Genomic DNA, 288,358 nt, shown 5'->3' with positions numbered 1-288,358 from the left:
AACTCATCCAATTGGTTCGACCCCATTCCCTGAAGTGAATATGAATACATCTCGTGATCAAGGACGAGGTTGCAGGCATGGTCATAGACATTGTCATGGCCATGGTCGAAATAATCACTGACATCAACATGAGGTTGTAATCCCCCAAAAGAGGGATGACCCCCCTGAAGCGGGTTAATGATCAAAATTAGCGACTCATGCAGCATGAAATAGAATGTTATAGATGCAGAGGAAAGAGATCATTGGTCACGTACCTGTCGTACGCTCAGACACTTGGTAGATCTATACCAAGTCTCTTTAAATGAAAAGGAAAATAGTAAAGAAATAAAAATAAATTATGCTGATTTTCTTACAAATCAAAACGAAAATAGTGATGCAATATTTTAAGATATAAAGTAAGCAATATTGCATTTTAATTTTAATAAATAAATTATTGTATTTATTGTTGTTATGATCAATTATAATAATGACTTTTTATTATTTTTATTGTTTCTAGGAAGAAATTTTTTTTAGAATAACTGTTAACTTTATCTTCCAAACTGTATTATACAAAGATTAAAGTAGTTGAATCATATAATGTCTTGCACTAGAAGTGCAACGACCCAAAGTTATTTACACTTTGACATGATCGTCTTGGACATCCTGGAGATGTAATTATGCTTAGAATCATTGAGAATTCACATGGTCATCTACTTAAGAATTAGAAGATTCTTTTATCAAATGATTTCATGTGTACTTACTCTCAAGGAAAATTAATTGTCAAACCATTTGTTTCAAAAGTAAGTCTTGAATCACCCAATTTCTTACAGAGAATTTATGGTGATATATGTGGACCAATACATCCACCATCTGAACCATTTAGATATTTTATGGTTTTAATTGATGCATCTACTAGATGGTCACATGTTTCTCTACTTTCTACTTGTAATATTGCATTTACTAGACTTCTTTTTCAACTGATTAGATCACGAGCTCATTTTACCGATTATTTAATTAAATCAATTCGTTTGGATAATGCTAGTGAATTTACATCCCAAAATTTTAATAACTATTGCATATCACTTGGAATAAATGTTGAACATCTCCTTGCTCATACCCATACATAAAAAGATTTAGTTGTATCTTTTATTAAGAGACTTCAACTCATTGCTATACCTATGATTATGAGAACCAAATTACCTTTATCTATTTGGGGACATGTTATTCTTCATGCTACATGTTTAGTTCATATAAGGCCAACAACTTACAATAATCTATCACACAAGCAATTAGTTTCTGGGCAAGAACCTAATATTTCTTATTTAAGAACTTTTGGTTGTGCAATTTATGTTCCTATTGCCTATCCTCAAAGAACTAAAATGGGTCCTCAACGTAAGCTTGGTATCTATGTTGGTTTTTGATTCTTTTTTTATTATTAGATATCTTGAACCTTTAACATGTGATTTTTTTAAAACACGGCTTCAAGATTATCATTTTGATGAAACGGTATTCCTTATATTAGAAGGAGCAAAATCAGTGCCTAAAGCACAACATGAAATCACTTGGAATGCCATGAGTTTAACTCATTTAGATTTTCACACTAATCAAAGTGAACGTGAAGTTCAGAAGATCATACATTTGTAAGGGCATGCAAATCAATTACCACATTCTTTTGTAGATACCAATGTCATATTAAAATTTCATATACCTACTGCAAATATTTCAACACGTATTGATGTCCCTGAAGGACAACATCCAACTAATGAACCTAAACCGCAAGTTAAGCGTGGAAGGTCTGTTGGTGCAAAAGATAAAACTCCTAGAATGAGAAAATTGAAATCTACCAGAAGAGGTTACAAAGGTGGATAATCCATTCGATATTCACAAACCGTTTCACCTAAAAATGAAATCCCTATTATAGAACCTCTTGAAGAGGAATGTCCTGAAGAGAAAACTCCTGAAGAGACATCCCTTGAAAAGGAACAGGTACCTGAAAATAATAATGAGATCTCAATTCATTACACATGAGAAATGTGGGATAAAAATAAAGTTGTTGTCAACAACACATTTGCATATGCAATGACTACTGACATTACCAGAAGTAATGAAGATCCTGAACATAAATCTATTAATGAATATCGATATAGAAGTGATTGGCCAAAATGAAAATGGGCTATCACATCAGAATTAAACTCTTTATCAAAAAGAGAAGTTTTTAGATCTATAGTCCAGACACTAGAAGATGTCGAACCTGTTGAGTATAAATGGGTATTTGTGTGCAAACAAAATGAAAATAATGAAATTACTCGATATAAAGTAAGGCTTGTGGCACAAGGTTTTTCGCAGAAACTTAAAATTGATTATAAGGAGACATATTCTTCTGTAATAAATGAAATCACTTTCAGATTCTTAATTGGGTTAGTAGTCGCTAAACAACTGAGCATGTGCCTTATGGATGTAATAACGACATATCTATATGTATCGTTGAATAATGAAATTTATATGAAAATCCTGAAGGATTTAAATTGGCGGAAGCAAAATCCAAAAATTTATATTCAATTAAACTCCAACGTTCTTTATATGGATTAAAGCAATCTGGATGCATGTAGTACAATCGATTAAGTGAGTACCTAGTGAAATAGGGATTTATAAATGATCCAAGTTGTCCATGCATTTTTATTTAAATATCAGAATCCGAATTTTCTATTATTGCTATTTATGTTGATGATTTGAATTTAGTTGGGACTCCTAAATAGCTCACTAAAGCTATTAATTATTTAATGACAAAATTTGAGATGAAATATTTAGGAAAGACAAAATATTGTCTTGATCTACAGATTGAATATGTAAATGGCGGAATTCTTGTTTATCAATCTAAATATATCAAAAAGGTATTAAGACAATTCTATATGGACAAAGTTCATCCTTTGAGATCTCTAATGATGGTGCAATCACTTAATGTTAAGAATTATCTATTTCGACCTCATGATGAGGGGAAAAAATTACTTGGTCTTGAAGTACCATATTTAAGTGCCATTGGCTCTTTGATGTATCTGACCAATTGTACAAGATCTGATATTGCATTTACAGTAAATCTACTAGCAAGATATAACTTTGCTCTTACTTAGCGACACTGGAATGAAATTAAGCACATTCTACGTTATTTGATAGGTACATTTGATTTGGGTCTATCATACTCTTGTGATTCCAAATCTCAACTAGTAGGATATGCAGATGCTGAATATCTATTTGGTCCTCACAATGCTAAATCTCAAACTGGATATGTATTTCTTTACAAAAAAACAACTATATCTTGGAAATCAGTAAATCAGACGATTACAACAACATCCTCCAATCATTATGAAATACCAGTTATCCATGAAGCTAGTAGAGAATGCGTGTGACTTATATAATTCATTTCTCATATCTAAGAAAATTATGATCTTTAATCAATCAAGGATATTCCAATAGTTTTATATGAAGACAACGCTGCATGTATAGTTCAACTAAGAGGAGGATACATAAAGGATGATAGAACAAAACATATCTCTTTAAAATTATTCTATACACATGAACCTCATAAGAATGATGATATAAATGTTCAACAGATCCGATCAAACGATAATTTAGTAGATTTGTTCACCAAATCTTTGCCTAGTACAATATTTAAGAAATTTGTTCATCTCATCGTAATGAGACATTTTAAAGATTTTAATAGAAAAAGTTAATATATGAGTGACAACTAAGGGGGAGTGTTATAAATGGATGATGGTGACTATCATTCATCCATATGTTGTCCACCTCTTCATGTCCCCATGAACCTGTCCCATATTTCTGCACTAATTGATGTCCCCATAAACTAGACCCATATATCTGCACTAATTATGTCCCCATATGAACCTGCCCCATATGTTTGTACTAACAAAGTCAGCATTATGTAGCTTGTGAAGGCTATAAAGGCCTCCTCCTACATAGCAAGTGGAGTAAGGAATAAAAAAAAAAGAAGAGAGAAAGAAAGAAATGGAAAGAAAAAGGTATAAAAGAAACTGGAAGAGATATATTTTGTACAAGGTCAGTTCCATATTATTTTGTAATTTTTCCTCAAAATCCTGAAGTTCTAATCTCATCTGCCTATATCCGATCTACATAAAATTTATGTCTCGTCTAATTTAATTTTATATTTATTTGCCTGCTTTTTTTTTTTTTTATAACAAAATAAGTACTTTTTAAATAAAAATATATTTTTAAAAATATTTATTTAAAAATTGATATAAAAAATATTTTTTAAAATTAATATTTTAACCAAGCATGGGAAATGAAACATTTGGGACAGAAATGCCCCTCGTAGCTTTGAAGTACAACAACGAAGCATACTACGAAGCATTTTGGTCATCTCACAACTCTCGGCAAACGAGCCCTTGCCTGCCCAAACGAGCAGGCCAGCCGCGCACGATCTTCCTTGAGCGATCTGCTAACTTAGTCGAATCACGGCGGTGAGCTTTCGAACTCGATCACTATATTCCTTTCAACTGGTTTATGGTTTGTTCCATTGGTCTACGAATCACTTTCGTTTTTCTGGTGGAGCAGTCGAATCATATTTGAAATTTCTTGAATCAGATGACGACGAATTAGGGTTTGCCCCCCCTCCCCCCGGTGTTTTCCCCTTTTTATAACGATTCTACTGTGTGGTTAGGGTTTTTTAAAGTTTCTTTGATGAAGCTTATTTTGAAGGATTCCTCTTCTGCCATTTTCGATGTAGGTTTAGTTAAATGCTTGTTTTTGTTTCTTTTTGACGATTCTACTGGGTTAGGTGGTTTTGAGTATAATCAAGTTTTTTGACAATTCAAAGAATTTATTCCCGGTGAGGTTCAGATTATATGCAGTATTATGTTGTGCAGATTTTTGGAATTATTTTGCAAATTCCTAAAGAAACACTTTCTGTTTAATTTTCAAACTTTTCTTTGTGATTTTTATTTTTATTTTTTTTTCAATGAAAATCACTGTTGACTATACATCTTTGACGTAATGTTCTTTCATGTCTCTCTGTTATTTGAATATACATATTTGTATGTATATACTGATAATATATTTATCGATAATAAAAGAAATGTACTAAGAAAGGAAAAGAGAAAGGATCAAGGAAAAAAAATGGAAAACAACAAAAACAAAACAAAGAACCTAATTGAAAAACTAGATAAGAAAATCCCTCTTTAATCCTCTTTAATCGTCACTCACCAAACTGTGCAAATTTGCTAATTCTTGCTCTTTACCCTCATCCAAGCAAGCTTCATTACCTCCAGGATTAGGCAGCCACAAGCCATCTTATCCGTAGGAGTGGTGAAATCCCATATACTGCTGCTCTTTACCCATTCTATCATCCACTAACAATGAAGCACCCTCTCAACCTTCTAGTGGAGACGGGAGCACACATGATATATTCTCAAGTGAATAAGAAGATTCAGAAGCATAGCCATATTATTCTGGAACTCATCCAAAAGCAAACTGCGATTATGATCAATCTGACCCACTGGCTTTGCTATCATGATGTGAAACGTTACTTTATTTTTTCTACTCCTTACTGCTGCTAACCCTCTCATCTGTATCTTCCTTCTCAATAAACAAACTTCTTTCAGCCTTTCTTCTGAAAATTTTTTCCATTATATCTTCAGAATTTTCTTGCTTTCCTTCATTGCTTTTTCATTTCCATACCTTCTTGCACCACCATCCAATGAACATAAACTGAAAGGCTGAAATTTTTTTCATTATCTCTTCAGAATTTCCTTGCTTTCATTCTTTTTTTTTTTTTTTTTCATTTCCTTACCTTCTTGCACCACCATCCAATGAACATAAACCTTATTACATCAATCCTTTTTTCGAATATCCTTCCCTTAACTGTAAGTTTATCCCCTGAATCATCACCTTTACCTTGAATATCATCCATGCCTTCCTGGACCTTAGTCACACCACCCCTCAAAATCATCATTCACCAGCAGATACTTACCAGTCAGTCTCTTTTCATGACAGCTGTCCTCTCCCACTAAGGATATTTACTGAAAATCACTCTTGTCATTCTTATTGTTAATTCATGTTGGTTCATATCTAGTTCATTTTAATTGAAATGCTTTTATTGTTATGTCGATGTTCATATCTGATTTCTTATCCATTTATGGATCGGTTCACTTTTTTTTTTATTGAAATGCCATTTATTATGTTTCTCTTCTCTCAGAACTTTTTTATTCTCCATGATAGAGCAATTTGAGGCTGTGGGTTGTCCATCCTTATTTGCATTTGCTACTGTATGCTTATTTTTATCTCCTTAAAAAATGAAGATTTTGGATGGATTTTTTGCTTTTCATCTTGTAAATTTGTGAAAAAAGAAGTCCACGATTTTAAGAAATTCATCAAGAAACACATATGTTAGCCTGTTTAGCTGTTAGCTCAAATGGTTTGACTGCAATGTTTTAAAAGGATCAATTGAGGCTCGCCTTAAGGCAGGGTATGCGTAAAAAGGCTAAAGCATTACATGTTGAGGCTTATGCATTTGTACAAAAGGCATGCCTTTCACGCCTTTCTGGTTGAGGCTTACACATTTTGGATGTGCAATTCTCAAAGTTAGATTTGGTTAGAAAATTTTAACTCCATGTTTATGTAGAAGGAGTATTATAATATGTGTTGATTTCTAAAACTCATAATTGAGAATTTATCTTAGATCTTGAAAATAATTTAAATTTATAATGTTCTAGCTATCTCTTGTCATGGTTTACATGATGAAGCCAAGTTAGAAATTTTTTGAATGGCCAACAAGTAGTTTTCAAATTATATTTGATTTCTTCTTTTACATTATATTTTTGATTTCTTAATTTCTTCATCATTTTTTAAAAATTCATGCAATTTATTTATATATTTTTATCTAAAAATAAAATTTTTAAAAGGCTTATGCCTCGCCTCTTAAGGGTTAAAATGCCTCACCTTACACCTTCGCATTTTAAAACATTGGGTTTGTGCATCGTGCAATGGCACAAAGGTTGTGGGTTAGAATCCCACATATGCTATTAAAAAGGTCACAATAAAAGCATCAAAATTCTTGAATTGGCACATTAGTTTGGGCACATTGCCAATTTATTCAAAGAATTTGATGCTTTTATTGGTTCATGCTTCATTATGTTGCCTACTTTTGGTTCTTATGCATGCTATATGTATGAATGACTGTAACATGTGAAATGCAAAGCAACAAAACAATCTGCATTTTCTTTAACAAGTCAAATATAAGTTGATGGTGTTTTGTGAAGAAATTATCCATTACTTATTTCAGTTATGCATTTTTGTTTAAATTATGGATAAACTCTTATTTTCACACAAATTTTTATTTTTAAATGATTGAACCTCATTCACATGAGAATATTAGTATTTTTTTTTTTTTGGAAAAGGGAAAAAAATATTTTAACAGAAAAACAAAGTACATTGCTAGGAGGCAAGTGTCCTAGAAAAAAAAAGAGAATAGCTATAATCAGTTACGAAAGAGCTGCCTTGCAAGGTCAGGCAGTGACGTCCCTCAAAAAACCTAAACAAACAAAACTCTACCCCATAACAAATGAGGGGAATCTTTGCGAGACTTGAAAGCTCTTGAATTCCTCTTGATCCAGGTATAGAAAAAACCATGCATCTCCATAAATTTTAAATTTCTCATTGAGGGTATTTTAGTCTTTTGAACATTGTTTTGTACAGTAATGTCATCAACCAAGAAAAATTCATAATAAAAAATATGACAACTGGCATCCTATTCTTGTTCAATGATGACCAAACACGTGGTGGGACAACTGTTCTATCTGTTGTATTGTGTCATGTGAATCAAATGCATCCTGAGTGAAGGAATTTTGCCAAGATGAGAGATCGTGTTGTTGTTGCCTCAACAAGAGCTTCATGGTTAGCCAAATATATTGGTACAGTAGGCATTTTGAGAGCTAAAAGGGCAAGAGAAGCAGTCCATGGAAAGATTATTTGGCACACTTATTAAGTTGTTTGGTTAATGAGATTTGTATTTGGTTCCTGTGTGGAGAAGAATCAACAAAATAGCTAGTAGCATAAAGAAAAATACAATTGTAATGGAAGTTCCCTTGGTCTTTGTCTCGAGCCCCCACTACCCCTATAATGATGGGAGAGTGAGGGTTGGCCCCAGTGTTGAATTTATATTGTGTGGTGTGGTCAAAGGTCTGTTGAGCAGCCACTCCTTTCTCAAGGAAGTACACTAGACTTGCATCATATGTCTCTATTTTGAGTTTCCTTTTGTCAACCCTTGTCTACAGGTATTTATATCAAGAGAGGTGTGGGTAATAGCCTTATGATATCCAACTTTCAACGAGTGCCTTGTTGTGCTATTGGTATGATGTGAGTGGGTCAAATTGTTTGTTCTTGCCCATATCACCCTACCTAGAACTTGTGCACTGCACTTGCATGGAGATGCACGCATTTAGGTTCTGAGCTCTATCTTGCCCATATTTCCCAAGATATCATCCAAGAGTTTCCTAGTTATGATAGAGTAGCTGACCTGCTTGGGGTGTTTTTGATTTATCACTAAGACATGGACAATTATTCCTAACCTTGTTGGCTGTTCAAATTTAATCCATCCTTGCATGGGACCATTTGCTTAAATTTTTCTCTCTGTATTGGCACTAGATTCACCAGAATTGGTGTTGTTATGTTCACTTCCCCTGATTGATTTGTTGAGGTATCCATCCTTGTAGACAGGCACTATCCTTGACACGCCTAGGATTCTTCTTGTGTTTCAACATGAGACCTGAGCGGGTAGGTCAAGTTCTTATGAGGCATCTGCTACTTGTAGCACCCTGCCAAAAATAAAAAAATGTGCCTATCAGATTTGGTCCTGCTTAGATGGGTTGGTAGTTATACGAGAGATGTGAAATGCTCTGCTTAGGCATAAAATTGCCCATATTTTCAAAAGTTTTTCCGGGGAAAAGAAAGTATAATAGTAAAGCAAGGGGTCTAGCATTCAGAACACTGTGATTAGAAATTCCAAATTAAAGATGCTGTAATTTTTTTTTATTGGTGGACTGAAGAAGAGAACTATTGTTAGTACCAAAATGGGATAATATGGTATGTGACAAAATAAATAGAATACAAATACACAGAACTTAGCATTCAGCAGTACATTGCGAATCTAGAAATTCCAGAGCATCTATATTTTTTTCACTTGCATTGTGGCTTTTTACACTATTTTTTCTTTGTTGACTCGTGAAATTTTAAAGATTAGGGAGTTTCTTGCTCTCCAGATGAGGTCAATGTCAAGAAAAGTGAAAATTCCTTTTTGGGAGAATCTTTAATGGATAGCATACTTTTTTATGGTGCTTTTCCTTTTCTTTTTGCACCATTTGGGGAGGTTTATATGCTTCTTACTTTGCTGGATTCCTTTCAGCTTTTTCATGGAGGGAGCGTTAGGGACTTCGGTTGTGTTTGGAATGTTTTCTAGTAAAATCTTTTTATTCTCGTTTGATTCGCTGTTTTAGTCCTTTTCCTCTTACAAATCATTTGTGGAAATTTAAGATGATCTTTAAGTTTAAGGCTTTTGTGTGGATGGTCATCTCATGACACGTGTTATGCTAGTGATGAGTTTCATTCTTCAATGTTTTTTCGGTGCTCGGGGCTTGGAGTTTGTGGAATAAGTTCTTTTGGTTGGTTTGGCAAATACTGTGCATGCCGTTGTCCTTGGAGGCTTTCTAGTTGATTACTTTTAGTGGTTTTGGGAGGCATAAAAATGTGAGAAGGTTATAGTGGTGATGTAGGGAAAGCAAAGGAGGAAGAGAAAAGATGGAGAAATAGTCACATTTCTTAGGAAATAATGAGAGGAGAAAAATAAACAGAAGAGAGAATTATAGAAAGAAAAAGCAAATAAGGGGAAGAAGAAAAGAAGAAAATAGAAAGAAAGAAGAAAGAAGATACACAATAAGAGGAGAGAGAGATTTAAGATGAGAATCAATTCAATTAATCATTCAAATTCAATAATCCCTTACATCAAAAGCCTATAGTTTTAGGCAGCAAAGAGTACAAAATAACACAACAATAAAAAAATATAAATGACCCAGAGCAATTAAATATCAAAATAACTAAAGTATCCTATGCAACCCTAAAATTAACTAAGATTCTTATAGCATTGGGTTTCTTAAACAAAGAAAAATCTCTAATTTCTAAAACTTTTAGCATATGATCACCTAGAATTACCCATAGGCAGTATTCCATCAACCTACCCCAGTTAGAGAAAACTTGACTTTGAGTTTTGAAATTGTGCAGTAGCAACAACTCGACATTATTGAACATCTTCAACCAAATATTAAGATGAGGAAGTGGCTTGAGCTGTATAACATTCTCAATACCATATGAAAGTAGCAAATGGTTCCTGAGACTAACAACTCATCACAGGAAAGCATCAAATGATCCATGCCATGGTTTGCGTATGACAACACTGATGACAAGAGCGGAAAAAAGCTTGAATTTGAGAAGCACTGGCTGATGAATCTATGAAGCTATTAGTAAGCATATAATTCCACATTGCCCTTCGATAAAGTAACAAGTCCTCCAAATAAAAAATTAATTTAATATCCAAATCTAATGGCAAACAAGAGTTACTGGAAATTTTTCATCAGATTTGTAGAGGAATATGTTGAGGGGAAAGAAACTAGTGGTGAAGAACTGAAGATGTGTTCAATGGATGTAGGAGAAATCATCTTGAGGATATCTTGAATAATCGAATCAATTGGTTAGGAATCTTTAATAGAGGAATATATTATCCATATGGGGGATCCTCCAATTGAGATGATTTTTTGATCAAAAGAAATCACAAAAAAGTATGTTGCTGCCATTTTGAAAGGATTAAGGATCACTGAAGTAATGTCTAAACCTAATGGTTCGAAGCAAAGAAAGGTCCAATATAGAAATAATTTCAGAGGTTTTCCCTCTTTGGGATCAAACATCAATTGCAACAATTTGATAGATGGCTTATTGGGATAGATGAGCAATACCCCCCTAGAAGCGTATAGGAAGTTTTCTCCTCATACGGCTCAAGAAAAAATGATTCCAAGACAAGAATTGGACTGATTTACCTCGGGGTTACTTTCCGAGGAAGGGCTTCGGTAAGGAAGCGTAGCAGCATCCACGTGGTCAGAGCCCTGGGCTCCTACCACTGCTTGGGATAGAAAGAAAAAAGATTATTGAAATAAATCAATCAAATCTACGTTTGTTGGAGGTGAAGTTTGGAAATTGAACAATTTAGGAATCTTTAATAGAGTCTAGAATAAACAATCGTGCTTCATCTTGTGGATCATAAGTGAGAAATTTTTGTTTGGGAATTGATTTATTAACAAGCATTTTCAGTCTCTATGGCTGGAAACTCATCTCAAATTTCATTGGAAGTCTTTGGCATCTAATCTACCGACATCTTGAGATTTGTCTCTCGCCTAGAGATAACCTCAATTATGTCCAGCATAATCTAGGACAGGCCTAGAGTCTTGCCCTGGAAGGAGCTCTATGGCTAACTTGCTGAAAGGGAGACACACAACTCATGTCCATCAAATAGTTTGGAAATTGTGCCCTAACAATATGCAAATCACTAACATAATTGTGATATTCAATTATGCAATAATTCACATTAGGACTCAAAATTGTGGGATGCTTCTAGGCTTGGTCCTCTCCTAAGTATCTTGCACTAGATTATAGCTCTCTCTTCTGGATCACTTTATGTTTAGCATTATACATTTGGTCTATTTATCGTCTCCAGTAAGAAGGGACATTTTTCTTCCAAAGAGTATTTTATTTCATGCCATGTGGTTGCACATGGCGTTCAAAAATACCCTATGTCTCTTCAGTCTCTTGTCAATGTTATTTTTTCCAACCCAGTGAGTCTAGATTTAGCAAACTGGATGCACTGGTTGTCAGAAAATCAGTCCCAGTCAGAATAGATCTCTAAGTCAGCTAACCAATCTAAGAAATAGTGAAGGTCTGCAGAGCCATCAAAACCCATGGGTACCTAGGGTTCATTAACATGTTAAGAATTGCTAACAACTTGATAACTAGATGTGTCAAAGTGACTTTTTTTTGGTCCTGTTCGAATGAATGGATATGCAGTAGAAGAGGAGAAAAAATAAACAAAATTGAGATATGACTTGAAAGTGGCTGAGGAGCAAGATGATGATTTTTTTTTTATTTTTAATTTTTTATGGAAGCAAGAGCAGGGAACATACAGAGTATGGTCCCACTGCAAATTCACGAGCTTACAAATTATAGAAGAAACATTAAATGAATTCCTTAAGGAGTACAAGCACATGGTGAGGTTTATGTAATCTCAAAAAGTGCGTCAAGTTTGCATTCAGCTCTACTTCTGCCTTTTCTGCAATTTCTTAGAAATCCTCCCTTGTGCTGCAAACGGTCGATTTCTAGCAGGAAAACTTCAAAATATTGCATGTTATCTGGAATGGATGCCAGCAGGATCAGAAAAAGAAACTGGAGTTGTCTTCAACAAATCTTCAATTTAGTTATCGTGATCACACAGCTTCTCCTCGGCAATCTTGAAAATCTTGCATAAAATTCCAATTTTTCCTTGATGAGTCCAATATCTCTCAAAAGTAGTGAAGATATTGCTTCAGATTCAGAATACTGCGAGTGAAGTCAATATATAATGGCTGAGCTTGATTTCTCATGGATGGTATGAATCTGTCAATGGTTAGGAAAGATAATACATTTCTGGGATGATCATTTGTTAGGGGTGAATTCTTTGGCTTTTACATATTGTCATATCCTTGTCTCTTATCAATTGTCAAACTTGCTCATTTGATTCATGCCCCTGATGCTACTCCTTTTGGTCCTCACTCTTTCATTCAGAAAGCCAAAGCCCTTTCTATGGTTATAAGGCCTTCCTGTCGACAACAATCATGGAAAAAATTAATACCGGTTTCTTGCTTCAGAAACACAGATCTAACAAGTTTTTATAACCTCATTGTTCCCTGTTTTAAGAGTGCAAAGACCTTTTCACATTTGTTCTTGCATTGCTATTTCTCTTGGACCCTTTGGAGTAAATTGTTCAGTATTTATGGCATGGTTTTAAATCGCGGTAGCGGGTAGCGTAACGTAACGGTAACAGGTGTAACGGGAAGCAGGAGTAGCGGATGTTACATAACGGGAAGCGGGTTTAACGGCCGTGAATTTTTTTGAAGCACGCACAACCTTGTGCATATTAGCGTACTTGCATGTTTTAAGCTTTTGGCCATTCTTAGAAAGGGTTTTAGTGTATTTTGGACCCTTTAGTTCGAGTAACTAAGTTATTTGGTAAGGGCAACAAGTTTACATTTGTTTTAAACCATCATTGATAGAAAATTACGTGTGTGTGCGTATTTATACTTCTCATTGTTCTTATCTGTGATAAATTCTTATGTGTGCTAAATGAATTAATAAAATAAAATACATTATACACTCCATTAATCTATTAGACACATAAGACATACGAAGAATATAAATATAAAATAGCTAGAAAAGAAAAAAGGTTGAAGTTGAAAAATAAAGAATATAAATATCACATTACTAATATTATTAAAAAAAAAAATTCCTAACAAGTTAGTATTTTGAAATTGTTAATTAATGCATCTATTGTGAGTATTTAAAGAAAAAGTAAATTTTGTATCATTGTCATCCTCATTATAATTTTTTCCCCCTCTTGCCACTTGGTATATTGAGAAGGATATATGAAAGAGAGAGAAAAAGTGAGAAGAAAAAGTAAAAAATAAAATATTTTTTTGGTGTAACAGTCCTGTAGCAGTTACGTAACGGCTGTAGCGACCTTTACGTAATGGTCGCGGTCCGTAACGGCCGCTACGGCCGTGATTTTTCTTCCCACCGATTTCGCGGTGTGTAACGGTATCGGTAACCCAAAAAACCTTTACGTAACGGCGTTACGTAACGGTCGCGGCCTTTATTTAAAACCATGATTTATGGAGAGAGTTGGCTATTAGAGGTAGTAATATCTGGTTTTGGAAAGATCCTTGGTTGGGGAGTGTAGCTTTGTCCACCTCTTTTCCACACCCTTTTCACTTAAGCTCAGGGCAGGATGAGTTTATTTCTTCTTTTGTTGTTGATTCAGGTGGTCCTTTGCCTTCTTTGAATTTTCACTTCTGCAGATCGTTAAATGATAGGGAGATGGGAGAGCTATCCTCTTTGCTAGTCTTGTTGAACAATTGTCGTTTTTTATTTAGAAGAGGATAGCGGCCTTGGTCTGTGGATCTTTCAGGGGTTTATTTGTGCAAATATTTTTTTGATTTTTTGAATAGGTCATAATTTTCTTTTCTGTTCTATAGTTCCATTTGGAAGGCCAGTCCCCTTTAAAATTAAGTCTTTTATCTGTTTGGTTGTGCTTGATAGAATTAATACCAATAACTTGCTGCAGGTTAGGAGACCTGGGAAGGCTATATCTCCAGACATATGTATTCTCTGCTTTAATTGTTCAGAATCATCATCGCATTTGTTCATTCATTGTGATTACAAATGGAGTGTTTGGAATAAGCTATTTGGTATTTTAGGCAAGTGTTGAGTGAGTTTTAAGACAGTGGCGGATTTTTTGGTAGTGGCTTTTGCTGGATTTGGCAGGAAAAAAGGAAAGGCCAGTGCTTTGGAAATGTGTGTGTGTGTGTGGTGCTTTGTTTTTTTCTTTTTTCCCAGCATTTTTTTGGGGAGGGGGGGTGTGGATGGAGTGTAATGCACACTTTTTTCTAGGGGAGAAGTCGGCTCGGGTGCTGGTTTGGGAAAAGATACATTATTTGGCTTCTCTTTGGTGTGTGGGACAAGGGAATTTTAAGGGGGTGAACTTTCCCGATATTCAGTGCAATTGGCGTTAATTATTGGAGTATTAGTTCCTGATGGTTTTTTCTTCCCTTCTCTCTTTTGCTCTTTGGTCTGGGTCGTTCCTTTTGTGTTTTTTCTGGATTTTTCCGGACTTTGTTAAGGGGATGTCTCTTCTCCTAGATGTATATTCTTATTCTCCAGACATATGTATTCTCTGCTTTAATTGTTCAGAATCATCATCATATTTGTTCATTCATTGTGATTATGCTTGGAGTGTTTGGAATAAGCTATTTGGTATTTTAGGCAATTGTTGAGTGAGTTCGAAGACAGTGGCGGATTTTTTGGTAGTGGAAAGGTCAGTGCTTTGGAAGTGTGTGTGTGTGTGTGTGTTTTCTTTTTTTTTTTTAGGGGGGGGGGGGTTGTGGATGGAGTGTAGTGGCACACTTTTTTCTAGGGGAGAAGTCGGCTCGGGTGCTGGTTTGGGAAAAGACACATTAGTTGGCTTCTCTTTGGTGTGTGGGACAAGGGAATTTTAAGGGGGTGAACTTTCCTGATATTCAGTGCAATTGGCGTTATTTATTGGAGTATTAGTTCCTGATGGTTTTTTTTCCCTTCTCTCTTTTGCTTTTTAGTCTGGGTTGTTCCTTTTGTGTTTTTTCTGGATTATCTGGATTTTGTTAAGGAGATGTCTTATTCTCCTAGATGTATATTCTTATTCTATTAATGAATTCTTCTTTTATTATATTAAAAAAAGAAACTTTCCTCCTTGGTGGCGTTTTGTACCTTGTTTTTTAAGGGGTTTGGAAAGGTGAGGAGAGAGGCTTCATGGCAGTGTTCAATTTGGGTTATCGTCTGGCACATTTGGATGGAGAGAAATGCCAGAATCCGGAAGAGCTTCGATACTCTTAATTTGCTTTGGAATAGAGTGGTGTTTTTTGTGTCGCTCTGGGTATTGGTAAATGGTTTCTCTTGGCATTTTCCTCTGGCAGTTCTGCAGCAGGTTTGGGTTGCTTGGCTTGAGTAGAACTGCTTTATTATCTTTGTTTTTTGGTGTTCCGGTTTGTTCTTTTTTCTCATTTGTATTTGTTAAAACTTGATGTAAATTTTTGTTCCATAACCAAACAGCTTAATCTTTTAGGTAAAGTGGTAACCTAACATTGTATCAGAGTTGGTTACCAGGAGGTCCTGGGTACTAGTCTTGTTGCGTGCATTTATTATATGATGTTTAAAAATTATTATATTTCATGTAATGGGTGCTATATATCGTGTGTGTATCTCTCCACATGCTTTTGTGCTGCACGTGTAGGGGAGTGTTAAAGCTTGATATACATTGTTGGCCCACAACCTAACAGCTTAACCTTTTAGGTGAAGTGGTAATCTAACAATATTTTTCTTCTTTTCTCTCTAATAAATTTCTTTATCAAAAACAATATCAATCTCTCAATGATGCAGTCAGTATCTCTGCTCTTATCAAAATAACTTTGTTGGTTATCGCAAATAAAATGGGTGGAGAAATTGCAGAGGAATCTCTCACAAACCATCTCTCTCCCACAAACAGACTTGTTATTGAAGAAGGGCTTAGGGATCTGAAAGAAGACCTCAGTTGACGGTTGTTGAAGGGCTGCGAGGATGGGAGGTTTTCTGGAGGCAGATATGAAGGTTGATATGGTGAAAGATGAACAAGACTCAAGTCCTTGAATGTTCCAGCCATTTGAAGGCAAATCAACGAAGGGGCAGCAGCTGGGTTCCTCTGCTTTGTCTTTGCCAGAACAAGACTATGGTGATGCAAAGGGTGTTCGGTGATGTCTTGCTTGTTGGACAATGGTGGATTCAAAGGCTTTGGTGCTGGTTGTGGCAGCGGAGAAAAATTCAACTAAGAAGTTGTTTCTGCAACAATATGCCAAAGGAACTCTCTCTGTCGTTAAACCTCTAAGCAGCTATTTTTCTGTCTTTTCATTTTTTCCTCTTGGAACCTTCTCTTAATTTTAGAAATTGGCTGAGGATATTTTTTTTTTCTCTCTTTTCCTACTCTGGTTCCTCCCTTCCCCTCCCAGCAGCAGCAATAGTGTTTTTGCAGAATTAGATGATTTGCTGAAGGAAGAAGGTTAGGTTTTGTTTTTGGGGGATTTTCTGAAGGGAATAAGCAGTTAGGTTTTTGGATCGAGGGGACTCTGCATGTGGAACTGTTGCTGGTTTATGAAAGCAGCAACTGAATGGCTAGGACAAAGTTGATTGCAGTGTGGATGGTGGAGAACCGGGGTTTGCTCTGATGCCCTAGTGATGTAGACCGCAAGGAAGAAGAGGAGATTGAGAAATAGATAGTTTATAGAGACAAATAGGGAGAGGAGAGAATAAAGGGAGGAGAAAGAGAGTAGATAGAGAAAGCAATGAAGAAAGAAGAAGATGCTTGACAAGAAAGAGATTTAGATGCAAGGGAGGGGAGGGAGAGACTAAGGTGAGAGCGTTTCAATTCAATAAGTCACTACCCTATATTTCTTGCGCCACAAAGGAGCACTAAAGATAAAATTATAAAAAAAAAATTATGAATAAAGCCTAAACAATTAAAAAAAATAAAGTTACCCCAAAGTAATTAAATATGAAAATGACTAAAATATCCAAAATAACCGTAAATTAACTAAAATTCCTAAAGTTTAGATTTATTAAATAAATAAAAATCCTTAATTTTTAAATCTTTTAGTATATTATTGCCTAGTTACCCATAGATGGTGTTCTGTGCAATTTTAGCTGCTAGTTGGATAGGAATGCTCACATTTTTCATTATCGCTCTTTGCGTATTAATTTGATTTGGGGCAGGATTGGTTCTTTGCATCTTGGCATTCTCTCTGGTTTTCTGTGGTCTTTTATTATGTTCTTGGTTTTTTGATTTTCGATGTGATTGGATGGCTTTGTTTGCCTTGTCATTTTGTATCTATTCTAGTTCTTTTAATATATCAGCTAATTTGTTTTGTTTAGGAGGAAACCTACCTGTACATGCTACCTTCTTTTAATAATATATTTCTTTTTCTATTGAATTAAAAATAGCATGCAGAATGAAAATATACTTTCTACGCCAAAGTAATGCATGAGGAAAAAATTGAGGGCTTTCCTCAAATTACGATTTGGCCCTATAAGTATTGGACTATATCCTAGGAACAGAGGGGATGCAAAATAGTAATAAAAGAAATGTATAGGCCCGCCAATTGTATTGGCTGTATTCTTGAATTTGGAATCAAAATAGCAAAATAAAACATCATATAGGCATTTTGCAACTTTTTCCATACAATGTTAAAAAACCAGAAAAACTTGAAAAGTTTGGTGACTTGCTTCTTGTTGTTTGAAAGTAATGTTTTTTGCAACGACATATCCCCTCGACTGTTCTATTCCATCTTCCTGAACAACTTGGACTGGGTTCTTTTTCATTCCTCCCTAGAAATTATTTATTTTCTTTTACCTTGTGGATATTTCAAGCATAAAGTCTACCGAAAATATATAATGTCCACGCTTTGAAAGATATAATGTCCAGGCTTTGAAAGATTTATCTTTACACAATATTTTGTACTTATTTAGGAATTGGAATTCTTTTTGTTTGAAATTCATTTTCGGTTGAAGTTAATTGTTTCTCAGGCCATTTATTTTATCTTCAAGGAATAAAGACGCTTCAGTGCTTTTGCATCTCTAAATATTTGTTGATTCATGTTTTCTTGTTTAAAGTTTGTATTCTCCTAATTATATATATTTTCCCCTGAATTTTTCCTTCTGGTTTGTCGTAGCCATGGCTGGAGTAGCTCCTGAGGGATCACAATTTGATGCTCGGCAATATGACAGCAAAATGAATGAATTGTAAGGTCTTCATTTGCTGTGCATTTATTTGACATTACATTTTATGTAACATAAAAAATGACGATTTTAATAAAGTGGTGTTACATTTTCTCAGTATTTGTGTTATTATTATTTATTGAGTCCATCATTTGTGAGTATAGGCTTTTAGAGGAGGGACAAGATTTCTTTTCAACATACGATGAAGTTTATGAGAGTTTTGATAAAATGGGTTTGAAGGAGAACCTTTTGAGAGGCATCTATGCTTACGGTAATCTTCTGTTGATTATTGAACTTTTTATGAAGAATTTCTGTCTTATGGCAAATCTCTGTTGGTTATTGAACTTTTTATGAAGTATTTCTCTTAGTGCAAAGTTTCAAATTTATTTTGTTAAGGTTTTGAAAAACCATCTGCCATACAACAACGAGGAATTGTACCCTTCTGCAAGGGTCTTGATGTAATTCAGCAAGCACAATCTGGTACTGGTAAAACTGCAACTTTCTGCTCTGGAATCTTGCAGCAGTTGGATTATGATTTAGTGGAATGCCAAGTGTTGGTTCTTGCTCCTACTAGAGAGCTTGCACAACAAATTGAGAAGGTCATGCGGGCTCTCGGGGATTATTTGGGTGTTAAAGTTCATGCTTGTGTTGGTGGGACCAGTGTTCGTGAGGATCAACGGATCCTTGCTGCTGGGGTCCATGTTGTTGTTGGCACTCCTGGTCGTGTCTTTGATATGCTGCGCAGACAGTCTCTTCATGCGAATCATATCAGGATGTTTGTTCTGGATGAGGCTGATGAAATGCTTTCGCGAGGTTTTAAGGATCAGGTCCACTCTTCCCCTCTTTATTGATGTCTTTACAGTTTTATGTGCTCTCCACTTTTAGAATGATTTGGTACCTTTTTAAAATAATTAGATATGATATTTATGGTACTATGATTGGAGAATTACTAAAATATCTGTAAAGATATATTTCTTACTCATGCTACTGGTTACTGATTTTTATAAGCAACATATTTGTTTGCTTGCTTATATTTTTTTTGTATCGAATGCTTTTATGTAGTTCATGTGGCTGGGTAATTATTTTTTCCCCCATTATTAAACACCTTAGTTTTTGCATGAGTTGAGGGAAAACCAGAGCCAAAGCCCCTAAAATTTTCTGGATTCTGTTGTTAAATTAGTTGCTGGCTCTGAAAGTTTTTCTAACACAGGTTGTTCCTTTGGTAGAGAATGTGCAGAGGTCAGCAATTCAATTTTTGTTGAACAACTTGAGTGGCCACAGTTTCCTGCCATAACCAGACCCCATCAAGTTTTAGATGAGGAAATGCCGAAATATTCTGTTTCAGATGATAATTTTTGGCTGCTAGTGTGCTGCTGAACTGATTTAGTGGCATGTGAATTGAAATGGAATTGGTGGTGATTGGTTGGCCTGTGCTAGAACTGTTTAGTGACTTCCTGTGTATATCAGCCTTTTTACTAGTCAGATGTATTTTTCTGTTATCTGAAATGCTATTATCAGTTGTCATTTCTTGAATGTTCTTGAATGCTTGTTCAAGAAGGGTTGCTACTCGGATAACTTGTGAGTAGCAATTACACCCTTGAAACTTTATTGAGTGACAATTGAAAATAATAAAAATATTTTTTAAATGGACTTTTTTTAATTTTAATTTTTTAATGGATATATTATTTTAATTAAATTTTTTAAATTTATATGATCACTTTATTTCAATTTAAATTAAAAAAAATGAAATGAACGATTTAATTCACAAAACTTAATTTTGAATATTAAAGTATTTTGGCAACAGGTTGCCTAAACAAATGATCATAAAAATCTGGTTTTCAATTTTTTTGAAAACAACAAAAAGCAAACAAAAGAAAATAACACTGACGATGTAAACAAATGCGTTTTCATATTTTGTTTCTTCACTTTAGAAAAATGTAGATAGAAAACAGAAATGAAGCCACCCTAAGTAATTTTATTGCTTGTTTATGCATGAAGTATTAGATAACTACCTGTACAAAAATAAAAATTTTCATAGATCACACAGTATTATGGCATATAAATTTTTCGATCAGCAAAATGAGAACTCATTAGATGGGCACCAGGGGGCTGCTGTCCATTTACGAACAAAGGAAGTTTGAGAAAGAAAGAGGTCAATCAACAGTGTGACAATTTGTCCAAGAGAGAAAAATTAAATTAGTCTTGAGCACGCAGTGCTCATTAAACAAGCGAGAAAGAGTAGAAAGCCATCTATGTGAGGATTGTAGGAGAAGTAGAAGCTCTTTCATGAAATCTAGCATCTCTTTCTCTCCATGAAATCCAGAAGAATTCTCAATTCACGGATTACCCTTCCAAGCCTAGATTTCCTTTCCCACAGATTCAGCAGTAATCCAGTGCTATTTCAAAAGAGCAGTGGCCAGTTTCAAAAAAATTATGTTCCAGGGGTGGTGGAGCAGAAGGTGGTCAACAGTTTCAGCATCATCCCTGCAAAGGAAGCGTCTGTTATTCAAAGTGAAACCCCTTCTCTGCAGATTGTTGACAATGAGAATCATCCTGAAGTTGCCTCTCAAGCAAAAAAAAAAGTTACTTTGGTTGGTGCAAGAGTTTTACGGATGGCTTTCCAATGGAAATCAAGTGGCCTCAGAGCAACTGTCAAGCTGTTTGTAGAAGGAGCTGGCTGTGAAGTGTTCATTTTTATTGAGCTTCCATATGGGCACATTGTTAGGATTCCCAAATCAATTGGGATTTCTAATTAATCTATTATGCTTCCCAATGAATTCTATTTAATGTTAGGATTATTTAATGTTGGGATTTTTATTTAATGTTTTAGGATTCCCAAATCAATTGGGATCAAGTCAATTAAGGACTTGGATTGGGATATTTTACATTCCTAATAGGAGTAAGTTTTCCTACCCTATATATATGTAACCCTACGGGGATTTTCCATCCAAGCATTAACATAATCTATAGCCTTTGGTTAATTTGGAGGCAAATCCCCTTGAAGTGATCAAACCCCATTTTATCTTACTATTTTCCCTTCCGTGATTGAACCCTAAGGCCTTATCGTTTGGTATTAGAGTTAGCATTCTTGTGGATGCCGTTAATCTGCCAACAAAAGCAAAATCTTGGAATTCTTGATCTTCACTCATATGCAATGGCCTCGAAAATTTAGCAGATTCCCAAATGGAAGCTAGGCTAAAGGCTGAACTCAGCAATATGTTTAAGTCTAAATTTGAAGAGGTCTAGGCATTGCTCTCTAAACTACTCATTACATCTTTCCACTAAGAGATAGAAGGTGATGCCTCTACATCAGCTAATCATAGGGAGCAGCAGTTTGTGCGTGAAGGAGGTTACCAAGGAGAGTGTGATTGTGGTCCTTATTGTTTGAAGGTGGAATTTTCTTAGTGGGACAGTGATGACCCTATCGATTGGGTTTCTAGGGCTGAAAAATACTTTTGCTTTCCCCATAGTCTAGAAACATTGAAAGTTAAGATTGCTTCTATTAGTCTGGATGGCGATGCTATTCAATGTTATGCCTGGTTTGAAGCTCGTTATAGAATGCCTTCATAGGAAGAATTTGTTTCTAGATTACTTGTCCGATTTGGGCTCACTGAATATGAAAATATCAATGGAGAGCTTGCTAAAATATGCCAAACTAGCATTGTCTTGGAATACTTGACACGATTTGAGCAGCTAACAAATAGGACTAAGAATTGGAATGAAAGCCAACTCGTTGGTACTTTTATAAAAGGTTTCCTACCTGACATTCGATGTGAGGTCAAAGTACGTTGGCCATGAACTATGACTGCTGCAATTCCCTTTGCATGGTTAGAAGAAGAGAAGTTGGGAGAAGAACGACATCGCTGCAACATGACTATCAACAAGCAAAATGTCAGTAGCACTATCACATCACCTGCTCCTCGCAATTCTCTTGCTAAACGATTGACTCAGGAGAAACTTAAAGAGAGAATGACAAAAGGTTTGTGCTGGCATTGTAATACATGAAAAGTGGCATAGAGGGCACCTTTGTAAGAAGGAAAGACTGTTGACGACTGAACCGGTGGAGGAGCCATAAGAGGTTTGAGGATGACCACCCTTATTCTGATCGAGAATGTATGGGGTTTGATGATAATGATGAATCTATCACATCTATAGTTCATGCTTTAATTGGTTATGCTAATCCTCAAACCATGAAAATTAGTAGCTTCTTATAACACCAACCTATTGCTATCTTAATTGATATGGGTAGCGTTAATTATTTCATGGACACTAAAATTGCTAAATAGTTAGCCTATCCTGTGGAGCGATATGAAAAGTTCGATGTGAAGGTTGCAGATGGAAGGACCTTGACATGTCAGAGCAAGTGCGTGAAGGTTAAACTCTACTATGAAAAACCATGGCTTGTAAGTTGATTTGTTTTTGCTGCTACTAGAAGACACCATGAAGTGGTTTCGAGTATCTTATAGTTAAGGAATTTAGGTGTTATAGCTTGGAATTTCTCTAAATTGGTTATGAAGTTTGCCGTGAATGGCCAGAGAGTGACTCTTAAAGGAAAATGTTGTGGTAATGTTACTGCAATTTCAAGCCATCGTATGGAGAAGCTCCTTGAAAAGGAGCGACATGGTTGCTTGGTACAACTTCGAGCACCAGAGTTACAACATCAATTTGGTGAGGATGAAGGGCTAGACTCTCTTATTTTAGAATTTTCTAACCTATTTGCAGAGCCTCAGGGATTGCCACCTTTGAGAACACATGATCACCATATTCCTCTATTGCTAGGTGGTGTCCCTACTAATGCCCGTCCTTATCACTATCCTTATTCATAAAGCATAAATAGAAAAGATGGGGAAAGAAATGTTAGATGTGGGCATAAGTCAACGAAGTGTCATTATTCTCCTATCTTTTTGGTTGAAGAAGAAGGATGGCTCTTCGTGGATGTGTGTTGATTATCGAGCACTGAACAAGAACGCTATGAAGGATAAATATCCTATCCCTGTTGTGGATGAATTGTTAGATGAGTTGGGAGGTGCCTAGTAATTCACCAAACTCGACTTGAGATAAGGCTATCACCAGATTTGGGTACACAAGGATGATATTCAAAAGACTACATTTAGAATGCACGATGGCCATTACGAGTTCTTGGTTATGCCTTTTAGGTTAACCATTGCGCCTTCGACCTTCCAAAGTCTCATTAATGACATTTTTTTACCTTACCTATGTACATATTTTTTTTGATAATATCTTGATATATAGCTCATCTTTTGAAGATCATTTAGGTCATTTGTGAATTGTCCTCACCACTCTTCGTGAGCATCATTTGTTTTTCAAGAAATCTAAATGCAGTTTTGCTCGATCACATGTGGAATACCTTGGGCATATTGTTTTCCAAGGTGGTGTTTTAGACCCTTCTAAAATACAAGTGATGGAAGATTGGACTATTCCACAAACAATCAAAATGTTGTGAGGATTTTTGGGGTTAATTGGTTTATACCACAAGTTTGTCAAGGATTACGGAAAGATTAGTGCTCCATTGATCACTCTACTAAAAAAGAATTCATTCAAATGGGCGAGGAAGTTGAACAAGCCTTTGTCAAGCTTAAGCATGCAATATCCACCACACCAGTTCTTGCCCTGCCAGATTTCAACAAGGTGTTCATCACTGAGTGTGATGCATCAAGAGTTGGCATTGGTGCAGTTTTTATGCAAGACAGATGCCCCATTTCTTTTACTAGTAAGGCTCTTTCTTCATCCCACATCGGCATGTCTGTTTATGACAGAGATGCTAGCCCTAGTGCATGCACTTACAAAGTGGAAAACATATTTAACTGATTGAGATTTCCAAATTCGAGCTGATCACGAGAGTCTAAAAGTATTTTTTGGAGCAACAAATCTCTTCTATGGAGCGACAGAGGTGGTTCACTAAGTTGTTGGGCTATGATTATGAGATTATTTACAAGAAAGAGAACAAGAATGTGGTGGTAGATGCATTCATGACTTCTTGAACAAGTTTAACTGTATAGCTATTTCTGTACCTGCATGTACCACTCTTGAACAAATTAGGACGAAATCGTGGCAAAATCTGGATGTGAAAGTTATTGCCCAAAAGCTACAAAAAGAGCCAGTTTCAGTTCCTCCTTACCTTTGGGACTCTTTAAACTTATTGTTTTAAAGGAGGATTTTATCAGTGCCTAATTCAGCCTACAAGCAAACCATACTGAAAGTATTACATGTATCACTGGCTGCATGTCACTCTAGTTTCTTAGAACCTACAAGCGCATTTCTTAGGAATTTTACTTGAAGGGAATGAAGGGTGAAATCAAAAAGTTTGTGGCAGAATGTGATGTTTGTCAATGGCAGAAAAGGGAAATTGTGGCGAGTCTAGGCTTTTTACAACCTCTTCCTATTCCAGAAGAATCTTGGATTAATGTCTCCATGGATTTCATTGAGGGACTACCATCTTCTCATGGTAACTCTACTATTTTTGTTGTTGTGGACCTTCACACAAAATATCTCATTTTTGTGCCTTAACTCACCCTTATTCTGCTACAAGTGTTGCTCATACTTTGTTGAGAATTTTTTCAAATTGCATGGAACTCCTCAGTCTAGTGTCAGTGATTGTGACAAAGTCTTTACCAGCAACTTTTGGAAGGAGCTTTTCCATTTGCAAGGAACACAATTGAATATGAGCACTGCATATTACCCACAATCAGATGGGCAAACTGAAGTTGTTAATAGGTGCTTGAAGACTTATCTTCGTTGCTTTGCTAGTGACAAATTGAAGGATTGGGTGTGATGGCTCCCATGGGCGGAATGGTAATATAATACCAATTATCATTCCTCCATCAAGTTGACTTCATTCGAGACTGTTTATGGTCAAGCTCCTGTTGTTCTTGCTAGGTATTCAGTTGGATCATTCAGAGTTGATCAAGTTGACAAGGAGTTACATGATACAAAGTGCTTTAGCTCCTCAAGGAAAATCTTGTTGCAGCTCAAGCTCATATGGAAACAAGGAGATGATAACATAGTGAAAGAAAATTTTCAGTGGTGGATTGGGTATTTCTCAGGCTGCAGCCCTGTAGATAGATATCTGTGACTGTTCATTCTTCAATGATGTTGTCTCCTTGATTCCGTGGGCCTTATTAGATCGTAAAACGTATAAGCCTTGTTGCTTATCGTCTTGACTTACCAATAGGTTCTAAGGTACACCCAGTTTTTCATGTCTCTCGCCTCAAAAAGCAGTTAGGGGAGCAAGTTATTGTGTAGCACCACTTGCTTGATGTTGCACCTACGAGTGAGGTTCATGTGCAGCCACAAGCAATTTTGGATTATCGGGTGGTCAAATGTAGAAGTCGAGACACCATAGAAGTTTTAGTTCACTGGTGTCACTATCTGAAGATGCAAATTGGGAAATTTTCCAGTCCTTGGAGGAGAGATTCCCAGAGTTTATTGTTGCTCAGCCTTGAGAACAAGGCTGATTTGAAGGAGGTGAGAATGTTAGGATTCCCAAATCAATTGGGATTTTCTGTTTAAAGATAGGATTCCCAAATCATTTGGGATTTCTAATTAATCTATTATGATTCCCAATGAAATTCTATTTAATGTTAGGATTATTTAATGTTAGGTTTTTTATTTAATGTGATAAGATTCCCAAATCAATTGGGATTGAGTCCATTAAGGACTTGGATTGGGATATAATACATTCCCAATAGGAGTAAGTTTCCCTAACTTATATGTATGTTACCCTACGGGGCTTTTCCATCCAAGCAATAACATTATTCATAGCCTTTGGCTAATTTGGAGGCAGATCCCCTTGAAGTTATTATTTCCCCCCTTGAAATTTTCTCAATTTATCCACGGTAAAACCCTAGGGTCTTATCACACATCTGGATTGGTCCTATTCAGGACATTTCTCTGAAGACAAGCTTAAAAATAAGCAAAGATTCAAGCTCCCAGTCATGAGCATTTCTGACAAAAAGGGGATGTTTCAGGCTATCCCATTGATGGAATGGTCCACATAAATATCAACCAAAGCATCTTTGTTATAGGTGAATTTAAAATTGCAGGAAATTGGGAGCTCAGAGGAGATGAGCCACCTTAGCAGTCATGCCAAGAGAAGGTATTGTTCCCATTTCCAACATGAAAGTAGAGGAGAGAGAAGAAACATCTCATCCATTCCCAATTGATTTCCAAACACACAGTGCTTGGGCTAATTGACAATCTACTCGATGTGATTGAGGCTATACCTTCTAACAATGATTTTTATCCGGAGTAGCTCCTCATTCATGAATCTCCACAATCACTTTCTCAAAAGCGCCTTGTTGAAGAGAGAGATACTTGAGACCTAAACCACCACTTGGGATTGTTTGCAGGACAACATTTTGTCCAAGTGGAACTTAAAGACCTCCATATTCCAAAAGAAATCTCGTTTGGATGTCTTCCAATCTTTTGGCCATAGAAAAAGGGTAAAGGGACTTAGGGACATGAGGTAAACTGGGATTTTGGAGAGGGTGCTTTTGATGAAAGTGAGTCTACCACCCTTAGAGATGTACTTATACTTCCAACGTGCCAATTCTTTTTCATGTCTTCAACAATAGGTTCCCAAATCCCTTTTTCCTTGAACTTTGCACCAACAGAGAGGCCGAGGTAATCCAAAGGAAACGCATCCTACTTACAACCCATGATACCTTCCAAGAGATTGAAATATTGCCATATTTCACATTTCCAATGGGAATGAACCCACTCATTCTCACTTTTCATATTTGGGCTTCCTGTAGGCAGTTTTTTGCATTTTGGAAATATGAATTGGTTATTAATTTGTATGACAAGTCTTGCCAGCTTGCAGCTGTGGGAAGGCCGGTTAGAGCGATGGGAAGGCATGCTAGAGCGGCAGCTGTGATGGCTGTGGTGGTTTTATGTTGTTGCAGTCGTAGTTATTCTCTAATGAAGATGGTTGGGGTGGTGGCACTGTTGGTCTGGCAGCAACCCGATTGAGAGTAGGGATTGGTGACATGATGATAGTGTAGTTGATGGCTGTGGTTTGATGAGGTTTGTTTGTTTGTTGTGTTATGGTGTTCAGTTATTTATTTGTCATAGTGGAGGTCGTGGCTGTCTTAAAGAATTTTTTTCCCCCCTGGTTCAGTGGCAAAATAGATCAGAAAAAAAAAGGGGGGGGGGGGGGACGGTCATCACAGGAACCAACCCCCCCCCCCCCCCCCCCCTCCTCCTCTTGTAGAGAAACTTAGATGGGCAAGTCCATGGACCATGGATCTATCTTTAAGGGTCAACTACAGTGGCTACAATTCCTTCCTTTGAGGTCTTCTAGAGAGGCTCAGATAAGTTCAGAAGTAATGCCTTAGAAGATTCTAACTCATAAGCACCCAAATAATCCCGTCAATAACAAACAAAAGCTTCTCTCTTTTCCAATCAAATATTCATTCCCAAAACATTGTATGTTTTATTATCTTCTTAAAAATTAGTTGGCAAGACATTTTTCGTATTATGAAAGCCTTCATATATCAATTAATTTTTACAAGCATTGGCAATTCATAACACCAACCAACCACTCACTAGGGGTTGGTGTCAAACACTGCGAGTTTTCTTAATTTTATTTTAAATTTCTAAACATGTACCAGACATAGCCCATCTAAAGTGTCCAACAGTTAAAGGATGCAATGGAGCATTAGTAAAAGAAATAAATAAAATTTTGGGGGCAAGATATTATAAAAGTTGAAATGTCTTATGTTTTAATAATGATACCTTTCCTATATGGATTGAAAATATACTCTTGTATCAGTCTAACATGTGAGAACCAAAGAGCTTTCCTTTATTTTCTTTATTTTTTTTTCCTTGTTTTGCTTTGGTAGGAATGGCATTTAATTGCGGTGGATGATTTATGGCCTTCTAATGGTGTCATAGACGTGGATTTTATCGTTTTATTGTGAATTTCTTATTTGGGTTATGCGTAAAACTATAAGTTTTAGTCCTCATGCAAAGCTCTTGTTGTGCTGTGTCTTTATTTTTTAATATTTTGCGTGTTATCATGCTGTGCCTGCGTTAGGATACAAGCAATGAATACTTCCCCACTATTGCATTGGCATAATTACAAAATCTTTCTATTTTGAATCTAGACAAAGTGTAGCAGTATCTAGCATCAACAGAAAATCCAATTATTCTGACAAAGCTCAGAACAAAACCTGCTGCCAGGCTGTCAGCTGTTGAAGCTACTGGCAGCTACTGCAGTTGCTCAAAGAGAGGGATTGGGGAGAGAGGCAAAGAAAGGTATTTGGTGAGATACCTCATATATGGGAAGAAAGAAAAGGCCTTGGAGAGTGGTGAGATGCCTCATATATGGGAAGAAAGGAAAGGCCATAGAGTGTGGTGAGATGCCTCAATGCCTCATGCATGTAAAAAGTGCTAAAGCTCGAGCTTGTATAGAATATCAATCACAAAATAAGGAGGCATGATGGACATCTCATGTTTGGAAAGTTTGTCTGCTACTCTTTGGGAGTTGTTGTTTTTAGGTATGTGCAGAAATTAGAGTTCTTCATTTTATTTTGCTTTTCTCTGTTTTCCTTGGGGGATAGGAGTTTGTTTTGAGGCCTTGTGCTATCTTGGCGCAAAATGTGCAAAGTGGTTTGTAGCTTCTCTCTATACAAGGGCTGGTGTTGCAGTCTGTGTTTTAATATATTCCTTATCATTGAATGTCTTGTTTCATTATTTTTATATCATAAAGAGTGCTCTGAATGGTCTATGTTTTTGATTTTTTGTGTTGCGATGAATTGCTTTAAGCCTGTTGCTATCATTACAGGTATGCTACTTTGATGTGTGCGTTAATGCATGGAAACTACTATGTTTAAGCACTTGCTTATTTTGCTTCTGTGAGGGGTATCACTAGTGAAGATTTTGATTGATTATATTCGAAGTAAAAAATTGTTTTTAAATAAGGTGGAATTGATATTAGCAGAGTGATTCAGTCTGAATTAAGTGGGTCTTTGGCTTTTTTCTCACGTTAATGCATCCTATAAGTGGTTAATTATGTAGTTTACAATCTTCATTTGAATATTCATTGCATTCCAAGCATCATGTGTTTTTGCATTTGGCAGGTTGATATGATGCCTCTTGGGTGTATGACTACAAACTGCTAATAATTTATAATTGCCTCCAGATCTATGATATTTTTCAGCTACTTCCCACAAGGGTTCAGACAGGTGTCTTTTCTGCTACGATGCCACCAGAGGCCCTGGAGATTACAAGGAAATTTATGAACAAGCCTGTAAGGATTCTTGTGAAGCGTGATGAACTCACGCTTGAGGGTATCAAGCAATTTCATGTTAATGTTGACAAGGAAGAGTGGAAACTTGACACGCTGTGTGACCTATATGAAACCTTGGCAATTACTCAGAGTGTAATTTTTGTGAATACCAGACGCAAGGTTGACTGGCTTACGGACCAAATGCGTAGTCGTGACCACACAGTATCGGCCACTCATGGAGACATGGACCAGAACACGAGAGATATCATTATGCGTGAATTTCGTTCTGGATCCTCTCGTGTGCTCATCACCACTGACCTCTTAGCCCGTGGTATAGACGTCCAGCAGGTTTCTCTTGTTATTAACTATGATTTGCCGACTCAACCAGAGAATTACCTCCATCGGATTGGGCGAAGTGGAAGATTTGGAAGGAAAGGTGTTGCGATCAATTTTGTGACGCGCGATGATGATCGAATGCTGTTTGACATTCAGAAGTTCTATAATGTGGTGATTGAGGAGCTGCCTGCAAATGTTGCAGATCTCATATAATGCGATGTGCCTCATCTTCCTTTTGTTTGGAATGTTCAAAGAGTGTTTTAGTTTGTTCAGAGTTTGTAGGTGCCATGAGTAGTTTGTGTTATCAATTTTGGCATTATGAATATTAATTGTTAATTGCTAGCTGCAACTCTTAGTTCTGTATTTCGTCTTTAAGATGGAACTTGCGGTGAAACATCTTGTGCTAAGGAAGCCCCCGGCTGCAAATTTTGTAGTAGCTATAGATGCATATATTCGCTGTAATGAAACTCATCCAGTCAAATGAAGGCTTTTGCAATGAACGTTTATGTTATCCATTTGCTTGCAAGTGTGGTTTTAATTTTTCAAGTATAATATAGCTATTTGTGCGATATTTTTGCTTTTCTGATTAAATAATTTCTTTTTTGAAGACATGGAAAATATTTTTTACATTTGTTATGATATTGTGAATTTTTTGACTAAATATTGGATGTGAACATTTGTTCTTCATTTGAGAATATGAATTTCGATCCTTCAGTTTACATTTATATAGATTTGAATAAAATTTATATATAAGATTATATATATTTTAAAATTTGCATAAATTTAAATTCATGAGACTATTTTTTTGTTGGTTATGTCGGGTGCCCCGAGATCATTGGGTGCCACTCCCCTCCTTCAGACTACTTTCACACGCGAATATGCATTCAGCTGGCAAGGTTCGAATCTGGGTTTATACCGTCAAGTGGCCCGCTGCAGACTCATCCTAACCACTCGAGCTTATGTCCCGCAGACTCATCCTGGCCACTCGAGCTTATGTCCGGGGGGCTTCATGACGCAATTTATCATACATGGGATTGGTTTGATTGTTCGCTTTGGCCATCTAGGAGTTAAATACTCTTTCCAGTCTTTTTGTGGTTGATTCTGGCATCTTAGTTTGGATTCAAATTTTGATTTTTAGCTGGAATCAAAAGAAGCTTTCAAAATCATATCTATATTATACTATTACGATATTATATATACATGCATTAGATTTATATATTTTATATTGAAAAATAATATCTAAATTGTACTATTATTAATATTCTAATATACGAAAGTCTAGTCGAATATCATTGTATTATAAAAAAAATATAATGTTATTATAGTGGTGAAATTGTTGACTTATTATATATTATTATCTTATCTTAAATCATAAAAATATAATACAACAATATATATTGTTATCTTTTTAATAAAATACACAATAATAATAATAATAATAATAATAAATATGATAAAATTTAATGTATGAAAAAAAAATACGAAAACCAATGAACACATTAATACTATAGAAAGTAATTATTTTATTGTTGAAAAAACTACTATTAAAATATAATGAATAATACATTATATTGTTGTTCAATAGTAAATTATATAAGTTTTTCATGCTACATTGTGGCCTAGTTGAAATCACATTGGCAGTTAGGCTAATAGATTCCATGTTTGCATCTGTCAAACATTAACGACGCAATTAAAAAAATATGACCTATGCCTAGTGATAATGTCTGACAAAACATGAGGAGAATTATCTTAGGGTGTGGTTCAGGTGGTAGTGCGGGCTGCAGGAATGCCTCTCACGAGGTTAGGTGTTCAAACCCTCCCGGGTTCGTTTTTGCCCCTAGATTCCTGAAATTTATCTCCCTTTGGAGTTGTGGGGTTGGCTTCAAGGGGTACGGGATTAGTCACGTGGACTGTGGAACAAACATGTGGAAACTTGGTACGTAATCCAAAAAGAAAAAAACATGAGGAGAATTTGATCTGCCAGTGTGAGAAAATTTTTAGATGGAAAGTGGGTTGGTTGCATGCATGGGTTGTATGTTTAGTTGTCAATGTTGGCGAGTAAATTGGGATGACTCTTATGGGCAAGGAAACAAGGGCGAAAAAGTTAAAAACAAAAATATCTTCCTTAAGAAGAAGTGACATGACCCATAGCCAACACCCAGAAAATTTTTAGGTGACGAGTAAGCGGGTTGCAAGCCTGAGTGGTATATAAAGATTGTATCATCAGTATTAATCCCATTAAGAAACAGTGGCCAAGGGGTTTTAGCTCTCCAAATAAACGAGTCCAAAGCAATCAGAAAATGAAATAAAAAATTGAAGGAAATGATAATAAATAGTAATAGAAAATAGAAGATTCAATTCTTAAGTCGGGCCCTATGCTATCAAGTAAAATTTATTTTAATCCCTATACTTTTAATTAATACAATTAGGGACTTGAATAGTTTTATATAGTTATTTTTTCATCCTTATTAAATTTAAATATATCATTGAATCTTAATAAAATAAAATTGTTTACTTATACAAAGTGATGAATTGATATTTTATGTTATATTACTATTGTTCATAATAAGTCTATTGATAAAAAAAAAAATTTCTACAACTTTTATTCGTGATGGAGTAATTTAGGCTTCAAATGTATAATTAGTATAAAATAATTCAAAAATAAAATATTTTGCATCTAAACCCCAAAGAAGCTAACTAATCTCAAAGTATTAATTTCAACTCTCCAATTCATAACCATTAAATTAGCTTAAATGATAATTTAATTGAATAAAAATTAATAAATATGAGTCCTTAATTGTATAAATTGAAAGTATAGAGATTAAATTAAATTTAGTATAATGACTAACTTGTCCTTTTACTCAAAATTAGAAAATACAACAACAACAACAAAACCAAGCCTTAGTCCCCACTAAGTGAGGTCGGTTATATGAATCCTTTTCGGCCAATTTATGCGATCATTGACCATTTTTTTTTTTATAGATTCAAGAATATTAAATTCTTACACACGATTTCCTCTCAAGTTATTTTAAGTCTACCCCTACCCCTTCTACTACCCCTACTCCTTCTACTGCCCCCATAGACAATGAAAAATAAGAAGACAAAAAATCAAAAAGGGAATAAAGAAGGAGGAAGGGAAAATTAAAAAAAGATTAATAATTCAAAGATAAAATTCATAAGTTTCTAAAGGCCTATACAAAGAGAAATTATTTTCCTTAGTCTATTTTGCCCTAATTATATGCTTTGGTGATTTTATCCTCCCCCTCCCAAAGGTGAAATTTGAATACTAGGGTTATGCAAAAACTCTTCAACCTTTAAATTTTTCGCTAACTTCTCTTATAATCTTGAATTCAAAGTTGACTTCTCTTTATGTTTTCATTTCTTTCTTTAATCCTCATTTCTTACAATTCCGATACAAATGGGTTGTGCAAGGGAATTTCAAGAATTTAGATCTCTTCACCTATTTTCATCCTATCAAGCATGCGGTATCCAAAGGGGTGATCTCATTCCACAAAACATCTTTTCAGTTCAATTTGTTGTCTTTCAATTTGTTAATTTATTTTCATTCTACTTTTAGATTTTGAAAACTAGGATACCTAAGGCCACTTTGATAAGAAATAATTAAAGAATCTAACAAATCCCTCTCGAATTATCTTAGATGGTGAAGACTAATCCTTTTATATAAATAATCCTTGAGTAAGGATAGAGTCCCCAACATATGATCAATGGAGATAAATCTTTAAGTTCTGTTTTTTAAATTTAGTTTTGAAGCTTTGCGTTAATAGTTCTCTACCTGCCCCTTAATCCAAAATCACATTATTGTTGGTGCTGTGGTTAAGGGACGTGGAACATATCTTTTCACCTTGTTTTCTAAAATTTTCTTTTCAAAATTTATTCCTATTAGGATAAATATTCAACCAATGACTGCAACCATTCCTTCACCAATGTCATAAGATGCCTAATACCTATCTTACGCATAATCAAACTTCGGAACCTATTTTATTTGTTTGTAGAAAATTTTAGAGTTTTCTTTATTTTTCCTTCCATAAAGTGGTCACCTTGCTATTTTTTTCTTGTATTTCTTTCTTTCTTTAATTATTTATTTGCCATGTCCATATATGAAATCCAATGTCATCAATTTCATTAGTAAATTATTTATGTCTTTGCAATTTGCACATCATTAATGATTGTTGTTGATCCACATACCTTAGTGTCATGAGCCAAGCTTGTTTAGGGAATTATGCTTGCTTGTAAATACGCATGTTGATGGGTTACCATAATGTAAATACTGGTACAGGTTTTATCCTTTGAGTATGTGTAAGACTTAGTTTAAAATGAGAGTATGACTACTCTGGCAATTTGATGTTTTCTAATGTCAGAGCTAATTAAAATAGCATTTAAAACTGTTTAAAGAAGGGTGAGTGTTCATCATTCTTGTAAAACGCATTAGCATTTGTTAATCATGTTTAACCTACATACATCTATGTCTAAACATTTGTTTCTTGCGGATGTGTTTGTTAATGAAATACATTGCTTCAATGTTTATCGCTTCCTTGCAATTTGTTTTCATGAATTGATACTGCTTCAACTTACTTTACATTCAACTTCTATGAATGTATTTCTATGGACCGTGTTTGTCTTTAGCTAACTAGTTAAGTAAGAGTACTTTACCTAGTGTAGCACAACCCTTCATAAGGTTTGGTCCGTAAGAATTGGTATCAAAGCTTAGTTAATTGTTAGGTAAATTACGTTGCTTTAATGTTTATCATTTGCTTACCATTTGTTTTCATGAATTGCTTACTGCTTCCATTTAATTTACATTAACTATTGTGGATGTGTTTTTGTAGTAAACTATGGTAATATTTGGCTTACTAGGTAAGAAAGAATGCTTTAACTAATGTTACAAAAAGTGTGAACTCGACTTGTGACACTCAAGCTTTGCTTACCAAGAAAGCTTTGCTTGCAAATTGACTTTTGTGACTTTACTTAAGTGGGGATTGTCATTATTTTAGTATTTTATACATAATAGGAACCTGCCATGGGGTCATACAAGTCCCCTAGGTGATAGCTTTCATTTCGTGCACCATATTAACCCACCCAGGGGATTTTAAAGATCCTATAGACAAATCAAGGTTGGTTAGGTTTAGTAGGCTCTAAATTTTGGGCCTGTGTGTGACCATGCTTATGCAAAAGTAGCTTAGGGGCTAGAGAGGGTCTAAATCAACTAGAAGTAGTAGAATAAAAGAGAGAAAAAAGAGGGATTGAGAAAGAGAGAGAGGAGAGAGAGAGAGAGAGAGAGAGAGAGAGAGAGAGAGAGAGAGAGAGATTGATTTTATATGTGTATTTAGTTTGCGATATCGTAGAGAGTATATATAATTGTGGCCAAAGGAGCTTAACCATGGAGTTCGGAGGCCCACTCATCGTAGGAAGCATGAAAGTCATGGTTGTTGCCATTATCACCACCGACAGCTAGTCTTGTGTTAGGGGATCAAATTTGGGCTCCTTTGTTTATTTATTTTTATTTTTGTTTTCTAGGTTCCATTAGTGTTGGAGGATGAAAGGGGAATAAACAAACATGCGGAAATTCCCAGAACACAAAACTTGTGAGAAACAAGATAGAGACAAGCACACACCAAAGTCACACGCACGTACAAGGCAATATTTATGTGGTTCGGAAATTTTGCCCACGTCCATTGAGTTGCAGGGATTTCACTATTATGAGGGAAGTATACAGAGTGCAGCAATTACAAGGTTTCTCTCACTCTTAATAGGGAAGAAACAATGTGCACACACCCTAAACACCAAAGTGAACACCATTGGATCGTGCACACAAGAGCTCACAACACTCTCCACGTTGCTGCACACTTCTACACCGCTCACTGCATATAGTCGAACATTAGAAATATATATCTTAGGGTTTACAAGATTAGAACTTTCAAAATAGGAAAGTTCTGCCAAAATCTTGCATAGAAGATCGTCGCCGTCGACCTAGTCGCACCCCTATTCCCCATGGTTGTGACCTGGTCGAGCCTCGCGAGAAATCAGGAATCTTGAACTTTAGCATCCTCGACCTAGTCGCACCCATTAAGTCTTGCTAGTCGAGATGATGGTTGAGCCTCTTAGGATTTTGTCCTTCAGGATATCTAAGAATCTCAACTTGGTCACCCTTCAGGGTCTTCCTGGTCGAGTAATTAGGCAAGACTCTCAGTATTTCTGGCCAGGCCTAAGCCGACCATGGATTAAACATAACTAGACTCCACAAAGCCTAACATATCTCCCACATGGAGTCTAGTTCAATCTCCAACATCAACCGTAATTCTTCAAAAGAATAATCCCTTATCCCAACAACTCATCTTCATGTCCTCAAGCTAGAAGGCCAACTGAAGTCGCACACAACTTCAACTTCTCAATAGTGACATCCTTAGTCAACATGTCTGCCGGGTTCTTAGATTCACAGATCTTCTCATGTATTACTAGCTTATCTTCAACAAGGTAATGAATAAAGTGGTATTTTTTTTGTATATGTTTCGACTTTGAATGAAAAGACGAATTTTTAGCAAGAAAGATTGCACTTTGAATGTTACTATGTAGACTGGCCATCTTTTGCTTCTTACCCAATTCATCTAAGAAACCATGTAGCCAAATCATTTCCTTTCCAGCTTCAGTTGTTGCAAATACTCAGCTTCTATAGTAGACAAAGTAACAATATTTTGTAGATTTGAAGCCCAAGATATAACTGTACCTCCAAGAGTAAATACAAAGCTAGTAGTACTCTTTCTATTATCAGTATCACCAGCAAAATCAGCATCTACATAACCTTACAGTTTCAATCTTGCACCTATGAAGTAAAGACATGTATCTGATGTAACCCTCAGATATCTTAGAATCCACTTAACTGCCTCCCAATGCTGCTTTCCAGGCCTACTCATGAATCTGCTCACAACTCCCATTGCATGTGCAATGTTTGGCCTTGTACACACCATGACATACATCAAGCTGCCAATAGCTGAGGCAAAGGGCAACTTGATCAAGTGGTCCCTTTATTCTTCTATCTTTGGTGATTATTCTTTGCTTAGTTTGACATGACTACCCAAGGGTGTGCTCACTAGTTTAGCTTCATTCATGTTGATTCTACTGAGAACTTTCTTCTCATACTCTGACTGTGAAAGTTTTAATATACCATTAACCTTGTCTCTAATGATTCTCATTCCAAGGATTTGCTTTGCAGCTCCCAAATCCTTCATTGCAAACTGCTTTGACAATTGCTATGATACTCCGCGGAAGAAAGAATTAAAAAAAAGGATTAGATGTTACTACCCATATCAACAAAGTACACTTTTCTTTTCGAGAGCCTTCTCATAAGAACTCTATGGTTAAACGTGCTTAACTTGGAGTAATCTTGGGATGGGTAACCTTCTGGGAAGTTTTCTTAGGAAGTGTGTGAGTGAGAACAAAACACATTGAAAAGGACATGTATTGGTTTGTGGGGCTAGTCATTAGTCTGATAAGGTTTGCCCCCTGTTGTCTGGTCCAGGTGGAGGAGGAGAGACGTAATGCTCCCTGGCAGGCCCAGGTTGGGGCGTTACAATTGCTTCTTTAGATTATTAATCTCCTCAATACTAGACCCTGTAATAAGCATATAATCTACATACAACAGTAGAATGATGTAAGAATTTCCAAAAAACTTAACATAGCAACAGTGATCAGCTTCACATCTCTTGAACTCAATTCTATGTATAAAACTGTCAAATTTCTTATACCGCTATCTTGGAGCTTGTTTTAGGCTATACAAGTTCTTCCTCATTTTGCAGACTAAATTCTTTTGTCCCTGGACAATGAACCCTTCTGGTTTACTCATGTAAATGTCTTCCTCCAAGTCACCATGAAGGAATGTTGTCTTTACATCTAACTGCTCAAGATGTAAGTTTTCAGTAGCCACCATTCCTAGTACCAGTCTAATTGTAGACATCTTCCCAACTGGAGAAAATATTTATGTGAAGTCAATGCCCCGCTTCTTCTGAAACCCTTTGACAACTAATCTGGCTTTGTAGTGCTTGCTACCATCTTGCTCATTCTTTATTCTGAATACCCACTTATTGTGCAAAGCCTTCTTCCCTACTAGAAATTCAGTCAGTTCCCATGTCTGGTTCCCTAAATAAGAAATTCATCTCATCCTTAATGGCTAACTCCCACTTGCTTGAATTTTCATTTTGCAAGGCTTCATCATAACACTCTGGCTCACCACTATCAATCAACAAAGAGATAATTTAAAGCGGGTGAATAACACTATAAAGGTCTAATAGTCTTGGAAGATCTATGGACCGCAACTACAGGTGTACTCTGATCTACCTGTGATTCTACATTCTCCTTGTCCTCTTCACCCTTTTCCTGGAAAGTGCTTTCAATCAACTCATCTAAGTTAAAAAACTCAAACTTCTTCTAATCTATCTCAGTGGCATCAAACACTATAGTTGACATGTCCTTGTACATAACCTGTTCATTATATATACATTTATACTTCTTATGATTTTCCTATTTTGTTCATCCCAAAATCGATATCCAATCTTCTCATCATCATAGCCAATGAAAAAACATATTTTAGACTTTGCATCAAGTTTACTACAAGCATTAGAATCAATATAAACATAAGAAACACAACCAAAAACTTTTAAATGAGAAAAATTTACCTCTTTATCGCTCCAAACCTCTTCAAGAAGTCTGAAATTCATGGGAACCGAAGGTCCTCAGTTTATCAAGTAAGCTGAAGTGCTAACAACAATAGCCTAGAAAGTTTTTGGTAGTCCAGCATGCAACCTCATGCTCCTAGCACACTCATTTGTAGTTCTGTTCATGCAATCAACCACACCATTTTGCTGTGGTGTCTCAAGAATGGTCTTCTCCAATCTGATTCCATATGCAGCACAATACTCTATGAACCTTGCATCTATGTACTCTCCTCCATTGTTTGACCTCAAACATTTTACTATCAAACCTGTCTCAGTCTCAACCATAGCCTTCCATGTAGAGACCCGAAGGAATTATATTAATTAAATAATAAAAGGAGAAAGAAAGGAAATTGTAAAGGGGGTCACAACTTTACGTTCATCGACGAAGTGGCTTATTGGGATTGTCGATGGGGACACGTGTCTCGTCAAAGAGAAGATACCAAGAGGCTATTTTTCGACTCTGAATTTTGTTGACGAGGAATAGACATTCGTCGATGAACTCTATTCGTGGCCTCGTCGATGAAGTGACGTGGCTCGTCGACGAGTGCAAGTGTATAAATAGCCTAAACTCGAATTTTTCTACAGAATCACGCAAAGAAACTTCTCTCTCTCTCTCTCTCTCTCTCTCTCTCTCTCTCTCTCTCTCTCTCTCTCTCTCCTATTCGTCCCCTCCCCCTTCTCTCTAAGATTTTGGGCCGGATTCTTGCTGGGTCGACGATCCGAAGCCACCATGACACTTCTGGGAAAGTTCTCTTCAAGTCTGCTAGAGTGGATCGTTGGTGGGGCTGACTTGAACTCCATCCTAAATTCAAGGTAAGAATTTTTAATTAGTATTTGGTTTTTCCGTAGTTGTAGGAAATGTAGTAATCGAAGAAATACTGAAATTTTGTTTAGAGAGATATTGTTTTCAGGGTGTTGAATGGAGAACCCCGCGGGTGTAGGACTAGACACTATAGGGGCTTTTTAGTAGCCAGGTAAGGAAAATATGCTATGGTAGGAATTTTCGAGAGGTTGCTAGAAAATTTTATATGTATTAGTATTATTATTCAGTTTTCCATAATTTTATTATTATTATATCAGGAGATGTAAATTTTAGAGCATGAAATTTAATTACTTTATTGTGTGGCATGAGTTTATTACAGTTTAGTATAATATTTATATAGTTTTACAAATATCAGATTGTACAGTTCATTAGCAAGAAAATATTGATATTAGTTTTTCAGAAAATATGATTTCAGAATGCCATGACTTCAAATCCATAACACTCAGTTATTCAGTTTATTCAATTATTCAGTCAGAAATTCCGATTATGCAGAGCGGTAGAGATGTTATGGTTATTTCTATATCATGGTAAAAATAGTAAGATAATTATATATATCAATACTAAATAGTATCGGACCCTGTGGAAATATTCAGTCAAATTCAGATAGTAGAGCACGATACTGTTGCTATTTCAGATTAGAATGTAACCACATATCTCAGATAGTGTGTGGATTCCATCTAACCACGCCAGGAGATATTGCAGTCTCCCAAAAAAGCTGGGTTGAGGTGGTCGGTTAGACGAGGTAGAGTAGTAGTATGCCCGGAGAGACTGCAGTGAGCCAATTTGTTGATAGAGATATGGATTGACTTGCCTGTTAGGCCAACTAGAGTAAGTCCCACCTATGGGTCGCACAACCCTGTCATGAGGGGTTAAATCATGACATTCAATTCTTAGGATATTATCACAGTTATATATAAATATATATATATATATATATATATATATATACAGATATACAGTGCAACATTAGTTTTATTATAATATTAGAATTTTGTGTGGTTAGAAAACTCAGATATCCAGTTGTATTTTAAGCTATAATAAACGTGATCTGTACAGTATACTAGACTAGTAGTTTTACAGTCTCCAGTACTATAATAGTAGATTTAAATGTGCAACTCAGTAGCCACACACTAGTAATAACATATTTCCTCTTACTGAGCGTTGTCTCATCCTAGTGACTTACCATTTTTTAGGTGATCCAGTTAGGCGAGTAGATCAGGCTCGCGGATAGAGGGGTTCTTGTGTTGCCCTTTCTAAAAGGGTAGGTGTTTCTGTGGTGTTAGTGGTTTGGGGGTAGATCCCAGGATTTTTTATGACGTCACTGGGTATTTTGTGTTGTATATTTTAGGACTTTTTAGATTTTTGGTATTGTGTATAATTGTTTAGAGTTTCATGTTTACCACTGCTTAGGAATGTATTGTGTACAGAGTTTTCCTTAGTGCTCCTTTGGGTCTGAGATGTTTTCAGTAGTATTATAGACAAATTTTCTATATGTTTTATAAATTATATATATATATTAAATAAAAAAATAGTATATAAAAGTAGGTCGTTACATTCCACTTCTTAAAAGTGTCAAATACATCAGATTTATTTTTCAGAAAATAAACCTATACCTTTCTAGTTGAGTCGTTCATGAAAGTGATGTAATATCTTGATCCTCCAAGGGATGCAACTGAAGAAGGCCCCCACAAATCAGTGTGCAATAACTGCAATTTTTTAGCCTTCTGTGTCCTGTTGCTTTTCAAAAAACTCACCCTTTTCTGTTTCCCTAAAATGTAGCTTTCACACAAGTCAAAATCAATGAACCTTAATTATGGTAGTTTCCCTTGTGATAGCAGCCCCTTCATCCCTTTCTCACTCATGTGACCAAGTCTGCGGTGCCATAGGCTTGTATCAGTATTTGCTTTAGCAACTGCAATTGTGTCTTTTGGACTTGAGGTCATGTATAGAGTACCAGACTTCTTTCCATGAGCCAATACTCTAGCTCCCTTTGTAACCTTCCAACATTGCATGCCCTTTATCATTAAGTTGTCCGACAGAAATCAGATTCCTTCTTAGGTCAGAAATATGTTGTACCTTCTATAGTAATCAAACAGAACCCTTAGGCAACGACATCCGGACAATGCCCACAACATCCAAGGTTGTACCATCAGCCAAATACACCTTATCGAAATCACTTGCAACATAGTTCTGTATGATTTCTTGGTGTGAAGTGGTCTTAAACGAAGCTCCTAAGTCCAAAACCCAACTATCAAGTGGTCTGTCTACAACAATAAGTAGTGCATCCTATACCTCCTCTATTACGTCATTAGCAAAGTCATCTTCATTCTTCTTCTTAAGACTTTTGCATCGCCTCCTGAAGTGACCCGTTTTCCCACAGTTCCAACATTGTCTTTTTTGGCCAGATCTCGACTTGCTTATATTCCTATTAGAATTTTTGGATTTTGATCTACAGACGACAATTGATTTGTGATTGTGTTAACATCGTTTAGATGTTGTGCAACCAATGCATTCTCAGCCATCTTTAAATTAAATAGTTTCTTCATCAAATGTGCCTTGTTATTTGCAGATGAATTTTCATACATGCCCGCCAAAGCCTTCATCAGATCTGCTGTGGTCTTCTCCTTTACAACATTATGTGCAATAGACCTAGACAAAGTTAATATGATAACTCCAAGTACCTATCTGTCAAGGAGAGTCCATTCCTTGTTCTTCATGGTCATAGGTTTTTCTCCTAAAAATGGTAGATGCAACTTCTTCCTATAGAGATAATCGTTGATTTGCATCCTCTAGAATCCAAAGTCTGTGCCATCAAACTTTTCTATCCCAGGCGCCTTTCCTGCTTCTCTGCCATTGCTCCCACTCAAACTTAACCAAAGGCTCTGAAACCAGCTAAACAAACACGTAGAATTTCATAGAATACAAAACCTATGAGAAACAAGATAGAGACAAGCATACACCAAAGAAAATAATCACCCGCACGCACAAGACAATATTTACGTGATTTGACAATTTTGCCTATATCGACGGAGTTGCAGAGATTTCACTATTATCAAGGAAGTGTACAAAGTGCAGCAATTATAGAGTTTCTCTCACTCTCAACAAGGAAGAAACAGCGTGCATACACCCTAAACACCAAAGAGAAAACCTTTGGATCGTGCACACAAGACACAACACTCTCCACGTTGCTACACACTTCTACACCGCTCACCGCACATAGTCAAACATTAGAAATATATATCTTAGGGTTTACAAGATCAGAACTTTCAAAATAGGAAAGTTCAGCCAAAATCTCGCACAGAAGATCGTCGTCGTCGACTTAGTCACACCCTTGTTCCCCATGGTTGCGGTCTGGTCAAGCCTCATGGGAAATCAGGAATCTTAAACTTCAGCGTCCTCGACTTAGTCGCACCATTAAGTCTTGCTAGTCGAGATGATGGTCGAGCCTCTCAGGATTTCCTCCTTCAAGATATCTTAGAATCTTGACTTGGTCGCCCTTCAGGGCCTTCCTGGTCGAGCACTTAGGCGAGACTCTCAATATTTCTATCCAGGTTTGGGCCTTTGTTCCATGGATTAAACAAAACTAGGCTCCCCAATGCTCAACAGGAGGATAAGAAGTTAAATGGAGGCAAGAAGACATTTTTTTTATGTTGGCCTCCATAGTCGTACGATTTTGGTTTTTCTCCAGCAAGTTGGTGGGGAAGATGACTAGAAAAGGAAACCACACACATTTTTTTAAATATATTGTAGACTGGTCAATCGGTACATGTAGATTGATCGATTCGTACATGCATATCGATTGACTAGCCCCTTTTTTAATTACTTAATTATTTTTTAATTTTTATTTGAGTTTGTTTTAATTTTCAAAAATTAAAAAAAGATTTTCATTGCATAAAATTCTGAAAAAATAGAGGAAAGTCAGAAAAATTCCTTTCCCCCCTAATTTTAGGACCATTTTATTAATTTATTTCATTTATTTATTATTTATTTTGTATTTTCTATAATATATCTTTCCTTTAATTTTAAAAAGATTTTTTTATTACTTTTTGATTAGTTTGCTACCTTAAAGTTTTATAGGATTTATTTTTAGGGTTTAGGTTTTTCAAGGATAAGTTAACCATCCGTTCTTTTGAGTATTCAGAGTATTTTACGCAAAGAATTTGACTCTAGGTAGACTTGAAGGGTAAATAGGGAAAAAGAGAAGGTTTTTGAATATAGTGGTGCTAGGGTTTTCAGGAAAATTCCTTTCCCCCCTAATTTTAGGACCATTTTATTAATTTATTTCATTTATTTATTACTTATTTTGTATTTTATATAATATATCTTTCCTTTAATTTTAAAAATATTTTTTTATTAGTTTTTGGTTAGTTTGCTACCTTAAATTTTTATAGGGTTTATTTTTAGGGTTTAGGTTTTTCAAGGATAAGTTAACCATCTGTACTTTTGAGTGTTAAGAGTATTTTACGCAAAGAATTTGACTCTAGGTAGACTTGAAGGGTAAATGCGGAAAAAGAGAAGATTTTTGAATATAGTGGTGCTAGGGTTTTTGATGTGCTTAATTTCTATACAAGTTTTGTCATACTTTCACTTTTATTAATTTTAATGCTAGTTTGTGTTTAATTTTTGTTATTTATTAGAGTTATGATTTATTTTGTTTATTTTTGTTTAGAAATAAATAAATTAAAAGAGTCATGGGATTAGGAGGAAACTTTTCTTTTCAAATTCAAATTCCCTTCATCAAGAATCCTTTTCAAACTCAAATTCCTCTATCAAATTTTCTGAAACACCCTTCAGTATTTGAAACATAACTTTTACTGGAAAACTAAAAAATGGGAGATCTTGGTATCTACGGAAAGTTAAAAACAAATCCCACAACTTTGATGTTGAAGATTTTGGAATATGGGAAGAGCTCAATAAAGAAAATCGCACATCAAAGCAGCGGCAAAAAAGGAGGGGATTTGGATGATCCTGTTTTAGGGAGATAAGAAGGGAGGATGACCAAAATTTTATAAAAAGGGATGGGGGGGAATTCGAAGTTGGAAGAAAAAGAGGAGGATTTGTTTCACCATTAGAGAGGAATTTAAATCCTGGAAAAAGAAGAACAAGAAGAGAGAGACCAAATTGGAGTTGTTCACAATTGAGATTCTCGATCAACATACAGTTTCCTTTTTAATTCTTTCATCTTCTCTTTATACAATTTTTATTGTGATTTTTAGAATCATTGTGGTTTATTTTGATTCTATTATAGGCTAATTGCTATTGCTAAGGCTATGATGTAACCTCTCCAAGACAACTCTGAATCTTATTTCTATGTGATCATAATTTTATCATTCCTTTTGAGTATACATCATTGAGTTTAATGCTTTCAATTATCTGACCAATAGTTGAATGATTTGTTGTGCATGTTAATTCGAAAGATGATGCATGTAGTTTAGTTTCGTATGATGTATGCCATGAATTGAACGAAAGACAAGAATGTGTCAACGTGATTTGTGCGGCTTTTATGTGAAATATTATTAATCTTAATGTACTCAAATGCTTTTAAATTTGCATAAACATATCATGGGTTATCGTATTTTGGGTAATTCTAATTCTACTCGAGAGAGGGTCTTAGATAAGTTAGAATATTTTGCCGTCAAATAGGATGATAATAAATTAATTGCATGATTAGGATTTGAGATTGGATTGGTTAGGTGAGTTAGATGCCTTAGTGTTTTATTATTGGATGAAATCTTCTTTTTTTTAAGTATTTAGTTTATTTAATTTAATTTTTTATTTTATTTTTCAGATTCAAAATCCATCACTTTTCTTGATTTTCAAATAATTTAGAATTAGAACAATTTCAATAGTTAATAGGTAAATAGTCCTCGTGGGTTTGACATCTTCTTTATCACTATAATACTTGTTACAATTTTGTGCACTTGTGAATTTTCACAACAAATTTTTATGGTTTTTAACTCGAGTTTAATTAAGATCTTCTAGCTCTCATTAAATGGTAATGAAAGAGGAAAGTTTTTTAAAGGCAATGGGAAAATAAATAAAGTTTTTATGTACATAAAATAAAAATGTTTCCTTGTGCATAAAATGTAAAATTTGCTACTCTAACTTAGGAAATTGGTTTTCTGAAGATTAGTGGAAATTGGTTTTCTAATATCCTTTATTATGGTAACTTTGGTGCATGTTGCTTACATTGGTATGTTATTCTATGCGTGACATCTTATTTAAACTCTAAAACACTTTAATGAATTCAATGACAAACCTCAAGGTGGTGTCATGTACATAGCTTTGAGGGTTTCAAGGTAAGGGTAATTTCTATCTTGTGTAAGGTTGACCAAATATGTAATAAAAGGTAACACTACATCAAAGCACATTTTCATGATAAAATTCATCTTATGACGAACCTTAAGATGGTGTCTTGTGCATACTTTCGAGGATCTTAAGGTGAGGATAATTTTTGTCTTGTGTGGGTTTATCTATTATATTAAAGTTTGGTAAATGCCAAAATGAAAGAACTAAAGTCTTGATGGGTTGAATTCAAAGGTAACCATGAGTTAATTAGGTACCATTCGTAGAATGAGTGTGTAGGGGTGCTAGTACCTTCTCTTCACATAACTACAATCTTAGACTTGACTTTGGTGCATAGACTATTAGCTATTTTTTCCTTGGAACCTAGGTTAGCTAGCTGATTAATTAATTGATAGTAAATCATATATTCTAAACTCACCTAGAATAAAGTAGGTTAGTGGTGACTCCGTTGATAGATTTTTGACTCACGTCTTATTCCCTAGATACCAATTTCAAAAATCAAGTTTGTCATTTGTGTTGAGGTGGTTCGAAGATTCACCTTGGTAGAGATGAGCCTTTGGAATGTGTTAACAACTTGGTGACACCACTAGGGACTTAGAGAGTCGAGCTAGAGGTTAGCTTATGATTACCTTGAGTCTACCCACCAATGCTTGATTTTCTTTCTAAATATTTGAGTGTTTACTTGGATGCTTTGCATCCATAATCAAACCCCTTGCATGATATGTGTTTGGGTGAGGAATTTTAGGCTTCTTAAGCATTTTCTTGCAACTTCACAGGCCCTATGCCCAGGCCATTCCTTTTCTAGGATTAGCTTGGAATGCTGTAGTGCTAGCCTTTGAGAGACATGAGACTCCTAATGGGCATATGAAGCATTCTACTCAGAATGTACCTTGTCCATTTATAACTAATAATAGGTTTGGATGAGGAGTTTTCTAGCCCTAGTGCTTGTAAAGACAGACTAGGAATCTATGATTGTTAAGGTTTAGAGGCTACCCTCACATAATGGGCCATGGAACTTGTCGGCCTAGGTGTAGAGTCTAGAGGGGAAGGGGGGCGGGGGGTGAATGGACTTTTTCGCATAGTACGGGCTTTCTCTTCAAAATAAAACTCTTGACATGATTGCAAGCAATTATATCACAATATATGAAATATAAATTAAGCACAAGACATAAATTAAAGAGTATAGGGAGAAAAAGCTTAACACTGGTATTTTTACGTGGTTCGCCACCTAGCCTACATCCACGCCTTGAGACCAACTCATGGATTTCACAATCCACTATGAAACTCCTTCACCGGTGGAGAAGCTTTTACAACCGGGAACAAATCCCTTTTGCTCACCAAGAGCCACAAGGTTCACCAAGAATCCTTGCACTTCGGTTCACCAAAAACCTTTGACCACAGTTCACCAAGAACCCTTTGTAACTCGGTTTACCAAGAACCATTTGAAACAAGAAAATGAATTATAAAGATAATGCTCCTTGAATGAGCTGATATTTAATACAATCAACATCTCACACAAATCTCCCAAGTAATGATTCACAACTAGATTAGAGAGCAAGAGAGAAGATAAGCACAAATATGATGAACAAGTTGAAATGTGCTTGCAAAATGATATATAACTATTTTAATCAATCTTCAAACAAGCCTTTGGCTTGTATATATTGGCAAATGGGAAAACTAGCCGTTATATGGCTGTTGGGCATTTAATATAATAATACAAGATGAGAACTAGCCATTTTCTGCCCGTTGGTGTTCAGGTTCTGCTGTTAATTGTCGACGAATTGCACCTAATCGTCAATGAGTGCTCCAAATCAGAAAAATCTATCAACATGAAAGTTGTGAGATTTTTTTTTTAACTTTCCATAGGTATCAATATCGTCTTTTTTTGGAATTTTCTAGTAAAAGTTATGCCCCAAATACCGAAAGATATTCATAAAATTTGATAGGTGCATAATTGAGGTTTTAAACCCAACCAAGACCAAGTAAATGATTATAATACTAATATGATTTAAAACTTATCCTTGTGAAAATATACTTGATTTAATTGAATCTTTAGGTAGATAAAAATAGTTTTGACTTAATTGAGACTAGGTATATTAAAGTTCACAATATTAAGACCACTTAACACTTGTCCCATTTTAATCAAAGTTGATTATAGGATATTTCATATAAGTCATGAATTTTCCTTTGAAAAATCTTAATTATGAAACAATGAAAAAATTATTTTTCATTTAAGTGATATCCTATATACTCTTGTGTCATAGTATGCAAATGCAGTTTACTCAACTCTTGCTCAAAAATCATGCATGAAACAAAACCGTAAGAGTTACAATGAATACTACCTCAAACACTTCTCATTACATATAATTCTACATTAAGCTTTCTTGGATGTGCTTGAGTTCTTCCGACAAAGTGTCCTTTTGATCTTTCCTACTTCAAATGTCTACTGGGTCCGATCATTGTCTTTGATCTAATACTTCATGAATTTGTCATTTGTACCTATACTAAATATGATCTGCAAAGATGGAATATAGTAGAAACAACGAATAGTTTAATATCATTAAAACACATTAACAATGATTATGTAATTATCAAGGCTAACATAACTCTTAACCTAGGATAGAGCTTTGGAGTATAACCTCGAGGCCGATTGACCACCTACAGGCATATTCCACCATTTTTCCAAATTTCATGCATATTTTATGAAATCTGTGCACAAATTTTATCCACTCCTACTGCACGTGACATGTTAATTGTAAAAATTAACATGCATATGTAAAGGAAAAGGGTAGAAAATATTTTCAAATTTATTTTTTCAAAATGTACCTTTTTAAGTAAAATGATGCCAAAGACAACGTAGCTTTGAAATATGCATGGTAAACACTTTAAAGGCACTCAAATAACATTATGCACGAAAGAACATTTAGGATATTATATCACTCAAAGAGAACACAACAACATAAATATATGCATGCACTATTACAATACAAATTTAGAAATTATAGGAGAAGGGTGATAAAACTGACATGAATTCAAGAAGATTTGTATTTCTAATGGGAGCACTCAAAAAATTAACACACCCTAGAATTATGAATGGAAGATTGAAAGGATGAGGTGTCTCTCAAAAGTTCAAAGTATGAATTCCCTTCTCAAACACCCAAAAACACAAATTTCCTTTGCAACAACTCACCATATCCTCTACTATGACATGCCCTAAAACAACCTTTGCATGGTGGAGGGAAATGAGGTTTGAAATTTTGAAATTTGAATTTAGAATTTCAACCTCCATATTCACCAATCAATAACCAATAATGACTTGGTTTGTTCCCTAGCACACGATAACAACTAGGACACTTGTCATCCTCATAATCAATTACCAATCAAATCAAAGAAATTCAAAATTTGAAAATTAATTGAACCATTTAACCTCCCATTGGATCATTAATCACTATTAAGTTAATGCCAAAAATTCTTTATGCGTGTGCAAAAAATAAGAATGAAAAGGACTGATTTATCACTATTTAAGTGACCGGTGAACCACCTACACAAAACTTTCTTTTTATGCATGTTTTAGATAACTTCTTAAATCATTCAATTAAGTTGTAAAATATTTGATTAAAAAAATACCTATTGACAAGATTCAATAAGGAACACATTATCACACAATGTAGAACTTGAGGAGAGTAAAATATGAGCATAAATACAAAGAGTTTTTTCCCGTTTTATTATTAAAAATATATAAAATATCAAATAATACTCTGATTGGGAAAAAATTTCCCAAACTAATGCTTACATAATCTCGTAACTTAATACTGCGAGATTTAAACTGATGGACCATTGGGAAGGTGACGTGCGGCACAGAGGGAAGAAAATCTCGCAGCTTGGTGCTGCGAGATTTAAATCGAACTGCCAGTGAGAAGGTGACACGTGGAGGAGGAGAGCAAATCTCGCAGCTCCAAGCTGCGAGATTTAAAGGAACCGAGCCTTGCTGTCACCAACGCCATTAGTTCAAGCCTCTGTAACTCCGACGACAACCCACACCTCTCGGCAACTCGCAGAAATAATAGCCGCCGCTGCCACTCTCTGCTCCACAACCCCCTGCTCCACTCGCCCAACCTCCCTTGCGGCAACTTCACCACCTCACCTGACGAACCAGCAGATCCGACCATGACTGCAAACAACTTCGACAACCATCGTCACCGTCATTGTCGTCGTTATCAAATCCGGATCGCACCAGAAAACCGACACAACCACCGCACATCTCCACCTCAGGCAACCTCCCCGTCCTTACCTCGCAACACCTCTTGAAGCAGAACCAGTCCTCGCCGCCATCGTCGCCAACACCCCTTGCTGCCGTCGTTGCCAACACCCCTTGCCGCCATCGTTGCTCACCATCCTTGCCGGCGCCGTTGCCCACGCTGCTCGTATCCTCTTTCATCACCGTCGAATTCCAGCCTTCTCCCCCTCGCAGCAACCTGATCTGACTACCCACCTCCGGCAGCATCCAAGTAATTTCCCTGCATAACTCGGGAAGGTGACGCTGACTTGCCTTTTAAATCTCGCAGCTTAGAGCTGCGAGATTTTCTCCCTTTACGCGACACGCGTCGATTTCTAACTGGCTGCTCTTTTTGAATCTCGCAGTTTGGAGCTGCGAGATTTGGTTCCCTCCTTCGCATGTGCCGTCTTTGCAACGGCTATCGGTAAGCTGCGAGATTTGGTTCCCTCCTTCGCATGTGCCGTCTTTGCAACGGCTATCGGTTTAAATCTCGCAGCATCAAGCTGCGAGATTACGTAAGCATTACTTTGGAAAATTTTTTTCAATAAGAGTATTATTTGATATTTTATATATTTTTAATAATAAAACCGGAAAAAACTCTAAATACAAAAGCGTTGAGTGATGGAAAGGAGAGTAGAATAAGGGGATGGAGGGGAATGTTGCGTGAAAGAAATTAATGCTCCTAATAATCACCATACTGTTGTATTATTTTCAATTCTGTAAAACAAACACCGAAACCTTAATCTTCTTCCATGAGTCTCCAATGATGAACATGAATCAAAATCCTTGAAAATTTGAATTAAGGGTGGAATGCATACGATTATTTGCCATTATCCTCCAACTTTTTCGAAAAATTCTTAAAAACCCTAAATTTGAGGCTGCAAATCAACTTGGCTTTCTGTCCAATCGCTCCTATCCAGAGGGATTGAATTGAAACAAAATCGAAACGTTTGGGAATGGCGATAACAAATTAAAATTTTAAGAGCGGATAGTGATGGCGTAATAATAGAAAAAAAGACAAGTAGCCAGCAAAATAAATTATCGAAACCGGTTAAACTCTTGAGCTGGAGGAATTACACCGCGGGCTATGGAGAAGACGACGGAGAGGACCAACCCAACGGCGGTGTTCATGGCTTTCGGTACCAAAGGCGATGTTTACCCCATTGCTGTATGTACACTCCCTCCACTCCTCCTCTATCTTACCGATGTTTGTTAGTTAAACTAATCTTTTCCGATGCAATCACTTAAGGACGGAGGTAGCGATGTTGAGTTCAAGAAGCTCGTTTGTTTGGCGGAAAGCAGTCGGATTACAAGATTAAAATGAGTGAAGAAGATAGCAAAAATCAAGTGATATAAAATCATTTCTTTGATAAATCTTTCTTGTTTTTTAGAAATCTCACGAATGAGATTCCTAAGAGTTCCCTCTATTCGTTCTAATAAATTTCGTTGAGCGGAGATGAAGGGGAGAGGTGTGGCAGATTCAATGTCGTAATGGAAGTAATTCTGTGGTTAATGTTGTTATAACTACGAATGATTTGTGGCTGAAACCAGGTGAGAAGGAGCGTAAGAGCTGTCACATTAAGGATGAAAAGAAATGGATGATTATTCTGATACTGGAAGTGATCTTGATAACAAAATGTAAAAGTGGCTTATTATTGCACGAATTCTGTGAGCATGATGGGTAACTCTCAGGCTCCTCAAATTTAGTTGGTGACATTTCCCATGTGCAGGCAAGTCTACTTGAAGGCTTAGAAGGTGTTAATCTCTTTGAAGATGATGGCAAGGATATAGGGTTAAATGGTTAATGGAAACGATATTGAAGCTCAACAATTGTTTGAAAGATTGGTTTGTGATTGAATGATCCTTGAGGAAAAGAAATTTATTTTGATTGTTGTAAAAGCAAGGTAGAAGGGGTCATGAGTTATATCTCATTTGAAGTCTTGTCAATTACGATTGCCAGGGTTTAATAAGGGGCTTTCTTAGAAAGGCTTTCTAGCAATGGGAGATCTCTTGCTCATTTGATATTGGGGTTTTGGCTCGAGTAGAAAGGGCTGTGTTTGATGGAATGGTACAATATTCGCTATCTTTTGCACTCTTTGGATTGAGAGGAGTGTGATAATTTTAAGGGTTGCAAAATTTGTCCTTGTTTATTATGGATAGAATGGTGTTCTTGGCTTCTTTTGAGCCTATTCATTTCTTTTTTTGAGGGTTTATCATCGTTTAACTTTCAAAGGGATTGGAAGGCAGCTCTATTAGTAATCTTTTTGGTTCTTTTTGGCTCTTATTAAAATTTTAAGCAAAAAACACTCACCTTTCATGAGGTTTGGCAAAAAGACAGAGACTTCCCTTGAGGTTTCAAAAATTCCATTGACCTTCCTTGAGGTTTCAAAAATGCCTTCTATGAGGTTTGTTAAAAAGACACAAACCTTTCCAAAAAAGAATTGCCTTTTTTAAAAATATATGGGGTGGTTTGTGTCTCTTTGGCAGACCTCAGGGGAAGTCTGTAGTATTTCTGAAATTCAGGAGAGGTCCTTGAAAATTTTGAAACCTTAGGAGAGGTCATGTGATGCACTTAATGTCCAAATTTTTTCATGCACAGTCGGTCCCAAGCCTAAGTAAGGGAGGAGAGTTGCATTAGGTAGCTAACAGCTAGCGTAAAATTTGTCAAATTACTATGATATGAATCCTTGCCGAATATTTATTGGGACGTCCCCTACAAGTGACGCGTTGCACTTGTACCATCTGAGTGTAGCGAAAAGTAGGTGAGGGTGGGCTAGGTCGTCGCCCCAAAGCGACGCGCTATGTCGGTGCCTGGGTACTATGTCAAATGTGCGAAGGTTTCTGCATCATTCTGGATGTGGGCATGTAAAGAAGTTAGTTTAAGAAACTAGGATTAGATTAGAAACGTGGAATATAGGGACACTTATGGGTAAAAGCATGGAAATTGTGGACACAATGATTAATATAAAAATTAATATAATTTGCCTTCAAGAAACTAAGTGGGTCGGGGAGAAAACCAAAGAAATTGATAAATCAGAATTTAAACTTTGGTATACTGGAAAAGAAAAACATGAAAATGTAGTAGGAATTATTGTAGAAAAAAACTTAAAAGATAGCATTGTTGATGTAAACAGAGTAAGGGCTAGAATTATAAAAATCAAGATAGTATTAGGCCAAGAGATAATAAAAATCATTAGTGCTTATGCTCCTTAAGTAGGCTTAGTATAAAATCTTAAGAGAAAATTTTGGGAAGATATGGATAGTATTATATAAGGCATACCAGGGACTGAGAAAATATTCATAAAGGAGATCTGAATGGACACGTTGGAAGGGATAATAAAGGTTATGAGAGGATATATAGAGGATATGGATATGGAGACAAAAATGAGTCTAGGGAGATGATCTTAGACTTCGCTATGTCATGTGATTATATTATAATGAATACTTGCTTTAAAAGATAAAAACACTTAATAACCTTTAAAAGTGGACAAAATAAAAGTCAAATAGATTTTTTGTTTTTTTTAACTTGGAGGGTAGATTGTTTATCTTGCAAGGATTGTAAAGTTATTCCAGGTAAAAGCCTAACCACACAACATTGAGTCTTAGTGTTAGATATATGTATTAAAAAATGAAAGAAAAAGGATAAAATACACCAGTGTAAGAGAACTAGGTGGTGGAACCTAAAGGGAGAAAATATAATAAATTTAAAGATAAAATGATCAAAGATGGAGATTGGACTATAGAGGATGAGATAGATACAAATACTATTTGGAGTAGATTAGCTAGCTCTATTAAAGAGATAGCAAAAGAAATTTTAGGTGATTCAAGGGGAAGATTCACGAAAGTTGTTGGTGGGATAAAGATGTCTAAAAAGCCATAAAAACAAAAATAATTTGGTATAAAAATGGCAAAAATGTAGAAACATGGATAACTTTAAAAAGTATAAAGAGGCAAGAAAAGATGCAAAAAAAGGCTATTAGTGAAGTTGAACACAAATCATTTAATAATTTGTATGATATATTAGATACAAAAGAAGGAGAAAGAGATATATTTAAACTTGTTAAAGCTAGAGAAAAGAAGACTAAGGACTTAGGAAATGTAAAATATATAAAAAGTGAGGATGATGTTGTCTTGGTTAAGGACGAAGACATAAAAGATAGATGACGAAGTTACTTTAGTTAGTTATTTAATGAAAACCAAATAGAAGACTTAAACTTAGAATTGACAAATGAGTAAAAGACTAAAAATATGAGATTTATTTGCAAAATTAGAGTTAATGAGGTTAAGTTTGCACTAAAAAAATGAAAAATGGAAAAGGTATAGGAATGGATAACATCCCAATTGAAGTTTAGAAATGCTTAGGTGATAACTGAATTATATGGTTAACAAATTTATATAACACAATTATAAAAACTAAGAAAATGTTAGATGAATAGAGGAAAAACACTTTAATACCTATATACAAAAATAAAAGATATATTGAAAATTGTAATAACTATTGTGGAATTAAACTTATGAGTCCTATGATGAAATTGTGGGAAAGGGTAGTTGAACAAAGATTAAGGTTAGAAATAAAGGTCTTAGAAAATTAATTTGGTTTTGATGCTTGGGAGATCTACCACAGAAGCTATATATCTTTTAAGAAGATTAATGGAAAATTTTAGGAAAAAGAAGAGGGACTTGCATATGGTTATATTGACGTAGAGAAAGATATGATAGGGTACCTAGAGAAGTTCTATGGTAGGTTTTAGAAAAAAAAAAGTTGTATGTAGTAGGTATACTGATGTCATTAAGGATATGTATGATGGAGTAATGACTAGTGTAAGGACTATAGATGGAGAAATTAGAGAATTTTCAATCACCATAGATGTACATCAAAGATCTGCTTTGAGCCCTTATCTTTTTCGCTTTAGTGATGGACCCATTGACTAAGAACATTCAAAATGAGGTGCCATGGTGTATGTTGTTCGTAGATGATAATGTATTGATTGATGAAATTAGGGAGGAGTGGAGGTTAAGTTAGAATTATGGAGAGAAGCTTTGGAATCTAGAGGCTTTAGGATAAGTGGAAATAAGACAGAATATATGAAATGTAATTTCAGTAATGGTCGGAGGAATATTGGAGACAAAATTAAACTTGATGATGAAGAAATAAATAGCACTTCTAGATTTTGATACCTTGGATCTATTATGCAAGCTAAAGGAGAAATTGAAGATGTTGTGATGCATAGAGTTAAAACAGGTTGAGTAAAATGTAGAAGTGCTTCAAGTGTGCTTTGTGATCATAGAATACCCTTAAAATTAAAACGAAAGTTTTATAGGACGGTTATAAGATAATTATGCTATCTGGATCATAATGTTGGGCGACAAAAGAACAGAATATCCAAAATGTAAAAGTTGCTGAGATGAGAATGCTTAGATGGATGAGTGATATAACATTGATAGATAAAGTAAGAAATGAACATATTCGTGATAAGTTAGGCATAACTCCTATAGAAGATAAGATAAGGGAGGGATGGCTCAAAAGGTTTGGTTGGACACTTGCAACGTAGCCCACATAGTGCTCCAGTGAGGAACAACGAGTTAGTTACTGCCGAAAGGGGGGGGGGGGGGTTAGTAGAAGGGGTAGGATAGACCTAAAATAACTTGAAATGAGATAGTGAATAAGACTTTAATAGCCCTTAATTTGTCAAAAGAAATGGTCCATGATCACATAAATTGGTGGAAAGGATTCATATAGTCGATCCCACCTAGTGGGACAACGCTTGGTTTTGTTGTTGTTGTTTTAGGGGAGGTTTATGTCTTTTTGCCAAACCTTAGGGAGGTGAGTGTCTTTTGCTCCAAAATTTTCTCTTATCTAAAAAAAAGAAAGTGTTTTTCTTAGTTTGTGTTAGCTTTTCGTTTTGTCTGTGTGTGTGTTTTTTTTAATTTTTAGTTTTCGCTCTTTCTTAAGGACTACTGTTCCTCCTTTAGCTTGTACTTCTTTTTTCCCTCCCTCTTAATGTATATCTTTTCTTATTAAAAAGACAACACAGTTGCAAATTGCAATTTAATTGTGTTGAATTCCACTCAATCCCAAATTCTTGGGTTGAATGCCATGGCACCAAACAAATTGTGAAGGCATTTCTTAGTTCATCTTGTAATTATATGGTTGACATCCTGTAGGATCTCCTCTTTGTTATGATTATAAATAATGGAGCCTAGATAACTCTTGGTTTAGGGAAATTTGGCTTCCTTCGGTATCTTGTTTTGGCTTTTGGAAAAAAAGAAGGTCGAAAATATTCTAGAGTAAAAACTAGAATGCCATGAGACTTTTGGTCAATGGCATTATTAAATATAATTTTTTTTTTACTAATGCCATGGAAACAGCCTCTTGCAAAAATGCAAGGTAAGACTGCATACTATAGACCCATTGTGGTCCGCCCCTTCCCCGGACCCCGCATACGCGGGAGCTTTGTGCACCGGGCTGCCCTTTTTAAGGCTCTGTCATGTTCTCTCTAACTTGCATATTATTTTTCTATGGATCTTTCACATTAAACCCTGAAATTTTCTGTAGATTGATTTTGAAAATGGTCTTACTGGTGCTAACTTTAGGATCTATATTACACTTGACTTTTAGTGTTTTGGGACATTTTGTTGATGGGCACATCAGCCAATATTTGGCTTTATATTGCCTACTTTGAATTTGGGAGTTGACTACCTTATGGCATCTAAATTTCTATGGTGTTTAGAGATAATTGCTTTTCTATCTTTTTTCTTTTTTAACATGCCTTTTTTTCTTTGCATTTAGAACTTAAGTACATCGATTTTGTTATTTACTTAACATAGGATTTTTGACATTTTTGTTGTTTCCTTTCAATTAGAACTTAAGTACATCAATTTTGTTATTTACTTAACATATGATTTTTGATGTTCTTGTTGTTTGCAGGCTGTAGCTGTGGCTTTTGCTTGCAACCAGAAACAATATTCTGTTGTTCTAATTACTCATGCAGCTCATGAGGTTTGGACCAATGCGCTCTTCATTTTCTAAATTGAGTTCCTGTTGGGTCTTTGTAATGATTTGAGCATATTGGAAGGTGCAGGATGTATAAAACAAAAACAATGAAACAAAAAAAGAGCAAATAACATTAAAATGTGCTGCTCATACAATTCAGGGAAATGAATTGTTTGCAAACTACCATGCCATTTAAATCTTTTGTTATTGAATACTTGCTCAATCTTTTATTTCTAGTCTTGTGATGAGGTCATTGACCATGCCTTGAATGACTAAGGCTAATTTCTCCTCATCCCATTTGAGGATCAAGGTCCTTGTGGGCCCCATGTTTTTGAAAAAATTTAAATTTATAAATGTAAGTAAAATTTATTTATTCAGTTTTTGCTTATGAAATGAGGTGTAATTATATATATGTATATTTTGTTTCTACAAGCTAATATAACCTTAATATAGAAGCTAATAGACCCTAAAAATACAAATTTAAAATCACTATATCATCTTAGAAACAAATTGAACAAAAAAAGTTTCTACATCCAAACCTAAGAGTCAAAGGTTCAAATCACGGGAACAGTCTCTTTAAGCATGGAGATAAGACTGCATACATCTTGTCCTCCTGAGATCCCCAATGGCGTGAGAGCGTTGTGCACAAGATGTTATATTTAAATTTTCTATGTGTATACAACAACAACAAAAAGTTGTAAAAATATTGGGGTGGTAGCAGGGAGGAAAATGTCATCATTGTCATTGCCCTACATATTCTTGTGGGATTTCTTCCCTTGTCTCTGCCCCATTTCCCATTTATATTCCCCAAACTTTCCTTATTTGGTAGGGCATGACAAAGATTGGGGAAAATAGGGCAATATGTCATCTCTATGTGATAAAGATTGATATTTTTAGGGACATAACTTGAATTAAGTTGAGACAAGAGATCAACTTGAAAAAAACTGGCTCAGCAGTTGCTTGCCCAGCCTAGCAGGGGCTACAGACCGCCAGCTTGGGATATTTGCTGGATCTGAGGCATGTCAGCTAGGTTCGCACCGAAGAGGAGGAAGTTTGCTCCATCTGAGACATGTTAGTTGGTAGAGGATGAAGGCTGCACGACTTGAGACATGTCAGCCAGGTTGGAGGAGTCGGGCGAGAAGTGGGCATTTGGATGGATCATATTGACCCAATTCAGAGGCCTATCTTGAAGAATAGGTCAATGGATTATTGTGTCCTAAACCTGAATGTGCTAAGTTGATTAGTTGTCTATTATGTGTGTTTAGTTTGTTCATAGTAGGATTATGTATTTTGGGGGCTTGTTTGTAATATTTGTGTATTTTAGGGTAATGTCAGTTTCATGTATTTTTATGGGTATATTTGTAATTTCTTGTGTTATTGGCTTTCTTATAAAATAGTGTGTGAAAGGGACGTAGAAGTTGGTTGTTGAATTTGAATTGATAAGTAACGTGTGATTCCCACTTGAATCTCCTCTCATCTCTCCCCTCTTCCTTCTCCTTCTTCTTCGCCTCTATCTCTCCTAATCCATGGCTGCAGATCTTTGATGCTGTTCTGCAACATTTGGTATCAGATTTCCTCCATTTCCAATCCCCCATTTTCCTTTACTATCTTTGATGCTGTTCTGCAACATTTGGTTTCAGATTTCCTCCATTTCCAATCCCCCATTTTCCTTCACTATCTTTCAGATTTCTTCATTCTGTCTCTCTATTTCTAATCTTCTCTCTCTGTTCTTTTGTGTTTCTCTGTCTTTTCTTCCTCCTCCCTCCTTCTTCTACCTTCTTCTATCTTTGTTCTTATCTCATCGTCATTCTATGCTTCTTGCTCACTACTATATCTCTTTGATTCTGATTTCTTGTTCTCTGCTATGAAATTTCAGTCTAAATAAAAACACCGCAGAACAGTTCTGAGTTTTTTCAAAATTTCCAGTCATGTCCTAATTTTTCATATACCTCATCCCTGGAAGATTTTCATGACACCACCCACACCATCAAAGAAAGAACCCCTCGAAACACTGTCCTCTGAAGTTTCATTGCCGCCTGAACATGGAGGGGTCCCCATGCACCAGCAGAAGCATTTTCTGCCGAGCTCTCTTTGAAATCCCCAACTTCCTGTGTTTTTCTCATCACACCACCTTTACCACTGTAAGCCCCACCCCCTGATCTACCTTTGTCTGAAATCTCATGGCCAGAGGCTCAAGTGCCTTTTGTGTTGGTGACATGCATGAGGAACATTGCCAGTTTGTTATATAATTTCTAGTCTTGTGTGAAACTGCTCTAGCCACGATATTTAGGGTTTTTCTTTCATGATATTTTGATCTGCAGTGTGATTTTTTTGCAAAAAACTGCTATATTTTGATATGAAAGGCTAGAAATTGAAGAATTAGTGTATCACCAGCACTTTGGAGTGTGGATTTGTCACTGTCAGAAAAAAAAAAATCAGTTTGCATTGTTGCATTTGTCAGTTTTCTTTGTGAATTTCTTTAATTTGTGCATGGACCCTAGGCCACATGTGAGTTGAAGATAGTTCTTGAACATTGGGGATTAGATTTGTGGTTTGCAAGAATAGGTTGAGGATTGTTAGCAACTTATTTAAGGGTTTTTGGTTTATATATAATTGGAACATGGTGACTAATGTTGAGTTATTTGCAAAGGTGCAACTATTGACCGGTAGGGTACAAAACATGGAAAATGCTTTGGAGACTATTACCAATGCTTTGAACAGGCTAACAATAGAAGTTACAACCTTAGATAAAGAGACCATGGATTTTCCTACGTGCCTTTCCCACACTATTTTTGAGTTGTGTGGAGACCAAAATGATCATTTGTGCGAGGGAATCAAACTAGAAGTCCCAGAATTTAATGGTGATGGTTCTTTTGATGAATTTAACAATTGGGGTGCATTATGTGGAGTACTATTTCCAATTTTATCATAGGAATGAGGCTAGAAAATTGTATTTTTCTAAATCAAAATTAAAGGGAATTGCTTGAATTTGGTGGACTAAACAACAGGAGATCTTTAGAAGATGGAGATTCAGTGAGCTTACAATGTGGGAGGAGATGAAGCGAGCCATGTAGGAGCAATTTATGTCTCCCAATTATTAGCAATTTGTGTTCATCTCCAATTCTTTGATTTGTAGGTTTTATCATTTCGCTACTTGTGCTGGCATAGGATGGAAAGAGGATGTGATGATAGCTTTGTAAGGAAAGCATTGAAGCCAATAATTGCGTTAAAGCTTGTTGCATGTTATCTCATTACAGTTGGAGATGCTGTATATGTTGCCACTTAGATTGAGGAGGATATGTAATGTAATCCTCCTAGAGCTAGATCAACCCTTCGGTTTGAGAAGAGTACTAGTGGACAATTGAGCAATAAAAATACATGCATCCTAATCTTCAAAATCAGTACTAAAATAAGACTCCTCTGGCTGCCAGTGGAGACTATTGAAAATGGAGGAAGTAGTGGGTGATGATTCAAAAAATGTTGTAGAAAGGCTTTCGTAGGGGTAGGCTACTTTACTATTAGGGTGGAGCATAAAACTCTTTGTGCAAATCACATTGATTCCTTAGTTGTTTGGATCTCGGAGTTCACTAGGAGACACTTCTCCTACATCTTGTTGAAGATTGAGGAGGTTTCATAGATATTAAGTCTTTGGGGGTTATTTGTGAAGGAACTTAAGAAGCTGAAGTGTTGATTCGAGGAGGCCTTCTTAGAGGTGGAGGTGTTTGGGTCTTTATCAACTTGCGATTCAATGGGAATTGGAGATCCATTCACCTAGAGAAGGGTATCGAAGGAGGAAAGCGTCAAGTTCTGTGTATGCTCGAGGGCAAGAATTGCGAAGGGCGGAGAAGGTTCTTTTAAAGCTTTGTTGAAGCTTTCAATTGAACTTGATGATGGATATGCTTTTCAATGTTTAGAGTGTGGCTCCTTGAACCTCATCAACCAAGAGATGCGCATGATGAAGCGGAGTTGGGAACTGAGGCAATTGGAGAAGAGATCCTTCATAGATGTTGTTAGAATAATGCTGGCTAGTGGGAGGAGATCATTTGAGAGGAACAAATCCCTTGAATTTAGGGGTAGAAGGACAACTTTCCTTGCCATTTCAAATTTTAAATATGTTTCCTATTCCAACTATGGATGTGGGAAAGGGAGGAGTGTAAGACTAGGCCTATCTTTACTGAGCCACCCAAAATAGTGGCAAAAGGGATTGTTAAAGAAAAGGGGGGGATTGGGCACAACCTAGTTTAAAGTGGCTTCGATCTCTACGTGACTTAAGGAAGTGGGCTCATTAATCCAGAGCCCAATGAGAACTAGCCTGCTTGAAGGTGAGGGATGTGAGTGCTAGAAAACTTGGTGGTGCTCTTGCTTCCTCTAGTTGTAGCAAGCATGGAAGGAGAGAGATCCTTTGATAATTCTTAGGAGGTCATTCAACCAAGGACAGGAATGACATTTTTTAAGAATCGTGTTCAAATTTAGAGGAATAATGTGGCTAAAGGGGTTGTGGAGCACATAGTGGAAGGCAATTCGAAGAGGGATAGAAGTAACTACCTGAAATATAAGTCTTTACATCAAAAAGGCATTTGCAACCATTTGTGAGATGATCCTTCTAGTAATAAGAGAATTGAGAGTGGATTTGATAAGGGTTTTCATCCCCCAATATTGTTTCATATTAATAGGTGATCTAAACATAGAAGGAGAAGATGATTGGGCTTAACTTTTAGAGGGAATTTTTGTCAATGGAAGGGAGGATATATCAAAGTAGAGCATAATTCTCTCTAAAGAAACTCAACATTTATGGGAAGAGAGCTCTCAATTGTCCTCTAACACTAAGCAAGGGATGAAGATACTATTAAGCACAACTCTGGCTAAAATATGGAACTGGCTAAAAAAAGTCTTTGTCCCTTGTTCCTAAGCCTACTTGTGGTAAGGTGGACCTTGTTGGTATTCCTTCTGATGTCGAGAGGGGTATTGATGAAGAGATAACTATCCTTTAGATTATCCAAATTCGTTCGAATTTGGAAAAGGTATTCTTCCCTTTCCTATTCAGTCCTCTTTTTCTTTTGATGGATTATGCCACAAGGAGGGATTTATTGGGGTTGTGCATATGTTTTTTGGCTTAGGGGGTAGTGAGAGAGATTGTAGAGACCCAAACAAACTCACGAATGACATGGGTTTGAAACAAGTGAGTCCTGTTGGAGTTGAGATGAGGTTGGGTTTGAATCTTAAATCTTATGAGAGAAGAAAGAAGAAGGTTTGGGAAGTGTAAAAGAATTTGGTCTCTTCCTTCAATTATGGGGGCAAAAAGGGTGTAGGGAAGAGGGGATGGTAAACATGTTAGATTATGAAGATTGCCAGTTGGAATGTTAGGGGTCTAGGGGATGTTAGTAAGAGAAATTTGGTTAGGGAGGTTTTTCTTAGGAGTGCTCCAGATATTGTTTTGATGTTGGAGACTAAGTTTGACTTGATGGAGAGGTTATTAGAGGGATTTGGGAAGGGTGTAATAAGGATTAATACTTTTTACCCTCTCGGGGGTCAGTAGGTGGCATTCACTTGTTGTGGGACACCCGTATTATATCCATAGTGAATAGTCTAAGTGGTTTTTTTTTTACTCTCTTTCGATCTTGTTAAAAGTAAGAGATTGGAGTCAATGGTGGGTCTCTTTGGTGTATGGCCTTTCTAGACCTGCTTTGAGGAGTTCCTTTTAGGATGAGCTTTATGTTGTTTCTAGCTTTTGACCCCTATGTGGATTGTGGGGGGTGATCAAAGTGGTGATGTTTCCTCAGGGAAATAAAGGGGGAGGTAAGGTTTCTACAACTATGCAGAAGTTTGATTTAACTATTAGGGAGAGTGACTTGAGGGATATTCATTTCAGTAATGCTAATTTTTTGTGGTCGGTGGGTGGAGCTAGGGCAATAGCTAGTAGACTTGATACGTTCTTGTTCTTTAGCAAGTGGGAGGACGAGTTCCCTAATCTTTTCCAAGTTGCTCCACCTAGATCCACCTTTGAACACTCCCCTCTTTTGTTGGAATGAAGGAAGGTTTCTTAGGGCCTTACTCCTTTTAGGTCTGAAAACATGTGGTTGGATCGCGTTACTTTCTAGCCTTTGATGAGGGATTCTTAGAGTGCGGAAGTGGATAGGGAATGGGAAGTTTTAGATTTATGAAGAAATTGAAGAGGTTGAAAAAGGGGAGCTCAAGCACAAAGGTAAGGTTGTCGCCGTGTGACCTGGAGGTCACAAGTTCGAGGCGTGGAAACAGCCTCTTACAAAAATGCAAGGTAAGGCTGCGTACTATAGACCCATTGTGGTCCACCTCTTCCCCAGACCCCGCATACATGGGAGCTTTGTGCACTAGGCTGCCTTTTTTTGAAGAGGTTGAAAGAAAAACTAAAAGAGTGGAATAGGGAGGTGTTTGAAGATATTAGGCTTAAAAAGACTAGTATTTTTAGGAGAGTTGGTTAAGTTAGATGGAAAGGAAGAAGTTGTTAATCTCACTAGGGAGGAGGAGTTGAAAAGAGTATCTTTAAAGAATGAATTAGAAGAGATAATTTTTTAAAGAAATGATAAATTGGAGGCAAGAGACGAAGCTTAATTGGATAAGAGAAGTGGTTGTAATTCTAGATTTTGTCATAGGTTAGAAAGTGGAAAAATGAGGACAAGTTTGATTAGGGAGCTGGAGGTGACAGGGGGGAAATTATTTCTGATAATAATAGGATTGCTTTTGAGATCACTGATTTTAACTATAATTTGTTTTTTGAGGATGAAAGTAGCTGATGGTGGATGGGTTGGAGTGGGACTCATTGTCTAATGATAAGATAGCTTGGTTAAAGAGACCTTTTGAGGAAGAGGGAGTGAGGTCTACTGTCTTTGGGATGGAAATGGATAAATCTCTAGGGCAGATGGTATCAATTTGGTTTTCTTTCAAGAAAGTTAAGCGATCATTAAGGATGACTTGATGATTTTTAATGGATTTTATTGGAATGGGATTTTGAGCAAGAGTATTAATTCTACCTTTTAACTTTGGTGCCAAAGAAAAGCAGGTCTATCTAGATATCTGATTATAGACCTATCAATTATCCAACATTTGTAAACTAATCACTAAAGTGATAGCTACAAGGTTGAGTATGGTTCTTGATAAGACTATTACTAAGGCCCAAAGCGCATTCATTTTTTTTTTTGGGGGGGGGGGGGGAGGCATATCATAGATGCAATTCTGATTGTGAATGAGTTCATTGAGGGTATTCGGAGAAGGAAGAAGGGGCTCATTTTTAAATTAGACTTTGAGAAAGCCTATGATAGGGTCAACTGGAGCTTCTTGGATAAGATTTTTGTGAGGAAGGGTTTTGGAGAGAAATGGCATCGTTGGATGAAAGGCTACTTGTCAAATGCGAATTATTCGGTGTTAGTGAAGGTGAGCCTAAATCTTGGTTTAGGGCTACGAGGGGGTATAAACAAGGGGACACGCTCTCCCCATTTTTGTTTGTATTAGTGGTAGATGTCTTGTGTAGGATGGTTGATAGGGATGTAGATAGAGGTTTAGTGAAAAAAATGAGAGTGGGGAGGAAGGAGGTAATGGTTTCGCATCTTTAGTTTGCTAATGACACTATCTTTTTCTTAGAGGAACATAGGCCATCTTTTTTTGAATATTTTGGGGCCTCTCCATAAATTTTTTAAGGGTAGCGGCGTTTAAGATTGATATGGGGAAGAGTGTTATTGTGGCTATTATTATGCTTGTTGTGCGTGTTAGGGAGTTATCCTTGGAGGTAGGGTGGCGTTGCATTGGATTGGCCGTTAGTTTTTTTAGGGGTTTCTTTGTGGGGTAACCTCTCCTAGATCTACAAGCTTTTGGGATTCTGTTGTCAAAAGAGTGTCTAAGCATTTAGATGGGTGGAAGAGGGCTCTTTTTTCTCTAGGAAGTGGGAATACTCTCATTCAGGCTTGTGTTTCTAGTGTCCGTCTGTACTTTCTTTCTATTTTCGAAATTCCTGTGGGGGTTGCTGGAAAGATTAAGAGAATTATGAGAGATTTCCTTTGGTTATAGGTAGGAGGTTTTAGGGACCATTTGGTGAGGTTGGAGGTTGTCTATGGATCTAAATAGGAGGGTGGTTATGTCTTGAAAATTTGGTGACTAAAAACACAACTCTCTTGGCCAAATGACTTCCGTGGTTCCCGCTTGAGGATTCTTCCTTGTGGCATATAGTTGTTAAAAGCAAGTTTGGACTTGACAAGAATGGGTTGGATATACTAATTTGGGTTCTAGATGTTCTTTAGAAAGTCTGTGGAAATCTATTTCTCAAATTTATCCCCTCTTTATTCCCCATTCTAAATTTTTGCTAGCTAGGGGCTGCAATATCCGTTCTTGGAAAGACCTTTGGTTGGGGAATGTTGTTTTGTCCACCTCTTTTCCTCGCCTATTTTGTTTGAGCTCAGGACAGAATGGTTCCATTTCTTCTTTTACAATAGAGCTGGGTGATCCTTTACGTTCATGGGTTTCACTTTCGGGGATCCTTGAATGATAGGGAGACAGAAGAGTTATCCTCTTGGTTAGTCTTGTTGGATAATTGTTAGGTCTCTTTGGAAGCTGATAGCTGATCTTGGTCTTAGGATCCCTTGGGGTTTTATTCCTGCAAATCTTTTTGTGAGTTCTTGACTAGTGCTGATTTTTCTTTTCCTCTCTATAAAACTATTGGGAAGGCCAAAGTCTCCCATAAATCAAAGCTTTTCTCTAGTTGGTTGTGTTTAATAGGATCAGCACCAATGCTTGCAGATTAGAAGGCCTTTGAAGACTCTCTCTCTCCCTCTCTCTCTCCAGATGTATGTGTGCTCTGTTTTAACTGCTCAGAAATTGCTCCGCATCTTTCATGCATTGTGGGTTTGCTTGGAGGGTATGGAACAAGTTATCTAATTATTTTGGAGAATGTTGGGTTTGTCCAGAGATAGTGGAGGAGTTTTCGGCACTTCCTTTTGTCAGTTTTGGTAGGAAAAAGGAAGGAAGAGTTATGGAAATGTGCTTTCTTTGCAGTATTTTGGGCCCTGTGGATGGAACGAAACACACGTATTTTCTCAGGGAAGAAACTGTCATTTCTGTTGGTTTGGGAGAAGATTCACCATTTGGCTTCTCTTTGGTGTGTGGGTAGTGGCCTAGTGGGAGCTTCAAGGGGTGTGTTTTGGATATTAAGCACTACTGGCGCTCCTTGTTGACTTGTTAGGGCGTGCTGATTATCTGGGTAGTTTTTCATACTTCTTGTTATTTTCCTTTTTGCTTTTTTCTGGGGTAACCCAGAGTTTTGGTAAGGAGATGTCTTATCCTCCAGTTTGTGCATTCTTAATCTATCAATGAATTTCTTTTGCTATTCCCTCCCCCCCCCCCCCCCCCCCCCCCTTTCCCAAAAAAAAAAAAAAGGCAATTGAGCAAAGGAGTTCAGAGTAATATCCCTTCGAAGACTCCTAAGCATTCTGGAACAACTTCTAAGGGCCAAGCATCCTTTAAAATGCTTCAAATGTTAAAGTTTTGGGCCTTGAGCTGCACAATCCTAACAAACCATGGTTGTTGCAGGAAAAGAAGGTGATGGTGATGATGATGATGCCACTCAAGCAGTTGAAGCTGAAACAGAATTCCCAAGTGACTTAGATGATGACGGTAATTTGAAAATCTGTTTATGCTTCAACATATGCTCTCTTCCCACAAGGTCGAAGAAAAAGAATTTGGAGGTGAATCATCTATCAAATTCAGGTGATTTGCCAAAAGTAGCTTTGTACTTTGGTTACAAATCTTGGTAGTTGCACAAAAGTAGTTTCTCAAGAAGCTTTGAAGAAGTTAAATTTGGAAGTTGAGCCTCATCCCGAACTATACAAAATTGCATGGATGAACAATACCAACTTGAAGGTCCATGATTGTTGCTAACTTGCCTTCAAGATTTGTTCCATTGTGGAGACAGTGCAATGTGATATCCTTCCTCTCAAAATTTGTCATATCCTTTTGGGCCATCCATGGTTATTTGATAGGAAGGTAAGCATGAGGGATTGGAGAATTCTTATTCCCTCTCCATTGACAAGAAGTATAAGTTGATGCCGTATTGAGATCTTCCACTCACCAAATTGAATCTTACTGCTGATTGGTTTCTTAAGAAGCATGATGATTCTATTCATGCTGATGGACTCCTTGGTATTCTTTATGGAAGAAAGGAATTGGTGTAGGATGAGAAGTGGGTATTGAATCATTTGACCCAATTTGAAGCCAATGTCAAAGAATTGAGTCATTGCATTACTGGGTCCTTGACCCTAATGTGCTTAGTTAATTAGTTGTCTATTTTCTGTATTTAGTTTTCTTGTAGTAGGATTATGTGTTTTGGGAGCTTGTTTGTCATATTTGTGTATTTTAGGGCTTGTTTAGTTTCATGTAATTTTAGAGTTATATATGTAAATTCCTGTGTTATTGGCTCTCTTGTAAATAGTGTGTGAAAGCCATGTAGAAGTTGGTTGTTGAATTTGATTTGATAAGTGAATGTGTGATTCCCCCTTGTATCTAATCTCCCTTCTTCCCCTCTATATCTCCTATATTTTCCAAGGCTGCAGATCTATGATGGTGTCCTGCATCACCTGGCTTGAGACATGTTAGCCAAGTTGGCTTAGCCACTTAGGTCATCATTTTGGTGGACACTGCTGGTATGCCTAAGTCACTGCAGCGTAAATACCAACAATAACTGACCTTATGATCAAGGACTATTTCCATTCATAACATTTTTGTAATTAAGAGATGTTACAGAAAGAAGGGAAAATATCCTAGAATAACAGGGAAAAACACATGAAAATGTACACAATCTAATCTAATCAAATCCCCTTTCAGCAAGAATTCCTGAGTGTCAGGACTAATTTAGGCATTGGAAGGCCATTTACACAGCTGACCCTGGCATGGTTTTGTTCTGCAAGTCTTGCGATTTTAAAGGAGCTCTAAGGATCTCATTCTTATTGATCTCCTCCAAATTGTGTGGTATCAATTGGCGCCATTTGTTGAAATATGGTCTCAATTCCAAGAATAAAATTCATGGTAACTCCTTTTGGCAAAGCTCCAGGGCAAAAAGGATCTCCCTCAAACAGGAGGGAGGCGAGATGACCCCAACATTAAGAAATACACTGAGGCAATCTTGTGGCCTTTGCGGAATGTGTGGCTGACCTGCATGTTTAAGTGAACCAGTTGTCACAAGAGATCAATGCCTAGAGGGGTGAGAGCCGTCTGTGTCATGCAGTCCAAAGCTCTCATATCCCTCAAACTGCTTGCAGCAAGAGACCAAGGTCGATGAGGAACAGCAAGAGCTCCAGCCATTGTTCGGGCGTAGTCTTAGGGAGGAATACATCCTCTGTGCACAATTGGCAACCACTCAATTTTTCTGTCAGCAATGGACAAGAAGGTGAATAATTTGAAACACTGTTCGACCTATCACTGAACCCATAGATGAGGCTGGTTGCTGTATGTGGAGGAGAGGGAGAGAAGAAGAGTGGTTGGGTTGAAAGAGATAACGGCTAGGGGGCTTATGGATTTTCACACTCAAAAGGAAGATAGGAAGAGGTCATCTCTCATGATCAATTACTCAGGAAAGAAATGCTTTGTCTTGCATTGACAAATGAGAGATTCATGGTTCTCAATTATCAAGCCGGCTTTGGTGAGGAATGATATCCACCTATGGTGAGCTTGCAACTAAAATCAAAGCTGGCCGATATGCTGCTTTCTTTGATGACAAGGCTCCGTCAGCCTGTGAGGGTCTTCATCAATGCAAAGGGTGACAGGAAAGGACTACGAAGTTGCAGCATCTTGTTTCTTCTTGTTCTGATTCTTCTTCCTCCCTGTATGAACAACTGCTCTTTTCTTTTCTTTTTTTCTTTTTTTTTTTTTTATAAAATTAATCGAGGAATTCAAATTCAATGGTTGTGGATTTGGATGGGGCTTAAGGCTTACAAATGGATTTATTAGTGGAGGTTGGTTGTTCATGCTAGGGTTCAAAGGGAGAAGGGTTGGCTGTGGTTGATGGGATGTGATGGATGATTCTAGGATTGTAAGTAAGGGTGGTGGTGCAGCAATATGCTGGCTCTTATAGCAATTTGATGCAAGACCTCACATATTGCACCAATGAAAGATAAACCATAATACTCAAATTCGATCATGATATTCAACTCTCCATTGTAGCCCGTACAAACATTATTTACTGGCCTAATATGCTTGGGAATCAAGCAAATAAAATTAGGAAATCTAAACACTACAAGGATGGTTCTTTCCTAATAAATAAAACCCTAGCATTTACTATAATATTGCCAAATGAAACACTAGTTTAAAAATTATGTGTAAATAGGAAAATCTTGAATAACAGTAAATCTTGAATAACAGTACAATCACAAGAGGGGCCAAAAATCCCAAAAGATCCAAATGTGATGAATTGCAGGCATCGAAGGTCACATTGCACCATTGCGTCTTAGGTTCTCTTCTCATAGACTTTGGCGTCTACATGTGAGAACTAGTCCCCCACCCCCTTTTATCTGTACAAAAAATGACAATTTAAAATACGCTCTTATTGTACAGTTTTTTTTTTTTCCTTCTTCTCCGGGATTTTCATGGTCAAGGGTTGATTCTTACAAAAGTGGTATAGTTTCCATTAACTTGCAATGAGGGGAGTATTGAACTTTCTTCCTTAGTTTTGAGGTTGTTTGAGTGATCTTTAATTGATTTAGGGGTTCTTTGGGGTGATAATTGTTTTTTTGTCGCATTTTGGGATTTGTGGATGCTATTCTGAGCTTAGATGTTTGGAGAGTGCTTTCTTCTCTTTAGGTGGTCATATTATACGATTAATGAAGTTGTGTCTTCCATATCACTTTATTTTTGTCTTTGATTGGAATTCCTATTTAATTGGTTGAGAAGCTAGAGAAGGTGATTAGGGGTTTTCTTTGATCTGGTATAGGGAAGAAGATGGATCATTTGGTTAATCGAGGAGTTAGGTCTAAGTCATCGAGCTCATTTGGTTATGGCATTTTCTTTTGGAAGTTGACCCTTTTATGGAATTGCAACCCCCCCACCTAAACACTACTTGCAGTATGGGAATGTTCATATCATGAGGAATCATTGCCCTGGAGCCTCATCTCTTGAGCTCAGTGGGATATAATTGATCCAACTTTCAGTTAGCATTCAAATGCAACTATATGCTTAACTCATAGATCTAAGTCATGGAGCTCATTTGGTTATGGCATTTTCTTTTGGAAGTTGACCCTTTTATGGAATTGAAGTGATCAAGATTAAGTTTGGCTTTAAGGAAAATGGGTGTAATGATATTATTATGCCATTTTTTGTTACTATTTTTTTTTAGAAAAAGAAGAATTCATTAATGGAAAAAGAATATGCAGCTAGGAGAATAAAACAAGAATATGCAGCTAGGAGAATGAAACATCTCCTTAACAAAGTCTGGGAAATCCAGATAAAAAACACAAATAAACAGCCCAAAGACAAAAAAACAAAAAGAGCGAAAAACCAGCACGGACTAACACTCCAACACACAATGCCAATTGCGCTGAATATCAGAAAAGCTCACCCCCTTAAAATTACCTTGTCCCACACATCAGAGAGAAGCTAAAGAATGTATCTTTCCCAAACCAGCAACTCAGATGACTTCTTCCCTAGAAAAATGTGAGCATTATGCTCCATTCACAACCCACTAAAGACTACAAAAAAAAACATATCCAAAGCGCTGCCCATTCCTTTTTCCTGCCAAATCCAGCAAAAGACACTGCCAAATCCTTCACTGTCTTTGAACTCACTCAATATTTGCCTAAAATACCAAATAACTTATTCCAAATACTCCAAGCATAGTCACAATGATTCTAAACAATTAAAGCAAAGAACACATTTGTCTGGAGATATAGCCTTCAAAAATCTTTTAACTTGCAGCAAGTTATTGGTATTAATTCTATCAAGCGCAACCAACCAGATAAAAGCCTTAATTATAAAGGGGATTTTGGCCTTCCAAATGGAACTATAGAGAGGAAAAGATAAATTAGACCTATTCAAAAAATCACAGAAAAATTTGCATGAATAAACCCCCAAAGGATCTAGAGACCAAGACCGCCTATCCTCCTCTAAAGAAAAACAATAGTTATTCAATAGGACTAGCAAAGAGGATAGCTCTACCATCTCTACGAAAGTGGAAATCCCAAGAAGGCAAAGGACCACTTGGATCAACAAAAAAGAAGAAATGGAGCTATCCTGCCCTAAGCTCAAGTGAAAAGGGCGTGGAAAAGAGGTGGACATTCCCCAACCAAGGATCTTTCCAAGGATGGATATTACTACCTCTTCCCACCAAGAATTTAATATAGGGGATGAAGAGGGGATAACTCTGAGAGATAGCTTTCCACGGACTTTCCAAAGAACATCTAAATCTAAAATTAGTATCCCACTCATTCTCGTCTAATCCATACTTGCTTTTAACAACCAAATGCCACAAGGAGGAATTCTCTAGTGGAAACTGCTGAAGGCATTTAGCCAAAAGTGCTGTGTTTTTAGACACCAAATTTCCAATACCCAAACCACCCTCCTATTTAGACCTACCCACCACTCCCCAACTTACTAAATTACCCTAGTACCCCCTACCCATGACCACAAGAAATTCCTCATTATCTTCTCAATCTTATTAGCAACCCTCGCCATAATCTTGAAAATTGAAAGAAAACATCAAGGGATACTAAAAAGAGAGACTTGAATAATGGATAAGCGTAATTCTACCACCAAGAGAAAAAAGAGTGCCTTTCTACAACAGGATCCCAAAAGCTAGTAGATCTAGCGTTACCCCCAAAAGGAACCCCAAAATAGGAGTATGGCTAATCCAAAACACTACACCCCACCTCTGTAGATATCTCCCTAGCACTCTCAATAGAAACATTGATAGCTGCGATACCGTCCTTTCCCATATTAATATTATGCCCAGAAATCTTCTCTAAAATGTGATGGAGACCCAAAATATTCTTAAAGGATGGTTTATGGACCTCTAGAAAAAAGATAGTATCATCAATAGCCCATGTAAGTCCATGAAATTTTATTTCTTAGATTTCTAATTTTTTTTTTCCCTTTGCCTTGTCTATATTCATGGTGGATAATAGTCTTTGAGTGTGAATTTTAGAGGATGTGTGGAGAGGTGGGATTTCTTTGTTCATTGCTATTTGGTTCTTCTACTGTTTATCAATTTTTTGTCGTCCATAATGCCCCAATTTCTAGTTTCTCGATTCTAGAGGGGGCTAATTGTCTAGGAGTTTTAATTTTTTCCACAAACCCTAATGATAAAAGGGATGAGGATTTTGCTTTGTTATATGACTACTTCTTAAATTTGATTACCTTAGGCAATCTCATCTAGGGAAATAGTAGATTGTTGATCTTTGATTGCTATGGTGTTTCTTATTGTAAATATTTATTCTTTTACACAACTTGGTCTTATTATTCTACTCCTTTTTTCTTTAAGGAAATTTATGTGGGAATCTAAAGTTCTATCAAAGGTTTAGGTCATTGTTGGTTAAGAAGGATACATCTCTCCCCTTGTGTTTCTTTCGTAATATACCTCCTTTGTTGTGTGCTTGTCAATAAAGATCCTACTTTCCTCAAGCTATCATTAATGGAGGTAATGCCAACAATTTGTTGGATTTTAGAAGACTAATATGGATGTCTCTCGATATTCAACCATGTTATTGTACTAGTGAGACTAAGTGAAACCTTTCATTGTATTGCCAAGTTGCGGTACTTTGGTGTTTGTTGCTTGAAGGGAATGATTTCAAGGACCATTGTTTATATTTGAAGTTATAAATTTTTTTAAATGGCTACTTTCGAGTTATTGGAGGAGAGAATCACTTATTTTGCCTCGCTTTTGGCATTTGGCGTCTTTGTCAATGATTTTCAGCATGGCTGGAGAGCTTTGTCGATTTGATGTTTTTTTTTTTTTTTTTTTGATTTTTTAATAATTATCCCTTATGATTTAGGAGAATAATTTTTCCTTTGCCTTTGTCTCTCTCTATCTTCTATAATAAAGTTTGTCTTATATAAAAAAAAAAAAAAAAAGAATATAAAATATCTATTAGACAACAATATATAATCAAGTTTAAAAAAGCTTTTAGAATTATAATAAATTTTATATTTTAAAAGTAGGTTCTTTACCGACATGTCAAAACTTAATTTTTTTTGACCACCTGTCCTTTCAAATAATTGTTCATTAATGTTCTCACATGTTTGGTGCGCTCACCCTTCTATTTGGATCCATTTATCTACATGGTCTGTTTAGTAGTCTCCACTCTCCACCATCTGAATGAGCATGATTGATGATTTTATATTAACGATTGTTTCTTTGTGTCTTGAAAATTTCCACAAATTCTTCTGTATTTGGAACCTTCATAATATTGCTTGTGTTTCGACTTAAAGTCACTTTACTTTCAAGGGAATGTACTCTGGCTTCCTAAGTGATGATTTGGCTTTTCTAGGAATGCACTCCCCTCTCCTCCAACAGAAAAAAGAGAAAAAGACAAAGAATTGATCATAATAAAACAAGAAAAAAAGACCACTTTATCAACAAGCTCCAATTGGCAATAAGTAACTTAAATCTGAATGAGTTTTGTTTTGGGGCATCATTCATTATATTTTTAATAATAAACTTTGAAAGATGAAAGGGGAACTTCTCACTACACCCCCACATCTTTTCCCTCTTATAAATTTTCAACAAAACCGAACCTAATAATTTGATTTGTTGGATTTCATGCAGAACTTAAGTACACATTTGGTTCAAAAAAATGTTGCTTATTTTCCGATTTCTTCGCCACCTGTTCTTTCTCCACAGGAAGGTTGTGATGCTGCAGGTTTGGATAGCTGACTTTGATCTTGTGTTTGTTATCTTGTGAATATTACATGCTGTTCTTAAGATCTATTGGTTTTGTTTACACTTAACAGCAATGAGTTAAGATAGCTGCTGTATGTTTTTGTAAGTTTCTCATGGTTCTTTGTTCTTATCAGGATCATTGGAGTTTTCTGTAAAAAAGAGGACCATTTTGACAGAGCATAGACGGGAATGCTTTTCTATCATTGAACAGATCTTTAGGCATGGCCTGAGTGTGGAGGGCGATTTTATTGCGATAAATTTCTTTGCACTGGTATTTCTTGTAGAAATTAAAATCAGTATTGTTTCTCAACGACTAAGGTTTATGTCATGGGGTTTAATTTTTAATGGCTGTATGAAACTTTAAATGACAGTTTGAAAAGAATTATGTAAAAGTATAAGAACACCTTTCTGAAAATTGGGGAGACACCTAGGGGATAGAAGCACTGGGGGGTGGGGCTGAATGAGGAAGTTGTTGTCCATGAATGGAAATCATGATCTAGAGTCTATGCCTCGACCACTTCTGCTGGCATTCAAGCTCCTTTCTGTGTGTCTGTGTAGGAATATCAGTTTGAAGGAATATTAGGCTCAAAGGGTGCTGGTTAAGCCTTTACGAGAGCCACTTGAACTTAGTATTTTTTTTTCTAAAATTTTTATTTTAGCAGTCTGAAAGTTTGAAAAGGGCTATGTAAAAAGACAACAACAACAACAGTTTCTGGAATTTTGGGAGAGGCTTAAGGGGATAAAAGCACACAAATCATGAGGCTAAAAATTGAGGGACAAAATTGTGATTATCCATGAATGGGAATCATGATCTAAAGTCTATGCCTTGAGCATTTCTGTATGTATACATGCATGGGGGTGTGTGGGTATCAGGCTCATGATTTTTTAATGGCAGTTTGAAACTTTAAATGAAGTATTGAAAGGAATTTTCTAAAAGACTAGAACATTTTCTAGAATTTTGAGAGAGGCTTAAGGGGATGGCAGTACCTATATCTTAGGGCAAAATTGAGGGGGGAAAACCATGACTATCCATGAATGGAAATTATTATTTAGAGATGCCTTAAATATTTCTGCATGTGAATTTACTTTGATGTGTGGTGATGGCTTGAGGACAAACATTGGAGAGGATGATGCTTGATGACAAAGGAAACTTGCGCCGATGAGTTTTGCAATGATGACAATGGCCCATGGAACCAATGTTTTCAATGCTTTTCAATGCAATAAAGATCCACCAAATACCAAAACCAAAGATAAGCTTGTTGTGAAAAATATCATGCCAATCTTGGATTTATTTCCAGGATGGTCAAGAAAAGATAAATAGGATGGAAAGGGAGACCTCTCTTTGGTGAGATGGATGTCACAGGGGTGAACTTCACTGCTGAGCTGTTTCCACCCTGTAGATGCGGTTCTTGAATGCAGATGGGTGGCAATTTGCATATAAGTAATGGGTTGTAGTGGAGATTGCCTTGAGAGGAGAAGAAAACAATCCTTAGGAGTTGAGTGTTTGGTGGCAGGAGGATGATGTAGAGATGGTGATGGTTTTAGGGAAAGAAACTCTAGGTTAGAGGGAGAGTTTCCAATAAGAAACGAGGGCCAAAAAAAGGATCTCCCCATAGGGTAAAAAAGGGAGTGTTTAGAGTGCTAGAAGGAGAAAAAGGATTTAAATTAATTAATAGTGTAGCGGCATGTAGCAAAAAAGAAAACAGGAAGGAAATGCCACATGTCTAGGTAACACTTGAACTAGCTGAGGAAAGGGTTAAGAGGATAGGGTCACCCTTAATGGAATCCAGCTTGAGCTACTAAGCCAAATCTCTCTATGCTATCCTAAGACCTGGTATTGATTGAGGGACCTCACCATATATCCCTATGACCAATCCCAAGTGCAAGAGTCTGGCTCCTTGCACAAGTTATGGAATTAGAAGTTAGAAAAACAAGCAACTGGTATTCAATTGCATTCCAATATCTAATGTAATATTTAGATTGAATCGAAAGAAGATATCTACATTTTTCCCTCTGTGTCAAAAATATTTTGGATATACAGATTTTTTTTAAAACTAGGCACTATGAATATTAATGGGCTTTAGATCTTATAAACTTATGAATATTATACAAAAATTAAAATTTAGGAATTTTTTTTTTTCCAGAGAATGTTTGGTTGATGCAAACTTTTGTTTGAACCTTATAAACATTGGTCCCAAGACTAGTTAGCCTAAAATTCTTAACCCTCCTAGAATTATCTTTTTTAGGAATGAGGGCAATGAAAGTGGAGTTGCATGCCAATCCACTGCGATGGAACTCTGCAAAAAACTTGACGAGGTTTACTTGCAACACATCCTAACTATCATGAAAAAAGGTCATCATAAAATCATCTGTACCCTATGTTTTATCCCTAATCCATGTCAAACATTGCCCATCTAACTTCTTCCAATTCAAAAGGCGCTTCTCCAACCAATTTGCTATCTTTCCCATAAGTCTCCAATCTATCCCCTCCAACCATCAACCTATCCTTACAATCATTAGTATGTGACAATGTATAGAAATTTGTGATCTCAACCCCAATTTGTGTATAGTCCCTATTCAACCTTCCCGAGTTCAACTCCAGTTTCTTAGACTTTTTTCCCCTTCCCTTTGGCAACTTGATGAAACAACCTAGAATTGCAATCCCCCTTTTTAACCTAGCTAATTTTTGAATTTTGTCACCAACCTCTCTTTTCCTTTGATAGAATCACCTCCAACTCATTACAAAGATGAATCTTTCTAGTGCTATCATTCTCCCCCACTAGCCCACACTCCTTTTTCCTGTCCATACTATTGATCATAAAGAATATTAATTTTCTTCCCCCTAATATTCTTGAACACATATTTGTTCCTCCAATCCTTAAGTTCTTTAGTTTTCTCATCATTTTGAAACCTTCCCATCCTTGAACTTGGCTCTCCTTCCACCAATCCCTATCATTGTGAAAGGAAGGGTGCAATAGCAACATATTCTCAAACCTAAAAGTGGTAGAGCCTCACTAATTAGGATTGGAATCCAGAAGTACTAGGCAACGATATAAGGGATGGACTTCACTAGCATCTCTTGCACAATATTTAGAAACAAGTCTTCCCAAACATTTATGAAAAGAAATCTATTTGATGCCCTCCCTCAATCTATTGAACATTTGAAGTTACATACATGTGATGGATGAAATGGAATGAAGATGGACATAGATATATGCGCTAAGTATATTTCTGATCATATTTTCAGCCACCCAATGACAAATTGCCATACAAGACACATATGTCCTTTATTTCACGCATCCCATAGAGGCACATGCTTGGCAAAGAAAATAAAAAGAACAAGAAATGTCTATGCTTCACAATTTTGATGATTCCTTAAGCCTTGCCATGCTATATGAGACATATTTCCATTGCAAGACTGAAATTCCTTGATACACCTGAAGTTTAATAGGGCTATCATTGCATTAGTCTTAGGGTTTGGTAGCTTGCAATACCCACTATCATGGCCTTTGTCGATGTCTTAAGGATCCTTCCACTTGGTAGTAAACTTTGTTGTTTGGACTCCATGGTGAACATGGTCTACTCATAGAATAGTTTTGCTATTTGTTTAAGGAAAGTCTAGCTTATGGACTAGGGAGATTGGATCTCAACCTAGCACTCGGGAGATGAAATCTCTACCACTACACAAGAGATAGAATCTTGACCTTAGTGACCAGATTGATGCAATGCGGCTGCGCAAGTGACTATTAGAGGGGCTTCTTGAGCCTTTAAGGAAATGGACTCTCAACTTGGACTTGGAGAAGGTATAAAGTTTCAATGATTATGAAAGTGGAAGCTCCTTTGAGGATGTCAAGGAGGATGTTTATCAACCTAGGCCAAGGGAAATAGGTTCTCAACCTAGATTGTGGGAGTGGTTCCTTGATCTGGGATTAAGGAGATATGCTCTGGCTTCAATACTGAGGATGCATTCTTTGGACTAAGAAGGTATAAATAATACTCCGACACCTTCTCCTACGGATGTTAAAAACCCATACTGATTGCATTATGGGATTGATAGTAGTGGGAGGCCTAGGAAAAATATCTTTATTTTTTTTTGTTATTTGTGTGTGGAAAGTGCAAGTTAGAAGCTAGGGGGACTGATTCTTGACCTAGCACTAGGAAGATGAAATCTCTCTTCGTTTCTTGGGGGATGGATTCTTGTTTTGGACTTGGAGAAGGCAAGGCTTCACTAAATAGTAAATTCCAAAGGTGGAATCTCTTGCATGTATGCTACAGGGGTGCTATTTGACCTAGCACCAAAGAGATAGGTTCTTGAACTAGACTTAGGGATTGGGTTTCTCAACCAGAGATTAGGGAGATAAGCCCTCGACCAGAACTTGGGGAACATCTTCAGGTTGTAGGAGCATAAGTCCTATTTCAATCCCTTCTCCTAAGCCCTCTAAAGAGCCATCAAATTATAAATTCCATGGCTCACTTAAGTTTAGAAGCTGACTCAAATAATTTGGACGTTCTTGTTTGTCTGACTTTTGTGCAAGTAGAGTGCCCAATGAATTATTAGTAAAGGTGAGATATACTTTCATGGGTATATTTTTAATAAACATTGTCATGGTGGTAGGTTTCTTGATTTTGTCAAAAGCTTCGTCTTGTTGTTTGTCACACTCGAAGGGTTATATTTGAGTAAACATTGGAATCGTCTGGAGATTTCATTTAGAATAGGGATGAACCCCCTTATGTGGGAGATTTTCCAATGTAACTTTTAAGTTGCTTTCGGTTGGTTGGAGGTGTCATTGTCCCCACACCTTCATAAATGATAATTCTTCTTCCCATCATAGGGGGTGTAGAATTTAATCTTTATATTCACTTGAGAATTTAAATTTCCTTTCTTCCTCTTTGTACCTCTGTTTCTTTGCCTTTTATTTATTGAGATTCCTAAAAATCCTTGCATGGAGAAAGTGGGACATTGGATTTGAATTAGATTTCAGATCAATCTATATTGATTGATTGCCTCCATTATGTTGTTGCTAGAAAATACCACTATTTTTGGTTTTGGATCTTCCAAATCATTCCTGTTGGAGATTCGCATATATATATATATATATATATATATATATATATATATATATATATTTTTTTATCCTTTGATTGCTTGAGTGATGGTTGTCTCTCCATCTTCAACTAATTCATCAAAAGCTGACCATGCGAGATAAGTCTCCTTGTGTCCATATGGGGCCTTAGACATCCTTCCATTTATAGCTACCCTTGATGCACTAATGAGTTTAGAAGGGGTTAAAAAGTATTTTTGTGGGGCCACTTCCTATTGATTAGTAAAATGAAAACTAAAAGGGCATCAATGGCATGAAATCTAGTGGAGCCTTTAATGAGTCCCATCTTGAGGTCTTCATTTTCATATCCCATGGTTGGAGATGTAAAATGACGAACTAAAAGGGCATCAATGGCATGAAATCTAGTGGAGCCTTTAATGAGTCCCACCTTGATGTCTTCGTTTTCATATCCCATGGTTGGAGATGTTATTGAATTCCCGAATTGTGATTGATTAGATGTTGATGCTTAACATAGGTAGCTTTGAAAGTTGAAAGAGGCATAATGTGGATAATCATTCAATGCATTTTCCACATTTAGTGGTTGATTGGGAGTTTTAATAAAAATGTCAGCCTTGGTGGAGGTCATTGCATTCTTATGAATTGTTGCCATCCTTCCTAGGGTGCTATTCCCCATGTTGGCCACTAGACATTTGAATAGGAGCCATAGTTGTAACTTGCTTGGACTCCTGGTTGAACCCAATTGATAAAAGAAATTCCTAAAAGTGATCATGATGCATGTATCACAGAGTCATCCTTAAGCATTTCTATTTTATTTTCAAGTTGGGAGAAGTGTAGATGTGGGCTTATCACCTGGGCACTCAACGGGAATTGTCACAAAAGCATGGTCTTGAGCTAGTTAATTATGATGATGATGAGGGGAAGGATTATAATAAACACCATTCCCTTCAATTAGAAGGTCCCATATCTAATATTTTTCTCTGGAAGATTTTCTGTAGAGTTCTACAACTCTTGGTTTATGGAGGCTATTTTCATTAGTGGGTTGTCATTGGAAACTAGGAAGGGTGAGCAACCCCATCCTTAACTCTTTCATCAAGGAGAGCATTCACTTTGTTCATTGCACAAGGGAAAGAAGGATTGGAGCTGTTATCTATTATTGTTGGCTTCTTGTTGAACTGGGAATCCTCCCCTTGGATAACATTTACGCTTGCATTTCTTATCTTGAAACATGGTTGGTCATTGTTTTTGCTTATGAATAGAAATGTTGGTTTTTCTTGCAGCTTTTACCAAAGTGGCAAAGGACTGTTAAGCCATGTTTTCTAGGTGAAGTTTGTATTCAATGAACATCCCCTAAATGCAGACTTTCACAAACTCCTTCTCTTTAGCGCTATCTTGGATGTCCAAGATTCTTTCTTTGAAAGCATTCCTAATCCATAAGGTCTTTTGTTGATCATTGGTGTTCCCTACCCAAATCCACTAGTGACACTTTCTCTAAAGTTGAAATGAACTTTTTAAAAAGAGTTGGCACATTTGTCCTACGGATTTCTTAGACCTAGGTTTGATATTGACATACCAAGTATATGCCTTCCTCCTCAATGACTTGGAGAATTCTTTGAGTTTCAAGTCATCATCTAACTTATTGACCCTAAACATTTCCACAAACTTCATAATATATTCCTTAGCATCACTAATCTTGTTGTTGAAGAGCTTAAATCAAAGGCTTGCAAAGTCTTTGGGGTTAGGATTTGATGGCCACCTGGGTTGTGTATGGAAAGTTAAAATCCAACCCAAAAGGAATATTTTTTTCTTGTTTTCCCTCAAGGTTTTGTCCAACTCCTCCTTCTAGATGTAAGAAGTGAAGTTGGTGGTTGTAGGGGTTGGAGGCACATGTGTGAGGTTTAGTGGAGTCTGTGGGATGACTCCATCAAATTTGGAGTGAGGTGGGAGTATTGCCTTGGGGTTGGATGTTGGGAGCTAATGTCAGGAGGATTTGCTTAATAGTGGTCATAGTTTGGTTAAGCAACTTTATATTCTCATGGAGGACACTGAATGACATTTCTTTAGAGGATTTAAGAGGGAAAATTATTTTAAACTTGTCACTTCACACAATGGTCACCCAAATCCACCATTTCTCCTTACTGAGTGAGGAATTGTGCATGGGATGTTTCTAGAAGGCTACTTGCTTTCTTCTTGGGGGCATTACCTTATGCAATAGCTCCTCCCTAGTGGAGTTGCCAAAATGTAGATGGAGGTTCTTGGGTGTGGATGAGAGGTAGTATTGCATACAAGTAATGGGATGTGGTGGAGATTTTGTGAGAGGAGAATCAGATGATGCTAAAGGAGCTTTAGTGTCTAGTGGTAGGACGATAATGTAGAAATGTTGATGGTTTTAGAGAGAAGCTCTAGTTTAGAGAGAGAAAGTCTTTAATAAGAAATGATGGCAAAATCGTATAAGAAAGTGGGTATTCAAATTGCTATCTAGGGGTGAGGATATTATCCAATTAAGGAGGGTCATAATTGCGCATGAGGCTTTGGTCAAAAGGGGAAAAAGGATTAAATTAACCAAATATTTTAGCAACGTACGGCAAAAGAAAACAAGAAGGAAATGTCATGTCATGGGTGACACTTGAGCTGGCTAAGGATGGGTTAAAGGGCGTTGCTCATCCTTAATGGACCTCGGTTTGAGTCCACCAAGCCAATTCTCTCTATACCATCCCAAAACTGGGGAATTGATCAAGAGATCTTACCACCTATCCTATGATAAATCCCAAGCGTATGTAGAGGGCTCCTTGCAAAAATTATGGAATTAAAATTTAGTAAAAGAAACAGTTGATCTTTAATTGTGGTCCAAAATTTTATATAGTATTTGAATTGAGATAAAAGAAGGTATCTACACACCCTACCCTTTTCGACCTTGTGTTTTTTCACCAAACCTAGCCTATCTTAAATAAGTTCTTATCCTCTTGATCACATGGTGATTCTTGGTGAAACCAGCTTGCCGGCTCTACTTTCTTGACCCCTTATTAAACTCACAACCAGAACTCATCCTTCACACTTCTTTCACCCGTACAAAAAATTTGGTACTCTTTGATCTTTTTTGTCTCTTAACTTCGTTGACGTTTACTCCTTCGACTATTTCTATTAACGTTGAATGAGCCCACTGTTTTTTTCTTGAGCTGACCGCAAACGTTTAACTTGTATAGTATGGACAATGGGGCCATTGGTATTTTGGGGTTTTCTAGAAAGAGAATGTCTTTCTTGGTGTTAATTGAGAAGAATTTGTTTGGTTCATGCAATTATTGGTCTCATTTTGGTCTAAATTGTGTGGACTAGATAAGGGCTCATGGATCTACTCTTGAGGGTAGCGTGAGAATTTTTGTAATTGAAATTGCTATCTAACAAATGGGGTCACTTTCTATGTTTGCAAAGATTTAGAGAAATCCATTCTTTTTCCAAAAAGATTAGAGGCTTCTAGATGGTGGTAACTTCTTTTGATTGTGAAAGACCTATCTAACTTCAAAAAATGAGTGCAAACAAAGGGCAAGTGGAATTTGCATTGTGGAGAGTCTGTTTCAAGTAACATTCAAAGGATTGAAGAAGGGGAGAAAGCCAGTGGGAGTATGAGATTCCTTCTAGGATCATACGATGATGTTCTTTGTAACTTTCTAGCGAAGGATTCATCTTTTTTTGGTGCAGTGAGACTCTATAACTGTACGGATTTGTTTTGCAGCAAAAAAAAACTAGGTTTCCACTTGTTTCCAAATACGCAAGGAAAGAGAAGATTTTTAGTTTTTGGTTTGGATGCAATTTAAATTTTAAATAATTTGGGGTACAAGTTGTTGGGTCTCACCATGATGGGCCCAAGGCTGGTGGGCTAAGAGTCAAGAGCAACACATTCAGATTGGTTATAACACTCTTTGGCGTATTGGTAAACAAAATTGGAAGTGCCTTGTTAAGAAGGCTTGTGGTTGGGCTTGTTTTCAAGGAGAATAGTGTTGTACAAGTGCTTTAAAAAGGCCAGTATGAGGTGGGCTCATTGTAAAAAGATTTTGAAGGGGCTGTCCCCTTTCTTGACACAACTATTGGAAGTAAGGATATGGAAGTTTTTCTTCCTCAAGAACAGTGGCGAGCACACGGCAGCTGTTGGGCTGCCTTGCATGACAAATACGAAAGATGCCTTTCTCTTCTAAACCAACAACCACTAGCGGCTTAGCACAAGACTGTTTCAGCAACTGCCAAGTCATGAATGGATAGGTACTCAAATTCATGATGTGTTAGAGAAAGGGGAGAGTGCTGTAGAAGTTGATGAAGGTTCAAGTCCTAAGACCAGTGATTTGGTCCTCCCTAAAGAAAACTCAGGTTGCATTGAGCTAGGGTTACAAAAGCAGATTTTCTTGAGAGGACTTTCAAATATGAAAGAAGATATGTCAAAAAATGAGTTATACATGAAGCATGGGGATAATACTTCTGCCATGACCAAGAGTTGGATGAAATGTAGGAGGAAAATCACCCATTACTAAAGAGATTCATGAGTTTGAGGACAACTGCCTGCATCACTCCCTTTGATAGCTTTGGCGGATCTAAGTTCCTTGTGGATGGTATCGTGTTTAGCTATTGGAATGGGGGAATTGAAGCAAGAAGATCCACAATAGGGTACATGGATTCTTAAAGGTTCTTTCACTTTTGAACATCACGCTACAGATTTATAAAGGATTCCTATAGATTTAAATAGCCTTGGTAAATATTTATTAGGGATTCCTAGAGATTTAAATAGCCTTGAGGTTGAAGGAACTGAAGCTGATGGTATCCTTTTGGGTAATTCTTCTCTTTCTTTTGGCCTCCCTCGTGCATGAATTTCTAGGTAGTTGCAGTGGGTCTATTGAATTCAAAAAAGGTGTTTTGCCTTTGCCTATGAAAGTTTCTTTTGAATGAATGACTTGGTTTGCCAAAGTGAGTTAAGTTTTGAAGGTATATCTTTGACCCTAGAATGATTGGGGGATGAGAGAGACAGCCGAGACCTCTTGGGGATGTTACATATAATTGGGTGTAAAATAGTGTTGGCATTTCCTTGGGCATCTATGAGCGGAAAAAAATAAAAAAGAAAGTTGAAAAGGAATTGCCAAAATTTGCTTCTACCAACAATGGGGGTAAGAAGGGGAAGAGAGGTGTGGTACTTTGCCATGAAGATTTTAATATGGAATATTAGGGGATTAGGTAATTTGGCTATGTAAGATTAAGGACATTTTAGGTTAGAACTCTTCAAATGTTGTTTTGCTACAAGTGACTGAGTTAGAGGGGTTGTATGGCTTTTTGTCATGAGTATTTGGGATTCTAGGTTAGGATTGGGTCTTCCTAGCTTCTATTGGTTCCTTGGGGGAACACTAGAGTTTCTTGTAATGTTGAGGTCTTGTTGGGTTCCTTTTCTATCTTTGTTCTTTTTAGATGTCAAGGGTAAGGGATAGTAGTGGTCACATTTGGATATGGACCAAATTGGCCTTGCTTGAGAGGAGTTTTTTGTGATGAGCTAACTGCATTTATGGTTTGTGCTCTCCCAAATGCTGTTTGGGATGCGGTTTTAATGTCATTATATCCACTAACAAGAGTGGAGGGTCTAGGGTATGCTTCTAGCATGAGGGGCTTTGATACTTTTGTCAACGAATGTGACTTGCTAGATATTCCTCCTTTTGTTGCCCAATTTACCTGGTTTCCAATTAGTGTTTGGCCTACTGCTACTAGGATTGATGCATTTTTCTTCACTATAGTGTGAGAGGATTTTTTTTTCATTTGACTCAAGAGGTCTTCCCTAAAGTGATCTTTGATCATTGTCCTTCAATTATTGAGGCTAATCCTATGAAATTGGGGCTAACTTTGTTAGGGTTTTAGAATATGTGATTGAAACTCTTTTTCAGAGGTTGGCCAAAGAAATATGGAAGGTTGGGAGAGATTCTATCTTATGAGGAGATTGAAATTTTTGAAAGTGAACTAAAAAGTTAGAACTTGGAAATTTTTGAGGACATTTGGCCTAGGACAAAAAGGCATTTTGTAGGAGCTTTCCATGCTAGATGGTCTTATGGAAGGGGGGCCTCAAAAGAAGATGTTAGTAGAAGAATTTAGTTGACCAATGATTTTGAAAAATTTCTTTGGAGAGAAGATATAAGCTAGAGGCAGAAGTCTACAACGAAATGGATTCAAAATGGGGATTGTAACACAATATTGTTTCATAAGGTAGTGTATGGTAGGAGGAAAAGGAACATTATTAAAGATATAGAGGATGACAAGGGTTTGATTGCTAGTGATCTTGACCACATTGTAGATATGATTATAGATTTCTACATGAACTTATTTTTTAGAGGAGGATGTAGGATAAGCGATGATTGAGGGGTTGGACTTGGTCCTATCTTGAGTGACAAAGGGGAGTGGCTTGAGAGGCCTTTCAAGGAGGAGGAGATTAGGGTGTTGTGTTTGCAACAGATGGAGAAAGCTCTAGGGGTGGATGGTTTATGATGGCACTTTTTAGAATTGTTTGGATCATTTGAAGGATGATTTTTTTAGAGTCTTTCATGAGTTCTTTGACAATGGGGTGATTGGTAGGAGTCTTAGTTGCACATTTACTACTCTGGTCCCTAAAAAAAATTGTGCTACTAGAATTGAAAACTGTGGATAATTAGTTTGGTTATTAGTATTTTTAAGATTTTATTAAAGAGATTAACAAGAATATTGGTGGGTACCATCTTCTATAATTGGGTTGCTTTTATTGGCGAAAGAAAGATCTTAGATGTTGTGTTGGGGGCTAATGAAGTGATTGAGGACATAATTAGAAGAAAGAAAGTTGGGCTTGGTTTTGAAACTAGATTTTGAGTAAGCCTTGATTTGGTTAGTTGGGGTTTCTTGGATTGTGCTATGGATAGGAAAGGTTTTGGAGGAAGATGGAGGAAGTGGTTTCAAGGGTGTTTCTCCTCCATGGGTTTTCAGTCTTAGTTAATGGGGAGGCTAAGTCTTGGTTTCATGCTTTGAGTAGGATGATAGAGGGGTTGAAAGAGTCTTGGTGAAAGGGATTAAGGTGGGTAATAAGGATCCAACCTTTTCTCACCTTCAGTTTGCCAATAATACTATTCTCTTTCTTGGACGGTAGATGCAATTTCTTTGATGTGCTGACCATTCTACATGTTTTTGAGAAGGTGTTGGGGTTAAATTAACTTCTCCAAGAGTGGTTTTGAGAATAGGCATAGATCTGAGTTCTTTTGTTAGGTTAGTAGGTTGTGGCCTTCAATGTTGGCCTATTACCTACTTAGGAGTTCCTTTAGGGGGCAATCCTACAGCTGATTCCTTTAAGAGAATTTCTAGGAGGTTGGATGGGTGGAAAGGAGCACTTTTCACTTTTGGGGATTGTATTACTCTTCTTATCCATGTTTGTATTTCTTCTATTTCCTTGTGTTATTTATCTCTTTTTGGAATTCCAATGAGAGTTGATGTGGGATTTTTTGTGGTTGGTGTTGGTGAGTGGGAGAGAGATGACTTAATAGGGTGGAACATTATGATGTCTAAAGGGGAGGGAGGTTTGGGTCTCAATAATTTGGTCTTTAAAAACATTTCCTTGGTTGGGGAAGTGGTTATAGCACTTCCCTTTAGACCCTAAATATCTTCGGTACATGGTAATTTGATGTAAATTTGGACTTTTGCAAAATGGGTGAGATGCTTATCGGAGTTAATATTGCTTACTTGAGTCCAGGGACAGAGTCCATTTTTGGGAGGATAGTTGGTTTGGGATGTTCCTTTACCTATTGATTTCCTTATCTTTTTTGATTGTCTAATCTTCACGAGTTTCCTATTGCTGCCTTCCCCTCATTTTGCACAAGGATGGCCATTCTTGGGTTTTTCATTTTGGGAGGAATCTCAATGGGAGATACTAACGAGTTCACTTCTTTGACTATGATGCTTGATTCTTTTTGTGTGAAAATCTTTCTTTTCTCGTTTGATCCATGACCCTAATGTTAGCCCCTTTGTTCGTTATTCTCTAATCTGGAAGGCTAAAGTTCCTTCAAATACTAATGATTTACTTGAACTGCTATCCTTGGGAAAATCAATACTAATGATTGACTTCAAAAGCGAGGATCTAACAAGGCGCAGTCTCCTGATGTTTGTGTCCTCTGTTTTTAGGAATGGGGAGAATTGCCTCGTGTTTGTTTTTACGTTGTCTTTTCTCTTCGGGTCTTTTGGATATTTGGTGAAAATTGGGTGTGCCCAGCTTCATTGGAGCATTTTTGTATTATTATGTTTGAAGGGTTTGGTAAGATGAAAGAGAGGAATGTTTTGTGGCTGTACTGCTTTGGATATTATTTGGTGTGTTTGGTTGGTAAGAAATGCTAGAACCTTTAAAGGTGTTACCACTTCCAGTACAATGCTTTGCAACAGAGTGGTCTTCCTTGCATCCCTTTGGTACTCAGCAAATGGATTCTTTGTCGTGTTTCTTTGGAAGACGTGCAGCGGGATTGGTTAGCATTACTTTATTAGATTTGTCTTGTATTTGGTTTCTTCTATTTAGCTGTGTTTCTTTTCAATGGGAGTCATGTTCTTCATGATTTTTTATTTTTTATTTTTCTTTATTTTGCTTCTTTCTTCCTTTAATATTCTTTATTTATCCAAAAAAAAAAAAAATCGGCTGGCCTGTGGTTATGAGTGCTACTTATGGTCTAATGAGAGGAATGGAAGTAATTCATGCATGTATGTGTGACTGTGTATAGGAGTATCAGGCTCAAGCGTGCTGACTTAAGTCTTTAGGATAGCCATTTGAAACTAAAATTGCAAAAAAGTGGACCTTGTGTTTTTTTTATCAGTTCAGAGTCTTGCTTGCTTGGACCAACGTTGAGAGAGATTATTCTACTAATTATATCACTGGTGAATTGTATGGTTGGGTGGTTGAGATAAAAATGGTGTTTTGAGTAGTTTAATGAAATTGAAGTGAAATATCATGGAAACAATATGCAAAAAATTTGATCATGCGTGTTTTGATACATCAAACTAGAATAATCCATTGAAATTTGGAACTGTTGATATATTCTAATGGCTGACGGTGGTCCTTTGCATGATGATGTAGGAGGGGTGGAGCCTTGCGGAGCTTTTTTGTGTTCGCTGCATCATTGCTGCTCCTTATGTTGTTCCATACAGGCAAGGGGATATTTTTTATCTTTGTTTTACACAATTTTCTCTCTGTTTCCTCTTTATTTTGTTTTGATTTGATCTGCCTATCTAGTCATAACTGATAAATAAGAGTATATATCATTAAAGAGAGAGCTGAGTGGGTGCCAAACCCTGTACAGCAGTAAGCTTCAGTAAAACAGCCTTAGACACAAAATGAATTGCAAATAAAAAAATGCAGCCCATGAAAAGAGATCTGGTGTGGAAGATCCAAAACTCCATGAAGGAGAGATTTGAGAGTGGCATCTTTTAGTTTCTGTACAGGCCATTCCTTCCCCAAAGGCTTCCTGGTCCTTTGCCTCTAAATTCCCCCCAAAACATAGATGGTTACCATGTCCCAGACCCTATTGGCATTCTTGTTGCATCACCTTGACTTCCTGCTCAGGAGAAAAGTCAAGAGATTATGAGGCATCACCTAAACAATTGTAAAACCATTCCCAAATTAAAGAACAGATGTCCTTAGTCCAATGCAAAAGTCAGACGCTGTGGGCTCTACCCAGCTTTAAAAACAAAGGTGTAGTCCCAAGAGGGGGGTGAATTGGATTTAAATTTTTTTTTTAAATTCTTTTTAAGACTCTTTAACCTATTTTACTTCCTTTAATGAATTTTTGACTTCTTGTTAATTTATTCAATACACAACAAAAACTTAAGCCTTGATACATTTCACAGCCACACAATTATTTAATCTATCAAGTAAACAACCAATCAACCACAATGTGAGATTCAGCTTATATGCAAGTTTCAGCTTTTGTTTGTTTGCAGCCCTGTATATATGATTTTGATTCAACCTTTTAAAATAAAGATTGATAATGTAAGTTTGTTGATATAAAGTCTTGTAATAATGAATTTGTTTTCTCAAAATGAAGTGCAATATAAAATCCAATATTCTTTCCAGAAGCTTTAGACTTTAAATAAACTTTCAGTTAAAGAGTCTTTGGGTGTTTAACCAATCAACGTACTTCCTTACAGTTTCCGCAAAGTATGGATAAACTAACGTACTCCCTTTCTATTTCCGCAAGCCCAAAACCAATTTAAACTTCAATTTATTTAATTTCCAAACTCCGTAGGATTTATGATTAAGAATTTAAAACATTCATGTAGTTTATATGTATGCTGAAAGTAAAGAGAGTAAGGGAAAGAGAGAGACACTGGGTTTCTACAAGGTTCGGCTTATCCCCAGCCTATGTCCTCGCCTTTTACAAACCACCACAGGATTCCACTATATCAGTTCCTTTTCCCGACAGAACAACAACGTTACACACTCCTTTAGTAGGTTAGAGGCTGCCTCTTCAAGTGTTACCCCTCACTCGGTCACTCTTTCAATTAGGTTAGAGTGTGCCTCTCCAAACGATATCCTCTCATTCGGTCAAACAATTCAAGCACCCGAACCGTCAATCAATCTACAAGACAAGATTCAAAGAAGGTGTACAAGAGATGCTCTCAAAAGAGCTGATTAGTACAAATTCAATCTAATGCAAATATGAAACTTAGATTGAAGCTCAAGAGAGTGTATCACCGAATAGTTCTTTCAATGATTGAAAGAATTCAGAATTGTAGCACAAGATTGGTGATTTAGAATCAGCAAAGCCTCAGAAAATTTCGTGCACAAGATGAGAGTGAGAGAGCCTTGGAGTGTTGAGAGCAATTGAGAGAGTTTGAATGTTGAATTTGATTCTTGATGTAATAATTCATTGGTCTTTAGGGTATTTATAGATTTAGAAAAGTGTCTAACTTGATCCCCAAGTTTACTTGGAGTAGTGTCTAAGTTTTGAATAGGTTTGAGCCCCAAGCAATCTATTTTTCAAAAATATGTCCGTTATAAAATTTAAAATTTTCCGCGTGGCAGTAGCCTGAGAGCTTTTAGTCAGGCGTCTGTCAATAAATTACACAGTTAATTTTCACAGGTAGTAGGGTGGCAGTCGCCTGTTACCTTGTGGTCAGGTGCTTGTCACTAAAATTCCCTGTTTTAAAAAATAGGCAGAAGGGTGATAGTAGCCTGATGAAACCTGGACAGGCTTCTCAGTTTGCACTGTTAGGCGTCTATCAAGGTCCAGATAGTAGCCTGACGACCTTCTATCTGTGTATTTTAAAAACCTTTAAAGTGTTAGCCTACTGACAGTATTCAGTCAGGCTCCTATTAGGTAAAAAACTTGGTTTTTAAAATTTTTTGTATTCACTTTCTTTGCTTCTCAATTTGTTCTCTTTGAAAAACATGTTCCAAACTTTAAAATTAAGGTCTCTAAGTTTCTTTATGCCTAACGAGCTTCAAAATAAAATTTCATACTTTGAATATACTTGAAATACTTACAATACATGTCCTATTGTCTCTTTTCATTTCTTGAGCTCTTTGAGAATCTTCATGAAATCGTTGCTTTGAGTTCTTTTAAATCCTGAGCTTCATTTTTCCTTGAGCTTCCAATATTGATCTTGAATTTGATATGAGCTTTCAAAATTTGATCACTTGGCCATAGAAAGTATGTTTGACTTCAATATCTATTTTTCCTGAAATATCATAACTTTGAAGAATATTAAATAACCTTACTTTGTTATCATCAAAATTAAGAGTTGTATGCCTTGTTTAGGCGAACAATCTCCCCCTTTTGATGATGACAAATAAGGAGCAAAAATAGGTAAGCCTTAAAAGACTCCCCCTTACAATAAGCTTAAAACTTCAAAGTTAACATTATAGCATAGTTTCATATACTTCATAATTTTATTATAGCATTCATTTCATAAACTCAAAAGGTCATTATGATCATCATGCATATTTATAAATTCATTATTTCATCATGCATGCTCATTCATCATTCAATATATCATTCAAGCTTAAATACTTCTCCCTTTTTTTATACATATATCATATTCAATTTCAATTTTTGCTCAAAAACTTCTCCCTCTTTTGACATCAATCAAAAAGAGTAGGATATAAAAAATAATTCATATTTTGAGCAATGAATATCAAACACGCATATCAAGCATCTGATACCAATTGAAAATTTGAGTTTGTGATACCAATTGAAACATTAAAGAATAATACTAATTGAAAATTTATGATACCAATTAAAAAATTAGAGAAAAATCATAATACAAGCAATGAGTCATAATACTTCCCCTGAATTTAATACATTCAGTTTTGATACCAATTATGCTTTCTAAATTTATCATCCATGTTTCAAACATTAATTCATATCATTTATATGCTCATGGATACTAGTATCATGTTAATGTCATAGTATGCTCATGGATATAATTATACTTGTCATGCTCAAATACCAATTTATATATTCATGAATACCAATATACTTCATAGATACCAATGCTAATGTCACATTATGCATTGCTCATGAATACTAAATTATTTAGATGCAAATTTATCCATTTATCCATGTGATCCATCATAAGCATACTTAATCAAGAATAAATCAAGTCATATCAAAATTCATGTTTCTAAATCATGCTTAATAACTTTATGCTCAAATTTTCAAAATATAGTGAGCCATAATCATCAATATTTTCATTTTCTTTATAGATTTCAAGATACCAATTTCAAGATATGCACATTTAGCATATTGCATACGGAGTATATTATTTTCATGTGCATTGTACTACAATATTGCTCAATTTGTTCTCATTCTCAAATATCTTTTCCTAATTAAAAAAACCTTATGCAATAAGCTCAAATTTTCTTACTTTTGACGTCATATGGATTCTCAAAATTTATCTTTTATACTTTTTAAGTTAAGGCTTGTATGAATCATTTTATGATTTTGGCCAACAATGTTATTTTTGTTTTTATTTGTTTCGATAAGCTCTTAAACTCTTCTTTGAGATTTTTCCTGATTTGAACAAGGCATGTATGAATCATTCATTAATTGAGGCCAACAATTTTCATTAGTTTCAATAAGATAAGCATTAATAAGTTTGAAAATTTTTATCCTTATTCTCTAATTCAATTTTGTTCAATATCCTTGTATGATTTTCCAGAGATTTGATATCAATTGAAATTGAAGGATTTAGTCATAGAATTTCATCTTGGTACCCATACTTTCTTGGGTCCGGATAAGGGATGTTTCTTTTACTTTCCATACTTATTTAGTTTTCACACTCGTTCTTTTGAATGGACATTCAAACTTTATATGTCCCTTCTTTTTACATAGGTAGCATTTGGTGTGAGCGTAAGCATTTGAAGAAGTGCTAGCATAATTTTTTGAGGCTTTTGTAAAGTATTCCATGTAGAGATTCTTTTTCTTGGTATTCTCAACCCCATTAAATCCTATCCCTTCTTTATTTAGAGACATTCTTTGCGAGCCAATCATTTTGTCAAAATTTTCTTTTCCTTTCGTGAAATTGTAGATTACTTTAGCTTGATCTTCTATTTTTCCTTTAAGATCAATGATTTCTGAATTTTCTATATTTTTCCCTTTTTCTTTCACCTTGTCTTGGTTTTGAGACATTTTGCTGATTTTGTTCTCTAATTCAGAAATATATAGATCTTTCTCATTCTCCATAGAAGTTTGGAATTTTAGATCTTCTATTTCTTTCATCATTTTTCATCCTTGCTTTCTAATTTCTTGATTTTCAAATCTTTTTCCTTTTCAGCAAGATTTTTAGCTTCTAACTCTTTTATCACAGTTTATTCTTATTTTCTATTTTCTTGATTTTTGAGTCATTTTCTTTTTCAACTAGTTTGAGAGATTCTAACTCTTTTATAGTTCCTTCATTCTTGTTTTTCAATGATGTGTATCGTTTAGTCACATTAACTAACATCTTATGCACTTTGAATAAATCATTTTGTAACTCTTCATAAGATGACATGCTTTCATCAAATCTTTTGAATAATTGGGTAAAATGGAAGACCTAATCACAAGGATAGGTATCTCCCTCTATTTATAATATATGTCAAATTACATACCAATGACCATAATACCCTTATTAACTCTCACTTGTTAACATTACTATAGAAAAAGAGAATTAATTAATTGCATATTCAATTGTATTTACATTGCATACTCAGGTCCCTATTTAACATGTACACAGAGAATAAAATATGGAAATATAAAAGTCAACCCATACAATTAGCCTAAATATCTGCTTCTAATTAGAGCCTTAATCTTCTACCAAAATCTCCTCTAAATCAATTCCAAATCATTCAGGATTTCCACACTTCCCCTTAAGTTGGATCGTAGATATTGATCATGTCCAACTTGCAAATAAACTCTTCAAAGCTAGATCTCTATAATCCCTTAGTGAAAATATCTGCTAATTGTTCTCTTGTAGGGATATAGTCATGCAAATTGTCCCGTTCTCAATTTTCTCCTTTATAAAATGCCTGTCCATTTCTATATGTTTAGTCCTATCGTGCTGAACAAGATTATGAGAAATACTAATCGCGGCTTTGTTGTTGCAATAGAGTTTGATGGGGAGCTCTACTGTTATGTGTAATTCTTCCAAAAGTTTTTGTAACCATAGCCCTTCACACATCCCTTGTGCAACAGCTCTGAATTCAGCCTCGACACTGCTTCTGGCTACCACACTCTGCTTCTTACTCCTCCATGTTACTAGATTTCCCCAAACATAGTTATAGTAGCCAGTAGTAGACCTTCTTTCTTCTGCTGATCCTGCCCAATCCGCATCTATGTAGATCTCTACCTTCTTACTTTCACCTTTATTAAAGAATAGTCCTTGCCTTGGAGAGCCTTTTAGATCTCTGAGAATCTTATATACTGCTTCTAGGTGACTCTCCTTTGGTGAATGCATGTGCCGACTGACCATGCTTACAACGAAAGCAATGTCAGATATAGTGTGAGAGAGATAGATCAATCTACCTACTAGTCTCTGATATCTCTCTCTATCCACAGGCTTTCCTACGTCTTCTATTCTTTTCCCTGTCTCGATAGGAGTATTGCTTGGTTTACAACCAAGCATGGCAGTCTCGATTAATAGGTCAAGTACATACTTTCTCTGGGAGACACTAATTCCCTTTCTTGATCTGGTGACCTCCATTCCCAAGAAATATCACATTTGACCCAGGTATTTTACCTTAAACTTTGTGGCTAAGACCTTCTTCAATCTCTCCGCCTCTCCTGTGTCATCTCCAGTGAGAATGATGTCATCGAAGTACACAATTAGGATGGTCCTTCTTCCCTCATTGGACTGTTTGAAAAACATAGTGTGATATGACTGCCCCTGTCGGTATCCTTGATTCTTTATTACCTTTGCAAATCTATCAAACCACGCCCTCGGTAACTTGAGTGCCTACAGAGATTTCTTCAATTTACACACTCTGGTTTCTTCTCCCTCCTTGCAAAATCTTGGTGGTAGCGTCATGAACACTTCTTCTTCTAGCTCACCATTTAGAAAAGCATTCTCGATGTCAAACTGATGGAGTGGTCAGTCCTGGTTTGCTGCTTGGGACAAGAGAACCCGTATAGTGTTCAGCTTTGCTATTGGTGCAAACGTCTCGGTGTAGTCAATACTATATGTTTGAGTGAACCTCTTTGCCACAAGGTGGGCTTTGTATTGTTCTACTGTGCTATCCATGGTTCGAAATTGTAGTCGCGGGTAACATCGTGTAACGGTTGTGGATGTCGTGGGAGACGCGAGTGTTACGTAATGGGAAGTGGGCGTAACGGTCGTGAATTTTTTTCACGCCTGCACAACCATGCCAAAATCGAAAAATAAGCATGAAATCCATTAATACATGATTTTTAATGAATTTTGAAGGCTTTCATTCAACCTACAAATGTTTTTTAATAGGCATTATGATTTTTATATTAATTTTAGTGCGCTGTTTGAAAAAAAAAACATATTTTTTTTTTTTATAGTTTACATTACTTTAATGAGTAAAAAGATGTAGAAATATAATTAAAATGAAGAATCAATTAATTAAAGTCATAAAGTTACTAAAAATGAATCAATATCAATATACATATTACACATACATGAATTTAAAAAGTAATTAATATCAAATATCAATAAATAGTTGAAAATACATGAATACAATATTACAAATTTATAACATAACACATGTCACCACCAAAAAGAATGACGTGGAGGGTCTTCATAATTTGCATTTGTATCTTGAGATTGGGATTGGAAATTATCTCCCCATCCTTGTGAAAATACATAGCTGAATAACCCAAGTTTGCGTCATTTCGTTTTTGCTCTTGAAAATGTACTAGTGGTGAAAATCCAACTGATATAGGGGGTGCATAATCTCCCCTTTGACCATATCCTAAATAATGTCCATAAGTTGGGGCTGGGGCTAGCTCTGGGTAGTGTGTAGAAGAACACTCACTAGATCCTGAGATTCTTCCACTAGGATAAAAACGTGAGTCACGAGATGCATAATGTGGATATGCTGGATGAGATCCATATGATTGTGATGACGAACCATCTAAACCAAAGTCGCCAAAACTACGAACCACACCATATGAATCTTCAGTAGAATCACCAGGGTCACCACGAGCACTCCTTCTCCTGGGTTGTGAAGATTGGTTCCTTGGAGGAATACCCAAGTCATAATTTTCAAGTATGTCATGTAGTCCATAACGATCAGAAGGATGTATATCCCTTACAAATGATGTCCCTGTGTCATATCCATAATTATATTCTACACCGCCGCCTCCACCACCACCACCACCACCACCACCCCTCTCCCAACCCTAGCTCCAGCACCACTATTACCATCGTCATCACTTGGTGGGCTCAAACCAAGATTGTCATCACTTTGTGTATGTTCAGGGCTTGAACTTGAATCATCATGCACGTTTATTGGTGGTTGATCACCTCCTTCTGCAGTACCGCCAACTTCTTCATTAAACCAATTTGAATTGTCCTAACTGTCGAGTAGTGATGTCTCTCTCTCCTCTAACCATTGACTTAAAGGATCATCTTCTTTAAAAATGTAGTCCAAATTGATAGGATTGAAACCATCTTCAATTTCTCGTTGCTTCTTTTTATTGTACGTCTTAACTTTAACCTCATGTTGTAATGTACGAAAACAAGTTTTTGTAGTCTCATGTACTTTAATCTATTTCTTGTTTTCGTATGAATGAGGCTAAAGGTGCTCCAATTATGCTTACAGTTTGAAACTGATGTGGTCTGGCTAAGAACTTTGATTGCTATTCTTTGGAGCTCTGGAGCACACAAAAGCCATAATGAACCTACCATTTGGCTGCATGAACAATTAAAAAGAGTTTTATATCAGTATAACATATATTTCAAAAGTCAAATTTGTACATAAAGAGAGAAAATAGAGCCATTCATCCATTATTTAGCTATATAGCCTATATTTACCAGGATTTGTTTGTTTCATTGCCCTTTGAGCCAACGGGGTTCCAAAAGTCTCCTGCCTATCTCGATATAGCAACAACTAAAAAAGGATGATTGTGAAATATAATTGATTAATTAGATGTATTAATAATTATTCTAGAAAGTATTACAGAATACTAGAACAATTCATTATTCAATTTAATGGAACCAATACTTACTTGATTAATAGCCTGAATTTGAGTATCTATATCGGGTACCAACTTGGTTCTCACTTTTTTAACCACATCCATGACTTCTCTAGCAACTTCAGGAGAGGGTGGGGCACCATAAAGAGATTGTGGGTTCAAAAAATATCCTACAATTAAATTTAGAAACATATTAATCAATAGTTTTTTAATGCAATTATGCATAATTTAAAAGTTAAAATAATAAGAAATTGTATTTGATTTACACTTACTAGCGCGTACAAATCTTGGTGCAATTGAAAACTCCACCGGTTGTCAATAATTTTCTAATTGTCTTTGTAAAACTGACAATCTTTTTGAATGACCAATTTCGCCCTATCAATTACCTCGTATATGAAACCCATGGTTGGTTTTTCATCACCATCAACCAATTTAAGAACTTTCACTAAGGGTTCTTATACTTTAATTATATCAGAGGCCTTTTGCCAAAACTCTTTGCCTAAGATAATCTGCTTCGAATCATATGCTGGGCCTGATTTTGCCATCCCAAACCTTGAGTTTTTCCAAGCATCAGATGTAAACATTTCTCTTAATGCTTGTTTATGCCTAACAATAGTCTCCAAAGCAATGAAGTTCGTGGTAAATCGAGTGATGCCAGGGCGAAGTAACTCTCTATTATTTGTGAATTTCTTTATGAAATTTACTGTCCACGTGTGATTGTAAATAAAGGAGGTTATTGTTCTTGCATCTTCTAAGACCTTCTTCACGTTAATTTTCTTACCAATATCTTCAAGAATAAGGTCTATGCAATGAGCTGCACATGCTATCCAATAGAGATTGGGCCTCTTCTGCATTAATAATTTTCCTCCTACCTTCATTGCAGCTTCATTATCAATCACAAATTGGACACCATTCTCCTCTCCAATTTCTTCAACCACCTCGTCCATTAATTTGAAATGAAATTATAGATTCAATAATTACTACTATTTAATTAAAAACATGCAAGTTCATAATACTATTTGCATATACAATTAAAATTAGAAAATTACCTGAAATAATATTTAGTTGTTTTGCTTGGCACATTAGAGGCATAAACTGATTTATGAAACACGGTGCCTCTATCGCAATAAACTAAAAAGTTTATAATGTGTTTTCTAGTTGGTCCTGACCAACCATCACACATAAGGGTTACACCTCTCTCTTTCCAAATTCTAACAAAAGAAGCTATATAATTTTTTATTTCTTGATACTCTTGCTCCAAATAAATTTCAGATATCTCATAGGGTGATGGACCCTTCACCCCCTTTCCAACCTCTGCAGCAATATCAAGCATAGACTGCATAAATGGAGAGTCAACTACATTCGATGGAATCCGATTATAAATTAGGAATTTTCCAACTGTTTTTCCTAATTTACTTCTTAAACCTTTCAGTAACTTAGTGTTGATTTTCGGTTGTTTTGCACTCTTGCTTCTTTCTAAAATAGGATCCATTGCCTTTAGTCTAGCTTCAGGGGCATCAGGATTGATCCATTGTTGTCCATTACCTCTAGCTTCTCGACCAATATAAGATCGAGCTTCTACTCTACTGAAACCACTGGTAGCACCACTGCTAGAGCCACCTCCCTCTTCATAAGTATTACCCCCTCCTATTGTTCTTGCTCGAAATCTTTGTCTCTCTTCCCATTTGTTGCTGTGATCGTATGCTTTCTTGTCGAGCAAATCTCATACTTCTTCTTTCAAGTCTTCTTCACCGCTCAAATTCTCAAAATCTCCTATAATTTGGGCTTCTGCTTCTTCTTGCCTTTTTTGTTTATCTCTTTTCTTCTCAGCATACTGTTGTAGATGTTTCTTCATTTGTTCTCTTACTTGTGTGGTCACATTTGAGCATCCAGCTACTTGACCTTTTTTATGTGCCAAGTGTTGTTCCAAGCGTGTAATGCCTCCCTTAATTATCTTCCTACATAACTTACACATAATAACATGTCTATTACCATCCATCGTAGTACCAAAATGTCATCCAATATCCTCACTAGATAAGTTCTCATTTCCTCTATCACGTGACATCTTGATAGACTTAATTTGATGATCTCTACACAAAACATAGAGAAAATATAAAGTTACAACCTTTCTAAAAAAATGGCAGGTATAATATAATTAGTAATTTAGTAAATATTAAATAGTAAGTACTAAATAGTCCTGCTAATCTTAAATACTACGTAAAAATAAAATATAATATTTGATTAAAAATAATAAGTAATGATTATTTAAAATATTTAAATAAACAAAATTATAAAATATTAGATATTTTATTACAAAAAAATATATTCCTTTATCTTTAAAAAGATATTTTCATTATTTGTTATAACTTGATTTTATTTTCATTTATAACTATAAGAAATTAACATTCTAATTTTAAAGGTGAAAAAGACTTTTGCTCTACTTTCATATACATCACTAATAGAGATCCATACAATACAAATTAACTATTTAACTTTTTAAGCATTTTCTTAGTATATGGAATAAAATAAAATTTTTCTACAAATTCCAGTAGTAAAAATCAGAATTATTAATGTATTAACTATTAGGTTAAAATTTTGTTTATTAAGCTATCAATTTTTATTTTATTTGATAACGAAAAACAAAAAATAGATCATATAAAGATTTATTTTACCTAATTTTAAATTTAAGGTCAAAATGATGCTTTAAAACTTAAAAAATATTAATAAAAAGGAAATATGTGATGGAACTAGATTTTCATAATTACCTTTCAAAACAAAAAAAGATAATTAAAATATTCGTAAATTAAGAAAATTTTATTTTATATATGATTATTATTGATTTCTAATTTTTTACTCTATTAAATTACTTTTTTTTAATTCAATTTAACATACATAATTTACAACAAAATATAATTAAAAAAAAACACATAATGAAAAGTTTTAGTGCAGTGGGTGTTGACTAATTGCATCTAAAGCTTATCTTATACGCTGATACACTAGTTGGAGAGTGGAGGAGAATGTAGTAGAGAGTCTGAGACCGAGAGAGAACTCATAGGAGCCTCGAAGCCTCAAAGGAGTCAAAGCACGAACGGCCGATGACTCCAAGCTCTGAAGCCGAAATCAAAGGGCTGGCTGGCGGCGAGTGGTGACGACTGGCGGAGGGAGCTGCCGAAGGGCTATCGGCGACTCGCAGAGGCGGCGAAGCTGTTGCAGAGCTGTTGCCAGTGACTCGCTAAGCTGCTGCAAGTCTGCAACTCCTGCAAGGCTGCGAAGATGAGTAGATCTGCTCACTCTTAGGCTTTGAAGAAGTCCTTACTTAGTTTTGGCCAAAAAAATTTCAAGGTAAGTTTTTTACTTTGCTCTTTGAATGTTGACTTAGATTGAATGGCAGATGGGTGGTTGGGAGAGGGGAAAAGTAGCGGAAAGCCTGCTTTAGGGATTCAAAATATTGTGAGCTGTCGGCCATGTGACGGTCCGTAACGGACCATTATGAAGTGTAACGTTGGGTAACGGCTGTTACAGACCATTACGGAGATGTAACAGCCGTTACGACTGTGAATTTTTTCTGAACCGCAATATCGGCCCATATCGGTTTCGGAGCCTTCGATTTCCGTTACGTATCGGCCGTTACGCTACATAACGGCTGTTATTTAAAGCCATGGTGCCAGTAGCCTTGTACTTTACTGTGAACACCCACTTATAGCCCATTGGTTTCTTCCCCCTTGCGAAAGTCATCACCTCCCAAGTTCCATTCTTTTCTAGTGCTTTTAGCTCTTCTATCATTGTCTCTCTCCACTCTAGAATCTCCAAGGCTTCTTGAATGTTCTTAGGAATCTGGATTCTGTCAAGGTTAGAAGTAAAAGCACGGCACTTGGCAGAAAGAACATTGTAAGATACAAATTTTGATATAGGGTGGAGAGTATATGAACGAGGTTGTTTTCTAAGTGCAATGGGTAAGTCATCTTTTACCTGGTCGGGATTGGAGTTGGACTCATGAGGAGTTGGAACTATCACTGGTTCTGACTCTTTTGGTGCTTCGAAAGTGAGTGTCTCATTGGACTTCGATTTTGGCCTCCCTGAGTAGACAATTGTTTCCCTATTTGTTTGTATTTCTGCATCTTCCCCTAAGTTCAAGTTTCGTTCTGTACTAGGCGAAGGAGTAGATATAGGGTATGGAATGGTCTCGAAAACAACAATATCGAAGTAGTCCGAGTTTGAGGGTCGAGCTTTACTCAAGGACTCCCCCTGAAGCGAGTAGTAGAGGCTATGTTTGAAGAAGGTGACATCTAGGCTAACATAGAGTTTCTAGGAGATCCGGTCATAGCATTTGTAACCCTTCTGTGTGGGAGAGTAACCAAGAAAGAGGCTCTGGGATCCAACTTGTTTCGCTTGGGTGCGTGAAGGTGGATAAATACAGTGGACCCAAAGACACGAAGCGGAAGATGTGAGCCAAGCCTGGAATTGGGAAAAGACTCTTGGAGTTTTTGGAGCAGAGTTGCAAAGGATAGGACTCTACTAGGCATTCAGTTAATGAGGTATGTGGCTGTCAAAATTGAGTCACCCCAAAATTTTGTTGGCATATGAGAAGTGAACGATAGGGCACGAGCAACTTCAAGGATAAGTCGATTTTTCCATTCAGCAACCACATTTTGTTGAGGGGTGTCAATGCAAGAGCTTTGATGGATAATACCATTATCTTGAAGATACGTGCCCAAGGAGTGTTTGAAATACTCAATACCATTGTTAGTACAAATGATTTGGATTTTTGTGTGAAACTGGGTTTGTATCATAGAGTGAAAATTCATGAAGACTAATCGAACCTCAGTTTTATCAGTCAATAAATATACTCAACATAGACGAGTGTGATCATCAATAAAAGTAATAAACCATTTTGTATGGGTCCTATAAGGAGTACGAGAAGGACCCCATAGATCACTGTGAATCAGACCAAATGGCATGGATGGTTTATACTGAGATCGAGGAAAAGTAGTACGATGGTGTTTGGAAAGTTCACACACTTCACATTGAAAATCCAAGGCAGTTTTATTTGAGCATATTGAAGGAAATAAGTGCTGCAAATATTGAAAACTAGGATGTCCCATCCTTTTGTGCCATAACAAAAGTTCACTTTCCCTAGGACTAGATGTGGAATTACAAACAGTAGGAGAACACGGTCCATTCACATTAGCTTTGTCGAAGTAGTAGAGCCCATCACATTCCTTAGCACTGCCAATCGTCTTCCCCGATGATAGGTCCTGAAAGACACAATGAGAGGGTAAGCATTTAGCTGAGCAATTAGACTGCTTGGTTAACTGACTAATAGACAGCAAATTGCACGATAAATTAGGAACGTGGAGGATAGATTCAAGAGTAATAGATTCAGAAATACGAATACTCCCTTTGCCAGCAACAGGGGATGGAGTCCAATCTGCAATTTTGACTTTTAAATTACCGACACAAGGTGAGTATGCTGAAAATAAATGTTGAGCATCAGTCGTATGGTTAGATGCACTAGAATCAATAATCCAAGGGGTGAAATGAGAAATGGAACTAAGGGCTGTAAAAAAAGTACCTTTACGGGCTAAAAAACCATATGACATAGTATTAAAGGATTGACTCGAGGTTTGGAAATTTGAAAATAGCTCATCTAATTTCGCAAGTTGGTCGAAATTAAATCCCCCACTAGAAGCTCCTGGGCCGGATGATTTTAATTTAACTTTTTATCAAGATTGTTGAATGGTGGAGAAGAATGACTTCATGAAAGCTTTTAATGAATTTTATTAGAACATGATTCTTAGCAAGAGTATTAATAATTCTACTTTTATCACTTTGGTGCCTAAGAAAAATAGGTCAATTAAAATTTTGATTATAGACCAATTAGCTTAGTTTTTATTGTTTATAAATAATCACTAAAGTGCTAGCTAATAAGTTGTGTGTGGTGCTTGATAGGACTATATCTAAGGCCCTTTGTGGGGGGGAAGACAAATTGTGGATGCAATTTTTAATTTGGATAAAACTATTGAAGACATTGGTAGAAGGAAGAAAAAGGAGATTGTCTTTAAGGAGGATTTTGAAAAAGCTTATGATATAGTGAGTTGGAACTTTTTGGATAAGATTTTAGTCAGAAAGGGTTTTGGAGAAGGATGATGTAAATGGATGAAAGGATGATGTAAATGGATGAAAGGGTGTATATCTAATGTGAATTTTGCGGTGATAGTGAATGGTGAACCTAAATCTTGGTTTAGGGTCATGAGGGGGATTAAACAAGGGGATCCTCTTTCTCCATTTTTGTTTGTGTTAATGGCAAATGTTTTGAGTAGGTTGGTTGATAGGGTGGTGGATAGAGGGTTAGTGAAGGGTCTTAAAGTTGGTAGGGAGGAGATTATGGTTTCTCACCTTCAGTTTGCGGATGATACAAATTTTTTGTGGCGCTTCTTCAAATTTTTGAAAGGGTATTGGGGTTGAGGATTGGGAAAAAGTGGTAATGCAGTTATTAATGTGCCCATAGTGAGTGTTAGGGAAATAGCCTTGGAAGTGGGGTGTGCAGAGTTGGGTTGGTCGATGTCCTATTTAGGGTTCATTTGCTGGGCAATCCTAGAGTAGCTAGTTTCTGGGATCCAATGGTGGAGAGAGTGTCTAAGCAGTTAGACGGGGTGGAAGGGAGCCATTTTTTCTTTAGGAGGGAGGACTACTCCAATTTAGGCTTGTCTTTCTAGTATTTCGTTGCATTTTATGTCTATTTTTAAAATCCCAATAGGAGTTGCTAGTAAAATTAAGAGAATTATGAGAGATTTTCGTTGATCAGGGGTAGTGGGGCTTTTAAGGATCACTTAGTGAATTGGGAAGTGGTGTGTAGGACTAAGAAAGAGGATGGTTTGGGTCTTGGAAATTTGGTGTCCAAGAACACAGCTCTTTTGGCTAACTGGCTTTGGCGGTTCCCGCTAAAGGTGTCCTCCTTGTGGCATAAAGTTATCAAAAGTAAATTTGGTCTTGATGGGAATGGCTGGGATACTAATTTAGGTTCTAGGTGTTTTTTGGAAAGCCTATGGAAAGATATTTCCCAGATTTATTCTCTCTTTATTCCCCATACCAAATTTGTGATAGGTAAGGGTTGTAACATTCGTTTTTGGAAAGATATATGGTTAGGGAATGTTGTTCTGGCCACGTTTTTTCCTTGCTTGTTCTGTTTGAGCTCTAGACAAAATGGTCCCATCTATTATTTTATAGTCGGGCGGTAATCTACCTTCTTGGGATTTTCATTTTAGGAGAGTCTTGAATGATAGGGAATCTATTGAATTATCTTCTTTGTTGGTTATGTTAAACAACTATAGGATGTCGTCCAAGGATGATTGTCGTTCTTGGTTGTTGGATTCCTCAGGAGTTTTTTAGTGTAGATCTTTCTTTGATTTCTTGGATGGTACTAATCATTCCTTTCTACTTTACAAAGTAATCTAGAAGGTCAAAATGCCCCATAAAATCAAAGTGTTTCTTTGGTTGGTTGTGCTTAATAGAATAAAGCCTAATGACTTGCTGCAGATGAGGAGACCTTTAAAGGCTTCATTGTTTGGATTGTTCAGAATCTGTTTCTCATCTTTAATTGCATTGCGATTTTGTGTGGAATGTTTGGAATAAGTTATTTAATTATTTTGGAGAAAGCTGAGTTTGTTCGAGAATAGTGGAGTTCTTGGCAATATCTTTTGTAGGGTTTGATAGGAGGAAGGAAGGTATTGTGTTACAGAATTGTGATTTATTTGCAGTGTTATGGGGCTTGTGGAAGGAACATAATCTACTTATTTTTTCAGGGAAGAAGTTGGGGTGGGAGACAATGCTTTTTATGGCTTCTTTGTGGTGTGTTGGCAATGGAACTTTTAAGGGGATGTGTTTGACAGTTGTTCAGTGGGATTGGAAGTCACTTCTAAGGGCGTGCTGATTTGAGCTTGCTGTTTTTTATGCTTTCCTTTTTTGTTTTGTTCGCTGGGGATTCTCATATTTTGTTAAGGAGCTGGCTTTTTTCTCCTATTTGTACATTCTTTCTTCATCTAATAAAATTTCGTTTACTATAAAAGTAAAAAAAAAGGCTAAGATAACCATCAACACTCCCTCTTAAGCTAGGAGCATATGCAAGCTTGATATGCATGAGTAAGCACCAACTTGATCCAAAAGCATAAGCCATTAGGTCTTGGGCCTGACCATGTATGTAAGCACCCATCCTCTATTATATATTTTCAATGTGGGACAAACTCACAAATGGAATTCTCAACAATCTCCCACTCACTTGCAAGTTCCAATCACTCCCCCTTGAGTGGAAGTCATTGCTTGCCATGCAACCATTTAGAAGCCATTACTCAACCAAGTGAAAGAGCACAAAACCATGGAGTTCACTCATCTACGGGATTAGCATTTGTGGGATCCACCACTCTTCTTTCTATAGGATCAACGCCCACAGGAACATATGCATGAACACTCCAGCTGAATTCAAAACATTGGTTCTGATACCATCTTAGATTACCACTTTACCTAAAAGCTTAAGCTACTAGGTTGTGGGCCAACAATGTATAATAAATACAGCCCGACAACACATGGAGAGATACACACATGATAGATAGCACCGATTACAAGGAATACAATAATTTTTTAAACACTACATAATAAATGCAGGCAATGTGACTAGAACTTAGGACCTCCTAGTAATTAGCTCTGATGTACATTCTCCCCTCGCCAAACTTGCCTAGTACATTTGTTCATCTCCTCAGCCACCACCTATCACTGGCCCCTACACTAATTACATGTGAAGAATGCTTTCCTACATGGTGATCTTTAGGGAGATTGTTGATGGAAATTCTTCTATGATGGTAGCCATGCATTGGATTTAGGGTTTTAGGCTTTGGTTTTGATGTTGGCTATGACAATTAGGGTTTAGGTCTCAAAATCATGCTCTGATACCATGTTAGATTACCACTTCACTTAAAATCTTAAGCTATTACATTGTTGGCCAACAATGTGTATTATATTTAACACTCTCCCACATATGCAGCCTGACAGCACGTGGAGAGATATGCACATGATAGATAACACCTATTATAGTGAATATAATAATTTTTTAAACACGACATAATAAATGCGAGCAATGAGACTAGAACCTAGGACCTCTTGGTAACCAACTTTAATTCCATGTTAAATAATTGGGTAAAATGAAGACCTAATCACAATGATAGGTTTCTCCCTCTACTTATAATATATGTCAAAAAATCAATAATGCATACGAATGACCATAATACCCTTACTAACTCTCACTTGTTAACATAATACTCACACACTATCAATGCTAAATGACTAGGTAACCATCAACAAAATCTATCACAAATGTTATTCTACATGGATTTTAATTTGGAAGAAGCACCAAGGGTCATCCCAGCAGAAGGTGGAGCTGTTGCTATGTTACCTGGAGGTCACGAGCTTGAGGCGTGGAAGCAGTACATAGAAGATTCTTAACCTTGCATTCGAGATTGACAGACATTTGATTGACACCTGGTACATTCCTGCAGGAATTATTTCTATCTTGTTGAGATTCAGCCTCAGACCAGGGAGATTGTTTCAAGCCAAAAAGATCCATATCTAAAATACCATAGCTGTTCCTCCTTAGTGCCAACTGTGGTGTCATCAGCAAAGAGCACATGAGAAACCTCCATTTGAGATGTGTTGATCATTCCCACCTTGAATCCATTGATAAACCAACAAGGTCTTAAATTTCCATGTAATTATTGAAATTTCCATTAATGCTTGTTTTTTTACCTCCATTGAAATCAAAATGGCTGTCAATTTCCATCTTCGAAAATTTGCATAAAATATTTCCACAAATCATCCAAATTTTATTGAAAATTTGAAATTTTAACAGACCTTTGCCAAAGTTTTGACCAGGAACAAAATTTCCTTGAAATTGAAGTTTTAGATTTTAAATGAAATTTTTAAAATTTCTGAAATTTAATTCAGAATTGAATTTAGATATTAGTACATTTCATTGGATCTTCTATGTCTAAACTTGTGTTTGTATAATTACTAATATTTAGCTTATTTATCAATTTAATTTGTTTTCATTGTGGTTATTTTAGTTACCGCACCTTATGTAGTGCACACCTGTCATTGATATATTTTATTTATAATATTTTAGTTCTAAAAGTTGCATTATTATGTTTAATTAAAAAATCATTAATTTTATAAAAAAATTCCAATGCTTTACCACTAATTTCAATCATTTCTTAAAATTGAAATTGAAATTTTTTAAAACATTTCACTATCCTTTGAAGCTTCAAAATTTTAGTTGTAGTCAAAATTTAAACCTTGGTTTGGCAAGCAGTTTGCTTATTAATGGCCATTATTATTTATCAACAAATATATCTGGCACACCTTCTTTAAAAGCAATTTGAGTTATTTTTAAATGAATAAAATATTAACAAATTAAAATAAAAAATAACCTTTTGGCAAAAAAAAAAAAAAAAACTTATGGTCTTCTCTTGAAAAACTTGACAATGCATACAATTTTATTCTAGGAAATAAAACTTTGACATGTTAAAAGCAAATATAAATGCATAGAGGAAATACACATGCCTCCTGAAACAAGTAATTGTTTTTTCTCTTCAGGAGCAACAAAATTATAAAGAGAATGAACATTTGGTGGTTGAAATTTTTGCACCTTTCATAAATTTCTCTCTCTCTCTCTCTCTCTTCTAGAAATAAAAGTTGAGAAGTTAGTTGGTTGAATCCTCTAGCCTCCTTCCCTTGAGAAACATGATAAATATATCCCCCTTTCTAGAAATTAAATATTCTATGCCATCTTTTTCTTCCCAGAATAAAATTTATTTTGCAATAGAAAACTGTCCATATATATATATGTACACACACACACACACACACACACACACACACATTTTATAATTTTTTTTTATTTGTTTGTGTACATATGTATACATATTTTACATGTATACATTCATATATACATATTAAATATATGCTTATGTGCGTGCGTATGTTCATGCATGTACTAATTGAGTTTAAGGTGTAAGCATGGTCTTAAATTCCCACGAAATTATCGAAATTTCCGTCAAAATTTATGGTTTCTGTCACCCTTGAAATCGAAATGGCATTCGATTTCCGTCTTGTATAAGTTTTGTCAAAATCTCAACGAATCATCCAAAATTTATCGAAATCTCAAAATTTTAGTGAAACTTGTTGAAATTTGAACTACGCAATGAAATTTCCTCAAAATTCAAATGAGAGATTTAGGAGTGAAGTGAAATTTCTCTCTTAACTTATTTTATTTATTTTGATCGAAAAAAAAGATTATTACAAGTGCTTTTGAAATTATATGAAAAAATAAACTTACAACAACATTTTATTAACCATGCATGTCTAAATTATCATTATTTGTATAATAAATAATATTTAGATGATTTATGAATTTAATTGTAATAACTGATTCACTAAATATGTTTAATGTACATTATCTTACAAATATGTTTGATGTACATATTATATTACAATTTCTCCACCTCATACACAGCATAGATGCATTTACTTGTAACATATTAGTCCTAAAACTTACATTATTATGTCTATTATCATTTCTAAAGCTTCATAAAAGAATTCCACGCTTTACTACTGATTTCCATTATTTTTTTTCAAGTCGAAATCAAAATTGACATTGAAATCGAAATTTCTGTACTTTTGGAGCTTTGAAATTTGAGTCGAAATCGAAATTTAAGACCTTGGGTGTAAGGATAACAAACTTATTTGTTAACCTTTGATTTCGTGTGTTTAACTTCCATTTTTTGGCCTAGTTTCCAGTGCACCTTCATCATTTGAGCGTTGTTTCAAAAGAAAACTTCCTCGTTTGTATGAATATTTTCAAGAAGCTCCGGTTAACAAGGTATGTCGTCATTTTTTACTAAAATTTTTGAATCTTTTGATACTATAGGTGGTTCTTATTTTGCCATGAGATGTTTCTTTGCGAAATGATGAGCTGAGTTTCTTGGAACAAGGTTTTTTTTTTATTTATTACATGTTGTGCACTGGTTTAATTTATAGTTCATTTTAAAAATTTTGAGCACAATATGTTGACCTCCTTGAGTTTGCCAAAGAGGCAAGGATTTCCCCCAAGTAACCAAAAATTTTATGGACCTGCTTAGCCATTCAATTTTACTGTTGGTTATTACTCTGTCCTCTGTTAATGACATGGAATCTGATGCCATGATATAGTTTTCTCAAAATATCTTTTATCCTCATAAAAATTTTTTAAGTAATATTTCTTTAATTCTCGTTCTTCTTTCTTTCTTTTCTTCTCCTCTGACGGATGCTTTTGTAGAATCTGTAACCTAAGTGCGGACAAGAAATTAGGGGTTTGGACAAAATATGCTAGATTGAGCTTTTCCATTTGTGCTTGCCAAGCTCATGAGCTGAGCTCAAGCTTTAGTGAGCTCCATAAAATATATATACATTTTTAAGAAGTTTTTTCTTCTAGCATTATTTTGTGGGCACAAATGGAAGAAATGGTATTCAATTTCTTATATTGGCACATGTACCTTTCTTTATATATTCCTGGCCAATTGAAATAATTTTAGGCCATGCAGTTTTCATGCCAATTTTAAAAATCCCTCACAAGATGGAAGTTATTGTATACACATAATTTAATGAATTGCATCACATGAGAGGACAGAAACATATGCATAGTATAGACACTGTTAAATGAGTGTCTGAATGATTTATTTTTATTTTTGAACTGTTTTTTGAGCTTTTATCATGCTTGATCATGAGCTATGTTTGTGGGCATAAGTGAAATGAGTCCTTCTATATTCAAGCTTCTCTTGTTTGTTAAATGAGCTTCAGAATTATGTGAAACATGTTTACTTATTTATTTTGATTTTTGATAGAAAAAGAAAATTTATTAGAACAAAAAGGAAAGTTTAAAACAAAGAGGACAAGAAATCCTCAAATAATAAAGGAAAGACAACATATAAAATACAATCATCTCAATAGAGCCTTCTAGTCAGGCTTAACATCTTCAAAGACAATGCCGTTGAAACAGCCTGCTCTAAAAGACCAAGGAGAAGCCAAGTGCTGCATCATATCCCGAAGTAAAGTAAAGACAGTCTCTTGCCAAATAAGATACGAGCATTCCGCTCAAGCCAAATCACCAGAAAACGATGTATGCATTCACAATCCATCAGCATCCTTACTCTTTCTAAATCCTATAAAAAAGATACTCGAAAGCTCCTGAGCCAATTTTGGAAACACCCATACCTCCCCAAGTAATCTAAAAATTCTATTCAACATATCCCAAGTAAATGAATAGAGCAAAAACAAATGGAAAACAATCTCTGAGCAGCAACTGTACAAAAAACAGGCCTCAGAAGGCAAAGCCTTGGAAGGCATATGCTGCAACATATTGTTGGGGTTAACTCTATTGAAGGCCACCAACGAAACGAATGCTTTAATCACAGAAGGAACTTTAGCTCTTCCCTGATACAATGATGAAGAAGAAATGACATATTAGACACAACAAGATGAGGAAAAAGGGACTTACAAGAATATCCACCCACTGTGACATCCCACCTGCTGGAGATATGAAAACCCTCCAACAAAACAAGCAGAGAAGAAAGCTTTTGCATATCCCTATCATAATCCTTTCTAAAATGAAAATCCATAGAAAAAGAATCACCCTCGTGCACTTGGAAAGTAGCAGCATTGTGGAGGGAATAAAAAGGATGCATATGAGAAAAGGTAAACAATAAAGCAGAACCCCCCACCCAAACATCCTCCCAAAAATGAATACAATTACCACTACCCAATTTAAACTTGGTCAAAGGAAGAAATAAGGGGTAAACTTACAGAATGAACCTCTAAATATTCTAGTCACTCTATGAAGAACATCTAAGACCCATATTAGCATCACACCATTCACATGCAGGCCAAATTTACTTCTTATAACTCTGCCAAGGGGAGTTTACCTCTAATGGAAAATTCCACAACCATTTACCCAAAAGAACACTGCTCTTTTGGACACAAAATTTCCATAACCCAAATCCCCCTCATCCGTCCACCTACACACAACCTTCCATCTAACCAAGCCACCTCTCCACTCATCTACTTCCGACTAAAGAATCTCATATTCCTCTCAAGCTTTTTAATTTCCCCACCCGGAATCCTTAAGGAATAATAGACAGGCTAGCCTGAATGATAGTGATATGACCATCTATAGAGAGGAAATCTCCTTTCCATCTATACAACTGCTTAGCTGGGCAGCAAATTTATTTATTAAGCTGCATAAACAAACACAGACAAATTTTTATCAGGCCAACCTCTTAACTGTTCGAAAATAACTTGGTTTGCTGGTTTAGAAAAGTGCACAAAATTAACCTAAGTCAAGCTAATTAAAAGTCAATAGTTGTACTCATATTCACCCCTTTCCATTACTTATTTTCAAATTTTCATTTTTAAATTTTTCGAAGCTTGATGTGCTGTTCAATGTTCACTGAGACAGACCTGACTCTTCACACTCTCTTCTTGACTTCTTCTTTATTTTTTTCTGCAGAAATATTTACTTCTTTTGCAAGAAAGATTATAAAACAAGAAGAGAGAATTTTGAGGAAGTGAGCAAATTTGAGTAAAATTATGAGAAAATCAGAAGGTAAGAAGAGCCAGCTGAAAGTGAACTGGGCTTTTTAAAAATGAATTTGAATTTGGGCTGGGGGGGGGGGGGGGGAGAGAGAGAGAGAAAGAGGGAGAGAGGCTCAACGATTCCAATGGATGAAAGAGAAAACATGATAGAATGATGAGAGGTGTGCGGAGAACTGTAGCCATCACTGGTTGCAACTTCATGTTGCATTCCCCCTTTCTTCGAAAGCAACCCAAAAAGCTGGTTGAAGCATGGTAGTTTGAGTGTTTAGACCACACGAGTAAGGCAGTTGGAAAAAGTGAAAGAATGATAAAGAAGATGATGTGAAGCCAAGATAAGTGGGTTGTTTTTTGCTTCTTATCTTTTGGAGTTATTTGTGTTTCATTGTTTGATTTGAGGATTTTTGCAGTTTAGACAGGCAGAACAAGAGGTCAAGGAGGATTAGGGGAAAAGTATGGTTGTTTTTTGCTGGCTAAATTCTTGTATTTTGTGGGGTTACTTGCTGTTTTGTTGATTATTTGTCGTTTTTTAAATTGAGGACAAAAATGAGAAGAGGTGGAGGACAAAATGAGAAGAGGTGGAGGACTAAGGGAAAAGGATGAAATGGAACTTGCCCTTTTACCACTGTGTTTTCTTAAGTTGATCTGCACCCCAAAATATCCCTCTCTTTTTGGTATGCATGTGTAAAAACTTTCAAAAATTTGTGTGAAGTATCTTATGAAGAACAATGGGAAAGAAACTAAAGAAAAAGTGTAAGAAGAGCAAGAAGAATGTGGGCATGTGTCTCTTCTGTTGTGTCCTTATTGTCCATGTGAGTCTACATGTGTTGCACAATTGCTTTTAGTTTGTTTGTGCTCCATTGTTTCCTGCTGAATATTGTTTTGCGTATCGTTGCTGTGTTGTGCTTTGGATGTATTACTCTTGTCACTGATGTGGTGTATATTTAGATTATTTGTTAAAAAAATAGGATTCCAATTAATGAGATTTGCCAGATGTCACTAAGAGGACAGGTCAGTGGAATTTTTTGGAAGGTTAGATAGGCCTCTGTCTTTTTGACAAACTTGGGGAGGGCAGGAGGTTTGTTAGTTATTTTTCTTTTGTTTTACACTGTAAAAAAGGTAGATCTTGTTTTAGATAATGCATTCTTTGGTTAAATTCAGATACTAGTGAAATTACTTTCTTACTTTTTATGCTCATAGGTTTGTTGGAAAGATGTGATCCATTGGATGTGGCCGCTTTTTACTGAAGATTGGGGGTCGTGGAGAAGTGTGGATTTAAATCTGAGCCCCTGTCCTTTCACGGTTAATGCTTTGAGCTGTGAATGTTCCTTGATAAATGCAATTGACATGTAGCTACAAACTCCAAATGTTATCACCCCCCCCCCCCCCACCCAAAAACAAACAAAAGAAAAAAGAAAAAAAAAACAAAAACCTGCAATGAAGTTTTTAGGCTAATAAGCTGAGAAATTATAGTAATTTCAAGAAGTAGAAACTTGCCTTTTCTTCTTGTTTAAAATATCATTGCTGATTTACTGAAACAGGATCCAGTGACTGGACTTCCAGCTTGGCACGACAGATCTCCATCACCCCTTCTACTGTAAGATTCTATATATGTCATCATAGAGAGACTGTATGATGAGTTTCCTAGCAAACGGGTTAATTTTTGTCCCTAAAAATAATTAATCTTCATGCTTTCTTACTCAACCCTCAATGGTTGCTTACTTGTGCATCTTAAAGTTCAAATTTTCATGTGGAACTTTGAAAGGATTATTTGAATGGCCAGCTTATATCTAACCTCATCAACTATGTCTGGCTTCAGGCCCATGGAAAGTATGTAAAAATTACCGAAATAGTCTGTTAGAAACAATATGACCATAGAATAATTGTACTAATAGACATTATTTCTGGCTGCCAAGTTCAAGGGACTAAGACGGCTTTTGTTCCTATCTTTTCTATAGTGTTCAAGGGACTAGAGGAACTTAATTTCCTTTTCATTGCTGCTGGAAAATGAAATAAAATGTTCTAAAAGCCAGGATAAAATACTATAAAACAAACTAGAATGCCATCTAACAACTAGCTTTCTCTTGTTTTGCACAGCGTCTGTTTGATTTAGTATTTACATGATCATATCTTCTTTGGATTTCAGAAAGTAACCCTTTTTTAATACATTGATACTTTTGATGGAATAGGTATGGATTTAGCAAAGAAGTTGTTGAATGCCCCGGTATGTTTGTTTCTACCTTAAACATTTCAATGTTTACACTGTGTTTCTTAATATTAGAAATTTATTTATTTTTTTCAAAACTCTATTAGAGAGCCTTAGAGATCAAATCATTTGTGGTGATTGATAATTTTGAGTTGAATAGCATAAGAATCATGGATGTTAACTATGAGGCCATCTAGTGTCATTGTGAAAAGTTAAGAAAACAAAAACTAGAAACGAAAACTAAAAAATTGACCCAACAACTAAAACTAAAAAAAAAAAACAAAATCAAAACTTGATAAAAAAAATGCCCATTTTCATCCAGTACAATTGAATAGTATGATTGAAAAATGCAAAAGAATAATTTTTTTTTAAAAAAGTATTATAATAAAATATAAATTATTATAATTATTTTACTTAATTATTATATTTTGAAGGTGAGCCTAGGTGTAATGGTAGAGCTGTTGCTTTGTGACTTGGAGGTCATGGGCTCAAAGTATGAAAACAGCCTCTTGCAACAATGCAAGGTAAGGATGTGTACTATAGACCAATTATGGTCTGCTTCTTCTTTAGACCCTGCATATGCACGAGGTTTGTGCACCGGGCTGTTTTTTTTTAGAGAGCCTTAGAGATCAAACTCATTTGTGGTAATTGATAATTTTGAGTTGAATAGCATAAGAAATCATGGATGTTAGCAATGAGGCCATTTGGTATCACTGTTAAATGTTATGAAAACGAAAACTAAAAAATTGACCCAACAACTAAAACTAAAACAAATTTAAAACTTGATTAAACAAATGCTCATTTTCATCCAGGACAATTGAATGGTATGATTGAAAAGTGCAAAAGAATAAAAATTTTAAAAAATATTATAATAAAATATAATTTATTATAATTATTTTACTTAACTACTATATTTTGAAGATGAGCCTAGGTGTAATGTTAGAGCTATTGCTTGTGACCTGGAGGTCATGGGTTCAAAGTATGAAATAAGCCTTTTGCAACAATGCAAGGTAAGGATGCATACTATAGACCAATTATGGTCCGCTCCTTCTTCAGACCCTGCATATGTAGGAGGTTTGTGCACCAGGCTGTTTTTTTTTTTAAGTTATTATAATTCAAAACTTGCTTTATAATACAACAATAACATTATTATTGTACGACAATTTAAGAATAGAAAAAATAGTTTTGAAATGATGTACTTTTTTTTTTCTCGATCTATTAGAAAATTTATGGATATTATTATTTTAGTTATATTTTAAATTCATGTGGTCATTTAATCTTAATTTAATTAAAAATTATGTGTAAAAGAATGATTTAAATTGAAGAAGTAAATAATTGATATTAAAGTATACTGACAACAGGTTGCTAAAATAACTAAAAACCATAAAATCCGGTTTTCAATTTTTTTAAAAACAATTGGAAATTGACAACATAAATGGAAATTAGCACCGCAAACAAATGCATTGTCATAATAAATTTCTTCATTGTACAACAACAAAAATAGACAACAAGAAATAGAAATGATACTAGATGACCTCTGCAGGAAGCCAGGAAGCGAGAATTGGGGATAGTACACTTGGCCATAGGAACTAGGCATTTATGCCAAGAAGCAGAAAAGGAAACTGGAAAAGAAAATAAAAAGCCTAGAGGTGAAGTAGCAAATTCTCCAAAAACTCTAGTAAGGACTAAGGAAAATGGGCTGGAGTAATTGAGCCCAAAAAAAATGTTCCACCTAATCAGCCCCTTTAAATTACACAAGGAGAGCCCATTCGATTCAAAAAAGCTATATGGTTCTTGATCACTTGCACATTTATGTGCACCACATAGTTCCTATTGCAAAAACAAAACCCTCACAAGCGCTACCAAATAAACTAACTCTTCAATATTTCAATCTTGTGTTAAAAGTTACAATTCCAAAATAAATGCATATCGAGTTGTTCTAGTCATTTAGTTCACACTGATAAACTTCTACAAGAATTACAACTCTGAATCCTTGAATATCTCACACAACAATAGTCTCATTTAAGGCTGAATGCAACACATATCAAGTCACATGTATCAAATTCCGCATAATTTCATGGCATATATCATATATCCAAATTCCACAAAAACAAATTAGTGGCGTTTATAATTTAGATTTTTGAAGTTCCTAGATTATTTGCAGCTTAATGGACCTAAGTTTCTCGAATGGATCCAAAACACTTACATTACATAGTCTATCCTAGAGCATAACTGGAAGAACAAAACACATATCTCATACGGTTTATGTTAAAGCAATATTTAATTGTTGTTTTAGATAACAAAAGAAGGTATATTAGATTGAGAAAGAGAAGTTACAACAACAAACAAAGCCTTAGGTCTCACTAGGCGGGATTAGCTACATGAATCCTTCTCTGCCAATTTATGCGATCATGAATAATTTCCTTTGAATAATTTAGGTTTGTTTAATCTTTACTATCTCATTCCAAGTCATTTTAGGTCTACCCCCACTCCTACTACCTTTCATAGGAACTAATTCACACTTCCTCATTGGCGCACTATGTAAACCTCTGTTGCAAGTGTCCAGACCATCTGAGTCATCTCTCCCTTATCTTATCTTCTTACAGGAGTTTGCCTAACTTACCATGAATATGTTTATTTCTTAATTTATCTTTCAATGTTATACCACTCATCCATCAAAGCATTCTCATCTCAGCAACTTTTACTTTTTGGATTTACTGTTTCTTAGTTGTTCAATATTCAGATCCATATAGCATTGCTAGTCTTACACCTGTCCTATGAAATATCCCTTTTAATTTTAAGGGTATAATGGTATTCTACGATCACAAAGTACACTTGAAGCACTTCTCCATTTTACCTAACTTGCTTTAACTTTATGTATTATGTCTTCTTCAATTTCTCCTTTAGCTTGCATAATAGATCCAAGGTGTCGAAATCTACTAGTGCTATCGATTTCTTCATTATCAAGTTTAACTTCATCTCTAATATTCTTCCTACTATTAATGAAATTACATTTCATATATTCTATCTTATTTCTACTTATCCTAATAATTCTAGATTCTATAGCTTCTCTTTATAATTCTAACTTAGATTCTACTCCACCCCTAGTTTCATCAGTCAAGACAATATCATCTTCAAACAACATACACCATGGAACCTTATTTTGGATGCTCCTGGTCAATTCATCCATCGCTAAAGCAATAAGATAAGGGTTCCAAGAAGATCCTTGATGTACACCTACTGTGATTGGGAAATCTCTATTCTCTCCACCTATAGTCCTTACTCTAGTCATTACTCCATCATACATATCCTTAATGACATCAATATAACTACTACATATGTTTTTTTTTTTTTTCTAAAACCCATCACAAAACTTCCCTAGGTACCCTATCATATGCTTTCTTTAAGTCAATAAATACCATATGTAAGCTCCTCTTCTTTTCCCTACACTTTTCCATTAATCTTCTTAAAAGATATATAGCTTCTGTAGTAGATCTCCTAGGCATAAAACTAAATTGATTTTCTGAAACCTTGGTTTCTAGTCTTAATCTTTGTTCACCTACCCTTTCCCACAATTTCATTGTATGACTCATAAGTTTAATTCCACGATAGTTATTACAATTTTGAATATATCCTTAATTTTGTATATAGGTATTAAAGTGCTTTTCCTCCATTCGTTTGACATTTTTTTAGTTTTTATAATTTTGTTATATAAATTAGTTAACCATATAATTAAGTTATCACCTAAGCATTTCCAATCTTCAATTCGGATGTTATCCGATCCTCTAGCTTTTCCATTTTTCATCTTTTTTAGTGCCAACTTAACTTTGTTAACTCTAATCTTGCGAATAAATCTCATATTTTTAGTCTTTTCCTCATTTGTCAATTCTAAGTTTAAGCCTTTTATTTGGTTTTCATTAAATAATTTACTAAAGTAACTTTGCCATCTTTCTTTTATGTCTTCTTCATTTACCAAACAACATCATCCTCTCTTTTTATACATTTTTCATTGCCTAATTCCTTACCTTTTCTTTCTCTAGCTTTGGGAAGTTTAAACATGCCTCTTTCCTTTTCTTTTGTATCTAACCTAGCATACAAATTATTAAATGATCTATGTTTAGATGACTAACGACCTTTTTTGCATCTTTCCTTGCCTGTTTACACTTTTCAAATTTTTCTATGTTTCTACATTTTTGGCATGTTTTATACCAGATTCTTTTTGTCTATACAACTTTTTGGACATCTTGATCTGCCACCCAACTTTATTTGCTATTTGAGAATCTTCCTTTTGATTTTACTAAAATCTCTTTTGCTATCTTTTTAATGGAACTAGCTATCCTACTCAAAGAGTGTTTGTCTACTCCATCCTCTATAGTCTAATCGCCACCTTTGATCATTTTATTTTTAGACTTTATTATATTTTCTCCCTTTAGGTTCCTCCACCTAGTTCTCTTACATTGTTTTATTTTATCCTTTCGCTTCCATTTTTTAATGCATATATATCTAAAACTAAAACTCTATGTTGTGTGGTTAAGCTTTTATCAGGGATAACTTTATAATCCTTACATGATAAACGATCTACCCTCTTGGTTAAGAAAAAATCTATTTGACTTTTATTTTATCCACTTTTAGAAGGTTATCAAGTGTTCTTCTCTCTTCTTAAAGAAAGTTTTCATTGTAATAAAATCATAAGACATTGCAAAGTCTAAGATCATGTCCTAGGCTCATTTTTGTCTCCATTTCCATATTCTCCATGTATCCTCTCATAACTTTTATTATCCCTTCCAACGTGTCCATTAAGATGTGCTCCTATGAATATTTTCTCAATCCTTGATATGCCTTGTACAATACTATCCATATCTTCCCAAAATTGTCTCTTAAGGTTTTCTGCTAAGCATATTTGAGGAGCATAAACACCAATGAAATTTCTTATCTCTTGGCCAAAGACCATCTTGATTTTTATAATTTTATCCTCCACTCTTTTAACATCTACAACGCTATTTTTTAAGCTTTTGTCTACAATAATTCTTTCCCCATTCTTATCTTTTTCTCATCTAGTGTACCAAAGTTTAAATTCTAATATTTCAATTTCTTTAGCTTTCTCCCCAACCCACTTTGTTTCTTGAAGGCATATTAGAGTAGTCTTTCTTTTAATCATTGTGTCCTCAATTTCCATGTTTTTACCTGTAAGTGTGTCTATATTCTAAGTTGCTAATCTAATCTTAGTTTCTTGAACAAAATTCTTTACCCGCTCACATCCAGAATGATGTGGGAATCCTTGCATATGCATAGTTGACACTGTACCTAGGCGTTGACACGGGGTGTCGCTTTGAGGCGATGACCTAGCCCACCTTTACCCACTTTTCGCTACACTCAGGTGGTATAAGTGCAATACATCGTCTGTTGGGGACGCACTAGTGAATAATCAGTAGGGATTCATATCATAATAATCTGACAAGTTTTACGTTGGCTGTTAGCTACCTAACGCAACCCTCCTTTACCCAAGCTTGGGACTGTCTGTCTATGAAAATATTAGTACATTAAGTGCATCATAGGAGGAGTTATGGGGGAAAGAGATCCACCACAAAAAAATTAAAAAACAGAAACAAAACAAAGAATGAAAATAAAAATAAAAAATGAAAAATGAAAAGAAAAACTGAATAATGCTCTGAATCTATAACTCTTTTCAATCCTTTTTATCATAATTCAATGAGCACTTCAAATTTTCATGCTTCCTCTGACCTTTCTTTGCTTTGTACTTACCCCCATCAAAGTGCACCTTGAATCCCACTAGCATCACATATTTTTAGATCCAGTCTTTGATCGTTTGGGACCACTTATCGAATAGTATTTTTTTTTAAGAAAAAATACTTATTTGAAAAAAGTACTTGTCTAAAAGTAGTTTGAGATAACATATTATAAATTTATAAGTACTTTTTCAGAAAAAGTACCTTTTACATAAATATTTTTTCCAAAAAATGCTTATTTTTCTTAAAAAAAAGTAGTTTGGAAAAATAATTTTTGAAAGAAGTACTTTTTTAAATGTGAACGAAACAATACCTATTGATAGAAGTGCTTAAAATAAGTACTTTTTTGAAAAAGTACATTTTAAATACATTCCAAATGGGGGCTAAGTCCTTTCTAAAAATCACCTCCATTGGTGTGGGTAAAATTCCATCACTGCACTGCAGTTTATTATCCATCCCATTGTTCTCAAAAATAGGAACCTCCTCCAATCCTTCCAACAGAGCAGGGTGTACATATGATAGGTCCCCAAGATCATCACAGGAATCAGAAACTGTTGGGTATGTGGCTCATATTCAGAGTGGATCACATATACCGTAGAAAGCTACGTGACGTGAGGGACAAAGGGACAAAGTCAAGGTTTTTTCTTTTGCTCCAAAGCGTCGGCGCAAATTACGTATTTTCAAATCAGGGGCTTGTAGATTGGGCTTATCTGGAGGATTTTCCTTAAGGGGATTGCTACAGATGTAGTTTAGTTATACTAGAACTCTTCTATACGCATTAGATTGTTATATAAACATCATTATGTAACCTTAGATAAGCTTAAGCTTGGTGTAAGCTTTATGTAAACTTCAAAGATGTAAGCTTTGACATTGATCATAGTAAAAGCCGAAGTGCTGCTCCCGTGGACGTAGGCTATTGCCGAACCATATAAATCTTGTGTGTTCTAGTTGTGTTTTTGCTTCATCTTATTATTGTTTGATTGCTTCTTGGGCATAGTTCATTATCAAGTGTTTGCATTAGTGGTTGTTGGTTCGTTCATGATTGATTGTGTGCTTCTGTTGCATGTGTTCAAGTTGAACGGGAACTAGAATTCAAGTTGAACTTGAACTAGAATTCAACTTGAACGGGAACTAGAATCAACAAGTGGTATTAGAGCTATTGGTTTTGCAATGGATGCGGTCTCTTCGATTAAGTTCGATGTGGACAAGTTCGAAGGAATTGGTAATTTCGTGCTTTGTTAATGAAGGGTGAAATATTTACTAGTGCAACAAGGGATGGTGAAGGTGTTATATGGAAAGAAGCCGGACAACCTGAACGACACAAGTTGGAAGAAGCTTAAAGCAAAGGCGGTTTCCATGATCAAGTTATGTCTGGCTGATGACGTGTTGTATCACGTCATGGATGGCGATTCTCCAGCATTAGTTTGGCGAAAAATGGAAAGCCGATATATGTCTAAGGGTTCTTCAAAATCTGTGAATGTAGTTGAAGAAGGGGACTCAGGGAGCAGTGATGGTGAGATGCTTACTATTTCATCAAGTTTAGAATGCCTCACAAGTTCTTGGATCTTAGACTTGGGATGTTCTTTTCACATGACGCCCAACAGAGCTTGGTTCACCATTTATAGATTGGTGAGTCCTGGTTCCATTTTGATGGGAAATAGTGCGGTTTGCAAAGTTATTGGAATGTGGGATATCAGGATCAAGATGTACGATGGTGTGCTAAGGACGTTATGTGGGGTAAGGCATGTACTCGATCTATGGAAGAACGTGATATCATTGGGTGCCTTGGATTGTGACGGGTATAGTTACAAGTCCAAAGGAGGGACGATGATGGTGTGTGATGGCGTATTAATGGTGATGAAGGGAAAGAGGATAACAAGAAATCTCTATGCACTGCAGGGTAACACAGTTGTAGGTGGAGTTACATTTGAGAATTATGAGTTAGACAATACTGTTTTGTGTAATGTAACCACACACAAAATAGTGGGTATTCTTAACTATATTGGTGTGGATGTTTGGGGACCGGTGAGGGCAGCATCAGGGGTTGGACATGGGTATTTCATGACGTTATCACGAAAGGTCTAGTGGTATCTCATGCGGTACAAGTTGGAGTCGTTTTCCAGGTGTAACTTGTGGCTGAGGTGGAGTACCAGACCGGGAGAGCGTTCCTCAGGTCAGATATTGTTGCTGAGTACGCTGGTGTTCAAGAAGTTTTATGCAAGGCATGCAAGGGATTTCTTGGTGAAGTTAGTGAGAATGATGTGTTTCTCGATTAATCGATCGCCAAAGGTATCACTAGATGGGAGAGTTGCAGTAGAGGCTTGGACTGGTTATGCGGTAGACTTTGGAGGTTCAACTTTGCATGTTTCTAGTGAGGTGGGATCTAGGCTTGGTGTTATGTCTGGACAGTGCATCTTTCTGGTATATAAGAAAGATGAGTTCAAGCTGGGCGATCTAATGACAAACAAGGTGGCGATTGATGGAGACATGACTTTAGGTGTTAAAGTCATGGGATAGTGTACTCAGGTAGATGAAGAGAAACGGGTTCCAGAAAGCTGTAGTAGCAGCAATGATTATGTTGTGCAGGTGGAGTTGGATACTCGGGGCAGGAGTGCAGGGAGTTCTAATTCTGGAGACTTTTAGTATCATAAGATAAACTGGAGCAGAAAGGAGATTGTGATGCAGGTGGAGTTTCATACTCAGGGTAGATATGACGTTGGTCATGATGCAGGGAGTTCAAACTCGGGAGACCAGCAGGATCACAATGTGCTCAGAGGCACTATCAGGCCACCACCCAGGTGTGATCTGATGTCTTAAGCAGCCATTACTACCAAGAAGGATCCTACTACCTTTTAGGAGGCAGTGCACGGCCAAGAGAAGGGTAGGAGGACAGGTGCCATGGTGAAGGAGATGGAGGTATTTTATAAGAATCAGACAGGAGGGTCGGTGGATCTCCCAAAGGGGGAGAGGGAGATAGGCTGTAGGTGGGCAGGTATTCTGTTGTTTTATATGAGTGACATGCTGATTTTTGGAAAGGTTCTGACTGAGGTAAATTAGTCGGTGACTCTATTGAGAATGGAAGTTGACATGAAGGTGTTGAGTGCTGCCAAGAGTATTCTTGGGTTGGAGATTCGCAAGGTTACAGGGAGATTGAGATTATCTCAAGGTGACTTTGTAGCTGCAGAGAGATTGCTGTTATCTCAAGGCGGTTGTATGGACAAAAACTACATGGAGATTGTGGTTATCTCAGGGTGGTTTTGGGGATCAGGTGTTGGTGAGGTTTAGCATGGTTGATGTTAAACCTTTCACCGGTACACCATTGGCGAATCTAAGTAAACAGTCTGTTGCTCAGTACTCGAGGACGGACAATGATGTTTGGGTCATGTCAGAGGTTTCCTATGCCAGTTTAATTGGGTACATCGACGGGCAATAGAGGGTTCCGTCAGTTGTGAGGTTTGCAGATGGAGACTACACAGGGGGCTTGGCTTGGAAGACAAGAGGCTTGCAATGGAGTACGTTGTGGGAAGGCCTAATTGTTGGAAGTCTGGGGTACAGCCTTAGGGTACGCTGGTTACAACTGGATTAGAGTTCTTGATAGAGACTAGGGCTGCCAAGGTAGTATTGTGGTTTAGAGGACCGTTCAAGGAGCTGGGTGTTCAGCTAGATGTATCACAGTCAAGTTCAAGCGTGGCTTGGACTTGGTTTACGTCTTCAGGTGTTAAAAGGGAGTCGGGTCCCAATCTACAAGCCCGAGTGGAGCAGCGGTTATGCTTTCAGATTTCCAAGGTGGTGAATATTCGCCAAGGTTGAGATTCTTGGGGATGTGACTCATATTCAGAGCGGATCACATGTACCGGAGAAAGCTACGTGACACGAGGGACAAAGAGACAGAAGCAAGGTGTTTTCTTCTGCTCCAAACTGTCAGCACATATTACGTATTTTCAAATCGGGGGCTTGTAGATTGGGCTTATTTGGAGGATTTTCCTCAGGGGGATTGCTACAGATGTAGTTTATTTATACTAGAACTCTTCTATACGCATTAGATTGTTATATAAACATCATTATGTAACCTTTTATAAGCTTAAGCTTGGTGTAAGCTTTATGTAAGCTTCAAAGATGTAAGCTTTGACATTGATCATAGTAAAAGCCGAAATGCTACTCCCGTGGATGTAGGCTATTTCCGAACCACATAAACCTTGTGTGTTCTAGTAGTGTTTTTGCTTCTTCTTATTATTCTTTGATTGCTTCTTGGGCATAGTTCTCATTATCAAGTGTTTGCATTAGTTGTTGTTGGTTCGTTCATGATTGATTGTGTGCTTTCGATGCATGTGTTCAAGTTGAATGGGAACTAGAATTCTAGTTGTTTGCATTAGTGGTTGTTGGTTCGTTCGTGATTGATTGTGTGCTTCGGCTGCATGTGTTCAAGTTGAACGGAAACTAGAATTCTAGTTGAACTAGAATTCAAGTTGAACTTGAACTAGAATTCAACTTGAACGGGGAACTAGAATCAATAGAAACATATCCATATTGTTCTAGAATCTCATCCAACAGCAAACCACCATCACTGTCAAACTCGCTGATATCATCACTATCAATATTTAAAAAATCTCCCCATTTGTTAACCTCCTTTCCTTCACCAACTCCATGATTTGCTATTCCTTCATCATAGCAAGTGTATCCATGGTCTTAAATTTCCAAAAAATTGTCGAAATTTCAGTCGAAATTTCCAATTTCCATCCCCTTCGAAATCGAAATGGCAGTCGATTTCCGTCTTGCATAATTTTGCGTCGAAATCTCAATGAATCATCCGAAATTTATCGAAACATCGAAATTTTAGAAAATTTTTTTTGAAATTTTAACTACACAATGAAATTTCGAAATTCAAATGAGAGATTCAAGAGTGAAGTGAAATTTCTCTTTTAATTTATTTTTTTGAAACAAAAGGTTACCACAAGTGCTTTTGAAATTATATGAAAAAATAAACTTATAGTAATATTTTATTTAACCATTCATGTCTAAATTATCAATATTTGTATAATATATAATATTTAAATGAATTATGAATTTCATTTGCATTAACTGAATATGTTTAATGTACATTATCTTACAAACATGTTTGATACAAATACTATTTTAAAACTTTTCCACCCTATACAAAATATAGATGTATTTAATTTGTAATATATTAGTCTTAAAACTTATATTATTATATTTGTTAACCATTTCTAAAGTTTCACAAAGAATTCCATGTTTTACTACTAGTTTCCGTTATTTTTTCAAATCAAAATCGAAATTGACATCGAAATTGAAATTTCCGTCGAAATTTCCGTACTTTTGGAGCTTCGAAATTTGAGTCGAAATCGAAATTTAAGACCTTGAGTGTATCTTCCACAATGATCAACTCTCCTTTAGAATCTCTCTTTATAATCTTTGGCCTTGTCTCACAAGAACCCTCACTTTGCTTCATAGAATTTCATCATTTCTGCACCTATCACAGCAGCCTTTCAATGAGCATACACCTTAGGACCCTTGGAATTTTCGAAATTAAATCCTGAATTACAGATTTCCTACCCAATCTAGCTTCTTCCTTTTTATTAATCCTTTAATCCCTCTGCAAATCCCGAATCAACAGCCAATCTGACACTTAGCCTATCTTCTTTTTTATTAATCCTTCAATCCCTCTGCAAAACCTGAATCAACAGCCTATCTTTCCTTCCATCACCACCTTACTCCATGATTTGGGAACTGAAGTACTAGCAATGCCGCTCCTTCAAAATCGTGATGCATTTCCTTCGCCAATTCACAGGACTCATTCGCAAAGCTTCACCATCCAATTCCTTTATGCCTTCATGAATGATCTCTGATTTCTCCTCAAGCCCAAATTCCAAAAACTTCCCACCCTAATCCACCAAATTGCCATCCAGCAGTGGAGGTTTCTCTCGCAAACACTTTTGGAGCCCCTTTTCAACCAAACGCAAGGGTGAGAGAGTTGGTACGCAAGAGAAAGAGAGACCCATCCTTAGGTTTTTAACAGTATCTGAAGTCTAGATCTATTGAAGAGAAGAAGAAGAAGCTTCAGAGTTCAAACCCTGCTACAACTTTGGATAAGCCTTCGAAGAACAGCTTTTGAGTCTTCGAAGAAGATGACCTTTGATTGGAGGAAGAACTACAAGTAGAAGCTTCAAAGATGAAACTTTGAATAGTTGAACTTGCTAGGGCTGGCGAGATGGAGCTTTGAGAACAAGCAGGGAATAGTCAAACCTGCTAGGGCTTGCAAGATGAAGCTTGAGATGAAGCTTCAAACTTTCTGTCTGCACCTTTTTCCATATGCAGACCCTGCTATTCGAAAGCTTTAAACAACTTTTGAGTCTTCAAAGAAGATGACCCTTCGATTTGAAGGAGAAGAATATGTTGAAGCTTTGAAGATGAAGTTTTGAACAATCGAACTTGCTAGTTTTGTGAGATGAATCTTTGAGAACAACCAGGGAACAGTCAAACATGTGAGGTATTCAATTAAAACAATATTTAATGGCAAAATAATTTCATTTCATAGCAGGTTGATTGCTCAAAACACATCACACATATGTCAAGCACCCACAATACAAAAATAATAAACTAAGTCTTTAGTCCCACTAGCTGGGGTCATTTACATGAATCCTTTTCCTCCAGTTTATGCAATTGTGAGCAATTTCCTTCGATAGGTTCAGGGCTATTAAATCCTTACTCACTGTCTTATTCCAAGTTATTTTAGGTCTACCCCTAGCCCTTCTATTGCTCCTCATAGTAACTAATTCACTCTTCCTCATTAGCCTACTATTTGGCTTACATTGTAGGTGCCCAAACCACTTGAGCTGTCCCTCCCTTATCTTATCTTCTACAGGAGTTACACCTGACTTACAATGAATACATTCATTTTTAACGTTATTCCACTCATCCATCTTAGCATTCTCATCTCAGCAACTTTTAATTTTTGGATATGTTATTTCTTAGACATCCAACATTTTGATCCATATAGAATATCTGGTCTTGCAGCTGTTCTATAGAACTTCCCGTTTAATTTTGAGGGTATTTTATGACCACACAACGCACTTGAAGCACTTATCCATTTTATCCATCTTGATTTAACTCTATGCATTACATCTTCTTCAATTTCTTCTTCACCTTGCATAATACGTCTAAGGTATCGAAATCTACTAGTGCTATTGATTTCCTCATCTTCAAGTTTAATTTTTTCTCTCAAATTCCTCCTATCATGACTGAAATTATATTTCATATATTTTGTCTTATTTTTACTTATCTTAAAACCTCTATATTCTGTCTTCTTTCCATAGTTCTAACTTAGATTCTTCTCCACCCCTAGTTTCATCAATCAAGACAAAATCATCTGCAAAAAATAGACACCAAAGAACCTCATTTTGGATACTCCTACTAGGCTCATCTATCACTAAAGCAAAAAGATAAGGGCTAAAGAAGATCCTTGACGTTCACCTTTTCACCAACAATTATAAACAAACCATCTTCATCACCAAACGTAGTCCAACTTTCTAAAACAAATAACTCCTGTTTATTTCCTTTAAATGTAAGACTAGCAAGTAATATTCAAAGAACACTTCTCTCTCAGATACACATGTACATGCACATATACCCAAGTACTCCAACCAATCGTAGAATTTAGAAGATTAGTAGGTGTCATTTGCATCGTACATGATCGATTGTATGTAAATAATACTATGAAAATTGGTTTTATATTTCTTAATAAAATTTAAGTGTATTTATTTTTAAAAAATCAATAATATTGACATAAATTAGTTTACAAATATGAAAGTATGAATATTTTAAATTTACTAGTAAATGTGTCACATGCATTGCACATGATTGCATAAGAATAATATTAGGTAAAGTATTTTCATAATTCTTAATAATGTTTGGATATATATAATTTTTTAAAAAATTAATAATATGTTCTCATAATTTAGTACATAAATATTAAAGTATGAATATTAATTCAAAGTTATTTATAAAAAAAATTATATTTTATTTAAAATTTTAGAACATAAAATATTGACTTGAGATACTATTATGATCTCATGTAGAAGTAGAGACAAGAAAAAATTTAAAAATATAAGATATGATATGTTAGGAATTCTATCAGTAACATTGCACGAATTAAATTTAATACTTATATATCATTTTAAATAAGAAATTTTATAAGTTTCATTTTTATTATTTTCTATTTTGTTATGAAACTTAATTAATGAATTTTTCCAATGAAAATATTAATAAATTTATTGCATTTTCCCAATTGTTATTTGTTACCAATAATATTAGATAATATCATTTTTTTTTTTAGTTAATGATCAATTAATGATTTTTTTAATTTAAAATAAATTATTTGGGATACTTCTAGGTCAATATTTAAATAAAAAAAAAAATTTTAATTTTCAGAAGTTATATTATTATATATCTAAATGATGTTAGATATTTCAAAATAATTTTAAACGACAACAACCTATTTTATTTTGAGATATATCTTTATTTCTTATTTACAATACCATTATATTCATTTTATTTTTTATTTTTTAGTTATATTATTTAAAATAAAAATTTTAAATGTATATCTAATCTAATTTTTTTTAAATTTTGTTTTTCTAAAAATTCATTGTTTATTTTTAGAAAATAATGATATTTTTTGCTTGCAAATTTATCTACACTATCCATGTATATACTCGTAAATTGTTATTTAGCCAAATGAAGTGTTTTTTTTTTTAATACATTTAACTTATCCAAATTATATTTTATGAAATATAGTTTTATCTAATTTTTGTTAAATTTACTTTCTTTTAGGAATATTATCTTATTTTTTCATAATTTCATTTATTCTATTTGTACTTTTATTATTTTATTGTATAAGTATAGATATGTGTACACATATTGTTAGTTTATTTTATTTTTTAACCAAGTGAAAAAAATTATTTTTTTTGAACAAGAATTTCTTGATATTCTAAATGTAATTGTATCTAATTTTGGTTGAATTGCTTTATAGTATTTAATTTACTTCTTTTTTTTTTATAAATCTATTTACACAATTTCCACTTTTATATTTATAGTATGAAAAAATATATATTCTTTTCAGAAATTTTTAGTCTTTGTTTAAAAGATGAGAATATATATGGTACAAAAATTAACTTCTAGGAATTTTCTTACTTTCAAAAGATAAAGATATTTTTTTTGCACAAAATGGTTTACACTATTTGTACTTTTATATATAGTATAGATTTATAAAAAATTATTTTTTTAAAACTATAAAATTATAAATAAAAAAGGGTAGTTGGTGCACAAAGCTCTCGCGTATGCGGGTTCCAGGGAAGGGGCAGACCACAATGGGTTTATAGTACACAACCATACCTTGCATTTTTGTAAGAGGCTGTTAACATGAAATATCATTATGACATCACATGGATAATCTTAAAAAAATTTGATATGATATGAGAAGAATGCTGTAATTAGTATCATGCAGTATATTAAATTTTAATATTTATGCATTATTATAAAGGAGAAAAGGGCTGATTGGTGTCTCTATTTTAGACCTTGGGGCTCTCGACCCTGTGTGGTATCAGAGCCATCTTACCTGTAGGAAGTTGAGATCATTTAGGTGAATACAATAAGAATGAAAGCAACAAGAAGTAAGGAATTTATCTCCCCCATGGAATCCCACAACACAGATATCACTCTTGCACGACTTTCTTCTTCCATCTCTCTTCCTCCTTCCATCAAGACAATCGTCTCTTCAAAAATCACAAACCTTGTTGAATACTCTTACATACCTGATTCAGCTCAAATTGAAGAAACCTTCCTTCCTCTCCTAAGTCCCTTCAATATATTCCGCAGAAAGAAATCTTTGGCACAACAAGTGCGAACCCTTATAGCTCATCAGAGATCACCAGTTAAAGAGCACCTTCCTTCCTCTCCTAAGTCCCTTCAATATATTCCGCAGAAAGAAATTTTTGGCACAACAAGTGCGAACCCTTATATCTCATCAGAGATCACCAGTTAAAGAGTATGTCCAAACCACCGCCCTTGATAAGTTCCTCATTCCTTCCTCTTCCAAGGAACAATATGAAGACCTTGAGATTTGCCAAGATATGATTGATCAATGGATCAAGGAGGGATTTACCCATCTTAATTTTGGTGCTATCCGTCTGATCCTCACCCTCCATGGTCGGAAAGGTCTCCCAGTCATTGCTAGAATTACCCTTCTTAACACTACATTTACTCAATATGAGCATGCCGTGATCGGCACCTCACCACTCTCCAGGCAAGAAGCATTTCATTTACTTTCTTCCCCAATTTCAATATCCCTCTTAGGGATAAGAATCTCAAGAATTGTATAAAGATTCAATTGCAGATATCAGGAGCTCCACAAGTAGCATCCTCTTATATGGCTACTCTTCATCATCAGCTCATTTATCGACTATAAGATCATGCTGTTGATCTTCCGCTCCCAGGAAATGCTGAAAACACTATTTTGATCACTGCAGAAAGGGGAGATGATGTCCCCACCATTCTTCAAATTCCAAGGAAAATTTCCAAAGATGATTTGAAGCAGCTTATTCCTTTAGAATGGATTACCAGTTATGAACAACTTCATCAGCAAAAGGAACCTATCCATCTTTCAGAAGCTAAGTTTGAAAGATGTTCTGATGGAAAGGTAACGATGGTGTTCAAATCACCAGAAGCTCCTTTGTCCAGCACTCCTCCTATATTTCAGTCTCTTCTGATTCGTCTTGTTACATTTGAAGACAAAATTCCCATAAGCTATGTTAAAGCTGATGGATTTCCAGTCTATACAGACAAAGTTGAAGGGCATTTCATATAGGATGTTGACCCCTTGATGTGTGATGAAGATTGTGATTGCAATTTCATTTCTCACTAACATCGGAGTACGTGCAAACCTCTTCCTAAGCGAGGAGGACCAAAAGATCCAAATAGTCCCTGGGTAGGACCTAGTCCTGCCATAGAAAAACCAAGACCACTATGGATCTATGAAAGAGCTATCCAAATCTTAAAAGAAGAAGGATTATTACCACTTGAACCAGAGCCCAAACATGAATTTCCTAAAGCCACTCCTCATCCAGTTCCAAAACCTATTCCTTGTTTTATGGCTTCTTCATATGATAAAAATTTCCCTCCTCTTCAATCAAAGTCACAACCAGAGGCAAATCTTTATTCCAAACCTTGTGTCTAGCCTACAGAAATTCAGCCTAATGGAACCAAAAAAATGCCTTCTCAAGCTGAACAAGTCCTTAATTGGCAAACTCAAAACGCCAGGGTTCAAAATTAGACTTTTAAAACTTTGGACCACAAGGTTGATAGATTAATCTCTCAGAGCTCTCGGAAAAAATAGCTGCATAGGCCATATTGATTCCAAAATTGGTCAGATTTATACTGTTGAAGGCTAGAATTGACTAGCTTGATGCAGATTCAAGAAACTACATTAAGACAGGCTACTTCGGAGTAGAGTTTGATTTAAGAGGCAGAAATCAGAAAGCTAAAAGATCAATTATCCCAGATGCAGCAAGATTTTTACAAACCTCCACATCCACCATCCCTTTATATACCTAAGGCCTATCCTTACACTCCCTCTTATTCCCTCTTTTCCTTGCTATCTTCCCCATCCTCATATACACAACCAGATTATTCCAAATACCTTAAGTCCATGGCTGAGGTTTTCATAAAACATTCCCTCATCCATAAAAAGGCAAGCCCTACAACGTCACAACCAAATCCTCCATCACCCAGACCAGTGCCACCCACCTCTTATCCAGAACAAAACTTAAGACCCCTATGCTTCCATCCGAATTTGAGCCTAAGTACCCATCCTTACTCATTGATGAGATTCCTTCTCCATCGGAATCAACCTCTGTGAGTGACGATAACAGTGATGTTTCCATTGATGCCTTATCAGCCTCATCCCAGGAAGAACATGTTGCTAACATCACTCAGATGCTTATGGACACCCGTACAGACCTTGAACCATCCAGGGTTCGAGATACATATGACATATCTGAAACTACTCCAATTGTTGAAGAACCCATAGAAGCTGAAACAAAAGCTTAGGAACCCCAAGGAATCTTCCCTCCAAAGCCTTCTGATGGCCCTTGGTTCTCCTTTGATGATATTCCCCTGATCAAATGGAGGGACAGAATAGGAGAATTCGGAGCATGGATTGATCTTCAATTATCCAAGACAGGGAATCTTTTAGAGGTTGTTTTAATGGAATTCGCATCCAGGTTTACTGGATCTCTCAGAGATTGGTTCCAACCTCTAGGAGATTACAGACAGCTACAATTTATCGGATCACAATCACCTTCCTTTGCACTCGGCACTCTCTATAGAGAATTCATTGGAGACCCAGATACGCACGCTACTCAAGTTAGGCAATAATATTTTTTGAGATGCGATGCTACTCTCTGAAGAGAAAGGATCTTGAATTCCATTATCAAAGAATGTCTAAGAGATACTATCTCTTTTGGGGTTTTAATGATGAAAATCTGAGACAAGCCTATATTAACTCTTTGCCTGAAGAACTTCAAGTAGAGCTCCGGAGGAAGATTAATACTCTTTGGAAACCACTCAGAGAAATCTCTCTTGGAGAAATTCAGCAATTGGCCCTTGCTTCTTTGGATAAACTCTGTGATACTCACGAATTATTTTCCAAGATGCTTCGAAAAAATCACAGGTTTAATAAGCAGTGTAAAAAGCCCCATTTACAGTTTAAATGCAAAGATAAACACTGCACGTGCAGCCCAAAACAGAAGAAGCATTTTCACAAAGTCCCTGGTCTTAAGAAGTCCAAGAAGTTTAAATTCTTTAGAAAGAAGCACAAAAGAGGAACAAGGAAATCTTCCCGATGCTTTATTTGTGGCAAAAAGGGACATTATGCAAAACAATTTCCTCATGATCGATCAAAATCAGCAAAAATGATTCAACAATTACAAGTTGAAGATGCTGATATTAAATCCATCTACTCAGAGCAAGAAGAAATGGACAGTGATACAGTCTAGATGCTTCAATATACGACTTCTTTCAATGAAAATATTAATAAATTTACGATTTCTATGTTCTGATTTTCTATCTAAATCTAGATAATTATTATGTTTTCTTTTTTGTTTACTCAATGACCAAACAATCAGTTTTTAAAATTTTAAATAATTTAAAATTTACTATTTGGGGTTACTTCTAGTTCTAGGTCTATAATTTTATTTCCAAAATTTATTCTTCATAAGTTATATGGTTATTTATCTAAATAATGTTAGGTACTTCATAATAATTTGAGAAGACGAGAAGGGATTTACCTATTTTATTTTGGGGCGTACATTGTATTTGATATTTATAGTACTATTATATTTATTAATTTTTTAATTAAATGAATTTTTTAAGCTTAAATATTAACGTATTTAAAATAAAAAATTAAAATATGAATTTATGTAATTTTTCTAGAATTTAATTTTTTTTTTAAATTGTTTTGCTTTAAATTATAAGTACTAACATACACACGAGATATTATTACACCACCACATGAATATAGGGACAAGAAAATCTTTAAAATATGTATATGATATGACAAGAATGCTCTAATTAACATGATGCAAAATATTAACTTTCAATATTTATATACCATTATAGATAAAAACTTAGTGCATACATATACATTATCATTATTTTTATTTTGTAAAAATTTTCAATATATGACTTTCTTACAATGAAAATATTAATAAATTTATGACAAACTCTATATTGTGATTTGCTATCTAAATCTTATTAATTATTATTTTTTGTTTACTCAATGATCAATTAATGACCTTTTTTTTTAAATCTCAAGCAAAGTTTATTTTTATTGTTTGGGCATATTTTTAGGTCTATAATTTTATTCTATAAAATTTATTCTTTATAGGTTATATTATTATATATCTAAATAATGTTAGACACTTCATAATAATTTGAATACCAAAGGAATTTATCTATTCTATTTTGGGATATACCTTTTATTTACTATTTATATAGTACCACTATTTTTAAATAAATGGATTTTTTAGTTCAAAATCTTAACCCGTTTAAAATAAAAAAAATTAAATATAAATTTGTCTACTTTTATTGAATTTATTTTTTCAGGAATTTTTTTGTTTTACTTTGAAAAATAATATTTTTTTCTACATAATGATTTATATTATTTGTACTTCTAATTTATCTCATTTTTTAGCCAACTAAAGTTTCTTTTTTGGGTTCAAACATTTAACTTATCCAAAATAGACTTTTATAAATATAATTTTATTGAATTTAATTTCTTTTAAGAATATTTTATTATAATTTTTAAAATATGAGAATATTTTTTTTCAAAAAATATTTTATCCTATTTGTATTTTTATTAATTTATAGCATAAATTTAGATACAAATATGTATATTTATTGTTAGTTTATTTTATTTTGAACCAAATGAATTTTTCTTTCACGTCTAAACAGTAATTTATAGACATTCTAAATGTAATTTCATCTAATTTTGATTAAATTAATATATAATATAGAAATTACTTCTTTTAGAAATATTTTTGTGTACTTTCAATAGATAAAGGCATTTTTGTACACAAAATAATTTACACAATTACATTTCTATACATGGCATAATTTTTTTTTTTCCCTTTTAGCAATTTCTTGTTTTACTTGTAAAAAATTAGTACACGTTTATTCACATATTTCTATACATAATATAAAATATTTCTTGTATTAGAGATTTAATATATTAGACACCTATGTTTCATATGTTTTACAAATGCTAGAATTATTCAGTCCTTGAGTTTGAAGTTTGAACCTTTCGAAAGAATAGATGCAATTCAAATTACAATATCTGAAGAATCTTAGTTAAATCATGTCAAATTTACATTCTGCTTAGAAGAAGCAGTGGCAAAATTTGCACTTTGCCCTATATATCTACATTTCTGCATCCACATCCAAGTTGAAGTTAAAAATTAGCTTTCTTAAAATCAGCAGATATGCATAATAATTACCATGTATCCATCCCAAACATAGCAAATCTTCATAGAAATTACGATGCAACTTCTCAACATGCCATGGTCAAATTTACTATTGGACTATTGGTACAGTTAACAAACAAATCATAAAACAATCTGTTTCTATCTCATAAGAAAATCCACATTTATTTTAGCAGCAATCCTATATTACATGTTACAATACACATAGCGAACCCATATAACAATCAGTACGCAATTTATAATAAAACCCACCTGCATTATGCAGATAATTAATGCTTATCACCCAAAACAATATTTTTCTACTGCAGTTTTTCCTTTATCAACAGACTATAGATGTGTCTTGGTTATTTACGTTCCATATTTAATAACCCAATGATCAGTTATGTTTCTCCCAAAATTTATACAGGATAAAGAGTTAGGTTCCCATTTAATTTGTGGAAAAATCTATGCAGTTCATAGTTGAACTTACACATCCCATAAAACCACAGGTTTGGAATTCACTTTCATTTGTGAAATTTCCACTGTGTGCTAATAGTTAAGAATTCAGTCCCAAAAGACAAACTACATGAGCTTTGGTACCATTATTTCTTGTACATGGTTGATGGTGACTCCATCTGGATTAGACCTGGTAGAAGCATCAAGCCTATATATGTTGCAGATTGTTTTTAACTGAAAAGAAGGTTATCAGTTTTGCTGCTGAAAGCTTTCCATCTCCATTGGACAACTTATGAAAAGAAAAGATTTTGATGCTTAAGCAAGAGCACCAAAGTATTCCTTAGTACATTCTAAAGAGAATTCAGTTTGAGCAAGCTCATTTACATTGGGCTCTTCTAGCTATATATACACAAACACCTTTAGAACAAATTACTGTACATTTTGTCACACCAGTCTCTTTGCATACTTTTTGCGCAACATACATCACTATATATACATACATATATATATATATATATATATGTATGTATGTATGTATATATATCGTTAGATTACCACTTTTCCTAAAAGCTTAAGCTGTTAGGTTGTGGTCCAACAATGTATATCAAGCTTTAACACTCCCCCGCACATGCAGCTCGACAGCACATGGAGAGATACCCACGATAGATAACACCCATTACAGGGAATACAGTAATTTTTAAACACCTCATAATGAATGCGGGCAACAAGACTAGAACCTAGGATCTCCTTGTAACCGGCTCTATACCATGTTAGATTACCACTTTACCTAAACGCTTAAGCTATTAGATTGTGGGCCAACAAATACGCTTAAGCTATTAGATTGTGGGCCAACAAATTATAACAAGCTTTAACATTTATATATATATATATGTGTGTGTGTGTGTGTGTGTGTATTTTGTTGTTTTCATGCCAATTTGCAGTAGACTTGTCCAAGGATGGCAAGCCTTTTGAGAATCTTGGCAAATAATACTTTCTTTTGCTCCAGATGAAATTTTTAGTAAAAGAAAACTCTGTTGATCTTAGAAATCTAGTGGTTAAAGTGCTTCTATGGCTAAAATCCCCCATTTAATTCCCTAACTATTTTTATTTTATTTTATATTTTATTTTTAATTTTTAATTTTTTTAATTTTTTAAATTAGCAGTGCATATTTCCTTGTACTTTTCTTTCGTCCTACTCTTTCACCAGTGGATCTGATCGGAAAGCTGAAATTTCGAGAAATGGAGTGGGCAACTACCTGCTTAGTAGATAACTTTAATCTACTTTTTTTCAGTTAGTTTGCTCTATTTTATGAAGAATTCTTGCATAAAATGAGCTTGAACTTTCCAGTTCTAGGGAATTATATTTTCTAGTAATGCATCGTCATAAAATTTTTTTTCAAGTGCCAATGTTATTGTTGCTGCACAACATTTTAAAGCACAACCTGCAATGTAGTCACTGCACAATTTTCATGTTTTCAGATTTTCTTCACAACAATAATCAATACCTTGAACACAACCCAATTTTGATTTATTGTCAGTATAACCTTGTTTTAAACCAATGAAATTTTCCTTACAATTCGTAACATTTGAAGCTCAATAAGCTTAACAGTTGTGCATTCATTTCCCAAATCTGACTCACTTTGTCTGGCATAACTATTTCCTTTAGCAAGACTGAATAAACATGACAGATTAATTATGTAAACCATTCCGTGATCCTCCCTATAATAACACATGGAAAATACAACTTTGTTAAGCAACAACACAAACATACCATTCCATTATATGCAACTCTAGACCTTTTCAGAATGAAATTCCCTTTAACCAAAATCACTAGATGAATAAAGCTAAGATTAAAGATACCTACTCCATTTCCAGCCAACTTAAATTTTACTGATGTTATCTTTGATTCATCGTCTTGTTTTCTCCTCATCTCTTCCTTCTTTCTTTAGAGGTTAGGGTTTATGATGATTGGTATCAATCCAACTTTTTTTCTCCCTCTTTGATCTTCTCTATTAATTATTATCTCCGTTGCTTCAGGTCCTTCTTTGGTTTTTTCCCTTGGATTCTTGAAATCAATCTTCAATCATGAAATACTTGTGAAGCCATAATTGACCAATCTCTTCCAATCCATCCATGACAAAGTTGATACCCAATTTTGTCACATTTCTGCTACCACTTTGTTCAAACAAAGAGAGAAGAAAATCATCTGAAAGTAACTTCAATTGCTGCAAATTTTATGGCACCAGGTTATTAAGAGCAAGTAGGGAATTCATTAGAAAGGGTGGGATACTAGGGGAAGTGGCAATGTTACCCATGCGAGCCCCTGGAAGTTTGTTTCCATGTAGCTTCCTTTCTTTCCTCTCTTAATGGCCTTAAAAGTGGGTAATGGTGATAGAATCCAATTCTAGGAGAATATTTGTGTAGGTGAGACATCATTGGAGCTGTTGATGTCATTCTTGTCTTACTCTTTTCAGTTCATAATGCACCAATTTCAGCTTTCATTATTCAGAGGGAGGCTCTGTTTCTTGGATTTCCTTTTCTTTAGGAGTCTCAATGAAAGGGAGGTTGATGAGTATTTTTTATTGGCTGTACTTGATTCTTTTTCTTCTACTTTGAGTGGGAATGCAAGGCTTTGGATTGAGGATTCTTCAGGGTCCTTCCCTTCGAAGTTTTTTTTTTCTTAATCATCATACAGAATCTTAAAGCCCCAGCCCTTTCCATTTGAACAAAGATGTTTGGAAAGCAAAAGTTTCTTTCAAAATCCAGGCTTTCATCTGGACTCCTGTTCTCAATAGGATGAGTGTGAATTTACTTGCTACAGATAAGGGGACCTCATATAGATCTCAGTTTAGATGTTTGTATGCTGTGCCACGAGGCAAACAAGACTAATAATCATCTTTTCCTTCTTTGCCAGGTGGTGCGGTATCTGTGGAACACTTTGATTGCTTGTTTTGGTGAGGATTGGGTGGCTTCGCAGAATTTACCTGATATTTTTTATGGTGTTTTTTGGGGTTTTGGGAAGAGCGAAGAGGGAGGATTTTTTGGAATTGCACAGTGTTTGCTATTTTGTTGGTTCTTTAGCTTAAAAGGAATACAATAGTTTTTAAGGATCAGCAGACTCCTCTGATTTTACGTTGGGAGAAGGTTTTTTTTTTGATTGCTATTTTTAGATAAATTCCTTTGGGGATTTTGGAGGCTTATTGCTACCTGGTCTTCAAAGGGACTGGACAGTAGCATGGATGAAATAATTTTTTATTTTTTTATGTTCCTTTTTGTTGTGAAGCTAGAGATGAACAGAGAAAAAGAAAAGAAGAGAAAAGGAGAAGAAGGGGAATGCAAAAGGAGTGAAATGGCAGTTTCCTGGAGCCGTATGTACAGCTCCATGTCTTCCTTTTTATATCTATAATAATAATTCAGAATGGAGGATTTTAGAGCTTTCTCCATGCATCCACATGGGATTGACCTGAAATATAGAAAAAAATTCCCTTTCTATTAACACGTAAGAAGCTCATGTTCCCAAGCTTTACTTTTTCTTTTGGCCCCAGCAATGGACTCTTCTTCTTCCTTTATCTGTCGCTTTGAAGAAAATGTCTTCCATTATTGTTTTGGTTTCCCCATTCGTTTGCAGCACGACTTCTCAGATGTTCCTTTGTTTCCAGTTGCATCCATTTCCATTCCCTAAGATTTTTCTTCTTATATAAACATATTTACATTTTACGATTGTTTCTTTTTAATTGCATCTACATTGACGACGATGACAAGGCAATTGGTCAGAGCACCACCCTGTCAAGGCGGAAGCATGCAGAGTGAGAATATCCAATTCAGTTGGCTAATGCTCCCAGGTTGATGGGGAGTATTCCACCAGTTGACTGAAGACTTGATTATTGATATATCGATTGGTCCAGCCTGGATTTGCAGCCATGGTTTTTTTTTTTTTATTATGGTCCTTTCTCCTTTCCAACAATGATATGTTTTTTATCTCCTTCAATAAGATTTCTTCTTTTGACAAGGTTATTAAGGATGAACAATGAAAGATGCTCCACCACAGCAATCCGGTAACTTAGCCTAAACCCTCATGTTGCTGCCCATGAAACTCCTCAATTGAATTGGAATAAGCAACCGAAGAACTCATGGTTCTCTATGACTCAACAAAGAAAAAAACAATGGAGATTTAGGCACAGCAAACAAATGGCATCGGCTAATAATTCAAAACAAGACAACTATATTCATACCAGCAACTTATAAAACCAGATTTGATGGCTGAAAGCCTGCAATAATTTTTTTTTTAGTTGTGTTCTTCAACTATTAGACAATACTACTACTACTACTACCAAAATCTCTGTCTTTGTATTTTTTTTTTAATTATATATGTACTTTATTTTAGTTATGTTTTTAGTTTCTTATTTTCAGATTGTTTATATTTTGCGATTTTATACTTGTCCAATGTTTCAATTAATTTTAGAAAATATTGTTTATTAACTGTTTGATGAAAATCTTAATCCACCACCAAGCAAAACTATCGTTATTAATTGTACCATATATATGTAGTTTGTTTTCTTTGAGTATTATTAAATTTATAAAAATTATTGTACAAAAAAAGCATGAACAGATTTTGCTGTTACCCTCTTTTAGATTTGTCAAAAAATATATACTTCCAGGGCTTTGATTTGGGTTTTGTGGGCATGGGATGCTTTTGTAAAAAAGTTTGAGTGAGCACCCCTTGCATTATGTACAATGTTTTGTTGGGGATCAATTGCTTATTCAGCATATAATGTTGGAATACTGATGATAGGGTTGTGGTGTTGATGAGGTTGTGCTTGATATAACTCCCCTCAATATATTTGTTAAAATGCCTAAATATGTCTGTTGCATTAGCTTAAAATAACTTGGGAAAAAGTGGTTGTGTTGATTTATTTGTCTGCGATATATTTTTAAACTACATTTGCTTGAAATAGCTTTGAAAAAATAAATAAGTTTAAGTAAATAAGTTGATCCTTATTTTCTGTCAAGAGAGTTTATTGACTTAAGTGCTCAATGGTTTTGTGGTTACCTTTACCATAAAACAAGTCAAAATTATGATTAGGTTTGTGTAAATGCATTCATTATAAATTATACAATAAATCTAAATATAGTTGAGAATGATTAGACTTCTTAATTATTTTAATTCTAACAAAATAACCTTACAATTTTTAGAGCTTTATTGTTTTAATTAATCTTAAGTAAAAGTTGCATTGTTTAATTAACATTTTAAGTTTTTAGAATAATGTTCGGTGATTTTTATATTCAATAATTTAAAAAGAATTAACATATTTTAAAAAATCATAATTTTTTGCTGATAAATTTTAAGAATACATTAATTTTGTTTAATAGTTTTAAAAAGAAATGAATACATGATAAAAAATATAACAAAAGTTTTTATAAAACATCTGAACATCGCCCGGATTAATATCTAGTAGTAATAATAATAGAAGTCTTAAGGACAAAAATACCCACACTCACACAACCTAATTGCTGAAATAAGATATTCTCTTTTGACACCTTTAATGGAGAATATCTTATCCTCTTTTTTCATGTAAATTTTCATTTTATTGGTGTGTATGCATTGTTAGTAAAAAAAAGAAATTGCTCTAGCTTTTGAGCACTCCTGCGAAATCTTGTTTCCGGCAACACGACAAGTGCTGTTACACTTTTGCAGTTGGATTGCTGTTGCCACTTCTTCTGATTCCTGCTTTGATTCCTCAATGACACCAGTCCCATCACTAAAAGTCCCTCCCCACACCCGCCACCCCTGCATGCATGCACCTGATCAACTCTCTCTCTGAAGCTTGTTGCCAGAAAATCTTTGCTGGTGTATCAGATGCAGACAGATCACCTGGACCCAGGTCAACTTCTATACCCTCAGCCCTAGATCCAACTGATTAAATTTGGTGTCTTGTCCAACCTCATTGCTTGTGGTTTTGCTTCTTCCCTGCATTTCGAAATTTGAGGTCCATTTTCTCCAACTCAGGAAAAATTTGATGTAGAATGGGAAGACAGAAATTCGATGGATTTATTTTGGCCATTTTGGGAGGTCAATTCAAAAGAATTGGATAAAGGAATGGTTGGCTCCTAAGGCTTGTAGATTTAGTTATAATTCATTAGGATTGTTGTAATGTGTAGTTTATTTTAAATTGGTGTATGATGAGTGTTTCAATTAATTAAGCATGGATGTTTGTTATTTCTTTTAGCTTTTTCCTATATATACTAGTAGGTTGTATTACTGTAATATTTTGAATTGAATGGAGTAATGATACTTTCCCCCAAATCCTCTTTTCCCTACGTTCTTCTCTTCTCTCTCTCTTCTTCCTTTGGTGATTATGCAACATCAATATGTTAATTGATTCTGTCCACCTTAGCTTTCATATATTTATAATTCCCACCTTATTTCTCCCATGGCTATTTTCTACTCCTTGAATCACTGCAATTCTGTAGAACTCAGGTTCATGTTTTATGATCTAAACACATTTATCCTCTTTTAAGACCAAAATTTCCAGATTGATGCTGGGAATTCTCTGATGACCAGTACAGATTGCCAAGCAGATCCCACTTCAAATGGAAACTTGGTGCTGAGAGGTTGCTTGTAACAACACTAACTATAGCTTTCTACTATTTCATTTGCAAGCTTGTTTTAAGTACATGTACTGACATGTGCATGGAAACATATACTCAGGTGTAATTGCCAGTGTCATCTATCTCCATGACTAAATATTTTTTGACCAGCTTTTGTGGGTATATTGAAGCTATGATTTACCATACCATGTGCTCGTTTGAACAGCTTTCAATTGAAAGCAATTTTGCAGTGCAATATGCTTTTGGGTGTCATTCAGTAACTTGATTTGTGAGTCATCTTTTTGCAGTTGGGATTGATTTTGAACTTAAAATCAATTTAGGAGGAAGTTGGCATTAAAACTTCCTCTGAAGCTAATTTTAAATAAAAAATCGCTTCCAAATTTATTGTGACATATTTGCATTGAAGTAGTTTCATATCGTGAAATCACTTTTACTCTTAAGCTGCTCCAGATGCCCTATGGTAAGGAACCACACTGAAATTGCATGCCTCTGCCTAGCTGCTTGTGATCAATCATGCCTGACTATAAGCTTAAATGCAGTATGGTGTCCCCTTGCCAGTTTTTGGTCAATAAGTAAATAAATAATCAAATATGTGCCATGATGAGTTCCTGTTTTGTTCAACTTTTGTTTCTTAAACTAAAATTTATTCTTAACATTCACTATTTTGGCAGATTATTGGCCTCCAAATATTCGTGTTTGTGGGTTTTGGTTTCTCCCTATCGAATGGCAGTTTTCTTGCAGAAAATGCGGAGAGATTGCTGCTTTGACATCTTCAAGGAAACTTAACACAAAAGATGATATGTGTTCATCTCATGCCAGGCTACATTCTTTTCTAAGGAGCACTGTGCCCATGCCACCTATATTCATTGGGTTGAGTTCTATTGGAAGGCAAGTGTCATATTCATACATATATATATATTTTCTGGTGAACCTCAATGGAAATTTATTGCTATGTTAATTTTGGATGATAACAAGGCCAAATAATTACAGGCCGCGACCCTAGTGGGCGTGCCTATAGTTTCTGTAACTCTTACATGTGGAGCCATTGTCAAGTATTTTTGTCTAAGATGGTTTTGGAATCTCATTAGGCTATTATCTTATTTAATTTATTATCTCATTGAATTGAATTTCTCTTTTCTATGTGCAGCATGGGTTTCTTAAAGAACCCCCTAGCATTTCTTCGGGTTCTACAAACTGTTTTGGAGATCACAAGTTACCGATTTATTCTTTTTTCATCTGGTTATGAACCTTTACATGCAGCGATTCATGTTGTTGCCGCTGAAACTTCAGTTAGTATACAATGTGGTGAAGATGAGATGTCTCTTTTTGGTGGTCGGCTGTTTAGCTTTTCTGGGTCAGTATTTCTTGTCATTTTAAATTAGATGATGTAATGAGATTTTTTTTGACTGTATTTGTAATCGTTTTTCTATAAATAATGAAAAATATTAAGAAAGGAAAGGTGCAGACAACGAAACCACCAAAACCATGAAAAAAAGAGATGGGGAAAATAAGCAACTAATAAAGTTCTACAAAATCTTTTCATGTCGATAAGGGAAACCCCTCCTATGTAACACAATGGAAAGTTAGGAATATATATATATATATATATATATATATATATATATATATATATAATATTGTTGTTCGTGGATGCGCACAGAGAAAGTCCTCACACACTCATGAATTAATCAACAAACAACCAGTGCAATCATTTAATGATGAACAATACTAAAAAAGCAAACACTCTGTAATGAGAAGAATGAAAGAAACAATCAAAAAACACAAGATTTACGTGGTTTGACAATTTGCATATGTCCATGGGAGCAGCAACTTTGATTCTCACTATCAATTATGTCCAGCTTACATTAGGGTTACAAAACATTGACCATACATGAACCCTAAGCGTACAGGAACCTTAGATCATATCTAAACCATCCTTGTAGCGATCCTCGGAGGAAAACCCTCCGATCTACCCAATCTACTGGCCTCCCAATTTGAATTACGTGACATGGGCCTACTAAAACCGTCAATGGTTTGAAGCCAAGAAGTAGTCCCCTGCATTTTGCTTGAAATCTTCGACGGTTATCCCTTTTACTGCAGCCTTCTATCTTGCTCTTGTTCCTTGCTTCACGTAGCTTTCCCAATGCATGCGTTCCACTCAAACTATGAGCCACATCCCCAACAATCTCCACCTTGGCGAATTTTCACCACTTAGGAAATCTGAAAGCATAACCGCTACTCCATCCGGGACAGTAGTTTGGGACCGTTTCCCCGTCTAGCGCCTGGAGACGTTGATCAAGTCTAAGAAATGCTTGAACTTGTTTGTTGTGACTGGCTCCGTCGGCATATCAGCCGCATTGTTAGATGTATGAACCTTCTCAAGTAGAAGTTCTCCTAAAACAATCAGTTCCCTGACCCTGTGATACCACACATCAATGTGCTTTGTCCTCGCATGTTCCACTTGATTCTTTGTTAAGTAGATGACACTTTGACTATCACACTGCGGCCGAACTCCACCTTGCTGGACACCCAACTCCCTGACCAATTTCATAAGCCACAACGCTTCCTTGGCAGTCTCAGCCACTGCCATGTACTCCGACTCAGTAGTGCATAAAGTTACGAACGACTGCACCATAGACCTCCAACAAATAGGTCCTCCTACAAGGGTAAATACATACCCTGTGGTAGACCTCCTGTCATCCAAGTCTCTTGCATAGTCAGCATCCACGCACCCTACCACTAACGGATCACTATGTTGTCCATTGAACCTGATGCCATATTCGGTTGTACCCCTCAATTTCCTCAGAATTCACTTGACCACATCCTAGTGCCGTCGACCTGGATTCGAGAAGAACCTGCTTACCATGCTGACAACATGTGCCAAGTCTGGCCTCATACACACTATAGCATACATTAGACACCCCACTGTCCTAGCATAGGGGACGTTCGACATATCACGAACCTCAAAATCCATCCTTGGGCATTGGACAGTAGACAGCCTGAGATGACTTACCAAAGGTGTGCTCACCGACTTAGCATTAGCCATGCTAAGCCTCTCCAGCACCTTCTCCACTTAGCTATCCTGAGATAACCATAGTCTCTCTGTAGCTCTATCCCTATGAATCTCTATTCCAAGTATCCTCTTAGCTGCACTTAAGTTTTTCATGTCGAACTCTTTTCCCAATAGAGTGTTCAGCAGATTCACCTCGGTCATGTTTGTAGCAGCAATCAGCATATCGTCAACGTACAGTAGTAGAAATATGAGAGACTTGTCCTCAAGACTCCTCACATAGACGCAACAATGGTACTCACACCTTTTGTAGCCAATACGGATCATATAGGCATCAAACCTTTTGTACCACTGCCTCAAAGACTGCTTCAGCCCATACAGTGACTTCTTTAGTTTGCAGACTAAGTGCTCCTGTCCAGGTTGGCTAAACATTTTTGGTTGTGTCAATCAGTTCCTTTAGATCACCATGGAGGAATGCTGTCTTTACGTCCATTTGCTCGAGATGCATATCATGTTGCGCCACTAGTCCCAACACTATCCTGATGGAAGTGTGCTTGACCACAGGGGAGAAAATTTCATCATAATATACTCCCTTCCTCTACAAGTACCCCTTTCATACCAAGTGAGCCTTGTACTTTTCTCTTTCTATTTCTGAGACTGCTTCTTTCTTCTTGTATACCCACTTGCATCCAATCACCCACGTCCCAGTTGGAAGCTCCACCAAGTCCCACACCATTTTGTTGCGGTGTCCGGCATACTGTAAAATGCCTCCTTATGCCGTGCTGCTTGCAAAATCCTCTAAAATTCGAGTTTGTGTACTCAGTTCCATTGTCTATCTTGCAGAACTTGATTTTCTTCTGGTCTGGTTTCCCACCTCAGTTTTCCACAGTTTAAACTTGGCAAACGTCTTCGACTTGTGCTGCATGAAGTAAACCCAGAACTTCCATGAGTAATCATCGATGATGCTCACGAAATACACATGTCCCCCTCGTGATGCCACTCTCACTGATCCCCAAATGTCCGAATGAATGTAGTCTAGTACTCCCTTCGTCTTGTGTGTGGCTGTCACAAACTGAACCCTATTCTGCTTCCTAAGCACGTAGTACTTGCAGAACTTCAGCTTACATGATTTTACCCCCTTCAGAAGATTTCTCTTGTGAAGTTCCTTCATTCTACGCTCACCCATATGTCCTAAATGCATATGCCATAGAACAGTACTGTTAGAATCAGACTCTATGGTTGCAGCTCCACCTACAACCATGGTACCCAACAGTGTATATATATTACCCGACACTTTCTTCCCCTTCATCATAGTCAGAATGCCCTTGCTCACCTTCATTACCCCACCTTTGGATTTGTAACTGAACCCGTTACAATTCAAGGTGCCTAACGAAATTAGATTCTTCCTCAACTCTGGTATGTGCCTCACATCACACAATGTCCTCACCACATCATTGTACATCTTGATTCTGACATTCCCCATCCTGATCGCTTTGCACGCAGCATCGTTCCCCATCAGAACGAAACTAGAGCTAACCAATTTGTACGTAGTGAACTAGTTCTTGTTGGGCGTCATATGATGAGAACATGTCGAGTCTAAGATTCAAGAATCTGCGAACTCATTTGACCCTGATGAAACCGATAGCATATCACCATCACCGCTTCCAAAGTCTCCTTCTTCTACTACATTCTCCGTGTTTGATGAACCTTCTTTGATTTTAGCAACCACTTTTCTCTGCTTCGGACACTCAAGGTTTTATGTGCTCCCTTTTCCCGCACTTAAAACACCGTCTTTCCTCTTCGTGGATTTAGATTGACCCCTATGGCTGCTCGATCCACCCCGGAAGTTGCTCCTTCCACGATCTTGATTCCCTTTCACCATGAGCCCTTTAGCATGTGAACCCTTATTGCTAGCCTTCTTCCTTTGGTGGAACCCTAGCAATGCACTCGTGATGTCCTTCAACTCCAGGGTTTCTTTTCCCCAAGTCAGCATCATAACTAGGTTTTGGTATGTAAAAGACGTCAGTAAGGAATTTTGTAGCATCAATGCTTTATCCTCTTCCTCGAACTTCACATCAATTCGCTTTTGACCACTAATAATTTGATTGAAGGTGTTGTGTTGAGTCAGGTCTGAACCCTTTGCCATCTTAAACCAATAAAACTTTTGCTTAAGATATAGCTTGTTCGTAAGCAACTTGGACCTGTACTAGCTTTCAAGTTTTAGCCAATCCTCATCCATGACGTGATATATCACGTCATTGGCCAGAAAATGCCGGATAGTAGACACAACCTTTGCTTCTAGCTCCTTTCAACTTTGGTCGTTCATATTGTCCCGCTTCTTTCCGTATAGAGCCTTCACCATCCCTTGCTGCACTAGCTAGTCCTTCACCCTCCTTTGCCAAAGTCTGAAATTCCCAGTTCCATTGAACTTGTTAACATCGAACTTCATCGAAGAGACTCTAGCCATTTTGAACCAATAGCTTTGATACCACTTGTTGTTCGCGGAAGCCCTTAAACACTCATGAATTAATCAACAAACAACTAGTGCAATCACTCAATGATGAACAATACTAAAGAAGCAAACACTCCTTAATGAGAAGAACAAAAGCAACAATCAAAAAACACAAGATTTATGTGGTTCGGAAATTTTCCTACGTCCACAGGAGCAACAACTCTGATTCTCACTATCAATTATGTCTAGCTTACATTAGGTTTACAAAATATTGATTATATATGAACCCTAAGCGTATAGGAACCTTAGATCCTATCTAAACCATCCTTGTAGCGATCCCTGGAAGAAAAAACTCTAATCTATCCAATCTACAGGCCTTATACATACATGCATACAACTAAAAATTCTTGCATTGCGTCACAACAAGTACGTAACTACAAGAAAAATGTAGAACTTCCCCATAAAGACTTCTGCTCCTTTAGATTACCAAACCCCTGAATTGATGAAAGCACATTCCAGTGATGATGCGCAAAGTACTATTCACTAAGAATTCTTAACAAATAGCTCTAAAATAACTGATGAAAAAGTGCAATGCAGAAAAAGAAATGTCAATTTGCCTCCTCAACAACTAAAAATTCTAGCATTGCGTCACAACAAGTACGTAACTACAAGAAAAATGTAGAACTTCCCCAAAGAGACTTCTGCTCCTTCAGATTACCAAACCCCTAAATTGATGAAAGCACATTCCAGTGATGTTGCGCAAAGTACTATTCACTAAGAATTCTTGACAAATAGCTCTAAAATAATTGATGAAAAATGCAATGCAGAAAAAGAAATGTTAGTTTGCCTCCCCACCCTAATATGCCCCTTTGATAGCATTATCATACACAAATATGGGAAATATCATTATTTGGCCTCTTCTTCTGTAATAGATCATTAATATTAATTCTTTATATTATTTCTTTCAACCACTGGTGTTGATGTAAAAGCCTTGATTTGGAAGGGATCTTAGTTCAACAGGAAAAAAAAAAAAAAAAAGAGAAAAAAAAAAGGACAAAGACCAACATTGGGATCATCAGTCCAGTGAACGAATTAAGGATGTACAAGAGAAATTCCCATAAGGTCCAAAATGAAATACTTTCTATCAATTCCCATACAGAATAAAAGGAATCAAGAGCATTGAGCATCAGAAAATGATACTTGTTCCCTCTTATTCAAATATCTAGTAAACTATAAGGTTGATTTTTCTTGTTCTTTCTTTTTCTTTCACATGCAATATCTCTGGTTACTTCCTACTGTTCTATCTACCATGTTTTACATAAAACATGGTTTTAGGACTTTGTTAAATTTAATTTTGATTTAAAATCTAGCTTTGTTTCCTCTCTTTCTCTTTTTTTTCCGTTGCTATTTTTTCACTTTGTTCATGATCTTGATATCATTGTAAAATTAAAAAAAAAAAAACTCTGAGATGGTACATTTGTGAACTTAGATGTAAGGTGGCATAATAAGAATGATGAATTTATGATTTTTTATGCTAGTTAGTTTCTATGGATTAAAGTGGGTCATTTGCTGTAGCTATGCTAGAGAAGTCCCGGCATACTTGCTTTTTCTATTTGGTTTATTGTAGTTGAAATTTTTTTTTCTTTTTCGCCCTAGAGGGATGTTTTGGTGAAAAACATGGATTGTATGCAATGATTTCTGGTTATGCATGGTTGTTTTGACTCCAAATATTTTGTGACTGATAAGAGTTAACCTTCGAGGGTCTGTGATGAGCATTTCCTTTGTGAAATATTTTTGATGATTCCCATGAAGTGACAAATAGAATATTTGTTTTTTGTAAATAGGAGGATGCTTATTTCTGAATCGTAGAACGGAACCACAAATTACTAGCTATGAAACCACGAATTAGTAGCCTTGTAATGTTGAAGGGTCAGCCAAACTTGTGTGGTTACATGTTAAAGAGTTTTATTTGGCGTGCAACCAGCATCACTCAAATTTATTTTCTTGATCTTCTTTCAATGTGCTATGGGCTGACTGAAGGATAAATGCTGCTCAGATATGCATGATTTCTGAGGATTTAATATTTCAACCTGTTTCTTATGATGTGATGACCAAAGAAATTGTTGATTTTAGTATGTTTATGTTCCTATGGGCTCTGCAAATGAGTTTGAGCTTGTCCAGGCAATGTTCTTGAGAATTCAGAACATCTTTTCCCCCCCTTTCTTATCAAAGATCCTTATTTCACTGTGGGACATTCTTGTTTTTTGTGTTTATCTTACATGATGGAATCTCAATCTAGAGTTTAGATGAGGGATCTGACTTCAACTAGGCATAGTTGTCATTGGGGGCAGTACTTATGGTGGCAAAGGAGGTCATGGGGATGATCAGTTTGAGATGGGGGAGGAGACTCCATGTATGATAGCATTTGTTGTTCTTGTTGTGGTTTTGGTGATGACTGGATAATTCTAGTGGTGATGAGGAGTTGGCCATGAATGATTGTGTGTACTATTATGAAAATATGATACAACTCACACAAGCCATTGTTGGAATTTTCAAGACTCATCTGCTGCCTTTGCTATTGATGGAGGACTGAACAAGCGGTTAGGTCAAAAGTGAAGAGCTATGCAGAGTACTTGAGAGCATATTCATAATTATCTTTCTTATTATAAAACTGTGAAAGGGGAGAATACTGTTATTTTTGTGGTTATTTCCTACTCTCCTCTTTAACAGAGGTGATCGGAAACTTAAAAAGGGGATGAGCACTCAAGTTGTTTGTAATGGTACTCAAAACTGAAGTTCAATTTTGAGTAAACTTCATGCCAGCTTTATGGTTTCAGTTAAAATTGAGGTTTATGGCTGTGCCAGACATACCATTGTATGCTTGAATCATCAATGAAATCGAAGAATCAGTGGCAGACTGGTTTCATTTCTTGAAATTCTCTGGAGTTGTTTATAAAGTCTTTTGCCCTTTAAACATTTGGTGAGTATTCTATCTCATGATCAAGCAGGAAATAGTTCAACATACAGAAACATATGAGAATCTATTGCAGAGAATAAAAATGAAATTGAAGGCAGGCATGTCTGCATTCAACATGTTCAGCTTTTCTAAAAATAGATCTTCCCCAGAAAACATACAAATAGGCGCTAGTTGATGCAGTCATGTATTCATATTCCTTTTCATATCAGTCTTATGAATAAATGCTTGAATGGTTTGCATCACCTCTAGCTGATACATTCAATTAAATCAATATGTTATCTAGGATTTGCCACATTGTAGCTAATGCATTCTGGAAGGGGAAGAGAGATTGAAAAACCCATGACCTGTTTATGCCAGGAGAAAAAAACAGAGGTTGTTCACGCCATTAGTCGAACTAATATCTATATACTCTTAGAGGACGTATTTTGAATTTTCCTCCTGAACAAATGCATTATAGAAGTGCGATGTTGGAAAAGCCAGTAACCATTTGAGCCAATATGCAAGCAACTGTTTCAGGGATGCTCTAGACAGTGTTAATGACTGATGGCTAGCTTGTACTGTTGGTTGGTGTCGTGTGCATATTGTGGGATTCAACACAACTTTGGAAGGAAAAAAAGGGGAAAGAAGTGAAAGTTTGAAATTGGTTTTGTGAAGAAATGTATGTATGCTTCTATTATTGATGATTAGTTATTTTTTCTTTGGTGAAAGAATCCATGAATCATGTGGCATGATGAAAAAAGCATAGATTGGCCATAAGAAGCAAGAGAAAAAATGGTTTCTTTCTTCATCATTTCCACTCTTTTGAAGCCAAAGATTGAAATGTCATTTGAAGTCTGTTATAGTGCACAAGGCTTTCATGCCATATCAGGGGTTTGGGGAGGTCATCATGTTTGCAGCTTTACTTTTTATCTTTGAAAAGGCTGTTTCCATGATTTATAATCTTTAGGTATGAGACTAATACTCTTACTGTTGGGCCAGGTCTCGCCATCATTTAAAGCCTATTCTTGATGAAAATTTAGTATGTTGTTCATGAGTCATGACATTGAGCAATTTCTCTTTCTGTTTGGATCAGTTAAAGGACTTATTAAGAGGGAATCAAGGGATTGCCAACCCAGATTACAAATAGTCAACCCTCCTGTCGGATGTCACAAAAATCTAAAATTACATTATGGTCATTCAATACAATCTTACTATGCCAGCTGAAAACTGCAGTAACCACTTTTTAACTAGTCTGAAGCAGCATAAAAGTGTTTTTGAACATCCTGTTTCTTTCTTTCTATGCACACCATAAAATTTCAAGAGGGATGAGAGACAAAGCCATTCTCTTCTCTTTGGTTGCTTGAATCCCTTTCCATGCCCAGAGCTCGCCTCTGACCGAGCTGGTGATCCACCTTTGTCCGATCATGATTTGGACCATATTCCAAAGGTTCCTTGTCCAAGGGCAATGAAGGAGGATATGCTCAATTGATATGAGCCATGCAAAGGGAACACCCATTGATGAAAGTCAGCCCCCTTTTCTGCAGATTGTTCAGGGTTAAGATCTTTCCATGTGTTTCCTCCCAAGAAAGAAAAGCTACCTTTGTTGGGGCAGCCATATTCCACATGTGAGTCCAAGGGGGATGCTGTGGTTTGTTTCCATTGTGAGAGTTTCCTGTAGAAGGATCTGACTGAGAAGACTTCGTTGTTGTCTATAATCCTTCTTTTGATTGGGAATAATTTGGTGCTGGAAGTTGTAGAGATGGCTATAAAAATTAATTAGATGGTGGAGTTCCCAATCTTCCACGTTTCTGAGAAAGGGAATGTTCCAGAAGGTCCCCTGCACTTCTATTTGGTTGGTGTTGATTGTCTTTGTTCTTATGTTCACCTGGACACACTTTTTGTGAGCCCCACAGTTGCTCTTGCTGGTTGTTGTTAAGATCCATCTTTTGGTGGTGAGTGCTGTTGTTACTCGAGAGTTTACACACTTATGATTTTATATTTGTTGTGTGGTGTCCTACGAACCACTACTAGTCTACTTATACTCACAATAAAAGGAAGAGTGTGTCAAAGTTCAAAGTTTTTTGCATGGGAATGTAAGCATGCATTAATCATTAGCGGTTTGCCATGTTTTCTAAGGTGAGAATAGCGAAGAGTCATATGGGTTGAAGAAGAAATGTAGAGTGGCTAGGAGAACTAGAAGCTAGAAGAAAAGCTAAGGGCCCATTTAGTTGTGTAAAATAATTTTCATTTTCTATTTTAGTTTCCAAAAAATTATAAAATGGTTAGCTATTTTTTCATTTTTGCAACATTTGTGTTAAATGAATGAAAAGCTAAGGGCCCATTTAGTTGTGTAAAATAATTTTCATTTTCTATTTTAGTTTCCAAAAAATTATAAAATGGTTAGCTATTTTTTCATTTTTACAACATTTGTGTTAAATAAATGAACAACAATAAACATTTTTTGCACTCTTTTCTTGTGGAAATAGTTTTATTTTTCATTTCTTTTTCAATAATTACAAAAATTCCACCTTGTTTCCCAATTTTCCAAATTTATGTAGAAAAGTCAAAAAACCTTTTCATTATTTTTCTGGATTTCTTACACTTTTGCTTATGGGAGCATGAAATTCTAATCTTGGACTTTACTTTGTGTGAATTATGCATAGCGTTTCTTCTAAATCCACACAAATCCAAATTCAAGCCCCAAAATCCATGATTTGAAATATTACCTTATATAAATTTTGGAAAATTGGAAAATAAGTTGTCTTTTTGTGACTATTTTGAAATCTAAAAATAAAAACTGAAAAATTATTTTGCACATCTTAGCAGACTCTTTATTTTTTACCTTCTAAATAAAAATCTTAAAAAATTAAAATAAGCTAAAATTTTTATAGTTCTTAAGGAAACTGAAAGTTGGAAAAGGAAAATGTTTTCCACAGCTAAACAGGCCGTAAAGTTTTTATTCCCTTCATTTATTTCTTTGAAGGCAGTATTGAAAGCCATTCCTGATCAAATATCTGTGCAGTGTTCATAGAATTGAGAGATTTGTTATGATTGGTGTTGATTGTTTTTGTTCTCCTGTTCACTTGGACACACTTTAGTGAGAGCCACACTTGATTTTGTTGGTTATTGTTGAAATCCACCTTTGGGTGATGGGTGTCGTTGTTTGCCTGTGATTTTGCATACTGTTGATGTTATATTTGTTCCCGATTGGTGATTTACAACCTTGCTAGATGGGCTTATACTTGTAATCACGTTATTTACACAGTAGAAGATTTACTTAATATTGGTCCTGTGGTTTTCCCTCCACATTGGAGGATTTTCCACCTAAAAATTTCTTGTGTTTGTTGTTAGTCATTTATTTGTTTCTATTTATTGTTGTTGCTTTATAGTGCGAATTATGTAGGCTGGGTTTCTTCTTGTGCCAGTTGGATTTCCTTTTGATTTGCATAGAGTAGGTCATTATTTTCTTGTGCTTGGTCATTTGGTGTCACCCCAATACCCTATCATGTAGAGCTAATAACTTCTTTGTGCCAGCAAGTAAAGAGGGTCTCTACAGTGTCTAAAAGCTGATGAGCAGTGATCTTTAGAAAATTCTGAAATTTCTTAGAAATAAGGGTAATGAATGTACAATTGAGAAATTTTAGAACATTATAAAAACTTTAGGCCTGCCATGGATGTCTTCTGTCACTCTATGTGGTCTATTTACCTTGTAAAATAGTGTTTTATCTTCTTATAGAAGTGGTAGAGGGGCAGGCAGAAGGCGAGCCAACAATGATAAGTGTATTTGATGAATATTAAAAGAACTGTCGTGTACATAAAATCCAAAAAGTAGCTATTCCATGATGTATATGATACACAGTTCAGTAACAGTACGTTGGCATCAAATTGGAATTTGATGTACATAGCTTACTAATTTATCTTATTTCATATTAGTTTGGTGGTTACCTATTTTGTTAAGATCCTCCCATATAATTAGCCGACTTGATATTATTTAATCACTTTGTTAAGCACTAAATTTTTGACTATTAACCCCAATAAAATTGATCTAATTCTGACCTGGTGCAGTGAAACGATATATATACATATGTATATATATATATATATATATATATATATATATATATATATATATATGATAAGTGTATTTGATGAATATTAAAAGAACTGTTGTGCACATAAAATCCAAAAAGTAGCTATTCCATGATGTATATGATACACAATCCAGTAACAGTACATTGGCATCAAATTGGAATTTGATGTACATAGCTTTCTAATTTATATTATTTCATATTAGTTTGGTGGTTACCTATTTTGTTAAGATCCTCCCATATAATTAGCCGACTTGATATTATTTAATCACTTTGTTAAGCACTAAATTTCTGACTATTAACCCCAATAAAATTGATCTAATTCTGACCTGGTGCAGGGAAATGATATATATATATACATATATATTTATATATATATATTTATATATATATATTTATATATATATATTTATATATATGTACGTATGTACTTGTATATGTTTTAAATTTTGACAAGTAATATTTTTTCCCTGAATGGTGGTTCACAAATAGGCTGAGGAATAACTTGTTTTGTTTTGTAATAAGCTCTAGATAATCGCTTGCTATATTGTGCATGGAGAAATTACTTCTGCCAATTTGAATTAATGGCTATGAGAGGTCATCCTGTTTCTTTTGCCATATCAAGAGTGCATTCATCTTACAAAATGGAATTTCTTCCAAAGTTTCAAGCTCCTTTAAGTCAAATCATTTTTATTATTTTATGGAGATTGACATGTCTTTTTATCATGTAAATTAGCACCATACCCTACAACTGGCTATTTCCAAGATGTCTGGCTGCAATTCATCATGGGGGAAGGTGATTGTTTAGTCGTGAATCTTTTGATGCTAATCTTTACCTCTGCAACATTAAATGACTAATCTATGTTCTGAATTTTTTGACCTCATAAAATTAGTGGATCAACTGCAGCAGCACTACATGCAGGAATCCCACAGGTTTGTTGTGCGACTATTTTTTTTACCACTTAATATTTTCTTACTTCAATAAGTCTTTAACTTTTTCGTTTCTTTAGTTTTTTTCCCTCTAAATTTTGATTAATTTTCATCCACCTTTAATTTATATATGTGTTTGGGTGAAATGGGTTGGTGGTCCCTTTAAACACACATGATAAATGTGGGCAGGAAGACTAGAACCTAGGACCTCTTGGTAACTAGCTTTGTTACCATGTTAGATTACCACTTTGCCTAAAGAGCTTAAGCTGTTAGGTTTATATCAAGCTTTAAGTAGGAAATTTGGCGTATGTCCCAAGTCCAACCTAGTCCTTTTTTTATCATGGTTTTGATTCCTTTGGTTTACTTATTTTAATTCATTCGAATATGTTTAGATGTTATTCAATGTTCAATATTTTAGCCTTTTTCTGAAGTGTATTTGCTTGACATGTTGAACATTAGATGATAATGATGTACTGTTTTTATTGCTTGTGGATATTGCGATGCTTGGGTGATGGATGTGAGTCATGTTTACATTGACCGTCAGTTGACTTGAGTGGTTATTTTTCTTTATATGATTTGAATTTCTACCTCAAGCTGATTGATTTAAATGATAATTTCTGATCGGTTGAACTTCCTTGTGTGTGCTACATTGAGTAAAATATCAATTTTTTGCCATTCTTGGTCCAGTTATTAGGCACCAAAGAGGGAGGGGGGTTACGAATTGGCTGATTAAAAAATTTTCCAAATTACAATTAATAGTAACTAAGTGAATAGAGATAGTGCGCAAAAGCTAATTGAGGAATACACCCAAGCGCACCATCAACCAGACAGGAAAACACAATATTGCAGTAGTTTAGTCATCGTGATCCATCATCCATGTCCACTGATGCAGAAACTTGAGATTTCATTACATTAATGGTATTAACCACTCATGCAAACTTGCACACATATAAACATGTCCAACAACAAATCGGGTAAATACCCAATCAGCCTAAAAGGCTGCACACACTTTGGGTTGAAATCCAACTCATGCTAAAAGGCCATCAACCCTTCTAGTAGAAACCAAATCAGGTAAACAAGTGACAAATACTTAAGACTAGAAAGTTTTCAAATCAAATGATCCACACAAGCCAAAGTAATGGGAAATAATAAGAGTACACCAGAATATACCATAATCTCAAGCCCTTTTCTTGATCACTCAAATTGAATCCACAAGGTATTCGGTGAATTAAATTACAATCTTATTTAGATGAAACATCTTTAGCAGCACACAGAAAATTAAAAAAGGGACTCTTGGTTTTGCTCTAAAATAGCTCAGTTTCTCTTTGCTCTTTCTTTCTCACATAGATTTTCACTAAAATGCACTGCCTGTGTATGTATGTATTCTCAATGATGGGGCTAAACATCGGCAAAGGCCTCTCTCACACACTGTTTTTTCCATCTCTCATAGTACTTCCGCTCATTACTATGGTGCCATTAATTATTGATGGTGTGGGTTCGCTCAATCCAAATCGAAGGGAAGTCCTTTGATCTGAGGTTGGATAGAGTAGGAAAAGTTGGAGCTCTGTTTGTTCTTGAGAAGAATCGTAAATGAAATTGGTGGTTATGAATTTTTTCAGATGCAGTCACATAGTTTTCACAGGGTTCTTGTCTCTTGTTGGTAGGTTTAACAAAGACTTTTGAAGTTTTAGGGTGGGTTATGTTGATTATTGGATAGGGATTCATGCGACAAGGACAGGGAAATTCTTGGAATTATGACATGGATGGAGGGGTATAAGGTATTCCATTTTTGCTCTTGAAGGACCAAAAGATGATGGGTGGTCTCAATTGGGGATGAATTCAGTGCACTGGTGAGTTCTTTTTGGTCAGGCTTTATTAGAGTAGACAGTAAGAAGATCTATGAGAAATGATCCTGGAGTTAGGTAGTTTCAAGAATCGAGGTGCTGTTGGTGGTCAATCGATTTCTAAGGGTGTGCAGGGAGGTGGTTTGTGTTTGATGTGGAGGTCAATGCATAAGGAGTTCCTTTGGTCTGCTATGAACAAGCAATTGACGGCGCTAGGGATAAAGGTTCCAGCTGATCAGTTGATATCAAAGGTAGCTCGGGTTCTCCACATGGATGACGGGATGATGAAGATCAAGTGGGCTGGCCCTGGGTCTTTGTCAATCGATATTGACTTGGGCTGGTTGTTTGAAAATAATAAAGGCCTGTGAAAATCTTTGTTGGGCTTGTTGGTTAGTGAGAAAAAATAAATAGGGTAACACATGGATTGGCCAAATGAATGGGTAGGGCCAAAATCCTTTATAGATCTGCAATCTCAATGAAGCCTTTTCGCTAAAGACTTGTGAGGCTATGGGAGATCAGTGTCTTTTAGAGCAGATGCAAGATGTATTGCGCTCATCTTTGAACAAGATATATGGGCTTACGATTGGTTCAGAGTTGTGCTCCTCTTAAGACAATACCCATGGCTGTCATGAGTAGAGTTGCTCTAAAATCAATCAAGAGCAGGAGATGGAAGCGGAAAGGTGGGTTTCTAAAAAATCTACTAATCTTCTAGAGGATGATTGTAACGCCCCGGTCCCAACTTACGGCTCGGGTGTTACTGTAGTGACGTATGTGTACCTGATATTCTTCTCAACAGATATATGTACATAGCGGAAAACATAAACATCCATCAAACTATTACCAGAGTTCTAACTGCTTGATAGATACATACAGCTATTCCAACATCCATATACAATATTGTATGATACTCGACGCATCCTCGAGTCTTACAACATTTTACAAGTTCTGAAAACCTATAACATAACCTACAAAATCGAGCTCTTGGAGACGCTCACTCAAAAACAGATTGCTACCCTGCCCCAATCCTTGCTAATCTCAACCTCGATAAGGACTTGAGAAGACAGTTTGTATGATAGGGCGAGACACCTCTCAGTAAGGGACGATTAAGCTAATAACAGTGTGTGACCATCATGCTTTAAGTGTTTAACAAAAGCATAAACATATATAATCATTGTTTCCGTAATTGTAAAATACGTAGCCCATTTTCATCATATGAACAGCCCCATAGTATATAACAACAATTACATAAATGTACAAATATGCAGGATAGGACACGCCCTAAAACTCTATACCATGTATAAATCCCTACAATCGGGGCTGACCGCCCCTTTTGTCTCAATACAGCCTGGGTACACGATCAAGAGGCAAACTCACACTAAGACCAGCCCGACTATCTCAATACAGCCTAGGTTCATATAGATCAAAAGTATTGTGCCCTCACTGGCAACGGATCCGTGCTTACACTATCAGTCCCCAGGGTTCCTAAAGCATATCGTGCAATTTAAGCAATTTAAACACTCTTTTGAAATCATTTCACAAAATACATCATTACGTGAAAGCTAGGCCCGTAGCCGTCAAATAAACTTCCTACATTTTCACAACAGTTCCAGTATTTCACGACATCAACACCTGCCACACAGTTTTCCACATGCGAAAACAACCCGAAAGTAAATATAAACAATTAATATAACAGTACGGGTTTTAAACAACGAAAACAACATTTCCAACCGGTGAAAAGGTCCGGAATGACAAGTACAATATTCTAAAAATATAAGATTTGAATTTGACCGGTTGGTTTTGAAAATAAAGCCAGTTTACCGCAACGAGGCCCGGAAACCCTAAAACCTTTGTAACTCGATATCTAAAAGTTATTTCAACATTTCAATCGATTCATATTGTATAAATTACTGTATTAACATAACCCCCTTACTTGCGTGTGAATCGGAGTCTGAAATGACCCGGAACTCAAGCCCTAGCTTTTCGAACCCCGAACCTAAACGGTTCAAAACAAAGGCACAAAAACCCCGAAACCTAATACTCGAAGAACAACACTTCAATATAATCTCGTATACTACAAATCTACCGGACCAAAAGCAAAAATCGACCCTTACCTCTATTTTTGGGAAAAAATCGGAAATCTCCGAAATGAAATTCTGATCCATAGAACCTATAGAGATTCCTTCCCTGATCCACGTAGTGACGTCGGATCGTCGATTCCGACAACACACGGCCCGAAAATCCTAGAGAGAGAGAGAATGAGAGTTTATAAAGAAAAACTTAATTTAGCCTTTAAGTAATCAAAATAAATATCTCCTCCAAGATATTTATATATAAATAACTCGAAATATCTCCTTTCAAAACATCTTCTCCAAAATATCTCTTTATTTATTTATTATTTATATATATATTGATTGGGTTACTACAATGATGCTTCTCCTATTTAGGAGAAGAACGATAATAGGTGGGGTTGTAGGGAGAAAGTTGGGATTTTGCTTCTAAGAATCTTAATTCTTGTGAGGTCAAAACCCAAGACTTCACTTTTGGAAATCCAATTGGTAAGGGAGCAATTTGGATAATTCGAGGAGTCGAAAGGTTTATGCTCTCCGTATGGGTTTTGAAGGGAGGGAACTTATTCAAGATAAGCGAGAATTTCCTAGTGAGTAAATACAAAAAATTATCAAGAGATATTCCGAAGGTCTTACAGGCATAGTATAGGGGCCAATTGGTGAGAAGAGCCAGAATAAGGATAGTAAGATATGGGGGTATGTTTCGGATGAGGATAGAATAGGGAGTAGTGATTTTGAATGTGGAAGAGGTTTACTTTTGGATTGTATTCAGGATCAGCATGGATTTTTTTTTCAGATTCTTCTATTGATTGCCTCAGGGATTTATCTTATGTGTTGCCTCCTCTTTTAGATGGCTTAGATGGAATTAATGTCTTTGAAGATGATGTTCCTAAAGAAGAATAGAAGGTAAAGGATGGAATTCTGCTTGCTCCAATTCAAGAAATTTCTGGGAAGGACCTTGCTACTCAAGAGTTTGTTGGTTGACTTGGGCCTCACGTTGTCTGACCAAGGAGAAAATGAAGTTAGGCTTGATGGTGGAGAATCTAAGGTGAAGAAGGGTCAGAAGGAATTAGCTTAATCTGAAATGTTTGGTGAACTATGATGGGAACAGGCTAAAGGGGGGTTTTCTGAGCTGATTGTGGCAGTTTTTATTTATTTTTTGTTTATTATTTTTGTTTTGTTTTTTTCTTCTGTTTTTTTCTATTTATTTTTGAGGATTTAGTATCCTTACCATGATTGTACATCATCTTTCCTAATATATCTTCTTTTATTATCAAAGGAAATACTCAATGATTTTTGTATTTTATTCTCCTTGTAGTACAACATTTACGCTGCAAGATTGAATGAATGCAAGTACACTATCAATTTGTAGTCCTACATTTATATAGAGCTCACAAGAACAAATTAGAAGTCTACATGATTAAATGAACGTAAGTACACAATCAATTTGAATTATAAAATCAAAATCAAAGAGAGCTGAAAGTCAGCTCTTGTGGTTCAGACAGCAGTGAGCAAACAAGAGATTTGAGAATTAGATAATCTTGTCAAATTCAAAGATTCAAAATAATCACCAGATAATCAAGGTTAATTCATTTTTGAAATACTTCCAAATTTTGCAAGCTATCTTTAGAAAATGATAAAGCAAGGAGAATCTGGATGTTTGAATTTAAAAACCTTTCAACTAAGTTCAAAAGAAAAGAATCAAGTTTCCAAACCATTTCTTATTTTGGATGAACAGAAATATCCAATAAATCTTCAATAAATTTAGTTCAGAATTCAGATTAGTAAACTAAACTCATATTATTTACTGAAGTACAAATTATTTTAAATTGAATTACAGCATGAAGGATCTCGTATACTACATTATCATTCATTAGACACCATTAGATGGGTTTGATGAACAAATTTGTATCATGTGTAGAAAAACTATGTACAGAATGCATGCAGTCATGCATCAGATACAAGATTAGATTGCGTAAGAAAAATGTAATAGAAAATCCCTGCATTAGATTCAACCTCAGATCATCAATCAGCGTCTAATGCTGTAACAACCCCAAAATTATTACCATTTTTTTTTCCTCTTTCTTTTTATATATCTGTAAATATTCTGCAACAATATGACTGAGGGTACCTGCTTATAAAACACACCATCTATGCAGTGGAAAACATAAAAATACTTTAACCTTATTTACAATACCAGAGTTTCAGTAATTCCCAAAATATACATATACATCTCCCAAAAGAAACACAATGTCCTAGGGGCATACCCAAAAATACAACTCCCAACTCAAAAACTTACCCTGTAGCTTGGGTACTACTAAAGCCCCCTCTATCTCGGAGCTCGCTCCGCAAGTCTTTCTGGATCACCTGAAATGTTTGGAATCCTGGGGTGAGATACCTCTCAGTAAGACTTAATAAGTTACAACCAGTGTGTGGTAAATGAGTTTTACTTGAATAATATAACTATTAATTCAACTATAACTGTGATAACATTTCAATGTAAAATATATCATAACTCACACCTATGCCTTTTAAAATAAGCTTTCTATTGAACATACTTTTAACTGTAATAGATAGTTCCTGTTCTTTGTGAAACTTTATACATTTATCTATATAACTGTGAAAGCTTCCCTGAATGGATAACTGTATGCATGAATTAACCCCGCATGCTCGGGTTGTGCGGCTCGTGGGCTAGACTTAACTCTGCCTGGCCTACTGCTAAGTCAAACTGTAAACCTCTGTAGTACGATTGGCCCCCTCAACCTGATTCTGACTGCCAGGGAGCTCTGCATCTCTCCTATGGGCACAATCGATTGTCATTCCACACTCTATCTGAGATGTGTGGTTGCACTATCTATACTATAATAGCTACAGTACTGTGCTCTGTAATCTGTTTTGGTCCATCAGGGATCTGATACTATATAATACTATGTCTGTATATTATTGTTTTACCATGATTCTGTATAACTGAAATAGCCATATATAATATCTGTAACACCATGATTTAGTAATATCTGTATTTCATGGTTCTATAATATCTGTATAATCATGGTTCTGTAAAGCTGTATAATCATGATTCTGTAAAAAAAAACTATATAATCATGGTTCTGTAAAAACTGTAAATCATGGTTCAATGATAGCTGTATAAAATTCTGTATTAAATCTTTGTACTATATCTGATATTTCTCATGCCACACAATTTAAATGAAACTCTTATACTATAATCTGTATGGGAAAAACTGTATTTTCTTGCTATATAAAAATAATACATATCATTTGTAAAACTTTCCTGTAACCCGAATTTCTGAATTTTCAGATGTAAAATCCAAATTTCGTAGTCTAAATTCATATTTTGTAATATACAGTAAATCATATGCTAAAATCCTATAAACACATGTTGTACTTTAATTGATAAAATTCCTGAATTTATCTGGCTTAACTTATTCCCCTTATCTGATTATTGAGAGGCTTGCTAAAAACTCTATACTCACGCCTGTGGCGTTCGAAACTCAAAAACCCTGAAATACATCAATGACATGTCATGTGCATGGTGCAATAAATGTAATGCAGTAATTATATTAAATGGTATTCATAAATCAGTAAAATATTACATGCTATGCAAAAATAGCTAATTTAGACATAAGAAGGGTGAATAAAATGTTGTTGCTAATATTTGAGTTCAATTCTGCATTATATTTTTTATGTCTCAATATTTTCATTTACATCCTCCTCATTGCAATCGTTAATTTCAATTAAAAAAAAAGATTTACTAAGAGAAATTTTATTTTGGGTTCTGGAATGTCAAATTTCAATTTCAACAGATTTTTGTTCTGCAGTCAAACTCCTGAAAATTTAGCCGAGCTTTGGAGATTTCAATAAATTTTGAATCATTCATGGAAATTTTTATGTAAATTGACCACCATTTCAATTTCAAAGGTGGGAAAGCAGAAATTTATGCAGATATTACAAAAATTTTGTGGACACTTAAGACCATGCTTGGGATATGCTGATATGGTGTTAGAATGGTGGACCTTTGTCCAGTTGCTATCCCTTGGTGCCATTAAAAAAAGGGCAGCTTGGTGCACAAAGCTTCCTTGTAAGTGGGGTCCAGGGAAGGAGGGAACCACGATGGGTCTTCAGTACACAACCTTACCTTGCATTTTTGCAAGTGGCTGTTTCCACACCTCGAACCCGTGACCACTAGATCACACAGCGACTACTTTGCAGTGCCTACCTTGGTGCCATAACACCATTTATTCTCATGATACCAAGACAAACCCTAATATCAAAAAATTTTGTCTTTAAATAAAAGGAGAGAGTCCAAGGAAAATTTTTCCCAATTCTGAATTTTCCTTGTCCTAAATTTTTGCAAAGAAGAATATTTTTCCAAGCACCAACCAAGGTCATGATCCACCCTTATTTTACCTCTTTTCCTGTCAATTACAGGCCATTTTAAAATAATATTAGTAGGTAACATATGTTCTTCCCTTAAGCATTCTTTCAGCAAAGCAGACTTATTGAATTTTTAAACTTCTACTTTGGGTGCTTGGCAACTCAGGCTGTAACTGGCTCATGTGATTTGATATTCACCTTTTCTCTTAATGCTGTCTAAATGCATTGGACATTCTATGCCAACTTCTGACCCAGTGATTCTGTATGTCTATCAATTAAATATTGCATTGCAGATTATATGCCCATTTATGCTGGATCAGTTCTATTGGGCTGAGAGGATGTTTTGGCTTGGAGTTGCCCCAGAACCACTGAAAAGAGACCACTTACTTCCAGATAAAATGGATGAAAAGAGCATAAGTGAAGCAGCATATTTGTTATCCAAGGCCATAAATTATGCACTATCCCCTGATGTCAAAGGGCGTGCATCAGAAATGGCTGAAATAATTTCTCTTGAGGTAATGCTTATTTCTGTATGTTCTAGCTACTATATGCATGTGTTTTCTGTCTCTTATTGGTGTACCACAACCTTCTATAGAATTTCTGCGTTATTATCCTTTACATCCATTCATAAGTTGATATAATTTTGGTTTTACTTTTGCTCTATATTTCTGTGACCTGTCCCTCCATTCTTTCACTGAGAGCTAATAATGTGAATGGTTGCAATGGTGACTGGTGAGGTTTGCAAACGATGATCTACATATAGGCATCAATTTTAACAAACTTGCTTTTTGTTTCGCCTGCTTTGCTTCTATTAGTATCAAGTCTTGGTGGTACTGGTGGCATGGAGGGGCTTAGGCCATCTGGCATCCAGCTATGCACATAAATTACACACATGATGAAAATTTTCTCGTCCAGATTGTGTAGCGTGGAATATGAGCCACTGGGCTTTGATTTTTTCTCTTGCATTGTCTCTTCTCATAGAATGATCTCTGCATGGATTTTTTTTTTAATTTGGGTTTAACACTTTGAATTGATTGTACAAATGATGCAGTTTATGATTTCAGTTATGTAGAGATATGAAACTGACTACTTTTACATGTTAGTGTTCATAGATTCACAAAGTGGGAGCAAGGACGGGTATGGGTGCAGGGAAGCACATGGGTGTAGAAAATTCGAAGGCTAGATGAATCAAAGACCAAAATTTCCCAATGTATATTGTGGAATCGACATAGGAAAATTATAAATCAAATTCAATTTCTCACTAAATAGTTACTTGAGAACCCTGCTCGTAATGTTATAAACCTTGGAAAATACTTTTGGTGGGCGAAATGCCTAGGAGTTCATAATCGATGGCGCATGCCATTGGTTATGTTTGCTGTCCAATTCCAGAACTCCTTCTGCCCTTCTTGCCAGCCAAATGCGGAGTTTATACTTTATATTTAAATCATCTTCACCTCCTTTTTTCTGAAAATATCTAACCATGTTCCTTTGGATTGATTTTTTCCCATACATGCTGCGTCTTCCTCATGGAATTTGAATTTAAGGTAGTGGGTGACACTATGAACTTGGTCGAATGTGACGCGATGGAGATGGTTGTGTTGTGTTCTGGCTAAATTTCAGGAATTACCATTTCCACTGCTGAAGGGTGCCTCCATTTAGGCTCCATTTCGTTGGTTGAGAAAAAGTATTCTGATGGTTAGTTAGCATTTCAAAGGTTATTTAAATCGATATATAACTTTAAAATGTGGAAGAAATAAAATTCAATATATTGTAATTAAATACAAAATTAATTTCAATTTATTAAGCAGCACTTGGTGTCACGAGCTGATTTAGGGCTTTATGGTTTCCTCTGATCACTTGTTTTGTACCAACATGTAAATAATATGTAAGTTTTATCCTTTTGAGTATGTCCTGAATCAGCTCGTGACACAATACTCCAAATTTGTTTCAAAATTTTTAAAATTTCCCCCTAGGGCTGCTGGTTTCACAGGAAAGTGTTTGAGTTTGAAAAGTGTGGATTTGGGAGGGAGAGATTTTCAGGCAGTATCCAGGTCCAAATCTATTTCAAATTTAAAAAAGAAAAATTCCTTGTAAGGTTGCTAGATTCACAGGAAGGTCATCAAGTTTGAAAAGTGAGTATTTTTCAAAAAAAAAAAAAAATCCTCCTAAGGTTGCTGCTTTGAAAGTTGGGCTAAAGGTGATTGAAGTGGAAACAAATTTTTACATTATGAATTTTGGGCTTGGAGGACTTACTCACTCTAAAGCTTGTATATCTAGTAGGCCCAAGAAAGTAAAAATGGACTGACATAGTAGGTTTAGTCTGGGTGGAAAAAATGAAGCTCAACTTAACTGAAAACTCAAGATACTATTAAGAGCCATTTTTGAATGATGGGGGCTTGGATTCACTGCCTTTTGGGGAGACAAAATCACATGGGTTCCTGAAGCTGCGAGAGATATCAAAGAGAGAGTTGGAGATGCTTAAGAAGTCAAGGAGGGCGGAGAAACTTGTGAAGGTAGCTCCATGCATCCCAATATGAAAGAATTACAAGAAGAATAAGAGGAATCTTAGAAAGTACTGAAAAACATGAAAGGGAAATATGTTGTTAGTCCTTTTTTCAACAGACCAGAAGTGAAGTTATCAAGGTTTCAGAAGAATACTCAATTCATGCAAATAAAGAAGATTTTACAAAGAAGGTTAGATCCTTAGAGAAATTTGTGGAAAATACAAGAACATAAGCTATGGGGATGGGCAGGGAATCAAAGTAAAGAATTCAGAGTCTATACACAAAGATGTAGTCTTCTTGATTTTGATACTAAATTGGAAGATTGGTATGAAGGTGATGACAACTTGCTGCTGGAATAGATTTAGGAATATGGGGATGTCTGATTCCATCTCAAATGAAAGTGTGGAAAATTCAGAGGCTGCTGAGGAACTAAAAGTAAGTCTGGATGAAGATCGAAATTAAAATCCAAAGCAAGAGGCTTTTTTCAAGGATATAGGGAATTAGAATAGGTCTACCTTTTTTGATCAATGTGGTAAGATTTTTTCAAGCTTTTCTATAGGTTCAAGGAATCTTTTTGATGAGGAAGCTTTGGTTGCTAATACTTTGATGGATAATTCTTTTTGTTCCCGACCTTTCTAGGCCTATAAATTCTGAAACTTGCAATGAGTTAATTAAATCCAGCAAGGTAACCTTCCTACTCCGGTGGCTGACCTAATTGAAATGAATTACCGTTCTTGCCATTATGTAGGAGAGACATTAACCCTTGATCCATTGGAAGATGAGAGGGATAGCCAAGACCCACAGGAGCTTATAAACAAATTGGGTTACTCTTTTTTTAATTCTTTAGGCTTGACTATTAAGGTTGTTGTGCCCTAGAACCTATGAAAGGAAAAAGAAGAGAATGGAAAAAAGAATTACAGATATTAGCCTCTACCAGTAACTGTGAAGTGGGGAAGCTTAAGAGAATTAGCGGTAGTAAAGTGGTAGAATGAAGATTTTGAGTTGGAATATTTAAGGTTTTGTGCATGCCCTAGTAAACATTGTCAGATTAAGGGTATCATTGTTAAGGTAGCCCTAGACCTAGTTATGCTTCAAGAGTCTAAATTAGAGGTAGTGGATGGTTTTCTTGTTAGGAGCATTTGGGGCCTCTAAATTCAAGGATTGTGTCTATTTAGCATCCACATGTTCCTTGGGGGGGGTATTGTGATAATTTAGGACACCATATTTGCAAGAAAATTGTATATTCTCATTGGTTCTTTTTCCACTTCTGTTCATTTAGATGTCGAAGGTAAGGGCTGATGGTGGTTTACCTTCCTCTATGGACTGAGTAACCCTCAGTTAAGGGGCATCTTTTGGGATGAATTTGCTACAATTTTTGGAATGTTTTCTCCTTATTGGTGTTTTGGGGGTGATTTTATTGTTATTAGGTTCACTAATGAGAAGTTTGGAGGTTCTATAATCACCTCAAGCATGAGGGTTTTGATACTTTGATTAGGGAGTTTGATTTGAGGGATATTCCTCTCTCAAATGCCCAGTTTATTTGCAGATGGCAATAGGACAATGGCTACTAGGATTGATAGGTTTGTTTACCCCTGAATGAGAAGATTTTTTCCCACCCCGTACTCAAGAAGTACTCCCTAGAGTGATTTCTGATCATTGCCCTTTGGTTCTTGAACTAATCATATTAAGTGGGGCCCTACTCTGTTTAGATTTGAAAACATATGGTTTGACTTGTCCAGATTTTCAAAGCTTGGTTAGGAATTGGCGGGGTGAGTGCACTATGGAAGGTTGGGAAGGTTTTTTTTTAATGAAAAGATTAAGATATGTGAAAGAAGTTTAGAACCTGGAATGAAGAGACTTCTGCTGATGTTCGGTCTAGAAAAAAAAAATTCTTGAGGAACTGGGTGCGATTGATAGATTGGCTGAGTAGGGACCTTTTTTTGAGGACATTATGGGTAGTTGAGTCCGATTATCTAATGAGTTTGAACAATTTCTTTTTAAAGAAGAGATGAGTTGGTGACAAAAATATAGAAAGAATTGGATCGAGAATAGGGATTGTAATTCTAGGCTTTTCCATAGGATGGCGACTAGTAGGAGAAGAAGGAACTTTATTAAAGAAATTGAGAATAATAGTGGAGAGGTTATTAGGAATCCTAATCGCATTGTTGGCCTAAATTTTACAAGAATCTCTTTTTAGAGGAGGATGAGGGAGGGTAGAATAATGATTAAGGGGCTGGATTGGTGTCCTATATCAATTAATAAAGATACTTGGCTAGCGAGACGTTGTGAGGAAGAGGAGATTAAAATCTCAATTTTTGAGATGGATAGAGAAAAGGCTCCTAGGTCAAATGGTTTTACAATCCCTCTCTTTCAAGATAGTTTGGAACCTTTGAAGTTGACTTACTCAAAGTTTTTCTTGAATTCTTTCACAATGGAGTGTTGGGGAGGAGTTTGAATTCCACTTTTATTACCTTGGTCCCTGAAAAAGATGGCGCAATTAAAGTCAAGGACTTTAGACCTATTAGCTTGGTAGCTTGTATCTATAAAATTTTGGCTAAGGTGTTATCGAAGAGGTTGGCTACTGTTTTGAAGGACACTATGTCTCGTAGACGAAGTGCTTTTATAGGTAACAAACAGATCCTAGATGCTACCTCGATAGCTAATGAAGTGGTTGAAGATGCTATTCATAGGAATAAGTGGGATCTTGTGTTGAAATTGGATTTTGAGAAAGCTTATGATAGGGAAAGCTGGAGCTTCTTGGACAAGATGAGGGCTAGAAAAGGTTTCAGCCTGAGGTGGAAGAAATAGATTAAAGGGTGTCTTTCTTTTGTGAGATATTTTGTCTTAGTAAACGATTGGGCGAAGTCTTGTTTTCATGCATCCAAGTGTCCAAGGCAGGGAGATCCTCGTTCTCCCTTTCTCTTTACTATCATAGTTGACATCTTACACGTGTTTGAGAAAGTGCCTTGGCTGAAAATTAATTTCTTTAAGAGTGGTCTGGTGGTTCTGGGTATTAACGGGGATTCTTTTGCTAGACTAGCTGGTTGTGCCATTTTGATTTGGCCTTTACTTATTTAAGTGCCCCTCTTGATGGTAGCCCCAATGTGGAATCTTTTTGGGACCTTGTTTTTGAGCGAGTGGCTAGCAAACTAGATGGGTGGAAGGAGCATTCTTCACTTAAGGGAGTCATATTATTGTTATCCATGCTTGTATATCTTCGATTGTTTTGTATTACCTTTCTCTTTTTAGAATTGTTGTGAGATTAGTAAGGAGGCTTAAGAAATAAATGAGGGATTTCTTATGGTGTAGTGGGGGAGAGGGTAGTAGAGATCATCTTGTAGGTTGAAAGACTGTTTGTTGGCCTAAAAAGGAGGGAGCCTTGGGTCTTGGTAACTTGGTCCTAAAACATTTCTTGGGTGGGTAAATGGTTATACTGCTTTCCTTTAGAACCCAATTCTCTGTAGCATAAGGTAACTCACAATAAAACTGGAATGCTACAAAATAGGTGGGATGCTAAAGTGGGAAGTAACATCACTTATTTGATTCCTTGGAAGTTTGTATCCTAGATTTATGATTATTTCCTTAAGTGCATTATATAGTGGGTAATGGGGAGTGTATTCACTTTTGGGAGGATTATTAGGTGGAGAGATACCTTTGGGTACTACTTTCCCTCGTCTATTTTGTTTATCAAAACTTTATGACTCCTTGATTTCTGCTTTTCTTCTTTTGCAAAAAGATGGGCATTCTTGGAACTTACATTTGAGGAGAAATCTAAATTAGAGAGAGATTAATGAGATGGTTCTTTTGACCAGGTTGCTTGATTCTTTTCATGTTCATTTGGGGAGTGATAATAGGGGTTTGGAGTTTAGATCCTTCTGAGGAGTTCTCTTGTAAATATTTTCACCCACTTGACTTGCGATTTTTACTGTGGATCCTTTTGCTTTGTATCCTTTGATTTGGAAAGCTAAAGCTCCCTAAAAAATAAAAGCTTTCATTTAGACTACGATACTGGAAGAATTAATATTGATGATTTTCTTCAGATGAGAAGACCTAATAAGGCCTTAACCACCCCCCCCCCCCCCCCCAACATTTGTGTCCTTTACATGAGGAGTGAAGAGATTTGTGCACATTCCTTTATTGCCCTTTCACGTTGGCTATTTGGAATAAATTATTTGGTATATTTGGTGAAAATTGACTTTGTCCATACAATTTGAAGGCCTTTTATACCATAACTTTAGGGGTTCTGGTAAAGGAAAGGATAGGAAAGGTCTATGGTGTTGCTTCTCTGTGGCTATTATTTGGTATGTTTGGTTGGAAAGGAATGCTATAATATTCAAAGGTATGGTTACTACTAACAATTTGCTTTGGAATATAGTGGTATATATTGCGTTGCTGTGTGTTTCAGCAAATGTTTTGTTTTTTTCATCGTGTTTCTTTGGAAGACTTGCAGAGGGATTAGTTGGCCCTATTACATTGAGTTTAGTTCTTTTGTTTAGGTTGCATTCTTTGTAACTAGTTTTTATTAATGTAAAGTGAGGGTTTCTTATTCTTCCTATTTTTTTTTTTTCTTTTCCTTTCTTTTTCTAATTTTCTGATGTACATTCTTCTCTCTTTTAATACAATCCTTTGTTTATAAAAAATAATGGCTTAGTAAAAAAGGGGATCACGACTCCTCATCTAGCTTGATGTTTTCACGTGTTAAGAGTTAGAATAGTGTAAAATGCTCTTTAGGGAAGGGTGATGGTTCATCAATCATTACAAAACTCACAAGCTATCCTTAACATATTTAGCTTACTTGCCTCCATTGCTAAACATGTTGCTTATGGAGGTGTAAAAATGTATTTGTTGCTTTACAATTTACTATGTGACTCTTATTTGCTTTCACTTTTTACTTATTGCTTCTACTTACTTTGTATTTGGTGGTTGTGCATTTGTTCATGTGCTGAAATCACGATTTGCTTTCGGTTCACTAGTGAAGCTATGGTGCTACAACCAGTCCTACATGGCCCTTCACAAGGAGTTAAATGCTCGACTTGTGGTAGTTGGTATCAGAGCTTGGTTAAATGATTTGTGATTCTACTGCCTTCAAACCTTGGATTATGTGAGGCACTAGTAAAAGAGCCATGTCATGCACTAATACTTAGAGATTTAATGTATTAGAGATGCATGTTAAGATGGCCAGCAATGTGGCTGTAAAGATGCACCAACCTCTTTTGGCCACTTTTAGCCCTCAAAATGTGGACTTTGTGAGACGGTTAGTTCATTGGCACTTGCAACTTCCACCACGACATTGTCTTGATGTGTAATAGGCACAAGAGGATCAGATTGTTCACTTGCCTTGTTAGTTATCATTCTCATTCGTGAAAGTGATCCACATTGCATTGTCTTATTCTTCACGAAATTTATTCCATTAATAGTTTCATCACGAAGGATGTACCAACTAATAGGTTGGAGTTTTCATTACTAGCAACAAGAATGGTAGTCATCTCAACTTGAATGGTGTGGCCGTTTTTCATTTGTGAAGGTGATCCATATTGCACTGTCTTGTTCTTCATGAAATTTATTCTTTTAATAGTTTCATCACAAAGAGTGTACCAAGTAATAAGTTGGAGTTTTCATTACTGGTAACGAGATTGGTAGTTATCCTGACTTGAATGGTGTGGTCCTTGGGCAAGTCAACGTGGCATATCTTGCCTGATGTGACAATTCGATGGCTTTTACACCTTACCAACTTATTATTATTATTTTTTAATTAACGAATGACCATGACATTAAAGAATAGTTGCAGTATTGTTCTAAAAGAACAAAAAGATTATGTCAGGACTTTCATATGCTTCCTAGTTACAATTGAAGGGTTGATATTTGTGAATTTATTAAATGAGAAAGAAAGAGAGAGAAACATGTAAGCCCATGTGTTTGTACACTAGCGCGAAGCACCACGTGGTGTGATGTTGCACATGTCCTGCACTATTAAGATTTTTTGTTAGGCCCAATGATCTCATGTATGTCCTGTTTCTGTCTAATGTTTCTATCTAATGTGTCATGGGCAATATGAAACTTTAGAGTCCATTTAGTTGTGAAAAGTAATTTTTGATTTTTATAAATTAGTCAATTACTTTTTCAATTTTATAACTTTTGTTTGAAATAAATGAACAATAATAAAGGATATTGACACATTTGCTTGTGAAATAGTTCTAGTTTTATATTTTTAATTTTTCAAATAATTATGAAAATGTCATCTTGTTTTTCAATTTTTTTAAAAAAATTTATAGAGGAAAGTTGGAAAATATCTTTCTTTTTTATTTTTTGTTTTTATCATTTTCTTGATTTTTAACTCTTAAGTTATATATGAGAGTATGAAATTCAGATCTTGGGCTTTGATTTGTATAGTTTATGTATTTTCTTTCAAATCAACAAAAATTTAAATTCAAGTCCCAAAATAAAGATTTCACCTACTATCTTGAATAATTTTTATTTGGAAAATTGGAAACAAAGTAATATTTTTCTGTAAATATTTTGAAGTTTACAAAAAAGAAAAAGAAAAAGAAAAAGAAGCTACTTCATAGAATTAAATAAACTCTGTTGGATATATGACTCATATTGAGTGGAATGCATGCACCGGGAAAGCATGGTAAAGTAAAAAATAAGGAAGCTGAGCTGCAGGAAGAAAACGTCTACTGTTTGGTCGATGGTTCACCCTTGGGAGATGACCCGGTTTCAATCTGTAGGAAACAACTTTGGTATTAAACCGTCGACGGTTGGCTGAAACTGTTGACGATTTTGTTTGACGCTAAACATGGATTTTGAATCTGGAAAACTAGTAGATTGTGGGTTTTGGAGGATTTTTCTCCGGAATTTACTACACCAGTATTTTAGATAGTTTTTAAGCATCCTGTACGTACAGGGTTAGTATATAATCAATATTTGTAACCTTTGATGTAAGCTTTGACGAATTGATAGTGAAAATCAGTCGTTTGCTCCCGTGCGCGTAGGCATATTGTCGAATCATGTAAATTCTTGTGTTTTTGATTATTTGTTTTCCTTTATTCTCTTTGTAAATGATTTTTTACGTATTGTTCATCGTTGGTTGCTACATTGCATGTTCTGATTCGATTTGTAGTTTCTGCTGCACATACTTTGCACAACAAACTCCTTTATTCATATGCTTTTAATATGAAAATTGGAAAATTAGAAAATAACTTGATATTTTTATAATTTTTTTTTAAAAGTAAAAAATAAACATGAAAAATAATGTTCACAGCTGAGTAAGTGCAAGCTGTAAAAGAATAATATCCAGTCCAGGTGGTTAAAATAATTAAAGATTAAACCATGGATTAGTATTGAGAAAGCACCTGAACATCACATACCCATCATTGCTGGGAATCACAAATCACCAAAAGCCTATCATATCTTGAATGAACGTTGACGTCGTCTTTGATTTCTGTCATGCTGGGTCCTATACCTTCAGGTTTTGCCATGTTTCTTGTGGTCGTGTCCTCTTTTGCCTCTCGCCTAATTGATGCCATAATAGCCAATTGAAATTACAGGGAGAAGCACAACAGACAGTGGATTGATAATTAACTAAAATCAAGATATATATATATATTTCTGGAAATGCTCGCAGAGTTTATTAGTTTCGTGGTTTAAGCATGACCAGTTGTGTCGCTGTGGAAACCTGAATATTATTGATTTGATCTTCAGGATGGAATCGAAGAAGCAGTAAATATCCTCAAGGAAGAAGTGTGCCGTTCCAGCTCTGATTCGCGTTAGACTTGGTGCTATTCCCATCTCAGAATTTGCTACGACCAGGAGGTGCGGCATTACTATGCTTCCATAGCTAACCCACTAGATTCTATGTTCTTACACTGCGGTAAGTTTGCATTATAACTCCTGCTTCTCATGACCCCTCTTATGTTTTTTTCACTCTTTTATACCGGATGGGCATAGTGAGGACAGCTTTTTTATTTTTTATTTTTGGTGTTAAGAAAATTCAAAACTTTATATCTACTGAAACACAGGTCAAAATTGTATTATATTTTATATAAATTTTAAATTTAATATCTAAAATCAATGTTTCCAAACACAGCTTTACTGAGGATTGGAAAGAAAGGGTTTCATTCCTAACTTAATTCTTTGTACTATTTATTCCTTTAACATGTGGAGGATCCACACTAAATGTGGCAACCACAGAGCATACTGGGTTGGGTTTAGGTTTAGGACAATTACCTCTGTTGTGGGCACAGACATCCATTACTCAAGGAGTGATGGAGGCTCCGATGGCTCTGATACCAAATGTGCACTCAAAGTAGGATCGTGAGTAATATGTGGAAGAAGGGAACAAAATGTAATAAGAGCACACTTAGAGAAATTTCATTACACAAAAGGTTTACAACAAGAACAAGAGGAATACATTGGAGCTCTTACGAGAGAGATTCTTACGAGAGACTTTTTTGCTTAATTATTTGAAATAAAATGTTACTGTAAAGTAAATAATAATGTAAAACTTTATGCATAGAATATGTTAGGAATAATCATTTTAAAATCTTACTCTAAGAATGCCTATTTCTTTCTTATCATATGTTGAATGAATTGGTAAATAATATATTACTAGCTATTAGTTTTGTCTAATTTTTCTGTTTTATCATATATCATTCATCTTATTCAAAGGAATATCAATTCCACGAACAAAAGGTAACCTAAGTAATAAAAAATTTAAAACAATTCAAAGAGACAAACATTTGGACATAAGAAGGTAAGAGTTATTTAGATAAATCCTAAGTTACAAATTTAATTAAATTAGAAGAATCTATAAAAATAACATCCATACACATTCATTATTTCATAAATCATGATGACATAGTCCATGGAAATCCTCAACAATAGTTACTACAAATATGATGAGCTTACTATGTTAAAACAATTTGGGGAAAAATGATTGAGGAAATTAAAAAGCAATATTTAATGTATGTTTTCAGTCCAAATTTTTTTAAAAAAATCTTTGGCATATAATATGCTCTATAGGCATTCTTAATCCAAAAAAGAAAAAAGGAAATACCTTCAAAATTTCACATACAAGTGGCTGCTGCTTTTAGTTGGCTTGGTGGTTTACCTTCTTTTTATAGTTTTCATTAATTTAAGTAGTGTTTCGTTTATACTGAAATAAATATTTATTTCAAAAATTTCTTTTTTGAATGCTTTTTTTTTTTTCTTAAAAAAGTACTTTATGATAAGTAATCTAGGATTCCTTAATAAGTACTTGTTCAATATATTTTTCCCAAAAAGGTACTTTTTTAAATAAACATTTTTCAGATTAATATTTTTTCCAAAAAAAAAAAAACTTTTCTATAAGTGGGGTTTGAAACGACCAAGTCTTTGCGAGTTATGATCGAGCTAGGGTATTAATTGCTTCATTTTCACCTACGAAAAATCTTTTGAGGCTTCATACAAACTCAAAAATGCGTCTTTGTGATCAATTTGTATTGTAACCCATGAAAAAAATTGATTTAGATGTGCACAATGGCAAAAAATAAGTTGTTTATAGAATAATCTGTAAATACTCATAAATCAAAATTTTTAGTTTATAACATTACAACGTGAGCAATAATCTGCATTTTTGTTGTGGAATGACTTTGAATAATTAATAATTAGGGCAAAAGACACCGTTTTTCTCTAAAATTTCAAAAATCACAAGGACCTTTCTCACGGTTTCAAGAATTTCACAACCGCTTCTAAGATTTGTTAAAAAGACACAACTTCCCTTTGTATTTTGTAAAAAGATAAGGGTTTTGAGGATCTAAGTATCCCAAAAGTCAAATATCAAGTGTGATCTATAGGAATTTTAAAACCTTAGGGGTGGTTAATGTCTTTATATGAAACCTTAGGAACTAAGTGTAGGAGTAAGTTCTTTGTGTGATTTTTATATTTCGGTATTCAAAAATCAATGTCAAGTAAATTGGTGTCAAGTAACATTCTTCCCAAATCTTGAATGTCGTATTGAAATAAATTTTCCACGTCAATACAAGTGCATGGAGTGCATGGCACTTGTATGTGAAGCATCCATCATGTTGGGATAAGTTTGTGAATATGAAGAGATTTGAGTCCTTGACTCCAATTCTAATCCTAGAAAACATTGATTTTGGTATTGAAAGAAATTAGGCTTTTACTTCACTCTTTCTTTCATTTTCCCTTAATTTTTGCATCTAAGTTGCAAATACTCACTTTGAAGAATTCCTTGGTGCATACATTCCCTATGGTGTCCTTTCGTTGTAGTAACTCTCCAACCTACTCTCCTTTGAGTACATTTTCTTTTGTTATTCTTCCTTTTTTTTTTTTTTCTTTTTTTAATCATTGTTCCCTTTCATTTTAATCACCCTCTTTAGCTTCCTCTATTTTAGCAAAGAAAGGGAACAATGATTAAAAAAAGAAAAAAAGAAAACTGATATGATGTGAATGTGAGTTATGGTTTAAACTTTGTGGGGGTGTAGTGTGAAAAGATTGATATTACCACCAATTCTTTTCTATGTAGATGTGAGTTATCACCTAACAATTCTATCAGCTTTTAGCTGTAATGTTAAAGTTGTCAATAGTCATTTTTAATCAAACAAACAATAACACAACTGAACAAATTAAAAATCAAGATAAAATAAGGAAAAAAAATGAAACTTATACAACATGGTCAACTGGCCACTTATGGGTGGTCGACGAGTCCTCTTTCCTACTTTTCTTTCACACACGCGCAAAGAGAATGGTGTCAACTTGCAGGCACGGTGTCAACTTGCAGGCACCCAACCGACCCTTCAAGGATGATTCACTAGTTTAGATAAAATTTAAAATTTGAATATCTTTATTTTGATTGGCTGATTGTTTTGTCTGGGCCATGTGTCTTACCATTGTCACGTGTCTTGCGACGAGTTAGGATGTTGGTGGTTCTTTTTTTTTTATATATATAATTTATGTAGGTGGTTATTGGTAGTTTGAATTTTGAATCTCTAAATTCAAAATTCTAACTCTTTTTCTCTCTCTCTTTGCATGGCGTATAAATAGACCATGTAGGGGCAGTTTTTAGCATGCAGTAGTGGGGGAAAAGAAGAGTTTTTGCATGAGGAAATAGGGATTCATGCATTTCTTACTCTACACTTTGATTTTTGGGAGACTACATATTCTTTCATATCTTTTGCTTCTCATCCATTATTCCCTTCTCTTGTGAATGTTTTTTTTTTCCCACTATACATACATTGACTTCGTGTTTAGCTCAGTCTTTCTACACCGTTTCTTTGGAATTCCAAGAATGCATTGTTATTGTAATGTTTTGAGTGTTAACTTGTGTTTAGAATGATACGTTCTCTATTATGATGAAGAGAATCATGCATGTTTCAAAGTAAAATTGATTTTTAATGTTACTTTTTTTTTTTTTTTGAAAAGAAGTCAATTACCGAATGAGTTTGTTTATTCCACCTTTTCTCTCACTTATGTCTGTCCATTTTTTTATATAGACATGTCATCTAGAATTTAGTGTAGAGTATATTAATATGTTGGTTTCATAAAAACAAGCATGAAACATGTGAAGCTTTAAAAATGAAATGCAGGCAGTTGATAGGCATAGATGGGGTGACCGACTAGCTAGTTGCCTGTAAACAGTCGACCAGCCCTTAAGGCCTACTTTGGCTAGACTTTTGTTCTAAATTTTTCTATATTTTAATGATTGTATGATCTATGGATGGTTTGGATGAATTTTCTAAATTATTGTTTGCAGTAGTTTTATGGTTTTTTACTTTATAAACAAACAAAAAAAAAAAAATCAATTTTCTCAAAGAATCATTTTCATTTAGAAATACTTTGCTAAAGTGAATATTCATAATGCAGTTTTTGGACACTTTCTCATAACAATACATTCTTTGAATTCTAATATTTTCAAGGCAGGCTTATGGTTCTCCTACCAAAAAAAAAAAAAGAAAAATTAGTTTTTTAGAGAATAAATCCTTTTTGAAGACAATCACACATGATGCAACATTAGGGTAGAAAAATGGGATTTTTTTTTCTAAAAAAAAAATAGTGATTTTAAGGCTATGTAAGTTTAGAGGGTTTTTCCTAAAAAAATCATATTCAAAATTCAAGACTTTTAAAAATAAACCCAAAATTTTTTTAATTCAAAATTTAGTAATGTTTTGGGAACTACAAATGACTCGATCCCTCTTTTGGAGGGTATTTAGGTAGTCTATTTTATAAAGAAGTTGCCATAACATAAAAAATCAAAAGTCTTTTTCTTTCAATTTTGTGTCTTTGCATGTTTCATTTTTTACTTTTGCAATTTGAAAAGGAAAATAAATTAATAAGATCTTCATAGGGCATAGGTTTCTACACAAACCTTGTGAAAGACTTTTCAAAGGGTTAGATTAATCACATATTTTTTTTTTTGAAAAACTAAAAAAGGTGTAGCGGCATGTTGCAAATGGTTAACCACCCATTATTGGGAGGCTGATCGGCCATTAAAAGACGGTTGACCGGCCTTACCCGAATGCAATGCACTATCGAGTGAATTTCCAGGGGTGGTCAATTGGTCTATGCCTTCTCTCATTTGTTTTTTCAAAAGTTTTTAAGAATCCAATTTCAAAAAATTAAATCTTTTAAAGTGAAACATAATGTAAGCATGGAAACCATTCTTGGAACGTTACTAACCAATTAATTCCTTGTTTAAGGAATTAATGGGTAATCTTTCTTATACAAAAAAAAGGTACTCCTAAAGTCAACTATTTAAAAAGGTTTTCCTTTATTTTTACTTTTTCAAAAATAAAATAAAAATAAAATAAAATGGTGACTCATTTTTAGAAAATAAGAGTGAAATAGAAAATTGATGGCTTGGTTTTATATTTAACTTGTTTTTCAAAATAGCCACCAAACTTGTTGGCTATAAACGGGCCACTCGGGTCTAGTATCGATAGCTTAATGACTCTAATAGTGACTAATGAGAGTCAAGCCACCCTTCAAGTATATTTGTTGTTGTGGTGTTTTCATGCTTTGCGTTATAAGTATGATTGTTTAGGATATGTCTGTGTATGCTATATGATTATGTCATGTCATGTGTATATATATTGTATAATTACGGCATGCCATCCATTTGATTTTCATCCTGCTCTAGTTCACACACTTGTCACTATACTGCCCAAATCTTATACCTAGGTTCTCACCCTTTATGCACAAATCTTATACCTATTTTTCATGGTCTACCATCAATGAACCACTATCCTACTTCATCCTAGGTTATGTTAGAACACCAAATTCATTTACGATCAATTTTAAGGTTCACTAGCTACTCCTAAGATCCAAAGAACCAATAGTCTATGATTTGCATACCAAAGCTCAAATTTAGGAGTACATTTATGTAAAGGGTAGGTACCAGCGCCCCTACACACCCTTGTTTCAAACGGGACCATGACAACGTCACAATTTTCAAGCATTAATAAAAAAAAAAGCATTTAATCCTTCCAATTTAATTAGCTTACCTCTCTTTAGATATTGTCCCACCTTACAATCGTCCAGTATCTTGTCAAAGTTGTAAGGTTTCTCTTACCTCGAGAATTTCAAAAAGAACATTATCATGTTACTTACAGATTTCAGCATTGTATTCATTAATTAGAGTTCTTCCTTTTTCTTTCATTTCATCTATTCACAACTCAAATAAAGTCTAAAAGCTCATCATGCCACGAATCTAAAGACACCATATGTACATGAAACAACTCATTTAGCAACACTAAATGACTTGAGCAAGAATACATATCATTTGATCAAAACATACCAATGCCTCTCCCAGACAAACTAAATGAACTCAAGCTCATCATTAATATTCCATTCTCATAAATAAATAATTTTATGCACAACATGTAATGGCCATTAGCTTTAAAATTCACCATTTCTTATATTTTTTACACTTTGAGCCAAACTTAAAGTCACTCTTAAGACCAAACAGTCCTAAAATTCAAATAAATTAATAGAAAAAGAAATAATTTTTTTGGGTATTTTGTCTAAAATTTTGCCTTTTTTGGATTTTTAACCAATTCAGAACCACTAAAATGAAATAAAATTTAAATAGATAAGGTATATCAAGTAAAAATTAACCAAAAAACCTTAAATAAATTATAAACCCTAAAAGGAATTCTCCTAGCTATAGTAATTTATTGAACTAAACAAATTAAAATAATTTAAAATAAAAATTTTCTAATTAAAAGAACCTAAGTTGAAGAAAATGTAAAATAAATAGAAAATAAAAAAAAAACCTGAATTGCTCCTAAAAAAAAAAAAAAATTATTTTCCCTACTTTTTTATAATTTTTGGATGGACCTCCATGCAAATCTCTAGCATCTCGTTAGAGAAGACACTGAAACTCTAGACATTGCAGACCTCTATCCGGGTAGCTCTAACACTAGAAAAACCTCCTCCGTTCCTGTTTGACACCTTTAGCACTAATGACCATTTTGTGATTAAAAAAAAAAAAGAAAAAAGAAAAAAAAAAGGTCAAACCTTTGCACAACTCTCTCCCCTGTCCAAGTTGACTGTCGCCGACGATAATGGTGACGATTATGTGTATTTGCATTCAACAAGGTGTTTTAGCCTTCTAACTTTAAGATTAAGTCATTCTGACCCCATTTAAGCTCCCTAGATCTTCTTAGACCAACTATGCATGCGAAAATAGCCCTAGGACATCCTTCCCTCTATTCTCTCTTATCCTCTCTATTTTACTCTTTTTCTCTCTATTTCTCTTTTTTTGTGGTTATATATCTCACAAATGTAGATCCAATCCATAGTCTTTTAGTGTGACAAAAAACCAAATTTTAAGTCATTTATTGCATAACCCATGCTTCAATTAATTCATGGCATGATATATCAAATGCATGCCCTAGATAGCTTTCATTTAATTATGTCACAAAAATTGAAACTTTAAGACTAAATCACTCAAGATCAAACATCTGATTCATGCATGAAGAAAACAATAAATATCTCAACATTAGCATATCCAATCCAAGATATTTTCAAATCATTTATCTAAGCATACTAAGAGAGCGTTAGATGTACCTTGTTCTTCTTGAAAGATTGAATATTTCAAGACCTAAAGAAAACTTTGATTCCCTTCTTCAAGCTTGATTTTCTTCTCTTCAATAAAGTTTTCCCTTTGTTCTCCTTCTCTTTTTCCTTCCCTTTGCACAAAGCTTTCCTTGGAAAATGTTTGCCTCTTAAATTGAACGTGTGAACTTTCAATTCAATGTGTGTCCCCTTTCATTCCTCCTCTTACTTCCTTTTTATAGAGGAAAGGAAGTGAGGAGTGTTGCCCTAATCCCCACCCCAATTTCTAAATATGCCCTTTTGGAATAAGGAAATCCCTTCTTTGTCCTATAAAGGCATTCGGTAAAAAGTTTTCTTCCCTCCCATGGAAAAAAATTAAACCAAGTTAAGGATAACTTCATAATTAATTCAATTAAAGCCATTCAATCCTCGAAAAGTGAAATTGGACACCCCAATTTTAAATTGAACACAAAATAGTTTAGGGAAAGATGAAGAAGTCTTAATTAATTTTGCTTCATCTATTACTATATCCTATTCTTTAATTAATTAAGAAATCTCATCTTGGAAAAATATGGGTAGATTTATAATTAAACAATTTCACTTTTATTTGCTTTTGGACTCCCTATTTACTTTTTGCTTATAACAAAAAGGGGGAGAAGTGATTTGTGTGTATGTGTGTATACTTATATAGTACAACAACAACAAACCAAGCCTTAAGTCCCACTAGGTTGGATTGGCCATATGAATCCTTTTTTTTCCAATTGATGCAATCATGGACGAATTCCTTTAACAATTTCGGGCTTTAAATCCTTACTATCTCATTTCAAGTTATTTTAGGTCTACTACTACCCTTCTACTACCCCTCATAGTAACTAATTCACTCTTCCTCATTGTGTACTATGTGACCTATGTTGCAAGTGTCCAAACAATATAAGTTGTCCTTCTCTTATCTTATCTTCTATAAGAGTTATGCCTAACTTATCTCGAATATGTTAATTTCTTAATTTATCTTTTTAACGTTATATCGCTCATTCACCTAAGAATTTTCATCTCAGTAACTTTTACTTTTTGGATATGCTATTTATTAGTCGCCCAACATTCTGGTCCATATAACATAGCTAGTCTTACAACCCTCCTATAAAACTTCCTTTTAAATTTTAATGGTATTCTATGATCACAAAGTACGCTCAAAGCACTTCTTCATTTTACCTAACCTACTTTAACTCTATCTATTACATGTTCTTAAACTTCTCCTTTAACTTGCATAATAGACTCAAGTTATCGAAATCTGCTAGTGCTATTGATTTCTTTATCATCAAGTTTAACTTTATCTCCAATATTACTCCTATTAGTATTGAAATTAAATTTCATATATTTTGTCTTATTTCTACTTATCTTAAAGCCTCTAGATTCTATAGTTTATCTTCATAATTCAAAATTATATTCTACTTCACCTCTAGTTTCATCAATTAAGACAATATCATCTACTAACAACATACACCTTGGAACCCATTTTGGATATTCTTAGTTAATTCATCTATCACTAAAGCAAAAGATAAGGGCTCAAAGAAGATCCTTGATGCACACCTATTATGATTAGAAAATCTCTAGCCTATCCACCTATAGTCCTAGCACTAGTCATTACTCCATCATATATATCTTTTGTAACAATAGCAATAGCATACCTACTACATACACCCTTTTCTAAAATCCACTAAAAAACTTCCGTAGGTACCCTATCATATGCTTTCTATGAGTCAATAAATACCATATACAAGTCACTATTCTTTTTCCTAAAAGTAGATCACTTCCATAGTAGATCTGCCAAGAATAAAACCAAATTGGTTTTATAAGACCATTGTTTCTAGCCTTAACCTTTGTTCAACTACTCCTTCCCATGGTTTCATTGTATGACTCATAAGTTTAATTCCATGATAGTTATTATAATTTTGAATATCTTCTTTATTTTTGTATATATGTATTACAATGTTTTTCCTCTATTGGTTTGGCATTTTCATAGTTTTTATAATTATGTTAAATAAATTAGTTAACAATATAATTTCGTTATCACCTAAGCATTTACGTCAATTGGAAATGTTATTCGGTCCTATAGATTTTCCATTTTTCATATTTTTTAGTGCAAACTTAATTTCATCAACTCTAATCATGTGAATAAATCTCACATTTTTAGTATTTTCCTCATTTGCCAATTCTCATTTTAAACCTTCTACTTGGTTTTCATTAAAAAACTTACTAAAGCAATTTCACCATCTTTCTTTTATGTATTCTTTCTTAACAAAGATAATATCATCCTTAGATTTTATACATTTTACATTACCTTAGTCTTCACTTTTTCTTTTTATAGCTCTAGAAAGTTTAAATATGTCTCTTTCCCCTTCTAGCTTTTGTATCTAGCATACAAATTATTAAATGGTCTATGTTTAGGTTCACTATTAGTCTTTTTTTTTTAATATTTTCTCGCCTCTATATATTTTTCAAAATTTTCTATATTTCTAAATTTTTGTCATGTTTTATACTAGATTCTTTTTTTCTTTACATCTTTTTGGATATCTTGATCCCACCACCAACTTTCTTTGCTATTTGAGATTCACCTAAAATCTCTTTTGCTATTTTTTAATAGAATTTGTTGACCATAATTTATGAACCTAGTTCCCATAGGGAACATATTGTGAATATTTATGAATCATTTTCTATTTGTTTCTTTCTCTTGTTTGAGATAAGTCATGAATATAGAATATCATATTTCTTTACGATGAAAGGAGTTCAGAAGAAGTTGTTATCTTACTCCAAAGAGTGTTTGTATCTATACCATCCTCTTTTGTCCAATCGTCATCGTTGATATTTTTATCTTTAAATTTTATTATATCTTCTCCCTTCAGGTTCCACCACCTAATTCTTTTGCACTAGTTTATTTTATCTTTTTTATTCCATTTTTCAATTCATATATCTAACATTAAAAATCTTTGTTACGTGATTAAGCTTTCACCTAGGATAACTGTACAATCCTTACACGATAAATTATCTACCCTCTTAGTTATGAAAAATTCTATTTGACTTTTATTTTGTCCACTTTTGAAGCATATTAAGTATTCTTCTCTCTTCTTAAAGCAAGTATTCATAGTTATAAAATTATAAGACATGGCGAATGAAAAGGAAGATGTATTCCCATGAGGGGGGTGAATTGGGATTTTAAAATTTCTTTGATTTATTCTTAATCTTATTTATAAGTTCAGCAACTACTCAAGCAAAGTTGATTTCAATTACAAGTTCAATGGAAAATTAACTTTGTAAAACTTTTATAAATGTATATATCAAATTGTATATCCTGTTCAGTACCTTAACACAATCCAATCAACCCAATCACAACACAATCACACTAAAGAAAGATTTCAGTAATGCTATCAAGTTTCAGCACTTTTGTAACTCAGAGTAGAGTTTGAGAATATTTGTTTGCTGATAAGAAGCCCTATATTTGTGTACCTATTTTCTCAATATAAACCACAATTCAAACTTCCAACAATCTTCCAAAAACTCAAACATTAAATAAAGTTTCAGTTAATTAGTCTTGGGTATTAAACAATCAACGTACTCTCTTTCAGGTTTCCGCAATTTATATTGATCAACGAACGTACTCCTTTTCGGTTTCCGCAATCCCAAAATCAAATTAAACTTTGGTTTATTTAATTTCCAATCCACGTAGTGTATATGATCAAAAATTAAAATCCAACCACGTAGTTAATATCAACAGGAAATTAAAAGAGAGTAGGGAAGAGTGAGACAAGAGTTTTTACGAGGTTTGGCTATACCCGCCTACGTCCTCGCCTTAGGTTAAACCACCCAAGGATTCCACTATAACCACTCCTTTATGGATAGGAGCAACCTTACAATCTCTCCTTCAATATGCTAGAGTGCACCTCTCCAAACAATACCCCAGGCTTGGTCTAACAACGATTTAAGAACCTAAATTGTCTAAAAAATAAGAACAAGTTTTGGTGTACAGAGACACTCTCAAGAAGAGCAGATTAGTATACCAAGTCAGCACTAAAATATACTTCAATTCAAAATAATAATTGAAAGAGTTTGAAGCCTCTAGAAGTATATCACTGTGAGCTTTCTTTCTAGACTGAAAGAATTCAGTATAGGCTCAAAATTGTGAGAGAGATTCCCTGTAAACCTCAGTAGAAAATTCAGAAAGTAATTGCACAAGAGAGCTTTTGAGAGTATTGAGAGTTTTGAGGGCAAGAAAGCTTGATTGCTGTAATTGCTTGGTGTGTTTGAATCCTTAGCCTTGGGAAGGTATTTATAGATGATTAATCAAGAGTATTTCGTGTTCTCCAAGTGGCTTGGAGTGTTTCTCAAGTCTTTATAATGGCTAGAATTTTAAAAAATCAAATTTGTAAAGTACACGTTAAGTTTAAAATTAAAATCTCGAAGAGTCAGTTGATTGGAAAATATGAGTCAGTCGCCTGGAACCATTTAAAACACTGAAATTTTCAAAGTCAGACTGAGCCAGTCGATTGGAAAGACACGATTCAGCCAATTGGGTCTTCTCGGGTTTTAAAAATCAGTTTAAATTTTGGTCATTCGCCTGGAAAAGCCGAGTGAGTTGATTGGGTCCTCTCAGGTTGTTTCAAGAACAATTTAAATATTTGTTAGTCAACTAGGAAAACCCTTTCAGTCACCTAGAAAGACCAAAAACTGATTTTTTAATTTATTTACAAATTCTTTTTTGCTTTTTGCTTTCCCCAAAATAATTTAAGTCTTTTGAAAAGTATTTTCCAAGATTTTTCAAAACATGGTCTCTAGGTCAATGTGATTCCTAATGTGCTTCAAATCCAATCAAATTATCATTTGAATGAAGTACTTATATAGAAACTCTTCTTAAGACTTTAAAACACTTTCCAAGCTTGGAGTCTTTATGCTTGTCCTTTGTTGAGTCATTTGAACTTTGAGCTTCAATTTCTCAAAGCTTTTAACAAGTCCTTTTTAATATTCAGGCTCTTATAATCTTCAAGCTTTCATATTCCATTTCTATGGAGTCTTGCAATCTGATTTTGAACTTGAGCTTAATGACATGATTCCTGAAATTTCATCACTTGCAACAAAACATGTTAAGTGACCTTTTATTTGTTATCATCAAAACAAGAGTAGTAAGCCATGTTAGGCCAATAATCTCCTCCTTTTTTATGATGACAAATAAGGAGCTAAAGAAAGTGAACCTTGATAAGGCTCCCCATTACAATAAGCATATTTTTAACATTAGTTTGCAAGTACAATATATTCAATAGTATCAACTTCAGATTTATTTCATATAATTTTTGCAATATGTCATTATATAGCCAATTTTGTTTTCAAGTTTTGCTAAATATCTCAATTTTGCTCAATCCTTCTCCCCCTTTTGACATCAATCAAAAAGAGAAAAAAAATTATCACTTAAAGGTCCAAGGTAGACATTAAGGCATACACACAAAATGATATTCATAGAAAGTCATGTGTACATAATGTTATAGGCAACTTGAGATACATATCAAAAGCAAGCTGAAATACAATCTGAAATAGAAACAAACTGAATACATATATAAAAAGATAACAAAAAAAAAAAAAACAATAGATGTAAACCGGACAAGTCAAGCTTCTTCCCTTTCAAAAGGCACCACATAATGAAGCAATCCACATAGGACATGTAATCATGTGATCCGATCTAAGGTGTGATTTTGTAGGTAATAATTCTCCGAAGAATCTGAGCTTGAAGGTTTAGCTGAGTGTATTTTGGAGGAGTTCTGAATTGATCGGGTGCTTCTACCATGATCAAAGGTAAGAATTCCTCGGGTGTGAAGCCATAGTCCATAATCCAAGTATGAGAAAGTGCAAGACACTCAAAATCACCTCGGTCAATATGAAGAATGGGGGCCAATGTTTGAGGAGTGAAGATGATTTTATGGCCTCTAACTTTGGTGGAAAGAACTGATTGATTTTGTGTCATGTTGGCATAAAAAAATTTAATAAGATTAGGGTATAGACCCTTCGCTTGATAGACTATTGGATTTTTCCATCCTATTGCCTAGAACATAGGTAAAATATTTGGAAAATTGGTCATGAAGAAAGTGCTATCAATTATCTTACCAAATATAGGATTAGTTGCTCAAAGATGGAGATGCTACCTTTGTTTGGCTTGAGGACTAACTAGCCATGGATCAAGGTTATCTTCTTCTTGGCTGGAGGTAGAACCTCGATTGGCAGCTCATTTGGTTCTCAACATTTTTGTGAATGAAAAATGGCAGAAACCCTAGAAATCCAAAGGAGAAGAAGTGGGAAGATGATTTTCAATCATTTGGAGGAAGGATTTTGGGTTTAGAATCAAAGGGAATAGAAGAGAATGGTTTTGGGTGAGTGGATGAACAGAGTCTAGTTGACTGGAAAGAATGAACTTAGGGTTTTTACGCTAAAAATTTATAAACCCTGATGACCTAGTTGACTGGGTCACTTGAAGTCAGTCGCCTGACTGACAGAAAAATGAAATGTTGCAACTCAGAGGCTTATCAGTCGACTGAAAATTTTAAATCAGTCACCTAACTCACAGACATAATGGAATTTAGTTGCACAGGGGCTTGTCAGTTGACTGGGAAATCTAACTCAGTCTCTTGACTCCTAGAATTTTTAATTTTTCTCCTTTTCCCTTCTTGTATTCTTTCTAAACCACTTCCCTGTTGTGTAACAGTCCTAGTTCTCTTCTAATGAATATAAATCTTTCTTCGGGAAGAGGTTTTGTGAAAATGTTCGCTCATTGCTCGTTTGTATTTATAAATTCAAGCATTACATCTTCTTTTTGCATGTGATCTCTTAGGAAGTGATGTCTTATGTCAATATGTTTAGTACTTGAGTGTGATATTGGATTTTTAGAAATATTTATTGCACTTGTGTTATCATATTTTATTGGAATAGCTTAATATTGCAAGTTAAATTCTTTTAATTGTTGTTTCATATACAATGTTTGTGCACAACAACTCCTTATTACTACATACTCAGTTTCACTAGTAGATAAAGCTACGAAGTTTTGTTTCTCTGAAAACCAAGATACTAGTGATTGCCCTAGAAAATAACATGTACCACTTGTACTTTTTCTATCAATTTTACATCCTGCATAATCGGTGTTGATTTAGATGTAATCCCAAGAGGGGGGGTGAATTGGGTATTTTAAAAATTCTTTCAAACTTAATTACCAATTAATCCCTATGTCTAAGATTTAACCAATTACTTATCAAGTTTGTGTGAAATCATTCAACGAACATACATGCAAGCTGGATATTGAAATGCAATGCAAAAAATAAAGAGATAAAGGAAGAGAGAATGCAAACGCAATTTTTACGAGGTTCAGTCAACCCGGCCTACGTCCTCGCCTTGAGCAACCCACTCAAGGATTCCATAATAATCCCTACTCCTTATATTGGAACAGAGCGTCCCTTACAATCCGCTGCTTACAAGAGGTACAACTTCCTCATATTCTGCTGCTTACAAGAGATACAACTCTTTCCTTAAACTTGGTTCACAACCCGAATCGTGAATACACACTACAAAAAAACTGGTTTTTAGTGACGAACTTATTAGTGACGGATTCAATTTCGTCACTAAAGGGGGGGTATTAATAACGAATTTGAGAACTGTCACTAATACGAACTTTTAATGACCAACTTTAATTCGTCACTAATAAGTTCGTCACTAAAAATCGAAAAAAAATTGCGGGACATAGTTTTTCGCACATAAATTACCCCGGAAAAATATTTGTGACGTTTTGTACAGTATTAATGACGACCAATATTCGTCACTAAAAGATTCTTATTAGTGATGAATAAATAACTTTTACTACTATTAATTTAAAAATAAATAAAATTTTTTTGTTTTGAGTATTAGTGAGGAATTGGTATATTCGTTACTATTGCCCCAGTATTAGTGGCACATTTGAGACCGTCACTAATAATTTTCATATTAAAAAATAAATTAGAATTTTTTTTTAGAGTATTAGTGACGAATTTTTTTATTCGTCACTATTTGCCTATTATTAGTGACAGGTCTGGGAACCGTCACTAATACTTCACGTATTGAGAAATATATAAGATTTTTTTGTTTCATAGTATTAGTGACGAATTTGTTTACTCGTCACTATTTGCCTATTATTAGTGACGGATCTGGGAGCCGTCACTAATACATCACGTATTGAAAAATAAATAAGATTTTTTTGTTTCAGAGTATTAGTGACGAATTTGTTGTTTCGTCACTATTGCACCAGTATTAGTGACGAATTTGGTAACCGTCACTAATACTTCCCGTATTTAAAAATGATCTCAATATTTTTGTTTTAGAGTATTAGCCACAAATTAATATATTCGTCACTATTGCCCTAGTATTAGTGACGGATTTTAAAATTGTCTTTAATGCTTCTTGTATTCTAAAAATAATTTTAATTTTTTTATTTCAGAGTATTAGTAACGAAGTTCGAAATTTGTCACTATTTCCCTTGTATTAGTGACGGATTTGAGGACCGTTACTAATACTTCACATATTTAAAAAAAGAAAAAAAGAGGCAAAGCATTAGTGGTGAATTAATAAATTCATCACTATTAGCCTACTAGTAGTGACAATTATGGATTCGTCACTCCTAGTCTTTTAGTAAAGTTTGCCCTAATCTTCTTTCTCTTCCCTCCTTTCCCTTTCCTTTCCCACTTTGCCTCTCTGCGCTCTCCCAATCCCCCTTCTTTCCCTCCTCCTTCTTTCCCCTCTTCCCTTCTTTCCCCTCCTTTCCTTCCTCCTCCGACTATCCTCGGAGCTGCCTTTGCAGCCGCCCCCTCCTTTCCCTCCTCCCTTCTTTCCCCTCATTTCCTTCCTCCTCCGGCTGCCCTCGCAGTCGCCACCGCCCTCGCAGCTGCTGCCGCCACTACCCACCACTCGTCGTCGAACCTCTCTCTTAGCCGCCGCCGCCGCCGCCGCTCCCTTCAAGCTGGTATTCTCCGGTCTCTCTCTCTCTCTCTCTCTCTCTCTCTCTCTCTCTCTCTCTCACTTTTGAACAAGCATATCTCTCAATCTCTCTGGTTTCTCTCTCTGTGTCTCGCCCTCTTTTCATCACCACTGCTGAGCTGGGTCTGTCCCCATTGCCTTCGCCACGGAGATCAACCACCGGAAGCCTTCCAACCTTCAAGCAGGTATATATGTTTCTTTGAACTCGGATTTGAAGAATTTGGTTTTTTAATTTTTTTTTTAGTTTTAATTTGATGTATATTTGTAGTTGAAAGGATATTTGCCATTATTTAGTTGATTTATTTTGCTATTGCTAGATTGAATCATTGGATCCCATTAAAATTTTAAAGCACTATAATTTATATAAATTTTAAATTCAAACTTTAAAACTCAAGCATGAATTCATAGATTTATAAACTTCAAATTAACATCTTATATAAGCTTAAAAATGTCGACACATGAAATAAGAAAAAATCCATAATCCAAGTTTTAATTTTTTAAACACTAACAGTAACCAAGCCAAGTTCAAAATTGTTACTGATAAATAATTTATTTTATTTAAAATATTAACATATTATATAATATATATTTTTAGTTTTAAATATTTATAATATATCAATTTGTTTCATTTAACCCCGATTATTGAATGAGCCAAACTAAAATCAAACCATTAATTGGAAAAGTTGAAAACTACGAATTGAAACAAAACCGAAAAATGCTTACTCCAATTTCAATTCAATTTTGTTATTTGGTTTGTTTCATTTTTTTGGGTTAAAATTTTCATTGTTTTGTGTTCTTTCCTCCTATTATGATCTACCCATTTTTCTTGATTTTTACTTTTACCTTGTTGACTACCATCTTCGCCATCATCACCACCACCACCACCACCAGATCATCATCTCATCTCAAGAAATTTGTATTGTATTATATTCTATTATTCGTGCCCTGGAGAATAAAAAAAAGGAAAAAAGAACAAAATTCAATTTGTCATTGCTCAAACTCTCTGGCAGGGATCTTACTTAGATTTAGGTCAGAATTTGCTTTTTTCACTTCTTGGGTTCTTCAAAAAAATTGCACCCGTTTGAGAATTATTATCAAAAACAATATTATGAAGTCTAAAAAACTAAAATAGGAGCGAGAGGCATTAAAGAAATGTAACTGGCAAACATGGCTTCATGTTAATAAGGCTCCCTGGCCGGGCTGTCGGTCAACTTGATGAGTTTTAATTAATTGTTATATGGGAATTTTGGCCTCTTTTGCTTGCCTTAAATGTCCTTTGAACTTTTGGGAGAAACATGTTCATTTCTAAGCTGTACCATGGCAATTTTCAGTGATAGTTGATTTTGGGATAATGGGAAATGTGGAGGGTATTTTAGTAATGTGGGGTGTTGGTAAGGGTATGTATGTCCTAAGGTATCTAGAACTTTCCCTCAGTCTTTTGTTTTGGAGTGGTGTATAGGGTGGTATTATGGGTTGTGAGCAAAAGGGACAATAGAAGAAAGAAAAAAGAATAAAGATTGTAGGTAAAGTGGATGATGATAAATTAGAGGGTGTGGGGGTGATGGGGCTCATGATTTCTTGCTCTTTCGGTTGTCTCTTTGAATAGAGACAATATTCTATGATTGAATAGACGGTTATAATAAAAATATTAAATAGGTCATATTAGAAAAATATGTTATTACAATGAATCAAATGTCAATCTAACCTATAAATTCAAGAAAAAGAAGGACAAAAATAGTTTAACTATTTCCAAAATTTACCACGAGAATACCTCATCTAGTTGGAATAATAAAGAATAAACAAGTAACTATTAACTTTATTTCTAAATTTTTCACTGTATTCCATCTCATTTCTAAGAATTAACTAGTTTGCAAACCCAAAAATAACTTTAAAAGTCAGTCCTAGCCAAAAGACCAATGAGCCATCCATAAGTTTCGAAGGCAGAGATTTGCTAGCTCCACCCCACCTGTCTAGAATGTCATGTGGAATAAAATTCAACAGGCCCACCTAAACACTTTTTCTCAGTCCCTCAAATAGTATGAAGTTTCCCAGACTTGGACAATCAGTCTTCGCAAAGCTCCCTAATTTGGTGCAGATTCCCAACATTACCAGCGCTTGTGCACGTACTACAAGGAAACTCATGCTTATGCATAATAATAAATTTGCTTCTTCTATTGATGTACACAATGGGAATTTAAACATAAATTCTTAACAAATAATTGCTAAATTGACCTTTTTAAAAAGAGATGATAAGAATAAGTTTATTGAAATTGTTTTAAAAATGTTTAATCTTCTTATGAAAAAGGAGCTGCTAGAAAGAGAAAGTTAGATTTGAGTATTTGATGAAAACAATTGTAAGGTGTTTAAAAGTATATAATAACTAGAAAGAATATGTTATTTTAGGAAATATAATTGATACATTGACCATGTTATAGTGTTAGCAAAAATTAAGGACAACAATAGAAAAAATAATTTGTTCGTGAAAAAATTAGCTTTCAACTTTTCAATTTTTAATTTTGTAACTTCTAAAAAACTAAAAGTTGATTTTTAGAAACTAAAAAAACTATACCAAAATTAAACCTACCTTTATCTTTTAAAAAGGACAAGACAAAAGAAGGGCATCAAACTCACCCTAAACAGCTTAAATGTTTACCTTACTATTTATGAATTAATATATTATAATCATATATATATATATATATATATATATATAAATGAAACGGTCACATGAACAAGTGACTAATAATTTTATTTGGTTTAGTAAATGAGGTTTAAAATTAAATTGATGTTGAACGTTTTTAATTAGTTGTGAATATTTTCTCATAATTTTTTTTGTTAAGTATGCCCCTTTGAAAAAAATTTTGTTTTGAACTTAAATCGTAAGATTTCCTCTTTACTGGCTAATGCCTCCACGAAGGGAGCCTCGGGCAGCCTGAAAGCGGCAGAGGGTTTAGGACCCGCCAAGGGGAGAGTCTTCTTCCAAGGGTCGAGTTGTATTGAGTGAGCACGAAAGGATTTCAGATGAGACGATAGCACCAAGGGTGACTCTTGAGAATGTGCAGTTACCCCCAGCACGTTCTACTGCGCCACCCATTAGAGAGCAGTCCTCAAATGTTACCCCAGGGCTTACAGAGGACATGCCCACTCATCCGGTGCTGTTTTGTACGATTAGGCCGACCATGCCATATGATTACGATAATCCACCTTCGGAGGACATTGCTAACCATTTGCTACCTCAGGCTTTCAAGCCACACCCATACAGGGAACCACCACCCTCCCCTCTCACCCCTAAAATGCGTCGTCTTCTAGAGGAAATGGCATGGGACCGAGATGCTGCTAGTGAAGTAGCCTCATCTTGTTGCTCGTGCAATTTCGATTCTGATTCAAACTCTGATTAGGGTAGACTAGATGCTTGGGATATTTTTATGCGCTTTCTCTTTTGCTTATGTACTGTGCTCATGCACCCTTGTACTGTTATTTTATTTCTTTTTCTGTTATTTGTCTTTTATTGCATTCTGTTTTACCATGCTTTTGAATGGCTGTATGTGTGCTTCGATGTGTCTATCTACATTGTATTGTCTCTAAAAGTAAGGAAAATACATGGAGCTTTTGATTTCTACCTGCATTTTGGGAGATACTAGAACTGTATTGCTTCTGTTGTTAGGACTTGATTTATCTTTTCTGCAATTTCATAAATGCATAGACATTGAGGTAAGAACAACAATCTTAAGTGTACAGTGAAAGGTCAAGAAGTAAATGTCATATGAAGTAACATGCCAAATTAATTACTACCATTTCATGTATTCATTGAAGCTTAGACCCATCCAAGAATGGTTAATATACATTCATACCTAATTGTACATGTGAGACAAATCAATTGTTATATTTCAATTGATTATTAGTCATACTATGTTGACTAATAATCACTTGAACATGTTAATTATTTGTTTCACTTACGATTAGTAATGTTCATATTTCAACCATTCTTGAATTGTCCAATGTGGACAGTTCAGAAAGTTTTATTTACATTGTTGTCATCGTTCACACTTTGTCAATTGTCATTATATATTTCGAGTGCGTCTCTACTTGTGTTCTCTGGATGCATAGTGGGGTGTCGTGACAATTTGTTAGTGATGGAAAACTAGCAACATGTTCACTTCCCCCATCTCGTGTACTTGGAGAGACATGGGGAGATGTTGCTGAAATTTATAACGACTACAACGAAGGAATTTGAGCAATTGATCACAATGTAAATGCAACATTCCTGAATGGGATAGGATCTGTACCCTTTAGAGTATGATGGTTGATTATAGGATTCACGATGCATGTGTGATAAACGTTATGAGAATGTAATGAACACCATTTACTTGAACATATTATAGGGTAATTAATGAACATGGATGAGAGTTGGATGAATGCTTGAGGGTAGGTTTTCACCAGAATACGTGAAAGGGGTATATGATTTCATAGAGTTCGCGCATCTTTGGGTAGACAAAGCTAGTAGAATAAGGTGTCCTTGCTAGAAATTCCAGAACATAACATTCAAACACATTGATTTGGTTCATTCACATTTATTAGAATTTGGAATGGAGAAAAGATACACAACATGGGTATTCCACGGTGAAGATTGCACAGTTCAGAGCGATGATGATTACGATGAAGATGAGCGGGCAAATATAGTAGGTGGTGATACCTGTTCGGAAGGGGTAATTGAAATGTTAGGTGACTTGCAAAGGGGGATTGCAATGGACACGGGTGATGTGCATGTGTCGCGTACTGGTGATGAATCTGCTTCAACAGGTATCGTACCTTGCGATGCTAGTATGTTAAATCAACTCGATAAACCATTTTCTAATCTCATGAGGGATGCACGGGTGCCCCTATATCCAAACTGTAAAAGGTTCTTAAAATTAAAGTTTCTGATAAAGTTGCTTCATGCAAGGAAGGTGCATGGGTTATCTCAGAGCGCATTCAACATGACTTTTAGCCTTATTAAAGCAGCATTGCCTGATGGTGAAACACTTCCCAAGTCTTTTTATGAGGCGAAGACATATATGCGTGAATTGGGTCTCGGTTACACTTTAATACATGCGTGTAGGTATGATTGTGTACTCTTTTATGGTGAATATGAAAATGCAAACGAGTGCCCAGAATGTGGTGAATTGAGGTATACAACTAATCAGAAGAAGGGTAAAAAGATCCCCAAAAAAGTTTTGCGATATTATCCATTAATCTCGCGGCTGCAACGATTGTATATGTGCAAAAAGACTACTATAGATATGAGATGACATCAAGAGAAACGTCTTCAAGATGGAAACACTCTTAGCCATCCAGCGGACTCCGAAGCTTGGGCTGAGTTTGATAAAATGCATCCATAGTTTGCTAGTGATCCTCGCAACATCAGACTTGGCCTTGCTTCAGATGGGTTCAATCCTTTCGGTAACATGAACAACCATATAACATGTGGCCAGTTATGATGATGTCATACAATATAACGCCATGGCGATGTATGAAAGATCCTTTCGTTTATATGTCTCTGCTCATTCCCATACTGAAAGCTCCTGGTAATGATATTGATGTTTACCTGTGTCCGATAATTGACGAGTTGAAAGAATTATTTGAAAAAGGAGTGGAGACATTCGATGTGGAAACCAGGACAACATTTTGGATGCATGTTGCAGTTTGTGGACAATTAATGATTTCCCCGTATATGGCAACCAGTCAGGTTGGAGCACAGAAGGTTACTTAGCATGCACAGTATGTAATAAGGATGCTGGGTCCTTATCCTTGAAGTATGGCCGCAAGTTATACTTTATGTGTCATCGTCGTTTTCTATGAACTAGACATCCTTGGAGGACTCGTGGCATCAGAAGCTTCAATGGAAAACCCGAACGAAGGTCACCGCCAAAGCAACTAAGTGGGGAAGAGATATTAAACCAGCTAAGGTTCATCGGAGATGTGAAATTTGGGAAACCACTGACCAGTTGAAAAAGAAAATGTGCTGAGTGGTAGTTGAATTGGACAAAGAGAAGCATCTTCTTCGAGTTGCCATACTGGAAAGATCTTCTACTATGCCACAACTTGGATGCCATGCACATCGAAAAGAACATTTATGAGAGTGTCATTGGTACATTGCTTGATATAAATGGGAAGACAAAGGACACCGCAAATGCTCACCAAGATATGGAATATATGGGAATGTGGCTTGAGCTGCACTTGTTTCATGATGGGGACAAAATTCTCATGCCATAAGCTTGTTACACATTTTCGAAGGATGAGAAGAATAAATTCTTCGAATGGTTGAAATCAGTGAAGTTCCCCGATGGATATGCATCGAACATAGCTCAATGCATAAACACGAAGGAAGGGAAGATGTCATGAATGAAAAATCATGACTATCACGTCCTTCTACAGCGGGTTCTACCAGTTTTCCTTCATAGACACTTGACTGAAGATGGTCGCTCGGTGCTGATTGAGCTGGGAATCTTTTTTTGGCAGTTGTGCTTGAAAAAATTGAGCGTAAACGTACTTAAACTGTTAGAGGATGACATTGTGATCATACTATGCAAGCTGGAGAAAATATTTTCGCCAGCATTCTTCGATGTGATGGTCCACCTAGCCGTCCATTTACCAAGGGAGGCCATAATTGGAGGACCGATTCAATATCGTTGGATGTATCCTATTGAGAGGTAAATTGTAAAGTCCTTGTATAACGATCACGTGATTTCCTTATTTTTATTTATTTTTCTTTATTGTGTCTACAAGTCTATAATGTCATGTAAAATGCACAGGTTCTTGTCCATTTTGAAGGGGTATGTGCGCAATAAGGCACGACCAAAAGGTTCAATCATTGAGACATACATTGACAGTGAATGTCTTACATTTTACTTAATGTATCTACATCATATTGACACAATGTTCACTGGTGAGGAGTGAAATGCAAACATGCATGCTATTAATGCCAAAGATGAAGAAACCAGGAGCTCTATATTTTTAGAAAATGTTTGGCCTCTTGATGCATGAGTTTACGATTTCATTGATATGGACGACCTAAAAAAGACTCATTTTTACATCCTTAACAATTGTGATGAAACTGTTCCATATATCGAGTACGTGGTTCCAAACTCCTTACTTTGCATTGTATTTACATATGCATAATTATATACTTAGTTGAATTAACATGTACTACTGTTGCATATAGCGAACATAAACCTGAACTTTTGGCCCAAAATGAACGGAATGTTGATGAAAGACATGAGAAGGAATTTATCAATTAGTTTGGGAGTCGTGTAAGTAACAAATACTACTTAAGTGAGAAGCAATGTATGTTTTCACTATTGACAGTTTATTCTTCTAAACTCTTGTTTATTGAATAGATAAAAGTCATGTATTGGAACCCAGGGTAAGTAAAGATTTGTACGCGTTGGCATGTGACCCGGATCAACGAGTTAACCACTACAACAATTGCATTGTCAACGGGTTACGATTTCATACAAAGTCCCTCAAACTGCATAGAAGAACCCAAAATTGTGGGGTTGCGGTGCTAGGCACAGAAGGAGATGAAGAAATTAACTACTTTGATGTGCTTGACGACATTATAGAGCTTAGCTATGGAGCAAACAAAGTCGTTCACCTATTCAAGTGTACCTAGTGGGACATCGGTAATAAAAAGACTAGGACAAACATCGATGCCTAATTTACTAGTGTCAATTTTAGCAAGACCTAGTATCAAAATGACCCTTTCGTGCTTGCGACGCAGGCAAAACAGGTGTTTTACCTTAAAGACTCCAAGTTGAAGGGTGAATGACATATGGCTCAAAAGATTCCTCCCCAAAGTTTGTACGCTATTGCAGAAGTTGCAGATGGTGAGATGAGTGCCAGCGAGACTACATTCCAAGAAGATGAGCTATCTATTAGTGCAGCAGTGCAATCTGCTGCAAATGTTGTTGAAGAAGGCGTCAATCCTATACCATTGCATAGGGATGGTGCCATGGCAGAACACGTAGGGACTGCTGACATTACAATTGAACCTTCTGTAGACGTTCACTTCATCGACGATGAGGAAATTGATGGGGAAGGTGAAATAGGGGTCGAGTACTGTAGTGAAGAGGAAGACCCTTTAGAAAGTGAGGATGATACCGATATTGAGGACGTATAGGGGGGTAAGCATGTTATTTTTGTCACTATGTATCTGGTATGTGTAAATAACTTAAAATATATGTATGATATATCCATCTAATATTCGTACTTTTTATATTTACTTGTCTATTAATTTGCAGATATAGCACTAGGAGGCCGACATTGGAGACTTCCTTTCAAGCACACAAGTACATCACATTAGGATGATCCGACATCCTCTAGACCGGCGGAGCCCGTCGGTCTTGATGTGGCGGCACCATTGTTTGAGCCATCGGCACCTCATCCAGACATGGATACCACTTATGCGATTGATATGCTGGGTGAGTTGCTGACCGTGATGAGCAGTGTTGGTATGGATACGATTATTTATTTACATGTCAACTGTTGATGATAGTTATTCGAGTGTATGATTATAATGTTGTTCTTAAATTAAATCTGCTTTTAGCATCTACGTCCACAGTTAGGTCAGGCCATGGTGCAACGAAGAACATGTCGCTGAAGAAGCACCTAGATAGGACAAAACAGCGGATTCAGATCAACATTCCTCCAGGATACATCGCCCTGCTGAACGATTGGTGCACCGTGTGGACGAGGGAGCTCAACATTATATGCTAACAGTATGCTCCAGTCACCGCATTTAGCTGGCCGCAGATGACTCAGGAGCAGCGCATGGTTCTTTACATGCGCATTTTGGTAAGTTCCCAAACCCTATAAAGCTGTTTTTAATTTAAATATATATATATTTTTACTTTTAATATACTAGCCAATTAACAATTGTCTAACATTGTAATAGTATTACCTATATATGCAGGAAGAGTTTGATATGGACATCCTCGAGGATGACCATGTGAGGAGGGCGGTTCATGTCCAATTATGTAATAAATTTAAGAGCTATCGCTTAAAAATGCGCTCCCATTTTCGAGCAATGGGAGATGAAGCAGAAGCGCGGTTGTACGATAAGTTATCCCAAGAGGATTGGGAGGTGGTGTGTCGCCATTTCTGTGACCCACGCTATCAGGTGATGCATTTTTATTATAATCACTAATTTTTCAAAATGATGTCGCTAATAAGTCGTCATTACATCTTCCTTGTAAGCCATATGTGTAACAAATGCTGCGAACCGCATCAAACTCCCTACGACGCATTGCAATGGATCGAGGCTATTCGTAAATCATCGCCAGGAAATTACTATATATAAAACTATCTGACCATTACATGACATAATACTAATGATGTCTTATATGATAATGTAGCGTGATCTTGAGACTGACGCAAAGGAGCTGCTGTCGGATCTTTATCAGAGAAAGCACCAATGAAGATCGGGGGAGTGGTGTGAGGATGTGCAGGACAGACATGTAAGTGAAACAAAAGATTTAGTTTATTACTTTATTCAAAACATCAAAGTTTCAGTCTTACTTATTCATTTTTATCATTTTCATCACTAAAATTAGGCACGGATGGTCGAGTTGAGGGATGCACCTATTTCAGAGGGGAGTCAACACATGACAGATTTCAAGATCACTTCCCAGGTGCTTGGGCAACAAGTAGGGGGTTGGGTGAAAGGTCTTGGAAGTGGATATATCGCCCCAATAGCATCATCATCCATGGGTGCGACGGCTCGTGTAGAGATGGAACGACAGCGTTGAGAGGCCGAGTATGATAAGCAGGAGATGGCTCAATGGATGCAGATGATGGAAATGGAGAATGAGCAATTGAAAGACATAGTCTCCAGCATTCAAGCCAAGATGCAAGCCATGATAGATAAGCAAATGCAGTTCGAGAAAATGATGCACCAATCTTGACCAGATGATGCGGGCGGCCCCTCTGATTACAAGGTATGTATAGTACTTATAGCTTAACATAGTACTCATGCTTTTAGTATTTTATGATTTTGTTTGTGTTATAATATAACGAAATTTTCAATGATTAACGAATACTCATACTAGCTCCTCTGAAGAGCTTTATACGTTATTCTAACTTGGACACTAAAACGTATTAAGCTGAGTGTTAGGGGGTGACAGTAATGGGGTCCAATTTTTTTTTTTGGGGGGGGGGGGGAGATAGCATTACATGTATTCTCTAGGAAAAGTACAAATTCAAGGAAAAACTAAAGTTTCATATTTGGGTCAATTTATAAATAGTTTGCATGAATACTGCAAAAAATTAATATTACAAATAGATATGACTTAAGAATAATTTTATTTTTTAATCTTTCTTGTTTCAGAAAGTTCCATCAATGTTGCACTTTTTGGATGCATCATCTTTGTGAAAGTTCCATCATTTTTTATGCGGCTTCCTTTTGAACGAACCGTTGTTTTGGATATGTGCTCCTAAATGCATCCTTCTTATGGATCCATCCTACTTTTGGATGTTGTCATTTCTAATTACTTGATATGGTTGCCTAATGCGTATATATATATATATATATATATATATATATATATATATTTATTGTTATTATAGTTGTATATCTTGTTTAGTTGGGAAATTTTCATATTATAGCTATTCATCTTGTACGAATGATAGCTTTACTTGTTGGATATTATAAAAATTTAATGGATACATGTATTACTATCGTGAATTGTTGAATGCTACATAATTGCATGCTAGTCTAGAATGCCTCCTGCATGGTGGATGCAGTTGATATGTATTGCATGCTAGTAGTGGATATAGGTTCTCGTGTGCCTTGAACTTCTTATAAATGATCTATTTGAACCTACCAGGTACATGTTTTATGGGAAAACGTCCAATTTATAGATGGCATGCTGCTGAAATTTCGTTAAAATTTTTCCTAAAAAAAATAAAGCCATGTACACCGATAATTATGATAAGCTTCAATGTTAAAATATTTTTGAAAGGATGAGTGAAAGTTAGGAATCATAATAAATGAGGCAATATAGGCTTAGTTCATTTAAATAAGCATTCATTTGTATGCTTTTAGTTCAATAAGCTTACAGCATTCATTGTCGAGCCGAAATCATTGAAAATAGTATAAACACTTGGCTAAGGATTTAAAAATTTTAAAAAGGCGTAAGTTGAATGTATACATAACTCAGAGGGACCATCATTTTCATAATTATTTAAATTAAATGCTCTCATCATTTCATAAAGTTCATGTCCAAATGCTTAGATAAATAACAATACTACACTGAACTCAATACTATCCACTGTTCTCTGCTATTTATATTCTGAATTTAATGGATACATGTATTATTGTCGTGAATTGTTGAATGCTACATGATTGCATGCTAGTCTAGAATGCTTCCTATATGGTGGATGCAGTTGATGTGTATTGCATGTTGGTAGTGGATATAGGTTCTCGTGTGCCTTGAACTTCTTATTAATGATCTATTTGAACCTATCAGGTGTAGGTTTTATAGGAAAACGTCCAATTTATAGACAGCATGCTGCCAAAATTTTATTAAAATTTTCCCTAAAAAAAGGAAAACTATGTACACTGATAATTATGATAAGTTTAAATGTTAAAATATTTTTGAAAAGGTGAGTGAAAGTTAGGAATCATAATAAATGAGGAAATATAGGCTTAGTTCATTTAAATAAACATTCATTTATATGTTTTTGGTTCGGTAAGCTTAAAGCATTCATTGTCGAGCCGAAATCATTGAAAATAATATAAACACTTGGCTAAGGATTTGAAAATTTAAAAAAGGCATAAGTTGAATATATACATAACTCAGAGGGACCATCATTTTCATAATTATTTAAATTAAATGCTTTTATCATCTCATAACGTTTATGTCCAAATGCCTAGATGAATAACAATACTACACTAAACTCAATACTATCCACTGTTCTTTACTATTTATATTATGAATTTAATGGATACATGTATTATTGTCATAAATTGTTGAATGCTACATGATTGCATGCTAGTTTAGAATGCCTCCTGCATGGCAGATGCAATTGATGTGTATTGCATGCTAGTAGTGGATATAGGTTCTCGTGTTCCTTGAACTTCTTGTAAATGATCTATTTTAACATATCAGGTGCAAGTTTAATTTGAAAATGTCCAACTTACAGACGGCATGTTACTGAATTTTTGTTAAAATTTTTCCAAAAAAAAACGATGAACACTGATAATTATGATAAAATGAATGTTAAAGTAATAATGATTGGATTGACATCTCCATCAGTCCTAATTAGAATATTGCGCAGATAAGGTCAAATTCTAAGTTGGATCCGTGTAACAAGTGGATAGGTAAATGTAAATATTGTCCACATAGCCACATTCACCCTCCCTCCATCTATGCTTCAAATTTCTAGTTTTGAAAATCCGTAGGAATGCCAAGATGTAACACAAATTAGGAATTTGTCTAGACATATGGGTTGCAATGTCACTGTAGAAAAGAACAAAAAAAAGTGAAAAAAAATGGTCCATGCATGAGATCACCAATGAAAGCGCCTAGGGCATATTTTATTTTCCATGATTTTCTTAGCTACCAAACAAATGACCAATTTCATGTCCATTTGACTAGCATATTTTACTTAGTTCTAATATTTTCTCATTAAGAATTGAAAAGATACATACTTGCTCATTCCAATTCATGACCTTTTTCTCCATGAATCTTCCCATTTCCCTCCTCTGCAAACCCCACAATCACTGTTTAGAGTTTAATTCAAGTAGAGCAATAATGCTTGTCTACGAAATAGTAAAGCAAGCTAATGGACACGTGTCCCTTGTTGGATTTATTAGTTGCATTCCCTTCCCCAAACAATGCTAATACCTTATTGAGTCATTATACAAATCCCCTATAAACTAATCTCATGCTGTGCTCCAGAGCATGCATTTTAGATCTTAAATTTAGATTCAAATAGATTTTAATAAATTTCAATATAATTTTATGCTCCTCGTGTTTAGAGACACTTTGGACTTGAATTTACATTGAATTTAAATAAAACGTAATATCAAATTGTATTAAAATTTGTCCAAATCCATTCAAAATGTTCGAAATCTATGCTCTCGAACGCAACGTTACATTTTTCATTATTGATATTACTATCGTACAAATTATGTAATATGAATGATTATGAAATCTTTGCAAATTTGTTACATCATATAATTATTTTTCCTGATTATACTGAGCGCCAGCTCTCCTCGATTTGTATACTAAATTTTTTTTTAATGACTCTTAATTTGTAGGATTCGCAGCTGTCATAACATCAGTACGATGCCATGCATGCATGCACTACAGTCGTCAAATGCAACTTTTGACTATTTCTTTATAATTTTTATTGTTATTTGAGCAAATAGAGTTTTTGTATTTTAATTTGAATTTGTAATAGTATTTGTATGTGAATTTTGAATATTTTTAAATAATTTTTGTTATCTAAACATATATTATTTCTTCATTTTAATTAATTTTGTATTTAAATTCGAAATTTTGAATGATTTACGAATTTTGTAGTAATTATGGTTTCAGTTTATGTATTCAAAAATGTAATTATAGATTTTTATATAAAAATTTATGATTAAAAAAAATTAATATTAAAGGTTCTTTTATTTTTCTAATTATTAGTGAATTATTCAAATTCGCCACTAATACCCTACTATTAGTGACGAATTTGACTCCTTCATCAATAGTAGGGTATTAGTGACGAATTTGAATCCTTCACAAATAACTTACTTTTAGTGACGAATTTCTGATTCGTCACTACTACCCTACTAGTAGTGACAAATTTCTAATTCATCACTAATTCCACTTCTATTAGTGATGAATTTGAATCTTTCACAAATACCTTACTTTTAGTGATGAATTTCTGATTTGTCGCTAATACCCTACTAGTAGTGACGAATTTCTAATTTGTTACTAATACTCCTACTACTAGTGATGAATTTGAGTTGAGTAGTTCAAGACTATATAGTGACGGTATTAGGTTTTAGTGACGGTTATAATCCGTCACTAATACTCCATTATTAGGGATGAAGTTTTGAATTCGTCACTAAAAGTTAGTAGTAACGACACATATAGCAACTATTTTAAAACTGTCACTAATACCCTGATTTTTTGTAGTAACAATGAAATCTGTAAAACACTTAAATTTGCTTCCAACAAAAGCTAGTGAGTACAATTCAAATTCCTAATACATAATCATATGATGAAACTTGAAGCTTAGAATGTATGAAACGATACAATTGTTTATGAATGATTATGTTTCAATATGCAATTTCCCTTCTAAACAAAACTCCCAAGTAATGATATATCTAAACGCTTTGGAGAATATTAGGGTTCTAGTTCACTTTGTAAAAATGGACAAATATATCTAATGTGAACTTATTAAAAAAAAACTTTGTCTTGAACATTAAATCAATCAAAATCAACTACTTTCTTTCAAATATTCAATCACACAATGATCTTTGTAATAAGCCAATGCTTATATATATATATATATATATATATATATATATATATATATATATATAATATGATTTTCAAAGATCACAAACTGAATATATTGTTTTTCAGAAATTATCCCTCAATAAAATGTATATTTATAAATACCTAGGATATTTAATCAAGCGTTAATATATCTAAAATATAGATCCTTTAACAAAACACACACTTGAATCAAATCTTTTTAACCAATGATAAAAACCTTTATCAAGTAGTGAGATTACTTAAATAATATATATATAAAGCTCACTCACTCTCCATCACTCAGCCTATTTTTATAATAGATTTCGAAATGAGTAGTTCTTTGAAAAATATATATATCAATGGAAAAATAAACTTTCTCAAGTAACACACTTGTCAAGAAAAATCCCTATATGGTTAGGAACACTCAAGATCAAACTTTCTAACGATAAACAATAACAGATGATGATATGAGAATCTCTTGAGAAACACTAAACAGATTAACCAAACCTCAATACCAAGTTGAAATCAAGATGTGTAAATGAATCCCTTTTGATTTTTTGAATTGATTTGCCCAAGCTTGATGAGTATGTGCAAGAGTGCAGGCAATCGTATAGCAATGTGTTCAAAGTTCTCAAATCTCTTTTCAACAAGATGTTCTCTTCTTTTCTCGTTTGTCTTGGCTAACGCTCTAGGTTCTAGATGTACAATATATAGGTGCTTAACCCTTAAAATCAATCTTGACCGTTGGATTAAAAAATATCTCACGAGTTCTCTTAATAAAAATTAAATTTTTAAGTTTTCCCGCTAGTTCAGGCGACTGAGGTCGATGCCCAAGCGACTAAAGTTCCTTAGTGTTTTAAAAAAATAAACTTGAATATAGGGTCAGGCGACTGAAGTGGAGTTTTGGCTCCTGAAGTGACAACTTCAGGTGACCGAAGTGCCTTAGCCAGATTCTGTGTTTCACCATTAATTCTTTAGGCAACTGAACTTAATCTTCAGGCGACTGAGGTTGAGTTCAGGCTACTGAAGTTCCAATTTTTTGAATTTTCTCTTTCTATTTTAAAAAATCTGCTTCCTCTCTTTCTTGACTCTTTTATAAAAATATTTTCCAGGGTTTTAAAAATATTTCTAAGTCCATGAATGTCCCCTAATGGTGTTTATGAAATGTATGAGTCCTAAAGTCATTCTAGGGTATATGTTGAGCCTCAAATTAGATCATATGAAAATGTAAATACATGAGTTATAAATACCCATTCTGATGACATTCTTGAGCTTGGTGTTTGCATCTTCATTCTTGTATTTTTTGAGTTTCATAGATCTTGCCCATATATATGTGCTTTGTTCTTTATGGCCTCCATGACTTATTATCCTTCCGTGCATGTTTGATATAGATCCTGTTCACAATCTCAATGCACAGATTAAATACCAAGTGATTTGTCATTATCAAAACAGGTTTGGACTCGTAGGGTCAATAATTTCCCCCTTTTTGATGATGATAAATACACGAGAAAAAATATATAATAAAATGGGTTATGCCTAACAAGGCTCCCCCTCAATTAATGCATCAAATATTCAGTGTGAATATGCTCATGCCAAATACAATATGTTCATGTTCATACACATGTTGTTTAGCCTGATTCCAAATAAAATATGCTTATGTTCATACACACGTCGTTTAGCCTAATTATTCTCCTATAGTCTGATTCTTCTCCCCTTTACACAATTAGATTTGCCAACAAATTTTGCTATTATTTTTCTCCCCCTTTTGCACAATTAGTTTTGTCAACAATTTTTGCTCAGGATATTTCTCCTCCTTTGGACATCAACAAAAAAGTAGATAGCAATCATACATGAGTGGACATAACCTTATGTTCTTCTCCCATTTGAAATCTTAAAGTTTTAACTTGTTTAACCATCAGATTTAAAATTGCCTTGTGAATATACACAGTGTGCCAAATGTCAAAGATTATGTGAGGATACCAATGTTTACATCTTAAAAATGTGATACCGAATGTTGATTAATATGATATCAAATGAGAACATGTGAGCTAAATATGAAACTTTTGAAAAATTGTGAACATTGAGTGACGTTGCTCCCTCTGAATTATGTCATTTATTATAATTCTAGGCAACCTCTCGACTATGCATCAAGCCTAATTCTCGCCTAATTTGGATAAACCTATCCTCCACAAGTGGTTTCATGAATATATTTGCCCATTGTTCATCCGCGCATACAAACTCAAGTGTCACATCTCCTTTTTGCACATGATCACGAAGAAAATGATGTCATATTTCTATATGCTTAGTTCATGAATGTAATATAGGATTCTTTAAAATATTTATTGCACTTGTATTGTCACATCTTATAGGAATTGTTTCATAACTTAATCTAAAATCCTTCAGTTATTACTTCATGTATAGCGTTTGACCACAACAACTACCTACCGCTATGTATTCAGCCTCAGCTGTGCAAAGAGCTACTGAATTTTGTTTCTTGGAAAACCAAGAGACTAATGAATGTCCTAAGAAATGACATATACCACTAGTGCTCTTCCTATCCACTTTGCCACTTGCAAAATCAGCATCTGAATAGTTGATAATCTCAAAGGATGTGTACTTAGGATACCATAATCCAATTTCCACGTTCCTATTAGGTATCTAAGTATTCGTTTAACAGCTAGCAAATGTGACTCTTTTGGTGTAGACTGAAATCTTGCACACAAATATACGCTAAACATTATATCAGGTTTACTGACAGTCAGATATAATAAGCTACCAATTATTCCATGATAAAACTTGACGTCTACCGGTATACCTTGTTCATCTTTATCTAATTTCAATGAAGCGCTCATAGGTGTACCTAGTATTTTTCCATCTTACATATTAAACTTTTTGAGTAGATCTCTAATGTACTTCGATTGATTTATAAATATTCCATGTTTTTCTTGTTTGATTTGAAGTCATAGGAAGAATTTTAGTTCACCCATCATGCTCATCTCAAATTCATTTTGCATAGTATTAGCAAATTCATTACACAATTCTTTATTTGTGGCTCCAAATATGATGTGATCTACATAAACTTGAACTAGGAGAATGTCATCTTTCTTAGTCTTTATGAACAAAGTTGTATTTATCTTTCCTCTGATAAATCCATTTTCTAATAGAAAACTGCTTAGCCTTTCATACCAAGCTCTAGGAGCTTGCTCTAAACTGTACAGGGCTTTTGTCAGTCTATACACATGATCTGGATTCTTATGGTTTTCAAAACCTGGGGGTTGTTCTATATACACTTCTTCACTTATATAGCCATTTAAAAATGCACTTTTGACATCCATTTGATATAATTTGAAATCCTTAAAATCAATTCCTTCTTCCTGGTTATATCCTTGAGCTACTAGTCTAGCCTTATTTCTAACAACTATCCCATGTTCGTTCTTTTTATTCTTATATATCCATTTTGTTCCAATGATTGACTTATCCTTAGGTCTAGGAACTATTGTCCATACTTTGTTTCTTTCAAACTAGTTTAGCTCTTCTTGCATGGACAACACCCATGATTCATCGTCTATAACTTCACTAGCATTCTGAGGTTCTTCTTGAGATAGAAATACAAAATGACTCATCATATTCCTAAGTGAGGATCATGTGGCTACTCCACATAATGGTTCATCTATTATTTGATCAATGGGATGATTCCTAATGTACTTCCATTCTCTAGGTGGTTCATTAATCTCATTTTCAATTTGATTAGTTTCAGTGGATGGTTCCTTAGTTTCACTTTTCTTTGCTGCATCATCTTTAATGAATAGTTCTTCAAGTTCCTTGTTTATCTCAATTTCATCTTCATCAGCTTTTTTGGAGAAGGGATTTGACTCATCGAACACAACATGAATAGATTCTATAATCGTCAATGTTCGTTTGTTATATACTCTATAGGCTTTACTATCTAAGGCATACCCTAGGAAGATACCTTCATTAGATTTCACATCAAACTTTCTTAGATGCTCATTGTCTTTAAGCACAAAACATTTACAGCCAAAAACATGAAAATATGATATGTTTGGTCTATGGCCATTCCATAACTCGTAAGGGGTCTTATTAAGAGATGGTCTAATCAATTCTCTGTTTAGAACATAGCAGGCAGTATTCACTGCCTCAGTCCTAAAATACTTAGGTAATTTATGTTTGTTAAGCATAGTTCTGGCCATTTCTTGTATGGACCTATTCTTCCTCTTAATTACACCATTCTGTTGTGGTGTTCTAGGGGCCGAAAAGTTATGGGCAATTCCTAAAGAATTACTATAGTCTTCCATGCCTTTATTTTTAAATTCCCTACCACTATCACTTTGAATTTTTGTGATAGTAATCCCTTTTCATTTTGGATTTTCTTGCACAGGTTTATAAATTGTTCACATGCTTCATCTTTATGACTTAAGAATAATACCCATGTATATCTTGAAAAATCATCAACTATGACAAATGCGTATGATTTTCCTTCTAAACTCTGAATTATGTTTGGTCTAAATAAGTCTAAGTGTAACATTTGGAGTGGCCTAGTAGTGGAGATTTCTTTCTTCTTCTTAAAGCTTGATCTTGCTTGTTTTCCTAGTTAGCATGCATCATAAATTTTATCTTTCATGAATTTAGTCTTATGTAGTCCCTTAACTAATTCTTCCTTAACAAGTTTTGAGATTAAATCCATGTTTGCGTGTCCTAGTCACCTATGCCAAATCCATCTAATTCTATTCATAGCAGAGAAGCATGTCACACTCTGTGAGGTTAAGTTATCAAAACTGGTGGTATATACATTTTCATGACGCTCAGCTGTGAATAATATTTTATTATCAGTTATGTGTTCAACTATGCACTTGTCATGTTCAAAACAAATTTTGTAACCTTTATCACACAATTGGATTATACTCAATAAGTTGTGTTTTAAACCCTCAACCAGTAAAACATCATCAATAATAAGTGATGAATCATTTACCAACTTTACCTACACCTGTGATCCTTCCCTTAGCATTATCTCAAAAAGTGACAAGTCCTTCATCTTTGGGTGTGATGGATGTGAACTTCGCTTTATCCCCGGTCATGTGACGTGGACATCCGCTATCCATATACCATCTGTCTTTTAAGGATGATGTTCTTAAGCATATCTGGAAGACACAATCAGATTACTAGCTTTGGTACCCAAATTTTCTTGGGTCTAAGGGGGTTAGTGCAAGATTCTCCTTTTACCTTCCACACTTTCTTAATTTTAACATCTTTATTTTTTAAAGGAAAGTCAAATTTTATTTGACCTAACCTTTTACATTTAAAACATGTAATGTGTCTATGATAATCCTTAGTTGGAACATATGATTTTGACTCTTTTATAAAATATCCCATGTAAAGATGTTTTGTTTTACATTTTCATTCCCATTAAAACCAACACCTTCCTTTTCTAGGGATTTTCTTCAACTTCCTAGGAGCTTTTCAAAATTATTTTGTCCTTCTGTGAATTTGCAAATAATCTCAGATTTATCTTTCAAATTCTTTTCTAATTCCTCAATTTTCAAATCTTTGTTTTTGATGAAAGATGCATGAGATTCATTTTGGCGTTTAACTAAACTTTAAAGTTCTTTAACTTTACTTTTCAACTCATAAATTTTATTTGTTTTCTTCTTAAGCATTTTAATAGTGTACAAATATTCTTGTTTTAGTTCATCATATGAAATCATGTCATTTTCATTTTTAGAATCACTAGAATAATTCGAAGATGATGAAAATGATGATTGTACCTCAAGGTCATCATGTGCCATTAGACACAGATTGGCAATCTCGTCATCGCTGGATTTAGATTCTAAACCGCTAGTACTGTGTGTATCCTGACCGACTTTCAACACCTTCTTATTTTTCTTTTAGGCTTTCACTAGTTTGGGACACTCAGGCTTGATGTGTTTGGCCTCTCGGCAGTTGTAGCATGTTGCAGGATCTTCCTTCTTTTTCTTCATGCTTGACTCTCCTCTTTCTGATTTTGAGTTTCGGAATTTGAACTTCTTATTCTTTTTCAAAGACTTCACAAACTTCTTTGTTATCAAGACCATGTCGTCATTTGATTTTGAGTCACTTCTCTCACTGGAGCTGTGAGATGTTGCCTTAAGCGCTGTGGTTTTCTTTGCCTTATTCCACTCATTTTTCCTCTCATTTATTGCAAGCTCATAGGTGATAAGCGATCCAATGAGTTCGTCCACAGACATTTCCTTGAGATTTCTCCCTTCTACTATAGCTATAGCTTTCGCTTCCCACACTGGAGGTAGTCCCCTGAGTATTTTCCTGATCAAATCATAAGTAGGGTAAGTTTTTCCAAGTGCATTTAAAGAATTTATAATGTGTGTGAATCTAGTGTACATGGATTGAATAAATTCATAAACAGACATTCGAAATGCTTCATATTCACTAGTGAGCATGTCTATCCTACTATCCTTGACTTCTTTAGTGCCTTCATATGTAACTTCTAATGTTTCCCAAATTTATTTAGCAAAGTTACATGCCATTATCATATTAAATTCATTTACATCTAATGCACAAAAAAGCAAGTTCATGAAAGTAGCATTGATTTGTACTAATTTCCAGTCTTCCTCTGTATACTCATCTTCAGTTTTGAGTACATTAATCTTGTCAATTACTTTCATAGGAACATGATTTCCCTTAGTGACTATTTTCCATGCCTTCCAGTCTACAGTTAACTAGTAGATGCTCATCCTACGTTTCCAATAGGTGTAATTTACACCACAGAAAATTGGTGGTCTAGTGGATGAGTGTCCCTCATCGAATGGAGTTACACCGATGTGTGCCATGTAATCTTTTTACAAATAAACTGTTAAGTCTATGTAAACCCGCTCTGATACCAAATGTTGATTTAGGTGTAATCCCAAGAGGGGGGGTGAATTGGGTATTTTAAAAATTCTTTCAAACTTATTTACCAATTAATCCCTATGTCTAAGATTTAACCAATTACTTATTAAGTTCGTGTGAAATTATTCAACAAACATACATGCAAGCTAGATATTAAAATGCAATGCGAAAAATAAAGAGATAAGGGAAAAGAGAATGCAAACGCAATTTTTACGCGATTCAGCTAACCCGGCCTACATCCTTGCCTTGAGCAACCCACTCAAGGATTCTACTATAATCCCTGCTCTTTAAATTAGGACAGAGCTTCCCTTATAATCCAATCCTTACAAGAGGTACAACTTCCTCCTACTCCGCTGCTTACAAGAGATATAACTCTCTCCTCAAACCCGGTTCACAACTCAAATCATGAATACAATGAAATCTGTAAAACACTCAAATTTGCTTCCAACAAAAGTTAGTGAGTACAATTCAAATTCCTGATACATAATCATATGATGAAACTTGAAGCTCAGGATATATGAAACGATACAATTGTTCATGAATGATTATGTTTCAATACGCAATTTCCCTTTTAACCAAAACTCCCAAGTAATGATATATATAAACACTTTGGGGAATATTAGGGTTCTAGTTCACTTTGTAAAAATTCACAAATATATCTAATGTGAACTTATTAAAAAAAAAACTCACATACTGAATATATTGTTTTTCAGAAAATATCCCTCAATAAAATGTATATTTATAAATACCAAGGATATTTAATCAAGAGTTAATATATCTAAAATATAGATCCTTTAACAAAACACCCACTTGAATCAAATCTTTTTAACCAATGATAAAAACCTTTATCAAGTAGAGAGATTTTCTAAATAATATATATATATATATATATATATATATATAAAATTTACTCACTCTCTATCACTCGGCCTATTTTAACAATAGATATCGAAATGAGTAGTTCTTTGAAAAATATATATATCAATGGAAAAATAAACTTTCTCAAGTAACACACTTGTCAAGAAAAATCTCTATATGATTAGGAACACTCAAGATCAAACTCTCTAACGATAATCAATAACAGATGATAATATGAGAATCTCTTGAGAAACACTAAACGGATTAACCAAACCTCAATACCAAGTTGAAATCAAGATGTGTAAATGAATTCCCTTTGATTTTCTGAATTGATTTGCCTAAGCTTGATGAGTATGTGCAAGAGTGTAGGCAATCGTATAGCAATGTGTTCAAAGTTCTTAAATCTCTTTTCAACAATATATTCTCTTCTTTTCTCGTTTGTCTTGGCTAACACTGTAGGGTTTAGATGTTCAATATATAGGTGCTTAACCCTTATATTCAATCTTGACCGTTGGATTAAAAAATATCTCACGAGTTATCTTAATAAAAATTAAATTTTTAAGTTTTCCCGCAAGTTCAGGTGACTGAAGTCGATGCTTAGGCGATTGAAGTTCCTTAGTGCTTCGGAAAAATCAACCTGAATATAGGGTCAGGCGACTAAAGTGGAGTTTAGGCTCCTGAAGTGATAACTTCAGACGACCGAAGTCACAAGTATAGGCGACTGAAGTGCCACAGCTAGATTTTGTGTTTCACCATTAATTCTTTAGGCGATTGAACTTAATCTTCAAGCTTCTGAAGAAATTTTTAAGGTGATTGAGTTCAAGCTACCGAAGTTCCCATTTTCTGAATTTTCTCTTTGTATTTTAAAAAATCTGCTTTGCTCTCTTTCTTGGCTCTTTTATAAAAATATTTTTGAGGGTTTTAAAAATATTTCTAAGTCCATGAATGCCCCCTAATGGTGTTCATGAAATATATATGAGTCCTAAAGTCATTCTAGGGTATATGTTGAGCCTCAAGTTAGATCATATGAAAATGTAAATACACAAGTTCTAAATACCCATTCCAATGACATTCTTAAGCTTGGTGCTTGCATCTTCATTCTTGTATTCTTTGAGTTCCATTGATCTTGCTCCGATATGTATGCTTTGTTCTTTATGCCCCCAATGACTTATTATCCTTCCGTGCATGATTAATATAGATCATGTTCACAATCTCAATGCACAGATCAAATACCAAGTGATTCGTCATTATTAAAACAGGATTGGACTCATAGAGTCAACAATCGGCATCTGAATAACTAATCATTTTGAATCTGGTGTCCTTAGGGTACCAAAGTCCTAAACCAATTGTTCCTATCAAATATTTTAGGATTCGTTTTACATCTATTTAGTGAGATTTTTTAGGAGCAAATTGAAATCATGCACATATGCATACGCTAAACATTATGTCCGGTCTACTAGCTGTTAAGTATAATAGACTTCCTATCATACCTCTATAGTATTTCATATCTACCAGTTTTCCTTTGTCATCCTTGTCAAGAATTATGGAAGTACTCATAGGAGTTCCTATGGGCTTACTACTTTCCATGTCAAATTTCTTAAGCATGTCTTTTATATATTTAAATTGATTTATAAAAGTTCCATTTTTGGCTTGTTTAATTTGTAAACTTAGGAAGTTGTTTAATTCTCCCATCATGCTCATTTCAAATTCTTCTTGCATATATTTAGCAAATTCCTTACATAGATCATCATTAGTTGCTCCAAATATGATATCATTTACATAAATTTGTATTATAAATATGTCATCCTTCTTAGTTTTGCTACATAAGGTACTATCAACCTTTCCTCTAGAAAACCCTTTTTTCTAGTAAGAATTCACTTAGACTTTCATACCAAACCCTAGGGGCTTGTTTTAATCCATACAAAGCCTTTGTTAACTTATACACATAATCAGGATTTTGAATGTCCTTAAAGCCTAGTAGTTGTGTTACATATACCTTTTCATTTATAAAACCATTTAAAAATGCATTCTTTACATCCATTTGATATAATTTGAATTCCTTATGAGATATATAAGCTAAAAGCATTCTTATTGCTTCTATTCTAGTTACGGGAGCAAATGTCTCATCATAATCTATTCCTTCTTCTTGGTTGTATCCTTGAACTACAAGTCTAGCTTTATTTCTTACCACAATTCCATTTTCATCCTTTTTATTTCTAAATACTCACTTAGTTCCAATGATTGAATGATTATCTGGTTTGGGAACTAATTTCCATACTTTATTTTTTTTTAAATTGATTTAATTCTTCTTGCATGACTATTATCCATGAGTCATCACTTAGAGCTTCTTCAATATTCTTAGGTTCATCTTGAGATAAGAAAACATAAAGATTACATAGATTTTTCAAAGATGATCTTGTAGTTACAACTCGTGATAGTTCTCCTGTGATTTTATCTTTTGGATGATTTCTTACATATTTCCATTCTTTGGATAATTCAGAATTTTCTATAGCATCATCATTTGAATTTAATTCATTTTCCTCTTCTTTTGCTTCTAAATTTCTAAGTCTTCTGGTTTTTGAGTATTTTGAACTTCTTTAACATTTATTGTTTTATTAAATGGATTTTCTTCATCAAATGTTACATGAATTGATTTCACAATTGTAAGAGTTCTTTTGTTGTAGATTCTAAAAGCTTTGCTCTTTAATGCATACCCTAAGAATATACTTTCATCAACTTTTGCATCAAATTTTCCTAAATCATCTTTATCAATTAATACAAAGCATTTGCATCCAAAAACATGAAAGTAAGAAATGTTAGGTCTTCTACCTTTCCAAAGTTCATAGGGAGTTTTATATAGATTTGATCTTACTGATACTCTATTTATCATATAGCATGCGGTATTTATAGCTTCAGCCTAAAAATATTTTGGTAGTTTATGTTCATTTAGCATTGTTCATGCCATTTCTTGAAGAGTTCCATTTTTTCTTTCAACAACTCCATTTTGTTATAGAGTTCTAGGTGCTAAAAAATTATGATTTATTCCATATTTATTATAAAATTTTTCAACTTCTTTATTGTTGAATTCTCTTCCTTGATCACTCCTTATATTTGAAACACTATATACTTTTTCATTTTGAAGTTTCTTGCACAAATATATTAACATGTTACAAGTTTCATCTTTGGAGGCTAAAAATAGTACCCAGGTAAACCTGGAGTAGTCATCAACTATGACAAAAGCATATTTCTTACCTCCTATGCTTTGAGTTCTAGTAGGACCAAACAAATCTAAATGAATAAGTTCTAAGGGTCTACTAGTAGAGATATGTTTCTTCTTTTTAAAACTTGTTTTAATTTGCTTTCCAAGTTGGCATGCATCACAAATTTTATCTTTTATGAATTTTGTATTTGGTAAACCTTTGATTAACTTCTTTCTAGATAAGTTTGATAATAGATTCATGCTTGCATGTTCTAGTCTTCTATGTCAAAGCCAACTAGCTTCATTCATGGTAGCTAAGCATGTTACATCATGAGAGATTTAGTTTTAAAGGTTTATACATTATCCATTATTGACTATATAAGCTGTAGATAACACTTCATGTTTTCTTGGGTTTTGAACTATGCACTTATCTTGCTTAAAAATTATATCAAACCCTTTATCACTAAGTTGACTTATGCTTAAAAGGTTATGTTTTAATCCACCTACTAACAAAACATGATCAATTGTAAGGGGGGGGGGGTTCTTTACCTATTTTACCAATCCTGACGATTTTACCTTCAACGTTGTCACCAAAGATCACATACCCTCCATTTTTTTGAATTAGGGTGGTGAACTTTGTTCTATCCTTGGTCATATGTCTTGAACACCAGCTGTCCAAGTACCATTTTTCCTTTGATGGAGTGGTCCTAAAGCATATCTACAAAGAAAGATTTACGGTGTTACTTTTGGAACCCAAACCTTCTTAATTCTTTTTAAGTCATATCTATTTTTAGTGTTCACTTTCCATTCATTTTTTATTTTGACATACTTCTTTTTAAGTGGACAATTAAACTTTATGTGTCCCTTATTCCTACACAAGAAGCAAGTAGTGTGTTCATGAATATTTGTTGATGATGTACCAGCATAGTATTTTGCTTCTTTTACAAAATATCCCATAAATAAGTTCTTCTTCTTCTTCTTCTTTTTTTTTTTTCAATTCCATTGTAACCAATTCCTTCTTTGTTATTAATCATCCTTTGTTGTCCAACCATCTTTTCAAATTTCTCTTTTCCTCTAGTAAAGTTGTAAATGATTTTATAAAGATCTTCAATTTTACTTTTAAGATCATTTTTTTTTAAGTCTTTTTGCTTTCACCATTTACTTGTAGTTTTACTAACTCTTGAGACATGTTGTTAATTTTCTTCTTCAGATCATCAATATGAGATTCTTTTGCTTTTTCAGCTATTTTAGAACTTTTTAGTTGATTCTTAATATTTTCATTTTGTTCTTTCAAGGCTATGTTCCTTTTAGATACTTTAATGAACCTATTGTGTAAGGTGAATAATTCAGCTTGGATTTCCTTGTATAAAGGCATACTATCACATGAATCATTACAAGACTCTCCACTAGATTCTTCAGATGAACTATAGTAAGAGTTTACCTCTGCATTGTGCACCATAAAGCACATGTTGGCAACTTCTTGTTCACTTGATTCATTCTCTGATTCGTTTGAGCTTGTATCATCCCATGTAGCTTTCATTGCCTTCTTTTTTTTCTTATTGTCTTTTTTCATCTGTGGACAATCAGGTTTAATGTGTCTGACCTTCTTGCAATTATAACATATAGGTGGTTCATTTTTTGTTTCCTTTGTGTTTGTTTCTCCTTTGTTAGTTTTTGATCCTTTAAACTTCCTAGGGAATTTCCTATTCTTTCTGAAAAATTTTCCAAGTCTTTTAGTAATAAAGGCTAGTTCTTCATCATCTAATTCATTATCTTCATCTTCACCACTAGAACTTTCTTTGCCAGCCTTAAGGTCTATTGATTTCTTATTTTTATTATTGTTCTCTGTATTTATTTTGTTCATCACCATCTCATATGTGAGAAGGGATCCGATTAACTCATCAAGGGTGGTATTTTTCAGGTTTCTTCCTTTCGTGATTGCTGTGGCCTTAGGTTCCCATATCAGAGGAAGTCATCTAAGGATTTTTCAAATAATTTCATATGTTGAATAATTTTTCCCTAAAACATTTAAGGAATTTATTATGTAAGTAAACCTAGTATACATGCTAGTGATAGTTCCATCAGGATTCATCTTAAAGGCTTCATACTCACTAGTGAGCATGTCGATTCTACTATCTCTAACATCTACTGTTCCTTCATATGTTACCTCTAGTTTATCCCATATTTCTTTAGTTGACTTGCATGTCATGACCCTATTGAATTCATTAACATCTAAAGCACATATAGTGCATTTATGACACTTGAGTTTACTTGCATCATTTTATAGTCATTATCAGTCAACTCTCGTTCTTCTTTAGGAACTTCTTTACCATCTACTAATTTAGTAGGAATGTAGTCACCATGTGTAAAAACTTTCTATGCTTTTCCATTCCATAGTTTGAATATAGATTCTAATTCTTTGCTTCCTAAAGGTGTAGGTTGAACCACAGAAAATAGGGGGTCTAGTTAAGGATTGTCCCTCAGCAAAAGGGGATACACCTAAGTGTGCCATTTAGATATTTATATAGCTTCTATTTAAGATTTTATATAACCCCGCTATGATACCAATTGAAAAAAAAAAGATGTATTCCCAAAAGGGGGGTGAATTAGGATTTTAAAATTTCTTTGATCGATTCTTAATCTTATTTTTAAGTTTAGCAACTACTCAAGCAAAGTTGATTTCAATTACAGTTCAACAAAAAATTAACTTTGTAAAACTTTTATGAATGTGTATATCAAGTTGTATATCATGTTCAACACCTCAACACAATCTAATCAAAACAATCACAACACAATCACACTAGAGAAAGATTTCAGCAATGTTGTCAAGTTTCAGCACTTTTATAACTCAAAGTAGAGTTTAAGAATATTTTTTTACTGATAAGAAGCCCTGTATTTGTGTACCTATTTTGTCAATGTAAATCACAATTCAAACTTCCAAAAATCTTCCAAAAACTCAAACTTTAAATAAACTTTCAATTAATTAGTATTGGGTGTCAACCAATCAACGTACTCCCTTTAAGGTTTCTGCAATTTATATTGATCAACCAACGTACTCCTTTTCGGTTTCCACAATCCCAAAATCAAATTAAACTTTGGTTTATTTAATTTCCAATCCATGTAGTGTATATGATCAAAACTTAAAATCCAACCACGTAGTTAATATAAACAGGAAATTAAAAGAGAGTAGGGAAGAGAGTGAGACAAGAGTTTTTACGAGGTTCGGCTATACCCACCTACATCCTCACCTTAGGCTAAACCACCCAAGGATTCCACTATAACCATTCCTTTACAGGAAGGAGCAACCTTACAATCTCTCCTTCAATAGGCTAGAGTGCACCTCTCCAAACGATAACCCACGCTTGGTCCAACAACAATTCAAGAACCTGAACCGTCTACAAAACAAGAACAAGTTTTGGTGTACAAAGACACTCTCAAGAAGAGTAGATTAGTACAACAGTTCAGCACTAAAATATACTTCAATTCAAAATAATAATTGAAAGAGTTTGAAGCCTCTAGAAGTATATCACCATGAGCTTTCTTTCTAGATTGAAAGAATTCAGTATAGGCTCAGAATTGTGTGATAGATTCCCAGTAAAACTTAGTAGAAAATTACGAAAAGTAATTGCACAAGAGAGCTTTTGAGAGTTTTGAGAGCAAGAAAGCTTAATTGTTGTAATTGCTTAGTGTGTTTGAATCCTTAGCCTTGGGGACTTATTTACAGATGATTAATCAAGAGTATTTCATGTTCCCCAAGTGACTTGGAGTGTTTCTCAAGTTTTCATAACGACTAGAATTTTAAAAAATTAAACTTGGAAAGTACCCGTTAAGTTTAAAATTAAAATTTCGAAGAGTCAGTCGACTGGAAAATATGAATCAGTCATCTATAACCATTTAAAACATTGAGATTTTCAAAGTCAGAGTTAGTCAATCGAATGGGAAGACACGAGTCAGTCGACTAGGTCCTCTTGGGTTTTAAAAATCAGTTCAAACTTTTGTTAGTCGCTTGGAAAAACCGAGTCAGTCAACTGGGTCCTCTTGGGTTGTTTTTTAAAAACAATTTAAATATTTTCCAGTCAACTGGGAAAACCTTGTAAATTTCCTGGAAAGACCAAAAACTATTTTTTTAATTTATTTCCAAATTCTTTTTGCTCTTTTTCTTTCCCCAAAATAATTTTAGTCTTTTGAAATGTATTTTCCGGGATTTTTCAAAACATGGTCTCTAGGTCAATGTGATTATTAAGGAGCTTCAAATCCAATCAAATTATCATTTGAATGAAGTACTTACATAAAGACTCTTCTTAAGACTTTAAAACACTTTCTAAGCTTGGAATCTTCATGCTGGTCCTTTGTTGAGTCATTTGAACTTTGAGCTTCAATTTCTCTATGCTTTTAGCAAGTCATTTTTTATATTCAAGCTCTTATAATCTTCAAGCTTTCATATTCCTTTTCCATGGAGTCTTGCAGTAAGCTTTTGAACTTGAGCTTAATGACACGATTCCTAAAATTTCATCGCTTGCAACAAAACATGTTAAGTGACATTTTATTTGTTATCATCAAAACAAGAGTAGTAAACCAAGTTAGGCCAACAACGAAGTCTAAGATCATCTCCCCAAGATTATTTTTGTCTCCATATCCATAACCTTTATTATTTCTTCCAACGTTTCCATTCATATATACTCCTATGAATATTTTCTTAGTCTCTATTATGCCCTATACTATCCACACCTTTCCAAAATTATCTTTAAAGGTTTTATGCTAAGTCTACTTGGGGATCATAAGCACTAATGACATTTATTATCTCTTGTTCTAAGACCATTTTGATTTTTATAATTCTATCATCTACTCTTTTGACACCTATAATGCCATCTTTTAAGTTTTGATCAATAATAATTCCTACCTTATTCTTATGTTTTTCTTTTCTAGTATACCAAAGTTTAAATTTTGATCTTTCAATTTCTCTAGCTTTCTCCCACATCCACTTAGTTTCTTGAAGGAAAATTAGATTAATTTTTCTTCTAATCATTGTGTTCATAATTTCCATACTTTTACCTGTAAGTATCACTGAATTCCAAGTTGTTTATCTAATTTTAGTCTCTTGAACTAACTTCTTCACTCGCCCACATCTAGAATGATGTGGGAACCCTTACATATTTGACATTGTACTTAAGCGTTGACACAACGAGTCACTTTGAAGTGATGACCAATCTCACCTTCGTGCTCTTTTTGTTACACCCGGGTGGTATGAATTAAATGCATCACTCGTGGGGGACAATCCAGCGAATAATCGGTAAGGATTAATATCATAATAATCTACAATTTTTATGCTAACTATCAGCTACCTAACTATCATTGGTTATTTTGACTAAGTGTTTAAAATGGAGGTTGGCAAGCCCTTTTGCTTTCCTTATCTCTTATTTTTTTTCTTTTTTGCTTTTTGTGGTTTTTTTTTTTCCCACTTTTGACTATATCAGATGATTCAAAATAGTCAAAATGGTAAGGTGGGGTCTTACATTGATTTTAACTTTATACACACAAATCGAGACAAAACCTTTGTCATTTTGAGCTTCTTTACTCTATTTCTACCAAATCTAACTACACTAAGTGATTTGAAGCAATCTAAATTGATAAAAAGAGGTATGATAGTGATTTTGACTTTGGACACGCAAATTGAGACAATCTCCATCATTTTGGACTTTTTTGCCCTCTTTCCACCAAATTTGATTACATCAAGTGATTCAAAAAAGCCCAAAATGATAAGAAGAGGTATGACAATGATTTTGACTTTGGGTATGCAAATTGAGGTAAAAACTCTGCCATTTTAGACTTTTTTACCTTCTTTCTGCCAAGTATAATTACACCGGGTGATTTAGAGCAGTATAATATGGTAAGCAATTCAAACAATGATTTTACCTTCAAGTAAGCAAATTAAGGCAAAATTATATCATTTTTAGATCCGAAATAGTCCAAAATGGTAGGGTAGTGTCCCTTAGTAATATTTCCCTCCAAAAGGAAAATTGAGTTGGAATCCCTTTTATCTCTGGCTTTTTGACTATGATGTATGCATGTGCCTGGCCTATTAGTGGAATGACAGCATTTCACTCTTCTTTAAATTGAAAAGAGGATAAGGGGGGGGGGGGGAACAACATCATTTTGGCCCCCTTTTCTCCGTTCTTCTTCCACTTGAGCTCCGATGGCCTGCCATTTTTTGCGGCTAAGGAGCCCTTTCCCCCATTTTTTTTTTTCTTTTTCACTTGCATCTTCTTTTCACCCCGCCACATGCAAGGCAGCCTCCCCTGCCTTTTCTAGACCCCTATTGCCCTCGATCTCCCTCATCTCCTACTCCCCTGTCTCCAACAACTACATCAAGCCAACCATCCTTTTTTTCCTTTTCTTTTCTTTTATTTTCATTTCTTTTCTTGCCATTTTCTATTTTCCTCCTTCCCTTTTTCTTCCTTCTCTCTCACTTCTCTATTTAAACCCCACAAGGAGGTTTGGTTGGGGGGCTTACTCTTCTCCGAGCCCCCTCTCTCTCTTTGGTCTCTCTCTCTCTCTTATTCCTTTTTTCTCTCTTTTTTCTCCGATTTCTATCCTTTCTCTATGTAAAACCAAAGGAACCAAGGCCCCCCACTCTCGTAGGTTCCTCTCTCTCTCTCTCTCTCTCTCTCTCTCTCTCTCTCTCTCTCTCTCTCTCTCTCTCTCTCTCTTTCAGTGTATATGTGTGTGTATGCATGATGTATGATATATGTGTGTATGATGTTTGAATGCATACAAAGCCATGTGGATATGCGTTTGTGTTGACTTTTTGAGTCCGATCCTTATTTTGATTATGACACACCACAATATTTCACTTGTGTGCTAAGTGAATGAACAAGTTTACTTTTCTAAGCATGAATGGTAGATGAGAAATGGAAGCTGAGAAGCACTTAAACGAGCACATCGTTCAGCGCAATCCATGTTGTTGCAAAGGAGCAGAGCAAAAAGTTCCTTTAATTTTTTGTTTCAAGTTGTATTGTATTGTGTTATATTTTTTTGGGTCTACAATAATCATATGGTCTGTAATAATCTACATATCATGCATAATAGGTATTTATGCTTAAGACCATAGATTGACCTTAGGGATCTTTGACCAACATCGGATTTTTGGGGTTAACTCTCAAAAGACCATAGATTGACCACTAGGATCCTAAAACCTTTGCACAAAATGCTATAACTTATTCACACATGGTTGAATAAGTTCAAGGACAAAAATAGGGTTTCGGGGCGACCGAACCCAGAGAGTTAAAAATGGTTTGGATGATCGAATGTGCAAAGGGTCAACAGTTGACCGTGGCCTAAGCAACAGAACCTAACTTGAACTGAATGTCCATGGTTGACCGAAGATAAGAACAGTCACTTTTTACCTTCCCCGGGTGCCCGAACTTTAAGTTCAAAATAGCCTCGAGTGACCGAAGTGTGAAGTTTGGCAGACCAAACTGACCACCTGGTGATTGAACCTCGAACGTTTGGGAAAATCGCCTTAACTTAGCCACCCGAACCTTTCCTCGAACACCTGAGCTTGAAAAAAGTTACTTTTCTTGGTGTCTGTTCGAGCGCCCGTCCCTGAGGTCTAGGTGACCGAAACTCTCAGGTTGCCTTATTTTTATCGTGGATAATTAAGGTTATTTTGAGTTAAACTTTAATTTAACAATTTCAAAATACCCAATAGGTCCCTAATAGTCAAAATTTGAGGGATACCTATATATAACCTCTCATTTGCCTTGATTAGCAACTAGATTAGTAAAAGTAATTAGCAAAAATTCTCTTAAACCTTTTATACTCCTTTTGCTACATACTCAATATTCCAAACATATTTTTTATACTCTCTTACATATTTATTAGAGAATATCATTTTGAAATAGAGAATTTGTTTTTCCATTTCTCCTTACTTGCAAATCAATTGCAAGGTGTAGAAAGATTTGATTGTTTATTGTGTGCATATTCCAAATCATTTCCTTGGCATTACTCTCTCATATTCATACATATTTGAAAAACCTTTTTGAGAGGTTTGCTTGATGGTTTATTCTCATAATATTTTGTATATAAATATTTGATTGGGAATAACTTGTTTTTAGCTTGCTAGTCTTCACACTCAAATTGCAAGACTTGAGAGCTTGCATACTTTATTTGATAAATATTTTCTAAGCTTAAACCCTAAGTATCTGTTGTGATTATAATTGATAAAATATTTGTGTGATACTTGATTAGGGTTTTGAGATAACCTTGAATATTCACTCATTGAATATATAATCTTGAATTAAAGTTTTCAAGATCTCACTTGAGCATAAATATTATTATCTGTGAGTGTATCAATTATTGTTTGTGTGTATTGGTACATATTTGCTTAGTTGAAAAGCATTTGAATTGTATGCAATTTTATATTGATTATTGTATTCCAGGCATGGCCTGAGAGGGTGTTGATCTAACCCATAAGGATCAGTTGTAATTCAGGCGTGGCCTGAGGTGGGTCTTCTCCACCCCTTTAAAGAGGGGTTGTAAAGGTTGAGGTCAACCCTGATAATTTGACTTGGTGTTGTATACAATGTCGCTCAACCCTTTAAGTAAGCATTAGTGGAATCCTTAGGCTTGCGAGTTAAGGCGGGGACGTAGGTAGTGTAATGACCTACTAATCTAATTATATAATAACACATATTTAACAATAAGGTCAACCTGAACCCGAGGGTAATGGGGACTCATCTGACATTCACAGCGGAAACCTAAGCAGCAGTAAATGTAAATCACATTCTCATAACCACAAGTACATAATACCAGAGTTAACTATAATCCAAAATACTGTGTTTATATACAATCTCCCAAAAATACAAAAATAACTCAAGGATCCCACATCAAAATCTCCCGATCCTAGTTCAAACTTACCCTCCTAACGAGGTAGCACAACAGACTCAACAGTGGCCTCGATCTGTGAGTCTTTTTGGGTTTCCTAAAAATTATTTAATGTTCGGGGGTGAGACACTTCTCAGTAAGGGAAAATAAACTAGATACAACTGTGTGGCAACATGAATATTTGATGCAATTATACATATACAGTACATTTCATATACCTGAAAACATTCATCATGTCACACTGAATAATTATATACTTTCATATTTTCTAATAAATCATATAGTTCATAAAATGTCTGATATAACTGATAATACTGAAAATTCATTTAGCATGTATAGCTAGTTGAAGTTATGTATTACCCCCCATGACGGGTTGTGCAGCCTGAAGGCGGGACCCAACAATGGCTGGCTGACCACTGTCGAGTCAAAAATGTCTGTAAGTACAATGGGCCTACGACACCCTGGTCTAGACTGGCAGGTAGACTTCTACAACTCTACACTGAAAGCCACATCGACTATTAATCTCCCACTCCCTTGTGGGGCGGTTAGCACAAGTATGAACATAATATCTTATCTGTATAGCAACAGTACCGTGCTCCTGTAACTGAACTAAACTAACATCTTGGCTCTGATAATATATAATACATGATAATATACAGCTTAGCGTAAATAGATTGATAGCATCTTCTGTGATAACAAAATATATATCGCCTTGCGTCGATTACTTTCACATCTGTGGCCTTGCGCCAAAATCATACATATACATATGACCTTGCGCCAAAATCATACATCATACATGGCTTTGCACAGGTTATCAATCACAGGCTTGCGCCGAATAGTTCATACATATCATTCTGAATAAATAAGTTATTTATCATGTATTTTGAAACTATAATGCACTGCAATATTTCATAACTTCTGAAAATCATACTTCATTCATAAAATTGCCATAACATAATACTTATTATGTAAAAAAATATTCATGCCACACAATGTTGAGTAAAATCATATATTTCATTCTAAAATCATATTTCCTATAAACAGTAGTATTTTCCCAAATATGCATTTTCTCAATAATATTCAAATATAATACATGCTTTTCTGAAAATTAATTTGCTGATAAATAATAATAATTTGTATGGAAAATAATTGATTTAGTTTACTCCCTTACCTGACACTGAAAAGAAACCCCCTAAAATGCGTTCGTCTTGCACCCGTAAGGTTCCCCATTCAATACCTTGAAACGACAACTTCCAGAACTAAACTTCAGTATTTTTTCGTGAACAACATTTTCTATAACTACGGTAAGACCAAATTTGGGATAAAAAGTCTTACCTCAAACTAGTGATGAATTTCAACTCAGTCCTACCAACGATCCGCTCTGGTAAATTTGGAGAGAACTTCCCCAGGAGCGTTGTGGTGGCCTTAGATAGTCGATTCGGTGAACGTCAGAGCCGAAATCGAAGAGAGAGGAGAGAGAAACCGTAGAGAGGAGAGAGAGAGAGAGAGAGAGAAGAGAGATAGAGAGAGAGAGAGAGAGAGAGAGAGAGAGTGTGTGTGTGTGTTTCTGCCGATTTTTCTGCTTAAAAATCCAAGGTTTGCACTATTTATACCATAGGCTTTGTCGACGAGTCATGTCACCTCGTCGACGAGATCAAGAGACAATTCGTCAACGAACGCTCTCCTTCGTCAATGAAATTTAGAGGCCCAAAATATCCCCTCGGTATCTTCTTGTCGACGAGGCACACCTTCGTCAACGAAGTCCGCTGCCTCCTTCTGTTACTGTTTCCATTTCCCTTCCTCTTTATTATTTAAATACCATTATTCTTTGGGTCATTACAGGCAGTATTAGCCGAACCCCGATAACATATTGTGTGTCTACTTTTAATTTTCAGCACTTTACATTCCTACACATGTATGTCATATTTGATATAATGTGAATGCTGCGCATGATTTAATTTCCGCATATTATTTTTATCTATGCAATTGGTATATGTTTAGAAAGACCCTAGGTTGTGTATTACTGATATCTGGTTTGACATAGAAAGAAGTTTTAAAATTTCAATTCACCCCCTCCTTTTGGGAATACACCAATTCCAATAGTTTGTGTGTATGGATACAAGTGAGCATGGGTGTGCTAGATGAATAAATGCATGAGTAATGCATGCATTGATGTGAGAATGGGTGTGTAAATGCAAGGGTACATGATGATGCATGTGCATGGATACATGTGGATACATATGCTATATACACATATATATGCATGAGAATGCATGTAATCATATATGTATGCATCTATATAGGTATGTGTGTGTGTGTGACATGCATAGATGGGTATGCATAGATGCATGAGTACATGTGAGCACGAATGCATGGTTATGTATGTGCAGGCATGAATGACATGATGTATGTATGGGAATGCATATATGTATGGATGCATGAAATGGCATGATATATGTATGGTAATGCATATATATATATATATATATATATATATGGATGCATGATGCATGCATGAGTGGGTGCGGATAGGCATACGAGTGAATGCATGTATCCAAGGATGTAAAAATGCATGCATGTATATAGAGATGATTATATTTATGTATAGTATATATATGTGTGTGCGCCGCGCGCATGCGCGACAGTATATGTAAAATTACATATATCTACATTATATCACACTCAAATTAATTTTATTGTACCATTTAAGACTCGTAAATTTATGTGACTCCACTAATTACCATGCTACTGTTCTCGTGCATATACTATGCCTCATTTGTATATATCTTACTTCGCAAAAATAATAATAATAATTATTATTATCGAGCATATTAAATTAATTACATATTTATGCATTACCGTCTATTTCACATATGAATATAATAGCAAAACACTTTAATCCCCAAACTTAAAAAATTTAATTATGTGCTTTGCAAAAGCCATGTAGTCATATATTTGGACAAAAAAATAGATTATAATTTTTTTCCACATACGTAGTGAAATAGAATAAAATATTAAAATATTATCTACTAAAAAATAATAATTTTCGTCTCACTTATGCACACACACATCTCCCATTTAAATAAATAAGTCAATATCAATAATAGGGAGGAAAAAAACCTTCTAATTAAATTGTTTAAGCCACATTTTTTTTTTTCAAATACTTGACTCAAATATAATAACAAATCTCAAACAATATTATAGCTATTATAAATTTGTAACCCCCATATTTTAATATATTTCCCAATCTAACATTATGTAAATTAGTTTAGTAAAATATTTTTACACAACTAACATATCTCTAACATGACTATACTAGAGACAAAAAAATTGAGAAACAAGTAAATTAATCTAAATACACAATAGTTAGTCATGCGCACATCATGCAAGAAAGTAAGAACAATATCAAAATTTGTGTAGTTTAGAAAACTTAGAAAATAGATATAATCTATATTTTTTAAAAAATTATAAATTAAAATTTTAGTTATATATAAAGATAAAACTTAACTAGAATTGGCTCAATAATTCATAACTGTGAAGGAGCAAACATATCATTTAATTACATAAAAATGGTAGCAAACTCGGTCCACTTTTATAATATTAAATTATTAAAACTTTATGTCATCTAGTTTTGTTTAAGAATTACAAAAAAATTTTCGTACCATTTCAACAAATTCAAATATTGCATTGGTAATGCTACATTCCATTTGTACATAATTTGGTAAAACAATTGAGAATTCAATTTGGGAAAATTTTCAAATAATATGAATAATGATAAATAAAAATAATTCACAACCAATATTAGAATTCCAAATAATATAAAAAATAATAATTTCAAAATCGAGTAAAAAATCTCCACATTTCAAATACCAAAATTTCACACAATTATTAAACAAAGTATGAGCATATGTGATTCACAATATATATATATATATATATATATATATATATATATATATATGATAATTGTAAAAAAATAAACTACACAAATAAAAATACAAATCTCTAGACTAGATTATAAATACAACAAGGTAGAGCGGGGACAAAAGGACAACCTGATAAATATGCGAATAAATCGTATGTAATATTGCTAGCTAGGTCTTACCTAATATAAACATACTTTAAAGGTCTTAGGTTACAGAAAATTAATCATGAGAATAAAATGTCATTCATTAGTATTATCAAATTTTTTTATATACACACTTGACGTACTATTAGCTAAAGAATTCATTAGCATAAAATATTATTAGATTTTACCATATTAGGGTCATATTGGGTTTGACAATTTTGAGTCAGCAAGGTCTTAATTCAATGAAAGTAGGAAAAAAATCCACCTTAAAAGGAAATAAATTTAAGATTTTCTATACGCATATTTGACAAAATAGAAACCTTAGAAACAATTCAAGCGCATAAAATATTATTAGAAACAGTCACATCCCATATGGACTTATCCTTCTTGATTCCAATGCAACCTCACAATCTTATCTCATTCATATCTCTGCCATTTTTTCTCACGAAGCAAGAAAGAGTGAGAAAAATAGAAACAATTTTTTCTTTTTCATTTTTTTCAAAACAACAATAACAATGACGAAAAAAAAAAAATTAACAACTTTTTTTCCACTTTATAAAACCACGTTAAAAAATGAAAATAATATCTTTCAAGTTTATGGTTAAAAAGTGAAAATAGTATCTTTCTTCTTCTTCTTCTTCTTTTTCTTCTCCAAGTCTCCTTCTTCAGACTGATTTTGATTTAATGTTTTTGATATACTCAAAATATATCACCTACTTAGAAGAGACCACAGCGGAGCATTAATGAGGGGACTTACCGCCCAAGTCAACCACCATGCTGGAGCAATTGACGCCTGCCTTATAATGGCCAAAGCGATCCAAGCCAACGGGGTAATAACAGGAGCTATTCACGCCTAGGCTATAACTCACCAATAAATGGTGTATCACCTTCGGGTCAAACTCTTTCACTATAAATAGGGACTCGAAGAAGAAGTTAAGGTATCTCATCCTAACACACTTTACTTTTGCATAAAAACCTCTCAAGCTCATCCCTTACGTAGGCATTAGAGAGATCCCTTGGAGTACACCCTAGGTCCTCCAAGCCACTTTTATCTGTCTCTTTTCAGGTGATCGTGATCAAGGATTGATTCATGAAGATTGTTCAATTTTCGGCTGCAATAGTTGGTATCGTTTGTGGGAATTTTTTGAGAGGTTTTCTTCAATTCTTGACCATGACTACATCAAATAATTGAAGGTCGATGCATTGGCTCCATTGAGATCATCTGAAATGCAGTCGTCTGACACCTAGACATACTCGACGCCATCCGATCCATTGCTGATCGGGACCCTACCCAGCGTAAGCTCTTCATTCGAGGCCTTGGATGGGTGACTACTATCAAGAACCTCCACAATCTCTTCTTCACCTACGGTGACCTTGAAGAAGCCGTCGCGATCCTTGGCAAGGTCATTGGGAAAAGTAAAGGGTACGAGTTTATCATGTTCAAGCACATCAATAGCGCTTTACTCGTGTTGAAGAAGCCAAGTAAAAAAATTGATGGACGAATAACCGGGACCTAGCTTGCGATATTGGGAAATTCTGGATCTAATGTGAATCCGACTGCAATTGATATTTCTATGCACATAATTTATGTAGCCAATGTGCCTATTCTTAAGAAAATGTTGCCACACATTTCAAGGCCTTGCGAGAGGAGAGATGCATGGATGTATTGAAGTGTTGAGGCGTTCATCCTTGCCTAATTCTCAAGGTAAACAACCCAAAAAATGAGCACAGCTCATTAGGCAAAGAAAATTCAACTCAATTGAGGCTTGAAGACGGCCCAACCGATGAGCAATGCTCATGAGGCCTGAAGATGCCCAGAAGATGAGCATGGCTCATTAGGAAAAGAAGACCGGCCTAGCTAATGAGCAACACTCATGAGGCTAGAAGATGGAAAAAAGATGAGAACGACTCATTAGGCAAAGAAGATCGGCCCAACTGATGAGCAATGCTCATGAGACCTACAGATGCCCAAAAGATAAGCTTGGCTCGTGAGGCAAAGAAGACTGGCCTAACTTACGAGCAACGCTTATGAGGTGAGAAGATGCCCAAAAGATGAGCACGACTCACGAGGCAAAGAAGAATGGTCCAATTTGTAGAGACCCAAAGAATTAAGTAAATAAAAGAAAGGAGAGAAAAAGATTTTTTTCAAAAGGGACTCATCAGGGTCTCATCGACAAACGTAGATCGCTCGTCGATGAGCAACCTTCTTGGGCTCGTCGATGTGGACTTGTGTATCATCGATGAGAACTTACCAAGAAGGATTTAGAAGAGCCTAAATTTCATTGACGAGGGTTATGAGTTCGTAAACGAACTCCCTTCATGGACTCGTCAATGAGGTGACGTGTCTCGTCGATGAATCTGAACCTTACAAATATGTTAAACTTAGGTTTTCTAGCAAAAATTTTGCATGAAACCCTCTCTCTCTCTCTCTCTTTTTCTAAACCTCGTCTCTCTCTCATTCTCTCTAGATTTTCAACTTCAATTCTTGCCAGTGCAATGATCGGAAGCCGCCACGCTACTCCTGAGAAGAGTCTCTTCAAGTTTGCTGGAATAGTTCGTTGGTTAGGCCAACTTGGGTACCATCCCAAAATCTGGGTAAGTTGGTTATTTTAAACTTTATAAGTTATTTGGTATTTCTAGACTGAGAAAAGTATAGTAGAAGGAATAATACTGAAGTTTTGTTGGGGAAAATGTAAATTTCAGGGTGTTGAGCTGGGAATACCGCGGGTGTAGATGTGGGTTTAATTGTGAGCTCTTAGTAAGTTAGATAAGGGGATAAATTAAGTCAACATTTTCATAAAATTACTTATTATTATACAACATTTATTTTCAGAAATTACGTATGTTATAATGCAGTGTTTGGGAATACTGCTATAGAACAGGAAAATGAATTTTATATATTTTAACATGGCTTTAGTTCAGATTTTATATTTAACATAACATTCACGTTTGTGTGGCAAGAGTATGATTTTCCATTAAAACTCTATTACACCAAAATATTATGTTTTCTTCAAAATAAGCAAGTTATGACAATTTTCAGAAAAACCATAAAAATAGCACATGAGTTATGGTTTTGAAGTATTGTGTTAAACATCATAGAAATATCAAGATTAAGTATATTATGTTTTATGCCGGCGCATATACCATGATTTATACGATATGATATGTCGGCGTAGCTGCCATGATTACAGGTTATGATATGTTGACGCAGATGCCATGATTTATGTTGGCATCAATGCCATAATTACGTATGTTATGTCAGAATTCATGAAAGTATGATCATGTCAAATATTTCTATGAAATATGAAACAGTTATATATTAGTATCATGAAATGTATTATATGTTATCAGAACCCAGATGGCTTAGTTTAGTTTCACGAAGCACCGTTCCATAGCTATATGTTCAAGTTCATGATTATGTTAGTGCTACCACACGTCTCAGATAGAGTGTGGGAGATGGTAGTCAATGTGGCTTAATGGTAGTGCAGGTGTCCCACTGGCAGTCTGGACCAGGTGAGGGCAAGTCTATCGTACTAACAGACTTATGTTGACTTAGCGTGATCGGCCAACCATTGCCAAGTCCCGCCTTCGGGCCGCACAACCTTGTTATGTGGGGGGTAAGACATGACATCAGTTAGCTATCCATCCTGAGTATTATTTCAAGTATTGTACAGTTATATAAGATGATTTACATGATTCAGAAATACAGTATGATATGTTATATTACGAATAATTATGTTCATTCAGAAATCATACAAACAGTTTTTACCATATATGAATTATGTACTATTTATATTTATCATGAGAATACTCATGTTGCCACACATTGATGTTAGTTTATGTCCTTTACTGAGAGGTGTCTCACCCCAGCATTACAAACATTTTAAGAAATCCAGGTAGGAGGGCGGATAGAGTCCCGCAGTAGTAGAAGTTGACCAAGCAACCCTGTCAGTAGGGTAAGTGGTTGAGCTAGGGTCAGATGGGTTTTTCTTGAATTGAGACCCTAGGATACTTTTTGGTCTTTTTGTGGATGACTGTATATATATATATATATATATATATATATATATATATATATATATATATATATATGACAAATTTAGTCGAACTCTGGTATTGTGTTTTTTGTTGGATGGTATGTATATAATTTATGTTTTCCACTACTTAGGTAACAAAGATGTATGACAGGTATATCCCTGACACCCATGAGTCCAGGTCGATCATGAGTTTGATAGTTTAGCAGGTTATTAGAATTATTATAAATGTTATTATGTGGAAAAAATATATGTAGAAAAATAGGTAGGTCATTGCAAATTGGTATTAGAGTTTAGGTTGTTAGGTTTTGTAGACTCTAAAGTGCAGTGAAAACAATCACATAGTATAGGAAAAGGATTTGAGGCTTTGTTCTGCGATTTGGAGGCAGAACTTCCATGGTGGTTTCTATGTCTTTCCTCGGCTAATGATTTTAGGAAAGTCATAGTAAACTATTGTCGGGTTGTGTTTCTAAAGTGTAAAACTGAATCTTGAATTAGGGTAAGGATGTCAGGATAGATGGATATTATGAGATTTTGGTTAGATACGTAAATTAAAGGGATAGGGTCCCTAAGTCATGCTTATTGTCTTTTCAGGATGGACCCAAGTGGTGGAAGTGCTAATGCGAGCAGTAGTGAGGGTGCAGGCAGGGTTGATTCAAACATGGTACTATGCAGTGTAGCTCAGAAGGTCATGCTTGAGATCACAAAGAGCTCCAAAGAGCAGGGAGACCCATCTGCAGGCCATGAGTGCACGATAGAGAAATTTAGCAAGATGAATCCTTCGACATTTTCACGAGGAGCTGATCTTGGAGTCGCCGAAAACTGGATGCAGGAAATAGAAAAAGTATTGGCGATACTATAGTACACTGAAGAACAGAGGGTCTTATTTGTCACCTATAAACTGACAGGAGAGGCTAAAAGATGGTGGACTGCGGTGAAACTGTTGGAGGAACAGTGAGCAATTCTTATAACTATGACCTGGTGTCATTTTAAAGATTTGTTCTTCGATAGATGCTTTTTCAGCCACTATCAGAGAGGCCAAAGTGGAGGAGTTCCTGAATTTGAAGCAGGGATACCAAACAGTCCATCAGTACACTACGAGGTTCATAGAGTTATCTCACATCGCCTCGTATATCGTTCTCGATGAAGCAAAAAAGGTGAGACAGTTTGAAAGGGGTTTAAGGAGAGAAATTTATAAGCAGGTAGCAGTGTTTAAAGTACAGGATTTTTTCTAAGTTGGTAGACAGAGCAGCTGTGGTTAAGGCCAGTGAGCGTATGGGTGCCGAGGAGTAGGGATAGAAGAAGAGGTCCATGCCTTCAGGTTTTTAATAAGGATCTAGTTGGGGCCAATGGATGAGAGAAAATTATGGTAGAGGACAGAGGCAGGAGACAGGGGGGCGTGAGCTTCAGGGAGTGCAGACCTACCCTGTATGTCAGACATGTGGGAAGAGACACTTAGGAGAGTGTTGAGTGGGGAGATGTGTTTGCTATTACTGTGGTAGACCAGAACATTTGGTACGAGATTTTCTTATACCATCTGGTGTCGCTTTTGCTCCCATACCTTACCAGGGAGGTTATCAGGCGCCCCGTGGAGGTCAACAGAGAAATGTAGCCCTGGTAAGAGTTTATGCTTTGACACCAGGAGACGCGGAGGTCACAGATGACGTCGTGACAGGTACCTTTACGTCTTTATCATATCAAGTTATTATTTTATTTGATACAGGTGTCACCCACTCTTTTGTGTCTACAAAATATGTTAAATTGGATGGTGTTGAGACATAGTTATTAGATGTAGAATTGTCAATAGAAACATCGACAGGGTTAGTGGTGAGGTGTTGTAAGGTGCTCAAGGGCTATCCAATAGAAATTTAAGGGAGAGTATTACTAGCTGACCTAATTATGCTAGATTTGCATGGATTCGATGTAATATTAGGTATGGATTGACTGGCTACTAACTATGCTAGTATCGATTGTCATCTGGAAGAGGTGATTTTTAGACCACTAGGAAAGTCAGAATTCAGATTTGTGGGGTTTTGGGTGCATTACCCACCTTAGTTAGTGTCAGCCATGCAGGTAAAAAGACTACCTCTTGACGGATGTTAGGGGTTTATAGCCTATGTAAATGAGATGATAGAAAATGAATTGAAGTTTGTCAGTACACCAGTGGTAAAGGAGTTTCCACACATTTTTTTAAAGGAATTACCTGGGCTGCCTCCCGACCACGAGATAGATTTTACTATCAACTTACTTTTAGGGACGGTACCGATCTCTAAAGCTCCTTACCAAATGGCTTTAGTAAAATTGGGAGAACTAAAGGATTAGTTGTAGGATTTATTGAGTAAAGGGTTTATTAGATCTAGTGTATCACCCTGGTGAGTTCCAATTTTATTTGTGAAAAAGAAAGATGGGACTATGAGGATATGCATAGATTATAGCGAAATAAAGTAACAATTAAGAACAGGTATCCTCTACCCCGTATAGATGACTTATTTGATCAACTCCAGCGTACACGGGTCTATTCCAAGATCAATTTCTGGTCAGGTTATCACCAGGTGAAAGTTAAAATTGAAGGTATTTCAAAGACAGCTTTTAGGACCAGGTATGGTCATTGTGAATTCCTAGTTATGCCATTTGGTCTGACGAATGCTCCTGTTGTATTCATGGATTTGATGAATAGAATTTTTCACTAATATTTAGACTAGTTTATTGTGGTTTTCATTAATGACATATTGGTATACTCAAAGAGTTTTGAAGAGCATGAGACGCACCTAAGGCTAGTACTTCAGATGCTTAGGGAAAAGAAAGTGTATGCCAAGTTTAGCAAATGTAAATTCTCGTTAGTGAAAGTTTTGTTTTTGGGGTATGTTATATCAGGGGATGGAATTTCAGTAGATCCTAGAAAAATAGAGGCAGTGGTGAATTGGTCTAAGTCGAGGAATGTTCAGGAAATTAGGAGTTTCTTGGGACTAGCAAGATATTACCGATAGTTTATGGAAGGATTCTCAGCATTATCAGGGCCTTTGACATGACTAACCAAAAAGAATGCCAAGTTAAATGGAACGACAATTCTGAGCAGAGTTTCAAGAAATTAAAGTAGAGGCTCATCACTGCACTGATATTGACCATTCCATCAGGAGGTGATGGATACGCGATCTACTATGACACATCTTTGAGGGAGCTTAGATGTGTATTGATGCAACAGGGCAGAGTAGTAGCATATGCCTCCAGACAATTGAAAGAATATGAAAAGAATTATCCCACCCATGATTTAGAATTGGATGTGGTGGTTCACGCATTGAAAATTTGGAGGCATTATCTGTACAGAGAGAGATGTGAAATATTTTTAGACCATAAAAGTTTAAAGTACTTCTTCACGTAGAAGGAGCTGAATATGCGGCAAAGAAGATAGTTAAAGCTCATTAAGGATTATGATTGCACCATTAGTTACCATCCAGGTAAAGCAAATGTGGTGGCTGATGCATTGAGCCAAAAATCCATGATAGCAGCATTGTTAGCAACCAAAAGTCAGCACCCGATCCTGATGGACTTGGAGAGGCTTGGTGTGGAGTTAGTAGAAAGTGATCACCAGGCATTTGTTTCCAACCTGATGATGCAACCTACCCTACATGAAATGATTAAAGCTACTCAAAGGGATGACACAGAATTAGTAGAGCTGATAGTTAAAATGCAGGACGGACAGGGAGAGGAGTTCAGTATTTTTTTATGATGGAGCTCTAAGGTTCCGTACCAGACTATGTTTGCCTGCAAATGTGGATATCAGAAGGACGATCCTAGAGGAGGCTCACAGATCCTTATACATGGTTCATCTAGGTAGCACTAAAATGTATAGGGATCTGCGAGAGAATTTTTGGTGGAGTGGCATGAAGATGGAGATTGCTAAGTTTGTACAACAGTGTTTGACGTGCCAACAGGTAAAGGCTAAGCACCAGAGGCCAGAGGGCTAATTACAACCACTTTACATCCCGGAGTGGAAATGGGATCACATTTCTATGGACTTTATTATGGATTTACAGCCAGTGCAATAAAGACAAAACGTTATTTGGGTGGTCGTAGATCGACTGACGAAGATCGCTCATTTTATCCCTATCAAATCAAATACTCCATGGACAGAATGGTAGAAATATATATTCAAGAGATAGTACAATCACATGGCGTGCCAGTGTCTATAGTATCAGACTAAGACCCACGTTTCACGTCACGATTTTGGAAGAGCTTACAGGAAGCTCTGGGGTCTCAGTTATCATTTAGCATAACATTTTATCCTTAGACGGATGTGTAGTCAGAGAGGATGATTCAGATATTAGAGGATATGCTATAGGCATATGTGCTACATTTTGGGGGTAGTTGGACCCAGTATATGCCATTGGTAGAGTTTGCATACAATAAAAGCTATCAGGCCAGCATCACTATGGCATTTTTCGAGGCGTTATATGATAGGAGATGCTGATGTCCACTATACTGGGATGAGATGGGTGAGAGGCAAGTTTTGAGACCAAAAATAGTGCAGCAAGCGTTTGATAAAGTTCGATTTATTAGAGAAAGAATTAGTGCAGCTCAAAATTGGCAGAAAGCTATGCAGATAATCAGCATTGGAAATTGGAATTCGAAGTGGGAGACCATGTATTTCTGAATATAGTGCCACTAAAATGTACTATGAGGTTTGGGAAAAAGGATAAGCTGAGCCCTAGGTTTATTGACCCTTTCAAGATAATTGAAAGAGTGGGATCAGTTGCCTATTAGTTAGCTTTACCACCAGTTTTATTGAGAATACATGACGTATTTCATGTTTTTATACTGAGAAAATACGTCTAAGATCCCTCTCACGTGGCCAGTTATGTAGAGATAGAGCTCAGAGAATCACTGGCTTATGAGGAGATACTAGTGCAGATCTTAGACAAGAAAGAACAAGAATTGTATAATAAGAGAATTCCATTAGTAAAAGTCCTGTGGAGAAATTATGCTGTAGAAGAAGTTTCATGGGAACTTGAGGAAGAAATACCTCAGAAGTACCAACATTTGTTCAGTGGGGACCAACAGTAATAAGAAAAATGCAAGATAAGTATGTTAATTTTTTTTTGTGCAGGTTAGTCAGTACATGTAATAATTTTCTATCAGTAGGTAGTGTGTTGGTTTTGGGAGAAATTTTATTTTATGTATATTATGTCATCTCCCAGAACCCTAATTGTAACCACAGTATTCCTCCACCACAAGTAAGGGTGAGCAATAAAATAAGTAGCCCATTTTCCTCAAAGGATGGTGTTCAATACAGATAGTAAATTTTGAGGACCAAATTTTATAAAAAGGGGAGAATATAGAGACCTGAATAATTAATTAAATAAAATAAAGGAGAGAAAAAGATTTTTTTTTTCAAAAGGGACTCAGTAGGTTCTCGTCGACGAGCAGCCTTCTTGGGCTCGTCTACATGGACTTGTGTCTCGTCAACGAGAACTTACTGAGAGGGGTTTAGCAGAGCCTGAATTTTGTCAATGAGGGTTATGAGTTCATCAATGAACTCCCTTCATGGACTCGTCAATGAGGTGATGTGTCTCATCAACGAATTTGAACCTTATAAATATGTTAAACTTGGGTTTTCCAGCGAAAATTTTTGCATGAAACCCTCTCTCTCTCTCTCTCTCTCTCTCTCTCTCTCTCTAAACCTAGTCTCTCTCTCTCTCTCTCTCTCTCTCCTTCTCTTTAGATTTTCAACTTCGATTCTTGTCGGTTCGACGATCGGAAGTCGCCACGCTACTCCTAGGAAGATTTTCTTCAAGTAGCTGAAGTAGTTCGTTGGTTAGGCAAATTTGGGCACCATCCCAAAATCTAGGTAAGTTGGTTATTTTAAGTTTTATAAGGTATTTGGTATTTCTGAACTGAGAAAAGTATAGCAATGAAATAATACTGAAGTTTTGTTGGGAAAAATGTAAATTTCTTGGTGTTGAGCTGGAAACACCGTTGATGTAGTTTGGGGTTTAATTGCGAGCTCTCAGTAAGCCAGTTGAGGGGATAAATTAAGTCAACATTTTCATGAAATTACTTATTATTATACAAAATTTATTTTCAGAAATTACGTATGACATAATATAGTGTTTAAGAATACTGTTGTTGAATAGGGAAATTGATTTTATATATTTTAACAGAAAACATGGTTTCAGTTTAGATTTTATATTTAAAATAACATTCATGTTTGTGTGGCATGAGTATGACTTTCTATGAAAACTATGTTATACCAAAATATTATGTCTTCTTCGGAATAAGCAAGTTATGGTAATTTTCAAAAAAACCATAAAAAACAGCACAGGAGTTATGGTTTTGAAGTATTATGTTAAATAGTACAAAAATATCAAGATTCAGTACATTATGTTTATGCTGGTGCAGATGCTATGATTTATGTTGGCATAAATGTCATAATTATGTATGTTATGTCAGAACTCATGAAAATATGATCATGTCAAATATTTCTATGAAATATGAAACATATATGTATCAGTATCATGAAATGTATTATATGTTATCAGAATCTGGATGATTTAGTTTAGTTTCTTGAAGCACGGTACCTTAGTTATATGTTCAAGTTCATGATTATGTTAGTCTACCACACGTCTCAGATAGAGTGTGGGAGATGTCAGTCGATGTCGCTTCATGGTAGTGCAGGTGTCCCACTGGCAGTCCGGACCAGGTGAGGGCAAGCCCATCTTACTTATAGACTTATGTTGACTTAGCATGGTTGACCAGCCATTGCTAGGTCCTGCCTTCAGGTCGCACAATCCTGTCATGTGGGAGGTAAGACATGACCTCAGCTATGTAACGACTTGAAAAATTTTAACTATTTAAAATAACAAGAAAGGTAGAAGGGAGGGAAAAAGAAAATTTTAAAAGGTGTCAGTAAGGAATCGTCGATGAACCAACTGGTCTCGTCGATGAGAGTTCTACCTTGGCTTGTCGATGAGGGAACATGTCTCGTCGATGAGAAATTACCGAGAAAGGTTTTTATATGATTGAAATTCATCGACGAGTTTCCTTTTTCGACAACGAATGGTGTGCTTGGACTCGTCAATGAGTCCACGTGTCTTGTCGACGAATCCCTGCCTATAAATAGCTAATTCTTTCTTTTCAGCACAAATTTTCTACATGTATCCTCTCTCTCTCTCTCTCTCTCTCTCTCTCTCTCTCTCTATCTCTCTCTCTCTCTAGAAATTCGGCCCTACTACCTTCTCTTTGCAATTTCGGACTGGATTTAGCTTGATTCAACGATTAGAAGCTGCCATGAGACTCTTGGGAATATTCTCTACAACATAGGCGAAGCAGAATTTTGATTTGAGAGGTTTAGGAAACATCCCAAAATCAGGGTAAGTGAGTTATTTTGGAGTTTTCTTAACAAATATTGTTATTTGGAGCATTGGAAGTATTAAATGGGTATTTTTTTATTTTATTTTTTAGATTTGAGTAAGTTGAAAATTTTGGAATAGATGGTCTTGTTTTGTTGATTTTAGGCCGAATCTCGAGGAGTAGGTAAGGAGAAATACTTTATAACAGATTTTTACTAATTTTTCACTAGATAATTTTTGGGTATAAAATTTTATATATTTAGGTAAATTATATTGAATGGTGCAGGAAATGAAAATATGGTTTTGATTATATATTATATTGGGAAAAATCGTGTGGTATGAAACCAACTTTGCTAATTACATGGTTGTGAGAACTGTGGAATGATGAATCATTGTGATTGCAAATATTGTTGGGTTGCGAATTCTGGTTGGTTGAAAATACTGGTTGATTGTGTATACTGTGGAAATTGCATGGATGTGTTTGAATGGTTGGATTTTTTATTGATTTGTGTGTTTGGTTCATATAAATTGCGATATAATGTTGGAAGTGGTATGAGGAGGTCGTTATATGGGCGTTTATATTAGGGGTAAATATTGGCAATGGTATGAGGAGTTGGTTTAACTATTTACCAAGAGCAGGGTGGTTTGTGCTGTAATCTGTGTGTTGGTTTGTCCTGTGGGGACCGCAAAACCTGTGTGGTTGAGAGTCCTGTGTGGACATTGTATTATGTGTGGATATGGACCCTGTGTGGGTGAGAATGCAGAATGCATAAATCCTGTGTGGATTGATTGTGTTAGGTGTGTACATGTGGAACTTTGTATGATTATTATTGGTTGTGTGTGACTTTAAGTACTTAAGTATTTATGGTAAAGTAGGATACTCCACCCGAGAGCTTGCTGAGGAAGGCGAGTACTCTGGTAATTATTTGTGGATACTAGGGTAGAGGGAAGCCACTTGTATGGGCGGGTGCCCTTCCCTATTCTCGGAGATTTTATCTGGATACATAACTGGAGGGCTTACTGAGAAAGGTGAGTGCCTTGGTGTTTGCACTAGAGTAGAGGGAATCTACTTGTATAGGTGGGTAGACTTCCCTATTATCAAGAATTACCAGTAAAAATAATTATGTATGTGTGCATGTGATTGGGTGACAGAGAAGTTGATAATGGTGTGGTTATGAATGTGTTTTATTGACTGTTACGAGTGGTGAAATACAATTATATGTGTTTTTTGTAATTATATTAATCACTTCAGCCACACACTGTTGTAAATTCTTTCTTCCTTACTGAAAGGTGTCTCACCTCTATGATTATTTCATCTTTTTAGGTCTTCCAGGTGATCGAGCTTAAATAGCTCCAGAAGCGGGGTTAGTTTTTGTGAGTGGATATTAAAATGAATATGTATATAGTTTATGTTTAATATATTTTCATACTGGTTATGTAATATGAAGAATGAGATTAAATTTTATGGGTCTGCTTATGTATTTATAGAACTGTGGTATATTTTTTGTTAGGTCAATTAATTAATTCTGCTGTGTTAATGGTATCAGAGACGTGTGTTTGGTCTCCTAACACTCCATGCCCCACATTGCGAATCTAGGGTATTACAGTTGGTATCAGAGCACGACGGTCTTGCGGACTTAGGAGGATTAATACCAGAGTATAGGTTTGAGTTGAATAAGGGTAGGAATGGGTAGATGTATTTATAGAACTGTGGTATATTTTTTGTTAGGTCAATTAATTAATTCTGCTGTGTTAATGGTATCAGAAACGCATGTTTGGTCTCATAACACTCCAGGCCCCACATTGCAAGCCCGGGGTATTACAGTTAATATCAGAGCACAACAGTCTTGCGAACTTAGGAGGATTAATACCAGAGTATAGGTTTGAGTTAAATAAGGGTAGGAATGGGTAAATTAAGGTACTGACAGGAGTTTGAATTTGTTTCATAGCTTGGAGGCAAAAATCCCTTGATGGACTTTTATGATTTTCTGAATCAGTTGATGGTTTCAGAAAACCATGGTAAATCCATCAACGGTGATGTTTCCGAGTGGAGAAACTGAAATTTGGAATTTGAATTTGAAAGTTAAGATGATTGCAGATAATTGGATGTTGGATATTTAATTGAGGATTTAAATATTAAATTGGTTTCATGTTTTATGATTATGTCAGAGATATATTAAGATGTGGAAATTCTAAATTGCCTTTGTTGTATATTTATAATTAGGGATGAATCCTAGAGGCAAAGGCGTGGATGAAGGAGGAGGAAGCAAATTGGGAGCTTCCAGTGGGGATGAGATTGTCACCTCTCGACTGTTACGAGGAATAGTTCATCAAGTTAGGGAAGAAATGAGACGGGACTTTGGGGGATCAAGCTACCCACTAATGCACCAGGGTTGCACAATTGATCAATTCACTCGCCTAAAACCTTCATATTTTGAGGGTGGCATTGACCCGATTAAGGCTGAGATGTGGATGCAAGAAATGGAAAAGATACTGACAGTGTTGAACTGCACCGAGGAATAGAAGGTTCTTTTAGCCACCTTTAAACTGGTCAGAGAAGCTGAACGGTGGTGGCATACAATGAAGCTATTGGAGGAAGAGCGAGCGGTACCTATAGCAATGACCTTGGGTCATTTCAAGCATGTCTTCTATGAATGATACTTTCCTGCCACCACCAGAAATGCGAAGGTAGAGGAATTTTTCAACCTGACCCAGGGGCGCCTTATTGTTTAGTAATATGTTGCTAAGTTCCTTGAACTATCTCGTTTCGCACCTTCCATGATTCCAGATGAATACCAAAAGGTGAGGTGGTTTGAAAGGGGCCTAAATCAAAAGATTCATGAGCATATGATATGTTTACAAATTCAGGATTTCGCAGAATTGGTGGAAAAAGCTACTATTGCGGAGTCGAGTCTGCTGAGAGTTATAGAGGCATTAGAACGAAGGAAAAGGCATGCATCTCCTCGTTCTCAAAAAAATGCCATACAAGGGTTATGAAGGGGAGACAAAGATGTTGTGGGTCAGGGGTCGGAAAGGAATGATCGGGGACGACAGGGCGATTCGTCACGCTCCCACTACCCTAGATGTAATCAATGGCATTGGGGAGAATGTTGAAGTAGGGGTGTCATATGCTATAGATGCGACAAACATGGTGACATAGCTCAAGAATGTTGAGAACTATTGAACAATGCACTAGCTCCGAACCAGAACTAGAGGATCAACTTGGTGCCTTGTGGTGCCGGTGCCCCAACACATGTCTATATGTTGGGTACACCTGAGGCGGACAACACTAAAGGCCTAGGTAATATGTTTATGCTAGCATATGTGTTAATTTTGACTTTGCATAATTCAGTGTTGTAAATGTATGAATTGGTTGAAATGTATGAATATGTTTAGTTAGCCTTTGGTTGTGAAAATGGATGATTAACGAATTTCGAGGATGAAATTATTTTAAGGAGGGGAGAATGTAACGACCCAAAAAATTTTAATTATTTAAAATAATAAAAAGAATAGAAGGGAAGGGAAAAGAAATTTTTAAAGGGTGTCAGCAAGGAATCGTCAACGAACCAACTGGTCTCATCGATGAGAGTTTTACCTTTGCTTGTTAACAAGGGCACATGTCTCATCAACGAGAAATTACCGAGAGGGATTTTCATATGACTGAAATTCGTCGATGAGTTTCCTTTTTCGTCAATGAATGCTGTGCTTGGACTCGTTGATGAGTCCATGTATCTCGTTGACGAATCTCTACCGATAAATAGCGAATTCTTTCATTTCAGCATGAATTTTCTGCATGTATCCTCTCTCTCTCTCTCTCTCTCTCTCTCTCTCTCTCTCTCTCAATTCGGACCTACTACCTTCTCTTCATGATTCCAAGCCAGATTTATCCCAATTCAACGATTGGAAGCTGCCACAAGACTCTTGGGAAAATTCTCTGCAACATAGGTGGAGCAAATTTTTAATTTGAGAGGTTTGGGAAACATCCCAAAATTAGGGTAAGTGAGTTATATTGAAGTTGTCTTAACGAATATTGTTATTTGGAGCCTAGGAAGTATTAAATGGGTTTTTTTTATTTATTTATTTTTTAAAGATTTGAGTAAGTTAAAATTTTTGGAATACAGGGTCTCGTTTTGTTGATTTTAGGCCGAATCCCGAGGAGCAGGTAAAGGGAAATACTCTATAACATATTTTTACTAATTTTTAACTGGATAATTTTTTGGTATAAAATTTTATATATTTAGGTAAATTATACTAAATGGTGCAAGAAATGAAAGTATGGTTTTGATTATATATTATATTGGGAAAAACTGTGTGGCATGAAACCAACTTTACTAATTAAATGGTTATGAGTATTGTGGAATGATGAATCATTGTGATTGCGAATATTGTTGGGTTGCGAATTTCGGTTGGTTGAAAATACTGGTTGATTGTGTATACTATGGAAATTGTGTGGATGTGTTTGAATGGTCGGATTTGTTATTGATATGTGTTGCAGTTTATGTAAATTGCGATATAACGTTGGCAGTGGTATGAGGAGGTTGTTATATCGTACCTGGTATAACAGTCATATAAGGTTGGAAGTGGTATAAGGAGATCGTTGTATGGATGTTTATATTGGGGGAGGTAAACATTGACAGTGGTATGAGGAGTTTGTTTACCTATTTACCATGAATAGGGTGGTTTGTGCTGTAATATGTGTATTGGTTTGTCCTGTGTGGACCATGAAACTTGTGTGGTTGAGAGTCCTGTGTGGACGTTATATTCTGTGTGAATATGGACCCTGTGTGGGTGAGAATGCGGAATGTGTAAATCTTGTGTGGATTAATTGTGTTAGGTGTGTACACGTGGAACTTTGTGAAATAATTATTATTGGTTGTATGTGACTTTAATTACTTGTATTTGTGGTAAAGTAGGATACTCCGCCCAAGAGCTTGCTGAGGAAGGCGAGTACTTTGGTAATTATTTGTGGATACCGAGGTAGACGGAAGCCGTTTATATAGGTGGGTGACCTTCCCTATTCTCAGGGATTTTACCTGGATACATAACTTAAGGGTTACTGAGAAAGGTGAGTGCCTTAGTGTTAGCACTAGAGTAGAGGGAATCTACTTGTATGGGCGAGTAGACTTCCCTATTCTCAGAAATTAGCAGTAAAAATAATTATGTACGCGGGCATGTGATTGGGTGACAGAGAAGTTAATAATGGTGTGGTTATGCATGCGTTTTATTGCATGTTACGAGTGGTGAAATACGATTATATGTGTATTTTGTAATTATATTAAACACTTCAGCCACATACTATTGTAAATTCTTTCTTCCTTACTAAGAGGTGTCTTACCCCTACGATTATTTAATATTTTCAGGTCTTCCAGGTGATCGAGCTTAAATAGCTCTAGGGCGGGGTCAGTTTTTGTTAGTTTTATGTTTATTATATTTTCATACTGGTTATGTAATATGAAGAATGAGATTAAATTTTATTGGTCTGTTTATGTATTTATAGAACTTTGGTATATTTTATTTGAGATTAATTAATTAATTTCGCTGCGTGAATTGTATTAGAGATGCCTGTTTGGTCTCATAACACTCCGGGCCCCACATGGCGGGTCTGGGGTGTTACAAGCTAGTTATCCATCCTGTGTATTATTTCAAATATTGTACAGTTATATAAGATGATTTACATGATTCAGAAAATACAGTATGATTTGTTATGTTATAAATAATTATGTTCATTCAGAAATCATACAGACAGTTTTTACCAAATATGAATTATGTATTGTTTATATTTATCACGAGAATACTTATGTTGCCACACACTGATGTTAGTTTATTTCCCTTACTGAGACGTTTTCATCCTAACATTACAAACATTTTAGGAAATCCAGGTAAGAGGGCGGATAGATGAACGAGCTACCCTGTCAGTAGGGTAAGTGGTTGATCTAAGGTCAGATGGGTTTTTTTTGAATTGAGACCCTAGGATACTTTTTGGTCTTTTTGTGAATGAGCGTATATATATGACAGATTCAGTAGAACTCTGGTATTGTGTTTGGTGTTTGATGATATGCATGTAATTTATGTTTTTCGTTATTTAGGTATCAAAGATGTATGACAGATATATCCCTAGTACCTATGAGTCCAAGTTGATCATGATTTTGGCAATTTAGCAAGTTATTAGAATTATTATAAATGTTATTATGTGAAATATATATATATATATATATATATATGTAGAAAAATAGGCAAGTTACACAGCTCATGAGGCCCAAAGATGCCCAAAAAATGAGCATGACTCATTAGGCAAAGAAAACTAACCCAAAAGAGCTGCTCGACACAAATGCCCCACGAAGAGCTGCTTAGCACAAATGTCCCATGAAGAGCTGCTTGACACAAATGCCCACGAAGAGCTTCTCAAGACAAATGCCCTATGATGAGCTGCTTAAATTTTCCCCACGATGAATTGCTCGGCACAAATGCCCCACAATGAGCTGCTCGACAAAAATGCCCTCATGAAGAGTTGTTCGGCACAAAGGCCCAATGAAGAGCTATTCGGCAAAGCCAAAAGCACAGTTGGATAGGCTTGGGTAAGCCAAAGCACACCCCAAACCCGGCTTGGCAAGCTATAGATAAAGAAGCAACGAATAGGGTAAAAAAATAATAAAATAATAATAATAAAAAACATACGCAATATTATTTCAGATCGGGTCATTATTCGGATCAGACGCAACTAGGCTCCACAAAGCTTTAACAGAAACAACTTTCAAACTTTGGAAACGAATTTCAAAATTCGAAACTAAAAGAGGTGGGGGGAATTGATATACCCAAAATATATCACTTACCTAAAGGAGACCAGAACACAGCATTAATGAGGGGAGTTACCCCCCAAGTCAACAACCACGACGGAGCAATTGACGCTCGCCTTATAATGGCTAGAGCAATCCATGCCAACGGAGTAATAACATAAGCGATTCACACCTACGCCATAACTCACCAATAAATGGAGTATCACCCTCGAGTCAAACTCCTTCACTATAAATAGGGACTCGTAGAAGAGGTTAAGGTATCTCATCTTAACACACTTTACTGTTGCATAAAAACTTCTCAAGTCCATCCCTTACTTAGGCATCGGAGAAGTCTCTCAGAGTACACCCCAGATCCTCCAAGCCACTTTTATTTGTCTCTTTTCATGTGATCGTGATCAAGGATCGATTAATGAAGATTGTTCAATTTTTAGCTGCAACAGTTTTAAATCCCAAGATTTAAAAATATGCTTTTGATTCCTCCTCCTCCAACTGAGAGAGACATGACGGGAGATGAGTGATGAGTGATGAGTGATGAGAGATAATTTAATTTTTTTGCTTTTAAACTTTAAAATAATTACTTTTTTAAAATGGGTAACCCGTGACCCGTTTAATAAATGGGCGGGTTATGGTTTATAGGGTTGTGACCCATTTAACTTCTACCCATTTATGACTTGACTCAATTATGACCCAACCCATTTCCAATCTGCCCATACCCGACGTGTGAACCCATTTTGCCATCCCTATATGTAGAGCAAATTGCCAATTGCCTAGCAACTTGTGCTTCATAAACAAAGCAACTTGCAAAATCTAATTTAACATAGTAGTTCTTCCATTCAATAGTGGGAGGTCGAGGCACAAATTTATAGGTACTGTATTTGGGCAATCTATAACAATATATGAAGAGCATGATTATTGGAAGATCTCTTCAGAACTGTGAAGAGTTTCCTTATATTTTTCAAGATTTGGGAAGGTTAAGTTCATCCCTTCCTCTTTCTATTTTATTTTTCCTTCGAGAGGGAGGATTGAAGTCTCTTACTTCTCACTTCTTTAATATAAATTTACCTTTTTTTAAAAAAAATTTAATTTTATTTCATTAGCAAGGTTAAAGGGAATGGTCAAAAGGGTCGCATTTTATTTGTTTTAATAATGGTCATTGATATTTGTAGTTGTCATGTACTTTATCATATGATTCAAACTTATTATAAAAGTATTATTTAGATTTAAAAAATATAAGAATATTTTTCACAAAATAATTAAAAAAATATTTTTTTAGGTCTAAAATTTAATGTATCTAAAATAAATTTTATAAATGTAAGTTTATCTAAATTTGGTTGAATTTATTTTCTTTTAAAAATACTCTATATTGCTTTTAAAATATAGAAACTTTTGTGCTACAAAATGTTTTACTTTATTTTCGTACTTTTATTAACTTATTATTAGCAAAGATATATGTGCAATGTCTATATATAATACTAGTTTATTTTATTTTTGAATGATTTTTTTATTATTTTATTTTAAGTTTAAACATAAACTCTTTACATATTTTAATATGATTTTACCTTATTTTCATTTTATTTACATTATATATATATATATATATATATATATATATATATATATATATATAGACACACACACACACACACACATTATACAAGTTTACTTTCTTTAAAAATATTTTATATTATTTTTTAAAGGTAAAAATATTTTTATTAATAAGATGATTTATACTATTCAATATTCATATTTTTATTTATAGTATAGAAATTTATTTTTTTAAGAATATTACTTTTATAATTTTTAAAAATGAAATTGTTTTTGTAATTCAATTTATAATTATAATTTTAGATATTTTTTTTAAAAAAAAATCTTTTTATTTATAAAATAATTTCCACTATTTAAACTCACTTTTATATCGCACGGATTGATATGTGGGACTGTCATTTGAGGAAATAATATATTTGGATTCAAATGAAATTGGTTTGGAAAAAAAATAAAAATAAAAAAGCAGAATCGTGTTGCTTCAAAAGTCAGAACCCAGCGAACCCAATTTAACTCTTTGAGAATCAAAACACAGGTGGCTGACCGAAAAGGGTACACCCCACTCATGGCAGGGGCAGGACCCTTTTGAAATTATAACACTAACGTGGAGTCACCATGAACCTCGACCTCGCATGCACCATACACGTATCCAGATGGCCGCTGCAACCCTCTCGGCGCTGCCGAAAGTGGAGAAGAAAGTTGGCCCCGCCGCCTCGAGTGGAGGAAACGCAGGCGGTGACGTTGGGTAAAACACCAAATTAACAGCCTCGGAATTCTACTTCCTCCATCTTTAATGACTTATTATTATTATTATTATTATTATTTTGGGTGCTCTGTAGACGTCTGTGACTGTGAGAGATCCACGTAGGCACGATGGCCAGTTCCGACGAAGAAAGTGCACGTGCAGAGGATGACACGAATGCCATGACGTAGGAATAGAGCACTCACTCTAAATAAAATTGGTATTCATGAAATGCACAGCTTAATTTCTCTTCTCCACTAACTCACTGAGGTGGCCGTAACCAACTACTCTGCTTCCTCTCTCCCTGTATGTGTGACACATACAACACGGCGGAAGAACCCGCAAACCCAATCGACTCGGCACCTCTCGCTCTCCCCTTCCCCTTCCCCCGTGTGTATGTGTACTCTTTCGCCTCTCTCCATATATAGATACGCATCGCCATCTGTTTCTCTGTCATCGTTCAAAAAAACCCATTGACGTCCGAGCAAGAAAGCGAGAAGACGAAGCTTCTCGATCTTCTTGCTCTCTCTCTCTCTCTGATCTCTCTGTTTCTCGTTCACTTTCCCTTAAAATTCTTTCTGAGAAAATCCAGAGAGAGAGAGAGAATAGATCAGAAGGTGTGCAGAGAGGTTTGGTTTGGCATTGAGATGATGGCGAGTATCTATGTCCAGTTGCATGGGCTGAGGCCGGCGCTGATAATGGTGGTGGTGCAGATTGTGTTCGCGGGGGTGAATATTTTTTACAAGCTTGCTGCGAACGATGGAATGAACTTGAAGATTCTGATTGCGTATCGATTTTTATTCGCTACTGTTTTCATCATTCCTGTTGCCCTTATTTTCGAAAGGTTCGATGCAAATCCGTTGCATTTTTTATTCTCAATCCGGCAAGCATCATGCATGCATGCATATTACAGTACTGTTATTCACTAGATCGCTAGCTTACGTATAAAATTAACACCAAAAAAGATCCGAGTAAGTTTAATTTCCAGTGCTAGAGATGTAACGAGAATAAATTAAATAATTATCGGGGAAAATTGTTTTATAAAAAGGATTTATTAATGCTTATTGATCGGTCTTCTTAATTTGTTGAGTGCCTCCTCCTCCTCCTTCTTTTACGTATAAAATTAACACCAAAAAAGATCGGAGTAACGAGAATAAATTAAATAATTATTGGGGAAAATTGTTTTAGAAAAAGGATTAATTAATGCTTATTGATCGGTCTTCTTAATTTGTTGAGTGCTGTTTTTTTCTCTTGATTACAGGAAGAGCAGGCCAAAATTGACATGGCCAGTGGTGTTCCAAGCATTTCTTTGTGGTTTTTTCGGGTGAGTTGCATTGATTCATCATATGGATTGATCTGTCTGACACATATATGATTTGCCATGAAAAAATAAATCAATCCGACTCCGCTATAAATTACACAGATGTAGGGCTTGTGATCGAACTAGCTTGCTGGTTGTTTGTGCGTTCATATTAATGCGTTTGATATATATATATATATATATATATATATATATATTATTGATTACCCCACTTCTCAATATCTCATATATTTATTACACATAAAATTAATTTGTGGGACTTTATTTGCAACCATGCTAAATAGTAAAAATAGTTAAACAAATAAGTACAAAAAAATTATTAAATACATTGAATGTATATAATTATTAAATTAGGCAATTTTTTTACGTGATAAAATCAGGTTACATTCGATAATCATATTACATTTGATGTATATTTTCAACACATAAAATATTTTCTCCATAAATATAAAAATAGATAAATAAAAAGTTAGTTTATGCTCTATAACCTCTTCGGATTCATTAATATGATTGCAGAGGGACACTGGCACAAAACTTGTACCTTAAGAGCTTGAGTTTGACATCTGCAACATTTGCTTCAGCCATGGGTAACCTTGTTCCAGCCATTACCTTGATCATGAGCATCTGCTTTGGGTACTCTCTCTCTCTCTCTCTCTCTCTCTCTCTCTCTCTCTCTCTCTCTCTCTCTCTCTCTCTCTCTCTCTCTCTCTCTCTCTCTCTCTCTCTCTCTCTCATTTTGAAATGGAAATATGGATTTGGTCAGATTGGAAAGGTTGGGGTTGGGAACCCTAGCAGGGAAAGCAAAGGTGTTAGGAACATTAATTGGACTAAGCGGCGCGATGTTACTCACATTCTACAAAGGCGCAGAGGTTAATATCTGGACATCGCATCTTAACCTTCTGCATGGCACTCCACATCACGTCGCCCGCGTGGCATCATCATCCCAAGGAGTCGCCGGCAATCACCTCGCCGGCGCACTGCTGGCCGTCGGCAGTTGTCTGTCATATGCGCTCTGGTTAATAATTCAGGTGAAAATTATCTGCCTATATTTTTAATTTCTGAATCGCCCTTACCATTATTGTATAATTACGTGGATGGGTGTGACTTGTTACTGTGAAGGATGCAGGCTAAGATGTCGGAGAGGTACCCCTGCCACTACTCTAGCACGGCCTTGATGAATGTGATGGCGTCAGTCCAGTCTACAACTTTTGCCCTCTGCACGGGGAAGGACTGGACTCAGTGGAAACTGGGCTGGAATGTTAGGCTCCTCACAGTAGCGTATGTTGTACGTGATCTGCTTTCGTCCTAATTTGTTATTAATTAATTAATTGTACTTGCCAGCATATATATATATATATATATATATATATATATATATTCAGATTTCTTAACAAAAATATTTAATTTTCTCTCTTTTATTTTTATTTAGTTTATAATATAAATTATTTTTTTATTTTTAAAATTAAATTCCTTTCAATTTAGTGTCATTAAACATCTAATTTGATTTTTATTTTTTTATAAACTTTAAATATATCAAGTGGCTATCTATTTCATCCAATTTTATCGCATAAATCTGGATTTATAATTAACAATCATACTCATTATGACTTATTTTAGATTTTATATTGCTGATCCCAACTTTTATTAAAATTTAAGATTTGTATAAAGATTTTTTGAACACTCAAAATGGTCTGTCCCTTTTTCGTCCGCATTGGTTAGATTATTTTTGATTGATAAAAGATTTTATACGGAAAAAATATTTATTATGATAAATGATGATTATTTAAATGTCCCTTTCTTTAAAAGACACTAATTTCAAAAGGCAATGATTTTTTTTTTTAAGATTTTAAAATATTTTAGGAATTTTTTGATAGTTTGTAAAAAAAATGAAAATCATTTTTTTTTTTTTGAATGGAAATTTCTATCTAAGGTCTGTGAAAGAAATAATGGGTGGGTGGGTGGAAAAGCACTTAGGGCAATGCAATTAAATAATACATTTTATGATTTAAAGGTTTCTAAGTTTTACTAAAGCGAGGTGAGTTGTCTATTATTTTAAAAGACAGTGGCTGGGTGGAAAAGCACTGAGGGCCATACAATTAAATAATATATTTGGTTGGGTGGTGCAGGGAATTGTGGGGTCGGGATTAATGGTGGCGCTCATGGCATGGTGCGTACACGTTAGGGGGCCACTATTTGTGTCAGTGTTTAACCCATTGATGCTTTTGCTTGTCGCCGTCGCCGGGTCCTTGTTGTTGGACGAGCAGCTGCACTTGGGCAGGTATGGAGCCATGCACGCATGCAGCTTTAGGGTTTCAAATTATAGATTTAAGTTTGGATATGAGTGATTGTGAATAAAGTTTAATTTGCAAATTGATTTATGCATGATAGTGTGCTTGGAGGAGTGTTGGTAGTGTGCGGCTTGTACACGGTTATATGGGGAAAGAGTAAAGAGATCAAAGGAATGACTCAACTGATGCCATCCAAGAGTTTGAAAAATACAGAATCGATGGAGATTGTTATCACCTCTACAATTGAAAATAATGATAACAGTGGTACAATAGAAGTTGAACAATGCCATAGCCCTATGCCATCGTGGGTGGCTTGCCCACATAGCATCATGGCACTCCCCCAACATCTTCCTGAGATCACCAATTCACTTCCAGTAACAGTTAATGGTGTTATTGATGGAGATTTATCAGCTAAAGAGGAAGAAAAGAAGTGAACCAAAGAAAATGAGAAAAAGAAGTATGGCTACTTTTAGGGGGTTTTGCAAAATGGAATAGTTATTTTATAGCCATATCTTAATTTAAAAAAAAAAAAAAATAGTATTTTAATAAAATGGGAAGAGTGTTTTAATAAGGGAGTAGTCATTTCTTATTTTTTTAGTTAATTGAAATATTAAAAGTGTAAATTATCTTATTTATATAAAGTAGTGTTTTTGTTTTATTTCTATGAAAGAAAAGAAATGAAAATATTGTTGTTCATATTAAACATGTGGTTCTCACGAGAAAAAGAAGCTTAAAGGTAGTGAGATATAGTGGAGGAAGAGAAAGAGGTGTAGATGGTGGTATATCAACATTAGGGACAATAGCTAGTCAAAAAGAAAAGAGAAAAGAAAAAGGTGAGTACCCACCCATTTTTATGTTATATGTTGATGAGTTGTTCCTTAAGTAATCACTTGATCGCTCCTGTTTCTATGACACCCTTATACATGTTACAACCACCATATCCTAAGTGGTATGATCGATGAATGTTATAACAGAACGTGAAAATGGGCTTGAACCTTCCGAAATAGAAAGGGTTTGGGTTTTGGGTACATCTTGTTCTAGAGGATGTCCTTAAGAATTGAAAGAGTGTTTGAGTGTTGGACTATAGTATCTATCTTTTAATTATTTCTTTTTTCAATATATTTACAATAAGAGGGTTATGTCCTTGGACTTGTATTTAAGATTTTGAAGCATTTTAGTTTCTAATACATTTGAAAATATGCCTTCCATTCAACTCTCATTTTACATGCTATATTTGTCAAATCTTGTGTAGTTTTTCTTATGCTTATGCAAATTCAAGAAAAATGACTTTACTAATGTGTGCTAAGGTTAGACTTGACACACTCGGTCAACAAGGCAATTGAGAAAAAGGACTTATCATGTGAAGTTCAGTGGATCCTATTGATATAAACCTAAGGCACTACAAGAAAATCATGTGTCGAAACAAAACAAAAAAAAAAAAAAGAAGGGATAACATTATGAATTCTTTGAAGACAAAACAAGTTTCTTACTAGTCAAATCCCTAACGTATGATATATGCCTTTGGGCATAGTACTTGATGTCTTGACTGCATAATAGATAGTCCTCCTTAATATGTGGAGCTTGTATGATTTGTTTTTGTCGTGCATTAAAGATGCTTGGATTAGGAATGACTCGGCTTTGGGTCTTTTGAAAATTTTTGTTTGTCTTAAGAGAACTAAAGTTGTTTTACGTGCATGGAATAAAAATGTCTTTGGGAGAGAGAGAAAACTTAAAAGCTCTCAAGGAAAGGATGAAATATTTAGAAAATTAGTTGCAAGCACCTTTTTCTGAGAATGTCGAAGCCAATTACTTGACTACTAAGTTGGAGATTCGGGTGTGGAAGAACAGGGAAGCATCTCGCCTAGGACAAATTGTAAAAAAAAAAAGGTTAATTGAGGGGGATCAAAACTCTAAATTCTTCCATTCAGTTATCAATCAGAGGCGGAATAAGGGTCATATAGACCGTATGGTGCTGCATAACGGGAGGATATTGGATGGTGCGGAAGTAATACATAATGAAATTGTTGCTTTTTTTCATAATTTTCTTTCAGAATCTCCAGTGGTTGAACCTTGTGATCTCTCTGACTTAATTCAAAGAAAAAGTTTAGATGTTGACAATAATTTCCTCTGCACCGAACTGACGAAAGAAGAAGTTAAAAGAGCGGTGTTCTCTATTCCTCTAGAAAGCAATTCGGGACCAAATGTATTTGGCTCTGATTTTTATATATATTGTTGGGACATTGTAAAAAAAGATATTTTGAATGCGGCAAAGAATTTTTTTCAAGGCATTCCTCTATCCAGGTTCATTTCCTCTTCGTTTATTGTCTTAATTCTGAAGGTGAACAATCTTTCTAACTTTGATAAATTCCGGCCTATTAGTTTATACTATGTGGCTTATGAAATTTTTTCCAAGATGATTGTTTGTAGACTAACTGAAGTTGTTGATAAGTTGGTCTCTCATGAACAAGGTGCATTTATTCCTGAGCGTAGTATTTTTGGGAATATTACTCTTGCACAAGAAATGGTTCATTCTTTGCACAAAAAAATGGCTAGCGGCAATGTGATAGTAAAACTTGATATGGCTAAGGCTTATGGCAAAGTGAATTGGAATTTTCTTCTGGAGGTTCTTAAGGCTTTTGGTTTCTCTTAGAGGTTTTGCAAGCTCATAAAAACTTGTGTGGAGTCCTCATGGTTTTCTATTTTGATGAACAGAACCTTTAAATGGTTTTTTCAATCTACTAGAGGCTTGCGGTAAGGGGATCCACTTTCTTCTTATTTATTCATCAAAATGGAGGAGGTTTTGATAAAGTTGCTTAGGAAAAACTATGAGATAGGTCATATTAGACAATTTAGTCATCCGATTGGGGCTCCTTTGGTTTCGTATTTGTTATATGCGGATGATATCCTTATTTTTGCAAATAGTGGGAAGAGGTCCATTAGAAATTTGGTTTGCGCTCTAGAGATGTATGAGAAGTGGTCGGGTCAAAAAATTAGTAAGACAAAGTCATTGTTATTCCATTCGAAACACATCACTCCTACTCGGAAACGTGGTCTATTGAGAATCACGGGTTTCATGGAAGGTAAATTTCTAGTTACGTATTTGGGTGCACCTTTGGTTCCTGGACAATTGACTACCAAGACCTTGGAGCCTCTTGTGGAGAAAATTAGAAAGAAAATTGTATGGTGGAAATCTAAGTTGCTCTCGTAAGGTGGAAGATTGATTTTATTAAGACATGTGTTGTCTAGTATGCCTATACATTTGATGTTTGTTATTAATGTTTCACATGTCACATATTTTCGCATCAACTATCTTCTCGCTAATTTTTTATGGGGAGAGGTGGAAGGTAAAAGGAAGATTCATTGGCGCTCTTAGGGGAAAATTTGTAAACCTACATCGGAAAGGGGGTATGAGCTTGAGAGATCTTAAAGAAGTTCGTAAATCTCTTCTCATGAAATTTGCCTTTAGATTGTTCACTTCTAACAATCTATGGGCAAGTTTTTTCAGGGCTAAATATTATAGAAATGATCAATTATTAATTAGGAAGGGGAGATCAAATGACTCTTGGTTCTGGAGGTCAATTATGGCCACCATTTCGGAAGTTATGGATAATGTTAAAATTTTGGTGAGAGGTGGGAACTCTTCTTTTTGGTTCAATAGGTGGCTGACATCAGGCCCGTTATCTGTGAGCATTGAGGATATTTTAAACAAGAAGCTATGTATTAAGGATTGCTAGTTGAACAACAACTAGAACTCTGATTTATTATTGGAATTAGTTAGTGCCAATAAAACAATGGAAATTTTGCATAATGTGTTGCTAAAAGTGGGTAGGATATATTCGTCTGGAAGCCTTCCCCTGACGGAAATTTCTTTACAAAAATGACATAAGAGGCAATAAGGGGCAGAAGTGACAATTTTGTGTGGAATGTCTGTTTTGGAATTCTTTATTACCTAGAAAAATTTCAATGTGTTCATGAAAATCCTAGTTCAAATGCTTGACAGTAAATGATAGATTTAGACCAAAGGAATATCGATGGCATCGACATGTGATTGCTGCATGCAAAGAAGTCAGGAAAACATTGATCATATTCTCTCTTTAAGCGAGGTGGTTTCAGAGGTTCGGTGTAACGACAAGAAGAATAAAGGTATTTAAATAATAAAGAGGGATATAAATGGAAACAATAACAGAAGGAAGCAGCCAACTTCGTCGATGAACTAAGGGGATTTGTCAACGAGGGTTCTTCAGGATCTTGTCGACGAAGTCCCGTCTCATCGACAAGAAGATACAAAGAGAAGATTTTGGGGAAGTCTGAAATTTGTCGACGAGGGTGCAGGTTTGTCGATGAACTTTCTACAAGACTTTTCGACGTGATGACGTGGCTCGTTGACGAATCCCACAGTATAAATAGCCTAAATCCGAGTTAAATGCATAATTTTTCACCAAAATTCTCTCATTTTCTCTCTCATACGGTCTCTCCCTCTTCCCTCTTCGATTCCGGCCCCGTTAGTCACTGGATCGACGATCTGAGGTGACCACGACGCTCATGGGGAAGTTCTCTCCAAGTTTGCTGGAGCGGATCGTCAGTGGGACGAAGTTGAATTTCATCCCACATTCAGGGTAAAATATTTTAAGCAAAATTTGGCTTTTCAACAGTTGTAGGAAATGCAGTAGACGTAGAAATAATGATGTTTCGTTCTAGAATATATGATTTTCAAGGTATTGAGTGGAGAACGCTGCAGGTGTAGGACTCGTCATAGTAGGGGATTTTTAGCAGAAATCAGGTAAGGAAAATATGTTATGCTAGATAATATTAGTATGATTTCAATATGAATTATATGTTTTTATCAGATTATTATTTCATAGCAGGAATTTATATAGTTTATCAAATACATTTAAAATGTTTTAAATTACAGTGTGGCATAAGAATATGGATATAGTACAGAAACATGTTTTTACAATATTTTCAGGATTTTGTTTTGCAGATTATACAAACAGGGAATATGTTTTATAGTATTTTCAGAATACCATGATTATACAGTTTTCAGTACCATGACATACAACTTTACAGTTTATTTCAGAAATAAAGTTGATACAGATACAGTTTATCACAGTGTCATGGTTAATACAGATATTACAGAATCGTGGTAAAACAGATAGATTGTATATAGTAATGTATTATTTAGTATCTGACCCTCATGGATCAAATTCAGTAGAGCACAATACCATTGCTATATACATATATTCAGTGTGTAGTGCAATAACCTATTTAGATAATACATGGTAAGTAGGTCGATCAAATGCCTAGAAGTAGACAGGCTCCCCATCAAATATGGGTTGAGGACGGCTGATCAGACTAATGGAGTATAGTGGTTTATCCTGGTCGGCCAGCCAGGGTAGATCCTGCCTTTGGGCTGCACAACCTTGTCATGAGGGGTTAAATCATGACATACAGCCATTCAGGGAAATTTTCAGTTATTATTATGTATGTACAGTTTCACAGAAACAGGGAATATATGTTTATATATATTAAAAGTATTATGTATAGAAACCTAAAATATAGATATGTTAAGCAACATGGGTAGGTGGTTGTTATATTATTTGTACTATATTTTCAGATTCAGTTAAATGTGATTATATAGAAATAGATCTTCTCAGTATTGTAATTCATTTTCCACACACTAGCAATAGCATATTTCGTCTTACTGAGCGTTGGCTCATCCCATTACTTAACATTTTTCAGGTGATCCAAGTAGGCTTGCAGATCAGGCTCGCAGATAGAGGGGCCTCAGTACTGCCCTGTCAGTAGAGTGAGTATTTTTGAGAGTATTTATGTATAGCCCTAGCCCAGTTGAGGGTATTTTGGGAAACAGTCTTATATGTATATTTTAAGGATGCATTTTAGCAGTCTGGTATGGTATATTTTCTTGGTTGTGTTTATATGGATTCCGCTTCTCGTTGCTTAGGTTGATGGTTTGGTTAAATTTAGTAGGTATGAGAGCATTATGAATCTTACAATATATAAAAAAAAGTTAGAATTGGAAAAGAAATAGTAGGTCGTTACAATTTGGTATCAGAGCCTAGGTTGTTAGGTTCTGTAGACTTTAGGGTGCACCGGAAACAATACCAGAGTATAGGAAAGGATTTGAGGTTTGTTCTGTGGTATGGGTGTAGGATTATCGTGGTGGTTTCTGTGTTTTTCCTAGGGTGATGATTTTAGGAAAACCATAGTAAACTATTGTCGGGTCGTGTGCCTAGGTAACATAACTGAATATTGAGTTAAGGTCAGGGAAGGCAGTTTATTTTGAATTGGTATAGGAGAGGTCTGTGTAGAAGATAAGGTGCTTAAGTGTGTTTCTTGTTTCATGGTGGACCCGAGAAGCAGTGGTACGAATGCTGGGGAGGATAGGAAAGGACCTTCCAGCATAGGTGGAGGACATACAGATGTTGTGTTGCATAGCGTCACTCAGCAAGTGATGGCTGAGATGGCTAAGAGTTCTAGGGAGCGTGGCTGTTCGATTGAGTAGTTTACGAGGATGAAGCCCCAATCCTTTTCTGGAGGAAATGACCTGATTGTAGCTGAGAACTAGGTCCAGGATATTGAAGAGACATTTGCGGTGCTTCTTTGTTTAGATAAGCAGAAGGTAGTATTTGCAACATTTAAGTTGACAGGGGAGGCAAAGCGCTGGTGGAGATCAGTGCGATTAATAGAGGAGCAGAGGCCAGTTCCAGTACTAGTGACGTGGGATCGATTTAAGGAGCTATTTTTTTAGCGGTATTTCCCTGCTATCGTTTGGAGTGTGAAGGTAGCAAAGTTTATGCATCTGGTACAGGGGCAGATGACCATATCCCAGTACGCAACTCGGTTTATCGAGTTATCACATTTTGCTCCACATCTAGAACCTAATGAAGGGAAAAAGGTGAAGAAGGTTGAGGAGGTATTGAGGTAGAATTTGTTTGAGCAGGTGATTGGCTTCAGAGCTTAGACATTTATGGAGATTGTAGACAGAACTGCGATCATTGAGAGTGGTATATAGAGGGGTATAGTGACTTAGAGTCAGAGGAAGAGGCCTATGCCTCAGGGCTTTTAGGTTAGCTCTAATAGGGGCCCATGGAGAGGAGGTTGTGATAAAGGAGATCAGAGGCAGATGATAGAACCTCATGGGAATCAAGGTGCGCCGAATGTCTCGGTATGTCAGGCGTGCTAGAGACATCATTTGGGGGAGTGCTTGGCAGGGAGAGGTGTATGTTATCGTTGTGGGAGACTCGGCCACATGGCACGTGCATGCCCAGGACTGCCAGACCAGGTCCTAGCTCCCAGGCCCTATTGGGGAGGATATCAGGTGCCTCATAGAGGTCAGTAGAGGAATGTGGCATCGGCGAGGGTTTATGCGTTGACGCCGGGTGATGCTGAGACTGCTACAGATGTGATGACTGGTACATTTACTATTTTATCACATTTCGTTATTGTTTTATTTGATTAAGGTGCTACTCATTCCTTTGTCTCTGCATCGTACATTAAATTATCTGGAAGTGAGACTCAATTATTACATATAGAATTGTCAATAGTTACACCATCAGGGTCAGTGATATGGTGTCAGAGGGTGCTCAAAGGTTATCCTATAGAAATTCAGGGGAGAGTGCTACTAGTCGACCTGATTGTGTTTGAGATGTTTGAGTTTCATGTAATACTAGGTATGGATTGGTTGGCTGTTAATCATGCTGGTATTGATTTTTATCAGAAAGAAGTAGTTTTCGAACCCCCCGATGAGCAAGAATTCAGGTTTGTTGGCTCTCATGTGTGTGCTCCCTTGCAGATGGTATCAGCTATACAGGCGAGCAGACTACTCTGAGAAGGAAGTCAAGGGTTTGTGGCTTTTGTAAAAGAAGTACCAGAGAATGAATTGAAGCTTGACAGTACTCCGATCGTACGAGAATTTCCAGATGTTTTTCCAGAGGAGCTACCAAGGTTGCCTCCCGAATGCGAGATGGATTTTCCCATAGATTTACCTCCAGGGACAGTGCCAATCTCTAAGGTTCCTTATTGTATGGCTCCAAATGAATTAGGAGAATTGAAGAATCAGTTGCAATACTTGTTGGATAAGGGATTATACGACCTAGTGTATTGCCATGGGAAGCTCCAGTATTGTTTGTGAAGAAGAAAGACGGGACTATGAGGATGTGTATTGATTACAGGGAAATCAACAAGGTTACTATTAAGAATAAATATCCTATACCCCATATCGACGATCTATTTGATCAGCCCCAGGGTACCCGAGTGTATTCCAAGATCGACCTCAGATCAGGTTATCATCAGGTGAGAGTAAAGGCAGAGGACGTTGCAAAGATAGCCTTCGGGACCAGGTACGGGCACTATGAATTCCTCGTTATGCCGTTTGGTTTGACGAATGCCCCAACTGTATTCATGAACTTGATGAATAGATTTTTTCATCAGTATCAAGATCAGTTTGTAATAGGTTTTATTTATGATATACTGGTATACTCGAGGAGTTTTGAGGATTATGAGATGCATTTGAGGCAGGTTCTACAAATACTCAGGGAGGAAAAGCTTTATTCCAAATTTAGTAAGTGTGAGTTCTGGTTTGAGGAAGTTGCATTTTTAGGCCACGTGATCTCAGGAGACAGTATTTCAGTGGATCTCAGCAAGATTGATGCAGTAGTGAATTGGGCTAGGCCGAAGAATGTACAGGAAGTCTGAAGTTTCTTAAGACTGGCAGGTTATTATTGTCGATTTGTAGAGGGATTTTTGGCTTTGTCAGGACCTCTCACGCGATTAACTAGAAAAAATGCCAGGTTTGTGTGAGATTAAGAATGCGAGCATAGTTTCTAGGAATTAAAGTAGCAGCTCGTCACTGCACCAGTACTGACGATTCCATCAGGAGGTGATGGTTATGTGATTTACAGTGATGCGTCTCTGAAAGGGATCGGTTGTGTACTAATGCAGCATGGTAGGATGGTAGCGTATGCGTCTAGACAGTTGAAAGAATATGAAAAGAACTACCGTACTCACGATCTAGAATTGGCTGTGGTTGTACATGCACTGAAGATCTGGAGACATTACCTATATGGTGAGATATGTGAGATATTTTTCGACCATAAGAGTCTAAAGTACTTCTTTACCCAGAAAGAGTTGAATATGCGTCAAAGGAGATGGTTAGAACTCATCAAGGATTACAACTGCACCATCAGTTACCACCCAGGTAAAGCAAATGTAGTGGCTAATGTTTTGAGTCATAAATCAGAAAATACAGCACAACTAGCCGCAGTAGTTCAGCACCCAATTCAAATGGACTTGGAAAGTTTCGAAGTGGAATTAGTAGCAGATGATCCTTAGGTGTTTATTGCCAGTCTGGTTGTACAACCTACACTATATGAAAGGATTAAAATTGCTTAGGAGAATGATCAAGAATTGGCAAAAGTGATAGCCAGAATACAGGATGGTCAAGGAGAAGAATTCAGCATTTATAACGATGGGGCTTTCAGATTTCGCACCAGATTATGTGTGCCTGCAGATGATAGTATCAGGAGGATGATTTTAGACGAGGCACATAGATCTCTATACAATGTTTATCCTAACAGTACAAAAAATGTATAGGGATCTGCAGGAGTATTTCTAGTGGAGTGGCATGAAAAGGGAAATAGTAGAATTTGTGCGGCAGTATTTAACGTGCCAGCAGGTTAAAGCTGAGCACCAAAGGCCGGCTGGTCAGTTGCAGCCACTTTTCATTCTTGAATGGAAATGGGACCACGTATCCATGGATATTTGTACTAAGTTACCGTCGGCGCCGTATGGTCATAATGCCATCTGGGTAATTGTTGATAGGTTGACGAAGAGATCGCACTTTCTACCTATTAAGATTAGCTACCCTATGAACAGGTTAGCAGAGATTTACATACAGGAGATTATTCGACCCTATAAAGTGCCGATATCCATAGTCTCAGACCATTATCCGCTTTTACATTGCGGTTCTAGAGGAGTTTGTAGGAGGCATTGGGGACTCAGCTAGCATTCAGCACCACGTTCCATCCTCAGACAGACGATCAGACAGAGAGAACCATTCAGGTACTTGAGAATATGTTACGAGCTTGAGTATTGAATTTTGGGGGTAGCTGGACTCAGTATATGCCATTGATGGAATTTGCCTACAACAACAACTACTAGGTTAGCATGGGCATGACACCTTATGAGGCACTTTATGGTAGGAAGTGTCGTTCCCCTTTATACTAGAGTGAGTTGGGTGAGAGGCAAGTTTTGGGGCCAGAGATAGTTCAGTAGGCGTACAATAAAGTCTGACTTATTTGAGATCTAATCAGTGCAACACAGAGTCGGCAGAAAAGCTACGCAGATACTCACCGCCAAGAACAAGAATTGCGTAATAAAAAGATACCACTAGTAAAAGTCCTGTGGAGGAATTATGCGATAAAAGAAGCCTCGTGGGAGCTTGAAGAAAAGATCAGACGGAAATATCCCCACTTATTAAGTGAATACCACAGTAATGTATAAATAAGGTAATAGTAATTTTATTTTGCTTAAATAGTGGACTTGTAATGTAGTGTGTAGGATAGGTAGTATTTTGGTTTTGGGGGAATTTTCTTTTATACTTGTAATCTCCTAGAACTACCCATGTAACCACGGTATTTCTCTGCCATAAGTGAGGGTAGGTAATAAAATAAGTAGACCATTTTTCCTTTAAGGGATGATGAGTTATATGAATAGTAAATTTTGATGACGAAATTTTATAAGGAGGGGAGAATGTAATGACTCGAAGAATAAGGGTATTTAAACAATAAAGAGGGATAGAAATGGAAACAGTAACAGAAGGAGGCAGCCTTCACGTTCATTGATGACATTGCACTTTGGATGTAATAATCAAAAGAAATTTTCCAAGCCTCGTCGACAAACACAGGGGATTCGTCGACGAGAAGATAACGAGAGAGGATTTTTGGGAAGTCTGAAATTCGTCGATGAGGGTGCAAGTTTATCGACGAACTTTCTACAAGACTCGTCGACGAGGTGATGTGGCTCGTCGACGAATCGCACAGTATAAATAGCCTAAATCCGGGTTAAATGCATAATTTTTCACCAAAATTCTCTCATTTTCTCTCTCAAACTTCTCTCCCTCTTCTCTCTTCGATTCCGGCCCCGTTAGTCACCAGATCAATGATCTGAGGCCATCACGTTGCTCATGGGGAAGTTCTCTCCAAGTCTGCTAGAACAGATCGTTGGTGGGACGAAGTTGAATTTCATCCCAAATTCAAGATAAGGTCTTTTAAGCAAAATTTGGCTTTCCAGAAGTTGTAGGAATTGCAGTAGACATAAAAATAATGATGTTTCATTCTGGAATATATGACTTTCAGGGTGTTGAGTGGAGAACCCTGCAAGTGTAAGACCAGTCATAGTAGGGGATTTTTAGCAGAAATCAAGTAAGGGAAATATGCTATGCTAGGTAATATTAGTATGATTTCAGTATGAATTATATGTTTTTATCAGATTATTATTTCATAGCAAAAATTTATACAGTTTATCAAATACGTTTAAAATGTTTTAAATTATTGTGTGACATGAGAATATGGGTATTGTACAGAAACATGTTTTTACAGTATTTTTAGGATTTTGTTTTACAGATTATATAGATAGGGAATATGTTTTATAGTATTTTCAAAATACCATAATTATACAGTTTTCAGTACCATGACATACAACTTTACAGTTTATTTCAGAAATACAGTTGATACAGATATAGTTTATTACAACGTCATGGTTAATACAAATATTACAAAATCATGGTAAAATAGATAGATTGTATATAGTAATGTATTATTTAGTATCAAACCCTGATGGATTAGATTTAGAAGAGCACGGTACCGTTGCTATATACATATATTCAGTATAGAGTGCAACCACCTATTCAGATAATATGTGGTAAGTAGGTCGATCAAATTCCCAGGAGTGGACAGGCTCCCCATCAAATATGGGTTGAGGAGGGCTGATCAGACTGATGGAGTATAGTGGTTTATCCTGGTCGGCCAGCCAGGGTAGATCCTACCTTTGGGCCGCACAACCCTGTCATGAGGGTTTAAATCATGACATACAACCATTCAGGGAAATTTTTAGTTATTATTATGTAGTTTCACAGAAACTGGGAATATATGTTTATATATATTAAAAGTATTATGTATAGAAACCTAAAATATAGATATGTTAAGCAACATAGGTAGGTGGTTGTTATATTATTTGTACTATATTTTCAGATTTAGTTAAATGTGATTATATAGAAATAGATATTCTCATTATTATAACTCATTTGCCACACACTAGCAATAACATATTTCATCTTACTGAGCGTTGGTTCATCCCATTACTTTAACATTTTTCAGGTGATTTAGGTAGGAGAACATATCGGGCTCGTAGATAGAGGGACTTCAGTACTGCCCTATTAGTAGAGTGCGTATTTTTTAGAGTATTTATGTATAACCCTAGCCCAGTTTAGGGTATTTTTGGAAATAGTCTTATATGTATATTTTGGGGACACATTTTAGCACTCTGGTATGGTATATTTTCTTGATGGTGTTTATATGGATTCCTCTTCTCGCTGTTTACGTTGATGGTTTGGTTAAATTTAGTAGGTATTAGAGCATTATGAATCTTACAGTATAAAAAAAAAAAAAAAAGTCCGAACTGGAAAAGAAATAGCAGGTCGTTACATTCGATGTCGGGTTAGTGTGGTGTTGAGGATTCCATTCCAGTGGTTCTTTCCCTGGAAAAATAGAATTGCAAATTTATTCCACTATGCCCAAAAATCGTCTACTAAAGGTATCTTAATTCGGCTAATTCTGCGTTTGATTACGTGGTGCCTCTAGAATCGGAGGTGCAAAACAAGAATGGAAGGAGTTTATCAAAGTGCGGATCAGATGTGGATAAGTGTTTGATACTGGGTTAGTTTTATAGCTGTGAGCACGAATTCTTTTTGAAAATTGAAGATGTTGGACATTAAGATTTTGAAGGAGTTTCAAATTAAGCTTCAGGGAATTTGGACTAGGTCTGAAAAAATTATTTCGTGGGTTACACCTCCAACAAGGTGGATAAAACTTAATTATGATGGGAGCTGTAAGGGAAATCCGGGCACTTCAGGAGGTGGAGGAATTATTCAGGACCACCATGGCATGGCGAAAGTGACTTTTTCAAACTATTTTGACAATGGTACGAACAATAGTGCTGAGTTAAAAGTAATACAGGAAGGAATTCGTTTGTGCAAATGACTTCATTATTTTAATGTGATTATTGAAAGTGACTCGTGAATTGTAGTTGAGTGGTTTCGAAAAGGTAAATGTACCTTGTGGTATCTTTGGGATTTTTGGGAAGAGCTTATGGCAGAGTTAGAAGGAGTGAACTTCATGGTGATACATCAATATAGGGAAGGCAATATTGTGGCTGATTTTCTTGCTAAAGAAGGAGAAATGGGAAACAATGTCATCTTGTTGGAAATGGTGTGATCCCAAGAGGGGGGGAGGGGGGATGAATTGGGTTTTAAAACTTTTCGGTTAATTAAGCATTTCTTCGATTCACCACAAATCATATCTCATTCATAATGCAAACTTGTATGTAAAATAAATGAACTGTGAGTGCAGACATACACGTGTGCAGTATATCTCATTTAAAATAAAGATATGCATGCAAATAATATAATACTAAATAAATATGCATACACATACTGAATTTAAAGTGCAGTAATTTAAATGAGATAAGGAGAGAGCAACATAAGATATTTGTCATCGAGGTTCGGTCAAACTAGCCTACGTCCCCGCATTAGGCATACCCCCCAGTGATTACACTAACACTGCTCACTTAAACGAGTATAGCAGAAGTCGTTTGCATCCTCTCTTTACGAGGTGAGGAAAACCCCAGTTCAATTTTTGCGATAAACCAAACCGGTCTCATTTATAGGGCTGAGACTCCCTAGTTCAATTTTCGGGCTGAACTGAACCGGTCTCACTTATAGGGCTGAGACTCTCCAGTTTAATTCCAGGTTGAACTCAATCGATACATGAAAAATATTTTTGTACATATTAAAATGCTTCTAAATATAAGCAGAGATATACAACGTTTAACCTCATAAAATATGCAGTCTCTAAAGATATGAAATAATGCTCAGTAGAGAAAGGGTGCTTTTCTAAATAATATTTTTCGAAATCTTTGAACAAAAATATATATAATGAATATTTCAAAGATTTAACCTAAAATGAATATTTCTCCCAAAAATATTTTTCAATGAAATAATCGGAGAAAACTTCAAGCTTACTCTCAAAAATTGTTTTTGAGAAATCAAAGTATATGTGAGAATAAGTGATCTAAAAATAAATGCCCAAAACAAATAAGCTCTCTTTCAAAATAATTTTGAAATGAATAAAAGGAAACAGAGTTTTGGAGAGTAAAAGATTTACCTTAAGAAATAGTTTTTGCAATAAAAATTAAGTTGGGAGAACTTTGATTAAGTGAAAAATTAGAGAGAAAATATTTGTTAATCAAAGTTGCTAATCTTGGCTTATGAAGGGGTATATATAGAGTCTGAAATTTTTTTGACCTTTGGGGACACACTGGGTATCATTAGAAAAGTTTAATTGAATTTTAAACCCATTTTAGCATTTAAAAATACCCCAACCTGAGAGTTTTGATTGATCGAGTTATAGGTTCGCTTGCTCGAACACTCACAAAACAAAAAGCGCATTTTAAACATTCGGGTTCCTGAAAATATGTTCAGTTGTCTAAATAAGGCGATTTTCCAAACTGTTCGATGTTCGGTCGCTTGTTCCTAAGTTCGGTCTACCAAACTGGCCCTTTTGGTCGCCCGAGGTGAAAATGACCATAAAGTTCGGGCACCCGAGTTGTTGGAAAAAGTCAAGGTTAAGTATTCGGTCGACCGAGAACATTATGTTTGTTGATTAAGGTGTAATCCCAAGAGAGGGGGGGTGAATTGGGTATTTTTAAAAAAAATTTGAAACTTATTTACCAATCAATCCCTATTTCTATGTTTAACTAATTAATGGCTAGAATTTGATGTTGATTTGAATTACTAAATCAATGAAATCCTTTTTACCCAATTAAGTGTGTGTAAAGTTATTCAACATACACAAGCAAGTAAGAAATTAAAATATGACACGGAAAATAAAAAGGATAAGGGAAGAGAGAATGCAACCGCGATTTTACGAGGTTCAGCCAACCCAGCCTACGTCCTCGCCTTTAGCAACCCACTCAAGGATTCCACTATAATCCATGCTCCTTAAATTGGGACGGAACTTCCCTTACAATCCGCTGCTTACAAGTGGTACAACTCCATTCTAATCCGCTGCTTACAAGAGGTACAACTTCCTTCTAATCCGCTGCTTACAAGAGGTACAACTTCCTCCTAATCCGCTGCTTACAAGAGGTACAACTTCCTCCTCACATTCGGCTCACAACCTGAACCGTGTTTATAATTTAGGCTTAAATCTGCAAACACTCAATGTTGCTTCTAAAAAAAGCTAGTGAGTACAATTCAAAGTCCTAGTACATTAACATATGATATAACTTGAAGCTCATAAATGAATGAAAACGATAAAATCGTTTTATGTATGATATGCCTCAACACACAAATCCCTTTTTAACCAAAACTTTCAAGTAAAGATAAATTCAAAATATTTTGAAATAATCTAGGGTTCTTGGTTCACTTTGCAAAAATGCACACTTATATAATTGAAGTGAACTTGTTGGCAAAAACTGTCTTGAATAAACACTCAATCAAAATCACAAAGTTTTATTTCAAGTACTCAACCACAAAACTGAGTATATTAATTTGCAGAAAAATATCCCTCAATTGAAATTATATTTATAAGTATCAAGGGTATTCAATCAAATTCTAATGTATCTAAAGATAGATCATTTTAGAAACCACACATTTGAATCAAACCTTTCAATGAGTCACACACCATAAAACAAATAACGATCTAGTTCAAAAAGACTTGATATATATAAAGATACTTTCAAGGTCACTCTTTTAATCAAAAACTAGGTTTTTCAATAAGAAGCCCTTTGAGACAATATATGTATATTTATATACTCTTGAACCAAAATTTAATCTACTAAGTTAGATAAACTTTCTTAAGTAATGATCTCTTAGAAAATTAATTTTTGTACAAAAAGCACACTCAAGATCAATACTTTTCAATACTAGTCAAGAAACAAACAATGAGATGATATGCAAAAATCACAAGACTAATAACTTGAAAGATCAAACCTCAATATTAGATTGAAGTACAGTAGAGTAAACAAGTTCCTTTTGAAAATCTGAATTGATTTGCCCAAGCTTGAAGATATGAGATTGATGTATAGGCAAACGAATAGCACTAAGAGTATATTATCAACAAACTTGCAACAAGGTGTGTTCTTCTCTTTCTTGTGTGTGTGTCTCTCTCTTCTAGGGTTTAGATATTCATAATATATAGTATATTACCCTTAGAATTGATCTCATCCATTGGATCAATAAGATAACTCGTGTGTCTTTTTAATAAAGAATTAATTTTTAGGCTTTCCCGCGAGTTCAGGCAACCGAACTCGACTTCAGGCTCCTGAAGTGTCAACTTCAGGCGCCTGAGGTTCCAAGGTCAAGCGACCGAGGTAACTCTGCCAGGTTCTATCTTTCCCATTTAATTCTTCAAGCTACTGAAGAAATTCTTTAGGCTCCTAAGGTTAACTTCAGGCTACCGAAGTCCCCTTTTTCACACATATTCATTTCCAATTTAAAATTCTACTTTGATTTTTTGCTTGGATCTTTTACAAAACAAGTTTTCATGATTTTAAACACATTTCTAAGCCCATGTAAGTACTCTAATGATGTACATGAAATGCATGAATCCTAAAATCCTTCTAAGTTATATTGAGTCTTAAGATAAATCATATGAAAATGTAGATACATGAGTTCTAAATACCCATTCCCAAGACATTCTTGAACTTTGCCGCTTGCATCTTGATTCTCAAACTTTTTGAGTTCCATGGTACTTTCTAATATTTATAAGCTTTACTTTATGGAATCCATGACTTGTTATCTTTCCGTGCATGCTCAGTGTAAGTCCTGGTCACAAACTCAATGCACAGATCAAATATCAAGTGATTTGTCATTATCAAAAATCGGTTTGGACTCATAGAGTCAACAATGTTCATTTCTATTCGGTTGCCTAAAGTCAAGTCAACATTCTGACTTTTCAACTGTTCGGTCAACTGAGGAATTTTTAACATGCCTAGTTCGATCACCCGAATCCTTTTCAATCTTCAACCTAGGTTATATTTTACCCATGTTATTTTCCTCAAGTGAAGTGCAGGGTCCTAGTGTCTTTCTAAGGTCTAGGTATTTTAATTTACCCTAAAAACCTAGCGTCGGTCAACCGAAGGTCAACCAAAGTCAGTCCTAAGGTCTGTCTACGGTTCTGTCTGAGCACTATGACATATTGTGTAAGATGTAAGCAATTATTACAGACCAAGATATAAAAAGTTAAATGCACTATACAAATAAAATCAAAATGTCTTCTTATTGATCTTCTCCGCTCTTTAATCTTCATGGGAAACCCCCGATCATACGAGCTTTATGGGTCTTTGGCTTCCATTCTCAATCCCTTTATGTGTGTGTTGAATTATAACCTGTTCAATCACTAGATATAGACATAAGTAATTTGCAGTTTGTCATTATCAAAACTAGGGTTCGGACTCAAAAAACCAATAATCTCCCGCTTTTTGATGATGACAAACGCATCATAGAAAAATGAGTACAACCTGAAAAGGTTTTCCCTGAGAATATGCATAATATAAAATACAAATAATAAAGCTCAAGCGTATTCACAAAAGAAGATATTACAAATGATCATGCATTTAAATTTTTACGTTAAAGCACATGCTTAGAAATTTTACCCCTATATTTTGGTCATTATCATTTTATTCAAAAACATTCTCCCCCTTTTGGCATCAGCAAAAAGAGCTAAGTTAAATAGAAAATTTTGATCATTTAAAAACTAACTTAGCAGAGAGAACTTCCCTTCTTTTTTTTTGAAAATATTTTCAATTTATTTAGAAAATACTCTCCCTTTATGGTTTTGACATTTATTTTTCATTAAAAAATAACTAGTCATTTAATATAAAGAAAAACATGATAAACATGGCTAGACTAGAGGTATCCTCAAACCATTGCAATTAAGACAATACAACATAAGACCTGCAAATGATTGGAATTTAAAAGCATGCAACAAATGAAAAAGTAGGTTTGAGCAAAAACATGGTCTAACAAGTTCATATGCAATTCATGAATAATCCATGAACCAGTTATGCAACACCTTTAAAAAAAATTTCATGAAAAATAATTTTAAAACAAAATAGCACAAGTCATGAAGTATAAAGCACACAAGCAAGATATAAAAATATATTTCATGTAGGTTCGTTTCTTGCTTTTGAAATATGTTTGTAAATAAATAAATATGTATATATATATATATATATGTGTGTGTGTGTGTGTGTGTGTGTGTGTGTGTGTGTGTGTATAAAAATATATCCCCTTAAAATTTTCGATAAATACTGGGGGCATATGCTTGCTGAAAAAGAAACTTTAATTTAAAAATTGAAGCAAGTATTATTTTTCTAATTTATCATTTAAGTATGATTCATAATATGATTAGAAAAATGCAACCATATAGATCTAGAGATATTAAATAAATTTAAAGCAGGGATCATATGGCAAAACCAAAGTCACTGTGGTAAGCAAAAAATTCATTTAAAAAATTTCAATAAAATTAACACGATTAAGCACAAGCCACGGTGAATATGAAACAAATCTAAGCCAACATGCTGGAGAGCAAACCAAGATGGAAATTTGTTTGTAGGTGCTTCCTCTATCAATGTGAATATGTGCATAGATACTGTTGGCTACCTATACTGATATAATTCGTGAAAATTCAATAAAAGTCCAAATAGTATAAGTATTGATTTTAGATTTTACTGGATAAATAAATCTCACCAGTAAAATATCCTTAAACACACATGCGCTAAATATCAAGTAATAGGTCTTGCATGGTGTTCATATACCGTGAACAATCCATATAAAAGAATGATTCAGTAGAGACAGGATATGATGTTCAAGGTACCAAAAAATATTTTGGACTCAAAAAGTAGAAATAATGAAAATATGAGTCCACGGGGTAGGTGAGTTATAATCCTTAACTAAGGATGGTGTTCATTTAAGACCATTCCTTTTATATTCATCATATCAAAGGATTTCAATATGCAGCAAATAATAAGCATTCAGCACATGTGCATGACATTTTGTATTTCAATCAAAAACATGATTGCCAATCAAGGTTATACTGAAGGATAATGCAATAGGGGTTCAAAAAGGATGACACAACTCAAAACACAATAAGTTTGTGTGAAGAACACTCCCCCTAAGTCATGCAATTGCTCATAGTTACATGAACTTAAATAATATAACACGATGATTGACCATTTGGGTCCTTCATGAAGTTCATATCCCAAGGTTAGCACTAAATGGTGTTAGTGAACTAAGTTCATCATAAGAAACAAAAAATGTTTACATGTCTTCAAAATATCTAGCGGTTTGGATTTTATATGTACTGATCTATTCAATTATCTAGCATCCTAGGAAATGAGTATGAAGACTGAGCATGTTTTTCAGTTTAGCACACACCATTTTAAAATTCAACATGCACCAGCTAGTTATTTAATTATTTTGCATGCATTATAAAAATAATTATAAAGTTCACCTAGCATGCATTTTATAAATAATCTATTCTAGTACATGGCTTCATTTTTGGGAAAAAAATTCTACCGAATTTTTGGCAGTGTGTCATCTGTAAATAAGACATTTTCCCATTTTTACCATGTACTTAATACCTGATAGATTCACACAAACAATTCAAAAATAATCTATATCATGTAGAAATCATTCAGTTTGAGCATGCAAGAACCTATATCCACTATCAGCATGCAATTCACTTCATTGCACTGCCATTTAGAAGGCATTCAATATAGACGTGCATTCAGTAGTTCAATCAATATATCAAGTAAAATATAAACTATTCATGCGAAGATATAATCATTAGGCAAGTGATGGATAGTGACATTCAGTTCAAAGCAGATCAAATTTAAAAAAAATCCATCCATCAGAAAATATATTCATTTAGAACAAATGGATATTTGCATTCAGCTCAACAACAAATCATCCAAAAAGTATAAGCACATTACAATAAAATGCATATTGGATGAATTTTATAAAATTTGCTGCTCCCCCTCAATTATATAGCCAAGAATTATATGTTCAATTAATAGTATTTGGCATAACAAATATTTTCAAATATGAGGACGAGCTTATGAATTCTTTGACTTTAATTTATCATCTGAAAATGATTTATCGTTTAAGCTCAATTTCGAGTTTAGGATTATACATTACATAGTATAATATCAATTTCCTAAAACTCAATACTATGTGATGGACAAAAAAATGCTATATTTGAGACATTCATACAAAAGGATATATAGCATTATTAAAAGAATACTATCCATTTGAATGAGATTTATTTAAACATGCTTATGAGGTTTAATTAAAGAACTAATAATGATATAAGCATGCACTAGCCAATATTATCATATATTAACCAATCATAATTATATGTATATATATTAAGCTTAGATTGGATAAGTTCATTAAAACTCACATATTGGCTAGATTTTCTTAGGGTTCTTAGTATAACAATAGTGTATATTAAGGTTTAAAATTTTAAGCATTATACACTATTTAAGTATTCAAGGTATTCTAACCCTATTTACAACAATTTCTAAAATCTTATGAGTATTTAAAAAATATTCCTATTTAGCTTCTCATAAGATAGCATGCAATCACAGAAATATTATATGATTCACAATAATTATCTAACATAAAATGCATAAAGTGTATCATAACATGAACTAACTAATAAATTATAAGGAGGAAAGATATACCTTTGTGTTTTACTCCTTCTTAAGCATTTGAGTTCGAAGTGGTGTCTTTTTCTCTCTCGATCTTTCACAATTCTTATGATTCCCAAAATCCTTAGCACTTACAAGAATATGCACTCATAAAAGCATTAGTGACTAAGGCACATAAAAAGTGTGCATAACACTCAAGATGACATGCATTAAGACTATGTCATGTAGACTCAAATCATTTTTAGGTGTGGGAAACTTTACATATTAAAAACATTTTCAATGGGATATGAAAAATTTTTACAAATACTTTCCAAATCCTCCAATCAATTGATTTTACAAAAGCATTTTCAATAATCAAATGGTAAAATCTATATAATAAAAGAAATGGAGGATTTGTAAAGTGCTGACCCTCAAACAGGGATACACCAAACAATTGAGCCGTTGCGATCTTTAGCGTAAGCGGTGAAGCCTTTTGCAATGAGGCTCTGATACCAAATGTTTGAAATGGTGTGATCCCAAGAGGGGGGAGGGGGTGAATTGGGTTTTAAAAGCTTTTTGGCTAATTAAGCATATGTATGTAAAATAATTGAATTGTGAGTGCAGACATACACGTGTGCGGCATATCTCATTTAAAATAAAGGTATGCATGCAAATAATATAATGATAAATAAATAGGCATACACATACTAAATTTAAAGTGCAATAATCTAAATGAGATAGGGATAGAGCGACACAATATATTTGTTATCGAAGTTCGGCCAAACCAGCCTATGTCCCTACCTTGGGCATATCCCCTAAGAATTACACTAACACTGCTCACTTAAACGGGTAGAGCAGAAGCCGTTTACATCCTCTCTTTATAGGGCAAGGAAAACCTCAGTTCACTTTCCGAACTGAACTGAACCGGTCTCACTTATGGGGCTGACACTTCCTAGTTCAATTTTGGGGCTAATTCAAACTGGTCTTACTTACGGGGCTGAGACTCTCCAATTCAATTCAGAGCTGAACCCAACAGATACATGAAAAATATTTTTGTACATATTAAAATGCTTCTAAATACAAGCAGAGATGAACAACGTTTAGGCTCATAAAATATGCATGTAACGACCTGCTTAATTAACTGAATTTTTTTTAAAAAAAACTGTAACAATTAACATACTCTGATATCACAACATTAACCTAAGCAGCGAGAAGCAGAATCATATAAACATATCCATAACCATTACATACAATACTAGAGTTCTGAAATGTTTTCCAATAGTTATAGATATAACAGTATTCCCAAAATATCCTCAACTGGTGAGGGCTATACAAAACGCTCCCAAAAATGATACTCACTCTCTGATAGGGCACTACAGACGCCCTTTAATTGCGAGCCTAATCTGCTCGCCTACTTGGATCACCTGAAAAATGTTTCAACACTGGGATGAGCCAACGCTCAGTAAGAAGAAATATGCTATTACTAGTGTGTGGAAAATGAGCTACTATATATCATGAAATATGTTTTCATATAAACATGAATAACTGAATACGAAAGTACCATACAAATAATAAAATACACCACCCCTTTTCCCTATTGCTTAACATAATAGTATTATGGTTATAATTCAAAATACTTCAAGTGTACATAAGTATGGTTCCTATTTCTGTAAATCCGTACGTAAGAAATAATAACTGAAATTGTTCCCTGTGGCTATCTGTGTGTCATGACATGCCCCCTCATGACAGTGTTGTGCATCTCGTAGGCTGGATTTACCCTAACTGGCCAACTAGGAATAAATCACTGAACTCCGTCAGTCGACCTGCCCACCTCAACCCATATCTGGATGGGGAGCCTAACCTCTTCAAGGGCCTAGGTGGTCAACTTTACCACGTATTATTTGAATAGGTGGTTGCACTCATAAAGTAACATAGTATCTGTAGCAACGGTACCATGCTCTGTAGCTGCAAGTCCGATAGGGTCTGATATCATATAATATATTTCTATACATATTTAACTGATTTACCGTGATTCTGAAGTACTGAAATAACCATGATGCTACATAAACTGTAACTGTAGTTCATACGTAATACTGAGAACTGTATAATCATAACACTGTCATCTGCATAATCATAATACTAAAACTACATAATCATGATACTGATATTCGTGTAATCATGGTACTGAGATCTGTATAATCATGGTACTAAAATCCATTAAATCATGGTACTGAAATTCGCATAATCATAATACTGAAATTCATAAAAATCATGAAACTAAATTCGTAAAACGTATATCCGTACCATATTCATATTCACAAGCCACACCATACTAAATACATAATTTTCATAATTAAATAAACTGTATAATGTTTCTAAAAATATTTAGCATAGCATATTTCCCTTGCCTGACTATTGGAAAGCCCCTAGGGATACTAGCCTAATACCCACAGGGCCTCCTACAAAACATCTTGAAAACAATATATGCCATAACAAAATATAAGTATTTTCCTGTCTACATTATTTCTTATAACTGTTATAAGGCCAAAAAGGGACTAAAAGGTCTTACCCTGAATTTGGGATGAATTCCAACTCTATTTTCCCGACTATCTGTTCTGGCAGATTTGCAGAGAACTCCGCCAGGAGCGTCGTGGTAGCTTTGGATCGTCGATTCGGCGACTAGCGGGGCCGAAAATGAAGAGAGAAGGGAGAGAGTGACGTAGAGAGAGAGAGAGAGAGAGAGAGAGAGAGAGAGAGAGAGAGAGAGGAGAGAGAGCTCGGTGAAAAATGAATAAAAATCCGGTTTTATCTATTTATAGGGCCAAATTTGTCGACGAGACATGTCACTTCGTTGACGAATCCTTCAGTAAATTCGTTGACGAAGCCCTGTATTCGTCGACAAAATTCAGAGAAGCCCGAACCGTCTCTCGGTATCTTCTCGACAACGAAGCTCTATATTTGTCGACGAAATCCTTAAGGCCTCCATCGACGAAACCCTGTATTCATCGACGAAACTTGGCAATTTTGTGAAATTTTAATTATTTAATATTATCTCCAAAATGCAATGTCGTTGACGAACGCAGAGCGTTCATCAACGAAGTCTACAGCCTCCTTCTGTTTCTGGTTCTATTTCTCTCTCTCTTATTATTACTAAAATGCTATTATTCTTCTAGTCCCTACAATGCACCCTCTAAAGATATGAAATAATGCTTAGTAGAGAAAGGGTTCTTTTCGAAATAATATTTTTGAAATCTTTGAACAAAGATATATATAATGCATATTTCAAAGATTTAACCTCAAATGAATATTTCTCCCAAAAATATTTTTCAATGAAATAATCGGAGAAAGCTTCAAGCTTACTCTCAAGAATTGTTTTTGAGAAATCAGAGTATATATGAGAGTAAGTGATCTAAAAATAAATGCCCAAAACAAATAAGCTCTCTTTCAAAATAATTTTTGAAATGAATAAAAGGAAAGAGAGTTTTGGAGAGTAAAAGATTTACCCTAAGAAATAGTTTTTGCAATAAAAATTAAGTTGGGGGAACTTTGATTAAGTGAAAAATTAGAGAGAAAATATTTGTTAATCAAAGTTGCTAATCTTGGTATATGAAGGGGTATATATAGAGTCTGGGAATTTTTTGACCATTGGGGACACGGGTATTATTAGAAAAGTTTAATTAAATTTTAAACCCACTTTAGCATTTAAAAATACCCCAACCTAAGAGTTTCGGTTGATCGAGCTATAGGTTCAGTTGCTCGAAATCTTACAAAACAAAAAGTGCATTTTAAACATTTGGGTGCCTGAAAATATATTCGGTTGGCAAAACAAGGTGATTTCCAAACTGCTCGATGTTCACTCGCCTGTTCCTAAGTTTGGTCAACCTAACTGGCCCTTTCGGTTGCCCGAGGTCAAAATGACTGTGGAATTCGGGCACCCGAATTGTTGGAAAAAGTCAAGGTTAAGTATTCAGTTGACTGAGAACATTATGTTCATTTTGATTCGGTCTTCCAAAGTCAAGTCAACATTCTAACTTTTCAATTGTTCAATCAACCGAGACATTTTTAACATGCCTGGTTCGGTCACCTGAATCCCTTTCAATTTTCAACCTAGGTTATATTTTACCCATGTTATTTTCCTTAAGTGAAGTGCAGGATCCTAGGGTCTTTCTAAGGTCTAGGTATTTTAATTTACCCTAAAAACCTGGCTTCGGTCAACCGAAGGTTGATCAAAATCAGCCCTAAGGTCTGTCTACAGTTCTATCTGAGCACTAAGACATATCATGAAAGATGTATGCAATTATTACAAACCAACATATAAAAACTTAAATGCATTATACAAATAAAATCAAAATGTCTTTTTTTTTTTTTTTTTATCTTCTTTGCTCTTTAATCTTCATGGAAAACCCCCGATCATATGAACTTTATGCATCTTTGGCTTCCATTCTCAGTCCCCTTATGTGTGTGTTGAATTATAACTTGTTCAATCACTAGATACATACATAAGTAACTTGCGGTTTGTCATTATCAAAACCACTAGTATACCTTGAGTCTCACTTCCTTTCATCGTTAGTTCATTTTTCAAGTTTTGTTTGGTGTTTTTGATTTGTTTAATGTTTTTGGGAGAGTTTTATTTTCTTTATCTATATTCTCCCTTTTGCTTGTCTTGTAACCATGGTATTCCTCCACCAAAAGTGAGGCCATATCAATAAATAAAAGGAGGTAGCCCTCTTTTAGTAAAAAAAAAAAAAAAAATCATGTATCATTTGTTAGCTAGTTAAGCTTTAAATAAACTACTAAGCCATGTTCTAAAGACACTTAACTAGAATTAACTTTGGGTATTGGGGCCCCATTTGCATGTAACAATTCAATTGAGGGGTGAGACAATGACAAAATGAAGGTAGGCCATCATTCTATTGCATAGAAAAGAAAATATAGTTTAGCAAATCCCTTACTAATCCTTTTAAAAAATGGTTATTTATTTCTTGAATAGTTTGTCAAAGGATCATCCCCACAATGGGGTAGTATCAAGGCATCCAACATATGAAAGAAAGAAGAAAGTAGAACTCCTAAAAAGGAAAGAAATAACATTCAAGAAAGTGTGCAATCATCAAAAGAAAAAGTAAATACTACCCAAAAGCAAAAGCAAAAACAAGACATAAAGAGTAAATAATAATAATGATGATGATGATGATGATGATGATGATGATAATAATAATAATAATAATAATAATAAAATCAATTATTTTTATCAAACAAAAGAAATGAAAAAATTGTTGTCGTATTAAACATGTGCTTCTCACGAGAAAAAGAAGCTTAAGGATCGAGTCTTTTTGGGAATATGTTTATAGGTAGTAAGATATTGTGGCTATACTTGAGGAAGAAAGTAGAAATAATAAAAAAGAAAGAGAAGAAGTGCAAATGGTGGTATATCAACATAAAATTCAACCATTCTCTAGTCATGCAAACCATATGAAAGAAAAGAGAAATGAAGAAGATTGATACCTTTCCATTCTTATCACTATAGAAAATAAGGTTATTAGTGACGGTTTCAAATTAGTCACTAAAACGGTAGTGACTATTGTTGACTTTTTGAGTCCAATCCTTGTTTTGATTATAACAAACTACATCATTTTGTATTAAATGTGAATAGGTTTATATGTCTGTAAGCACAAGTGACAGATGCAGAATGGAATATGTAAAGAGCACCTAAACTAGCACACCAATCAGTGTATTCCATGGGATTGCAAAGGAGTAAAGTATGAAGATTTTATTTTATTTTTAAATTTGTAACAGTAAATTATGTTTCAATTGTGCATGCATATCATCTAATTTAAATTGAAGCTCTACTTGACCTTAGATTGACCTTATGAGTCACGATCTTTCATGAAAAACCTTTTTATTCAAAGTTGAATTTATATTGGAAGGTTTTAAATGGTTTTGAAGTTAAAAAATTCCTAGAACACAAAACCCGTGAGAAAAAAATAGAGAAAGAATACACGCCAAAGAAAAATCAATCACACTCACGCACAAGACAATATTTACATGGTTCGGCAATTTTGCCTACATCCATAAAGTTGTAGGGATTTCATTATTATTAGGGAAGTATACAGAGTGCAACAATTATAGTTTCTCTCACTCTCAATAAGGAAGAAATGACGTGCACACACCCTAAACACCAAAGCGAACAACTTTGGATCGTGCATAAAAGAGCTCACAACACTCTTCACGCTACTGCACACTTCTACGTTACTCTCAACACATAGATGAACATAAGAAATATATATCTTAGGGTTTACAAGATCATAACTTTTGAAATAGGAAAGTTCTGCTAAAATCTTTCACTGAAGATTGTTGTTGTCGACCTAGTCGCACCCCTGTTCCCCATGGTCGCAACCTGGTCAAGCCTCGAAAGAAATCAAGAATCTTGAACTTCATCATCCTCGACCTAGTCGCACCATTAAGTCTTGTTGGTCAAGATGATGGTCGAGCCTCTCAGGATTTCTTCCTTCAGGATATCTCAGAAAATTGACTTGGTTGCTCTTCAGGGTCTTCCAGGTCGAGAACTTGCACGAGACTCTCAATATATCTTGCCAGGCCTGGCCCAGTTAAACATAACTAGTCTCCAAAAAGCCCAATAAATTTCCTACTCGGAGACTAGTTCAAACACCAACATCAACCGCAATTCTTTGAAAGAATAATCCCTTATCCCTGCAACTCATCCTCCCGTCATTAAGCTAGAAGGCCAACTAAAGCTACACATTGTTTCAGCTTCTTAATAGTGACACCTTTAGTCAACATGTCTGCCGAGTTCTTAGATCCACAGATCTTCTCAAGTATTACCAGCTTATCTTCAATAAGGTAACGAATAAAGTGGTATTTTGTCTGTATATGTTTCAACTTTGAATTAAAAGCCAAATTTTTAGCAAGAAAGATTGCACTCTGACTGTCACTGTGTAGAATGCTCTTCTTCTGTTTCTTACCCAATTCATCTAAGAAACCATGTAGCCAAATCATCTCTTTTACAGCTTCAATTGCTACAACATACTCATCTTCTGTAGTAGACAAAGTAACAATCTTTTGTAGATTTGAAGCCTAAGATATGGTTATACCACCCAGAGTAAATACAAACCCAGTAGTACTCTTTTTACTATCAGTATCACTAGTAAAATCAACATCTACATAACCTTACAATTTTAAACTTGCACATGTGAAACAAAGACATGTATCTAATGAACCCTTCAAATATCTTAGAATCCAATTGAATGCCTCCCAATGCTGCTTTCCAGGCCTACTCATGAATTTGCTCACAACTCCCACTACATGTGCAATGTCTAGCCTTGTACACACCATAACATACATCAAGCTGCCAATAGACGAGGCATAGGGCACCTTGCTCATATGATCCCTTTATTCTTCTATCTTTGGTGACTATTCTTTGTTTAGTTTGAAATGGCTACCCAAGGGTGTGCTCACTAGTTTAGCTTAATTCATATTGAATCTATTGAGAACTTTCTTGACATACTCTGACTGTGAAAGCTTCAATGTACCATTAGTTTTGTCTTTAATGATCCTCATTCCAAGGATTTGCTTTGCAGCTGCCAAATCCTTCATTGCAAACTATCTTGACAATTGCTTCTTTAGATTGTTAATCTCTTCAATGCTAGACCTTGCAATGAGTATATCATCTACATATAACAGTAGAATGATGTAAGAATTGTTAAAGTACTTAACATAGCAGCAATGGTTAGCTTCACATCTCTTGAATCCAATTCTATGCATAAAACTATCAAATTTCTTATACCATTGTCTTGGAGCTTGTTTTAGGCCATACAAGCTCTTTCTCAATTTGTAGACTAGATTCTCTTGTCCCTGGACAATGAACCCTTCTGGCTGAATCATGTAAATATTTTCCTCCAAGTCACCATGAAGGAATGCCAGCTTCATATCTAACTACTCAAGATGTAGGTTTTCAGCGGCCACCATTCCCAGTACTAGTCTAATTGTAGACAACTTCACAACTAGAGAAAATATTTCTGTGAAGTCAATGCCCTCCTTTTGCTGGAATCTTTTGATAAGTAATATGTCTTTGTAACACTTTCTACCATCATGTTCATTCTTTATTTATATATACCCACTTGTTGTGCAAAGCCTTCTTCCCTACTGGCAATTCAATCAGTTCCCATGTCTGGTTCCCCAACAAGGAATCCATCTCATCCTTCATGGCTAACTCCCACTTGCTTGAATTTTCATCTTACAAGGCTTCATCATAAGACTCTGGCTCACCACCCTCAGTTAACAGGAGATAATTTAGAGCAGGTGAATAATGTTGTGGAGGTCTAATAGTCCTAGAAGATCTACGGACCGTAGCTACTGGTGTACTCTGATTTACCCATGATTCTACATTCTTCTTATCCTCTTCACCCTTTTCCTAGACAGTACTTTCAGTCAACTCATCTAAGTTAACAAACTTAGATTTCTTCTAATCTATCTCTGTGACATTTGACACTACAGTTGACCTGTCCTTGTACATAACCTATTAATTAAATATCACATTTCTACTTCTGATGATTTTTCTGTTTTGTTCATCGCAAAACCGATAGCCAAATTTCTTATCACCATAGCCAATGAAATAACATATTTTAGACTTTGCATCAAGTTTTCTATGAGCATCAAAATCAATATAAACATAAGAAACATAACCAAAAGTTTTTAAATGAGAAAGCTTTACCTCTTTATCACTCCAAACCTCTTCAGGAAGTTTGAAATTCATAGGAACCGAAGGTCCTCAATTTACCAGGTAAGCTACAGTGCTAACAGCATCAACCCAAAAAGTTTTTGGTAGTCTAGCATCCAACCTCATCCTCCTAGCATGCTCATTAAGAGTTCAGTTCATGCGCTCAGCCACACCATTTTGCTGTGGTGTCCCAAGAATGGTCTTCTCCATTCTGATTCCATGTGTAGCACAATACTCTCTAAACCCTCCATCTATGTACTCTCCTCCATTGTCTGACCTCAAACACTTTACTTTCAAACCTGTCTCAATCTCAACCATAGCCTTCCACTTCTTAAAAGTGTCAAATACATTAGATTTATTTTTCAGAAAATAAACTCATACCTTTTTGGTTGAGTCATCAATGAAAGTAATGTAGTACCTTGAACCTCCAAGGGATGCAACCGGAGAAGGCCCCCACAAATCAGTGTGTACTAACTCTAATTTTTCAACCTTCGGTGTTCTTCCAGTTTTCAAGAAGATCACCCTTTTCTACTTCCCTAAAATGTAGCTTTCACACAAGTTAAAATCAACGGACTTCAATTCTAGTAGCTTCCCTTTTGACAGCAGCATCTTCATCCCTTTCTCACTTATGTGACCAAGTCTATGGTGCCATAAACTTGTATCAGTACTCGATTCAGCAACTGCAACTGTGTCTCGTGGACTTGAGGTCATATATAGAGTACCAAACTTCTTTCCATGAGCCAATACTCTGACTCCCTTTGTAACCTTACAAGTGCCACCAACGAACAACATCACATGCCATTCATCATCAAGTTGTCCGACAGAAATCAAATTCCTTTTCAAGTTAGGAATATGTCATACCTTTTCTAGTAACCAAATATACCCATTGGGCAATGACATTCGGACGTTTCCCATACCCACAACATCGAAGGCTATACCATCAACCAAATACACCTTACTGAATTCACCTGCAACGTAGTCCTGTATGATTTCTTGGTGTGAAGTGGTATGAAACGAAGCTTCTGAGTCCAAAACCCAATCATCAAGTGGACTGTCTACTGTAAGAAGTAATGCATCCTGTACCTTTTCTGTTACGGCATTAGCAGAGTCATCTTCATTCTTCTTCTTGAGACTTTTGCATTGCTTCCTGAAGTGACCAGTTTTCCCATAGTTCCAACAATGTCCTTTTTGGCTAGATCTTGATTTACTTCTATTTTGATTAGAATTTTTAGATTTCCTTTCTCGTGCAACCATCCTCATGGCCTCCCAACTATTTGGCAATGAAGGCAAAACGATCAGTGCACATATCTCAACATCGAAATCAACTTCTATAGATAACAATTGATTTTTGATTGTGTTAAAATCATTCATATGTCCTAAATTGATGCATTCTCTGCCATCTTTAAATTAAATAATTTCTTCATCAAATGTACCTTGTTATTTGCTAACGACTTTTCATACATACCATACAAAGCTTTCATCAAATCTGTTGTGGTCTTATCCTTTATAATGTTGTGTGCAATGGACCTAGACAGAGTTAATCTAATAACTCTCAATACCTGTTTGTTAAGGAGAGTCCATTCCTCATCCTTCATAGTTGCAGGTTTTTCTCCTAGAAGTGGCAGATGCAACTTCTTCCCATAGAGATAATTCTCGATTTTCATCCTCCAAATTCCAAAGTTTGTGCCATCAAACTTTTCTATCATAGACGCCTTTCCTACTTTGAAAATCATAAATATCCTAATCAAGTATACCAGTTGTCCAAAGCATTGTACGGATTGAAACAAACTCTTAGAGCTTGGTATGAGAGGCTTAGTGGGTTTCTACAAGAAAATGGGTTTACCCGTGGCAAAATTGATACTACACTTTTCATCAAATATAAAAATGATGATATGCTCCTTGTTCAAATTTATGTTGATGATATTATTTTTGGAGCAACTAATGATGATTTGTGTAATGAGTTTTCCAAATGCATGCAAAGTGAAGTCGAAATGAGCATGATGGGTGAACTAAGTTTCTTCTTAGGACTACAAATTAAACAGGCTAAATATGGGACATTCATTTTCTAATCTAAATATGTTAGGGACTTGCTAAAGAGATTTAATATGGAAGATGGTAAAATTCTTGGCACTCCTATGAGTTCTACCATCAAACTTGATAAAGATGAGCAAGAAATACCTGTAGATGTAAAATTATATCATGGCATGATTGGTAGTCTCCTATACCTCACAGCTAGTCGACTTGATATCATATTTAGTGTGTGCATGTGTGCTAGTTTTAGGCTGCTCCTAAGGAGTTTCACCTATTAGCAGTCAAACAAAGCCTTAGGTACCTGGTTGGAACTGTAAAATTAGGCTTATGGTACCCTAAGCATACAACATTTGAGATTGTTAATTATATTAATGCTGACTTTGCCGGTATTAAGGTTAATAGGAAGATTACTAGCGGCACTTGTCACTATTTAGGACAATTTTTGGTTTCTTGGTACTCCAAGAAACAGAACTCAGTTGCCTTATACACAACCGAAGCAAAAAATATTGCGACTGGAAGTTGTTGTTCTCAAACGCTCTACATGAAACAACAACTTATGGATTTTGGATTGCACTACGATACGGTTCCTATTAAATGTGATAATATTAGTGCAATTAATATTTCTAGAAATCCTATCTCACATTCATGAACCAAACATATTGAGATTAGACATCATTTCTTTCGTGATCATGTGCAGAAAGGGGATGTGGCACTTAAGTTTATGTGCACAAATGAGCAGTGGACTGATATTTTCACCAAACCACTTCTAGAAGATAGATTAATATAAATTAGATGTGAGTTAGGTCTAATGCATAGTAGAGATGCCTACTGGATTTTTTATTGAGTGCACAACATAGGAGGAGCTTCCTAACAATTGGTATCACTTTAAATCTATCATTGATTTATACTTTATGAATTTGTTTGTGGTTTGAAATGCATGACTATCTTATCTCTTGCATGTTGATAGTTATATTTATGTTTTTTCTCTTGATTATAATGGACTTTTTGAGTTAGTAGTTGTGAATAAATTGTTAATTTAAAACTCAATCGGGTCATTTCTATACATGTATTTTTGGGAAAATGCTCTATTTTCAAACGAAATGCTGCCGAAATTTCTAAAAACTTTCCTGAACATATCTTGTATTCAAATGATTCATACTCAATGCCTATGCTTATGTGTTTTATGGTTCTTATAGCCCTTTTGCTATTAGTAAAAGGGGGAGAAGAGGCAAAATTGGTAAAATTGGGTATATTTTTTAGAAATATTTGAACTTTCAAATATTTACAAATTCTCAATTGTGCATATTATCAAGGGGAGCCTTTCAAGGCTGTACCCACTTTTGTATGGTGTATTTGTTATCGTAAAAAAGGGGGAGAATGTTGACCTTATAAGTTATACCCGGTTTTGATTATGACAAATACTCAAGTATTTAATGTCTGTTAAGTTTATGTACATATTCATATTTGTAAGATCACTTGATGGCATGAGAAGATTTAAAGACTAATGACCCAGAAGATTTATTCTTGTTGTAATTTATTTTATGCTCATTCGGGTCTATAATAGTAATATAGGAAAAGGTTTGTGATAATCAGTGTATATCATGCATGTAGATTCAATAAGTTCAAGAGGCCTTAGAAAGACCTTAGGTCCTTGCTCATACACATAAGATAGTCCCCAAAATCACATATATTATCAAGGGAATTAATTGAAGTAAAAGTGGACCTATAAGGTAAAATCAGTAAGGCTTCAGGCGACCGAACCATTGTGTTCAAAACACATTGGGCGACCGAACCATTGACTAGTCAAAGTGTTGACTTGGTTTCGGGTGACTGAACCAAAAAGGACCGTAGTGTCCTCAGTCAACCGAACTATAATTCTTACTTTTCCCACCAACTCGGCAGGCCAAACTTCATGTTCAAAAATGTATCGGGCTATTGAATATATGAGTTCGATAAACCAAAGTTAGTGTCGCGACGTCTCGGGAGCGCGTGTGCCCCGGGTGGCGAAATAAAAATCAAATTTAATTTTCAAGGAAAAATAGAGAATGTCGGAGTCGCCACTAACCTTTTAGTGTGGTTAGAACACATGATTACTACTCCGTTAGGGGTAGAATGGGTCTATGTTACCAGAGTTAGGCTTGGGAGTTCGGTTACGCGAGGGGAAGGTACAAGCACCCTTTACGCGCCCGTTCTTACGAATGGTACCTAATTAATTTGAAATTATCCCTAAGTTAATCTAATAAGTCTTTAAATTACTCCTTTTATGAATTTATAAATATGTATGAAAAATAAATAAATAAATAAATAAATATAATATATACATACATATTCCCTCAGAGCTTAAAGGTACGTGAAGCCCGAGGGCTAATATCCCCCGCAATAAAATCATAGGGATTAAAATCAAGAAAATATTTAAGAAAGTACGCTCCCAATTTTGGAAATTTTATAGTTTTCTTTTTAGAAAAATACCAATATGGGAGGTTTTAATATATCGTAATAGGGTAATAAGAAACAAATACCTACTAAAATATTATGAATGTCAAAATACGTAACTAGATACCATAATACTATATATATTAATATACTAAGGATATTATAAATAGTAATACGTTATATATTAAAAGGCTAAAAATGCCCTAATAGGTAATGTTAGATGTCCTAAAGATACCATATTAAATAGTTCCCTATACATTAAAATTCTAAAAAATACCCTAATAAGTGATACTAAATATAAAAGTAGTAATAATACCATATATATACCTAAAATACTATAATGAGTTACGTATACTAAAATATCAATAAAAAATATATACATAGAAAAAAAAGAACAATATCATAATAACTACTATCATGTGAGTATACCAAATATATAACGTAGTATATAATACTAAGAATACCATAATAATATCATATATGTACTAAAATACTAAAACACAAACAAATACCATAGCAATATAACATCATATTAATAATGAGGACCCTATCACAATGATAAACTGGAACCCTACATATGTACCTAAACAAACAATAACGCCCTAAAAAAAAAAAAAGTATTATGATAATAAGAATATTAAACACATAATGGACACACCGAAACGGAAACCCTTGAAACGAATATCAAACATTATGAATAACGTACACCTTATAACAAGAACATTAATATTTTAATGAATACAACCACAGCCCTAATATTAGGTATACAACTTGACTATTATATACTCAAATAAATACAACATTTAAATACCAAAACTCATATTAAAACTTTAAAACTCTTATGTCATTATAGTTCATGCCACAAGATTTCAAACTTTAACTATTAAAATGAATTTCCACAGTAAAGATTCTACAATCATATCTAATGTTTAAGAATAAATGAATAAATAAATAGAAATTAACTAGTATCATAAAAATTAAACTTAATATATATATATATATATATATATATATATATATATACAATAAAATCATTACCACAAGATTTAATTTTTAAATATTGAAATAAGCCCCTAACAAGAATCCTACAAAACAGATAACAAACAAATTAGTATTTACCTTAATAATGATAATAAAAAAAAGAAAAAAGAAAAAAACAGAACAAGGGGGGTGATAGAAAAATAAAAATAAAAAATAAGAATATTTATAATGAAACCAAAATAAACAGGCTCGTGCACTGTGTGTGTTGTGGCAAGCGTGTAGAGAATTACCTGGGAGAAGTCGGAGTCGATGGGCTGGCAGTAGAGAGGAACAGGTCGCCGGAGATGATGCTGCTGTTGCTGTGGCGTGAGGTGGCCTGGAGCTGTGGAGAGGGCAGGACGGAAGAAGGGCCGGGGCTGGTCTGGCGTTCTGGTGTTGCAGGGATGACTGGAGGAACCAGTGGCCGGAACTTGGCTGTGACAGTGTTCGGGGTTGTAGAGCAGGGAGCGGCGGCGGCAACTGCTGCTGCGGCATGTAACTGAAGGAGCTGTGGCCGTGAGGGTGGCCTGATATTAGCCGGAATGGTGTGGTGGCCGTGGGAGGCTATCAGAGTTGAAGATGGTGGTCGGGGAGATGGTCTGTGCACGAAGCGGCGGTGAGGGGCTGCCGGAGTTGGAGATGGGAGGATGATGATGGAGAGAGATGGGTGTGGCTTGCCGTGGTG

General features: G+C 35.4%; 3 protein-coding genes and 1 long non-coding RNA gene across 5 annotated transcripts; 3 read left to right on the top strand and 1 right to left on the bottom strand.

Annotated features, from left to right (window-relative positions):
- The first annotated feature begins 4,310 nt into the window (after positions 1-4,310).
- LOC131163720 (eukaryotic initiation factor 4A-9-like) lies at positions 4,311-30,732 on the top strand. The gene is made up of 5 exons (XM_058120423.1): positions 4,311-4,472; positions 18,585-18,654; positions 18,795-18,901; positions 19,027-19,457; positions 29,795-30,732. Exons 2-5 carry the CDS (start codon positions 18,587-18,589, stop codon positions 30,428-30,430), a joined length of 1,242 nt encoding a protein of 413 aa, XP_057976406.1. The 5' UTR covers positions 4,311-4,472; positions 18,585-18,586; the 3' UTR covers positions 30,431-30,732.
- A 20,251-nt stretch (positions 30,733-50,983) lies between these two features.
- LOC131164791 (sterol 3-beta-glucosyltransferase UGT80B1) lies at positions 50,984-173,972 on the top strand. 2 transcript variants are annotated; one of them, XM_058122241.1, is made up of 15 exons: positions 50,984-51,516; positions 57,277-57,348; positions 74,111-74,204; positions 74,359-74,495; positions 88,379-88,449; positions 108,780-108,861; positions 112,806-112,907; positions 113,147-113,202; positions 113,795-113,829; positions 142,321-142,537; positions 142,797-143,003; positions 154,892-154,951; positions 155,049-155,088; positions 163,681-163,902; positions 173,593-173,972. In XM_058122241.1, the coding sequence occupies exons 1-15, from the start codon at positions 51,436-51,438 to the stop codon at positions 173,659-173,661; spliced, it is 1,545 nt and encodes a 514-aa protein (XP_057978224.1). In that variant the 5' UTR covers positions 50,984-51,435; the 3' UTR covers positions 173,662-173,972. The 2 variants fall into 2 exon arrangements, with proteins under 2 accessions (XP_057978224.1, XP_057978225.1); XM_058122242.1 differs by lacking the exon at positions 112,806-112,907 and having other exon boundaries at positions 51,006-51,516.
- Positions 161,055-181,156, bottom strand: LOC131164792 (uncharacterized). Its single transcript, XR_009139349.1, has 3 exons — positions 180,958-181,156; positions 173,259-173,403; positions 161,055-161,362 (listed from the first exon to the last, which is right to left on the bottom strand). It is a non-coding gene; the product is annotated as an uncharacterized LOC131164792 (long non-coding RNA).
- Positions 181,157-249,092: 67,936 nt separating this feature from the next.
- On the top strand, positions 249,093-253,122 carry LOC131164720 (WAT1-related protein At1g25270). The gene is made up of 7 exons (XM_058122140.1): positions 249,093-249,699; positions 250,117-250,179; positions 250,693-250,809; positions 250,940-251,204; positions 251,303-251,461; positions 252,303-252,454; positions 252,565-253,122. Exons 1-7 carry the CDS (start codon positions 249,503-249,505, stop codon positions 252,896-252,898), a joined length of 1,287 nt encoding a protein of 428 aa, XP_057978123.1. The 5' UTR covers positions 249,093-249,502; the 3' UTR covers positions 252,899-253,122.
- The last annotated feature ends 35,236 nt before the right edge of the window (positions 253,123-288,358 follow it).

This window comes from Malania oleifera, chromosome 9 (assembly GCF_029873635.1).
Source record: "Malania oleifera isolate guangnan ecotype guangnan chromosome 9, ASM2987363v1, whole genome shotgun sequence".
Taxonomy (NCBI): Eukaryota; Viridiplantae; Streptophyta; class Magnoliopsida; order Santalales; family Ximeniaceae; genus Malania; species Malania oleifera.
Note: the sequence above shows the minus strand (reverse complement) of the source record. Positions and strands in the feature narration are given on the sequence as shown.

Bases quoted from the DNA above. Each gene is read 5' to 3' on its own strand.
- LOC131164791 (XM_058122241.1), top strand. From the start codon at position 51,436: ATGGAGAAGACGACGGAGAGGACCAACCCAACGGCGGTGTTCATGGCT. The intron at 88,450-108,779 runs GCAAGGGGATAT...CCTAGTTTCCAG, and splicing joins CCTTATGTTGTTCCATACAG to TGCACCTTCATCATTTGAGC. The intron at 163,903-173,592 runs GTAATGCTTATT...TTTGATCTTCAG, and splicing joins CTGAAATAATTTCTCTTGAG to GATGGAATCGAAGAAGCAGT.
- LOC131164720 (XM_058122140.1), top strand. From the start codon at position 249,503: ATGATGGCGAGTATCTATGTCCAGTTGCATGGGCTGAGGCCGGCGCTG. The intron at 250,810-250,939 runs GTACTCTCTCTC...GGATTTGGTCAG, and splicing joins ATCATGAGCATCTGCTTTGG to ATTGGAAAGGTTGGGGTTGG. The intron at 251,205-251,302 runs GTGAAAATTATC...TGAAGGATGCAG, and splicing joins CGCTCTGGTTAATAATTCAG to GCTAAGATGTCGGAGAGGTA.
- LOC131163720 (XM_058120423.1), top strand. From the start codon at position 18,587: ATGGCTGGAGTAGCTCCTGAGGGATCACAATTTGATGCTCGGCAATAT. The intron at 18,902-19,026 runs GTAATCTTCTGT...TATTTTGTTAAG, and splicing joins GAGAGGCATCTATGCTTACG to GTTTTGAAAAACCATCTGCC. The intron at 19,458-29,794 runs GTCCACTCTTCC...AATTGCCTCCAG, and splicing joins CGCGAGGTTTTAAGGATCAG to ATCTATGATATTTTTCAGCT.